The sequence below is a fragment of the Puma concolor genome, chromosome A1 (assembly GCF_028749965.1).
Source record: "Puma concolor isolate L17-30 chromosome A1, mPumCon1.1.hap2, whole genome shotgun sequence".
NCBI classification, from domain to species: domain Eukaryota; kingdom Metazoa; phylum Chordata; class Mammalia; order Carnivora; family Felidae; genus Puma; species Puma concolor.
In genome coordinates, this window is record NC_141667.1 from 104324909 (window position 1) to 104574673 (window position 249765).

At 40.8% G+C, this 249765-nt stretch overlaps 5 protein-coding genes across 11 annotated transcripts; 2 read left to right on the plus strand and 3 right to left on the minus strand.

Moving 5' to 3' along the window:
• The first annotated feature begins 2912 nt into the window (after positions 1 to 2912).
• On the plus strand, positions 2913 to 6970 carry SERF1B (small EDRK-rich factor 1B). Its single transcript, XM_086699394.1, has 3 exons — positions 2913 to 3069; positions 3871 to 3979; positions 6707 to 6970. The coding sequence occupies exons 1-3, from the start codon at positions 3063 to 3065 to the stop codon at positions 6777 to 6779; spliced, it is 189 nt and encodes a 62-aa protein (XP_086555520.1). The 5' UTR covers positions 2913 to 3062; the 3' UTR covers positions 6780 to 6970.
• A 12687-nt stretch (positions 6971 to 19657) lies between these two features.
• Positions 19658 to 62306, plus strand: SMN2 (survival of motor neuron 2, centromeric). Of its 3 annotated transcripts, XM_025924498.2 has the most exons (10): positions 19658 to 19797; positions 35126 to 35197; positions 37132 to 37251; positions 38159 to 38359; positions 38510 to 38665; positions 41119 to 41211; positions 42599 to 42709; positions 54092 to 54142; positions 58392 to 58417; positions 61956 to 62306. In XM_025924498.2, the coding sequence occupies exons 1-8, from the start codon at positions 19726 to 19728 to the stop codon at positions 54137 to 54139; spliced, it is 873 nt and encodes a 290-aa protein (XP_025780283.1). In that variant the 5' UTR covers positions 19658 to 19725; the 3' UTR covers positions 54140 to 54142; positions 58392 to 58417; positions 61956 to 62306. The 3 variants fall into 3 exon arrangements, with proteins under 3 accessions (XP_025780283.1, XP_086555537.1, XP_086555546.1); XM_086699411.1 differs by lacking the exon at positions 58392 to 58417; XM_086699420.1 differs by lacking the exons at positions 58392 to 58417; positions 61956 to 62306 and adding an exon at positions 54316 to 54525.
• Positions 62307 to 67136: 4830 nt separating this feature from the next.
• Positions 67137 to 105064, minus strand: NAIP (NLR family apoptosis inhibitory protein). Of its 2 annotated transcripts, none has more exons than XM_086699428.1 (15): positions 104918 to 105064; positions 102333 to 102903; positions 100512 to 100611; positions 99084 to 99165; positions 98108 to 98159; positions 94430 to 94549; positions 91750 to 91849; positions 83628 to 83709; positions 82397 to 82454; positions 80174 to 82279; positions 76259 to 76426; positions 74419 to 74571; positions 73763 to 73849; positions 71560 to 71724; positions 67137 to 67863 (listed from the first exon to the last, which is right to left on the minus strand). In XM_086699428.1, the coding sequence occupies exons 2-15, from the start codon at positions 102898 to 102900 to the stop codon at positions 67499 to 67501; spliced, it is 4206 nt and encodes a 1401-aa protein (XP_086555554.1). In that variant the 5' UTR covers positions 102901 to 102903; positions 104918 to 105064; the 3' UTR covers positions 67137 to 67498. The 2 variants fall into 2 exon arrangements, 1 of the variants encoding a protein (XP_086555554.1); XR_015248578.1 differs by lacking the exon at positions 67137 to 67863 and adding an exon at positions 72601 to 72793 and having other exon boundaries at positions 71520 to 71724.
• An 11827-nt stretch (positions 105065 to 116891) lies between these two features.
• On the minus strand, positions 116892 to 153329 carry LOC112860353 (general transcription factor IIH subunit 2). Of its 3 annotated transcripts, none has more exons than XM_086699453.1 (16): positions 153216 to 153329; positions 142741 to 142825; positions 141866 to 141943; positions 141502 to 141538; positions 140496 to 140582; positions 138283 to 138333; positions 137903 to 137957; positions 133642 to 133747; positions 132118 to 132208; positions 131874 to 131961; positions 130803 to 130910; positions 127900 to 127963; positions 126010 to 126113; positions 124936 to 125038; positions 120987 to 121026; positions 116892 to 117280 (listed from the first exon to the last, which is right to left on the minus strand). In XM_086699453.1, the coding sequence occupies exons 2-16, from the start codon at positions 142794 to 142796 to the stop codon at positions 117161 to 117163; spliced, it is 1188 nt and encodes a 395-aa protein (XP_086555579.1). In that variant the 5' UTR covers positions 142797 to 142825; positions 153216 to 153329; the 3' UTR covers positions 116892 to 117160. The 3 variants fall into 3 exon arrangements, with proteins under 3 accessions (XP_086555579.1, XP_025779448.2, XP_086555586.1); XM_025923663.2 differs by having other exon boundaries at positions 153181 to 153267; XM_086699460.1 differs by lacking the exon at positions 153216 to 153329 and adding an exon at positions 152849 to 153051.
• Positions 153330 to 158807: 5478 nt separating this feature from the next.
• On the minus strand, positions 158808 to 217043 carry OCLN (occludin). 2 transcript variants are annotated; one of them, XM_086699480.1, is made up of 9 exons: positions 216829 to 217043; positions 207140 to 207256; positions 201071 to 201746; positions 198333 to 198494; positions 175315 to 175460; positions 168379 to 168594; positions 165247 to 165418; positions 164021 to 164062; positions 158808 to 161847 (listed from the first exon to the last, which is right to left on the minus strand). In XM_086699480.1, the coding sequence occupies exons 2-9, from the start codon at positions 207187 to 207189 to the stop codon at positions 161746 to 161748; spliced, it is 1566 nt and encodes a 521-aa protein (XP_086555606.1). In that variant the 5' UTR covers positions 207190 to 207256; positions 216829 to 217043; the 3' UTR covers positions 158808 to 161745. The 2 variants fall into 2 exon arrangements, with proteins under 2 accessions (XP_086555606.1, XP_025780186.1); XM_025924401.2 differs by lacking the exon at positions 216829 to 217043 and adding an exon at positions 216621 to 216721.
• Positions 217044 to 249765: the final 32722 nt, after the last annotated feature.

Genomic DNA, 249765 nt, shown 5'->3' on the forward strand with positions numbered 1-249765 from the left:
TTCGAACCTCATATTGGGGGTAGAGATTATGAAAAATAATTAAAAACTTGAAAAAGAAGAAGAAGAAGAAGGTCTTGTAGAGTAGTGCCTGTTCGCCAGCACATCCCCAGGGCTTAGAAATTCTAAATTGAGTAGAACATAGATTACAAATTCAGGTATGAAGAAACTGGTAAGTTATCTCCTGTAAGGGGAACTAGGTTTACGGGAAACATGTCGTGGCATGAAGATCATTCACCGTATACCTTTGTATACTTTTTAATGTACGTGTTCAAAAAGTTTTATAGTTAAAACTATATAGTTATAGGGGTTCCAGGGTAGCACAGTCGGTTAGCATCCCACTTGGGCTCAGGTCATCATCTCCTGGATGGTGAGTTTGAGTCCTGTGTAGGGATCTGTGCTGACAGCTCAGGGCCTGGGACCTGCTTCGAATATAGGTATCCCTCTTTCTCTGCCCCTCCCCCATTGGCACTCTGTGTCTACTCAAAAATAAACACTCTAAAAATTTAACTATATAGTTATATAGTAAATTAATATATGTATTCATAATCTGCTTCAGGAGGTAGCATTAGAGCAATAAATAAGGTGTTCTGGGTTGGGGAGAAAAAATAAAACAAGTGAACAAGATTAAAAGTGTATTAAATGCATGAAAGAAATTTAAAGAGTATTATGAAAGAGATTATTGGGAGGCTGGCTTACTTTAGGTAATATGGTTAGGGAAGACTTATATGATTAGAAGAAAAATGGCCATAGATGAGATTGGCTGTACACAGTATGGGCGAGCTTTTTAATTCCCTGACTCATTGCAACAGCCAGGCCCAACTTCCTTTTTCAAGAATAAAACTCTACAAGGACATCCTGCTATGTTAATGGCAAAAGAATAAAATCTTTAATTAATTAAAGAGGTTGCTATGTCATCCAGAAGAAGAAAGAGAAGCGTTTTTGAGAGTAAGAGGGATGAAAGCACGTTAGAGAGAAGAGATTCCTCTAAGACTGGAAAGAAAATGGAAGTCTGTGGATTCTGTAGGCTCCCTCCAGTAATCTGGGGAGGGAACAGGACTTCAGATACACCTAAAGAAGGTCAAGAACTTGACAAAGAGCCCCCTACTGAAGATGTGTCACGAATCTTGGAGCCACTACTAGGACCATTTAGCTTTGCCCAGTATATTCTGGTGTAAAGATATTGCCTTTCCCAAAATGTTATGTTCCATCTAAGAATCTAGGCCACTCCCACAATTCTGTAGGTAAGGCAATTAATAACAAGGATTTAATTTGTCATTACTATAAATAAGGGAACAGAATCAGATCTAATTTTATTATTAAATATAAAGTCTTAAGATATGTTACACAACCAAGTTTGTGGAGTAAATTCTTAAAGGCATCAGAGTAATTTTAAAAGTCTTCAGTTTTCTCTAGCAGACACACCCAATATCTCTTGAGTATATCCCTACCATTCACAAAGTATATTTTCAACCGCAAAGAAAAAGGTCAATTAGACTGTAAATTAAGACTACAAACACAAACAATAACACTTCCACTTACTTTCCAATCCCAAATCGCTTCCCTCCCTTCTTCACAAAGACCCAGGACACAAGTCAATCTTTTCCCCCTGCTCAATTTACTCCAGAAGAGGTTGTTTAAGTGGAATCAGATGCTTGGCTCATAAACAGTATTGAAGACAGGTGGGGTTTAGGGTGAGTGACAAGCACACAAGGCTCTCTGAGGTTAAAAGATTGATAATAGCTAACATTGAGTGCTAACATATACTGAACACTTCGTACTTCACATACATTAATTCAATTAATTAAAGAGGTACATTTACCTTCCAATTTAATATGGAAGCTTTACCGCAATGAAATAACACACCCAAGTTCACACATCTACTCATTGGTAGAGCTGGGCTTTCAACCAAGACATCCCATCTCCAGAGCTCCAAGTCTTCACCACTTTGTCCTACCTTCTGTAAAATAGGTGACTTTTAGGAGTTAGAATAAAAATTGTTGAAGCTTGGTCACATATACTTGAGAATGCATTGCAGTATTTTCCATACTGTTGTAGATGTTTGAAATTTTCCAACATAAAAGCCTTTATAAAAAGGTGATTTTAGGGTGTACAGAGTAGCTCTACACGTTTGTTTGTAATAAGTAACGGGAGAGATGAAAAACGTAAGTATCAAACTAACCTCAGGCATCTTTGCACATGTTTCTAGCAATGGCAAATGCTCCACGGCTTTTACCCACGTTCCAAGGTTATTGTGAATAGGAGATAAAACTGCATCCCCTGCTATTCCCTTCCTATCATACAACCCAAGCACAGAGCCATTAACCTAAAATTCCTTCGGTACTGTCCACCGCGACAAAGGCAATGAGACTAAAAGGGAAATTAACAGATTTAAAGTCCATCTTCACTATAAATCTCACTTCTAAGAGTCCCTACCTGTTAGGACAGTCGCTCCTCGTTTCAGAGTCTCAATCTCCTCTTCCGCAGAATAGGAACAATGAAGCCTACTTACAGGTTTGGTGCTGAAATAAAAAAAATATGTAAAGAGCCAAAACTGTGTTTTGCATATTGAGTTAACCCTTAATAGGTTTTGTCCCCTTCCCGCTTCTGCAAGGAGATTAATGAATGCTAACGTTCTCGGTCTAAAAGTTAGATATAGTGGCGTTTGTTTTTGTCGTTACCAAAAAGAGGGGGCTGGCCAACCCCCAGGGCTCGGTACACAGTAGGGAAAATCCACAGACGCAGGACCTGCTTTCTAGACTCGACCAAATTTGCGTGACCGAGGGGACGCGAGCCCTGATTGAACTCCAGAAGCTGCCAGCCCGGGACCCACCGCGAGGACCGCCCCGCCTGCCCAGCGGCGCACGCGCAGTCAGCCTCCCGACTCGCGGGAGGCTGCGGTCGGGCCTCGGTGGGCGGGGCGATGGAAGGAACAGAGGCGTAGCCCGGCTGAGGGCCGGCGCGGGCTCAGCCTTCAAGAGCCGCGGGAGGGGACGACCGCTGAACGCGTTAGGAGGCCGTTGCTTCTCCGAGTGGCTCTCTTTTGGGTTCGGTCGGGTGTCGGCATGGCCCGTGAGTATGCGGACGGGTGAGGGACGCGGCGGGGAGCGTCTGCAGAGGAAGCCGAGGTCCGTAGGCGCGGCTGGAGAGGAGGCGGGAGCCGGCTGATGTATCCCCTTAGGTCCGACGGCGCGGGGACCCCATTCTCTCAGCCCACCGAGGGAGAGGGACAACCGGTTAGCTTCGGGCCCGCCTGAGAAGTGGGGCATGTGCCTGCCGGCCAAGTGCGAGTTTACAGGGTAAAGAACACCTCTCTGGAGGTGAGGTGTGTGAAGACGGCGGCCCCGGGACGGGTCTTGGTCAGAAAGTGGTTTATAGTTGGTCCTTAAGGTCCTAAGGCCTGAGAAGGGCAGGAAGCTCCGGTTGAGTCCCTTCCCTAGTTCTTTTGTTTGGCCCTTCCAGGTCATGTATCCCGAACCGCTGCGTTTACCCGCTTAACAGTGGAATTGTGATGGGCCAACTTGTGGAGCTGTGTTCCCTGTGTATCTGTCCTTCTCTCCATACTCCTCAAAAGCTAGACCTTAATTTGGAACGTACTGACCCATATAGACACAGGAGTGGAATGCTGGTTATAAGTGATCCGTTATTTACGTTAATTGAACACCTGAATTGGTATGATAATGCTCTTAAGACTTGAAGTGTTTGTGTCTGAGCTTCTTCCTCGGCTACTATGAGAACTCTGTTCAGTGCAGTGCTCTGCTGGCCTGTTAAAAAATAAAAAGCTAACTTCAGATGCATGTAAATAAGAGTCTTTTAACGGAATTGGTATTAATTTTTGAGATGGGAAAAGAGCATGACTGTTTAACTTTGCAGGCGGAAATCAGCGAGAACTTGCCCGCCAGAAAAACATGAAGAAATCCCAGGAAATTAGCAAGGGAAAAAGAAAAGAGGATAGCTTGACTACCTCTCAGAGAAAACAGAGGTAAGTGATACTAATCGAATTGTCAAATCTCTGAAGTTTTCCTTTTAAGAATGGAAAGAATTTTTTTTAAATCCTGGGTAGAACTAAGCTTAGCTTGCTTAGTAGGGGTCACAGATGAACAGCTGTGCTGCACATGCTATAACTATTATGACTACAGTCATCCCAATCCCTGGATGAATCTTCTGCTTCCCCACCACAGCCGTAAGAACTTCATTTAGCGAAGTAATGGAATGCCTCCCATATGAAAGACACTGTTACATGCTAGGGATACAACATTTCCGAAGCAGACCTCCGACTCAACCTTGTCAGGATGACAGGTGACTCAATTACAGTGATAAATGTTATGAAAGAGACACAAAAAAGTGTGTAGCTATATTCATTTCTGAAGATCCATGGGGTTAGAGAAAATGCAGGTCCACAGCCTTGATATGTAATTATGTAATAAATAATAGAAAATTAATTGTAATTTTGTAATAATACAGAAATACTCTCAGAGCGCAGCTTAAAATTTCTCACCAAGAAGATGGCTTTAAATGATATGTGTATTTAAACCCTTGCAACTTCATCAATCTGCTGCCTTTTTACAGTAGTAAACAAATACTTCACAATTGCACTGTAGTTACTTTGTTGTACTTTGGGGGTTTTGGGGGGTTTGTTTTGTTTTGTTTTTTAATGAAAGCCAGCATGTGTTTTGGCTTAGCTTTGTAAAAGGTTTTATTCAGTAGGTTTCTTGCCCAGCACTGAGCCCAATGAGTCGTTTGAACTCAAAACCCTGAGATCAAGACCTGAGCTGAGATCAAGTCTGATGCTTAATAACTGAGCTACCCACGCACCCCAGTTTTTGTTGTTTTAATTAAGAATGGCTTTGAGGCCAGGAGATTCCTTAATTCTAGAACTCTCCAAGCAGAATTTGTTGAGAAAGTCAGTGCTTCCACAACTAGAAAGTTGGGTCTCTAAATTATTAGAGGTCTTTAATGTCAGTGTTTTAAATTCCCATTTAAGGGGAGCACGTGTAGGGTTGAGGTAGTATGTAAAGAGGAAGAACAAAGAGAAGCAGCCATCATTGCAAATAGGCATTCTGTTTTTAAGATGGTAACAAATAGTTTATTTCCCCACTGTTAGGCCTTCTGGAACACATAAAAGCATGGTATAATGGGAGACAAAAAAAAAAAAACCCTCTAATTTTGTCTATGTACAACTTGGAGGTCAGGTGAAGAAGTGACTGCACATGCTTTAGCAGGGCTTCTCTGTGGTCCTCAAGCCTGCACATTAGAAACACGTGGGAAGCCTTGAGTGTTACTAAAGCCTGTGCTTTAATTCCAGTCCTTCTTTAATTGGTTTGGGGCTGGGCATAACAGGTGCTCTGGATAAATTTTATTGTGTGTAAGTTAAACCTAACTTTAAAAATTTCCTCAGGTGATTCTGATGTGCACCTAGAGTTAAAGATCAGTGTTTTGGGGTGTCTGGCTGGCTCAGTCTGTGGACCATGCAGCTTTGATCTCATGGTTATGAGTTGAAGCCCCACATTGGGCTGATTATCACTTGATGCTTTCCGTGGTATTAAAGTGATAAGGTTTGTCTTAAATTTCTCTTTAGTCACATTGGAGTAAAAGTGAACATAGTACCAATCAGTGAACCTGGAATTTTTAGTGAAGATGTCTAGATTTCTAGATCTAGTCTAGCTTGGTACAATAATAGTCACTGTTGAATTATTATCCACTTGTTAGCTCTGTTCTAGGTACTATGTACGTTCTACCTCTACTCATCACCCTGAGAAGGAATGTTAGCCTCAATGTATAGAACAGGAAACTGATGCTCTGAACTTCAGTAACATTACTGAGGTGACAGCAAGCACAACAGAGCTTGGTTTCAAACAGAAAAGTAAATATTGCTTTTTTTTTCTTTGTAGGTGTGTTGTTTTTCCTTCATACTCATACATAAGCTTTTTGTATTTGTTTTTTAATGTTTATTTTTGAGAGAGCGCACAAGAGGGGGAGGGTAGAGAGAGAGGGAGATACAGAATCCTAAGCAGGCTCCAGGCTCTGAGCTGTCTGCAACGAGCCTGATGCAGGGCTGGAACTCATGAACAGATAGTAGGTGTTGATTACAAGGTCATTAAATACATTTTTTTTAAATAAGGGTCTTGTGTTGACAACCAAGAGTAATTGCCATTATTCTGTATGTAGCTGCCTAATGGCCAGTATATACATTGGTAGCTATTCTATAGAACAACCCTGGTAAGTAGTGTTGTGATTTTGAAAGATCTTTGAGGTTACTTGCCCAAGACCATAACAACAGGGATGGTTTTCAAAATAAGATCCAGCTTCAAAGCCCTTCCATTCTTTTTCTTCTGTCTCCAAGAAAACAAAGACATGAATTTTTATATCTTCTTTTAAAATTTTTTTTTCAACGTTTTTTATTTATTTTTTTGGGACAGAGAGAGACAGAGCATGAACGGGGGAGGGGCAGAAAGAGAGGGAGACACAGAATCAGAAACAGGCTCCAGGCTCCGAGCCATCAGCCCAGAGCCTGACGCGGGGCTCGAACTCACGGACCGCGAGATCGTGACCTGGCTGAAGTCGGACGCTTAACCGACTGCGCCACCCAGGCGCCCCTATCTTCTTTTAAATTGTATCTTAATATGCTTAATGGGTTGTGTATAGAAAACAAGTGAGAATGTAAAATGAGTTTTTCTGTAACAACTTAAAGCCTTTTCCCCCATTATAGGGACTCTGAGATAATGCAACAAAAGCAGAAGGCAGCTAATGAGAAGAAGTCTATGCAGACGAGAGAAAAATGATGACTATTTGGAAAACCTGGGTGCTACTGCCAACAAGGTGTATCATAAGCTCTGATGAAAGTTTTGTGGAGTAAGCAGTCCTATGTTACAACATGTCCTTACAAAACTATTTAAACTTTACCTCTCAGCCTAACTTAGTGTGATGTTTCAGAACCATTCTTCAAAGAATAAAACAAAAGCTATGCATGAGACATATTGTTGAATGTTATTTTTTTTATCAGCAGTGAGCATTTATCTAACAGATAAAGTGATAAGCTAACATAATCTCTTTTAAATCTAGAATCTTTGTCATAAACTTAATGTAGGTCTTAAAGTCAACTTTATAATAAAAGGGAAGAGGGAGAGGAGAATCTCAAGCAGGGGCTCAATCTCCCAAATCATGAGATCATGACTGGAACCAAAATCCAGAGTTTGATGTTAACCAACTGAACCACCCAGGCACCCCATCCACAAAGATTCCTGATGGGTCTGATTTCTGAAATCCTATCTCCAGATTTTCTACATACTGATAATTCATGAATACAAAGCACTTGTTAGGCTCTGAGCTGTATCCTTGGCTTTTTTTTTTTTTTTTCCCATAATGAGTAGTTTCCATGTCTTTTTGTTTTCACAATTTTAATTTGAAAAAATTTTTAATTTTTTTTTTAATTTACATCCAAGTTAGCGTATAGTGCAACAGTGATTTCAGGGGTAGATTGCTTAATGCCCCTTACCCATTTGGACCATCCCACCTCCCACAATTCTTCCAGTAACCCTCCGATTGTTCTCCATATTAAAGAGTCTCTTCTGTTTTGTCCCCCTCCCTGTTTTTAAATTATTTTTGCTTCCCTTCCTTTGGGTTCGTCTGTTCTGTGCCTTAAAGTCCTGACAGGAGTGAAGTCCTATGGTATTTGTTTTTCTCTAATTTAGCTTAGCATAATACCCTCTACTTCCATCCACCTATTTGCAAATGGCAAGATTTCATTCTTTTTGATTGCCGAGTAATACTCCATTGTATATATACCACATCTTTTTCCATTTATCCGTTGATGGACATTTGGGCTCTTTACATACTTTGGCTATTGTTGATGGTGCTGCTATAAACATTGGGGTGAATGTGCCCCGTTGAAACAGCATACTGTATCCCTTGGGTAAATACCTAGTAGTGCAATTGCTGGGTCATAGGGTAGTTCTATTCTTAATTTTTGGGGAAGCTCCATACTCTTTTCCAGAGTGGCTGTACCAATATGCGTTCCCACCAGCAGTGCAAAAGAGATCCTCTTTCTCCATATCCTCACCAACATCTGTTGTTGCCTGAGTTGTTAATGTTAGCCCTTCTGACAGATGTGAGGTGGTATCTTGAGTGGTTTTGATTTGTATTTCCTGGATGATGAGTGATGTTGAGCATTTTTTCATGTGTCTGTTGGCCATCTGGATGTCTTTGGAGACATGTCTTTTGCCCATTTCTTCTCTGGATTATTTTTTGCGAGTTGGATAAGTTCTTGATAGATTTTGGATACTAACCCTTTATCTGTCATTTGGAAATACCTTCTCCCATTCTCTCGGTTCCTTTTAGTTTTGCTGATTGTTTCTTTCACTCTGCAGAAGCTTTTTATGTTGATAAGGTCCCAATAGTTCATTTTTGCTTTTGTTTCCCTTGCTTCTAGAGACGTGTTGAGTAAGAAGTTGGTGCGGCCAAGATCAAAGAGGTTTTTGCCTGCTTTCTCGTCGTGGATTCTGATGACTTCCTGTCTTACATTTAGGTCTTTCATCCATTTTGAGTTTATTTTTGTGTATGGTGTGGGAAAGTGGTCCAGGTTCATTTTCCTGCATGTTGCTGTCCAGTTTTCCCAGCACCACTTGCTGAAGAGACTGTCTTTATTCCAGTGGATATTGTTTCCTCCTTTGCCAAAGATTAGTTGTCCATACGTTTGTGGGTCCATTTCTGGATTCTCTCTTCTGTTCCATTGATCTGAGTATCTGTTTTTCTGCCATCCATGTCTTTTTTTAATTTTTTTATTTTGGGAGACAGGGACAGAGAATCCCAAGTGAGCTCTCTACTGAGAGATGGAATTAGAGGGGCACCAAGAGGGGCTCTTGGTTTCGGCTCTAGTCATGATCTCAGGTTCCTAGGATCGAGCACAGAGCCTGCTTGGGATTCTGTCTCCTTCTCTCTCTACCAGTGTCTTGGTTGGGCGACCAACTTCAGGTCATTGATCTTAAGGTTTGTGGGTTTGAGCCCTGTGTCAGGCTCTGTGTTGGCAGCATAGAGTCTACTTTGTATTCTCTCTCTATCCCTCCCCTGCTTGCACTCTGTCTCATTAAAAAAGTAAAAATAAAAAATGAGGGTGCCTGGGTGGATGGCTTAGTTAAGTGTCCAACTTCAGCTCAGGTCATGATTTTATAGTTGCTGGGTTCAAGCCCCAGGTTGGGCTCTGTGCTGACACCTCAGAGCCTGGAGCCTGCTTCAGATTCTGTGTCTCCCTCTCTCTCTCTGCCCCCTCCCCACTTGTGCTCTGTCTCTCTCTCTGTCTGTCTCTCAAAAATAAAAAGTATCAAAATGTAAAATTTTCTTAATCAGTTAATCCTTATAAATCTAGGGAAAAGTACAGTTTGTAAAAGAACATGGATATTAGGATAAGGAAGATTTCTATGTTGTAATCGTTAAGATTTCAAAACTGAATCTTAATTATTTGGTATTTACTTGAATGAATTCATTGTTAAGGTAAAGGGTTTCATTTTTTACTTGAACATGACTGTTTCCTCAAAGCCGACAAAAGTTACGTGACAGGAAGAAATGAAGTTTAATTGCTCTAATGTATTGACACTTTAGTTTCTTTGGTTGTAGTATATTTAAGCAGGGTAAGTTAAATAGCTAAACTTTTTTTTTCATGTTTATTTCCGAGATCAAGAGAGACAGAGCACAAGCTGGGGAGGGGCAGAAAGAGAGGGAGACACAGATTCCAAAGCAGGCTACAGCCTAAGAGGGTAACTGGTCAAGGTATTTCCCTTAATACCTGAATAAGAAGAGAGTAAGGAAAAATATAGATGAATAATTGCATCCAGTCAGTGAAGTAAATTTATATATTCACTTTAGATAATTCTTTAGGTATGTTGCTAAAAAGCAAGATAAAATTTAGACAAAGTAGTGCCTACTTTAAAATGTAACTTAAATTCCGAAGACCACGGAACACTCTTCTAGGTGTTAAAGTTACTGTCTTGCATCATCCTTAATAGGAGGTACTGCATTGTTGTTAGCAATCTACCTAAGTCCTGCTGAAATGTAAGAGGTAGCAGCCACTCCTGCCCAAGGTGATAACAGGTCAGTTTCATCAGCTACTTGACTCCTTTTGAATGCCTTTTCTGTTAGTTGTGTGTGTAAGAAATTGTTACCCACTTAACACACTATAGGTTGTTTTTGAAAAGTAAAGCTTGCAGGAAATACTGATTACTGACATTTTTCTCACTTTTTAAAAAGTACATTTTGTTTTTCTGTATGTTTTCATAGATGGGAAGAGTCTACTCACTTGTATAAAGTGAGAATCTTGATGTATTTTCAAGTTGTGCCTTTATGAAAAGAGCTCTTCTTTCTATTCAAGGCATGTGTCCTGCTGTTAGCTTTGAGCCTATAAGCTGTTTGAAAACTATTGACCTTAAAAAAGCATGTCCTCTGACAATGTGTATATGTCAAATCATATTGTATACCTTAAATATACTGTCAATCATACCTCATGAAGCTACGGAAGGGAAAATATCCTTCACATGGAAACCTAATATAAAATTGACTTTGGCGATTTAGATAATGAGATTGGTACGTCTTACCATCTGTGTCGGGTACTAGCAATGATACAACCTAAGCACAGAGCATGTCAACTTGTTGAGGTAAACTCCTATTTGCCTTTGGTGACGAGGACCTATTTAAAAAAAAAAAAATGAGAATTGAATTGAAAAACTGAATTATTTTTATGGACTTGTCAATCATAATTTTCCATTAGAATTTCCCATAAATTAGGGGCGCCTGGGTGGCGCAGTTGGTTAAGCGTCCGACTTCAGCCAGGTCACGATCTCGCGGTCCATGAGTTCGAGCCCCGCGTCAGGCTCTGGGCTGATGGCTCAGAGCCTGGAGCCTGTTTCCGATTCTGGGTCTCCCTCTGTCTCTGCCCCTCCCTCGTTCATGCTCTGTCTCTCTCTGTCCCAAAAATAAATAAACATTGAAAAAAAATTTAAAAAAAAAGAATTTCCCATAAATTATAGCAAGGTTTAAAACTTCATACAGGCTTTTCCTTAGAACTTTGCTTGTTAAAAACCTTTTACCACTAAATTAACTAACATGCATGAAAAAGTTCAGAGTAGGCTACTGTTAGGCTATTTGTCCAGGAAAATTGAAATGTTAAAATTTGATTTTGATTAATAGACCTTTTATAGAAATATTTTCCATACCACATCCTACTCATGCTACTTTATCCGTTTGACATGACTTTGCTTGCTGGTGCATCCATGCAGGAACATATCCTTCAGTATTACTGAAAAAAGGTTTTTTACAGTTTTTTAGCTTCTAAGAAATAGTCTACCAACCTGGCTGTAATCAAGACAAAATCCTATTGAATACTTTGTTTTTATAGACATATATTGCATGATGAAGGATTTTGTCAAGGACTTGGAATTTGGAGTGGGGGGAGGAGGTATTGTTCAAGTTATTACACTAAAGATGACTGTTAGGGTGGCTTACGAATAAACACTTAACATAGAGTTGTGTTTTGGTATGCTTGAAGACCTAGAAGCACATCAGATCTGTGATTTGATGGTATATTGAAATTTTTAGTTGCGAACAGAATCATTAATTACAAATAACCACAACGAATATTTAAGTGGATGACAGACTCCAGAGTCCAAGGAAAAGTTGAAGACGGAAGCCTTGGGAAAAGTCAAGGCTGGGGATAGCTGGGGATACCTGGGGATAGCTCCAGGTACCATGAGAAGCTTTTTTCCCCACAACGCTGCTATCAGATTGAAATTTGGGCAATTATTTTCAGTCATAATGCCATTCAGAGTTCCTCCAAATGAACTTGTTTAGGTTACATGCCTACCCCTCAGCAAGGGGAGGATAGGTGCCTAAGATGATGATACAACCAAGACTTCATCCAGTGAGAAACAGGTGGTCCCCCTAGGAAATGTGGGATTCTGTTGCCAGAAAGGAGAGAAGAGACACTGGGCAGACTTGCAGAGTCCACTAATCTTGTTGCAAGGCTAAGATGAAATAATTAAAAAATACAGATACATGATGTGGTTAATGGTGAAGGTGGGAAGGAAATGTCGGAAGTGTGAGAAATGATGAAGGTCATACACTGTTATCTCCACCAGCTTTCAACCCCCCAAAATTCAACACCTGCTCATGATTAAAAATTTGGGAAAATGTAACAAAAAGACTGAAAGAACTTTAGCCATAAATAAGTAACGTAAGAAACTAAATACACCCTTAGTGTATAATCCAGTAATTGCAATCCTGGGCATTTATCCCAGTGAAATGATATTAAAGAACATCGTAAGTATATTATTTTTATTGGCTTTTACATAGACTGTACCAAGAATAAGGTACATGGACATTTCTAGCAGGCTGCTTTGTGACAATCACTATAGATTCATTTTGCGTGTTTTTGAATTTTACATATGTGGAATCACCCAGTATGTACTCATGGGAGTTGGACTTCATTTGTTCAACATTATGTCTTTGAGAATGCTTTGTCTTTTATGTATCAGTAGTTCCATCTTAAACATGAAACTGTGTAGTATTCTGTTAAATAAATACACCATAACTTAGTTATCCACTCTACTTTTCATGGACATTTGGTTTGCTCTTAGTTTGAAGTTTTTAAGAATGATTCTGTCATAAACATTTTTTATATATATTTTCATAGTCATGACTTACTTCTTATATATTAAGAATGAAAATTTGCTGGGACATAAGATACATAAAACTGTGGTCTAGTTTTCCTCAATGCTCGCTTAAGCATTCGTAAACATAACTATAACGGATATTGAGGATTTACTAGGGTTGCTATAACAAATTACCACAAACTTGGTGGCTTATAACAATAGAAATTTATTCTCTCATAGTTCTACAGGCCAGAAGTCTAAAAACAAGGTATCAGCAGGACCATAAGCCCTCTGAAGATCTGAGGGGAAAATCTTTGCCTCTTCCAGTTTCTAGTAGCTCCGGGCATTGGTTTGCTTGTGGCACCATAACTCCTATGTCTCTCTTCACATAGCCTTCTTTTCTCAGGTTTCTTCTTGTTTATTATAAGGATGCCTGTCACTAGGTTTAGGGCCCACTCTAATTTGGGATGATCTCATCCTGAGTTCCTTAGTTACATTACCAAAACCCTTTTCCAAATAAGGTCAAATCACAATAGCTGTATCTGGTGGACATATCATTTTGGGGGCCACCATTCAACCCACTACAGGGAATTTTTTTTTTTAAACAAAAGTGGAAAACTTACTGTAACTTGATTTTTTTTTTTTTTTTTTTTTTTAAGCTGTGCCTACAGGTCAGTCCCTATAAATCTAACCTTGGTATAGTAATTTATCAAGTAATTTCCTTACTCATGGAAATTGAGGATGTTTGTAAACTTCTGCCACTAAAAACAATTCTGTAATATAGTCATACTTAACTATGTAATAGTTGTTTTATTCCTATAAGAATGGATTCTTAAAGGTAGGATTCCTAGTACAAAGGTATATGCCATGCATTTGCAATTTTAAGAAGATATTTCCCACAAGAGAATAGCTCTCCATTTCCCATGCCCTTGATAACATCAAATAATAATCTCTGATATGGCCATCCTGAGTGGGAAAAGTGGTATCTTGGTTGGTAATTTTTTTTTGTGTGTTGATTTTTGAGAGAGTGTGAGCAGGGAAGGGGCAGAGAGAGAGGGAGACACAGATTCTGAAGCAAGCTCCAGGCTCTGAGCTGTCAGCACAGAGCCCAACACGGGCCTCCAATGCCCGAACTGCGAGATCATGACCCGAGCCGAAGTCAGACACTCAATGGACTGAGCCACCCAGGTGCCCCTGTAATTTTTTTTTTTTAATTTTTTTTTTTTTTTAACGTTTATTTATTTTTGAGACAGAGAGACAGAGCATGAACGGGGGAGGGTCAGAGAGAGGGAGACACGGAATCTGAAACAGGCTCCAGGCTCCGAGCTGTCAGCACAGAGCCCGACGCGGGGCTCGAACTCACGGAGTGTGAGATCGTGACCTGAGCCGAAGTCGGCCGCTTAACCGACTGAGCCACCCAAGCGCCCCGCCCCTGTAATTTCTTGACTGCAGAGGTTGAATGTTTTACCACGTTTATTGGGCATTTGGATTTTCTCTTCTGATGTACTCATATTTTCTCTGCCTTATGCTTTTTATTTTACTTAGCTTTCACATGTGAGTACTATTATATCTATCTTTATAGATAAAGAAATTGAGATTTTAATTAAGGAATCGCCACCAAGGTTACCCAGCTAGTAAGTGGCAGGTTAGGGATGTGAAATCAGGCCAGCTGAGGGCAGAGCTGAGGATTATTTTCATATTTATTGGCCATTTTTTTTTCTTCAAGGAATAGTTCTTGTCTGTTTTTCTGCAGTTTTTTTAATAGGTTACAAATATTTTCCACACTATTGTTTGTAGTTTCATTTTATTTTGCTTGTAATTATGTTACCATAAGTGTAGTTTCTTTATAAGTAAGGGTGCAGACTGACAGCAGACTTATCCTGGCTGACATGTTAAAACTTAAAAAAAAATTTTTTTTTAATGTTTATTTTTGAGAGACAGCACAAGCAAGGGAGGGGCAGAGAGAGAGGAGGGCAAAGGATCTGAAGTGGGTCCCATGCTCACAGCAGACAGCCCAATGAACTCGAACTAATGAACTGAGAGATCATGGCCTGAGTCAAAATCAGACACATAACTAACTGAGCCACCCAGGCACCCCATTTGTCAAAACTTTTTAATGTGAACTTGAATACCTTTGGGCAGGGATTGAGTGGAGCGAGTGGGAGGTGGGGAGGTACAGGCTCCGCTTTACTGATGACAATACCCACAACACCTTTTGCTTATTCCTCCTTAACTCATTTACATTACCCACGTGACTCCCAAAAGGTATTCAAGTTTTCAGTACTTGCATGGTTTCTTGTTTCTATCTTTTTTTTTCAACATTTATTTATTTTTGGAACAGAGAGAGACAGAGCATGAACGGGGGAGGGGCAGAGAGAGAGGGAGCCACAGAATCAGAAACAGGCTCCAGTCTCCGAGCCATCAGCCCAGAGCCTGACGCGGGGCTCGAACTCACGGACCGCGAGATCGTGACCTGGCTGAAGTCGGACGCTTAACCGACTGCACCACCCAGGCGCCCCTCTTGTTTCTATCTTAAGATCTCTCCCATCCCAAGTTTATGAAAATCACCCAGAATGTATTTTGATATATGATATGAGGGTGGGGACTCAAACCTTCACATACTGGATGGCCAATTCTATCTATCCCTTTATGAATTACACTACCATTTGTCCATTACATCATTCAAATATTCTTCCAAAACATCATTTGTAATTTTTAACGTTCTGCTGCTTTAACAGTTCAGTGAGCCATTTTGTACTAAAATCACAGGCCCATCTACGATCTCCTGCCCCTAGACCCTGATAATGTAACGCTAAAGAACTAATTGGCTTTGGCCTTGTCATTTGTTTATGCACTATGCCATTTGAAATTCAAATTGGAAAATCAAATTGGAAGCCTGGTCACTAATTTGAATTCTTTATTTGCTCAAGGGCAATTTCCAAGAGTCCTGGAAGGTACGATTTTGGTATTGAAATTCCATATACACAAAGACTGTTCCAGTTCCTGATGTTAAATTTAATGTTTAAATAAGTGCCTTCAAATCGGGTGAAATGGTTTTCCTTTGGAAGTTCACTACACAGTGCTTTGAGTGCTTTGTCTATCATATGAAATAACTTTGTAAAATATAGTAATTCAATTATGGATGTCACCATCAGGAATAAAAGAACATCATCTTTTCTTTGAGAGCAAAAATGCCATAGGTTCATTTTTGTTGAGGATCCTGGTAAGTAAAAATACTTTTTTCAACAAAGAACCTGCCATTCTAAATGTATTAAAATGCTAATTTTTCCTTGAAAACCTTGGGCTAAGTGAAAAAGTCCAGACACAAAGGACCATAGATTGCATTTGTATAAAATATCCAGAACAAGTAAATCCATAAAGACAGAAAGTAGATTAGTAGTGGTGAGCAGGTGGAAGGAGGGAAGAATGGAGAGTGACTGCTAATGTTTCTTTTTAAGGTGATGAAAATGTTCTGGAATTGGTGGCAGCTATATAACCTTTCAAATATACTAAAAACTACTAAGTGTATGCTTTAAGATGGTGAATTCTATGGTATATAAGTTATATCTCAAAAAATATAAAGACAAAAACTTCTTTGCAAGTTCTGTCTAAATTTCTACATCAAATGTCATTGTGAGGGGGTGCCCAGCTGGCCCAGTCGGAGGAACCATGTGACTATTGCTCTCCAGGTGGTCAGTTTGAGCCCTGCTTTGGCCTGCCTGTTGTCAGCACAGAGCCCACTTTGGACCTTCTATCCCATTCTCTCTGAGCTTCTCTCTCTCTCCCTCTCAAAATTAAATAAACGTTAAAAAAAAAATTTTTTTTTAGCTTTTCTCTCTCAAAATTAAACGTTAAAAAAAAATTTTTTTTTACATTTTTATTTTTGAGAGACAGAGGACAAGTGGGGAAGGTGCAGAAAGAGGAGGAGACACAGAACCCAAAGTAGGCTCCAATCTGACAGCACAGAGCCTGACACGGGGCTCAGACTCACAAACCGTGAGATCATGACCTGAGCCAAAGTCAGAGGCTTAACCGACTGAGCCACCCAGGCACCCTCGGTTGGATTATGTGCTCAGAGCCTGGAACCTGCCTCGGATTCTGTGTCTCCTTTGCTCTCTGCCCCTCCCCCACCTGTGCTCTGTCTCTCTGTGTCTCTCAAAAATAAATAAAAATGTAAAAAAAAATTTTGTTAAATAAAAAAAAATTTTTAATGCCATTATGAGAATTTTTATAATTGAGAAAAATCTAAGTGGCTTTTTAAAAAATAGATCTGTTTCTGGGGCGCCTGCATGGCGCAGTCGGTTAAGCGTCCGACTTCAGCCAGGTCACGATCTCGCGGTCCGTGAGTTCGAGCCCCACGTCAGGCTCTGGGCTGATGGCTCGGAGCCTGGAGCCTGTTTCCGATTCTGTGTCTCCCTCTCTCTCTGCCCCTCCCCCGTTCATGCTCTGTCTCTCTCTGTCCCAAAAATAAATAAAAACGTTGAAAAAAAATTAATAAAAAATAGATCTGTTTCTGATATTGATAGAAGCCAAAGGGGAGCCCTCAAACTTCCTTGGGTAGATATATTTTTTAAGAAAATTATAATACATATATACATGGAATCCATCTGGCAATCTAAATATTAATGAATAATCTGGAAGAGTAAATGGTAAATGCCTACTAAGATTTAAAGACCTGCTTGACCCATGTAAAGACAGGAGAAAAAAAAACGCAGCATATCATTAAACATTAGACAACATTTGATCCCACTTTTCTTCTCTATCCCTTTCACTTTATCTATCCTCATACTCCCCCCACCCCCATCCTGTGGCAATTGCGAGTTCTCTATAAATCTATTATGTTCATTTGTTTTTTAGTTTCCACATATAAATGAAGTCGTATGATAATTTGTCTTTCTTGGACTCATTTCACTTAGCATGATATCCTCTAGATGTGTCCATGTTGTTGTAAAGATTTCATTCTTTTTATGACTATATTCCATTGTGCATATGTGTAAACATATCTTTACCACTCATCTAGTGTCTGCAACAATTTATGTTCCCACCAATAGTCCACAAGAATTCTTTTCTTTGCATCCTTAGTAATACTTGTTCTCTCTTGTCTTTTTGATAATAGCCATTCTGACACCTGTGAGGTAATAGCTCATTGTGGTTTTGATTTGCATTTTCCTGAGGGTTAGTGATACTGAGCATCTTTTCATGTACCTATTGACATCTGCATGTGTTCTTTGGGAAAATGTCTATGCAGGGCCTCTGCATATTTTTTTATTAGATTGCTGTTTTGGTTTTTTTACATTGAGTTTTAGGAGTTCTTTATAGATTTTGGATATTAATCCCTTATCAGGTCATATGTGAGAATGTCTTCACCCATTCAGTGTAGGTTGTCTTTTCCTTGTGTTGGTTTCCTTCATTGTGCAAAGGATGAAAGTTTGATGCAGTCCCCTTTGTTTATTTTGACCTTTTTTTTTTTTAAGTTTGAAAATTTACCAAAGAAGACTTGGGAGAATGGATATTAACTTAAATGTTAAAATTGAGAAGTAGCTAAAGGAATGAACTCTGCTACCTGGAATCCAGGCAGCTGTGTAAATGCTCTGTGCCTGTTTCCTTTTTTTTTTTCTTTTCCTCGTATATCAATACTTAATTTTTTCTTAAAAGATTTTTCTTTTTAATTAATCTCTACAACCCATTGTGGGGCTGAAACTCACAACCCCCAAATCAAGTCTAAGCATTTCGGGAGATCCTCATTCCTATTTTTTAATTGCTGAGTAGTAGTGTAAGGGTTAAATTGTAGTGTAGGGCTAATGCTTAGCTTGAAAAATAACAGCTTTGTGTTGACACTGAAGGTTAAGAGATAACAGCCTTGCTTTGCTCTGGTAAACTACGCCTCATACCCTTGTAAATTAGGCTTCACCAATTAAGGAAACAAAAGTTCAAAGAAAAGAGCGTCAGAGGCAGGGTCAAGGAGATCCACTGGTTGCAACTTAGAGGCAGAAAGTCTAAAGTAAACACCTCATTAGGCAACTGTTTAACTCATCTGGAACCTGTTTCTTTGTTCTTTTCCCAGGTGATGATAAAACGATGTGATCGGTTATAAAAACTCTGTACCCCGGCTGTTCGGGGCCGCACTCTTGTCAAGAGTGTTGGTCCCGATCGGTTGGCCTTGCCTCTCATTGTAATAAACTTTGTTGTGACTGTCACTGGTGCCCGTAGCATTCTGTTTCAGGAGTCGTGTAGATGCAACAGTAGTCTATAGTATACAAGTACCACAGTAAGTTTACTTATCTTTAAAATGGGAATAATAACCCGTCGTTTATTGGGTCGTGAAAATAAAATACAAAGGAGCCTGGGTGACTCAGCAGGTGGAGCGTGGGACTCTTGATTTCAGCTGAGGTTATGACCCCAGGGTGCTGGGGTTGAGCCCCTTGTCTGGCCTTGCGCTGAGCATAGAGATGCCTTAAGATTCTCTCTACCTCTGCCCCTCTCCCCGGCTCACGTGCTCTCTCTAAAAAAATAAAATAAAAAACTCTGTAAAGCACTTTTTAAATGGTGGCGATATCATCATCATTGGTTACATCTGGGCTTATTTTTGTTTGTTTTAGAGAGTACATGCAGTAGTACGGGAGAAGGGCAGAGTGATAGAGAATCTTAAGGAATCTCCAGGCTCAGCGCTGAGCAGAACACAGGGATGGATCCCAAAACCCTGGGATCATAACCTGAAGGGAAATCAAGAGCCATACCCTCAAAGCCCTGAGCCACCAGGCGCCCCTTATTTTTTTGTATTACCCATGTTTTCTATGTTATTTGCAATGAACATTATTTTCTATGTAAATCTATTGTTTAAAAAAATATATTGTTTAAAACAAAAAAAAAACCCTTGGTGGGAATCACCCTACCAACATAGGAAAATGTGAAACCAAGGAATTGAACACAAGAAAGTGCAAGTCGACTCCTAGAGAAAGCACCAGGAGTCTCCCAGGCCTCGTGGCCGATCTCCAGGACACCGTACTCTTCCGCTCCCAGAAGCCTCCAGCGGCGGAAGTTGTCACTTTCAGAGAGACGGAGCCCACGCCGTGTTCCCGGCAGTAGGCTCGCCATGGCGATGGGGGGAGGCAGCGGTGTCCCCGAGCAGGAAGATTCGGTGCTCTTCCGGCGTGGCACAGGCCAGGTGAGATCTTGGACGGCATCGCCTTCAGACAGGCTCACTGGGCTCGCTCCGAGCGTCCCGCTAGGGGCTTCCGCGGCTGGGCTGGCCCGGTCGGGTTCGCTGACTGCGGGGCGGTATTCCACAGGTTTCTACGGCTTTCCTCATTTGGGAGTTTTAGCTACAGGCTCCTTTCTCGTGCGGCTTGGGCACCCTGATGGGTTAGAACTGATTCCCTACCTCAACTTGATTTTGCCTTGGTTTGTCCATTGTTTCTGATTGGGGAGTGTGCGGGGGCAGGCCGGGGTGAAGCAGGTAAACTAAGGAAGAGACTATTGAAATGTGCCAGTTTTACATAGAGGTGTTAGCGATGGAAAGCAAGGTACTTGCTTTCTGGTTATAATTTGAAATCAGAGGCAACGGGTTTTGCATATGGATTCGATAATGGAGGTTTGAGAGGGGAAAATCAAAGATAATTCCAAGATTGACCTGCAGTCATGAAAAGATGAAATTGTTTTTTCCTGAGATGTACTGAAGTCAGAAGACTGCAAGTGGAATAGGTTTATAAGGGAGGGAAATGAGAAGCTCAGCCTTGGGTGAAATCTGATTGGAGTGAGTTTGGAGCGGGGACAGGAGAAAGTCAAGGCAAAACTTGTAAATAAATATTTCAAGTTTTGTAAATAGAAGGTAGAGAAATTGGCCGATAGATGAAGGGGAGGGTAAAATAAACAGGATTCTTAACTGGTTTTTTTGTTAGATGATAGAAATCTGTTTCAACGCTTTTTGGTCGGGTGCGAAAGATTGAATAAGGATGGAAAACTTGATGATACAAGGGGCAAAAGAGAAGTGTCGAAGCAGTGTTCTAGAGTAGATAAGAGAAAATGGATTTGGCCTTTGTTAGAAACACTGACAGTTCATGTGACAGTTACATGGGCACAGATTTGTGTGGATGGACAGATTTGTGGAAGCTGTCTTTTGATTGTGGCTGTTCTCAGTAAAAGAAATAAGGTCATTAACTAGGAGTGAGGGGAGGCAGGTGTTGGAGTTTTGAGCAGAAACAAAGTAGAAAGTGGATGGAAAGTAGGGAGAGTAGAGGAGTATTGGACTAGGGAAATGTAGTGGAAGTGTTGTTAGGCAACATGACAGGTTTACTTGAGATTTTGGTCATGAGTTTGAAAGATACTAGACAGCTTGATTGTGTTTTTCTCCAGCTAAGTTGAATTCAGGTGTGTGAGGGCAGGCACACAGTGAATTAAGTGTTGAAAATAATAGGGCTGTAGTTTTACCAAGTGGATATAAGGGAGGGAGGGAGGGGTACAAGGTAATTATGTTAGTAATTGACAATGGAATTTAAGTTGGCTAAGAAAGGAAGGGAGGACATTAGGATAGTAAAAGTTTAAAAATTTGTGGAAGATCGCTGTTTTGTTCTAGTTAAGTGGAATGATTGTCATCATCCAGATAGAAGAAGTAAGTTGCAGAGGTTAGGTGATAGTTGGAGAGTAGGATTCTTTTTTTTTTTAGTTTTTTTTTTTTTTTTAATTCCAGTGTTCTTGACATACAATGTTAAAGTAGTTTCAGCTGTACAACATAGTGGCTCAACAATTTCTATACATTACTCAGGGCTTACCATGGTAAATTTACTCTTAATCCCCTTCACCTAGTTCACCAGTGCTCCCCCCCCCTCGCATTTGTTAACCATCAGTTTGTTTTTGATAGTTAAGTCTATTTCTTAGTTTGTCTCTCTTTTTTCTTTTTTTTAAAGTATTTTATTTTAATTTATATTATTTTAAGTAGGCTCCAAGCCCAGCATGGGGCTTGAACTCACTACTCTGAGATCAAGAATTGCATCCTGTACTGACTAAGCCAGCCAGGTGTCCTCCCTTATCTTACTTTGTTCCTAAATTCTGTATATAAGTGAGATCATATGGTATTTGTCTTTCTCCGAGTTATTTCATTTAGCGTTATACTCTCTAGCTTCGTCCACATCGTTGCAAGTGAAAAGATTTTGTTCTTTTTGATGGCTGAGTAATATTCCATTGTGTATGTATACCACATCTTTATGCATTCATCTATCAGTGGACACTTGGGCTGCTTCCGTAATTTGGCTATTGTAAATAATGCTGCAGTAAATTTAGAGGTGAATGAAATGCCAGCCAAATTCAAGACAAAGAAATGGAAAGACATTCCCTGCTATGGGTTGTAAGAACAAATATTGTTAAAATGTCTGTACTACCCAAAGCCGTCTACACATTTAATGAAATCCCTGTGAAAATACTAACAGTATTTTTCGCAGAACTAAAACGATCCTAAAATTTGTATGGAACTGCAAGACGTCGAATAGCCAAAGCAGTCTTGAAACACAAGAACGAAACTGAAGGTATCACAACTCCAGATTTCATGTTAGGTTACAAAGAAGTAGCAATTAAAACAGTATGGTACTGACATAAAAATTCATGCATAGATCAGTGGAATAGAACAGAAGACCCAAAAATAAACCCACAATTATATGGTCAGTTAATCTTTGGCAAAGGCGAGATGAGTATGCATTGGGAGAAAGATAATCTCTTAGGGGTGCCTGGGTGGCTCATTTGGTTAAGTGTCCCAACTCGTTTCGACTCAGGTCATAATTTCACAGTTCGTGGGTTCGAGCCCCATGTTGCTCTTTGTGTGCACAGCTCAAGGCATGCTTGAGATTCTCCCTCTCTCTCTGCCCCTACCCTGCTCATACTCTCTCTGTCTCTCAAATAAAAGAACTTAAAAAAAATCTCAACAAATGGTGTTGGGAAAACTGGACAGCCGCATAGAAAAGAACAAAACTGGTCCATACACAAAAATAAACCCAAAATGGATTAAAGACCTAAATATGATCATTGAAACCATAAAAAGCCTTGACGAGGGTACAGGCAGTGAAATCTCTGACATTGGTCATAACCTTTTTCTAAATAAGTCTCCTGAGACAAAGGAAATAAAAGCGAAAATAAACTACTGGGACTCCGTTAAAATGAAAAGTTTCTGCACAGCAAAGGTAATGGTTATCAAAACTAAAACATAGCCTACTGAAAGGGAGAAGATAGTTGCAAATGACATAGCCCATAAAGGGTTAGTATCCAAAATATGTGAAGAACTGAAAGAACTTAGCACCCAAAAAACAAAAAATCCAATTTAAAAATGGGCAGAAGCGGGGCCCCTGGCTGTCTCAGTCAGTAGAGTGCATGACTCTTGATCTCAGAGTCCTCCATTCAGGCCCCAGGTTGGTGGATGTTGAGCTTAAAAAAAAATTTAAGGGGCGCCTGGGTGGCGCAGTCGGTTAAGCGTCCGACTTCAGCCAGGTCACTATCTCGCGGTCCGTGAGTTCGAGCCCCGCGTCGGGCTCTGGGCTGATGGCTCAGAGCCTGGAGCCTGTTTCCGATTCTGTGTCTCCCTCTCTCTCTGCCCCTCCCCTGTTCATGCTCTGTCTCTCTCTGTCCCAAAAATAAATAAACGTTGAAAAAAAAAAAATTTAAAAAAAAAAAAAAAAAAAAAAAAATTTAAAAACCAAAAAAATGAAGGGCAGAAGACTGAACAGACATTTCCCCAAAGACATAGAGGTGGCTAACACACATGAAAAATGTTCAGCATCACTCATCATGAGTTAAATGCAAACCAAAACCATAATGAGGGATGCCTGGCTGTCTCATTTGGTAGAACATGTGACTCGATCTTAGGGTCATGAGTTTAAAACCCACATTGGACACATAGTTTACTTCAAAAAATGAGGTATTACTTGACCTGGCATAATGGCTAAAAGAAAAAATACAAGGAACAAGTGTTAGGATGTGAAGAAAACGGAACCTTCCTGCACTGTTGGTGGGAATGCAGATTGTGGAAAACAGGATGGAGGTTCCTCAGAAAATTAAAAATAAAACTACCTTATGATCTAGCAATGGCACTAGTGAGTATTTACCAAAAGAATACAAAAACACCAATTCAGAAGTATACATGCACCCCTGTGTTTATAGCAGCACTATTTACAATAGGCCAACTGTGGAAGCAGCCCAAGTATCCATTGATAGATGAATGGATAAAGAAGGTGTGTGTGTGTATATATTTATATATATGTATATATATGTATATATATACACACACATACATAGGGGATATAAGGGATGGGAATTAAAGAGTACAGTTATAAGATAAATTGATTTTTAAAATAAACATAGGGGTGTATATATCTCTTCAGGGTGGTCTTTCGTAAATACCCAGCAGTGCAATTTACTGGATCATAGGATGGTTCTATTTTCATAGCAGGTGAGGACGTAGTTCTGTTTTTAATATTTTGAGGAGTCTCCATATTGTTTTCCATAGAGGCTGATCCAGTTTGCATTCCCACCAGCAGTGCGTGAAGATTCCTTTTTTCTACATCTTTGCCAACGCTTGTTTCTTTTGTGTTTTTGCTTTTAGCTAATATGACATGTCACTTGATCGCTCATTGTTTTGATTCGCATTTGCCTGATGATGAGTGATGTTGAGCATCTTTTCATGTGTCTTTGGCCCTCTATCATCTTCCAAGAAATGTCTGTTCATGTGTTCTGTCCAAGGAGAGTAGGATTCTTTAAACTGAGTTTATGGAAAGGTTCGGTTATTGTTAACCATAGAAGCTAGTAACTGCGATTGGGTGGTGTACAAGATCATTAATATGGAGGAGTTTAAGGACCTGGACGGTTAGGGTATTGGCAGAATCAGCTATGTGGGTTTTTTAACAACCAAGAATAGCAGGAGTAGCGCTGGAGACAACGCTGAATCTCAGGGGAGTGAGGAAGCGTGGCTCAGATGGCTGTAGATGATTACATAAAAAGGAACAGCAGACAGTGGAGTCTAGTAACAGGGTTCTTGAAACTGAGGGTTTTTAGGAAGGAAGGAGAGAGGAAAAATCTGGAAGTGGGTGTAAGGAGCAAGTAAGATTGCTTCCCCATCTGTGGTATGATGATTTGAGGGATATGGAGAAGACATTTCATTTGAGATATCTGCAAGGAAAGAGGCATCTTTGGGGAAAGTTAGATTTTAAAGCAAGGAGGTAAAGGGAATATTCAGAGAAGAGGTTAAAGATATTGGGAGCAGGGTTTAATGATGGCTCAAGAGATCTCAGCAGAAGTTTCAGCAGTTGACAATTGTAGAAGATAGGAGAACATGAGGCATACTAGTGGTGACCAAGAAACAGCTATATAAAAGCAGTGCTGATGGTCTGTTCTGGTGTCTCTTGTTATCTAACAAACTCCCCAAAACTCAGTACCTTGAAATAGTAATTATCATTTTATTATCTGTCATGGTTTCTGTGGGCCAAGAATTTGTGAAGGCCTTGCTGGACATTTGTCCTTTAGATCTTTCACGTGGTTGCATTCACATAGACATTGGAGCTACAGTAGCCCAGGACTGAGCAGCTAGAGATTGAAAGCCGTTTTGTTTCTTCCTGTCCTCTCAGGGCTTCACATGATCTCAGTGTGTGGGCTGGTTTGGATTTCTTTATACCCCTTTATAATCCTACTCTCCTTTCTCTCATCTGCTGTTCCCCGATCACTGCTGGATCACACTTTCTGTCGCTGATTAGTATGCATTTTCTAGAAGTTTATAAACATTAAATCTTTTGTTTGCCTTCCTTTACTCAGCATAGTTTTCAGTTTCACACATTTTGTTGTATATATTAGTTGTTCATTCCTTTTTATTGCTGCAGTATCCCATTTTTTTTATTATACTAGAATTTGTTTATGCATTCACTTGTTCATAAATGTTTCGATTGTTTTCCTTTTTATGCTGAAGAGTTTATTTTTTTTTTCAATATATGAAATTTATTGTCAAATTGGTTTCCATACAACATCCAGTGCTCATCCCAACAGGAGCCCTCCTCAATACCTATCATCCACCCTCCCCTCCCTCCCACCCCCCATCAACCCTCAGTTTGTTCTCAGTTTTTTTTTTTTTTAAATTTTTTTTTTCAACATTTATTTATTTTTGGACAGAGAGAGACAGAGCATGAACGGGGGAGGGGCAGAGAGAGAGGGAGACACAGAATCGGAAACAGGCTCCAGGCTCCGAGCCATCAGCCCAGAGCCTGACGCGGGGCTCGAACTCCCGGACCGCGAGATCGTGACCTGGCTGAAGTCGGACGCTTAACCGACTGCGCCACCCAGGCGCCCCTGTTCTCAGTTTTTAACAGTCTCTTATTCTTTGGCTCTCTCCCATTCTAACCTCTTTTTTTTTTTTTTTTCCCTTCCCCTCCCCCATGGTCTTCTGTTAAGTGTCTCAGGATCCACATAAGAGTGAAAATATATGGTATCTGTCTTTCTCTGTATGGCTTATTTCACTTAGCATAACACTCTCCAGTTCTGTCCACGTTGCTACAAAGGGCCATGTTTCATTCTTTCTCATGGCCACGTAGTACTCCATTGTGTATATAAACCACAATTTCTTTATCCATTCATCAGTTGATGGACATTTAGGCTCTTTCCATAGTTTGGCTATTGTTGAGAGTGCTACTATAAACATTGGGGTACAAGTGCCCCTATGCATCAGCACTCCTGTATCCCTTGGGCAAATTCCTACCAGTGCTATTGCTGGGTCATAGGGTAGGTCTATTTTTAATTTTTTGAGGAACCTCCACACTGTTTTCCAGAGCGGCTGCACCAGTTTGCATTCCCACCAACAGTGCAAGAGGGTTCCCGTTTCTCCACATCCTCGCCAGCATCTATAGTCTCCTGATTTGTTTATTTTGGCCACTCTGACTGGCGTGAGGTGATATCTGAGTGTGGTTTTGAATTGTATTTCCCTGATGAGGAGCGACGTTGAGCTTCTTTTCATGTGCCTGTTGGCCATCTGGATGTCTTCTTGAGAGAAGTGTCTATTCATGTTTTCTGCCCATTTCTTCACTGGATTATTTGTTTTTCGGGTGTGGAGTTTGGTGAGCTCTTTATAGATTTTGGATACTAGCCCTTTGTCCGATATGTCATTTGCAAATATCTTTTCCTGTTCCGTTGGTTGCCTTTTAGTTTTGTTGGTTGTTTCCTTTGCTCTGCAGAAGCTTTTTATCTTCATAAGGTCCCAGTAGTTCATTTTTGCTTTTAATTCCCTTGCCTTTGAGGATGTGTCGAGTAAGAAATTGCTACGGCTGAGGTCAGAGAGGTCTTTTCCTGTTTTCTCCTCTAGGGTTTTGATGGTTTCCCGTCTCACATTCAGGTCCTTTAACCATTTTGAGTTTATTTTTGTGAATGGTGTGAGAAAGTGGTCTAGTTTCAATCTTCTGCATGTTGCTGTCCAGTTCTCCCAGCACCATTTGTTAAAGAGACTGTCTTTTTTCCATTGGATGTTCTTTCCTGCTTTGTCAAAGATTAGTTGGCCATACTTTTGTAGGTCTAGTTCTGGGGTTTCTATTCTATTCCATTGGTCTATGTGTCTGTTTTTGTGCCATCGATTGTTTTCATTTGGGGACAGTTAATAATAGAGCTGCTGTGAATATTAGTGGAGAAGACTGTGTGGACATAAGTTTTCATTTCTGTTGGAAGTGTACTCATGGAGTAGGTGTGTTTTAACTTTTTAAGAAGCTGCCTTGGGGGGTGCCTGACTGGCTCCGTTGGTAGAGCATGAGATTCTTGATCTCTGGGTGGTGAGTTTAAACCCCACATTGGGTATGGAGCCTACATTTAAAAAAAAAAAAACTGCCTTGGGAGCACCCTTCTATTTGTTAAATGGGATGCTACCCATTGAATAAATCCAGTCAGACCTTAAAAAAAAAAAGTGCCAAACTCTTCTTCAAAGTGGTTGAACCATTTTATATTTTGACTAGCAGTGTATGACGGTTCCACTTTTTCCACATCCTTGTTAATTTTGAAATGCTCATCTTTTTTTTTTAATTTAATTTTTTATTTTTTAAAATTTACACAAATTAGCATATAGTGAAACAATGATTTCAGGAGTAGATTCCTTAGTGCCCCTTACCCATTTAGCCCATCCCCCCTCCCACAACCCCTCCAGTAACCCTCAGTTTGTTCTCCATATTTATGAGTCTCTTATGTTTTGTCCACCTCCCTGTTTTTATATGTTTGTTTCCCTTCCCTTATGTTCACCTGTTTTATCTGTTAAAGTCCTCATATGAGTGAAGTCATAGGATGTTTGTCTTTCTCTAATTTCACTTAGCATAATACCCTCCAGTTCCATCCATGTAGTTGCAAATGGTAAGATTCCATTCTTTTTGATTGCCGAGTAATACTCCATTGCATATATATACCACATCTTCTTTATCCATTCATCCATCGATGGACATTTGGGCTCTTTCCATACTTTGGCTATTGTTGATAGTGCTGCTATAAACATGGGGGTGCATGTGTCCCTTCGAAACAGCACACCTGTATCCCTTGGATAAATGCCTAGTAGTGCAGTTGCTGGGTCGTAGGGTAATTCTATTTTTAGTTTTTTGAGGAACCTCCATACTGTTTTCCAGAGTGGCTGCACTAACTTGCATTCCCATGGTCATCTTTTTTTTAAGGTTTGTTAATTTATTCTGAGAGAAATGGAGGGTGGGTGAGGGGCAGATAGCGAGGAAGAGAGAAAGAATTGCAAACAGGTTCCACACTGTCGGCATAGAGCCCAACTCAGGGCCTGAATCCAGAAACTGTGAGATCATGACCTGAGCCAAAACCAGACACTTAACTGGCTGAACCACCCAGGTGCCCCTAAATGTTTATTTTTGAGAGAGCACAAGCAGTGGAGGGGTAGAGAGAGGTAGGGACAGAAGATCTGAAGCAGGCTCCATGCTGACAGCAGAGAGCCCAATTCTGGGCTCAAACTCATGAAACATGAAATCCTGACCTGAGCCAAATAGGATGCTTAACTAATTGAACCATCAATTAATCATCATTTCATATGTTTATTTGCTGTCAGTATACTATTTTCTTTGGCAAAATGCTGAGATCTGTTGTTTGTTTACTGTTTTTTAATGTTTATTTTTATTTTTGAGAGAGAGAGTACAAGCAGAAGAGGGGTAGAGAGAGGGAGACACAGAATCTGAAGCAGGCTCCAGGCCCTGAGCTGTCAGCACAGAGCCCGATGCGGGGCTGGAACTCACAAACTGTGAGATCATGACCCGAGCTGAAGTCGGAAGCTCAACCGACTGAGCCATCCAGGCGCCCCAAGATTTCATTCTTTTTAATTGCCAAGTCATACTCCATTGTATATATATACCACATCTTCTTTATCCATTCATCAGTAAGTGGACATTTGGACTCTCTCCATAGGTTGGCTATTGTTGATAGTGCTGCTATAAACATTGGGGTGCATGTACTCCTTCTGTATTTTTAATAGCACACTTAAATAATAATCTATTTTTAATAGCACACTTTTTGATTACAGTAGCTTCACAGTACTTGTTGAAGTAAGATAATGTAAATCTTCCAGCTTTGCTTTGCTTTTTCAGAATTGATTTGTCTTTTCTAGGTCCTTTGTATTTCCACATGAGTTTTACAGCTTGTCAATTTAATATATATTGACCCTTGAACAGCCATGGTTTGAGCTGGACAGGTCCACCTATATGTGAATTTTTTCCTCATAAATATAGTACAGTATTATAAATGTATTTTCTCTTCCTTAGAATTTTAATATTTTCTTTATTTTGTAAGAATACAGTGTATAATACATCAAGCATATATTAATAGGCTGTTTATATTATTTGTAAGGCTTCTGGTCAACAGTAGGCTAATAATGGTTAAGGTTTTGGGGAGTCAAAAATTATACACAGAGGGATACCTGGCTGGCTCATTTGGTAGAGCATGCAACTTTTGATTTTGGTGTCATGAGTTCCAGCTCCATATTGAGTATGGAGCCTGCTTAAAAAAAAAAAAAAAAAAAAAAAAAAAAGCTGGGGCAACTGGGTGGCTCAGTCAGTTGAGCATCTGACTTCAGCTCAGGTCATTTTCTTGCAGTTAGCCAGTTGCAACCCCACCTTGGACCCGCTGCTGACAGCACAGAGCCTGCTTCAGATCCTCTGTCCTCTGTCCCCTGTCCCCCTCTCTCTGCCCCTTCCCCACTTGCACTCTCTCAAAAATGAATACTAAAAATATATATGAAAACTACAGTTCTCAGCACCCCTAGCCTCCCTCCCCCACAGTTGTTCAAGGGTCAACTGTAGTTTACTTTTCTGTTAGAATTGCTAAGGTTGGGTTTTGTTTTGTTTTAACCCAAGTTTTCCCTGATCATACTTGGTTGGTTGAAGCTTATTTTCAGTAGATTTCTCTGGAAAGGTTAGTGAGTATAGTATTCTTCAACATTGTAAACTTAGTTTTCCTGCTCAAGGGTCAGCTAGGCCATATCACAAAATCCTTGACTCCTACTTTTTCCCACAAATTTCTCTGGGAAAATCTTATACTAATTAATTTTCTTTATTTTGTACCTGACTTGGTCTTTTTGTTTAGAGGCATTGAGATTTTTTTTTTTTAGAATTTTATTTTGTTTTTGATTTTTAGCTTTTATTCTTCAGGTATTCCTATATACATTTATACATATATTAAATATTCTTTGCTAGTTATCTGTATTTAACATTTTTTTTCTTTTTCTTTTATTTTTTTTTTTTTAATGTGTTTTCTTTGGTACCCCCTAAATTTTCAGTCAGATATATTCTGCCTTGGATGCTTTGTAGCCAACATTACTTTTTCTCTCATTTCTATCTTGATTTTAACTCCCAATTCAAATCTTGCCCTTTTGCCCTGTTTTCCCATCTTAGGTTATAAATCTTTTGATTCAGGGTGGTTTGCAGATGCTAGTTTATTTAATTTCAATTGGGTGTTTTCTTTTTTTTGTGATTGTTATTTGGGAAGTTTTATTAGCTGAACTATTTTTTGTTCTAATAGCTTTGTATAAAATCTTAGGTGTCTTTTCATTTTGAAATGTCTTGTTTCCTTGATCTGAGCATAATCATTGCCATGTGAGGAGTTTGGTTGCTATGTATTGTACTTTTAAGAATGCCCTTTTGAGGGCACGTGGGTGGCTCAGTCGGTTGGGTGTGTGACTTTGGCTCAGGTCATGATCTCATGGTTGGTTCATGGGTTCGAGCCCCTATGTCAGTGCAGAGCCTGCTTGGGATTCTCTCTCTCCCTCCCTCCTTCCCTCCCTGTCTCTGTCTCTGTCTCTGTCTCTCTCTCTCTCTCTCCCTCTCCCTCTCCCTCTCCCCCTCCCCCCCCCGCCCTCCCTCCCTCCCCCTCTACTGCTTGCACTCTCTTGCCCTCTCTTTCAAAATAAATACATGTAAAAAAAAAAAAAAAAAGAATGCCCTCTTGTATTGAAACAGTGGAATTCATCTTCCTTTATCAGTAGTACTTTTTGCAGGATTTTTTCTTTTAATATTTTATTTTTAAGTAATCTCTGTACACAACCTGGGGTTCAGACTTAGAACTCTGTGATCAAGACTCACATGCTCCTCTAAGCCAGACAGATGGCCCCCATTTGCAGTTGCAGGAGCACTGATGTGTCTTGTAATTTTGTGTTTTTTTTTAAAAAAATATGTCTTCATTATCATTAATTTCTACTGTTTGCTAACTCAGGCTGTACCAAATCTCTAAGGAACATCTCCCTTTCTAAGTGGAAGTGTAACCTTGAACAATCAGTTACCTCTGTGATTACTTTCCTTAGCTACAGAATGATTAAATGATTTTTAATTACTTTTTATCAAAAAATGATATTAGCTGTTTCACTTTATAATGGAGATTAACAGGAGAGCCACCTAAATTAGTTTTGCAACTAAACACGTTTTATTATAGGCTTCTTTGGAACTCATTAATTGACTAACATTATACCAAATCCAAGATCCTAATTGAAGATGTTTTGTAGCTTGTCCTCTTATCATCAACATTATGTATCTAAACTTATCTTCAGCTACTGTGTAGAATGAACCTGATTCTTCTAGTTGGACTTGGAGTCTAAGTGATCAAAATACATTGTTTTATTTTTATTTTTAATTGTGGTTTATTTTTAAGAAATGTTTATTTTGGGTGAGAGAAGGAGAAAGCAAGCAAGCATGGGGGAGGGGCAGAGAGAGAGGGAAAGAGAATCTCAAACAGGCTCCACTCTGGCCACTGTGAGATGAACTGAGCCGAAATCAAGAGTTGGATGCTTCACCACCTGAGCCACCCATGTGTCCCTTAATTGTGGCTTAAAAGCACACACATAACATAAAATTTATCATCTTAGCCATTTTTTTTAAGTCCACTCTGTACCCAACGTGGGGTTCGAACGAGATCAAGAGTCTCACGCTCCACCAACTGAATCAACCAAGTGCCCTACATCTTAGCCATTTTGAACTGTGCAGTTGGCGTTAAATATATTCATGTTATTGTACGGTAGATACCTAGAACTTTTTAATGTTGCAAAACTGAAACTCTACCCATTAAAAAGCATTGCCCCAACCCCAACTTTCTACTGTTTTTGTGATTGACTACTTTTGGTATCTCACACAAGTGAAACCATACAGTCAGTGGGTTTATTTTTGCTTCTAGGCCTTTTTTTTTTTGGCTCCTGATCTTTCTTGAAATGCTTTCTATTTTCTCTTCTACCTGTCCTCATCCTTCTGATTTTTATTTCCTAGGCCTGTTTGCTCCATGATCATCCACCAGCCATTCCTTTTTCTCTTCTTTTTTTATTGAGCTATAATTGAGATGTAACATTGTATTAATTTCAGGTATACAACATAATTATTCAGTATTTGTACACTTTGGAAAGCAAACACCACAATAAGTCGAGTTAACATCTGACACCATACATAGTTTAAAAAATTATTTTATTATTTTTAATTTTTATTTTAGAGAGAGAGAGAGCACACCGGAGGGGGGAAAGGGCGGGGGGGGGGGAGTTAATCTTTTTTTTTTTAAGCTTGTTTATTTTTGAGGTGGGGAGGGGCAGAGAGAGGGGGATGGGGGATCTGAAGCAGGGTCCACTCTTACAGCAGCAAGCCTGATGCAGTGTACGAACCCATGAGCCGTGAGATCATGACTTCAGCCAAAGTCAGCCGCTCAACTGCCTGAGCCACCCAGGCGCCCCTGACTTTTTTTCTTTTTGGCATTTTCTTTATTTTTTATTTCTTGAAGTTCTCACTGTGCTCATTCATTCTCCTGAGCTTGATAAGCATGCTTATGACTATTATTTTGAACTCCTTATCAGGTAAATCACTTCTCTGTTACTTTTAAGAAATGGTTTCTGAGGTTTTACCTTATTCTTTTTTTGGAACATATTCCTCTGTTTCTTCATTTTGCTTGACTTTCTGAGTTGGTTTCTGTGCATTAGATAATAGCCACCTCTGCCAGACTTCAAGGAGTATCTTGTAGAAGATGAACTTTAACGTTCAACCCTGCACTAGCTCTTGGTTGTTTCTCAAACCTTTGTGATTATCCAAGCAGCCTATTTTAATTTTAGTGGTTCCCAGTAGTTGAGAGTGTGCAAAGACCTATCTGTGCCCCAGGAGGAGGATCTCAGTCAACAATTTGATTCAGGATGATTGGGGAGCCAGACCCTTGGGCAGCAGCTTTTAAAGTACGTAAATATATACAGTCTTGTGGGAATGCAAGCAGAAGCCCACTCAGCCTGCAGAGCAGGTGATCTGGACATATCCCCTGGGTAGCACTTGCAATAATCAGGGTACCCAGAGAGTGCATAAGCTTCTTTCTGGGAGATAACAGTAAGCTGGAATAAGGCAGAGAGTGAATAGTCTTATGGAACCCAGGAATGGAAAGCCCCCTAGTTACCATGGACAGATGGTTACAGAGTGTTTCCTGAGCAACAGCTGCAAAAGCCTGGGACACCTGGTGTGGAAACTGGGGCACCAAGTGCATGTAAACAAATGCTACCCTCTAGGAAACACAAGTGCTCTGGAACTCGGAAGAGGGAGAGCACACAGATGGCATTGTCTGTCTGGAGCGAGGCAGGAGCAGAAACATGGTGCCCACTAGCCTGTGTGCATTGAGAATATCCCACCAGGGCCCTGCAAGTGTGTGTTAAATTAGACTGCCCCTCAGGCTAACACTTTAATAAGCAAATGAGTCTCTTTCACATAAAGTTTGTGTGCCTTTTACTCCATTGTTTCTTCACTAAGGGCCTTGGGCAATTAAATCCAGGCATTGGAGCCCTTTAATGGCTTTTTCTCAGTTTGCTATTTTCCTGTAGGTCTTTGCGAATCCCATAGTTTTTAAAGCTAGATGTCTTGAGGGCTTATCTCAGGTACATGTCTTAAAAGTTCAAGTGCCCAGTTTGGGGTTCAAATTCATTTCTCCTCAGGGAGAGTCTCTGAGTTTTGAGTTTCCTCCCTATAATGGGTTGCTGCACTGGGAAGGGGTTTATGGCAAAACTGTGTCTCAGCTTCTCTTCTTTGTAGGAATTTGTTTTTTCATGTTTGCCTAATGTGTAGGAATTGCTCAACTAATTTCTGGGTATTTTTGATATTGTCTTTTTACCCTAGAGGAAGTTGTTCCGTATGTAGCTATAGATCTGGTACATTGGTGGGGAGCAGGTGAATTCAGCATCTTCCAAAGTCGGCCTCTTGAACCAGAGAAAATCTATTTCTTTTAATTCACACATTTATTGTCTGTAATGTCTCACCATAAATGTTTGGATTTTTTTTATTTTGATTTTCTGTGACAATATGTTTTAAATTCCTATTTAGACCATCGCTGAAGAGAGCAGGTAGTGTGATTTCATATACCTCTCAGAAATGAGTGTGTAAGAGATAGTGGATGCTCAAGAATATGTTTTTGAATTGAATTAAATTTAAATAAAAAAAGAATTAAATGCTACTTCAGTCTTTTCCAGATTACTTAATACCACTCCTGTTTAAAATGAAAATTGATTTATTAATCACTACTAGTAATTTGTAACTTAAAACCTTTTGAGAATTCTTGCTTAATCTAGACATAGTGCAAGGTCAAGGGGAAAAGAATATTCTTTGGACCTCAGATTCTTTGGTCGGAATAGTATTACCATAGTCTGTATAACAAAGTCAGGCTAATAGCCAGATGTTTTCCCACATTGCCAAAGTAAACCTTTTATCAGCTCTTAGAAAAGTTTGAAACATAGTTATCTTTGAACAGATCCACTTATGGTTGGTGGATAGAAATTCAATTATAGAGCATTCAGTTTACTCCTTTTAGAATATTTACATATGCCTAGCTTTGGGGGTAATGTCACATACTCTGTAAGGAGGTAGGCTTCCTCTAGTTTTGTTTAGGATTTAAAATACCTGTTTTTAGTGTAACTTCATGTGTGGCGTAGGATGGCTCCTGACAGTATCTAACCTACATTTTTTATGAAACCCATTTAAACATGAATTGTGTTTGTTCTTTACCCTTCCCAGAGTGATGATTCTGACATTTGGGATGATACAGCGTTGATAAAAGCTTATGATAAAGCTGTAGCTTCATTTAAGGTATGAATACTCTTTTCCTTATTTCCTCATGTTATTCATTTGGGACAAAATTAACTGATAACATACTTAAAGTGTTGAATTACATATTATTCCGTTCTAATGTTGAAGGCCAATAGATATCATTGGCTAATTGACTTAGATGATAATCTTCCTTTAGAAGTTGGTAGGTAGGCTCTCTGTATGTCATCCCTTAGCAAAGTCAATTTAAGTAGAATCTTAAACATTAATTACTTTTAATGTGTTTGCATTGTATCAGACTATAGAAATCGTCTAATACAGATTAGTAGAAGGCAGTCTAAATTATAATTTTCATTTAACAAGCCTTCATTGAAATAATAATGATAAATGTCAGTAGTGCTATAATTAGTACTTGTAGAGTGTTTACAGTATTTTAGGCACTATTCTAGGTGCTTTACTTACATTAAATTAATCCTAACCCAAATCCTGAGTTGGTTATCAAGTCAGATGTTCCTGAGGGCAGGAATATTCAATTCTTTAAGGAGATGTAGTCTGTTTTTGTGGCCCCAGCAAGACATTTACACAGTTGCCCAACATCATCACTTTCTCTGCTGTGTGAGGTATTTAGCTTTATTGAGCACCATGCAAGAGCCATCAGTAGTCCAGACAAAGAGCATATCCTCATACAGAGCACCAACTACGAAGTCCACTTCTTTCCCTTAGTCACTCTTACTGCATGAGGTAAAGATCAGACCTGTATGTTATCCTTAAAACTGAATTCAAGTTTCTCAGTAATACTTCTCTTTTTTTTAATTAGGGTTTTTTGTTGTTGTTGTTGTTTTGTTTTGTTTTTTTTTTTTTTTTTTTTTTTGGTTTTGAGACAGAAAGCTCTAGCTGGGGTGGGGTAGAGAGAGAGGGAGACAGGAACCAAAGCGGGCTCCACACTGACAGTGGAGACCCCATTGCAGGGCTCAAACCCACGAGTGATGAGATCATGCCCTAAGCTGAAGTCAGGGGCCCAGCTGACTGACCCACCCAAGCACTCCAGTAATGCTTTTCAATATACCCTAAGGTAGAAGCACACTAATGCAGGTTCTGTAAAATGCAGATTAAAGTGTGGCTCATTGTTGGCTGGGATTGATGATATTGCAGAGGGAAGTAGTGTGAGTAGAGGAAAATAACTAATTTGGGGAAAAGACAGTTTAATTTTAAACTGTGTTTTTTGAAGTAAATGTGAAGATATGAAATTGGTAATTGGAAATGTTGCATTGAATGAAGAAGAAATGTCAGTTGGATAGTAGATTTAGAAGTCTGTCTGCATAAGGGGCACCTGGGTAGCTCAGTCTGTTAAGCGTCCAACTTCTGCTCAGGTCATGATCTCACACCTCGTGAGTTGGAGCCCCACATCAGGCTCTGCGCGGACAGCTCAGAGCCTGGAGCCTGCTTTGGGTTCTTTGTCTCCCTCCCTCTCTCTGCCCCTGTCCCGCCTCTCAAAAAAATATATATATATATATTAAAAAAAATTTTGTTTAATAAAAAAATAAAAAGAGAAGTCTCTCTGCATGGAGGTTATAATTGAAGTAATAGGGATAGATGATCATAAACAGGTAAAGAAGGATGGACAGTTCTTTTTTGGGAATGCCCAAGTTTAAGACTTGATTAGAGAGGTAATAAAGCATTGGAGCTCTACACTGTTAGATCACCCAAAATGTCTTGAATATCAAGACAAATGATCATCAGAATCTAACTTTACAGGAAGGTTGAGAGTGAGGACTTGATTAAAAAGGTCCCTAGAGCTGATAACCAGATATATGATGCCTTCCAGCATAGTTGTTGTAGCATGTGGGATGATAAAAAGAGGAAGTGGAGGCTGAGTTGATGGGGCCTTGAGGCCCTGGTAGTTACTGGGTTATATTGTTACACTTGTTTTCAAGTATGACCCTGTAACATGTCCATTGTTCTTCATATTTTCACAGCATGCTCTAAAGAATGGTGACATTTCTGAAGCTTCAGATAAACCAAAAGGCACACCTAAAAGAAAACCTGCTAAGAAGAATAAAAGCCAAAAAAAGAATACCACAGCAGCCCTGAAGCAGGTTATTTTAAAACATGGAGATTGAACTTCAAAGAATTTCTTGTTACTGTTTTCAATAATAGTGTAAAATATATTTAACTTACATGATTAGTATAGTGTTTTCCACTGACACGTAATCATAAAACTTCTAAAATAGCTGTTAAACTTTCTATTGTTTAGGAACATGCATGTCAGTAAAAGTATAGTGAGTTAGGTGGGAATGTAAATAATATGTTGAAGATTGTGTTTACTTTATGTGGGAGGTGGGGTACAGGAGCCCATGGTCACTTGGGATGAGCACCTCGGGGCCTTAAACTGCATTGGCATTGTAAAACTGGGAAATGGCTGTGCTTTTTTTTTTTTTTTCTTCAAAAACCCTAAAACTAATACCCAGGAACCAAAAATTCTAGGTAAAATCATTTCTGCTATTTAAAACAGCAGACCTGAAAGCTAAATATTTTGGTGCCTTGTCAGTCCCCTTAGTTTTATCATTACCAAGGGGGAAGAGAGCTAACATTTGATAAACACTGGCTATGTGCTGAATCAGAGTGCAGGACCCTGTACACACTCTCCCTCCTTTCTGTTCTTCACAACAAACAGATGAGGTAGATTTTATTGTAATTCCTTAACAGATGAGGAAATTGAGACTTAAAGAGATTAACAAACTTGTCTTAATTGATTGTATAGTTGGCAGAATTCATATTACATGGTAAATATGTGGCATGATTCTATAAACAGCAAAATTATATTGATACTGGAAATTCAGATTTATGTGTCTTTGGCCCCAAGCCAAAGATCATTCTGCCTTCCAGATCAGTTACCTAGAGACTATCCACTCCACAACCTACCTTACCCCACCTAAACAAGATTACAATTTATCCTCTTTAAAAGAAATATGTGTGGGTGTGTATCTTTGGTTTCTTTTATAGTGGAAAGTTGGTGACAAATGTTCTGCCATTTGGTCAGAAGACGGCTGCGTTTACCCAGCTACCATTGCTTCAATTGATTTTAAGAGAGAAACCTGCATTGTGGTTTACACTGGATATGGAAATAGGGAGGAGCAAAATGTGTCTGATCTACTTTCCCCGGCCTCTGCAGTGGATAATAATGTAGAACAGAATGCTCAGGAGGTAAGGATACCAAAAATAAAAAGGAAAGAAAAAAGAATTCTTGGAGGCAGAGAGGAGATGAGAAAATCAAAGTTGTTTGATCCCCTGAAGTATTCACTTTTTTCCATGATACCTTTATAACAAAAGTATGTATATTTTTTCTTTTTAAAGAATGAAAATGAAAGTCAAATTTCAACAGATGAAAGTGAGAACTCCTGCAGGTCTCCTGGAAATAAATCAAATAACGTCAAGTCAAAAGCTACTTCGTGGAACTCTTTTTTGCCTCCACCACCCCCCATGCCAGGAGCAGGACTGGGACCGGGAAAGGTACATTTCTGCCCAGAAAAGTTTTCCCAGGAAACAGTTTAATAATTTTATAACTTTCCACCCCTCCATTGGATGAGTTTTAGCTTTTCCTTGAAAGTTTTGTAGCTTTCTGTAGATACCATAAATTTACACTTGAAAATTCTTTGAAAAGGAAATAAAATAGTAATGCAAAATACTTTACACTGAAAGACTTTCCCAACTGTTCTTACGGAGGATTGGGTATTAGACTAATAATCTCATGAATTTACGTTAGAAAGTATAGTGGTATTTTACTGTCACCAGGGTGTTATGCTCTGGTTCTCCATGTCATTTGGTTAGGATACATAACAGTTGGTGAGAAACACAATATTTACATCTAATACAGAAGCATCTAATACATTAAATCCTGAAGCCCTAGATTGATTTGTAGAGTAAAATGTAAATGCTCTTTTCCTTTATGGGTCTCTTGGCTGTAAGTAGCAAATCAACTTAAACAGAAAAGATTTTGGGGCACCTAGGTGGCTCAGTCGGTTGGACCTTTGGCTTCGGCTCAGGTCATGATATTGCAGTTTGTGGGTTTGAGCCCCACGTCGGGCTCTGTGCTGACAGCTCAGACCCTAGAGCCAGCTTTGGATTCTGTGTCTCCCTCTTTCTCTGCCCCTCCCCTGCTTGCTCTCTTTTTTTTTTTTTTTTTTATTTTAAGTTATATCATGGAACCCAAGTTGGTGTGTCCCTGTCCAGTTGTTTTGTATAAAGGAGTGATTTCTTCACTGGGGGTTAAAAAAAAATTTTTTTTTTAGAGAAGATGAATGATTTCTTTTTTTATAATTTGTTTTAATTAAGTTTATTTTTGAGAGATACAGGGCATGAGCGGGGGAGGGGCAGAGAGAGGGAGACACAGAATCCAAAGCAGGCTCCAGGCTCTGAGCTGTCAGCGCAGAGCCAGATGAGGGGCTCAAACTCATGAAACGTGAGATAATGACCTGAGCAGAATTCAGACGCTTGACTGATTGACCCACACAGGCGCACCAAGGAAGTTAAAATTTTTTAATGTTTGTTTGTTTGTTTATTTTTGAGAGAGAGCAGGCACGCTCATAAGTGGGGAAGGGGCAGAGAGAGGGGGACAGAGGATCCATCCTACAGCAAGGAGCCTGATGTGGAGATCAAACTCACAAACTGAGCCTAAGTTGGGCGCTCCACCAACTTAGCCATCTAGGCACCCCTTCGCTGTGGGTTATAGTATTCAGGCGATAATAATAATAAAATTAAAAATCAGTGTTGACTTATTAAAGCTTTGAAGATTTTCTGTGAGTGCTTTTTTTTTAACCTTTTATTTATTTACTTATTTTGAGAGAGAGAGAGAAAGTGTGTGCAGGGGAGGGGCAGGGAGAGAGACAGGAAGAATCCAAAGCAGGCTTTGTGTGGTCAGTGTGGAACCTGAGGCGGGCTTGAACTCAAAATGGTGGGGTTATGTCCTGAGCTGAAATCAAGAGTCTGTTGCTTAACTAACCGAGCCATCCAGGTGACCCTTTACCATTTTTAAAAATGTTTATTTATTTATTTTGAGAGAGAAAGCATGCGTGAGTCGGTTATGGGCAAAGACTGGGAGAGAATGCCAAGCAGGATCCTCACTGTCAGTACAGAGCCCGATGCAGGACTTGATTTCACGAACTGTGAGATCATGACTTGAGTAGAAACCAAGAGTCAGACACTTCACCGACTAAGCCATGCAAGCACCCCTGTGAATGCTTTCTTAAAGAGGTTTGCATTATATTACAATTTCTAGAATGATCAGACCTCTTAATTTATCTACATATCGTACTTCATTGGTCTGAGGGAGCTGACTTTTCTTGTTAAATGAGAGGTTTACTAATTTTTACAATATATGCTTATGTTAGTATATGTAACTCAGGGGACATCCATAAAAAGATTACACAATTAACGACATTGTGGCAGATACAGTCTTTTTTATGATTGAAATATCTTGCTAAATACACAGTCTCTGATTTCTGAGGTAATTGGCAATCTTTTTACTTTGGTTTTACTTTCTGAATGTTTAGATATGAAAGGAAATGAGGAAAATCTAGATTTATGAGTCTTGTTTAAATTCACCATTTGGTATATGAAATTCTATTTCATCTTTTTTTTGAGAGAGAGAGAGAGAAAGAGAACCGGGGGAAGGGTGGAAAAAGAGGGAGAGAGAAAATCCCAAGCAGGCCCCACACTCAGCACAGAGCCCGACACAGGGCTGAATCTTACGAACCATGAGATCATGACCTGAGCAAAAATCAAGAGTAGGAAGCTTATGCTTATCCCTTATCCGACTGAACCACCCAGGTGCCCCTGTTTCATCTCTTTTGATATGTATAATGTATCATTCTGGGTGGTTATTTAGGTTCTTAAGACATTGAATCCTTTTCCTCTTTTCATATTTAAATTGCTAAATTAATCTTCCTTTGAAATGTTCTTTACAGCCTGGTCTAAAGTTCAATGGCCCACCACCACCTCCACCACCACCACCACACTTCCTATCATGCTGGTTGCCTCCGTTTCCTTCTGGACCACCAGTAAGTGTAAAAGAATTGAGATTAAAATTTGCTTTCATACACAGTTAGGGATTTAGCAGGACATGGAAGTGTCATTTTATACCATCCCTACAGGCAGATTCTAATGTGTAAACCTTTGAACTAAACCTCAGGGTTTTGGGGGCACCTGCGTGACTCAGTCAGGTAAGCATCCGACCTCCGGTTTCTCAAAATAAATAAAAACTCTAATAAATAAATAAATCAACCAACCAACCAACTTGGATTATTTTTTTATTTAAAAAAAATTTTTTTTAACGTTTTTATTATTTATTTTTGAGATAGAGAGAGAGACAGAGCATGAATGGGGGAGGGTCAGAGAGAGGGAGACACAGAATCCGAAACAGGCACCAGGCTGTGAGCTGTCAGCACAGAGCCCGAAGGGGGCTCGAACTCACGGACCGCGAGATCATAACCTGAGCCGAAGTCGGCCGCTTAACCGACTGAGCCACCCAGGCGCCCCATTGGATTATTTTTTTAAATGTCCTTCTGCTATCCAGACCTAGTCCTCTTATTACCCCAATATCTGAGCCCTATGTTGCATGCTTCCTTCCTCTTAGAAGTTATATCTCATTCTATAGGGAGGTAGCTCCTATTTTAAAGGACTTAATCACACTGTATACAAGGATTAATGTGCTTCCAGATGTGCTTGGAATTTGGTGTCACATGGTCTGTCCCAATTTCTAATGGTAGACTGACTTTGAGATATCAACAGTAGGCTAGATACAAGATACTTTGTGGCAAATTCCATGTGTTCAGTGGGAGCCACTCAGTTTTTCTACTCAAGACCTTTACTTGAAATGCTATTTGGATGTTTTGTGTTGTATTTTAATTTTTTTTTTTTTTAACATTTACTTATTTTTGAGAGAGAGACAGAGCACGAGCAGGGAGGGGCAGAGAGAGAGGGAGACATAGAATCCGAAGCAGGCTCCAGACTCTGACCTGTCAGCACAGAGCCTGATGTGGGGCTCGAACCCATGAACCATGAGATCATGACCTGAGCCGAAGTCATATACTAAACTGACTGAGCCACCCAGGTGCCCCTGGATGTTTTTAAGGAAAACCATTAAAGTATATATACTTGGTCTTTTAGCCATAGCTTCATAATGGAACAGAATAATAGTTGGAAAATCAAAACAAAATATCTAAACATTTTATGTGATCTTTTATCTTTTGATTTTTATTTATCTTAATTTTGTTGGCCTGTTGTTACCGGTTGGCTTTCCAAAATGTCTTTAAAAAAATTTTTTTTAAATAGGTAATGGCATGAAATGTAGGGAAAGATAGAGCTAACATCCAGCATTCTCTATGTAAAATGGATGTCCAGACTTCAGTTTTTGTTTATTGACTTTATATCTTTCTCCATTTCCAGATAATTCCCCCACCACCTCCCATATGTCCAGATTCTCTTGATGATGCTGATGCTTTGGGAAGTATGCTAATCTCTTGGTACATGAGTGGCTATCATACTGGTTACTATATGGTAAGTGATCATTCAGCATCTTTCCTGACAATCACTTTGTGGTTATGTGACCTTGTTTTGTTTGTGACTAAAAAGTGGTTTGTTATGTTTGGCAGATCATAAAGGTTGAAACTACCTCATAAAGTTTAAAAACATACAACTATTGGAGTGCTTGGGTGGCTTAGTCCATTGGGCATCCGACTCGATTTTGGTTCGGGTCATGATCTCTGGTTCATGAGTTCATTACTTGCATCGGGCTCCACGCTTAAGGTGCAGAGCCTCCTTGGGATTCTCTGTCTCCCTCTGTCTGCCCCTCCCCTGGTCACGTTCTGTCTCTACTTCAAAATAAATACATTCAAAAATACATATATATATAACTTTTGTTTAAGGCTTACATTCTCTTGAATTGTCCCTGCTAAGTGTAATTATAGTTCATTTAAAATTTTTTCATGTTGAGGCGCCTGGTTGGCTCAGTCAGTTGGATGTCCAACTCTGGATGTCACTTCAGGTCATGATGATCTCAAGGTTGTGGGGTTGAGCCCCATGGTGGGCTCTATGCTGAGCATGGAGCCAACATGGGATTCTTTCTCTCTCCCTGCCCCTCTCCCCTGCTCACTCTCTCTGTCTCTCTCTTGCTCTTAAAAAAATAAAAATAAAATTTTGTTCCTGTTCTTAGGTTATGTTGATTATACATTTTCTAATTTAATGACACTCTTTTAAATTATTTTCCAGTCTCATTTGTCTTTGTGTTTTAATATAAAACAAAATGCATTGCAAGAAATAGAAAATGAGGGGCTCCAGGGTGACTCAGTCGGTTAAGCGGCTGACTTTGGCTCAGGTCATGATCTCACAGTTTGTGAGTTCAAGCCCGGTGTCGGGCTTTGTGTTGACAGCTCGGAGGCTGGAGCCTGCTTCGGATTCTGTGTCTTCCTCTCCTCCTCGTGCTCTGTCTCTCAAAAATAAATAAACGTTGGGGCGCCTGGGTGGCGCAGTTGGTTAAGCGTCCGACTTCAGCCAGGTCACGATCTCGCGGTCCGTGAGTTCGAGCCCCCGCGTCAGGCTCTGGGCTGATGGCTCGGAAACTGGAGCCTGTTTCTGATTCTGTGTCTCCCTCTCTCTCTGCCCCTCCCCCGTTCATGCTCTGTCTCTCTCTGTTCCAAAAATAAATAAACGTTGAAAAAAAAAAATTAAAAAAAAAATAAACGTTAAAAAAAAATTTAAAAAAAAAATAGAAAAAGAAAGAATAATAGTTTGAGAAAAGAAATAAAGACAAAAGGTGTTAGGTTCTTTTGTGCATAGAGGAAGGCCTGAGGTGATACATGCCAAACTGGACCTTACGAACTGAGGCTCCATATGTACCATTTTACACATCAGTCTGTTTCACACTTGTAGTATTGTGACTTTTCAGGAAATTTTTAAATTTTTGAAAGGAAGCTACTATGCCATGCTGACATTATGATGTGATATTATAACTACTTGAAATCTTGGTTAATATATAGAAGATATAAATAAACAACTGACTCGAAGGTATGATTTTTTTAAATGTATCATCTGTACGTGCCCCCATTAATGTTATTTAAAAGCTATTCTTGGGGGACCTGGGTGGCTTAGTCACTTACACATCTGATTCTTGATTTCTCGTCAGGTCACACTATCTCACAGTTCACGGGTTCAAGCCCCATATCTGGCTCCGCGCTAGTAGTGTGGATCCTGCTTGGGATATTGTCTTTGTGGCTGTCTGTCTGTCTGTCTGTGTCTCTCCCCCCCCCCCCACACACACACACACTCCTCCCTCCCTCCGTCCCCCCCTCCACTCTCTCTTAAAATAAACTTTAAAAAAAAATTTTTTTTAGCGTTTATTTATTATTGAGAGAAACAGAGAGAAAGCATGAGCAGGGGAGGGGCAGAGAGAGAAGGAGACATAGAATCCAAAGCAGGCTCCTAGCTCTGAGCTGTCAGCACAGAGCCCGATGCGGGGCTCGAACTCACAACCAGTGAGATCGTGACCTGAGCTGAAGTCGGACACTTAACCGACTGAGCCACCCAGGCGCCCTAAAATAAACAAACTTTTTAAAAAAATAAATAAAAATAATAAAAGGTATTCTTGAGTCATTGTATAAACTTGGTATATTTGTATAGTATGATGAAGTTCCCCTTTTAATGACTAGAAAGATGATGGAAAGTAACAAGTTAACCATTTATAATTTGAGACCAATTACCTAACATACTAAGCTTCTCTTTTCTGCACTTCATGTTTCTCTGCGTGTATTTTTCATTATGAAATATTTGGAAAAATATTACATATAGTGTATAAGTAAACTGTTGATGTGATTTATATTTATTTTTCAGTTTTTTGGAAGGAAAGAGAGTTCTTTTACCCAGATAGGCCATATTTTGACTTATTTTCAAGTTCATATTATACAGAGGTTCATGGTTTTTTTGGTGTTTATAGTGTTTGCATTGAAATGTGTATGCAGAGGTCACCTGTTGGGCTCAGTCAGTTAAACCTCAGACTCTTGATTTCAGCTCAGGTCATGATCTCAGTTTGTGAGGTTGAGCCCTGCGTTGGGCTCTGTGCTGACATTGCAGAGCCTGTTTGGGTTTCTCTCTCTCTTCCTCTCTCTCTGCCCCTCCCCTGCTCTTGCTCATGCTGTCTGTCTCAAATCAGTAAACTTAAAAAAAAAAAAAAAGCGGGGGTGGGGGCGCCTGTTGGTTCAGTCTTTTAAGCATCTGACTTTGGCTCAGGTTGTGATCTCACAGTTCATGATTTCTAGTCCCATCTTTATCAGATGAGCTGGAGCCCTGCTTCAGATGAGCCCCGGTTCGTTCTCTCTCTCTCTCTCTCTCTCTCTCTCTCTCTCTCTCTCTCTCTCTCTCCCCCCCTTCTCCCCTTCTCCCCTTCTCCCCTTCTTGTTCCTTCGTGGGATTCTCTCTCTCTGCCCTTCGCTCACTTGCACCGCCTCTCTCTCTCTCTCTCTCTCTCCCTCCCTCCCTCCCTCCCTCCCTCTCTAATAAAAAAGAAAAAAAACAGATTTATGCAGAAAAGTGCATATATTAGAAGTGAACAGCTTGATTTAAAAAAAATATATAAGCTACTGGGCGCCTGGGTGGTGCAGTCGGTTAAGCGTCCGACTTCAGCCAGGTCGCGATCTCGCGGTCCGTGAGTTCGAGCCCCGCGTCAGGCTCTTGGCTGATGGCTCAGAGCTTGGAGCCTGTTTCCGATGCTGTATCTCCCTCTCTCTCTGCCCCTCCCCCGTTCATGCTCTGTTTCTCTCTGTCCCAAAAATAAAATAAAAAACGTTGAAAAAAAAAATTAAAAAAAAAATATATAAGCTACTGCCTCCTTATGTCTTCTTCTAATCACTCACTACTAATCCCTTTGCCAAGGGTGACCATTTTCCTAACGTTTAGTGTCATAGAGTACTTTTGTCCTTTTTTGAACTTCTATGGTTTGGAATTATACATACACTCCTTTGTGGCTGGCATATTTTGTTCAGCAGTTTATGAGAGTAATATACATTGTTGTGTATAGTCGTATCTCTGTTGTGTTCTTCTGCATGAACATTCTATAATCTGTTTATTTCTTTTAACCATTGATGGATATGTAGCTTGTTTCCAGTTTGGAAAACAGCATTGCCTGTGACTTTTTTTTTTTTTTTAACTAATTAAGTTTTATTGAGATATAGTTTACATGGCATTCAATTCACCTTTTAAAGTATACAAGTCACTGGTTTGGGTTTTTAGTATATTCACAATTACACAGCCATAACTACAGTCATTTATGGAATATCTTCATTATCTAAGAAAACAAACATGTACCCCATTTTCCTCAAAATTTCCAGGCCTAGGCAATGACTAACTTACTCTGTGGATTTGCCTTTTCTGGACACTTCGAATAAATAGAGTTATACTAAATGTCATCCTTTGTGTCTTTCTTTCTTCACTTAGCATAATCTCTCTCGCGCTCTCTCCCTCTCTCTCTCTCTCTCGTCTCTCTCTCCCTTCACTTTATTGCTGAATAATAATCCATTGAGTGTACCTTATTTTTTCCATTTGGGTTATTTCTCCTTTGGGGCTTTAACGAATAATGCTGCGATGAACATGCGTATATAAGTTTCTGTGTCAATGTACATTTTCATTTCTTTTGGGTATACACTTAGAAGTGGAATTGCTAGGTCATGTAGTGTGTGAAAGTTTACCTTTGGCAGATAAGCAAACCAAAATACAAGTGCTTTTTGTTGTTTGTAACTTAAAAAAAAAAAAAATCTCTTTCAGACTTAAAGTTGTGAAAATAGTACAAGAATTTCTATGTATCCTTCACCCAATTGTCCCCAAGTGTCACCTTTGTACCACTTTAAGTTTTTTATTTTTTAATTTTTTTTATGTTTGTTTATTTTTTGAAGGAGAAAGACAGCATGAACTGGGGAGGGGCTGAGGGAGAGGGAGACACAGAATCTGAAACAGGTTCCAGGCTCTGAGCTGTCAGCTCGGTCCAGAGGCTCAAATCCACGGACCATGAGATCATGACCTGAGCTGAAGTCGGACTCTCAACCGACTGAGTCACCCAGGTGCCCCTGTACCACTTTAGGTTTATTATTCTTACTTATTTCATACTTGTCTTTTTTTTCTTTGTTTATGTGTATATGTATTTTTCCCTGAAATAATTGATAATCAGTTGCAAACATTATACCCCTTTACATTTAAATGCAGTATGTTTCCTCAACTAAGAATGTTATACAACCGTAGCATAGTAATCAAATCAGGAATTAAAATTTATATAATTCTGTGATCTCATCTTTTGGCCTTATTTGAATCTTGCCTGTTGTCTCACCAATGTCCCTTACAAGAGAATTAAAAGTAGCTTTCTTTAAAATTTGCTTTTAATTTTTTTAATGTTTATTTATTTTTGAGAGACAGAGAGACAGAGTGTGAGCAGGAAAGGGGCAGGAAGAGAGGGAGACACAGAATCCAAAGCAGGCTCCAGGCTCCGAGCTGTCAGCACAGAGCCCAACATGGGGCTCAAACTCACAAACTGCGAGGCCTGAGCTGAAGTTGAACACTCAATCCACTGAGCCACCCAGGTGCCCCTAGTAAAAAAAAAAAAAATTTACTGTTTATTTATTTTTGAAGGAGAGAGAGACAGAGCGTGAGCAGGGAAGGGGCAGAGAGCGAGGGAGACGCAGAATCTGAAGCAGGCTCCAAGCTCTGCTCTGTCAACACAGAGCCCAGTGCTGGGGCTTGAACTCAAGAGCGGTGAGATCCTGACATGAACCTAAGTCGGCCGCTTAACTGACTGAGCCACCCAGGTGCCCCCAAGATTGCTTTCTTTGATCCAGGATTAAATCCAGAGCCATCTGTTGCATTTTATTGTCCTGTCTCTGGAGTTTTACATGGTTTGTTTTTTATATTGTTCTCATCATGCCATTTACATTGTTTTATATCCTTTAAGAATATATGCATTTCTTGATTACAGATGATTCATGAATACATTACATTTTAAAAATTGAGCAAATTAGGGGCACCTGGGTGGCTCAGTCGGTTAAGCGTCGGACTTCGGCTCAGGTCATGATCTCGCGGTCCGTGAGTTCGAGCCCCGCGTCGGGCTCTGTGCTGACAGCTCAGAGCCTGGAGCCTGCTTCAGATTCTGTGTCTCCCTCTCTCTCTGACCCTCCCCCGTTCATGCTCTGTCTCTCTCTCTCAAAAATAAATAAAACATTAAAAAAATTTTTTTTAATAAAAAAATAAAAATAAGAACTGAGCAAATTAAAGATAAGACAAAAATCCCTTTGATGACCTAAGCCACGCCTATTTCTTAGCTTTTCCGTAAGTCACCACTGACAGTAGTCTATTATATAGACAGTAGTCTATCATATCTATTTGTCTGCCTTCCAGTATGTGTGAGTGCTGCTAAGAAATGTATTATTTTTATGTTCATCTTTCTTGATCTACAGACATACTGTAAGAATTTAGCCAGCAGTTTGCTTGTCTTACTCATCAGTGTATGTTGGTGACCGTTTTAGTTCTGTTTAGCTAAACTTAGTGACCATTTACTTCAACTATGTTCTCTAGAACTTGTCTATCACATCATTTTTCACCTTTCCTTCACAGCCAGACTTATTTTTTTAAATAATGTATTTATTTTTTAATTTACATCCGAATTATTTAAGAGTCTCTTATGTTTTGTCCCCCTCCCTGTTTTTAAATTATTTTTGCTTCCCTTCCCTTGTGTTCATCTGTTGTGTCTCTTAAAGTTCTCATATGAGTGAACTCATATGATATTTGTCTTTCTCTGACTAATTTCACTTAGCATAACACTCTCTAGTTCCATCCACATAGTTGCAAAGTGCAGCCAGACGACTTCAGAGTTGTCTCTAGTTCTCTCCCTTACCTCACGGCACCTCTTCAGTCCTATCAGGTGCGCTTCTGTCTTCCCCACTCTGCTGAGATTTTACTGAAGATTGCTACATCAGTGGTCTTTTCTCTGCTTTGACCTTAGTTCTCCGCAACATTTTTACATATTTGTGTACATTTTACACATTTGTGTATAAATTGTGTTCCAAAGTGTAACTCTGGAAACATTTTTTCTCTTGCCTTCAGTGACACCATATCATCTACTAGTTTTGAGCCTTTCTCCTTGGCTGTCCCTTCTGTACTCCTTTAACAACTTTTCCTCCTCTTCTGAATATCCAAGTAGAATCCTTATGCATGGTCCACAGTCCCTGTTTCTTTTTTTTTTTTTTTTTTAATTTTTTTTTTTCAACGTTTATTTATTTTTGGGACAGAGAGAGACAGAGCATGAACGGGGGAGGGGCAGAGAGAGAGGGAGACACAGAATCGGAAACAGGCTCCAGGCTCTGAGCCATCAGCCCAGAGCCTGACGCGGGGCTCGAACCCACGGACCGCGAGATCGTGACCTGGCTGAAGTCGGACGCTTAACCGACTGCGCCACCCAGGCGCCCCAGCAGTCCCTGTTTCTTAATTATAAATGTTCACTAGGTGACCTCGCCTCTACTCCTTGACTTAAAATGGTATGTTTGTGGTGGTACTTCTCAGGTATAAGCTCTGACTTTCAGACTTACTTACGCAGCTGCCTCTTTTCCCTCACCATGTGGATGTCTGTTAGGTACATCTCAAACTAACTGCAGCCGAAACAGAACTTCACGTGTCATTTCTTACACCTCTGTTCCCACAGCCTTTTATGTTTCTCAGTAAGCAATAACATTGGTGCACCAGCACCAATTTCTCAAGCCACAGGCCTGGCATTAGCCATATTTTCTCACTCTGTTTCACGTTTCCACATCCAATTTGTAGGAAAGTATTGTTGCCTCTTTCCCAACAGATCCTGAATCAGTGCACTTTGCTTTTTTCTCCACTGCTACTACATCTTTCAAGATATTATCATCTTTTTAATTGAGATATAATTTATCGTTTAAAAGTGTACATTTCAGTGGTTTTTAAATTATATTCACAAAGTTCTACAACCACCATCACTATTTCATTCCAGAACATTTGTATCACTCATTAAGAAAACCTGTACCCGTTAGCAATCACTCTCCAGTACCCACCTGGTAGTATACCCACCCAGCCCTGGGCAAGCACTAATCTGCTTTTCATTAGTACAGATTTGCCTATTCTGAACTTTTCATATAAGTGGAATTGTTAAATACGTGGCCTTTTGTGCCTGATTTATTTCATTTACCCTCAGTTTTTCAAGGTTTCTCCAGGCTATAGTGTGTGTGAGTACTTCATTTCTTTTTACTGCTCAATAATTATTCTCTTGTATGGACAATACCATATTTTGTTTATCCATCAGTGGATGGACACTGAGTTGTTTCCTCTTTTTGACTACAATGAGTAATTCCATTTTCTTCTTCTTTTTTTTTTTTTATAGTGAGTAGTTCTTTTACAGACATTTGTGTGTAAAATTTTGTATGGACATAAGTTTCAGTTTTCTTGGATATATATCTAGGAGTAGAATTGCTGGCTGAGAAGTTTGGAGGAAGTGCTCAACTTTTTCTAAGATGACTGTACCTATTTACCTTTTACCAGCAGTGTGTGAGGGTCCCTTTTTCTCTACATTCTTGTCAACACTTACTATTATCTCCATGGGTGTGAAGTGATACCTTATTGTGGGTTGTTGTTGTTTTTAGTTAACATACAATGCAGTATTGGTTTCGGGAATGGACTTATTGTGGTTTTGATTTGCATTTCCCTAATGTCTAAATGATGTTGAGCATCTTTTCATATGTTTGCTGGCCATTTGTTATATCTTCCTTGGAGAAGTAACCACATTTTTTGCCTGTTTTTGTTTTTAGTCGGGCTGTTTATCTCTTTGTTGATGGGTTGTAATAGCTCTTCATGTAATAGCTATTTATTTAATGTCTGAATAATATGGCATTATTTATCTCTTATCTTTTTTTCTGCAGCAGATCCCAACTATTCTTTTGCTTTTAGAATCTTGCATCCCCCGCCTGCCCACCAAATCCGTTTTCCACATAGCAGCTAGAAGTGATACTTTTTTTTTTTTTTTTTAACGTTTATTTATTTTTGAGACAGAGAAAGACAGAGCATGAACTGGGGAGGGGCAGAGAGAGAGGGAGACACAGAATCTGAAACAGGCTCCAGGCTCTGAGCTGTCAGCACAGAGCCCGACGCAGGGCTCGAACTCACGGACCGTGAGATCATGACCTGAGCCAAAGTCGGACGCTTAACCGACCGAGCCACCCAGGTGCCCCTAGAAGTGATACTTTCAAATGTAACATAGATCAGATCTGCCCCTCAAGACCCTTTGATACCTTCCAGTTCCACTTATGTTAAAATCAAAACTTTATCCTGGTTTGCAGAATATTACATGATGTGTATATTGCCCACTTCTGTATGTACATTTTATTCTATGCGTGTCCATTCTTAAAAAGCTGGCCTCTCTTCAAATGTATACCAGGTTTATACCTTCTTCAGGGCCTTTGTACTCCCTGCTCTTTAGGCTGGAAACTCATAACCCAGATTTCACTTGTCTAGCTTCTTGTCTTTCAGAACTCACCTGAAATTTCTCCCAGTTTAATCCAGAACTGATATGCCCACATGCTCTATCATATCACCCCACTTAGATTCTCTGTGTGGCATTTATGAAACCTGATTTTCCTTACCTGTTTGTTTCTCCAGTAGAACATAAGCTCCATAAGAGCAAGGACCTTGTCTATCTTGGTAACTCTTGGCATTCTAGCATCTGGGATAGTGCCTAGTTCCTGTTCAGTGTGGTTCAGAATAAGTTCATAGTTTGCTGAATGTTGAACATTAACACGTTTTTCCTCTGATTCGTAGATAACCATTTTTAGATATAAAGCTTCTTGTAGATTATTTCCTTTTGATATTTGGAAGTACTGTTACTGAGTCAAAAAGTGTAAACATTTTAATAGCTTTTGATACTGCTGACTGGCTTCCCACAATTTTTATTTCCATGTGTATTGCCTCTTGAAAACATCTATTTTGGGGATACCTGAGTGGCTTAGTCAGTTAAGCATCTGATTCCGGCTCAGGTCATGATGTCACGGTTTGTGAATTTGAGCCCCATGTTGGGCTCTGTGCTGACAGCTCAGAGCCTGGAGCCTCTTCGGATTCTGTGTCGCCTCCTCTCTCCACCCCTCCCCCACTCATACTCTGTCTCTCAAAAATAAACATTACAAAAAAAAAAAAAAAAAAGAAAACATCTATTTTACCACAGCCTTAAGTAGATATGGACCTGATTTTCTATTTTGATAGTTCTAGCAACCATTAAAGGATAGGAACGTACTGACATTTTAAATATATTTAATTTGAAGGATGACATGGACGAAAGTTAGACTTGGTTCATTTGTATTTATAAGCACTACTATTACATGTACCTGATTATACTGTGTTACTAAAGCCTAGCAGATTTGCACTGGACTTTTAACTATGGTCCTGACCATTAAGTTGCAGATGTTTCTGTTTCTTTTATGAGTTCAAGTCGCGGTTTTGGGGAAAGCAGTCTTGTCCCCAGAATTATGTGCCTCAAATTCAGGGCCAACTATGACTGACTTGTTCCTGAGAAAGGATCTTAAGATTACAGAGTATTATTTCTATATCTGTATACAATACAATGTAAACATACATTTACGTTCAAAAATGCAAAGAAATTGTAGTTTCCTGGATCTTGCATTTGTCTCTTTGAAATTGTTACCATTAAAAAGAAGCCACTACTCATTGTCAGATTTCCTAAACGCTTAAGTATGTTTGAGCCACCATTAGCTTCAGCTAGTGTTTCTTAACCATTGCTTCACAGAAACACGAGCTGGACAACTTTTCTGTTGGCAACCCGTTCCCATAAGAGCAGCTAGATGGAATTTGGGTCCAGCTCTTAACCTCTAGAAATCCAAGCAAATGCAAATGACGTGAAAGTAGTGTTCTTGGAATAACATAAAATAGGCTATAACTTTGGTTCTTCTTAAGAACAAATAACTTTTAACGCATCTTATGGCCTGTAAGACATAGATTAACAATGAAGTAGAAAGTTAGTATATATAAAAGGGAAGATAGAAGATGTGGAAGCCAGAAGAGATGAATAGGACATTTGGGTTAGGTCTGACCAGGAAAAACAATAAATATTTGAGTATTGATCTTGTTTTGTTTTGTTTTGTTTTTTAACTTCTAAAATGTTCTTTAGTATGTAGTGGTCCTTAATGGTTTTATTTTAATAAATGAGTGTGACACAGTGTTTATTTTACTTGAAAGAATTAAGGTGTAAGTTAGCTCAGGAACATCACTGGGCATAGTGAGAGAAGAAAATTTTTTTTCTTTTTTATATTTTAATTTTTTTAATTTATTCATTTTTGAGAGACAGAGAGACCATGAGTGGGGGGAGGGACAGAAAGAGGGGGAGACACAGAATCTGAAGCAGGCTCCAGGCTTCAAGCTGTCAACGCAGAGCCCGATGCGGGTCTCGAACTCACGGACCGCGAGCTCATGACCTGAACTGAAGTCAGACTCCTAACTGACTGAGCCACCCAGGCACCCCCAAAGAAGAAAATTTCTTAACTACAGCCTAATAATTGTTTATTTTAGGAACACTTAAAGATTTTATTTATTTTTGAGAGCACAAACGGGGGGTAGGCAAAGAGAGAACATGACAGAGGATCTCAAGCGGGCTGTATGCTGACAGCAGTGAGCCAGATGTGGGGCTCGAACCCAAGTCGGACACTCAACCTACTGAGCCACTCAGGTGCTCGTCTTTAGGATCACTTTTAAAGCACATTTGAAGACCATAAACTTATTTTCTGATATTTTGTTAAATAGAATTAGTAAAACATCTTGTATGAAACAAAGTGTTTATTCATATCTGTATAAAATGTGTATGCTATTCTTTAAAATTCCTTTGTTTTCTTACAGGGTTTCAAACAAAACCAAAAAGAAGGAAGGTGCTCACATTTCAATTAAGAAGTAAGTCTACTGTCATTATAAAAGTGATTCTTACTTTTATATGTGTTTCAGTTTGGGGAAAACATATCTTTAAAAATCAAATGTTAAAAAAACAAAAGCTAATGTAAAGCTATTAAATATGTTTTTAATTATTTTTAATTCAAGTACAGTTAACATTGTTATTTTACTTTCAGGTGTACAACACAATGATTCAGCAGTTATACGCACTACTCAGTGCTTACCACAACTGTACTCCTAATCCCCGTTCCCCATTTCACCTATCCCACCACCCACCTCTCCTCTGTCAACCACAAGTTTGCTCTGTATATTTAAGAGTCCGTCTTTTGTTTCTTTTTTTAATTTGATCCTTTGTTTTGTTTCTTAAATTGTACATATGAGTGAAATCATATGGTATTTGTCTTTCTCTGACTTAGTTTAGTTACTTTTGTTATACTGTCTAGATGCATCCATGTTGTCTCAAATGGCAAAGTTTTGTTCCTTATGGCTGAGTAATATTCCAGTGTGTGTGTGTGTGTGTGTGTGTGTGTGTGTGTGTACACATCACATCTTTATCCATTCATCTGTCGATGGACACTTGGGTTGTTTCTATATCCTGACTTTTATAAATAATGCTGCAGTAAGTACAGGGATGCATATATCTTTTTAAATCGGTGTTTTCATTTTCTTTGGGTAAACATCTAGTAGTGGAATTACTGGATCATATGGTAATTCCATTGTGAATTTTTTGAGTAATGTTCATACTGTTGTCCACAGTGGCTGCACAGTTTGTATTACCATCTATAGTGCTTGAGGGTTCCTCTTTCTCCATATCCTCACTAATAGTTACGATTTCTTGTGTTTTTGATTTCAGCCATTCTGACTGGTGTGAGGGGTATCTCATTCTGGTTTAGAGATACATTTACCTGATGATGAGTGATGTTAAGCGTGTTTTCATGTGTCTGTTGACTATCTGTATGTCTTCTTTGGAAAAATATCTATTCATGTCTTTTCATTTTTCAGCTGGATTATTTAATTTTTTGGTGTTGAGTTGTACACATTCTTTATGTATTTTGGATATTAAGCCCTTATCAGGTACATCATTTGCAAATATCTTCTTCCATTTGATAGGTTGCATTTTTGCTGGTTTCTTTTACTGTGCAGAACCTTTTTATTTTGGTGTAATCCCAATAGTTTATTTTTGTTTTTATTTCCTTTATCAGAGGCTGCATATCTGGAAAAACGTCTCTATAGCTGATGTCAAAATGATTACTGCCTATGTTTTCTTCTAGGAATTTTATGGTTGCAGGTCTGACATTTAGGTGTTTAATCGATTTTGAGTTTATTTTTGTTTATAGTGTAGGAAAGTGGTCCAGTTTCATTCATAGCTGTCCCGTCTTCCCAGCCCCATTTGTTGAAGACATTGGGTTTTCCCCATTGTATATTCTTGCCTCTTTTGTTGAAGATTAATTACCATATAAGCATGACTTTATTTCTGAGCTCTCAGTTCTGTTCCACTTATTTATGTGTCTGATTTCATGCTAGTTGCATACTGTTTGGATCAGTACAGCTTTGTCGTGTATCTTGAAATCTGAGATTGTGATACCTCCAGTTTGATTCATCTTTTTCAAGATTGTTTTGACTTCTTTGCCTTCTGTGGTTCTATCCACATTTTAGGATTATTTGTTCTAGTACTATGGAAAATGTTGTGTATTTTTATAGGGATTACATTAAATTTGTAGATTACTTTGGGTAGTATGGACATTTTAATTATATTAACTCTTCCATGAGCATGGAATATCTTTCTATTTGTGTTATATTCAATTTTTTTTTATTAGTGTCTTACAGTTTTCAGGTGCACAGGTCTTTAAACTCCTTAGCTAATTTTATTCCTAGATATTTTATTGGTTTCGGTGCAGTTGTAAACAGGATTGTTTTCTTAATTTCTCTTTCTACTAGCTCATTATTGGTGTATAGAAATGTAACAGATTTTGTATCCTGTGACTTTACTGAATTCATTTATCAGTTCTAGTTGTTTTTTAGTGCAGTCTTTAGGGTTTTCTACATACAGTAATATTAAATGCATTTGATGTCAAAACAGTTTGATAAAAGATTGAGCTACGTGCTCTCTAGAATCATCATGATGTCAAAGTTTCATCTCAGCAAATACTTGGTTAGTGGTGTGGAAAGAAAACCATCTTTACAGTAAAGAGATTCTTAGAATCACTGGTGATACTGCACTACTGTGATGGGACAGACTTGATTTTGATATGATGCAGGGTGAAATACACAAAATAGCCTGTGAAGTGTTTCGGTGAAAAGAGTGTAACTGCAATTTAATCAAGCCTATAAGATCTGCTTCCCATTTACTGGAAATAGTGGGCTAGAGCAGCAAGTTAAATGACCTCACAAAAGAAATGATCAGATAGATCCAGAATGTGAAATGCTGTAGTAGATAACTGGCCTCCTTTCTTCAAAAAGTCAGTAAAAAAAGGGTGCCTGGGTGGCTCAGTCAGTAAAGTGTCCAAGCTTCGGCTCAGGTCATGATTTTACAGCTCGCAAGTTCAAGTTCCCGCAACAGGCTCTGTGCTGACAGCTCAGAGCCTGGCGCCTGCTTTGGATTCTGTGTCTCCCTCTCTGCCCCTCTCCCTCTCTCCCTCTCTCTCTCTCTCTCTCTCTCTCTCTCTCTCTCTCTCTCTCACATACTCTCTCTTTTTCTCTCTCAAAAGATAAACATTAAAAAAAAATTTTTTTTAATTAAAGTGGAAAAAAAAGGCATGGAGTAACTGCTCTAGATTAAAAGTGACTTGGAAGACAACAGCCAAATGCAATGTGGTATCCCTGGTTGGAATCTGGTTGAAAGAGCCATCTATAAAAGTCTTGGGAGTGGGGTGCCTGGGTGGTTCTGTTGGTTGAACATCCGACTCTTAATTCCAGCTCAGGTCATGATCCCAGGGGTGTGGCTTGAGCAAATCAGATTCTGTGCTGACAGTGCCAAGAGCCTGCTTGGGATTCTCTTTCTCTCCCTCTCTCTCTCTCTTTGCCCCTCCCCCCCTCCCCCAAATAAATAAACTTAAAAAACATGATTTAGCAAAATGTGTGTGTGCATGCATTTATGGCTGTTGAGTGTACACGGTGTGCATATTGATGTTTATTGTACTCCTTTTTCTATTTATGTTTGAAAAGTATGTAAGAAAAATGTTCACTATTTTTAAATTAATTAAGCTGTGTGTCTATCACAGTATTCTTTTTTCATGTATTATTTTACACTTTTCCATATTCATCTATATTTGATACAGATACCATCATAGCATTATGTGCACAATACATGTTTCCTCCCTTGACATCACTTTTTTCTTTATTTTTTTAATGTGTATTTATTTTTGATAGAGTGAGAGCAGGGGGAGGCGCAGAGAGAAAGGGAGACACAGAATCCGAAGCAGGCTCCGGCCTCCTCGGGGCTCAAATCCACAAAACCATGAGATCATGTGAGATCATGACCTGAGCCAAAGTCGGACGCTTAACCGACTGAGCCACTCAGGCACCCCTTTGCCTTTTTTCATAACAGGGTAAATCCTCTTCAAACTTTTTTGTTTAGTGAGAACAGTTGTTGCTAGTGTAAGTCTTTGGTAAACAGCAGTGGCCTAAAACTCTGGAGAAGCCTGGGGATCCTTGTATTCTATCATTCTTTTAATTTTATTTTAAAAAATTACATTGTTGCTTGTTATATAGAGCAATCTGATAGGAAAATATTTTTTTTTTTTCAACGTTTATTTATTTTTGGGATAGAGAGAGACAGAGCATGAACGGGGGAGGGGCAGAGAGAGAGGGAGACACAGAATCGGAAACAGGCTCCAGGCTCTGAGCCATCAGCCCAGAGCCTGACGCGGGGCTCGAACTCACGGACCGCGATATCGTGACCTGGCTGAAGTCGGACGCTTAACCGACTGCGCCACCCAGGCGCCCCGGAAAATATTTTTAAATGAAGAAAGTTAGAGGCAGAAATGTGTTATGCTACCTGCCATTTATGTAAACGCATTTACATACATGTCTCTGTGTGAATTGATGGGTCGCCTCAGGGCTGTACTCAAGTAATCTCTGAAGAGGGACTAGAATGTGAGGGAGACTTCACAGAACAAAACCCTTCGTTTTTATTTGGTTGTGTTGTGCTGTGTACATTTATTGGCAGTAAAATTAATATATAGTTGAAATAGATCTGATAAGATGTTTCATGATTACTCCTTCCAACTCTTGAAATTTTTCATTTTTATAGGTGATTCATACAGTGTTCTTTATTAGGTAAGTGCTTTTTCTTCAGAATTTTTTTTGGAGAATCCTCAATGCCAGGATATAAAAATGTTCTGTTTTTTGGGGCGCTTGGGTGGCTCAGTCCGTTAAGCATCCGACTTTGGCTCAGGTCATGATCTCACAGTTTGTGAGTTCGAGCCCTGCGTCGGGGTCTTTGCTGGCAGCTCCTAGCCTGGAGCCTGCTTCGGCTCGCTCGCTCTCTCTCTCTCTCTCTCTCTGCCCCTCCCCCACTTGTCCTCTGTCTCTCTCCGTCTATCAAAAATAAATAAATGTATAAAAAATTTTTTTTAATGTTTTTTTAAAATTGCATGATATTTTTGTATACAGAATTGTACTAATTTAATTGAGCTCTTATGGATGGAATTTTAGGTTGTTCCCAATTGTTTGCTATTTAATGCTATAGTTATATTCTTTTACATAATTCTTTCTATAGATGTATGAACACATCTTTAGAATTCTCTAAATAGAATCTATAATTCTAATCTGGATATAGATTCTAGAATTAGAACTGCTAGATTGAAGAGAACCTCCATCTATAATTTTAATAGATTTTTTCCATGTTGCTTCTCAGTAGAGACTGTATTTATATTCTCACCAACATTGTTTGAGAGCTCCTGTTTCCCACATTCTTATTCAGTAATCTGTGAAACCTTTGGATCATTCATGGTCAAATAGTTCGAAATAGTCCTCTAATTGTATTTATAATTTTTTTATTGATTTTATTATTGTAAAGTTCATCTTTTTGTGTGTTTAAGAGCTCTGTCTTATGTTTACTGGAAACTATGAGTATCACCTTGCCCACTTTTTAACTGGGATCTATGTTTTTCCTTTTTGTTTTGCAAGAATTCTTTGTGATAGGATTTGCAAATACTTGCTTTCTAGTTTATCATTTATTTGACCTTCCTTTTTGGTGGTAGTGGTTCTTGTCATTTGAACAGAAATGTTTGCTCTCCTCTATCTGTTTGATTATTTTCCCTTTATCATTTTAGATATTTGTGTTTACTTTAAATTGTTTTTCATAGTTTATCTACAGTCAGTTCTCATCCACAGACTCTGTGTTTGCAACTTTGCCAGCTTGCCAAAATTTATCTATCATACCCAAGTCAAGAATTACTTGACAAGGGCAGAGTGGCAAAAAATTTGAATCCTCTGACACAGATACTCTCAGCTAGGTTGAACAGTGCTCTGTCTTCATGTGTCATCTCCTGCTCTAAACAAGCATTCTTTGTGCAGTCTTTTTAGTGCCACATTATTCATGTGTCTGCGCCTTTTGATTTCACTCTTTAAAGTGGACACCAGACATTGTGCTTTGTGTTCCCAAGTGCAAGAAGGCTGTGATGTGCCTGACAGGGAAATTATATGTGTTAGGTAAGCCCCATTCAGGCATGACTTAGTGCCACTGACTGTAATTTCAGTGTTAATGAATCATTAGTATGTTAGAAGAGCCTGGCTAGCTCAGTCAGTAGAGCATGCGACTCTTGATCTCCTGGTCGTGAGTGTGAGCCCCAGGTTGAGCTTGGAGATTACTTAAAAAAAAAAAAAAGTCACCTGTAACATCAATATATATTAAGTAACGTGTCTTTCATCAGAAAGACACATTTTAAAAGATTAGGAATTGGTCAGTTGATAAGAATGTGACCAGAGGCTTGCCTGAACCTAGCCTTGTATTTCTTCTAGGAGCATTGGCTTAGTACTCACAAATTTATTGTTTTTAGTGACTTTATTTTATTTTACTTTAAACAACAGTGTTAATTTTATTATTTATTTATTTTTGAGAGAGAGAGAGAGAGATGGGGAGGCACAGAGGAAAAGGGAGAGAGGGAGAATCCCAACCAGATTCCACACTGTCAGCTCAGAGCCTGACATAGGGCTCTAATTCACCAACCCTGAGATCAGGACCTGAGCCAAGAACAAGAGCCAGCCGCTTAACTGACTGAGCCCCCCAGGCACCCCCTGTTGTGACTTTTTAGAACATAACTACCATGAATAATGAGAATTGAATGCATTTCTTTTCAAGTCATTTTACAAGCAGTCTACATAGAACAGAGAGTGAAAATAACTTTGTTAGCAATTTCATTGAGAATTTACATACAGCAAACCCAAGTTTTTACTCCATCTTTTCCCAGTATTTCATTCATGTGCATGTATGTCTGTGTATCTAAAGTGGATAACGTTTTATTTATTGTTTTATTTATCAATCAATCAATGAGAGGGAGAGAGAGAATCCCAAGTAGACTCCGCGTTGTCTGCGCAGAGCCCAATGTGGGGCTCCAATTTCCCAAACCATGAGATCATAACCTGAGCCAAGACCAAGAGTTGGATGCCCAACTGACTGAGGCACTCAGACACCCTAAAGCAGATAACATTCTTTTTTCCTTTTTTAAAACTTTTTTTTTTTTAATGTGTATTTATCTTTGATAGAGACAGAGCTCTAGTGGTGCAGGGGCAGAGAGAGACACACACACACAGAATTTAAAGCAGGATACAGGCTCTGAGCTGTCATCACAGAGCCCAATGTGGGGCTCAAACCCACAAACCATGAAACTATGATCTGAGCTGAAGTTGGACACTTAACCAACTGAGCCGCCCAGGTGCCCAAGTAGATAACATTGTTTATATGCAGCTAACTGTTCATTAGTATGCATGAACCTGAATATGTTTATCTTATAAATACTCATTCTAGATTTCAGATACATTTTTACTATGTTCTAGTTTATCATTTCTTTGATTCCCGTGGATTCCATAAAAGCACAGTACACGAGCTCACTCGCTCTCTCAAAAAAATTTTTTTAAATTTTTTTAAGGTTATTTATTATTGAGAGAGAGAGAGACAGGATATGGGCATGGGAGGGGCAGAGAGAGGGGGAGACACAGAATCGGAAGCAGGCTCCAGGCTCTGTGCACATAGCCTGATGCCGGGCTTGAACTCACAGACCACGAGATCATGACCTGAGCTGAAGTCAGATGCTTAACTGACTGAGCCACCCAGGTGCCCCTCTCTCTCAATAAACTTTAAAAAAGAAATTGTTAGGACCGGGGCGCCTGGGTGGCTCAGTTGCTTAGGCTACTGACTTCGGCTCAGGTCACGATCTCACAGTTTGTTCGAGCCCCATGTTGGGCTCTGCGCTGACAGCTCAGAGCCTGGAGCCTGCTTCAGATTCTGTGTCTCTCCTCTCTCTACCCCTCCCCCTGCTCACCCTGTGTGTCTCTGTCTCTCAATAAGAAATAAACGTTTAAAAAATTAAAAAAAAAAAAAAAAGAAATTCTGTTAGGACAGATGAAATACCAGTGCTCCTTAAATTTTTTTTAATCTTTCACATTTACTCTTCCAAATGAATATCACAATTAGTCTAATTATTTATCCCATAAAGATTGAATTTAGTATTGCATAAAGTCTATATTAGCATACTTTTGTTCTAGTTTTATTTACCATGGTGAGTGTATTGCTTTCCTTTTTTTTTTTTATTTTATAAGAAAATAAGTTTTTAAATTGCATAATTATATCTGGACTTTTTCTCTCCAAATTCAGGTGCAGCTCTCTCCCAAGGAGAATGGTATTTTGATGCGCCATGGTTGATGTGAATAAAATTTCATGTTTTTCTTCATGAACAGTTGGTTGGGTGGCATAGCCATCTGCATGGCCCTATGTTGCATGTGACTCATGCTTCGATAACCAGCCATGTGTTTCAAGGGAATAATCAGTTTGAATAACTCAACAGTGGAAATGTGAGTAACTAAAAGAAACTCAAAGTCACACATAGTGCAGAAAAGTCAATCTGTGAAAATATCGACTGAACATATTTGTATATTGTAACTTTCTTAGTAAGTATGTTAAGCTTTTTATTAATGCCTTTAAAAATAAATGACAAATTTTTTTTAAGCTTGACTGTATGAGTCTTTTTTTTTTTAGAATATATATGGTGAGGGAAATCTAGTAACGGATAAAGAGAACTAGTCAGACTTATTTGGAGAAAAGGTAGTATTGTAAAGACACAACCAGTTGTAAAACAGTGTTGCTGATAATCCAGGCTCAAGAAACACAGCTTCTCTGAAGCTGAGTGTCACAGGAGTAGACCTCGCCAGTCAGGAACCACGGCCTTGTTCCGTTTCTTGGAAGTCATATTGTCATTATCCTCTCCTCTTTCTCTCACCTATCTGCCTTTCATCTAGCTTCCTTCACATTTTCATCATGCCCATTGCCTAACATGGTTGTCCAAGCTATTCTGCCCTCATCACTACCTTGTGGTTCCGTCTACCATCCATTTGACTATGTGTGTGTCACTTCAAATTCTCAGGAGAGGGAGAAAATCCTATTGTTTCAGTTGAGTGTAAGCATTGGTATCCATGCACCAGGGATTCTTTTTTTTTAAAATTTTTTTTTTCAACGTTTATTTATTTTTGGGACAGGGAGAGACAGAGCATGAACGGGGGAGGGTCAGAGAGAGAGGGAGACAGAGAATCGGAAACAGGCTCCAGGCTCTGAGCCATCAGCCCAGAGCCTGACCAGGGATTCTTCCTAGTCCTTTTAGCTGTGGGAGCAGAGGTTAATATAAAAAGTTCTATTTCTTTCAGAGATTTTGCCTGGAAACACTAAATATGCCTAACCTGTTTGTAGCTGCCCAGTACATATTTGTTGAATAAAATGAACATTCAATTCCTGGTAAGTAAGCTTCACAGAATGGGATATTCAGTGGCTTAAGCTTTCTGGTACCGGTGAGTAGATTTTTATTTTTCATGACAGTCAGCCAATATTTTATACATTCTGCATATTTTCATTGCCTAAGTAGGTGTGGCAGGTTAAATTCAGTTATGAAGGTAGCTTACTTGCTTTCAGAGACATTTTTGCATCTTATGTCTTTTGATACCTAATGCTGTTGGAAAGTGGTTGCAGGTTCTGGCAAATCATTCATCTCAGGAATTATTTATTCAGTTTTGTTTATGTGCTAGGTACTCTTCTATGTGCTTGGAGACCACAGTAAGCCAAACAGACGAAAGTTCCTGCTTACATTGGTGGGGAACACTAGTAAACAAAATGTATAAGGTGGCAATAGTAATACATGCCATAGACAGAAATGAAGCAGGAAAGGGGGTTAGGCAGAAGGCAATTGGAATGTGAATGCTTTGTTTTGTTTATTTTCAGAGAGCGAGCGAGCACGCGAGAACAGGTAAGAGGGAGAGAAAGAATCCCAAGCAGGCTCCACGCTCAAAGGACAGGTCTTGATCCCGTGAACCATGAGGTCATGACCTGAGCCAAAATCAACAGTCAGACACTTAACCTGCTGGGCCACCCAGGGGCCCCTGTGGACGATTTTTTAAAAAGAATGGTCAAGGGGGCACCTGGCTGGCGCAGTCAGTAGGGCATGCGACTCTTGATCTCGGGGTTGTTAGTTCACCCCATTTGGGTGTAGAGATTAAAAATAAAATTTTAAAAAGTTAAAAAAAAAAAAAGAATGGTGAGGGAAATTGAGCTGACATTGGAGCAGAGATGTGAAGAAAATGAGAGCCATTCGCATAAATAGAGAACCTCCCAGGCAAAGGAAATGACAAGCACAAAGGCCCTAAGAATAAGTTTGGCCTGTTCAGGGAATGGCAAAAAGAAATCAGTATGGCTGGAATGGAAGTGAGCAAGGAGGAGAGATTAAAAAGATAGAGGTAAGAGAGGTAGGTAGTCAGGGGTCAGGTCACACAGACCACTGTATTTACTTTGATCTGGGATCCATTGGAAGGTGTTGAACTAAAGGCATAGCGTGATCTAATGTATTGAAGAGTCTTATGACTGCAATTTTTGTGTTGAAAATAGACCTTACAGGCAACCTGGGTGGCTTAGTCTGGTTAAGCGTCCGACTCTTGGTTTCAGCTCAGGTCATGATCTCATGGTTTCGTGAGTTCCAGCCCTACATCCGCCTCTGTACTGGCTACGCTTAGCCTGCTTAGGATTCTCTCTGTCCCTCTCTATCTGCCCCTCCACCACTCATGCTACCTCTGCCTCTCTGAAAAATAAGCTTAAAAAAATTTTTTTTAATAGAAAATAGGCCATAAGTTTCAAGGGAGGAAGCAGGCTGACTAGGACCAGTGGTCAGTAGTGATGGGATCTATTGACAAATGCTAAGTAAGCTCAGCATTTGCCAGTAGATTACATGTAGAGTATGAAAGAGAGAAATCAAGGATGACCCCCCCAAGATTTTGGGCCTAAGCAAGTGGAAGAACAAAGCTAGAATTAAAGACATGGAGAAGTCAGCATAAAGAGTGCTTGTGGGAGGGTTGCCAGGGTGGCTCAATCGGCTCAGTGTCCCAGCTCTTGACCTCTGCTCTAGTCGTTAGCCCAGGGTCATGGGTTGAGCCCTGTGTCGGACTCTGAGGTGAGCATGGCGCCTGCTTAGGATTCACTCTCTCTCCCTTTGCCACCTCCCCTGCTTGCATGCACTCTAAAAAAATTAAGTAACCAACAGTACTTGTGGGAAAGGAAAGACAGGAATTGGGTTAAGACAGGTCAAATCTGAGATGCCCATTAACAGGAGTCAGATAGGAGTCAAGAGTTCAGAGGAGAGATCTGGGATAGAGCTGAAAATAGGTAAGTTAGCATAGACTTGGAATTTAAAGCCATGCAACAGGACCAGATCACGAAGCAAGTGCGTTTACATAGAGCTATCAGTGTTTAGAGGTCAGATATGAGAAAAAGCAGTAAAGGAGGCTGAGAGAATTCTAGGTTGGTTAGGAAATCCAGAAGGAATGCCCTGGAAGCCAAATGAAACTTGAGAGGAGGGAGTGACCAGCGGCATCAAGCTACTGCTGGGTCAGGTGCTGTGAATAAGTCAAGGATGCAGACTAGTGTTTATCAAATTGAGCATTGCAGAGATCATTGGTGACCCTCGTTAAGAGCTCTTCCAGTGCTATGGAGAAAGGAAAAGCCTTGCAGGAGAGAATGTAAGAAAGAACAATTGAATAAAACACTGTATAAACAACTCTTTCAAGGAATTTTCTATTTCTGAATATTAGTAAATCATATTAGTAAAATCACATACAGCTTTTAGAGTTTTTTGTGAATCTTAGTTCATTTGTGTACATGTTTATAAATGTGTCGATTGTTGATAGGAAATTTGTTACTGTGAGTCATGGTAAAAATTCGAGAAAGGGGAAGGTAGAACAAGAAGATAAAGGTATTGTTTGGATAAGAAGTTGAGAATGGTAGAGGATGTTTCTCATGTGGGTAGGGTACAGTGGAAGGATTTAGATAGTGGTAGAGTGTTGGAACATGTGATCAGAAAGGGAGAAGTTTAGAAACATGAGGGTGACAGGGCAATGAGGGATGGCCTGGGCATCATGTGGAGACTAACATATACAGGAATAAAAGGGCATGGTAGTCTTACAATCTAAAAACAGTCTGTCACGGAAGTATTCCATTCGTTGTAAAGGGCCAGAATTATTTTAGCCTTGCAGGCCACTGATCATGGTCTCTGTCACATGTATGTTATTTTTTTTTTTTTAATTTTTTTTTTTCAACGTTTTTATTCATTTTTGGGACAGAGAGAGACAGAGCATGAATGGGGGAGGGGCAGAGAGAGAGGGAGACACAGCATCGGAAACAGGCTCCAGGCTCCGAGCCATCAGCCCAGAGCCTGACGCGGGGCTCGAACTCACGGACCGCGAGATCGTGACCTGGCTGAAGTCGGACGCTTAACCGACTGCGCCACCCAGGCGCCCCCATGTATGTAATTTTTTTATTGGAAAAATGTAAAAAATAGTCTTTGCTCAGAGGCTCTACAGGCTCAGGCCATACTTGGAGACCCCTGCTTTAAAGTAGAAGCCCTTATCAGAAGGTTTGGAGAGGTATTTGCATGGAGTTCTCTTAGTTTTTAAAATACCATTTTTAATAGTACACACACACGGTACAGAATTCAAATAGTACAAAAGATCTGCAAAGAAAAAAGAATCAGACCTTCCTCCTATGCCCTTGCTATCCTGGCCCCCTCCCTGAAGTCAATCACTAGCCGGTTCCCTGTGTCTTCTAGATCATGTAAGACGTTTTCTATAAATATTTATGTGCATCCTATCAATCTTAAATCTAACAAGGTTCTTTTTAGTTTAGGTCTAAGCTATTTAATAAGTAATAGTTTTATCAGTTATCAAGTTGTTGCTTCTCTTGTCCAAATCTAGCCTTTATTGCCCTTCTCTGCAGTAATAGATCTTCACTCTGTAACGACCAGTCCCCGCAGCAAGCACAGTATAAAGCTTTGTCAGTAGAGAGTAGTGGTAAGACACTGTAGGAGCAAGAGACTTCTTTCCTTGCTTCCAGTGTGTTCTTCTAGCAGATCAATGCAACGCGTGGTTTTTCTAACGCAGTACCCCCACACGAATGGCTTCCTCTAATACCTCTAAGGCACTTTGTCAGCCAAATGCCCACAGCTCAAACGTTCTTGGGCTGCATTTCAACAAACCTGATGTCGAGGGCGGCGCCCTCTCCATTTTAGTCTGAATCTTAGGAGTGCTATTTTGTACTTTATGCTGATACAGTAAGTGTTGAATCAAAAGCCTCTGTACTAGGAACTTTTTCCCGTAAATCTTACTTCTACCTTGTATGGGCCTCTTATACCAAAATTAATATACCCAACAAATCTTAGAAGTATTAAGGCGTATCTCTTGGCCCACAAAAGATTAAACTGGACTGGTGGTAAAGGCTTGTTTCATTTATGTAGAAAATGGATTCAGTCTTGAAATTCACATTATATGTAACTTGAATACTTCTTCCATATTGTGGCTGTAAGGCCCATTTGTGTACCTCACTCCATTCCCATAGCTGTTTTTATCCTCCTTACCACAGTGAGTCTGAAAACTGGATGCTGATCCTCGATTATGGAGGGTTAGGTGTATAAACTTGATTGAAGAACTGATCTCTATTTAGTTGGGGAGAATCATTCAGGGACTGCAAAGGTTCTGGTAGTGGTTTTGGGGTTTTCTTTAACATGCCTTACTGTAAATATCCTTTTGTGTGCAGGACATAATAAAATGTTTTTGGAGAGGGAAGTTTTTAGAATTGTTGACACAAATTTGTAATTCAGTTTTTAGGTACATCTTCTATTCCTGAACAATTGGAGAGAATGGCAGTACCCATTTCCAGTGGATAAATAAACGTTTAGATTGAGGATGTCTTTCCTTCATGGCGGTAAGCAGTGTGATGTCTTCTGTATCCAGGAGCCAACTCAACATGTTAAGTCTGATGAGGCTTGGCAGTCGTGACATGCACTGACACAAAGACTTGACTGTTGTGGCCTGAGCTTTGATGCATTTAGTAAAATGCCTAGAAATAGTCAACTCTTTCAAGTGTGGCATGTTGTCCAGTGCTTGAAAGAAATTTCTGTATCCTTCCTCTGTAATCTTGTGATTGACTGAAAGATTCAGGTCCTCAAGTTTCTGGAAACCTCCATCGATTGCTACCTTGGCTATAAAAGCAAAGTGTTGGTGAAAATAGAATCATAAGGACTTTCATTTCAGTAAGAGGGGGAGACACAGAATCCAAAGCAGGCTCCAGGCTGAGCTGTCAGCACAGAGCCTGACATGAGGCTCGAACTCACAAACTGTGAGATCATGACCTGAGCCAGTCAGATGCTTAACTAAGCCACCCAGGCGCCCCGAGATTCACCCTTTCTAACACATCCTGTGAAGCTTCCTCCAGTCTGGCATTTACATTCCTCTCCAGTCTATTCTCACAACAAATTCCGGCCTTTTTTTTTTTTAATTTTTTTTTAACGTTTATTTATTTTTGAGACAGAGAGAGACAGAGCATGAACAGGGGAGGGGCAGAGAGAGAGGGAGACACAGAATCTGAAACAGGCTCCAGGCTCTGAGCTGTCAGCACAGAGCCCGACGCGGGGCTCGAACTCACGGACCGTGAGATGATGACCTGAGCCGAAGTCGGACGCTTAACCGACCAAGCCACCTAGGCGCCCCTCCTGCCTCTCAGTCTCTCCCCTCCCAAATGTGTCTGGGCCATTCTTTCTTCAGTTCTCTATAGAACTCTTTTTCCTGATCCTATGACCCCAAATTAGGTTGAGTTCTGCTATCAGACGGAGAGTAAAGAAAATGACAAAGAATTGGGAAGCAGCTATGTGCATGTTGGCCAAAAACTTCTCCAAACTGGCTTAAGACACCAAGCCACAGCTTCAAGGTCTATAAACCCCAAGCAGAATAAATACAAAGAAATCCACACCTAAGCACAATGTAGTACAACTACCATTGTAGGGTATTGTGTTGTCGTTGCTCAAGCAGACTGTCTCCAAAGGTTAGGGTTTCAACACATGGATCGTTGAGGGACACAATTCAGTTCATAGCAAATGACAAAACGTAAAGCAAAGAAAATCTTTTTAAAAAAAATTTTTTTTTCAACGTTTATTTATTTTGGGGACAGAGAGAGAGCATGAATGGGGGAGGGGCAGAGAGAGAGGGAGACACAGAATCGGAAACAGGCTCCAGGCTCTGAGCTATCAGCCCAGAGCCTGACGCGGGGCTCAAACTCACGGACCGCGAGATCGTGACCTGGCTGAAGTCGGACGCTTAACGGACTGCGCCACCCAGGCGCCCCTAGCAAAGAAAATCTTAAAAGCTACTAAAGCAGGGCCAGATAAACCTTACATTCAAATACAAAAAAAGACTGCCTGCTGAGCAAAAGAAATGATGGGAGCTAGAAATGTGAGAGAAAATGAGCACCAAAATCGAATTCCATACTCTCTGAAACAAATGTCAAAAACGAAGGCAAAATGTGGGGGGAGGGGTGCCTGAGTGGTTCTATAGGTTGAGCAGCCGACTTTGGCTCAGGTCCTGATCTCCTGGTTTGTGAATTTGAACCCCACATCAGGCTTTCTGCTATCAGTACAGAGCCCGCTTCAGAGCCTCTGTCTCCCACATTAAAAAAATTAAGAAAAATAACCTAATTATAGATTTTTACAAGAGACACACCTTAAATATAAGGACATGAAAATATTAAAAGGAAGGGAAAAGCCAAGATGCAAATACCAAAAGCATACCGGAGCAACTGTATTAATGTATGATGAAATGACTGATAATAAGGCAAAAAGTTTTACTAGAAATAAAGAGGGTTGATCTGCCAGGAATATTTAACAATTCTAAATCTCTATGTAGCTAGATTTAAATCCTAAATATGTATGGACCTATATATTTTAAATATGTAGAGTAAAAACAGAACTAAAGGGAAAAGAAGATTAATTGGGGTGATTTTAACACCCCTGTCCTAGTTAGAACAAGCAAATAAAAATCCATAAAAATATCAAACATTTGAACAATAATTTCAACTTTTTTTTTTAAATAGGCTCCATGCCCAATGTGAGCATACTTGAACTCATGACCCTAAGATCAAGAGTCACATACTCTTCCCACTGAGCCAGCCAGGCATCCCTCAACATTTCATTTGAACTGCAGAAAACTTTTTTTTTCAAGCAAAATGGAGCATTTACTAAAATTGACCATTTTAGTGTGATTTTATGTTATGTTGACCCATAATACAAGTCTCAACAAATTTCAAAATTAAAATCATATACTGTATATTCTTTCTTAACAGTGAAGTTAAGCAGTACCTTTCTAAATACCTGGTGTGGCCAAAAAATAAATAATAACAAAATATTTTGAACTAAGTAAGACTGAAAATATGACATGTAAAATTTGTGAGATGGAGCTAAAGCCAAAAGCACTGAAATTATCCCATCTCAAGACGTTAGGACAAAAACCTTCTATCTGTAGAAGATAATAGAGGTAAGAAAAGAAATGAAAGCAATAAATTGGTAAACCAATCAGCTAAAAAAAAAAAAAAAGAGAATGCATGAATAGACACTTGCCCAAAGAAGACATCCAGATGGCTAACCGACATGTGAAAAGATGCTCAACATCACTCATCATCAGGGAAATCCAAGTCAAAACCACAATGAGATACCACCTCACACCTGTCAGAATGGCTAACATGAACAACTCAGGCAACAACAGATGTTGGCGAGGACACGGAGAAAGGATCTCTTTTGCATTCCTGGTGGGAATGCAAGCTGGTGCAGCCACTCTGGAATGTAGTATGGAGGTTCCTCATAAAACTAAAAATAGAACTACCCTACGACCCAGCAGTTCCACTACTAGATATTTACCTAAGGGATACAGGTATGCTGTTCCTCTCCCTCTCTGCCCCTGCCCTGTTTTTCATCTCTCTCTCTCTAAAAAAAAGCAAAAAAACCTAAGTTGCTGAAATTTACCCATCATAAAACATAAAAATATACCAATAGAAAAAAATCCACAATGAGATACTACTACAGATCCATCAGAATGGCTCAAGTTCAGAGATCTGACAGTACAAGTACAGGCCAGAATGTGACACAACCGCTGGTAGGAATGTAAATTGGTACAACTGTGGAAAACTGAATCTGTCTATACCGTGTGACACATATTCCGCCCCTAACATACTTCCAAACATACATCAAAGGTCATGCATAATGTTCATAGCATTATTCACACTAGTCAAATATTGAGAATAACTCAAATACCCAGTTGAATGGGTAAGTTGAGGTGTATATATAGTCATACAGTAGAATAATATATAGCAATGAAAATCCGTGAACGCTAGCCACATGTAGCAATATGCAAAGAATATAAAGGTGAGCCAAAAAAGGTAAAGTACATACTGGGAGGGATTCCATTACATAAAGTTTAAAACAGTGAAACTAATCTATGGTGAACAAAAGGGGTCTAATGGTCACCTGTGGAAAGGAGGGGAATGTTGTCAGAGCACACGGAAGTAGGCTTCTGTGATCTTTGCAATACTCTAATCTGGGTGGTTTCCACCAAGTATGGTTAACCACCAAGTATGGTTAATAAAATGTTGATGTATGTTTACTGGATAATTTATTGAGCTGTACACTTAGGATTTGTGTGCTTTTCTGTATGTGTAATCTTCAGTTTTTAAAATGCTATAAGAAGGAGTGCATGGAGGATATGTGGCCTGGTATCAGGAACACAAAGTCAAAACAGACTTGAGGCACTGTGTAGTCTCAAACAGGAGGCTATCAACATTTTTGCAAGAGAAAGCTTGAGTACTAACACTGGCTTTTCTGCAAGCTGAAACCATTTATCTAAGGCTAACTCACCAATTTCCATCACACTGTCATCATCCAAAATCTGGCACAATGAGAGAATTCGAAGAAACTGAAGATGCTGACACTGCTGGATGATCAGTTTGGCCACTTGCTGAATCCCATCCCCAGGAGGGAGTTCCAGTTCTTCCAGGTTGTTAAGAGAACCTAAGGTGTAGGCTATCAGAAGACACAAAAAAGGTATTTTCCATACAATGTGTTACCAAATAATGGTAATGTATAGCCTCAAAATCATGCATAGTCCAGGAGGCCCCATGTGGCATGGAGGCTGTTCCTCTTCCTCTCCAAAGGGCAAGAGAAAGGGATCAGCCTACACCTTGATCCTCACTGCTACCTCCAGTCAACAATTCCTCCACCGTCCCCCTACCAATCTCTCCTGCACTGAGGTCCAGAATGCCTACGATACTTCCTTTTCCTTTTTAGACTCAAGCTTCTACTGGCCTCCAGGATATTCTCCTAGCTTCTTAAATGGCTTGCCACCTTCCTTTCAATCCTATCTCCTGCTATATCATCCTCAGTGACTTCTACTTCTGCCTCCCAGCACTAAAGCTTCACAATCCGCTACTCTTATACCTTTGCACTTCGACCCCACCTTGGCTTGGTACATTATTGATCACTTGAAAGTGATCTCCTTGTAAGACCTTAGACTTGGAAATATTTTTAACATTTTCTAGCATCCAACAGTGTTCCAAGCTTGGGATTTAAATTCTGTGTTCCATCCAGTTCTTCTATCAGCCATTTCTCTAAAGACCGTGGTTCCTTTTAGGGAGGCCAGTCCAGTATTTAGGAGTCAAGATCTGGCATTTGGGGCACTCATTAATACTAGGATCTTTTTTAATATCTCAGTTGACCAAGTTATGTATATGTGTGTATAGAGAGATATGTAGCTCACTATATGTGTATATATACACACACATATATATATGTGTGTGTATATATAAACGTGTATGTGTGTATATATATATATATATATATATATATATAAACATTAAAAACCATGAGTCCACACCAGTATTTCCACATCTAATTTAATACCTTAAAGTTCTTTCTAGCCTCTCCTTTCAATATTTGTCAATTCCTTCTCCAACCATGAGGAAATTTGATTCTCATTATACTTAATGTATTATTAATTTAATCAACTTGTTGTATATGCCAGCCACCTCCTTGGCCCCTCAATTTTGCCTCTGCCCCACTCAGTCTTCCTGCTCCTCCCCCAGCCACATGCTGCCTGCAAAGGAAGGCAAGAGGAGAGAAGGGAAGAGGGAGACATCCAGGTGATCACGCTAATGTTTGAGAAGCACAACTGCTCTATACTCCCTATCTCCACTGCCTCCTCTTATATTTTCCTGTGTTAAAAGAAAAAAGCAAAAAGCCCAAAATGAGTTGCTTTTGCCTAGCCCCACATCACTAAACCAAGACTTAATTTTTAGTTTGAGCTGTCCCAGAAATGGAATCTAAAACCAGCCAATCAGGAATTGCCAGATCAGCACTGGTTAGGTAATCTACCCAATAGAACTCTGCCATCCCCTCTAAAGGAAAGTAACCTTACAGTAAACGCACCTGCTTTTTTGTCTACTATAACTTCCCTGTTCCTGCTCCCTTATGCCTATAAAAAAATCTTTCGTTTGGTTCAGCCTCTCAGAGCTATGTCCTTCATTCAGTGGACACTGTGTGATTCAAATCCATTTTTGTTCAAATGAACTCTCAAAGTTTCTAATATGCCTGCATTTATCTTTTAACATCTATTAGAATTCTTCCATGAGCACACATTCCTTTTGTAATCATAAAAAAATTGAGTAAGTATTTAGGCAACTTCGATAGTTACCATTTTGTTAATTCTGAGTTTTCACAAAGTTCTCTTAACCTTGAAAAGATAGTTTTATCTATATTCCAAAAACCTTTGACATAACAGGGATTTAGCAGGTTTGGAATGGGTCCCTGACAATGAAATTGCATCATGCTGTAATGACCAAACATGTATTCAAAGAAATAAATAAGTCACTCTAAGAATGAGTGACTATTGAATGAGATCAAGTGAGATCAGGCATTTGGAGGCTCAAAGCTGAGCAGCCCTGCCCCTTCCTCCAAATGAGTAAGGGCCGCTAATACCTATAGTGATCTGCCGTGGCTTACACAAAATAGAAGAAGGATTTCAGGGGAAGAATAAAAATTAAAAGGCACAATTTTGCAAACATACCAAATTTTTCAGATGTTTCCTTATCAGGAAATTGTTGGTTTTTAAGACTTAGTATCTTCAGGGAAATAAAATTTGGCAAAGCAGTGACTATAAAAGGGAAAACAAATAGGTATGTCAGCTACATTTTTTATACCAACAAATGTATGTAAAGAGTATTTTTTTTTTTTTCTCCAACGTTTTTATTTATTTTTGGGACAGAGAGAGACAGAGCATGAATGGGGGAGGGGCAGAGAGAGAGGGAGACACAGAATCGGAAACAGGCTCCAGGCTCTGAGCCATCAGCCCAGAGCCTGACACGGGGCTCGAACTCACGGACCGCGAGATCGTGACCTGGCTGAAGTCGGACGCTTAACCGACTGCGCCACCCAGGCGCCCCAAGAGTATTTTTTAAATGACTGAAATCAATACAGTAATTCAGATTTTATTAATTAGTATGACTAAATAATTAAAGCTCAGGAAATAATTCTGATAACTACAAATATTTAAACTTCCAGAAACAAATACACCTTATTTGAAAATTCATTTAAAATCAGATCTAATAGCTTAATTCTTTGACCTCAAGTACATATTTAATAAAATTTACCTTTTAAAAGTGCCTAAAATGACTGTGCATACAGATGCATCTAAAACCAAAATTTTATGATCTTAGGTCTTACCAAATGGGATGGGTGTGAAAAATGATCCAGAAAAATTAATTTCTTTGAGTTTCTTGCAGGAAGAAAGTGCAGTCATGAGAGATTCAAAATCCGAAATGAAATTACATTGCAGATGAAAAACATGAAGGTTTGGAGAATTCTGAATTAATTTCACTATAAAATATCAAAGATTTCAGAAATTAGAGAAAATTGCAAATTTCTTTCAGAATTAGCCATATCATTCTGTTTCAACAATACAGAGTTAGAACAAAGCACCATGAAGTAATGATCCAAGAATTGGGCCACTTATAGGTTCAAGTTCTGCAACTAACCAGTGAGTTATGTTAACTTGGACAGGTAGTTACTGACACTCTCTGGGGATCAGTTTTCTCTTTTATAAAATAAGAGCTAAGAATTTAGACTCAGTAAGGTCACCTTAGGCTTTAACATGCTAATGTCTTAAGTTTGCATGTGACCGGCATTTACACAGTAGGAATATGATACAAAGAAACATAACAGCCATGACAAATCTGATGCAAACCTAAATTTGATGTAAAAATTACTGACAAATACAAGAAAACTACCACTTCCACTTTCAGCTTCCAAGAATTTTATAGCATGCAACTCTTCCTGTTAATACCACAGAGATTTACATTGCCTCAATATGTAGGGCTCAGTCTTCACTAAACTAGGAATTGAGGACACCTAAGTCATTTTGTTACAAGATGCATTTAGGAAAGATGGCTGCACAAATTGTTCAATCTGTAGCATAGGCTGGTGAGAAAAGGGGAAATACTTCCAATTGCTACCCATCAGCAGATTCCCCCAACTCCACTCCAGTCTGGAAGATCGGAAGTTGAAATTTAAGAGCAAATTAAATAAAATCAAAATAATTGTCCCAAATAGTTTGGAGAGACATTTTACCAGTGGTTAAAAGCGCAGACTTAGGAGTAATCAGAACTCCTAGAATCCCAGATTTACCAGATTTACCATTTCCTTAGCTGGTTGACCTCAAGCAAATTACTTATCCTCTTTATACTTCAATTTCCCTAGCTTTAAGGTAACATTAATAGTACCTTACCTCATAGAAGGGTCTGAAGATTAAATGGGTTAATATTTGTAAAATGTTTAGAACAATTCCTAACATGTCGGGACACCTGGTGGCTCAGTTAAACGTATGACTTCAGCTCAGGTCATGATCTCACCTTTGGTGGGTTTGAGCCCCGCATCTCTGTGTCTCTCTCTGCCCCTCCCCCACTCACATACTGTCTCTGTCTCTCAAAAATAAAAACGCTATGGGGCGCCTGGGTGGCGCAGTCGGTTAAGCGTCCGGCTTCAGCCAGGTCACGATCTCGCGGTCTGTGAGTTCGAGCCCCGCGTCAGGCTCTGGGCTGATGGCTCAGAGCCTGGAGCCTGTTTCCGATTCTATGTCTCCCTCTCTCTCTACCCCTCCCCCATTCATGCTCTGTCTCTCTCTGTCCCAAAAATAAATAAACGTTGAAAAAAAAATAAAATAAAAACGCTAAAAGTTTTAAGGAAAAAAACAATTGCTAGGATGTGTATAGTAAGGGCTCAATAATTTCAAATACCTTTCTGCTTTCTTTTTAAAGATTTTTTTAATCTCTACACTGACTATGGGGCTCAAACTCAGGCCAAGATCAAGAGTTGCAGGCTCTACTGACTGTGCCAGCCAAGTGCCCCTACAGTTCTCTGTTTTCTTAATGAGGACGAGTGCTATTCCCACAATTCATTATGGATACAGGCTACAACCTGAGATTTACAAAAGCTGTAACTCTTAGTTATTGGCCAAGTTGCCTTTCCAAACGATGCAAAAACACATCAATCAAAGTGCCATCCTTACCTAGCTTAGAAGGACTATACTCACCTGAAATTTGGATCAATAATTTCTCCATGTGGTGGAGATTGAAGAATTCTTCAGGAATAAGTGCAAAAACATTTTGTTGATGACGCAGATCCACAGAGAGTTCTTTCAGGCATAGGAACTTGTCCAAATTAGTAAGAAGTTTACCTAGAAATCAGCACAAAGTTTGCCATTATTAATCTAAGGAATTCCAAATGGAAAATTTGAAACTGTCATTTTGAGTCAGCAATCTATTTTCTTATTTTCAAATAAAAACCTTCCATATATCATAAAACATTCTTGTTTCTAGAAAGCACATATATGAACATGCTGCTTTTTGTAGTGTCTACTGATTACTCTATGAGAAGCCCTGTGCTACTCTGGATGCACAAAAATAAGTAAGACATCTTCCCAAGCAGTGCTGAAATGACAGAATTTCGACATGCAAAAGAATGGTGTTGGACCCTACTTCCCACCACCATACATAGCTAACTCAAAATGGAACCGCCACCACAAGAAAAGATAGAAGTCAATCTTCATAACCTTGGCTTTGACAATGTATTCTTAGATACGCTATCAAAAACAGTAATTTAGAACTTATGTGCATTTAAAGACATTATTGGCACAATGAAAAGACTATCTCCAAAATAGAAAATATTTTCAAACCATATGTCCATTAAAGATTCAATAACTACAATATTAGTTATTCTATAAAGACTCCTACAACTCAAGACAAAAAGATAACACAATTAAAAAATGGGCAAGGAATGGGGCACCTGGGTGGCTCAGTAGGATAAGCGTCTGACTTTGGCTCAGGTCATGATCTCATGGTTCATGAGTTCAAGCTATCTGTGCTGATAGCTTGGAGCCTGGAGCCTGCTTCAGATTCTGTGTCTCCCTCTCTCTCTGCACCTCCCCTGGTCATGTTCTGTCTGTCGGTCTCTCCCTCTCTCCTCTCAAAAAAATAAATGTTAAAAATTATTTTAAAAATGGGCAAAGATAGGGACGCCTGGGTGGCTCAGTCGGTTGGGCGTCCAACTTCGGCTCAGGTCATGATCTCGCGTTCCGTGAGTTTGAGCCCCGCATCGGGCTCTGGGCTGACAGCTCAGAGCCTGGAGCGTGTTTCGGATTCTGTGTCACCCTCTCTGACCCTCCCCTGCTCATGCTCTGTCTGTCTCTGTCTCAAAAATAAATAAATGTTGGGGCGCCTGGGTGGCGCAGTCGGTTAAGCGTCCGACTTCAGGTCACGATCTCGCACTCCATGAGTTCGAGCCCCGCGTCAGGCTCTGGGCTGATGGCTCAGAGCCTGGAGCCTGTTTCAGATTCTGTGTCTCCCTCTCTCTCTGCCCCTCCCCCGTTCATGCTCTGTCTCTCTCTGTCCCAAAAATAAATAAACGTTGAAAAAAATAAATAAATAAATAAATAAATAATGTTAAAAAATTAAAAAAAAAAAAAAATGGGCAAAGATTTAATAGACCTGTCTCAAAAAAGGACACATAACCAGTAAGTACATGAAAAGATGCTCAACACTGTTAGTCATTAGGGAAATGCAAATCAAAACCAAAACGGGATACCATTTCTCACCTAATAGGATGACTTTCTAATTAAAAAAAATATATGTAGCAGCAAGCGTTGACAAGGTTGTGGAGAAACTGAAACCCTCATACATTGCTGGTGGGAATATAAACTGGTGTAGCCACTGTAGTGAACAGTTTGGAGGTTCCAAAGAAATTAGAATTATTGTTAACATCATCCAGCACCCCACTTTTAGGTATATATCCAAAAGAATTGCAAGTAGGATCTCAAAAAGATATTTGTACACCCATGTTCATAGCAACATTGCTCACAATAGCCAGAAGAAACAAAGCAAGTGTCCATCAACAGATGAATGGATAAACAAAACATGATATATACATGGGAAGATTAGCTATCAAAGGAACCAAGTTCTGATACAGGCTGCAATACAAATGAATCTCGAAAATATGCCAGGTGAAACAAGCCAGACACAAAAAGCCAAAATGTTGTATGATTCCACTTATGGAATACCTAGAATGGACAAATTCATAGAGATGAAAAGTAGGATAGATCTTATCAGTGGCTTGGTGGAGGAAGGAGGTACTGTTTCACTGGTACAGAGTTACCGTTTGGAGCGATGAAAACGTTCTGGAAATGGATAAAAGTGCTGGTTGTGTAACACTGGAAATGTACTTAATGACACTGAAATGTGCACTCAAAAATGGTTAAAATGTTAAGTGTTAGGAATATTTCACCATAAAAAGGCATTTTATTTTTTTTTTCAACGTTTATTTATTTTTTGGGGGACAGAGAGAGACAGAGCATGAACGGGGGAGGGGCAGAGAGAGAGGGAGACACAGAATCGGAAACAGGCTCCAGGCTCTGAGCCATCAGCCCAGAGCCTGACGCGGGGCTTGAACTCACGGACCGCGAGATCGTGACCTGGCTGAAGTCAGACGCTTAACCGACTGCGCCACCCAGGCGCCCCTAAAAAGGCATTTTAAAAAGAGTATGTTGTTTTCTAAACTTGAGGATAAATATCTACCCACAGATCCTAATAACGTTCGGTGACCCTCTAGCAAGGTAACACAGAGTAAAGCACACCTAGGCATATAACAAACTGCTGAAAACCAAAGCCATAGTAGCAGCAGAAAATTAAAAAAAAAAAAACAAAAACCAAAGTAAATACTGTTTACAAAAGTGTCTAAAATACCTAGGAATAAATGTAATGCAGGACACACAAAGGCGACACTGAAACCTCTCAAATATTGCTTAGACAAGTGACAGGGGACACAAATGATAGCGATTATTTCCCAGAGGGTACAAGCCCTTTCTTCTGTTAAGCAGGCAGGGTAAGGGTAATTCTCAAGCATCATGGTACATGGAATGAATGAATGAATGAATTTATTTAGAGGGCACAAGTGAGCATGGGACAGAGAGAAGGAGAAAGAAAGAGAATCCCACAAGAGGTAGAGAGTGAGAGAGAGAGAGAGAAAGAGCAGCAAGACTCCTGTTGTACCCGAAGTGGGCTCAAGCTCAGCGCATGTGGGACTCACACTCAGGAACCATGAGATCATGACCTGAGGCGAAGTCAGATCTTAACCAATTGAGCCACCCAGGCTCCCCTATCCTTTTTTTTTTAAAAAAAAAATTTTTTTTTTCAACGTTTATTTATTTTTGGGACAGAGAGAGACAGAGCATGAACGGGCGAGGGGCAGAGAAAGAGGGAGACACAGAATCGGAAACAGGCTCCAGGCTCTGAGCCATCAGCCCAGAGCCCGACGCGGGGCTCGAACTCACGGACCGTGAGATCGTGACCTGGCTGAAGTCGGACGCTTAACCGACTGCGCCACCCAGGCGCCGCTATCCTTTTACGAGTAAGTAATTTGTGTCTGGTTATTAAGAGCCTTCACTGGGGGGGCACCTGCATGGCTCTGTCGGGTAAGTGGCCGACTCTTGACCTTGGTTCAGGTCATGATCTCACTTTGAGTTTGAGCCCCGAGTTGGGCTCCATCTGACAGTGCATAGCTTGCTTGCGATCTGTCTCTCCATCCCAATGCCCCTTCCCCCATATGCAATCAATCAATCAATCAATAAGCAAACTTTAAGAAAAAAGCTTTCATTGGTTAATATTTTAATTTTATGTCAATTATTCAAAAAGCATTCTATTATTCAGAGGCCTTTCACTAATCCTATTGAAAAAATAGGTTAGTCAATGGTTATCTTTTTTTTTTTTTTTTTGTCATCTAATTCCCTTTTTGTCAAAGGATTGTCTTATATCTATTCTATCAGCCAGCATTTATGGTCTCATGCTTTCAGAAGTTTCCATCAACCTAAAACTAAGAGTGCGAAAATAAAATTACACATCAGAATAGTCATCTAAGATATATTCAGGTGTACCTGGTACCTGCCTTGTCCCCAAGACTTGAAGAGACTCCAGGGCAGGCAGGGTGAGAAGCAATTCCTGTTCTGCTGTGCTCAGCTCCAGGCAGAACACTGAGCACTTGGTGACAGAGTTCTTACTCTGCTCCAGAGCAGGGCTGATGCCGGCCATAAATTCCCCGCTGTTTTGTAAATGGAGTTCGATGCACTGCGAGGCTGAGAAAATGACTGTGAGAACCCTGAGCATCTCCTGGTTCACAGTGGCCCCTCCAGACACATGCACTTCCAGAAGGGGGATCTTGTACTGCTTTGGAGAAAGGAGCCAGTAGCCAGAACTGATGTCTGGTAGTTTCGCGAGTCTCAGGTTCTCAAAGTGCTTTATGTTTTCTTCTTTTTCAGCTATATCCTGCTTCCACGCACTCACAGATTCAAAGGCAGAAACACAGTCCTGATCAACAGTCGGTGCCTGTGATTTGTCTATGCATGTTTCCAAGATTGACAAATCTAGTGTGTGTACCTCATGTCCTCTTATGGAGACCTGGATGCTCCTCAACGATAATAGGCTTTCTGGGTGGTCAAAAAAATACGGTAAATTAAGTACATCCAAATTCAGGGTTTTCCCTTGAAGGAACTGCAAAATAAATGGAGAGCAGGCAGCAACAGTGTGGCTTTGGTAAGCAATTTTTATGGCAAGAGACAGTAACTGGTTTGAAACGATGGAAAAGTAACTTTCTGGAGATACCTGCCACACTGACCTCATACATTCCAACTTCTCTGAAATTTCTGGATGGTGCTTCAAGTAGTTACTGTTTTTCAATATTATCTCCAATGACTCTTTACTATCTGCCAAATGAAGCAAATGAGATACAATCTTTGGCCCTGCCTTTGTTGAAGGGTGGCAGGAGAGGTAATTCAAAAGAGTGCTGTAGAGACCTACAGCCGTCACTGATGAGTTAATTCGTTTCAAATAAGCAAGTCCCAAATCTTGATCTTCTTGCCTGTCAGAATCCAGAAGTTCAATCAGTCTCTTCCCTGCAAGAAATTCTTGGAATGCAGGATTTAGAAACTGGTAGACTGGTCTTAGTCTCTGGGCTGTGAATTTGCTCAAGAGGCACGAGACTAAACCTTCCCTTTCATCAATTCCTGCTTCTGTAAGGTCATCATCACTGAACTCAAAGCAAGATGAAAACAAACCTTTCAAGCCCAGCTCACCACAAGAGGACACGGTTGCTCTGACAAGTTCAGCTTTAGATTTGTGATTTAAGAAAAGGCATTCTATATACGACTTGAAAACAGCCACACCATCAATGGCTTTGTTCAAAGGATACTGCAACCAGTTAGCACACAGTGATGTTACAAAGAGAGGAGTCTTGTGAATTCCCCGCAAATTCTCGCTCATTCTAAAGTAAACCATAAACTTTCGCAGACAACTCATATCGTGTGAAAAGAGTTTCCGTAATAAATACATGGTATTATAGAAGGGAAACACTTTTATCTCCAGAATCGTGTCTAGGTATCGGCGGATGTCCCTGGCCCTGTTTGTATGTACACCAATCAATAAGCAGCTCCTTGAGTGGTTTTTTTGAATTAGTTTTTCTATGACCTGGGGAACTGAGCACATCTCTCTGTAGTCATCCAAAAGGAATAACACTTGATTCTTTAACTGCTCAATGATGTTCCTCAGGCACGTTTCGGTGACAGAGCCTTCCGTTTTTAGGAGTTGGTCACAAATGATGGTGGCCAGCCCCTGGTCCAGTCTGGTAGAACTAAGGGAGAGATAGAAGACCAGCTGGAACCTGTTCAGCAAGGGACAGCATCCTGATGCCCATAGAAGAGCTATTTTCTTCAGCAGGACTGTCTTTCCACTACTTGCTTCGCCCTCCACACACATGACAGAGTTCAAGTTGGCAAAGACCTCCGGCAACACCACAGGCTCTTCCACAGGACTGCTGATGTGTTTTAAAGCCAGGGCTAGATCACAGCCCAGCAAGTGGTCGGTGGCCAGAGAGGGAGAGGCCTCAAGCAAACACATGTGGCGGAAACTGGCACTGGTATAGGATTCTCTCAGCTGCTCGCTCAGATTTTTCGCCTCCTGAAGCCACTGGGCTTCACCCTGGGCCGCTGCTGTGGAGAGAAGAAAAAAGGCAGAGCTACAAAGATGTACTCTCTCTCTTCAAATCTGCTATACACAAATAGAGGTACACATGCGTATCATCCCCTGTGTCGCTTTGAAATCCTTACCTAGTACTACAGAACTAACTGCTGCTGAATCTTCACCATAGCTTTCACTTGTGGTGTCCTTTGAAAATAAAATGCTCTGTTAAATCAAATTCTGTGTAAGACAGTAGGGCATCATGTCACAGCTGGGACCAAACATCTAAACAAAGCCCCCCTCCCCCCCCCCCCCCCCCCCGCCCAGATGTTTATGCCGGTTGAAGGGAAGAGCAGCACAAATATGAAACAATAAATGATCTGCAAATACCCTCAAGTGTCTCCTAGGTGGCCCATGTATGACACATGCTACGGGTGAATCGGGCAGTGGTTCCTCTCCAGACAACCAGAACCACAACGTGTGCAACGAGAGGGGCCCTGCAAACATAACTGAGTGCAGCTTCTGACCATAGTTATTCACATTTTTAATATACATACCTGGGATATGGAACGATCGTATTTCTTACGAAATAAGTTACTGAGATATCCCCAGACTTTCTTCTTCAATTTTATTTTTCCATCAAGTGCAGATCAAGTTACTTTGTTTTCTTTTCGTAGAATGAAAGACATAAAGGATCTAACATACAGCCTCAAAGAAGAGGTGTGTGCATCTGTACTAGGTTAACAGTGACTTTGATCTCAGAGAACAGTGTAGGATTTCTCAGTTTAAAGGGACCAACCTATGATCTGGATTTATCAGTTGGTCATTTGCTTTTGTAAAGAAAAATATTATCTTCTGAGCCCTAGAAAAAGGCCAAGTCAAATTTTATGGTCTTCCAAATAAAGATCACATAGGGAATCCAGGTAGCCTGGATGCTAATCAGATCTAAGTCTAAGAGTCTGGGCCCCAAAGTAGAAGGGACTGACTCTACATTTCGTGAAGCTAAGTTTTAGGTCTTGTTTATTATAGTATCCTCATCTATACTTAGTACACGATAGGTGCTTAATAGGTATTTGTAGAACGTATTTCCTTATTTAGGATGAGCAATTCCTGTTCAAAAACCATTTTCTAGGGGTGCCTGGGTGACTTAGTCAGTTAAGCATCTAACTCAGTTTCGGCTCAGGTCATGATCTCACAATTAGTGAGTCTGAGCCCCACACGGGGTTCTACACTGACAGCACAGAGACCACTTGGGAATCTCTCTCAGTGTCTCTCTGCTCCTCTCCAGCTCTCTCCCTAAACAAACAAACAAACAAACAAACAAATTTTTTCTATCACATGATCACATACTGTTAAAATTCACAAGGTGATGTTCGTTACCGTTAATTCAGAAAGTTCACAGTGGTTGTGATCGTCTGGAATCCCTTCTGCACAGGACTTCAGATTTTGGAGAAACTGACAACTAAGCACAAAGTTAAAAGTTATAAAAACAGTTGTATGCAATTAAATGTTTGCATTAGGTTTTCAAATATACTGTAATAAAATTCTGTGTTTTCTGTTTTTGGGATTCTTTTTTGAGAGTGCACATGCATACGAGCAGGGCAGAGGGCAAAAGAATCTCAAGCAGGCTCCATGCCCAGCACATAGCCAGACCTGGGGCTCGATCCCACAACCCTGGGATCATGACCTGAGCTGAAATCAAGAGTCGTACATTCAACTAACTGAGCCACCCAAGCACCCCACTGTTATCAAGTTTTTTTTTTTTATTTATATATGAAATTTATTGTCAAATTGGTTTCCATACAACACCCAGTGCTCATCCCAAAAGGTGCCCTCCTCAGTACCCATCACCCACCCTCTCCTCCCTCCCACCCCCCATCAACCCTTAGTTTGTTCTCAGTTCTCAACAGTCTCTTATGCTTTGGCTCTCTCCCACTCTAACCTCTTTTTTTTTTTTTTTTTGTTCCCCTCCCCATGGGTTTCTCTTAAGTTTCTCAGGATCCACATAAGAGTGAAACCATATGGTATCTGTCTTTCTCTGTATGGCTTATTTCACTTAGCATCACACTCTCCAGTTCCATCCACGTTGCTACAAAAGGCCATATTTCATTTTTTCTCATTGCCACGTAGTACTCCATTGTGTATATAAACCACAATTTCTTTATCCATTCATCAGTTGATGGACATTTAGGCTCTTTCCATAATTTGGCTATTGTTGAGAGTGCTGCTATGAACATTGGGGTACAAGTGCCCCTATGCATCAGTACTCCTGTGTCCCTTGGATAAATTCCTAGCAGTGCTATTGCTGGGTCATAGGGTAGGTCTATTTTTAATTTTTTGAGGAACCTCCACACTGCTTTCCAGAGCGGCTGCACCAATTTGCATTCCCACCAACAGTGCAAGAGGGTTCCCGTTTCTCCACATCCTCTCCAGCATCTATAGTCTCCTGATTTGTTCATTTTGGCCACTCTGACTGGCGTGAGGTGATATCTGAGTGTGGTTTTGATTTGTATTTCCCTGATGAGGAGCGACGCTGAACATCTTTTCATGTGCCTGTTGGCCATCCGGATGTCTTCTTTAGAGAAGTGTCTATTCATGTTTTCTGCCCATTTCTTCACTGGGTTATTTGCTTTTCGGGTGTGCAGTTTGGTGAGCTCTTTATAGATTTTGGATACTAGCCCTTTGTCCGATATGTCATTTGCAAATATCTTTTCCCATTCCGTTGGTTGCCTTTTAGTTTTGTTGGTTGTTTCCTTTGCTGTGCAGAAGCTTTTTATCTTCATAAGGTCCCAGTAATTCACTTTTGCTTTTAATTCCCTTGCCTTTGGGGATGTGTCGAGGAAGAGATTGCTACGGCTGAGGTCAGAGAGGTCTTTTCCTGCTTTCTCCTCTAAGGTTTTGATGGTTTCCTGTCTCACATTCAGGTCCTTTATCCATTTGGAGTTTATTTTTGTGAATGGTGTGAGAAAGTGGTCTAGTTTCAACCTTCTGCATGTTGCTGTCCAGTTCTCCCAGCACCATTTGTTAAAGAGACTGTCTTTTTTCCATTGGATGTTCTTTCCTGCTTTGTCAAAGATGAGTTGGCCATACGTTTGTGGGTCTAGTTCTGGGGTTTCTATTCTATTCCATTGGTCTATGTGTCTGTTTTTGTGCCATGTTATCAAGTTTTTAACAGCAAAAATTAAACATTTAGAATGGTTCTCAGCAACAGCAATGCAAATGGTTCACAAAATAACAATGCAGACAGCCAGTAAATTTGGAGGAATGAGTGCACATTTAATACGCATCCATGAAACTTACTAAAATGGACCTAAAGATTCAAAAACAGAGAAGAAAACTCCATCTATGAATTACAAAACAAAAAACAGGACCTGAGTAGAAAAACTGCTAAGATGTAAAGAAAGCTGGAATTGATGGTAATGTACCAATGTTGGCTACATACCAATGTGATTTAAATCAAACGTACCACAATGATTTAAGAAACTGGGTGTGGGAATATAAGAACTTGCTGTTTTATCTTTGTACCTGATCTCTAAATCTAAAGTCATTCTCAAATCAAAAGTTTATTTTCTAAAGAGCTCCATCAACATGAATATAGATAAAAACCACAAATATACTTAAAAACCATTTGCACTACTAGGTATTTACCCAAAGGACACAAAAGTACAGATTCAAAGGGGCACATGAACCCCAATGTTTATAGCAGCACAATCAACAGTAGGCAAATATGCAAAGAGCCCAAACGTCCATCAACTGATGAATGGACAAAGAAGATGAAATGTTACTCAGCCATCAAAAAGAATGAAACCTTGTCATTTGCAATGACATAGGTGGAGCTAGAATGTATTATGCTAAGTGAGTAAGTCAGAGAAAGACAAATACCATGTATTTCATGCATATGCAGAATTTAAGAAACAAATCAGATGAACATGGGGAGAAAAAAAAGAGGGAGGCAAACCATAAGAGTCTCTTAATGACAGAGAACAATCTGAGGGTTGCTAGAGGGGAGATGGGTACAGGGATGGGCTAAATGGGTGATGGACATTAATTTAAGGAGGGCACTTGTTATGATGGGCACAGGGCGGTATATGTAAGTGGTGAATCTCTGAATTCTACTCCTGAAACCACTATTACACTGTATGTTAACTAGAATTTAGAATTTAAATTTGTTTCAAATAAAAATTTGAAACAAAAGCTATTTGCCAGACATCATCAAACTGGGTGTAGATATCCTTTAAACTCAGGTATGATGTCTGCCTGAAGAACCAAGGGGGAAATTTCTAAAGAGTTCTACAATGATTACCTTGGACACATGAAAACTATAGAAGTGGCTAGATAAATTGGATAACTAGGAACAACCAACTGTCTCAGGCTCATTTTCATGCTGCAGAATCAAAACAAAGGATAATACATTCTTATTTTCCTACATGGTTGGAAAGGAGTCCAGGAATAAAAGGATAGTTTCAGGTAAACGGAAAGTAGGACTTCTTAAAAAAATATTTATTTATTTTTGAGAGAGAGCGCGCAAGCCAGGAGGGGCAGAGAGATAGGACAACAGAGGATCTGAAGCGGGCTCTGTGCCCACAGTGCAGAAGACTGACGAAGGGCTCAAATCCACTAACTGTGAGATCATGACCAGAGCCAAAGTCAGATGCTCAACCAACTGAGCCACCCAGGGCGCCCCATCAGCAAGTAAGACTTTTAATTTTTCTGTCCAAGGTTACTATATTGACAAAACCATCAAGGAAAGGACTCTGAAGGAAGATAAGATATAGACTTTTTCATACAAAGCCAATACACCTGGTAGCCAGCAGACCAGCACTGTTCTTCCGTAAAAGCAAAATGGTAACAGACGTAAAGGAACGAAGAGTGTTTTGGATGTTTAACTTGGATGGTAAATAAAAAAAAATATTTTTTTCTTCTTTTTAAAATGTATTTAAAAGGTAACAGTTGAAAGCAAAGACCTAACACTCTATTGTGAGATTTGTCATATATGTGGAAAGTAAAAACATAGGACAACACAAGCACAAAGCCTAAGAGCGGAGAAACAGGAGTCTACTGTTATATGGTTCATACATTCTATGTCCAGTCTTATAATAGTATTTGAAGATGTATTAAACATGCATACTGTAAATTCTAGAGCAGGCCGTAAAAGGCCAAAATAAAGATGCACAGCTAATCAGCCAACAGTAGATAGAACAGAATACTTAAAAAAAAAAAAAAAAGACAAATTCGAAACAATTGGGAAAGAAGGAAAGTCAACACAAGATGGGAGAAATAGAAAGTATCAAAATAGTATATTTAAATCTAGCCATATCAATAATTACATTAAATATACATTTTTAAACACCCCCATTAGAAAGCAGATATTAGACTATTAAAAAAAATCAAAGACACAACTATGCCTACCAGAAACTCACTTTAAATGTCAAGTCATGGGGCACCTGGGTGGCTCAGTCGGTTAAGCAGCCGACTTCGGCTCAGGTCATGATCTCACGGTCCATGAGTTCGAGCCCCGTGTCGGGCTCTGTGCCGACAGCTCAGAGCCTGGGGCCTGTTTCAGATTCTGTGTCTCCCTCTCTCTGACCCTCCCCTGTTCATGCTCTGTCTCTCCCTGTCTCAAAAATAAATAAAACGTTAAAAAAAAATTTTTTTAAATAAATAAATAAAAAATAAATGTCAAGTCATAGATATAAAAGTAGAATTATTTCAAAAAAGGGGTGCCTGGGTGGCTCAGTCAGTTGAGTGTCCGACTCTTAATTTTGGCTCAGGTCATAATCCTAAGGTTGTGGGATAGAGTCCCACAACGGGCTCCATGCTCAGTGTGGAGCCTACTTAAGATTTTCTTTCTCAGGGCGCCTGGGTGGCTCAGTCGGTTGAGCGTCTGACTTCGGCTCAGGTCATGATCTCACAGTTTGTGAGTTCGAGCCCCACATTGGGCTCTGTACTGACAGCTCAGAGCCTGGAGCCTGCTTCGGATTCTGTGTCTCCCTCTGTCTCTGCTCCTTCCCCACTCATGCTCTGTCTCTCTATCTCTCAAAAATGAATAAACATTTTAAAAAATTAAAAGAAAAAAAAAGATTTTCTTTCTCTTTCCTCTGCCCCTCTCCTCCACTGGTGTGGTGTCTCTCTCTCAAATTAAAAAAAAAAAATGATTTCAAAAAAGACATGTAACAACTGATTATAGTAAAGCTGGACTGTCTATATTAGATAATGACTTAAAAATAAGGAATATTATGAAAAAAAATAAGGAATATTATGAAGGATAGGGAAGAACATTTCATATATTCTCTATGAAAGAATAGTCAAGACACATTCTCTTGAAGGAAAAGAACATGGCAGCTATAGAGAAAATATGAAATTATGCTAAATATCTTCAGTAATTAGACTGATGAAAATTAAAATTTGGGCAATACCAAGTGAGGAAGCAGACCAGTGGAAACTCATCTATGTTCGTGGGAAAATCAATTGGTACGACTTTGAAAAACGTTTGGCATAACCTAGCAAAGGTGAATAGGTACAAACCTATGACCCTGCAATTTTATGGTTTGTTATATATTTTAGAGTAACAAACGCGAGCCCTGGGAAATACATACAAGAATGTTCCCGGTGGCATTACTTGCAACACTTTAAAAACAAGCCAGGTGTTGAATCAAGAAAAAAATGGATAAATCTTATATATTCATAAAATAACATATGAACACAGCAGTGAAGACAAGTGAACTACAGCTCAACGTGTAATTATGGATCGGTCTCAAAAACCATATGAAACAAAACAATCACACAACAACCACGCAGTATGTTTACATGTATTTGAACTTGAAGAACAGGCGGTTAAATATGTTTAAGGATGTACACTTAGTTGATAAAACCCTAAGGAGAAGCAAAGGAACAATCAACCCCAAATTCAGGATGTTTAATTGTGGATTGGAAGGATGAGGATATAATCAGAATTGGGGAGGGTGGGCACAGAGGGACCTTCTAAAGAATTAGTAATGTTCCATTTCATAACTTTACTGATGGGTTCATTGGCTTATTACGGTCCTTTAAATCATACGTAAATATTTTAGGTACTCTAGTGCAGACATCCTAGTTTGCTGCTTTTTTGTTTTGTTTTGTTTTCAAAAAAGGTAGATAGGAGCATCCGGGTGGCTCAGTTGGTTACGGGTCCCACTTGGGCTCAGGTCATGATCTCACAGGTCATCTCACAGCCCGCATCGGGCTCTGTGCTGACAGCTCAGAGCCTGGAGCCCGCTTCAGATTCTGTGTCTCCCTCCCTCTCTGTCCTTCCCCTGCTTGCACTCTCTCTCAAAAATAAATAAACAATAAAAAAATTAAAAATTAGAAAATAAAAAAGGCAGATGGCAGCAGATGATAGCTACGTTGTGGTTTAGACTGTCACAGCACCACATTGTACACCTGAAACCCCTAACATAGTGCGTCAACTGCACTTCAGTTGAAAAAGAAGCTACACTTGTGATGAGCATAGCCTACATAACATGTTCAATCACTATCTTGTACACCTGAAATTCACGTGTTATGTATCAACTATAATTTTTTTCAAAGAAAGAGGAAGACAAAAAGGGAGTTTGATAGATTCCTGGAAATGTTCTAAATAATATTAGACTATATCCTCACTTATCTGTCCAAGAATTAAGAACGTCCTTACTGGGGCGCCTGGGTGGCTCAGTCAGTTGGGCGTCCGACTTCGGCTCAGGTCATGATCTCACGTCTGTGAGTTCGAGCCCCGCGTCGGGCTCTATGCTGACAGCTCAGAGCCTGGAGCCTGTTTCAGATTCTGTGTCTCCCTCTCTCTCTCTGACCTTCCTCCATTCATGCTGTCTCTCTCTGTGTCTCAAAAATGAATAAGCGTTAAAAAAAAACTTTTTTAATAAAAAAAAAATTGTCCTTACTGTTCCCAACAGTTTACTAGATACTAAATCCAAATAATAAAGGAGAACTAAACAACTACTGTCAAAACCTGTTCGAAGCAGTATCGTCTTTAGAATCTTAGAATTAGATGGAATTATTTGAAGATCTGTATGTATTAATACGTATTTCTGGGAAAACTCTTACTAATTACCAAGTGAAAAGAACCTATTTCTTCTTGCAGGCACCTGGGTGGCTCAGTGGGTTGAGTGTCCAACTTATGGTTTCAGCTCAGGTCATGATCCAAGGATTGTGGGATTGAGCCCTGCATCAGGCCCTGTGCTGAGCATGCAGCCTGCTTGGAATTAATCCTCTCAATCTCTCTCTCTCTCTCTCTCTCTCTCTCTCTCTCTCTCTCTCTCCCCCTCCCTCCCTCCCTCTCACACTCTCTTTCTCTAAAATACATTTTTTTTAAAAAATTTCACAGAAAAGAAATATTAAAGAAATGGGCATTTCCTCATTTCTTCATGAAATTTTAGAACACTGGAAACAAACAGAAAATTCTAAAAGCTTCCAGAGAGGGGTAGAGTAGTTTGCACTCACAGGATTAAGAATTAGAAAGGCATGGAACTTTTCAACAGCAACACTGGAAGCTATTAGGAAATGTAGCAATGCCTCTAAGATTCAGAATGAGAAGGACTTCCAACCTAGAGTACTAAAACTAGCTAAACTACCCAAACACAAGTGTGGGGTTTGGAGTATAAATATATGCATAATCTTCTGCATTAGTAAATGAACCAAGAGGATGGCATTAGATCCAGCAAGCGGGAGCTACAACACAGGAGGGAAGAAATGGGAATACCCAGGATGAATGTGAGGGAAGATCCCAGGATCCCAGGTGCCTACAGGACAAGTAGTTCATACTGGATCAGGTCAGAAGACATCAGGACAGACCCATTCAAGAAAATGAAAATGCTGGGGTATTTTGTAGGTCCAAATGAAGGATTGGAGGTTTAAACGTTTGGGAGAATTTGAAGATGAACTAACTATATATAAAAAACTAAGCAAATGGCTATACCTTCTTTAATAAATATTTTAAAAGGTGGGGGGTGCCTGGGTGGTTCAATTGGTTGAGCATCTGACTTTGGCTCAGTTTATGATCTCACAGTTCACGAGTTCGAGCCCCATGTCAGGCTCTGTGCTGACAGCTCAGAGCCTGAAGCCTGGTTCAGATTCTGTGTCTCCCTCTCTCTGACCCTCCCCCGTTCATGCTCTGTCTCTCTCTGTCTCAAAAATAAATAAACGTTAAAAAAAAAATTAAAAAAAAAAAAAGTTGTACAGGGAGGGAAAGTGTTAATTTACTACAAGGTTTAGCTCTGCACAGCATTTATATAGTCATGATAATAAAAACACGTAATGTAAAAATTATTGCTCTAACCAGAACTACACATGTAGCAAGGAATTCTACATGTGAAGGATGCCACAAGAGCAAGAGGATGAAAGAAATAAACACTCATGCTACATAACATGAATCCAAGAGGTGGGTAAAGACTTAGAAGATAAAACTGGGGGATGGGGAGAATTATTAAACATGCATCCAAATTCACAGACACTAAACATTCATTCCACTCACTTGGGAAAATATTTGGCATGATCTTCTAATGGGTCATCACCTTCCTTCCAGTTCTCCATACATCCTCCGCAGAAGAAACACTGGACGATGTCCTTCGTGCCTAAAAGTAAGGAAATTCCATCCACTTGTATGTGCATTTGTCAACTGTCACAGATAACAATCACGAAGCCTTTATGAGCAAAACGCTCTTCACATTTCCAATCGGATTTTGCAACAGAGTCACAGTTGGGGTCACCAGCAAGGTGATATTCTATGTAGGACTCTTCTCTTGGCCAACAGAGTAATCAACTAACGAACCAAATGCTCCTAAGGTACCAGGCACTTTGATGAACACCCTCTCCCTGTCCCATCCTCCTTTAATGGAGAGAGAGATTTGCAAATCAGAATGTGGAATTATAGCTCCTCGAGGCAAGAGATTTTTGTCCGTTTTGCTCACTCATGAAGCTCACTGACCTAGAAAAATACCTAGCACTTCTTATTAAACACTCAATAAGTATTTGTTTAAGGAATAGGACAGAAAGAATGTATTTGGAGCTCAAGGCGAAAAATCTTTGAGGAAATGTAGCAGCCCGTATATAAGTAAATTCATGAAGAATCAAGTGCCTTACTACATGATTCCCTGGTTTATTTCACTACAAGCAGCATCAAGTGGCCTTATGAGATTATTTCTCTGAAAGGAAATTAGTATTAGAACCCACCAAATGATTGAAATAGAAATGGAACATCCATCATCTTCCTTCTACTCTTGGACCCTTGTAGGCACCGCAAAGCTAGGGCAGAAGAAAACCCCCCCTTTGTATCTGGACAAAACTACAAAGTCTTAGAGATTGCAAAATCCTAAAAGGGTCAGAGGACTCAGATTTGTGGAGAGAGCTGGAGGTTTGAAAAGCAAGAGGGTGAGGACACTGGGCAGAGGATCTTTGAGGACACTGGCAAGAGAAAGAATAGAGTATGGAGAAAGCGGGGCTGGGTGGGGGCGGGGGGGGGGAATGTCTTTTTAAATGCTTAAGAATGTGAGGCATTAAGATTTTTCTGTACTAGGCACCTGGGTGGCTCAGTCGATTGAGCCTCTGTTCCACTCAGGTCATGATCTCACTGTTCACGAGTTCGAGCCCCACGTCAGGCTCAGGGCCGACAGCTCAGACACTGGAGCCTGCTTCAGATTCTGTGTCTCCCACTTTCTCAAAAATAAATAATTTTTTTTTTTAATTTTTTTTTTCAACGTTTATTTATTTTTGGGACAGAGAGAGACAGAGCATGAACGGGGGAGGGGCAGAGAGAGAGGGGGAGACACAGAATCTGAAACATGCTCCAGGCTCTGAGCCATCAGCCCAGAGCCTGATGCGGGGCTCGAACTCACAGACCGCGAGATCGTGACCTGGCTGAAGTCGGACGCTTAACCGACTGCGCCACCCAGGCGCCCCAAATAATTTTTTTTTAATGTGCAATCTTAAAAAAAATTTTTTTGTACCAATGGAATATGTCTGCTAAAGTGACCATAGCATTCCCGTACCCCACAACGCCCTGTGATATTTCTGATACCTACTTGACTGCTCAGCACGAGATCTGCATGGACCTCTGCTATCATCACTCCATGTGTGTGTTTGGTCTAAAGAAGGACAGCAAGGGGCGCCTGGCTGGCTCAGTTGGTAGAGCCTGCACCTCGTGTTGTGAGTTCAAGCCCCACATTGGGCCTAGAGGTCACTTAAAAAAAAAAAAAAAAAAAAAGGCAATGGCCAGCAAGATACCTAGGAAGGGCACACTATCTTTTCTCTGATCACCTTGCTGTACTCATACAGATATTTTGCTGAGGAAAACCAACCCACTCTGGATTACAGAGTGGAGCTGCCTGAGGACCAACAACTAAACAGAGAACATTACCAACTGACAGAAGATGCTACATGGTCGGAAATCATAAAGAAGAACTTCCTGGGAGAGCCTAGGTGGCTCAGTCGGAAGAATATGACTCATGTTTGTGGGGTGGTGAGGTTGAGCCCCATGTTGGGTGTAGAGATGACTAAAAAAATCAACTTTAATTAAAAAAAAAAACTTACCTAAAACACAAGAATTTCCTGATGTTCTCTTCCAAATAGAGTATGGCAAAGGCTGCTATCCACACTCCCAGTATCTCTCTTTCTTCCATGGTAACAGAAACCCCCCTTTTTGCTAGTCATCCAGGAAAAAGGACGAATGTCCTAGCTCCTTTTATAGGTAGGTATGGCCACATGACTACTAAATTCAGTTTACAGAGATAGAAGCAGAAGGGAAGTACAAAGGTCATGTGACAGTTTCCAGGGAAGCCAAGGTTGGTAGGGGGTGAGGGTTGGAGAATAATGTATAGAAAGTAAAAGGCATTGTAGGAGCACCTGGGCGGCTCAGTCACTTAAGCATCCGACTCTTGGTTTCGGCTCAGGTCATGATCTCATGGTTCACGGTTCAAGCCCCATGTTGGGCTCTGCACTAACAGTGTAGAGCCTGCTTGAGATTCTCTCTCTCCCTCTCTCTCTCTACCCCTCTCCTGTGAGCGCTCTCTCTCTCTCAAAATAATAAACATTTAAAAAAGAAAAGCAGAGACTGTTGAGTCTAGATAAACACAAGTCCAGGACCATAAGGTATAAATGGAGTTTAAGTGGACATAAGAAAGAGCAAGACCAGAGCTTGGCAGAAACTAGCGACTCACCTGTATAGAGAAGACCTGCTCTGACCAGAGCTGAAACTCCTGCAGGGAATGCATGGGGCCAGCTCTTAAAAGAATCCAGTCGTAGTCCTTCATTAGCAAAGATGCTGTCATTGCAATACGCTTGAAAAAAAAGGCATACGGGGAGATCAGCAAGCTTTGAGATTCCAACTATCAGTGTTCAAATTACCCCTTTGTATCTAGAGATGGAATATGGATGCATTGTGTTTTGCTTCAGTGTAATTGGAGGAGGGGTTGGAAAAGATGGAATAGTTACGATGAAGCAAGACTGACCACATGTCGAAGCGCTGAAGCACTGGTAGATATGTGGTGGCTAAATACTACCGTCTCATTTCTGCGTAGGTTCAAATTTTTCGATAATAAAACATTTCAAAAGGATCTCTTCGTCATCTACTGATGAAGTTTTGGGGTGATGGCGGGGGGGTCCAGAACCGATGGCCAAAAAAGGATTCTTGAAGGCACCTTTGGTGCAAAAAGGTGATTTCATTAAAATACGGGGACAGGACCCATGGGCAGGAAGAGCTTCATGGGGTCATGAGGGGTAACTCATTATATACCGTCATGTTAGGAGGGGGTCAGGGATAGACTAAATCTCTAAGGTATTTTGAAAGCAAGATTTCCAGGACCTTGAGGGGCTAGCTGTTGCTAGGGAAATGCCAGTTATTAATATTTAATAAAACCTCAGTCATGAGACCCTGCAGATGCGTATCAGGGGGGCCATAAGCTTGGAGGATGATTGCCAGCATACATCTTGGGGCAGTTGAGGTAAAGGAAGTAGACTTACAGGATCCTCGAGATTGAGATAATGTTAGACTAAGATTCCCTTTTGCCCCCAGCAAAGTGTCATCATCAGACAGCTGAGCTCCGAGGAGGTCAGTCTGCCGGTTTCAAGGACTTGTCAGTGGGCTGTAGGCAGTAAGGGAACTCAATTTTTCATTTGCCTTAGTTTCCCACATCACCATGGCAAGCATTTATACCCCTTTCGTCTGTCCTCTAACATAACTAACCTATGTTAATTTGGTTCTGCGTGTTTAAGATGAAAGCTTGCCTTGGTGTTTTTTTTTTCTTTTTTTTTTTTAACATTTATTTATTTTTGGGACAGAGAGAGACAGAGCATGAACGGGGGAGGGGCAGAGAGAGAGGGAGACACAGAATCGGAGGCAGGCTCCAGGCTCTGAGCCATCAGCCCAGAGCCCGACGCGGGGCTCGAACTCACAGACCACGAGATCGTGACCTGAGCTGAAGTCGGACACTTAACCGACTGAGCCATCCAGGCGCCCCCCCTTGGTGTTCTTTAAACACAGGAGTGTCCGAGGAATATCACATATCACCCACCTGGGGGTCGGGGGGTGTAGGTGCCAGCCTGTGTTTTGCCCTCAGCTCGCCCCAGGCTCCCTCATCAACTACCATCAAAATAAAACAAGACAGTGCTAGAGGAGATTCCCCTTTTCCCCAGCTTAGCGTCAAGATTCGAGAATATCAAGTTTTCCTTGTTATCTCCCTTAAGAGCAGGCAGGATACCCTTTGGGGTATCCACTCTGTGAGGTAGTCTCCACTGGACTTCCCACCTTGGGCTGGGCCTGGGGTTGCATTCCTGTCTTCTTTCTGTACCCTGTGAGGACTTGAAAACTAACCTATGGGGGCGCCGGGGTGGTTCAGTGGGTTAAGCGTCTGACTTCGGCTCAGGTCATGATCTCACAGTCCGTGAGTTCCAGCCCCACATCAGGCTCTGTGCTGACAGCTCAGAGCCTGGAGCCTGCTTCAGATTCTGTGTCTCCCTCTTGCTGCCCCTCCTCCACTCATACTCTCTGTATCTCAAAAAGAAATAAAAACATTTTTGAAAAATTAAAAAAAAAAAAAGAAAACTAACCTATGTTAATTTGGTTCTGCGTGTTTAAGATGAAAGCTTGCCTTGGTGTTCTACCTTTGAACACAGGATCCTGCCATTAACTTCGTTTTTAATCTGAATATTACTTAGTATTTTGGAAAAACCCATCTTTTCCTATGTGTCCATTGCTCTCACACAACTATCGCACTCACAACCCTTCTGACACCAGATGTGTGAGGGTCCTACGCCCGCCCCCTGAAGCCATTCTCTGACACCAGCTGGGTGTCCTACAATTTACCCAAATCTAACTCTACCAGAGATATGTCAGATCCCACAGGTTAAGGGCTCAGCCACACAAGACTGCTCCCACACCACTTTATTTGCTAGAGTGGCTCACAGAACTCAGGGAAACACTTACTTACCACTTTCTTTAAGGGGATGATGAAGGATACACATGGACAACCAGATGAAGACATACATAGGCCCAGTGTGTATGTGTGTGTGGGAAGCTTCTGTACAGAAGCTTCTGTCCCGCGGGGAGTTGACTGTGGGTGTATTCTCTCCCCGGGAAGCTCTCTGAACACTATACTACTGGGCTATTTAAGGAGGCTTCCTCATGTAAGCCTGATTGATCATTACCTCCACTTTCAGCCCCCTCCTCTCTCTCTCTCTCTGAAGAATGGGAGGAAGGGCTGAAAATTCCAAGCTTCTAAAGGTGGTTTGGCCTTCCTAATGAGCAGCCCCCATCCAGGATCCCACCCACAGCATCCAAGAGCCACCCACCTCATTAGAACAAAAGATCCTCTAAGTGCTGTGATCACTTAGAAATTCTTTTTTTTTTTTATGTTTATTTATTTTTGAGAGACAGAGACAGAGCATGAGCAGGGGAGGGGTAAGAAGAGAAGGAGACACAGAATCCAGGCTCCAAGCTGTCAGCACAGAGCCCAGATGCGGGACTCAAACTCACAGAGAACCTGACCGGAGCAGAAGTAGGACACTTAACTGAGCCATCCAAGTGCCCCTGTTCACTTAGGAATTCTTAAGGGTTTTAGGCGCTAGGTGCCAGGAACTGGGGGAGTTTATGTATTTTCTATTATCTCACACCTAATTTCTTAACACTGATCCATTTAAGAACATATTCAGAAGTGTTTTATCCAGAAAATTTAGGACATTGTTCTAAAGAAAGTGTCGAAGACCCAACTCTGTCGTATGCTCATTTATGCCAAAAAAAACAAAAAAAAAAACAAAAAAAAACCAAAGTCATTTCAGGGGCACCTGGGTGGCTCAGTAGGTTAAGTGTCTGACTTCAGCTCGGGTCATGATCTCACAGCTCCTGAGTTCAAGCCTCGCATCGGGCTCTGTGCTGACAGCCCAGAGTGGAGCCTGCTTCCGGTTCTGTGTATCCCTCTCTCTGCCCCTCCCCTGCCTGCACTCTGTCTCACTCACTCAAAAATAAACATTAAAAAACAAACAAACAAAAAAACTAAGTCACTCCCGAAGACTAGAAATCTCTTATGAAAATAGTTTTTTGGTTTTTTTTTTTAATTATTATTACACCATGGGGCGCCTGGGTGGCTCAGCTGATTAAGCTTCTGACTTGGGATCAGGTCATGATCTCGTGGTCTGTGGGTATGAGCCCCATGTTGGGCTCTGTGCTGACAGCTCAGAGCCTGGAGCCTGCTTCAGATTCTGTGTCTCCCTCTGTCTCTCAAAAATAAACATTAAAAAAATGATTATGACACCACAATGTGAGGAAGAGAATGAAAAAAAAAAAAGACAAAAAAAAAAAAAAAAAGCAAAGGAAGAAATAAGCAAAGCCTTTGGGATACTACCTGACACCATAGGTAACTCTCTCTTGACCCAGGAATTCACAAAATGTTCTCCCTGAAGAAAATTAAAATTCAAGTTATCCACTATTTGACTTAGACAATACAGTGATCTATGAATCACAAGTGGTAAGAACTCTCCTTCCCCCGCCCCCCCCCCCCCCATAGTTTCATTGGGTTGCGGCAGGTTTGTGGGATCATTCCTAATTTCCATCTCTATTGATGCTGGAATTTTTTAATGCAGTGCAAAAAACAAAAACAAAAAAAACACCTGTGAGTGTTTATAGCCAACAGGGAGCCTTCTCAGGGTCATGTTTTCCAAAGATCCAGTTCAAAATCAGAGTTATATTAACATTGCACAGATGTACTTTGACTAATGAGGCAGTATAAGCTATATGGAGGAAAACGGATTCAGTGAGGTGGTTAGGTGTTAAGCAACCAATCGTGAAACTGCACCTAGATTTCTTTCTGAGCAAACACTCCTCCTCCCTTTCAGGCCATCTTCTTTCCAGGGCTCTCACCTTCTGAGTCCCCTTAGCCAATCCACTCTTTTCTTGTTTAAGCCAATTCGGGAAGTGACCGGCACTAGGGAATCCTTACTAATAAGAGTATAAAGTAACCAGCTGGGAGGCAGCAGCTCTGAGGCCAGCTGGGCTGGGGGTACCAGGTGTGAATATCTTATGCAGGCATTCAGGTGGGGGCAGCCATCGGAAGCGGAAGTGGGGTGGGGGTGGGGGTGAGGGTGACTCCAGTCCAAGAGGGCAAGACTGGCTGTAGTTCAGCAAGACAATGTGGTTTGCTGCAGTCGACCACAAGAGAGGTAGGAGAAATGAAAGAAGGGAAGAAAAAACAAATGGAGCCGATGACAAAAAAAGAATGCCACCTCCCCCCTCCCCCCCCCCCCCCCCCGCCCCGCTTCTAATTCACAAAGTATCAGGTAACCAAAAGCCAACTTGAGAAAATATTTGCTGTTATAAATTACCGTGACACCAACAAATCCCTTGTAGCTTTGGATATACTGTGCAATTTCCTCTGAGGATTTCTTACTTTGAAGAAATTCACATCTGTAATTGGTAAACAAGAGTAAACATCTCTCTCTCAAAAGTAAAAATAAACATTAAAAAAAAAAAAAAGAATCCAGCACTTAACCAACTGAGCCACCCAGGTGCCCCAACTGTTCTACTTTTGTATAAAATTTTCAACATCAGGGGCTCCTGGGTGGCTCAGTTGGTTAAGCATCCAATTCTTGGTTTGGGCTCGGGTCATGATCTCATGGTTCATAGGTTCAAGCCCCACATCGGGTTGTGTGCTGATGGCAGGGAGCCTGCTTGGGATTCTGTCTCTCTGTCTCTCTCTGCCCCTCCCCTGCTCGCTACCTACCTCTCTCTCAAAAATAAATAAAAAAACGTTAAAATTTTTCAACATCAAAGTTAAAAAAAGTTTTAAGCAATAAATCCATATGTGGGAGATGTAAAGTCGTGTAGAAAATACTACTCAACATAGCATTAAAGATAATTGAAACATACTTCATTTTCTAAGCAGAGAATGAAACGTTGTAATCAAAACTTTTCAGTTTTTGAAATAAAACATTTGCATGAGGTATATATTCAGCAGTACATGTAACCATGTGTAGTAAGATTTTAAACATAGTGTTAGTTTCCAACTTCCTTTATACACTATTTTACATCATCCCCATGCAAATTATTCTTTATTAATTAAGGCAGATCTGGAACTACTTTGCCAAACAGATAGGATTCTGATATAATAAAACAACCTTTAAGAAGTGGTTTTATAATGGAGCGCTTGGGGAGGCTCAGTTAGTTAAGTATCCAACTCTTGGTTTCAGCTCAGATCATGATCTGAGGGTTGGTGACTTTGAACGCCATGACAGGCTCTGGGCTGTCAGCACAGAATTTTTGGGATTTCTCTCTTCCTCTCTCTACCCCTCCCCTGCTCACATGCATGACCATGCATGCGCTCTCTCTCAAAGAATAAACATTAAAAAAAGAAGTGATTTTATTTTATTTTTTATTTAATGAGAGAGTACAAGCAGGGGAGAGGGGCAGAGAGAGAGACAGAGACAGAGAGAGAATCTTAAGCAGGCTCCACGCTCAGTGTGGAGCCCAATGCGGGGCTCCAACACACAACCCAAGGATCATGACCTGAGCTGAAACCAAGAGATGGCCGCTCAACCGACTGAGCCATCCAGGTGCCCCAAAATGATTTTAAATGATACAATTCACATTTTCCACAAAGTAATCAAGCCTTTCTTGAATAAATTCTGAAATGTTCCAATATCGGATACTCTACTGAAGACTCTACTCCAGATGACTTGTCTTTTGCCTTACAACAACAACAACAACAACAAAAAACAAAGATAATTACAGGAAAAATATATTTATCTACTTACGTGGGGAACCACTTGGCATGTTCCTTCCAAGGATCGTCTCCCTCTTCCCAGTTTCCTAAACATCCACCACAGGAAAAACACTGCACAGTGTCCCGTTTACCTACATGCGAAGGACACATTTAGATCTCCCAGCAATGGCTCCATGGGGTAGGGCAGAAGACGGGGTAGGGCAGAAGACGAGTTTCCAGGAGCTGGTGCATGAGCAAAAGGCACTGCTGCATGTCTGTCTGTTCACACCCCCTGCAGGCTGAATCTCTACCCACACACAGCCCTGCTCCCCTAAGGGAGCAGTTAGGGTACCCTACCCCTCAGCCACAGCCCTACTTCACATACAGAACGGTCAGCTGCTCATGCACTCGCCCCAATTCCTTCCAAGGGCTGGTGTTTTGCTCTTTGAGCTCTCAGGGAAGGAGTCAGGAAACCAAGAAACACCAGCACTCATAAAGTAAGGTACCATTAGAAGCTGTAACTTGTAGTTCCACCATGAAGTTTCCGTGGAGACTTAAGCACATTTCTTAAACTCTTTGAGCCTAATAAACTCAACTGTGAGACGTGGGGAAGGGGCAAGTTGTTGGATTAGAATTAAGGCTGAATTTGAACTTAGCATCAAGCACATACTTAGTAAATGATTGCTGCTTTCAAAATTGTCATTCACACTTGTCCTAACATTTATGGCATGGCCAGGAGATTTCAAACATAGTGCAGTTTTCTAGAGTGCAATTCTCCCTATACATTAAAGTTAGCCTTAAAATTAAAGCAAACAACTCCCCCCCTCCCAATACTGCAGCCATTAAAAGAATTAAGGAAAGGGGCGCCTGGGTGGCTCAGTCCGTTAAGCATCTGACTTCGGCTCAGGTCATGATCTCACCGTCTGTGGGTTTGAGGCCCGCGTCAGGCTCTGTGCTGACAGCTTGGAGCCTGGAGCCTGCTTCAGATTCTGTGTCTCCCTCTCTTTGACCCTCCCCCGTTCATGCTCTGTCTCTCTCTGTCTCAAAAATAAACAAACATTAAAAAAAAAAAAAAGGAATTAAAGATCATAGAAGAACCAGGGAACGGGTAAGAAAACTGTGGTCAGTTTGACTTCGTGATTTATTACGAGGGCAGTGAGAATGCAACCAGCATTGTCTGAGGTCCAAATTTAAGGAAAAGTAACTCCCTTACTTTATAATACATTTTGCAAATTAACTTGATGCTTTGTACAGTGTGTTCAAGTTACAAGGGTTCAATTTTAATAAAACACACCTTATGCCTCATGTAACTCATTTAACAACTGAGGAGAAGTTCACAGAATGTTCCAATTCCAACATGGGACCCAAACGCAAAACTCCAGAGAAATACTTCAGAAAAGGACTTAAAAAAAATTTTTTTTTAACGTTTATTTATTTTTGAGGCAGAGAGAGACAGAGCATGAATGGGGGAGGGACAGATAGCGAGGGAGACACAGAATCGGAAGCAGGCTCCAGGCTCTGAGCCATCAGCCCAGAGCCTGACACGGGGCTCGAACTCACAGACTGCGAGATCGTGACCTAAGCTGAAGTCGGACGCTTAACCGACTGAGCCACCCAGGCGCCCCCAGAAAATGACTTTAAAAATTACCTGTAGGGGCACCTGGGTGGTTCAGTCGGTGAAGCGGCCGACTTCGGCTCAGGTCATGATCTCGCAGTCTGTGAGTTCAAGTCCTGCATCGGGCTCTGTGCTGACAGCTCAGAGCCTGGAGCCTGTTTCAGATTCTGTGTCTCCCTCTCTCTCTGACCCTCCCCCGTTCATGCTCTGTCTCTCTCTGTCTCAAAAATAAATAAACATTAAAAAAAAAAAAATTACCTGTAAAGACAAAACCAGCAGCTGAGAGGTCCCTCACGGATACCGCTTGCACATAAAATGGCCAGTTCTGGAAGGATTCGAGTCTGGCCCTGTCTTCCTGGTACCTTGCTTTGTCGCCTCTCAGCATGTTCTCTGGATTCTTGACTCTTATATCATACTTGCCAATGTTACCAACATCTTTGCCCAAAAGGAACTCACAACGTGGACGAAACTTCTTGTGAAGTTCTATGGGGAGTCTGTGGATGCTGGCACCAAAGAGGATTAAGCTGCAGCAGAAGCACTGAATCCCAGATTTTACGCCAGTGAAATAAAACCCGGCTGCTGCCATCTCCTGTGGCGTCCATGAGCTGTAGTGCTCATAGGTCACAAAACTCTTCAACCTTTTTGCTTCACTGCGCATGTGTGAGTTAAAGCCTTTCTGCATTTTTTCTCGTTCCTTCTGAAATCCTTCTTCCATTTCTTTGGCGAACTGAACTGCATCTATGCCTAGAAAAGCAGACAGCTCCGGGAGCAAAGCAAAATCAAACTCGGAAATCCTATCCTCCTGGGCCGCCTCCTGGGCCGCCATTTTCTGAAAAGGAAAGAAAAGCAGGTTGATGAACTTCCACCTGAGCAGCTGCAGGTAAGTCACCATTTAGGTCAAAGGCATAAAACAGGGTCTCCCATAGCACCATCATATAACAAGCCACAGCATGCCTGCTTGCATTCTCCACACTCTGGGAGCCTCAGGAGTCTTCTGTTAATCCCTGTTAATTTTCTGTTAAACTTCTGTTAATCCCTGTTAATCTTCTGTTAAACCCAACATGAAGTTGGGTGGTTCCGCTCTGCAAGGTGGGCTTTTGCACTTCCCACCCACTCCCGCCTTTACCCGGTTCAGCTGATCAAGAACTTGCCAATCTACCCACATTTCTGCAAAAGCTGCAGCTGAGGATCTTGATTAAGAGCAAGCATGCCCTTCATTTGGCCGGATCCAGTGCAAGGAAGAGCTCCTTTGTCATTAGTGCAGGAAATTTGTCTCCGAGGAGGTTATCCAGGAAGGTCTATCAGACCAGAAGGTTACCGAGGTTTCGACGGAATCGCCCCTTTGTTTCAATTCTCTGTTGCCCTGTACAGTCCCTTTGGTGGCTAGCAGATGAGAGTCACATTATGACCAAAAGAAGTATCTCCCCAACTCTCCTTTGCCATCACATCCCTTCCCAGAATGAACAGATCAAACCTTGGTGGGCTCGGCTGCCTGAGGCTCTTACTTTCATTTTTGCCAAAGCAGCCCAAACCCGCCAAGAAATGGTTTTCTTGGAGGACTTCCTCTCTGAGTTTGTGTGAATAGCTTAGCTCTTTGCTCTGGTTCAGGATCTACTACCGGTCCCTCCCTGCTCTGCTTTTCCTCCCATCAATAGTTCTCCTACTTGAAATCAAGCCACTGATGCCTCAGCAGCCAGCCTGGCCTCTGTGGCTTGAACTCTTTGCATTCTTTTCTCATTCTCCCACTTTTCATTCTTTTTTTTTTTTTTTTTTCTCCCAAAGTCTTAGCCATCATTTAAATTTAAAAGAGGAACCACGGGTATGCAATCACAGTGCCCTGTCTCCAGCCATCACCCAGGGCTGGCTAACAAAAAACTCACAAGACTCTCTACACAGTATAGTTACATAAGGCTTTAACAACAGTGAAAGATAAGATACAAAAATTAAAATTCATGAGGCGCCTGGGTGGCTCGGTTGGTTAAGCGTCTGACCTCCACTCAGGTCATGATCTTGCGGTTGCTGAGTTCGAGCCCCATGTCGGGTTGGCCGCTGTCAGCCTGTCAGCGCAGTTTGCTTTAGATCCTCTGTCTCCCTCACTCCGTCCCTCCCTCACCTGTGCTCTCCCAAAAAAGAAATGTTGAAAAAAAAAAAAATTAAAAACAGGTCTACACGAGAGAGGGACTCAGACTCCAGGATCAGTACCTAGGGATTTTTCTCTGTTGCATAGGACATTCTTCATTTTAGGTAATGAACCACCTAGGTAGCTCTTAGAGAAACCATAATCTCATCTGAGGAGGAGTCTTAGAGACCCCTCTGGTCCTGTGACCAAAACTAGGCTGCGTGACCGGTCCCAAAACCAGAAACAAGCTGACGCCAGCTGCCCGCCCCCCCCCCCCCCCCCCCCGGTCTGTTTCAGACCCTGGCACACGACTGACTACATTCATCACCACTTTGGACATTTCATTCAGGTTTGGCCAACATGCAGCATCTCGGATCCCTATCTCTCCGGGGGTACGGAAGTACAGGATTGCAAGAGACCAGCTGGTCCGCAGTCGTCCTGTACGTAGACAACAAAGTTCACCGGTCAGTTTTGCTGGTCCCCAGGCTGTTTCTGGGCGGAAGAGACCTCCGAAGCCCTCTCCAGCTTTCCTGTTCTTTTACAGCAAGAGCTAAGAGAGCCAGGGAGGCTCCTGTGTTGTGCAGCTAGGATTCAAACCCATCTGTGTGACCCTAGTGCCTGTCCTCTGGCCTCCCAAGAGACAAACAGGAATGAGAGAAACATGAGAACTGAGAGGTGAGGTGTGGAAGTAAAGCACCATGGTCAGAGAAGGTCATTGACTTACTGAGAGGCTTGTCCGGAGTCCCACTCAGAAGGAAGGAGAGTGTGTGGCTGAGCCTCTGTGCTAGCCCTTTAATGGGAAGCACTGAGAAAACATTTGAGGAACCAAAACTCAAATTGCATAGTTCACTGGGAAGTTACCGGTCAATGTTCCAGGGTTGTGAGTCAACAGGCATTAGGTCCGAACTCGAAAGGAATAATAAAAACCTGCCAAGTCCCACAGCAGAAAGTATTTTATTCTAAATAGTTCATGATTAATGAAAGCTTATGATGCTAGTATAAATCTTCTTTCTGGGAAGATGGCAGTTTCTACCTTTCTGGTATCTTTGAGGATTTTCCCTTTTATCTTTGGGGTTATAAACATTCTTAGGATGTTGTCTAGGTGTGGGTGCTTTTACATTCATTGCCCTGAGCACCCAGCGGGCTTTTTCATTCTGAACAGCTGGAGCTCCCAACAGCCCTGGGCGATTATCTTTAATTTCCTAACTTCCTACTGTTTTTCTCTTTTCACTCTGCCTGGTATCCCCCTTATTCAGTTGGAAATCTAAGTCTTAACTTTCTTTTCCCTCAAACATTCTCTTACCAGCTTGCTCTACTTCCTGGAGATTTCGTCTCCTATATTCTTTCAATTCTCCCACAACAATCCTTAGTGTCAGCCATTCTACTTCTATTTCCCCACAGCTCTTTCTCGTGGTGACGGTTCCTTGTTTTCACATCTAATTTATTAAACCAATGCAATCCTTTTGAGTCTCTTCTCTGATACTATCAAATGACAAAACTAAAACAATCTAGTAACAAGTTTGATGTCCTTTATTCAAGGGAACAGAATCCATGTATGGGGGAGTACAGGACCTTACAAGCAGCTAGCGTGCTCTGCCCGAGGGATTTTGCGCTGGCGCCAGCTTTATAGAGAAGAGTTAACACGGAAACAGTATGACTGGCTAGGAGGTCGACGCTTCCCTTGTAAGGCTGGCAGGCTCTGTTTTCTACAGTGAGCTAAAGTAGCTAAAGCTGAGTTGAAGGATTGTGACTGGTATCGTTAGGCTTCCTTGACAGGTGTTTCCTGTAAGTGCAGGCTGACTTAGGCTTTGTTGTTGTTTGTTTGTTTCATGTTTTTATTTATTTTTGAGAGAGAGCATGAGAGAGGGGAGGAGCGGGGGAACAAAGGATCCGAGCAGGCTCTGTGCCGACAGCACGAAGCCCAATGCGGGGCTAGAACTCACAAACTGTGCACCAAAGACGGATCCTCAACCGACTGAACCACCCAGCTGCCCCTGACTTACGTTTAGATTTGTGACTTGGCCTGGGCCCCTGGGGTCATCTCCATTTTGTGGGTCCCTGTCTACAAATTAACTTTATCAATACTGATGTTTAAGTCCATCTGTCTTCTGCATTATCTGTTTCCTCCAAGGTTCTTACCATTTATCTTGGTGTCTATTTTTCACATCATCAGCTTTCTCAAATGTATCCTGGTCTTCGGTTTCACATTTAAGAATGAAGCAAATTAAATGCTGATTGGTCAGAGTTAGGGTTTAAAAATCCAATTAAGTCACATGAGTGTGATTTGAACCTAAGCCCTTTATGGAGAACAGACTGGAAAACCAAGATTTACCCCAGCCAAGCCAGCCTTAAATGTCAGAGAAATCCCTCAGAAAATGATTTCCAGTTACCTGTAGGGACAGAGCTAGCAGCTGAAAGAAAGCTCGCTTGAGATGTTCCTTGAGCATCAAATGGTCGGTTCTGGAAGGATTCTTTGGGGGTGCCAGTGCTCACACTAACTCCTCAAAGTTCATTGAAACAGTTTTTTCTCTGTTTTTTAAGAGAAGAATCTGATTTTTTGCCTTGGGGCTAACACCTTCCTACAAATAACCGAATGGTGCAGTAGAGGGAGCTGGCCTTTATTGGTCCCTCGACATTCAGCCCTTCCTGTCATTCCTGCCCTTCTCACCTGGCAATTTGGGTCCCCAGTCTTCTTTGCAGGGGACATATTCTCCCACAGGTTATGGGTACATTCAGGCTGTGGTTTTCTTCGGCTTATTCATTGATTACTACAGCGATGTGCTGTTCCCAAGGGAACGCCCAGTGGCCTTCCCACCTTCCAAAAATTTGTTAAAATATTCTGTGCACGGATGGTCCCCTCCTGCTTTCTTAATTTTGGAGGGTTTATACTTTTTAACATCATTTCAGCAAGACTGTGTAACTATTACCAATAATGGGCAATTTACTAGGGTCTAAAATAAACAGGTCTATTAAGTAGGTAATTTAACAGGTAAATTTATTAAGGTCTAGTACTTGCCTGGCACAGCTCTAAGCATGTTAGATGTGTCCATCCAATCCCCTGAACAGTCCAAAGGAAGTAGGTATGATTATGATCTCCATTTTACAGACGGGGTAACTCAGGCACATAGGGGTTCAGATGAATCAGATAGTCTGGATACGGAGTCTGCACTTTTAACCACTATGTTGTGCTGCCATAAGGCTAGATTTTAGGGAAAGGCAAACCTAGGTAATCCAGAAAGCTCATTCCCTACCCTTTTTGGTAGTTGAGCAAATTGCTGAGTTAGGGAGGCTTTTGTTACCCGCATCATTGGAATGTGAACTCACTGGCTAAGCTCTGATCCAACAAGGTCAGTTTCCCAGCTAAGAAGCAATCATTGTTGACTAGATGACCGGGTATTCACCAGCCCCTCCTCGCTTTTCTAATAGCATGTATAATGTTACAGGGACAGTGCTCTTTTGAAGCACTTTCCGTGGTGCATCCCGCTGTTGTTGAACCAACAGTTCCTCTTATAGGTAGTCCAGAGGTCGGTGGAACCTGTCCACACCGCTGACACTTCTGCCTATAAAACTTTCCCCAATCGACTTTACTGTTCATCTATAATGTTGTGTGCGTCTTGCCCACTGCACATTACATTTATTGTAGCACCTTATAGATTTTGTTGCCTCTATGGACTGGATTTTTTTTTAACTTAAAATTCTATCTTCAAAATATTTATTGGTGATGTACAGGACTCTTTCTGGTCTGTTTTAAAGATATGAATGTAATGGGGCGCCTGCGTGGCTCAGTCGGTTAAGTGTCCAACTTCAACTCAGGTCACGATCTCACAGTTTGTGACCCGCATCGGGCTCTGTGCTGACAGCTCAGAGCCTGGAGCCTGTTCGGATTCTGTGTCTCCCTCTCTTTCTGCCCCTTCCCTGCTCACACTCTCTCTCTTTCTCTCTCAAAAATAAATAAACGTTAAAAAAACCTTTTTTTTTTTTAATGTATGAGTGTAAATCCTCTTGTATATTGGAAGTAGATATTTGTATCTTCTCAACATAATGACACTTTGGTCTTTTACAGTCATTTCATTGTCTTGTCACATGGATTATATGCTTCAATATTATATTGCTTTATTTATTTAAAAAAAATTTTTTTTTAACGTTTATTTTTGAGACAGAGAGACGTTTATTTATTTTTGGGACAGAGAGAGACAGAGCATGAACGAGGGAGGGTCAGAGAGAGGGAGACACAGAATCTGAAACAGGCTCCAGGCTCTGAGCTGTCAGCACAGAGCCCGATGCGGGGTTCGAACTCACGGACCGCGAGATCATGACCTGAGCCGAAGTCGGCTGCTCAACCGACTGAGCCACCCAGGCACCCCAATATTATGTTGCTTTAAAACAGTGATAATAGATATCCTATCTTACTTTTTATAAGATTCTTTTTAAGTTTATTTATTTGAGAGAGAGAGTGTGAGCAGGGGAAGGACAGAGAGAAAGGGAGAGAGAATCCCAAAGACTGCTCCACATCGTCAGCCCAGATGCAGGGCTCGAATCCATCAACCGTGAGATCGTGACCTGAGCCGAAATCAAGAGTCCCTCAACTGACTGAACCACCCAGGCACCCCACCCTTATTCTTGACTTCACTAGGAATTCTTCTAAACTTTCACCCTTAAGAATATTTGATGTGGGGGGTGCCTGGGTGGCTCAGTTGGTTGAGTGTCTGACTTCGCCTCAGATCATGATCTCATGGTTTGTGGGTTTGAGCCCCGCATCAGGGTCTGTGCTGACAGCTTAGAGTCTGGAGCCTGCTTTGGATTCTGTGTCTCTCTCCCTCTCTGCCCCTCCCCCGCTCACACTCTGTCTCTCTCTCTCAAAAATGAATGTGTTAAAAAAAAAAAAAAAAAGAGGGGCGCCTGGGTGGCGCAGTCGGTTAAGCGTCCGACTTCAGCCAGGTCACGATCTCGCGGTCCGTGAGTTCGAGCCCCGCATCAGGCTCTGGGCTGATGGCTCAGAGCCTGGAGCCTGTTTCCGATTCTGTGTCTCCCTCTCTCTCTGCCCCTCCCCCGTTCATGCTGTCTCTCTCTGTCCCAGAAATAAATAAACTTTGAAAAAAAAAAAAAATTTAAAAAAAAAAAAAAAAAAAGAATATTTGATGTGGATTTTTAGTGGATATCCCTTATCAGTTGAAAGAAGTCCCCATTTACTCCCAGCGGCACTGAACTCTACATAGCCTTAAAAGTTAATAGAATTCTATTATTAGGACCTACCTGTTTTTAAGCTCTGTGCACGTTTACAATATGGTGAGAGGCAGTGCTTTTCCTACTTTAGCATTTATCACAGCCACCCGGAGGATTTGCTGAGACACAGATGTCTAGGCCCATTCCCAACACTGGTGACAGGCCTGAGAATATGCCTGTCTATAGTTCCCAGATGATGCTCATGCTACTGGTCCAGGAACCACCCTTAGAATCATTGATTATAGAGGTCCTTGAAACATCCGTCTTCCTCCAAAGAGTCGATTCTTAATACCTAAAATTGGAACTGAATTATCCCAAGAGAGGCACATCTCAGGAAAGTCAGATACCTGAAAATTAAAAGATTATCTGCCCTTACGGTAAGATAGAGACAGGCCAGTAGATAAGTGTTATTTAGCCTGTGTGGCTTTTGAAAAATTATTTTAATTCTAGTACAGTTAACATAGCGTTTTATTAGTTTCAGGTGTACAAGTAGCGATTCAACAATTCTATACATCGTATAGCCTGTGCGCTTTTTAAAAATTAGATGTCGGGGCGCCTGGGTGGCGCAGTCGGTTAAGCGTCCGACTTCAGCCAGGTCACGATCTCGCGGTCCGTGAGTTCAAGCCCCGCGTCGGGCTCTGGGCTGATGGCTCGGAGCCTGGAGCCTGTTTCCGATTCTGGGTCTCCCTCTCTCTCTGCCCCTCCCCCGTTCATGCTCTGTCTCTCTCTGTCCCAAAAATAAATAAACGTTGAAAAAAAAATTAAAAAAAAAATTAGATGTCAACACTTAAAACTTAGGAGAACTCATTATTAGCACTTTCACACTGACTTCTTCATAGCTCTGCCTCTTAGGCTGGGAGGTCCATCAATCCACAGGGTTAGAGTTTGTGTCCTTTTTTTGGTGTCTACGTCCTAATGCCTACGATCCCATCAGGTAGGCAACAGGTGTACAAGGTTTATTTAGAGAACTTATAAATCAAGAAGCTGTGTATTATTTCCAGGGCCCTGACCCGAGGTGTGACTCAAATAGCAATTTAGTCAAGTGAAATAAAGAATTTAAGTCCCATGAAAACCCCAGGAGAGTCCCCAGTCAACCTCATAACTGGAGGCCCCAGAGATTAGAGAACATGGAAAGAATATAATGAACCCTCTATTCTTATAAAACCAGATCCAAAGAGGGTATTAGGACACTCCTAAGACTATTTCCCAAAAGTGTGCCAATGTCTTCTGACCCCTTCTTCCTTGCTAGGTTCCCGGAACTCAAACTTCTCACCCTTTCTCATGAACTCTTGCACCCACTAAAGGCCTTAAGATTCTACCACCCCACTTTCTGTCATCTGGACATACCCTATGTCACCACCATGAAACCATTCCTCTTGTTATGTATTAGCCAATGATTACAGAGATACAGACAGGTGAACACAGATATGGCCGCAAACATGAGGAAGTTACAAAGGATTGAGAAATGTTGCAAAATGTTTATGGTTCTTCTTCTGACTGCCATTCGGAGCATCAGTGGCCCTGTTGTCCCCTCACAGTTTCCACACTGTGAGCACAGCATGTATTCATATATACAGTGGGTCACATACAGTCCTTAAACACAGGTCCTACAGGCTTTTAATCTACTCATCATTTCTTTATCTTGCATAGATATAGTTATCCTCAATGGTATATTGCCATATGGAAAATGTATTGCTTGAACCAATGACCCAAATAAAATTTTATCCCAGTTCCCTTCCAACCTCCAGCTCCGTACTTCCTACCTCATTTGATGAACATGACTGCTTTTGCATTATTATTCAGGCCCTCAACTAACAGGTAACCTTTAACTACATTACTTTATTTTCATTTGCTTCATTACAGTTTCCCAGGATTCCATAAATTTTATTTTTGAATACTTTGTTTACAGGGCTCAAAAATTTAAACTGTGTAAAAATAGTGAAAAACAATTCTCACTCTCTTCCCTGTGTTTGTCTACTCAGTTCTAGACCCTCACCCCAGACAAGTATTCTTCCAGTGTTTTATTTATTTTAAGTGTTTATTTTGGAGAGAGAGAGAGTGACCAGGGGAGGTACAGAGAGGGAGACAGAGGATCTGAAGCAGGCTCCTTGCTGACAGTGGAGAGCCTGATGTGGGGCTCAAATTCATGAACCACGAGATCATGACCCAAGCGGAAGTCAGATACTCGACCAACCGAGCCACCCAGGCACCCCTATTTTTTTTTTTTAAGTGTATTTAATTTGAGAGAGAACGCGTGAGTTGGGGAGGGGCAGAGAGAGAGAGGGAAAGTGAATCTGTCAGTGCAGAACCTGATGCAGGGCTTGATCTGACGAACATGAGATCATGACCTGAGCTGAAGTCCGATGCGTAACCAACTGAGCCACCCAGGTGCCCCTGTGTGTTATTTTTTAAAGGCCCCTTACTGAGATATACTTCACATACAACACGACCTACCCATTCAAAGTGTACAATTCATCAGTTTTCAGTAGGTTCACAGAGTTGAACAATCATTACCACCGCACAATTCTAGATTATTTTTATCACTCCAGAAAGTAGCTCTATGCCCATTAACATTCACTCATTGCCCTAGCTGTTCACAGCACTCGTTTACAATCTTTACTTTCCTAAGGTGCAGAGAGATATCTCTTCCTTCATTCTTTTTTTTTTTTTTTTCCGGCCCAACATGGGGCTTGAATTCACAACCCAGAGATCAAATCTCATGCTCTACCTAATGACCCAGCCAGGCATCTTAACGTATATTGTTTTTTGTTTGTTTTTTTAAGTAATCTCTATGCCCACTGTGGGGCTCCTCATTCTTGATCTCAGTAATAGGAGTCTTCTTTTTTTTTTTTTTTGGTTAATCTAGCTAAAGATCTGTCAATTTTGTTGAACCAACTTTAGGTTTGTTGATTTTCTCTATTGTTTTCTAGTATTTCTTTGCACTAACACAAATCATCTGAATTTTCCTTCTTCCTGACATAAATAGGAGGTAGTACACTGTGTACTTTGAGCACCAGTATATTCTGAAGGATGTAACTGAGGGAAAATGGTCCTAAATAAATCTGAGATGTAAGAAGAAATGAAGAGCCATGAAACTGGTAAATATGTAATTAGATCTTAATAAACGATGACTGATTAAAACAAATATCGTTTTATGAAACGAAGGAAATAATTATATATACAATGACAATAACATAGAAATGAGGAAGAAGGTAAATGAGGTTTACTGTATTATCTGTGAGGAGCGTAAAGGCCCATATCAACTTTAGATTCTCATGTTACGAATGAGTATTGTACACAAACTTTTTATTTATTTTTGAAAGCGGGGAGACAGCATGAGGGGGGGAGAGGCAGAGAGAGGGAGAGGGAGAGGGGAGAGAGAATCCCAAGCACTCTGCACTGTCAGCAGAGCCTGACACGGGGCTTGATCTCATGAGCCGCGAGATCATGACCTGAGCTGAAATCAAGAGTTGAACACTTAACCGAATGAGCCATCCAGGCGCCCCTGAACACAAACTTCTAACTCCCCTTTACATTCCCGTGGCTGCTTCCTTCTTTCTGGACTCTTGCCTGCCTCCAAACTGAAGTACACCAAGCCTATCTGACCCGAGGTTCCCCCACCTTCCACAGTTACCTGCAATGCCATGCCACTGAGCAGGAGGTTTGGCTTTCTAAGCAGTTGCCGATGGACCAAGTGACAACTCTGTGTGGCAAGCCTTGGCCAACGGGAAATGTGAGATGGAAGAAGTTAGGAAATCACACTGCCCTCCTTCCTCCCTTTGAAGAACTGCTCGGAGGGGCAGTTTCTTCTTATAAACCTCCCGGAGAAGTCACGCACTCTGAGTAAACACTGCATGCTGGGTGACTCTTCACAGCTCATGACCAAGCCTGGCCACTGTGGGAACACATCACATCAGGACTTTCCATTTTCTTCCCTACCCTCACTTCCCTGAATCTATACCTCCTAATACTTTCATTTTCTGCCTCAAGTTCTACTTTCTAGAGGACGCAAGTTGAACAGTGGTGTGTATTGCAAATTCTAGGATAAATGCTAAAAGAATAAAAACAAGTATACGCTTTCCAAATTAGACAAGGAAAAACATAAAATGGTCAACTGTCAATCCAAAAAAGGACAAGAAAAGAAAAATAAAGATGGAATAGTTTAAACAAATAGCACAAAGTTAGATGGTAAATTTAAATCCAAATATATCAGCAGGCACATTAAGTGTAAATGGACTAAATGTTTCAATTAAAAAACAAAGATTGTCAGGCCAAATAAAAGAGAATATGAAGTAAGGGGTGCCTGGGTGGCTCAGCTGGTTAAATGTGCCACTTGGGCTCAGGTCATGATCTCATGGTTCATGGTTTAGAGCTCCGCATCGGGCTCTGTGCAAACAGCCCGGAGCCTGGAGCCTGCATCGGATTCTGTGTCTCCCTCGCTCCTTGCCCCTCCCCCACTCACACTCTATCTCTCAAAAATAAATAAACATTTAAAACATTTAAAAAATATATGAAGTAAATCGTAGGCATTTAAAAGTATTTAAAATGAATCTAATTTTCATAACGAATGCTATGTATTAAAAAGTTTTCTCATTAATTCAATAAAAGAACTGAGAAATCCATACCATTCAGAAAGATCTCTAATGTTAAATAGTTTCCTTCAATATCATAGTATACTGTGAAGTTCCAACACGGAAAGTAAAGACCGGAAGTAAGTCTTAGATCACCATTTCTATTTCTGTAATCTTTTTAAAATTTTTATTATTATTATTATTATTATTATTTGAGAGAGAGAGAGCGTGCATGAACAGGGGAAAAGGCAAAGAGGGAGTGAGAGAGAATTTTAAGAGAATTATAAGCCCCCAACTCGGGGCTCGATCCCATAACCCCAGGATCATGACCTGAGCCGAAATTAAGAGTCAGATGCTTAACCAACTGAGCCACCCAGTTGGCGCCCCTATTTCTGTCATCTCCAACAAGCCAATATCTTCTCTATAATTGTGACAGAAATTCCTCCTTAAGCCTAACTAAAATATTCACCTTACCCTTACCAAGTATGCACAGGAAATGCAACCATGTAGAGAGATAAAGCAGATAAAAAAAAAAGATGGCAATGAATATTCCTTTTATATAAGGTAGCGAGGGTGTATCTCTAACATATGTCTAGTAACTTTTCAAGAGGTGACCACTCATGGCCTTTCTTCTAAATCAGGTGAGGGGGATACAATACTGTGATCATGTTAAGGAATCTCCTAGAAGCTACTGATAACCTCTGTTAACAGAACAGAAGGAAGACAGCAGTTTACCTATAGCTGAAATCTATTTCTGCATAAAGAACAATTTGGGGATAGGCTCAGAGAGTAATAAGACTCATGGGAGAAAGATCTATTACTTTCATTTGGTCACATTATGTCTTCGTGTTTGTGCACACTATTCAAAATGCATATTTCTGGGCTCAGTTCAAGATTTTTTTTAGCTTTTGAAGTTTTATTTATTTGGTGGGGGGGGGGGGTGTGCAGAGAGAGAGGGAGAGAATCCCAAGCAGGCTCTGTACTGTCAGCGCAGTCCAACACAGGGCTCAGTCCCCTGAATCATGAGATCATGACCTGAGCCAAAACAAGAGTTGAATGCCTAACCAACTGAGCCATGTGGGTGCCCCAAGATTTATTGAATAGACTCTCTAAGGTAGGATTATATCATTTTTACTGATAATGTTTTTCACTAAGAATTGCTTTTATAAAATCATAAATATCATAGTGACACTCAATCTAGAGTAAAGTTTGTAGATTTAAAATAAACATACCTTTGCTATGGAAACCTTAATAATTCTCAACAGGGTATACCATGAAGAGTTCTCCCTATAATGGTACCTCTATACTGAACCTGAAATACAGACCTCTTCATACATTCTCACCTAAGTTTTTCCAGTGAAAACACTGGGAAAGTTAAAGGGGATTTTGTTGAATAATCCCTGGGTATGAACCTGAATGAGGCTAACAGGAATAGACACAACTCTGGCTTCATTAGCCTGAACAAAAAGGTAAACGAGTTTCATATCCAACAGAATGGTGGTATTAGATATACTCCATTAGGTAAAATCCTTTACCAACTATTACAAAGGATGCAGTAGGCTTACCTTATGAAAGTGAAGGAAGACCTTTTCTTTCCCTCCATGTGAATGTCCCCTTTAGTTAAGCTTTCTGGCTGTGTTATCACAGTAACTGATGAAGGTAGGAATGTCAACTGTTTCTAAGCAACTTTCTGTTGACATAAAGGACTCCTGGCTACTAAACTGTATCTGGACTGAATGCACTATAAATCATCGGATGGGAACCTCAAGCTTTGGGCTCCTCTGAGTGTGGTATCTCTTAAGACTGATATGTCCCTTGTGGGGACCCTGGAAGTTTTACTTAGAGATAGTGGCTCCTTGAGGCCTGTGAAGGATCTCATCACCTTGCACCTAAACTGTTTTGGGTGAACTGCTACAGGACCTCTCGTGCTAAGAAGGACTGCTGGACACTGTCCTACTGGCAGCCCGCTGTTCCCATTTATTATCTCTTTTGAGTATACTGGTGCTACATGTGGTCATGGTAATCATTTAAGTTTGAATGCTTAAACTTAAAAAGACCCCTTTTGGGGCATCTGGGTGACTCAGTCGGTTGAGCGTCCGACTTTGGCTCAGGTCATGATCTCGCGGCCTATGAGTTTGAGCCCCATGTCGGGCTCTGTGCGGACAGCTCAGAGCCTGGAGCCTGTTTCAGATTCTGTGTCTCCCTCTCTCTCTGCCCGTTCCCCACTCATGTTCTGTCTCTCTGTCAAAAATAAATAAACATTAAAAAAAAAAAAAAAGGCCCCTTTTGGTCATAGCTATAAATAATTTTAGATGCATAAATTCTGCAATTATATTCTAATTGTTTAGTTAAGCCTAAAGAAACCCCTCAGGTGGGTGTAGCAGTAATAATTTTCTAACTACTGCTTAATTTTCTTTTTTAATTTTTTTAACATTTATTGATTTGAGAGACAGAATGTGAGAGGGGGAGGGGCAGAGAGAGGAGACACAGAATCCAAAGCAGGCTCCAGGCTCCAAGCTGTCAGCACAGAGCCCGACGCAAGGCCTGAACCCATGAACCGCGAGATCATGATCTAAGTCGAAGCTGGACACTTAATCAACTGAGCCACCTAGGCGCCCCTAACTACTGCTTCATGTGAGACGAATCTCAGTGAATTCACACTTATACTTTTCTTTTTACACTAAAATTGAATAAAAATAAACTATAGATTCATTTACTTTAATTATAAGGCAGTAAAACTGTCATATCAATTTAATAATTGTAAATAACTTAAATACAATAATGTATAATGACTGAAAACATTGTTAATTCAAAATAATAGAAAACAAAATTGAGTAAAGTACTATTGAAATCTGGGCATTTCTATGACAAGACATAAATTTTAAAATGTAATAAAATCCTACATTTTCTTTTTTACTTTTTTAAGTTTATTTTATCTTTTAGTAATCCAACATGGGGCTCGGACTCAGAACCTTGAGATCAAGAGTCTCATTCTCTTCCAACGGAACTAGCCAGGTGCTCCAATCCCTTATTTTCTCAGCAAAAAGCTTCTTAAATCATATTTTCCTTTCAAACTGGCCTTCATATTTTAACTGGAACTTCTTTTAAAGGATCATTTCATTTACAGTTGCAGATGTCCTTTTAACACATACAATGTGCACTATATGCTGGAATCAAATCCCTGAAGAAGTTGGACTCTTATGAATACAGCCAGGACAGCAGTGGAGAGAATCGTGAACAAAAACATCACAGTCCACACAGAAAACATTTTGGCACACAGCACAAACATAGACCTGCAGTGAAAAGAAGAAAAGAGATTTTAAAAAATAGTTTCCCAGAGTTAAGTGCAGCATAGCTAGAAGACATTCACACTGCTTTGCTCTTCCATGTCTTATCAATTTGCCCCACCCACCTACCCATTATTTCCACTGTACTATTTATTCTCAAATCTCAGGTGATTATTTTTCCAAAAAAACCCTATTCCTTATCATCAGAAAATTACTTTGTTTTGACTCATTACAGTCTGTTGTATTGTAAGACACTGTCAATTGCTTCATTTTATGTAAATGTCTGGGGAAGACACATGAACTTGAAAGCAGGGCTGGTTTCAAATGCTTAGAGTGGTCATTTCTCTGATGCGAATAAAAAGAAAAGCATGGGAGCACCTGGGTGGCTCAGTCGGTTAAGTGTCCGACTCTTGATTTCAGCTCAGGTCATGATCTCACGGATTAAACACCCAGGGCTCTGGGCTGTCATGGCAGAGAATGCTTGGGATTGTCTCTCTCCCTGTCTCTGTTTCTCCCTCAAGATAACTTAATTGATATGAGACAGCTGTCAGTGCAAAGCCTGCTTGGGATTCTCTCTCTCCCTCTCTCCCTCAAAATAAATAAACTTAAAAAAAAAAAAAATCTTAAAAAAAAATAAAAAGAAAAGCACAAAACTGTAACACAGATTTAGTTATTGCTAGGGAATGATCTCACAACTGCACAAATTATATTCCCCTTTTATTTAACTACTGAACTACTTAATATGGGAAAAGACACACATAAGATAAAATTTAAAAATCTATAATTCTATCAGTATTACATATAGGGATACTTGTGCCATGGAGTAAAATTACCAAGGCAGCACCATACACAGTTAAAAAAATTACTAAATCTCAAAAAGTATACAAGTAAAGATGTGTTCTTAAAAACAGTCAAATGATGGCACAAAAATAGATGCTAAGATCAATGGAACAGAAGAGAGAACCTGGAAATGGCCCCACAAACGTATGGCCAACTAACCTTTGACAAAGCAGGAAAGAATATCCAATGAATAAAAACAGTCTCTTCAGCAAGTGATGTTGGGAAAACTGGACAGCGACATGCAGAAAAATGAACCTGGACCACTTTCTTACACCACAGACAAAAATAAACTCAAAATGGATGAAAGACCTAAATGGAAGACAGGGAGCCATCAAAATCCTTGAGGAGAAAGCAGGCAAAAACCTCTTTGATCTTGGCCACAGCAACTTCTTACTCAACACGTCTCTGGAGGCAAGGGAAATCAAAGGAAAAATGAACTATTGGGACCTCATGAAAATAAAAAGCTTCTGCACAGTGAAGGAAACAATCAGCAAAACTAAAAAGCAACCAACAGAATGGGAGAGGATATATGCAAACAACATAGCAAATAAAGGCTTAGTATCCAAAATCTATAAAGAACTTATCAAACTCAACACCCAAAAAACAAATAATCTGGTGAAGAAATGGGCAAAAGACATGAACAGACACTTCTCCAAAGAAGACATCCAGATGGCCAGCTAACATGAAAAAATGTTCCCTCCACATCACTCATCATCAGGGAAATACAAATCAAAACCACAATGAGATACCACCTCACACCTGTCAGAATGGCTAACATTAACAACTCAGGCAACAACAGATGTTGTCAAGGATGTGAAGAAAGAGGATCTCTTCTGTATTGTTGGTGGGAATGCAAGCTGGTGCAGCCACTCTGGAAAACAGTATGGAGGTTCCTCAAAAAACTAAAAATAGAACTACCCTATGACCCAGCAATTGTACTACTAGGTATTTATCCAAGGGATACAGGTGTGCTGTTTTGAAGGGACACATGCACCCCAATGTTTATAGCAGCACTATCAATAATAGCCAAAGTATGGAAAGAGCCCAAATGTCCATCGACAGATGAATGGATAAAGAAGATGTGGTATATGTGTGTGTGTGTATATGTATGTATGTATGTATATATATATATATATATATATATATATATATATATATATATATATATGATTACTCGGCAATCAAAAAGAAGGAAATCTTGCCAATTGCAACTATGTGGATGGAACTAGAGGGTAATAGGCTAAGTGAAATTAGTTAGAGAAAGACAAATATCAATATGACTACACTCATATGAGGATGTTATGATACAACACAGATGAACATAAGGGAAGGGAAACAAAAATAATATAAAAACAGGGAGGAGGACAAAACAGAAGAGACTCTTAAATATGGAGAACAAACTGAGGGTTGCTGGAGGGGTTGTGGGAGGGGGGATGGGCTAAATGGGTAAGGGGCATTAAGGAATCTACTCCTGAAATTAGTGTTGCACTATATGCTAACTTAGATATAAATTAAAAAAAAAAAAAAAATTAAAAAAAAAAAGCACATTTAACAGTATAGTCTAAGTTCAGACCTTCAGAAGGACAGTCTGGTAGCATATATTAAAATGTCAAATACGAATGCTGAATATGAATACCCTTTGACCTAACAATTTCTGTTCTGAGTCCCCAGAGAAACCACTGTGTATATGCAGAAAGAAATATGTACCAGATGTTCCCTGCATCATACCTTGTAGCAAAAAAACTGTAAGAATCAAACCCACTCCCCATCCAAAAAAAAGTCAAAAGATTCAATGGTGGTTATAGTGAGGATGAAGCTACCAATGTCAGAGGCACGTAAAAATTAATAAAATTGTTTTATCAAATATGAGAGTAAAACAAGCAAGCAATCCTTCCAACTAATATTTTATATAGTGTATAAAGTACAGTTTTAAATATGGACACATTACCAATAAAAATAAAACTACACACTGATCTTATCTGCATCTTTACATAAGTGTATACATTCAAATTGCACCCTTCAAAATTTTTGAAAATATTTTCTAGGGGCGCCTGGGTGGCGCAGTCAGTTAAGCGTCCGACTTCAGCCAGGTCACGATCTCGCGGCCCGTGAGTTCGAGCCCCGCGTCAGGCTCTGGGCTGATGGCTCGGAGCCTGGAGCCTGTTTCCGATTCTGTGTCTCCCTCTTTCTCTCTGCCCCTCCCCTGTTCATGCTCTGTCTCTCTCTGTCCCAAAAATAAATAAAAAACGTTGAAAAAAAAAATTTTTAAAAAAGAAAATATTTTCTAATTGGCACAATCGGGGAACAACCTCTGGTCTGAAACCACCTTAAATGGTAACTTCAAAGTACACTGTGACAGAGCCTAAAGTAAGTTATGGAGAAAAAACTTTTAATACTTTCCATCTAAATGCATTTTAGCTTGTAAACTAAAGACAGTTGAAAGTACTAAAATATTATTACAGGAAAATTAGAATGGAGAATTATAAAAAAAAAACAACTAATTTTTAAAAATTTTATTTATTTTTGGGAGAGAGAGAAAGAGAGCATGACTGGGGGGGTCGGGGTCAGAAAGAGAGGGGGACAGAGGATCTGAAGAGGGCTCAGTGCTGACAGCAGCGAGTCTGATGTGGAGCTCGCACTCACGAACTGGTGAAATCATGATCTGAGCTGAAATCAGATGCTCAACCAACTGAGCCACCTAGGTGCCCCTATTTAAACTAATTTATTTCCATTTACCCTCTACCTACTGTTATCCCTTCTGAGGGATAACCTGGTAAGAGCCTGGTTTTTAATAATATACTGTAAACTTCTAATGCTAGTTCCTCAGTATTTCTTAGACAATACTTAGCATTTAGAAAGCACATGAACTTACGTGCTGGTCTTTTAATTCCCCCTGACATCCATAACAAAATCTGAAAAAGAAAGTTTAAGAATTATTTGTTAGGGACTCACTTGTTAATACAGTTCGGCAAAATCTCAGTAACAAGAATCCTGTAATTAATAAGTAATTATCTTTACATATGACTTTTATGAGAAAGACAGAATCAAGAATACCAATAATTTAAGAAAATTCTAGGGGCGCCTGGGTGGCGCAGTCGGTTGAGCGTCCGACTTCAACCAGGTCACGATCTCGCGGTCCGTGAGTTCGAGCCCCGCGTCGGGCTCTGGGCTGATGGCTCAGAGCCTGGAGCCTGTTTCCGATTCTGTGTCTCCCTCTCTCTGCCCCTCCCCCGTTCATGCTCTGTCTCTCTCTGTCCCAAAAATAAATAAACGTTGAAAAAAAAAAAAAATTAAAAAAAAAAAAAAAAGAAAATTCTATAGTCCCAAGGTCATCTCACAAAGGAAAATTCTACCTTAAAAAATTTTTAACTTTTCAGATAAAGACAGGTATCATGTTTTCACTCATAGGAGGAAGTTGAGAAACTTAACAGAAGACCATGGGAGAAGGGAAAGAAAAAAATATGTATCTATACAGTTACAGAGAGGGAGGCAAACCATAAGAGACTTTTAAAGAGAACAAATGGAGGGTGGAAGGGAGTGGGGGATGGGGAATGGGTGATGGGTACTGAGGAGGGCACTTGTTGGGAGGAAGCACTGGCTGTGGCATGGAAGTGATGAACCACAGGAATCTACAACCGAAGCCAAGAGCACACCATATACACTCTATGTTAGGTAACTTGAAAAAATATATATGTACTTCATTATATTTTATACAATTATATACATAATTATATATAAACTGGAAAAAAAATTGAATCACTATGATGTGCACCTGAAAATAACAGGATCTATGTCAATTATACTTCAATAAAAAATTGTTTTGGCTAAAAAATAAAAAATAAAGTCGTAAGAAATATTTAATTTTATTTTCATCAAGGTTAAATATGAACACACCTTTCCTACTGGGATTCTGCCAGGGAATTAAGCCCTACAGAAAATAATCTGAATGACTATTTTGCAACTCTCCTGAAGACAGCAGACAGCTGGTACAATTCTAGGTGGACAGAAATTAATTTATGTGTGGATGCCTAAGTGCTTAATTTTCAAGGAATGGTTTAAAGAGTTACAAGATCCCAAAACGGGGCACCTGGGTGGCTCTGGCATCTGACTCTTGATTTAGACTCACGACCTCAGGGTTTGTGAGTTCCAGCCCTGTGCTGGGCGCCATGCTCATAGCATGGCACCTGCTTGGGCTTCTCTTTACCTCTCTCCCTCTGTCTCTCTGTCTCTCTGTCTCTCTCTCTCAAAATAAATAAATAGACTTAAAAAAAAAAAAGAAAAGAAAAAGTTCGGGGCACCTGGGTGACTCAGTCAGTTAAGCAACTGACTTTGGCTCAGGTTATGATCTCGTGGTTCCCGAATTTCAAGCCCAGTGTTGGGCTCTATGCTGACAGTGCAGAACCTGCTTGCTATTCTCTCTCTCTGTGCCTCTCTCTCTCTACCCCTCCCCGACTCTCTCTCTCTCTCAAAATAAATAAATGAACTTAAAAAAAAAAAAAGAAAAAAAAACCTTACTACAAAAAAATAGAGGCCCTCTCCCCATCCACCCCACTACATTTCCAGTTCCCCACTTGCAAAACTTTTAAGTGTTTGACAGTTACCTACGCTTACAGTGAGATCTCGTTTTTTTCTGGCATTGGCTATAGACCTCCTACTATGGGAGATGAGAATTTAATTCTCTTTCAACCTTCTTGAACCAACAGCATGTATACACACAACTAATTCTCAATTCTTTCTACGTAAGGAAATCATTTTGAATAGAACAATATTAAATGTTTGGTTTTATTATGACTACATAATATTCAGCTGAGTCATGTAATAAAACTCTTCTTCAAAATATTTCTTGGGGCACTTCGATGGCTCAGTTGGTTAAGCCTCTGACTTTGGCTCAGATCATGATCTGGTGGTTCATGGGTTTGAGCCCCATGCTGGGCTCTGTGCTCACAGCTCAGAGCCTGGAGCCTGCTTTGGAGTCTGTGTCTCCCTCTCTCTCTGCTCCCCTCTGCCCTTGCTCGTGTTCTGTCTCTCAGAAATAAACATTTAGAAAATAATAATAAAGCACATTAAAAAAATATTTTCTTGCTGGAGGCATCAGGGTGGCTCAGTTGGTTAAGCATCTGACTCCTCTTGATTTCAGCTCAGGTCATGACCTCACGGTTTGTGAGATAGAACCCTGCATGGGACTCTGAGAGCAGATTCTCTCCCTCTCTCTCAAAATAACTAAACTTAAAAAAATATTTTTTTTCCTGGAGTTAATAACTATATTGTGGTCCACAACCTTAGTTTTCTATGTAATTATCACCAACTCAGCCCCAACCTTTCCCTGAGAAGTCTCAAAGCCTTCTCTGTGTTCGCCTCCATCAGGAATTCGTCCTCCAGGTGACATCTCTCCTGGCTGGAGCATTCAGACCTTCTCCAAATTGGATTATTTATTCTCCATATCTGATACATAAGTGTCATTCTGTAATCTCCCCTTAGCATCATCCGAAGGCTTTCTTTAGATAAATATTCCTATTCTCTTCTGGTTACTCTCTTTCTCAGTTCCTTGGAAACATCTCTTCCACAGCTTCCCCAGAAAGTCTTGTTTTGCGGCCTTACAAGTCTGAAAATGTCTTTATCCTACCTACATTTACTTGATAGGTTTGCCAGGTATGTAATTTAGGTTGGTAACAATTGTCACTCCAAACTTTGATGGAAATTGCTCCCTGGCAGCATCCAGTATTGCTGAAAAGCAAAATAATTTTAATTCCAGATTATGTAACCTAACTTTCCCTCTCCAGAAATGCTTACAGATAGTATTTTGCTGCATATTCTAAAATTTCACAACAATAAACTTTAGTGTGGGTCTATATTTCCTAACTATGTTAGGCACTTGGCAATCCGTTTCAATCCACCAAGTTCTGTCCTTCAAAAGTAGAAAATATCCTTTAGGAAAGAAATAGCTAAAGAACATTAGACCACAGTATTAGACCTTCTGGATAAATCCTTTGGTTTTACACCACAGAAACTGGCTAAGGCTACAAATCAGGGCTTTTTTGTTGTTTTGGAGAGCTGATATATCAGCATATGACTACACTTACTATATATAGATGGGTTTAGGAAAATTAATTTCTGGAAATCCAGATCTCTCTAATAATGAGTCAATTCAGTCATAACGAAGGCATTCTACCATCTTATTCTCTGTATCAGAAGTAATCTTGCCCCTTGTACCCCAATGTTCATAGCAGCACTCTCAACAATAGCCAAATTATGGAAAGAGCCTAAATGTCCATCAACTGATGAATGGATAAAGAAATTGTGGTTTATATACACTATGGAATACTACGTGGCAATGAGAAAAAATGAAATATGGCCTTTTGTAGCAACGTGGATGGAACTGGAGAGTGTGATGCTAAGTGAAATAAGTCACACAGAGAAAGACAGATACCATATGGTTTCACTCTTATGTGGATCCTGAGAAACTTAACAGGAACCCATGGGGGAGGGGAAGGAAAAAAAAAAAAAAGAAGAGGTTAGAGTGGGAGAGAGCCAAAGCATAAGAGACTGTTGAGAACTGAGAGCAAACTGAGGGTTGATGGGGGGTGGGAGGGAGGAGAGGGTGGGTGATGGGTATTGAGGAGGGCACCTTTTGGGATGAGCACTGGGTGTTGTATGGAAACCAATTTGACAATAAATTTCATATATAAATAAAAAAAAAATTAAAAAAAAAAAAAAAAAAGAAGTAATCTTGCCCAAATTAATGACTATCTTTTTCTATGTAGTAACAATGCATTCAAACATTACCACATATAATAGATATAAATTAAACAAAACTCATATACCTTTCTCCATTATGTTCTTCTAGAGGAATCTCTTGAAAAGCATCCAAAGGAAATAAATGATGATAAGACCGTGCCAAATGGGGAGCAGACACCAAAGTAAGACCTAACAAATAAAACACAGAGTCATATTTAATAGCCTAAACCTCATTAAGACAATGGCTGAGGGGCACCTGGGTGGCTTAGTGGGTTAAGCATCCAACTTCAGTTCGGGTCATGATCTCCCGGTCCGTGAGTTTGGGCCCCGTGTCAGGCTCTGTGCTGACATCTCAGAGCTAGAAGCCTGTTTCGGAATCTGTGTCTCCCTCTCTCTCTGCTCCTCCCCCATTCACGCTCTGTCTCTCTCTCAAAAATATATAAATGTTAAAAAAAAAAAAAAACAGACAACGGCTAAAATGTGAAATGATAGGCTAAATATTTTCAAGGTATTTTTTTTTCAGGACTGCTGGTATTCATTTCTTTATTTACATGTCTCTTAAAAAGGAGATTCCAGGATGGAGTCTTACTTCTGTCACTAATTGTGTGACCTCTCTTGGCCATTAGCCAACTTATAAATGAAACAATGAAAGTAAGAGCTGTGGGGTGCCTGGGTGGCTCAGTCGGTTGAGCATCGGACTTCAGCTCAGGTCATGATCTCGCGGTCCGTGAGTTTGAGCCCCACATCGGGCTCTGTGCTGACAGCCTGGAGCCTGCTTCAGATTCTGTATCTCCCTCTCTCTCTGCCCCTTCCCCACTCATGCTATGTCTCTCTCTCTCTCTCTGTCAAAAATAAATAAACATTAAAAAAAAAATTTTTTTTTTAAAAAGAAAGTAAGAGCTGCAAAAACGTTTACCAGATCTACTGCAATGCCTTTAAAGAACATACTCATTTCAGAAAGAGAATCAGAAAACTGTTCTAGAATGCCATGGTTATTCTTAGAAATGAAGTACTGAGCATTCAATTAAAAAATATACTCTTCTCACACATTAAATCCAGAAACATAGGCAGAGCTTAATACTAACATTTACTTTAATAGCAATATATGTAAGAAGCTTTTAAAGATTAATTTACTGGATAAAGGATAGTTCGTTTCTTACCACAGATTTTACATTCAACTGGAAGTTCACAGTACTTTGCTCGACATTGTGGGCAGAAATACCCTCCTAATGTAAGTCCTGGCTCAGTGTTGCTATCCAAGTGCCTGTGGGAGGAAACATTACTTTTAAAATGATATATGACAATGTGAATGGTTACAGCAAAAGAAAGTATCCTACCCTGTAAAATCTTGAAGTTGTTTCATAGTTTACTTACACAAGGTTCATTCTTTACCTTTTTTTCTCTCTGCATTTGTTTTGAATAGTGTGCATTAATGTCTTTGTTTTCTGGGTTTTTAAAAAAGTAATCTCTACACCCAATATGGGGCTCAAACTCACAACTCCGACATAAAGAGTCGTATGTTCTACTGACTAAGTCAGCCAGGCACCCCAATTTGCAGTAAGGTATTTGAATTCACTCATGTTTTCTTCTTCAGGGACTCATCTGCTGTTAATCCCATCCAGGGTATTTCTCATCTCAGACATTTGTGTCTAGAACTTTGATTTGGGTCTTTTTTGTAATAGCTGTTTTAACACCTTAACCACTAATTCCATCAACTGTGTTGTTTCTGGATATGTTTCTGTTCAATGATTTTCTCCTTGTTATGGGTGATATTTTCATACTTCTTTGCAGGCCTGGTCATTTTTGATTGGCTGCCAGGCATTATGAATTTTATTTTGTTTTAGGTGCTGGATTTTTCTGGTATTCCCTTAAATATACTGGGGCTTTTTCTAGAATGTACTTGGAAATGAAGTATAGAATATTCTAGAATATACTTGGAAATAGTTTGATCTGTTCAAAACTTGCTTTTTAGTTCATTAGGCTGTCCATAATAGCTGTTAGTCTGGAATTAATTTGGTTCCATTGCTGTGAACACTGTTCAATGCCCATTGTTAAAAGGTTTCTCCACAATGACTGTGAGAACATGAAATATTCCCTGCCCCGTGTGAGCTCCAGTGACTATGCTGCCTGTTCCTCTTCAGTGGTTCATTCCTGGGCCTCTAGTAGCAGTCATAGGAGTGGGATAACCATAACTCAGCTGATGACTCCAGGGAAGTCCCTGCAATCCCAAGAGTTCTCTGTCCAGCCCTTTACTTTCTAGTACTGTGCCTAGAAAATTATAGCCATTTCAGCCTCCCCAAACTCTGAACTTTGTTTCTTCAACTGATCAAGACCTCCAGGCTCTGTGTGGGTTTCCCCTCCTACAATGCAGCCTAGATATTTCTTCTAGGCAGTAAGCTGCACTCACAGGGCTCACCTCATTTGTTTCCCTTCTTTCAGGGATCATTTACCTGCACTGTCTGTTGTCCATGTCTGAAAATCATTGTGTTATATGTTTTGTCTGGCAGGAGGGAGAAAAGTAAATTCAGTCCCTATGGTACCTTTATAGCTGGAGACACAAGTCTTACTTGTGATTTTTAAGAATTATTTTAACTTTGCTTTATAATTATGTAAAATATAAAGTTCTACAGTTAAAACAAGGTATGTTCAGAAAAGTCTAGGGGCCATCCCTTTGCCTTTCGCTACACACTGCTCAGGTAAACATTTTTTTAGTGTTTACTTTTTATTTCAATTAGTCTTTTTATCATTAATATAAACATACTGTATATCTAGTCAAATCTCCGCCTTCATCTTAGAGGACTGGCAGTATACTATACACTTTTCTCTACTTTGCTGTTTTACCTAATAATATATCCTGAAGATTACTCCACAGGAGTAAAGGAGATAGTCCTCACTCCTTGTTATAGCTATATAGAAGGCAACCTTTTACAAAAGCAAATACACTGCAAGCCCATATAACTTTAGCGTTTTTTTTTTTTTAACTTATAACTTATAGAAGGAATTTAAAACGTAAAAACATCATCGCTAACAGTTTCAAAGTTTTTACTTACGCCATGCTGAAAGAGGGTTTTGCATCTTGATCAGACAGAGAAGCAATGGTATGCTGAGGAAATCCTTCATAGAAGAAAATGTATTACTTTCTTTTTCCAAGCACATAGCAAAATTCTAGGACTAGGAAGCTAAAAATGTTCCTACCAGAAAGCCCACAAAGTTGTACAAAAGTTCTCTCTCCTGACTTTTAGAATGGCTTATTATAGTATGTATAGTAATACCAGGTTATAAAAAAATTAAAAGTTGAGAATATGGGGGAAAGATCGGTCCATACATATGGCCGTAGATTCTAAAGTTTGTAATTTTCTAATTCAGTAACAACACGTGCTGCTTTTTAAAAAGAAAATGTTTGTAATTTTTAAATACTTCTGACATCGTTGAGAAGTCTATTACATAGCTGTCCACTTTCATTTTATATAAGAATATACTTCTATGTTTAAAATTTTGGTATGCCCAAACCCATGTAATTTGCTTTCCATACATATTTTTTTAAGGAAGTTCTTTTTTTGATGATTATTTCTTTACTTTGAGAGAGAAAGAAAAAGCAAGCGAGCACAAGCAGGAGAGGAGTAGAGATAGAGGGAGAGAGAAAATCCCAAGCAGACTCCATGCTGTCAGTGCAGAACCCGATGTGGGGCTAAATGTCACGAAACTATGAGATCATGACCTGAGCTAAAATCAAGAGTTGGCGGCTAACATGAGGCACCCAGGCCCCCCTCCATACATATTTTTAAATTCTGAAAACAAGTCCAAGAGAAGCAGAAACCATAAAAAAACATATTTCATTACATAAAAAATTTAAGTCTATCTACAGATCAAAACAAGGAAAGGTAAAGGTAAATGGCCAAATGAAAAAATATTTGCGGCATGTGACAAAAATGGGTTGATATTCCTAAATGGCTCTAACAAATCAATTTGAAGAATACATTATTATAAGTTTAAATAACTTTAAAACGGGCGAAAGAAATGTTATCGGTAAATAAAAAAAAATTAGCCAACCATAACATTTAAAATATATTAACTGTTTATGTCAAGTATTATTCTGTATGCTTTAAGTGTATTACGTTAATTGTTGCAACACACGAGATAGACACATCATTTTACAGATAAGGAAACAGGAGAGGTTGACCAGTACTAGAAATGGACTAAAAAAAGACAGAAAAGCATTCCATCTCACTAACAGTTAAAAAATGTATATTAGCAAAGAAAACGAGAGGTGCTTGGGTGCTTCAGTCAGTTGGGCAGCTGATTTCAGCTCAGGTCATGATCTCACAGTCAGTGAGTTCGAGCCCTGCATCAGGCTCTGCACTGAGCGCTCAGAGCCTGGAGCCTGCTTTGGATTCTGTGTGTGTCTCTCTCTCTCTGCTCCTCCCCCACTCACGCTGTCTTTCTCAAGAATAAATAAACATTAAAAAAAAATTTTTTTTTAAAACACAACAAAATAAAAAAAATCAAAGGGCACCTAGGTGACTCAGTCACTTAAGCCTCTGACTCTTGATTTCTCCGTTCATGATCTCATGGTTCCTGGGATTGAGCCCCATGGGCTCTGCGCTACAACACTGAGCCTGCTTGTGTTTCTCTCTCTCTGACCCTTCCCCAGCGGCATTTGCAAGCGCTTGCTTATGCTCTCTCTTTCAAAATAAATAATAAACATTTTTATTTTTAACTTTATTTTTTAATGTTTGAGAGAGAGAGAGAGCGAGCGAGCACATATGCGTGGGAGGGGCAGGGAGACAGAGGATGGGTGGCTCAGTCAGGCATCCAATTCTTTATTTCAGCTCAGGTCATGATCTCACCAGTTCATGAGTTCAAGCCCCACGTTGGGCTCCATGCTGATAGTGCAGAGTCTGCTTGGGATTCTGTCTCTCCCTCTCTCTTCTGCTCCTCCCCATCTCGTTCTCTCTCTCAAAATAAATAAATAAACTTTAAATAAATGTATAAAGAAATCCTTTCTCATACTTAAAAAGTTTATGCCTTTTTCCATTGTAAACATGATAAGTGTTCATTATAAAAGTTTTGGAAAATATAAGAAAACGAAAAATTGTTTCAGACGATGCAAAACCCATCATTCTTCTTTTCTTGAAAAAAAATCCCTTTAAAAAAAATATTTTACTTTATTTATTTTAAAAGATTTTAAGTAATCTCTACACTTACAGTGGGGCTCAAACTTATAACCCTGAGATCAAGATTCACAGGTTCTACCAACTAAGGCAGCCAGGTGCAACCCCCCAAAATCCCTTTTAAACAATGTGATGTACCTCCCTGCAACCTTCTGTGTTTGCAGTTTGTATTACACAGCTTTGATCAAACAGTACAAAGAATTTTGTAGCTTATCTTTTAAATTTCTTAACACAATAAGAATTTTTCTATAAATGCAGTGTATTCGTACCTTTCTACCTTTAAAAATAAAACAAGGTCAGTAATGGCTGTTGTGACAGGACAACAAATGGTTTTGTTTTTTCTTTTAATGTTTTATTATTTATTTTTGAGGTACAGAGAGAGAGAGAGAGAGAGAGAGAGAGAGAAAGACAGAGAGTGAGTGGGGGAGGGGCAGAGAGAGAGGGAGACACAGAATCCGAAGCAGGCTCCAGGCTCTGAGCTGTCAGCACAGAGCCCCACACAGGGCCCAAACCCATGAACTGTGAGATCATGACCTGACCCGAAGTTGGACACTTAACCGACTGAGCCACCCAGGCACCCCGGTTTTAGTTTTCTTTTAACTTCTTTGTACTTTCCAAGATTGCTTCAACAGGATAATTTTCTCTAATTATAAAACATTTAAGTTAAAAGAAATAAATTCTTAAGCATTAAAATAAACTTGTACAAATGAAAACAGCAAGTCTAATTTGACCCCAGTCATTTTTAAATATCCATTTTACAACAACATAAAATAAACACTTACCCATACGAATAAGTGAGCATTCAGAACCTGAGCTAGCAGGTGGAGGACTGACATGATGTGTCAGCAATTCTTTGTAATGGCTTTCATCTAAAATAACATGGTATGTGCCTAGGAAGACGAAAAGTAAAAGAAAAAAAAATCAGCTTTCCAGACATGAGTATCAATTGTAATTTCTACATAATTCTGTAAGTTATACCATCTGAAAATGTACATTTTCAAAATTAAGTATTTAAGTTAAATCATCATTTTTCAAAAACCTCATTTAACTGACATCTCTAAATTGACTTCTCTAGGAATAACTATAATTACAATTTAGTTAGAGCCAAGTTATAAGATCTTTATTATTATTTTTTTAAATGTTTTATTTATTTATTTAGAGAGAGACAGATTGAGGTTGAGCAAGGAAGGCGCAGAGAGAAAAGAAGGGAGAAAAAATCCCAAGCAGGCAAAGCCTGATGCAGGGCTCGATCCCATAAACAGTGAGACCATGACCTGAGCCAAGATCAAGAGTCGGACACTTAACCAACTAAGCCACCCAGGCGCCCCTAAGATCTTTACAAAGTATTACACATTAGTGAAATTTCTAGCATTTCAAGAGTTATAACACTTCCTCTAAATACTGCCATAACTACTAAAAAGTTCTTGCATTTTGAGCTGATATCTTACAGAATCAATAATACATTTGAGATGACTATACATATTACAGACTTCAGGACATGAAGTGATTCAAATTTAGTGGCATGAAAATATCCTAATTTATAATTTTTCCCATGTTTATTTATTTAATTCGAGAGTCAGAGAAAGAGCAGGGGAAGGCCAGAGAGAGAGAGAGACAGAGAGAGAGAGACAGAGAGAGAGAGAGAGAGAATCCCAAGCAATCTCCATGCTACCAGTGCAGAGCCCCACGCAGGGCTCTACCTCAAGAACTGTGAGATCATGATCTGAGATGAGATCAAGAATTGGACATCCAACTGACTGAGCCACCCAGGCGCCCTGAAAACATCCTAATTAATCAATTGTTATTTCTTACATACTAATTATGAATAAATACTGAAGATTCTAGATATATACCACCAGTTTCACGAGCAAGTACAGTGCAAACCCGAACCTCTGCAGACAATCCGATAACAGACACTCTAATTTTAGTTGCCTTTAGGGTCTTCATAAAATCCACGTAAATGGAGCATTTGGGGGGGAAGAAAAAAAAAACATGCAAGAATTAATGTGCTTGAAAAACAAGTTTCTGAAAACTAGTAATAAATTCACTACAGAATTCTCCTCTGGCTTTTATTATAAAGAAATGTACTGATTCTACCTTGATTAGATCATAGATATTAGATGGATCACAAGTTGTGAGGCTGCTAAAGATGATTAGCACTTCTCTACTTGTATGTCCAGGCATGTGTCTACAGAAAGATAAAACATGTTCCAATTAGGAGTAGATTAATTAATTTACCTAGAAAAAATAGTATATGTGGTTTATTTATTTAGACTATTGTTTTAACACCGCAAAGGAATGAATTGCGAGTATACTCTACGTCAATGTAAATTTTTCTAAAGTTAGCTACACAAAAAATTCATTCATTCATTCCATAAATACTGACTGAATACTGTTTTTAGGTTCTGGGGATAGAGTAATAAGCAAGACTGAACAACATTCCTGACATCATGAAGCTCACAAACTAGTAGATTCATTTCATACAAAGTCTAAAGTGTACATTGGAAAGTATGAAAATACCATATAGATCGACTTTAAGGTGTATCTTGACAAGAGTAACATACTTCTTTTTTACACTTATTGATTGACTTATTGATCAATTTATCTATCTATTTATTTATTGAGAGAGTGCACAGCAAGCAGAGGAGGAGCTGAGGGAGACAGAGCATGAGAGAGAGGGACGAAGACTCTTAAGCAGGCTCCACACCCAGCACAGAACCCAGCGCAGAACCCAGCATGGGGCTTGATCTTACAATCTGAGCCAAAATCAAGAGTCAGATGCTTAACCAACTGAGCCACCAAGGCACCCCAACATACTTCTTTTTTAAGGCTATAATTTAACCTCATATTTGATTCAGACTCACAGTACTCACAAACAGTAATTTTTGTGTATCAATTACACAATAATTCATGGGACTTTAAGATGTGATGAGCTGTCTTCCACTCTACTAAACAGATTTTTATGCTTTTGGGGGGCAAATTTGTCAGTTATTTCTAGCTTTCTTCCTTTTATCTTCATTGTTGGGCTGATTTCATTTGTGGATGTTGCTATTGTGCCTACCTTTAATATGGCTATTACCTCCTCACCTATTTCAAAACTAGAAAAATATCTATTATATAAAAGTACAAAAACCAGGACGGACAATCCAGGAATAAAATATATGAGCTAATACTAACTGAATATTTCTATTAGGGTCTTAGCTACATTCCACATACTTGAACTTGCTGGAAAAGTGTGCTGGAAAAAGTATATTTGCAGATATACTACAAAACAAGAAAGGTCAATAAATGTACAACAAACTCACAATTAATTTCACATTAAATTCCATATATAATCAATTGTCAAAAAAACATTTTCCATCAACATTTTCTTTGTACTAATACTGCTACAGTTTTAGTTATATTTTTCTAAAATCTTTAAGAATCTATCTTACCAGCTAAAATGTAAAATAAAAATTACAAATCAATACCACACTAAACATCATAAATGACATTAGATATTTCTCTTAGTAAGAGTTTCGTTACAGCTCAGTTTATGGACACACATATCAAAACATTATCATCTCAATTCACTCAAAAAGCTTGAAATGAATTATAAATAAAAAAATGTAAAATACCAACTTTAGAGTTTGCATAGCCATGCTTAATGAGTTATAGAGAGATGGTTCTCCATGGCAGGTCATATCTACAGCTTTCTTCAAAGATGTAATGTGTTTCCTTGGGTTTCCTAAAATAGAAATGTAATAATCTACTTATAATAAAATTTTATTATACATTATAGAAATTTGTGTTTTCCCTAAATTTACTTATCCATGTTGTTAAAGAACAGAATCTCAGTTTACATTTTTATAGCAAGTGAATCTTTTATGAGGAATGTTTGTTACATAAACTTTTACTTCATATTGAAAAATAGAATAAAAATAATCTGCTTCTATCTATTAGCACACATTTTTTTTTTTTCGAATTTAAGTAGGCTCCAAATCCAACAAGGAGCCCATGACCGGCTTGAACTCACAAAACTCAGATCAAAACCTCAGCTGAGATCAAGAGTCAGATGCTTAACCAACTGAGCCACCCAGGTGCCCCAACACACATTTCTTTTTAACATGGGGCTTGAACTCATGACCCTGAGACCAAGAGTTGCATGCTCTACCAACTGAGCCAGCTTGGCGCCCTATTAGCACATACTTTAAATATTATTAAAGGGCACAACTTTTTACTTTTTTCCTTATTTCATCATTTTAGAAACTCATACATTTTAGCATTTTAACATCTCTGAAATCACACTGTGTCTTACAACCAGTGGCAGCCAGGCAGCATCACTGCCTGGTTACATGTGAACCTATGAATGGCTACTGATATGTTGTGCCAACTGCATTACATACACTGTCCTATTCATGTTCAGTTTAACTGCCATTTAAAGTGTTTCTAGGGCCCTGGGAGGCTCAGTCTGTTGAGCATCCGACTCTTGATTTTGGCTCAGGTCATGATCCCAGGGTTGTGGGACTGAGCCCCACATCAGGCTCCGCGCGGAGCACGGAGCCTCTTAAGATTCTTTCTCTCTCTCCCTCTGCCCCTCTCCCCTGCCTGTGCGCTCTCTCTCTAAGATAATGTAATGTAACATAACCTAAAGTGTTTCTAAAAAAGGTTATAATGCAAAAGGTGATATTTTTATGTAGAAAGGCAAAGAACAGAGCAGTGAAGTATAAATTTATTATTAGTGAAGCAAAAATGCATTGAGAGAAGAATGACTGTAATTTCCTATTTTTATTCAGGGGATAAAAAAGGAATTTTATATGACCTAAGAAAGGAAGATTTCCACAAATAAACACAGCTGTGTTATCTTCTGTTACTGAAGAAACATGTGAAAAGATGGTCTATTTCATACCAAGCAGTACATATAAAGTGAGGAGAAATTGCCAAGTTCTTGAGAATAGCTATCAGACATGTCAAATTATCAAGGAGCTAGTGTAAAATATAATTTTTTTCTTTTTTTGGTATGAACAATTTACATTATCATCAGATACTATGTCAAAGTTTAACTGCTAGAGTGTTTCCTTCTTGATGGCTCATAAAATAAAGGCATCTTATAAATGATGTAACCTGAGATTCAATGAAATACAGTTAGACATTTTCTATTTCAACACGGTCTTCACTTTAATGAAAACCAAAACATTATTAAGTTGATTTTATCATATAATTCATCCAACTACCTCCATACTGTTGAACAATTCTTCCCAGTTTGTCACTAGTATATTTGTAAAATGAGGCTTTTTCTTTCATAATGTTTCCTAAGTATATATTACAAGGAACAACCATTTTTATGGCTTTTCCCAAAAATGTTAAAAAATTAATCAGCCCATAAGCACTATAAGTACCAGTCAGTTTCTCCGTGGTTCAACAAGCAGTATACTGCTTCTCAAACTTCATTCTCCTCATTGAAAAAACATAAAACAATTAAATGTTGTTGAGTGGTTTTGCTTTGTTTTTTGATCATTTGTTTGCCTAAATATTTTTTTTTTAAAAGTTTATTTCTTTTGAGAGAGAGAGACAGAGTGCATGTGGGGGCAGGAGGCAAAGAGAGAAAAGGAGTCAATCCCAACAATCCCAAGCAGGCTCCATGCTGCCAGTGCACAGCCTGACACGGCGCTCAATCTTATAAACCGTGAGATCATGACAGAGCTATTTAGTTTTTCTTTTTATTCTGGTATGAATTATCTGTCTTCTTTGTCCATTCATCTCCTTGGAGCTTCTTGGTGTTCTTATTTATCTAAATAGGTTTTAAAATACTAAGCATTTGCCATTATTTAATATATTTTTCAAGTATTTATTCTTGTAATCATAAAATTTAAAAAATGAAAATTACCAGGGCATTGGGATGGCTTAGTCAGTTAAGCACCCGAGTCTTGATTTTGGCTCAGGTCATGATCTCTCGGTTCCTGAGTTCCTGAGTTCAAGCCCTGAGGCAGGCTTTGTACTGTCAGCACAGAGCCTGCTTGGGATTCTCTGTCTCCCTTTATCTCTGCCCCTCCCCTGCCTGCACACATACACACACACACACTCTCTCTCTCAAAAATAAATAATAAAGATTAAAAAAAAAAAAAGAAATAGTGGTACCTGAGTGGCTCAGTCAGTTAAGCGTCCAACTCTTGATTTCGGTTCAGGTCACGATCTCAAGGTCAAGGGATTGAGCCCCGTGTTGGGCTCCATGCTGAACATGGAGCCTGCTTGGGATTCTCTCTCCCTCTCTCTCTACCCCTCTCCCTGATTAGCATTCTCTCTCCCCCTCTCAAAATAAATAGACGTGAAAGAAAGAAAGAAAGAAAGAAAGAAAGAAAGAAAGAAAGAAAGAGAAAGGGAAAAAGAAAGAAAAGAAAGAAAGAAATGCAAAGTACCTTACTAGGTCCAAATTCCTCCTTTCGTAAGTGAGAAACAAACCTAACAAGTTAAATAATTGGCCACAAGACAAACACCTACCCAGTGGCATGACCAGAACTTAAACCTACATTTCCTGGCTCTCCATCCACTTCTCATTCTACCATACCATACAAAATATTTTGTTCATCTCCTACTATATTGTGAGTACAGGAAAAAAGCCTACTACATTACTGTCAGTGTGGTTTATAACAGTGATTCTAATCAGAGAGACAAAGTGTGGTTTATAACAGTGATTCTAATCAAGAGACAAAGGGTGCCCTCAAGAGGCCTATCAGAATATTGAGAGGATTTTTTTAATTAAAAAAAAATTTTAACGTTTATTCATTTTTTAGAGAGAGAGAGACAGAGTGTGAGCAGGGGAGGGGCAGAGAGAGTGGGAGACACAGAATCCGAAGCAGGCTCCAGGCTGTCAGCTGTCAGCAGTCAGCATAGAGCCCAACTCGGGGCTCAAACCCACAAACTGTGAGATCATGACCTGAGCCGAAGTCGGACGCCTAACCGACAGAGCCACCTAGGCTCCCCTCCTGAACTAACTTTTAAGATGATAAAATTCAGTTAGGCATGCCATATAAGCAGAAAAACTGAGTTATTAACAATATCTACAATTCAATTTTTAAACTCTTTATTCTTTAGAGGTTTAAATTAAAAAAAAATATTTTTAATGTTTATTTATTTTTGAGAGACAGAGAGACACAGTGAGAGCAGGGGAGGGGCAGAGAGAGAGAGGGAGACACAGAATTTGAAGCAGACTCCAGACTCTGGGCTGTCAGCACAGAGCCCGACATGGGGCTCAAACCCACGAACTGTGAGATCATGACCTGAGTTGAAGTAGGTCGGCCAACCGACAGAGCCACCTAGGCGCCCCTAGAGGTTTAACTTTTAAAAAATCAATTTTGGGGCGCCTGGGTGGCGCAGTCGGTTAAGCGTCCGACTTCAACCAGGTCACGATCTCACGGTCCGTGAGATCGAGCCCCGCGTCGGGCTCTGGGCTGATGGCTCAGAGCCTGGAGCCTGTTTCCGATTCTGTGTCTCCCTCTCTCTCTGCCCCTTGCCCGTTCATGCTTTGTCTCTCTCTGTCCCAAAAATAAATAAACGTTGAAAAAAAAAAAAAAATTTAAAAAATCAATTTTAAGACTAAGTGGATTTTTAGAATGGTTACAATAATTTTATCTTAATTCTTTCGAGATAAGACTGTATGAATCTTAAACATTTACATTCACTGCAGTAGTATTCATTACTGTACAGAACTCAATTTAAAACAGTTCATCTTAAATACCAAGAGTTTAATGGAGGATTTAATGGAGGGTTTATTAAGTGTTTCACAATGAGAGTATAAAAGAAGTCTTCATTTTACTTATTAGGCAACCTTATAAACAGGGTTACAAACAAGGTTGAGTAAATAGAGCCAAGTCCTTGAGTCCTGTGAAGGTAATTTTATGCATACCTGAGAGTTCGGTCAGTTTTTCAGCTCTTTTACTCTTTGTTACAATTATTCCAATCTCAAAATAAAAACAAAAATGATCATTAATTTAACAATTTATTTTTTCTTGATAAGAATGTAAATAACCTGAATTAGTAATTACAAAAGAAACAAGAGAAATTTTTTCTCATGATGGCTTTTGACATAAATTTAGCTATGATTTCACTGTACATTATTTAATTTCTAGAGTTACTTTACTTTTCACTGACAAATGTACCAGAAACTGGTACACAATCTGGATCACTTAATAATCTACAGAATGTATGCCCAATGTTCTAAAAATAAATTATAATTGGCAGTAATATCAGGAATCTAATTGTGAATTCTATCACTTATCTACATACCTGACTAATAGGATTTTGATCAAAATACTCTTCTACGAAGTATTCCAACAACTGTATAAAGAAAACAAAAACACTAGATAAGGGCAAAATAATAACCATACAGAACATGTTTGGTGAAACCTATTTATCAAGCATCACTTTATGATTTTTAAAAAATGCTTAGTAAAAATATTAAATGAGAGTAAGTTTAAAAATATTAAAAATAAAAATCACAACACTAAATAAGCCTGAATTTAAAATGGTAGATGGTGAGACAGAAACAATCTAAACATGGAAAGATCCAATGAAGCCAAACACAGGAGAATGAGCAGAAGTGGGGATGGGTTTTGACAAGTTAGGAATAATCTGAATATGTTTATAAGCTGAGGGGACTGATTTGAATTAAGTCCAGAGACAGTGAAAATTCGGTAAGGAAAAGGGATAACTGACTGACAAAGCAAGATGCTGACTGGAGTAGGAGGATAGAAATTAAGAGCATAAATAATTAGCTATTTTGGCGTATCATTTTTCAAAATGATGTGGTAGCACTTCTACTTATAGTTTATAACTCAAAAAAAATTACATTCTTTAAAAAAATTTCTTCATGGGAATGTACGATATTTACTCAGGGGAAGAGGATAGAAAGAAAAAGAGTGACCAAGTTCCAGGGCACTCCAGCATTTGAAAATTGGAGAGGAGCCTGAGAAGCAAATCAAGAGACGATCTATAACCAAAGTCAAAAGAAGAATGGGTGGGGTGCCTAGCTAGCTCAGTCCTTAGAGAGTGCAACTCTTGATCTCGGGGTCAAGACTTCGAGCCCCAAATCAGGGGTAGAGTTTACTTACAGCGTGCGCGTGCACGCGCACACACACACACTAACCAAAAAACAAAAGAGGGACACCTTTCAGGGAGAAGTGGTCAACTGTTTCAGTTTCTGATAAAGATAAAAAGGCACTGAATTTCACATCATGGAGGTTATGGTGGACCTTTAAAATGTAGTCGTGAAGACAACATTCCAATTGGAGTATGTTAAAGAGAGAATGCTGTGGATATTAAACTGTAGAGAGCTGACTAATACTGGAATAAGCGCACACAAATTCACTAAAAGAGAAGGTAAAGGACAAATCTAATCTAGTAAATTTTAAGAACTTGTGTACAAAAAATGGAGCAGAGGATTCTGAAGAAGAATGGCTTCTCCCTCACCCTACTCTTCTGAAGCCCCATTCATGACTCATACAAGTCCCGCGAAATTTCACCAATACACTTGCTTTTGGGAAAAAGTAAAGAGAAGAAGTATTCTTATTTTTTCCCTCTTCTGCCAGAAATTATGAATGCATAGGGAAAGAAATCAAAAACAGACTTTCCTTGTCGGAAGATAACAATTCAAACTTCAGGCTTAATTGGGGGGAAGAGTTCAAAGTATGGGAATATCTCCTCATGGAAATGCATTACATCCTCCCTTCCTTGCCCATTAGTTAGCGTAAACAAGAAACAGGACAACATAATCTCAGAAGAGAAAAACGGATACCCAGAAACCCAACACAGCCTGCACGCCACCCAAGCTGAGCTCCCTCCTTGCGTGCACACCACTCCATCCCAACTGCTATTCTCTTAGATCACGGAAAAGTGCATGAAATACAAAACACCCAGGCTAAAATTAAGCATTAGAAAAGAAAAGATGATCCACATAAAAATCTGTTCATGAAGGTTCACAGCAGTATTATTCATAAAGGCCCCCAAAAGTGGAAATAACCCAGTGTTGTATATAATGGAATATTGTTTGGCAAAAATAAAGACATGAAGTACTGAAAAATGCTACAACACAGATGAATCTTGAAAACATTATACTAAGTGAAAGAGTCAGTCACAAAAGATGACATGTTGTATGTTTCCATTTATATCAAATGTTCCAAATAAGAACATCTATAGAGACAGAAAGCACATTAGTGGTTGCCTCGGCCTGAGATGGATTGGGGGAAAACAGAGGGTGACTGTTAAATGGTACGGGGTTTTTTTTTTCTTAGTAATAATAAAAATGCTCTAAAATTGACTGTGGTAATAATGTTGAACAACTGTAAATTTACAAAAAACTTTAACAGTATATTTTAAATAAGTTAATTTTATGGTATGTGAATTCCATCTTAATAAAGCTATTATAGTAAAAAAAATTTTTTTATTTGAGAATTCAGTGTCCTTTCCCACATTTAGTATAAATAAGAATGATTTTACTATACCTTTAAAGTACAAGTCAATCTATTTGGCTTTAAATCTTGGTCTTCCATTGTTCTTGATCCATCTACAACCACATAAAGATGACGCATCTACCAAAAAAAAAGGTAGACAATTCAAAAATGAAGACAATTTTCAAAAACATTTTTGACCAAGAAATAAAAATGTCATTTACTATTTACATATTATACACACACACACACACACACACACACACACACACACACACCACCTTTTTTTTTTAAGAGTCGGGGTATGTGTGGGCGAGCGGGGGAGAGGGGCAAAGGGAAAGGGAGAATGTTAACCAAGCTCCATGCCCAAGGTGGCGCCCAAGGAGGGGCTCAAACTCACAAACCCATGAAATTATGACTTGAGCTGTAATCAAGAGTCAGACACTCAACCAATTGAGGCACCCAGGGAGCCCTCTTAACTTATATTTTTTTTTTTTTTTTTTTTTTTAAATTTTTTTTCAACGTTTTTTTATTTATTTTTGGGACAGAGAGAGACAGAGCATGAACGGGGGAGGGGCAGAGAGAGAGGGAGACACAGAATCGGAAACAGGCTCCAGGCTCTGAGCCATCAGCCCAGAGCCTGACGCGGGGCTCGAACTCATGGACCGCGAGATCGTGACCTGGCTGAAGTCGGGCGCTTAACCGACTGCGCCACCCAGGCGCCCCAACTTATATTTTTAATATATTCTTTTAAAAGGTCTGTTGACTTAGTATTGTTTATTCTGTCAAGACAAAATGTTTCTGTAACCCAGCTAGTTCTGTCCTGGTAAAGAAAAAAAAAAAAATAGGGGCATCTGGGTGGCTCAGTTGGTTGAGCATCTGACTTTGGCTCAGGTCATGATCTCACGGTTCATGAGTTCGAGCCCTATAACGGGCTCTCTGTGTCAGTGAAGAACCCGCTTCGGATACTCTGTCTCCCTCTCTCTCTGCCCCTCCTCCACTCGCTCTCTCTCTAAAATGAATAAACAATAAAACAAATTATATAAAAAAATTAACATACCATTCCAAGTCGAACCTGTCCATGGTGCTCAAACACTCTGTTAAAATTATGCAAACATTTTAATAGAATGTCCTTTATTACCCCGAAAATCAATATAACTTTTCAAGTAACCTGAATTTTTTTAGTGAAATAAATTATTAACTTAGGGGATCCACATAATTACAGGCATTTGGATAGTCCCTGAAGACCCAATTCCCTGCTGAGATGCTAGGTTGCTGGTTCCTTCCCCCTATTCAAGAGTTTAAAGGTCAGTTTCCCTGGAACACAGCTGTAATGAAATACTAAAGAGTGGGCATAGGTGGAGAGAAAGACTTAAAGGAGTCAGTTTTACCTTTTATAACACACTTACAAACAGTTTACATACCTTTTTCTCTTTGCTTTGAAGAGAATATCTTCTATTGTAGCTTTAAGTGATCCTGATTCATCTTCTTTAAGAATCTCCCTATAAGGAATAATGACTCATTAGAAAAGCTAAAAATTTATTAATCCAAAAGAAATGAAAATGTGTATCTGTACAGAGATTTACACATGAACATTCACAGTGGCATTATTCGTAAAACCAAATGTTGTAATCAATCTAAATGTCCATCAACTGGTGAATAGAGGAATAAAAACATGGTATACAATATAATGCTATTCAGCAATAAAAAGGAAAGAATTATTGATCTCTGCTACAACATGGATGAACCTTGAAAATATTGTTATGTGAAAGAAGCCAGACATAAATGACTACATATTATATGATTACACTTGTATGAAATATCTAAAAGGGCGAATCCATAGAGACAGAAAGTAGATTAGTAGTTGCCTAGGGCTAGAGGTACGAATGGAATTAATCACAAATGGGCATGAAGGATCTTACTGGGGTGGTGAAAACATGTGTTAAATATATTTTAATAAATGTGTTAGAAAAACCAATCACTGAGGAGTGCCTGGCTCAGTTGGTTAAGTGTCTGCCTCTTGATTTCGGCTCAGGTCATAATCTCACAGGTTAGTAAGTTCAAGTCCTGCGTCGGGCTCAGCACTGACAGCCTGCCCGGGATTCTATGTCTCCCTCTCTCTCTGCCCCTCCCCTACTCACTCATGCTCGAGCTCTCCCTCTCTCAAAATAAATTAACTTAAAACAAATAAATATTAAAAAAAAAAAAAAAAAACAGTCACTGGAAGAGAGATAAAGCCGTAAAACAACACTGAGAAACAATGTTTAAAAGAGAAAGAGAATAAGAACGCCCTACTCACCATGTCCTTTCATAGCCTCCTTCCCATCGCTTAGTTCTTTCAGGTTCGTCATCCATTTCTTCTCTTAAATGTATTATTCAATATCCTGTAAAAATCACTAGATCGTGAATTTTCTAAAAATATTTGCCACCAAATTCATACATTTCAATTTGAAAAGTAAAGACAGGGAAGCAAACATATAAAGTAAAAAATAAATAAAAACAGAGAATGCAAGATCATTGAATTCTTAGCAATTTATTCACTAATTGTTGTTAAAAATACTTCACAAAATTCTCATGAAACTTTTTCCCATCCTTACGAAAAAATACAAACATTTATGCACAAATCTGGCACCAACGGAGATAAGCATCTTTTTATAATTTTTAAAAACAAAAATGCATTATAGATGTGTCATAGGATAAGGCCACAGAATTAGAGGAAGTGAGTGAAGGAGTAGATGAAACAAGATTAGCTGCAAATGATCGTTATTATAGCTGAGTGATGGATTCACGGTGATTCACTGTATTACCTGTCCACTTTTGTGTGTGTGAATTTTCTCATTATCAAAAATTTATTTTAAGTAAGCTCTGCACCCAGTGTGGGGCTGGAACTCACAACCTCAAGATCAAGAGTTACATGCTCTATTGACTGAGCCAGGCAGGCACCCCATTATAATCAGAAGTTTTAAAATGAAATTTATTGACAGATCCAACATGGCAGAGAAGGAGGGGGACCCGAAGATCCCTTGTCCGTCAATACAGCAGTGTTTTGGCCAAAGGACTTTGAATTCCAAAAGTCTGGGCTGCAGAGTGACAGAGCCATCTCCAGGGGCCCACGGGGACAACCTGGCGGGCCACAGGTGGGGCCTCGGGGAATCAATAGCAGGCCCACAGTGGAGGCGGGACCCACCCACACCAAACCCTGCTCCTCCACGCCTAGTAACTGCTTATCTACTGGAGCAGAACTGACGTGCTGATGAACCACACAGCCCCTCTTCCAGAACAGTGCTGCCACCGAGATTCCAAGGCACTCAGTGTTTTTGCATTTTCTGATTTAATTCTTGGACAACTCTTATTATACATATATATTTTTTTCTTCCTTTTCTCCTTCTTATTTCTTCCCTCCTCTAGTCTGGTTATTCTGGTTGTTGTTTTGTTTAAGCAGACTTTTTTTTTTTTTTTTTTATCTTCTTACTTTTAAAGTTTTATTTTATATTTTTTATTTTTTAAAATGTACATCCAAATTAGTAAGCATATAGTGAAACAATGATTTCAGTAGATTCCTTAATGCCCCTTACCCATTTAGCCCATCCCCCCGCCCACAACCCTTCAAGTAACCCTCTGTTTGTTCTCTATATTTAAGAGTCTCTTCTGTTTTGTCTCCCTCCCTGTTTTTATATTATTTTTGTTTCCCTTCCCTTATTTTCATCTGTTTTGTGTCTTAAAGTCCTCATATGAGTGAAGTCATATGATATTTGTCTTTCTCTAATTTCACTTAGCGTAATACCCTCCAGTTCCATCACGTAGTTGCAAATGGCAGGATTTCATTCTTTTTGATTAAGCAGACATATTTGATCTATTCTCTTTATACTTGTTCTATATCTCTCTTTTTCTGTTTTCCTCCCTCTCTCTCTGGATTAACCCATATAGTTTCTCTGACTGGTCAATTTTATTTTCTCTTCTTTTTCTCCGCCCCTGTTGTTTCTCTCTTTGTATGGGATAAGGCCTCTTCCACCAACACCGCCCCCCCCCCACCCTTTGGTATTTGTTGTTGTTGGTGTTTTGTGGTTTTTCTGTTTTTGTTTTGTTTTGTTTTTTTCTCCAGGGATACTTCAACGAACAAATCAAAGCACACCTGGTGGAGGGCCCAAAACATCACTATGAGTAGGAACATAAAAAAACCACAGTCACAACAACAGAGAGTAAGTAACACACTCCAAAAAACACCTCCTGAACGGCCAGGCCCTGGACAGTGCAGCACCACTCTTTAATGCAGTAGTGCTCACAGGTGCAGGACATATAACAAGCTTTTAAAACACATAAGAGACAAAAAACTAGCCGAAATGATGAAAGGGAAGACTTATGCTCAAAAGAAATTCCAGGAAAAAATGACAGGTAAAGAACTGACCAAAACAGATATAAACAATATATCTGACCAAGAATTTAAAATAATAGTCATAAGATTAATCACTGGGCTTGGAAAAAACCATAGAAGACAGCAGAGAATCTATTGCTGCAAAGATCAAGGAACTATTTCTTAGATGAATTAAGAAATGCCGTAAATGAGGTGTAAAATAAACTAGATGTGGTGACAGCAAGGACTGAAGATGCAGAGAGGAGAGTAAGTGAAATAGAAGATAAAATTATGGAAAAAGTTGAAGCTGAGAAAAAGAGAGATAAAAATTCTAGACCACGAGGGGAGAATTAAAGAACTAAGTGATTCAATGAAAATGTAAATGTAATAATATCCATATCATAGGAGTTCCAGAAGAAGAGAGAGAAAAAGGGGCAGAAGGTGTACTTCAACAAATCATAGCTGAGAAATTCCCCAATCTGGGGAAGGAAACAGACATTGAGATCCAGGAGGCACAGAGAACTCCCTTCAGACATAACAGGAATCGATCTTCTACACAACATATCATAGTGAAACAGGCAAAGTATAAAGATAAAGAGAGAATTCTGAAAGCAGCTAGGGACAAATGGGCCTTAACCTACAAGGGTAAGCACATAAGGGAAGTAGCAGACTTATCTACTGAAACTTGGTAGGCCAGAAGGGAGTGACAGGAAATATTCAATGTCCTGAATAGGAAAAATATGCAGCCAAGAATCCTTTATCCAGCAAGGCTGTCATTCAGAATAGAAGGAGAGATAAAGGTTTCTCCAGACAAAAACTGAAGGAGTTCATCATCACTAAAACAGCCCTACAAGACATCCTAAGGGGAACTCTGTAAGTGGAATGTTGCAAAGACTACAAAGGACGAGAGACATCACCACAAGCATGAAACCTACAGATAACACAATGACCCTAAATCCCTATCTTTCAATAATAATGCTGAATGTAAATGGACTAAATACTCCAATCAAAAGACCTAGGATATCAGAATGGATAAAAAAATAAGACTCATCTATTTTTGCTATTTTTACTATCTCTCTTGCTGTCTACAAGAGACCTATTGTAGACCTGAGGACACCTTCAGATTGAAAGTGAGGGTATGGGGAACAATCTATCATGCTACTTGAAGTCAAAAGAAAGATAGAGCAGCCATACTTATGTCAGACAAACTAGATTTTAAACTAAAGGTTGTAACAAGAGATGAAGAAGGGCATTATATCACTATTACAGGGTTTATCCATCAAGAAGAGCTAACAATGATAGATGTTTATGCACCCAATATGAAAGCACCCAAATATATAAAACAATTAATCACAAACATAAGCAATCCTATTGATAAGAATGTGTTAATTGCAGGGGACTTTAATACTCCACTTACAACAATGGACAAATCATCTAAACAGAAAATCAGTAAAGAAACAATGGCCCTGAATGATACACTGGACCACATGGACTTAACAGATATATTCAAAACTTTTCATCCAAAAGCAGCAGAATACACGTTGTTCTTGAGTGCACATGGAACATTCTCCAAGATAGATCACATACTGGGTCACAAAACAGCCCTCAATAAATATAAAAGAATTGAGATCATACCATGCACACTTTCAAATCACAATGCTATGAAACTTGACATCAACCACAGGAAAAAGTTTGGAAAACCTCCAAATGCATGGAGGTTAAAGAATATTCTACTAAAGAATGAATGGGTCAACCAGGCAATTAAAGAAAAAATTAAAAAATATATGGAAACAAATGAAAATGAAAACACGACAGTCCAAATGCTTTGGGATGCAGCAAAGGCAGTCCTAAGAGGAAAATACATTGCAATCCAGGTCTATATCAACAAACAAGAAAAATCCCAAATACAAAATCTAACAGCACACCTAAAGGAACTAGAAGCAGAACAGCAAAGAAACCCCAAGCCCAGCAGAAGAAAAGACATAATAAAGATTAGAGCAGAAATAAACAATATAGAATCCAAAAAAAAAAAAAAAAAGTAGAACAAATCAATGAAACTAAGAGATGGTTTTATGAAAAAATAAAACTGATAAACCCCTAACCAGACTTCACAAAAAGAAAAGAGAGAGGCGCCTGGGTGGCTCAGTTGGTTGGGCATCCAACTTTGGCTCAGGTCATGATCTCATGGTTCATGAGTTCAAGCCCCACATCGGGCTCTGTGATGACAGCTCAGAGCCTGGAGCCTGCTCTGAATTCTGCCCCTCCCCTGCTCATGCTCTGTCTCTCTCTCCCTCAACAATAAATAAACATTAAAAAAAACCCAAAAATTAAAAAAAAAAAAAAAAAAAAAAGAAACTTCAAAAAGAAAAGGAAAGAAAAGAAAAGAGAGAGGACCCAAATAGATAAAATCATGAATGAAACTGGACTTACCACAACCAACCCCTCAGAAACACAAGCAATTATCAGAGAATACTATGAAAAATTATATGCCAATAAACTGGACAACTTGCAAGAAGTGGACAAATTCCTAGACATCCACACAGTACCAAAACTCAAAAGGGAAGAAACAGAACATTTGAACAGACCCATAACTAGCGAAGAAATTGAAACAGTTATCAAATATCTCCCAACAAATAAGAGTCCTGGGCCAGACGGCTTCCCAGGGAAATTTTACCAAACATTTAAAGCAGAGTTAATACCTATCCTTCTCAAGCTGTTCCAATAAATAGAAACAGAAGGAAAGCTTCCGTACTCATTCTATGAAGCCAGCGTTACCTGATTCCCAAACCAGACAGAGACTCCCACAAAAAAGAATTACAGACCAATATCCCTGATGAACATGGATGCAAAAATTCTAAACAAGATACTAGCAAATCGAATTCAACAGCATACAAAAGAATTATTCACCATGATCAAGTGGGATTCATTCCTGGGCTGCAGGGCTGGTTCAATATATGAAAATCAATCAATGTGATACATCACATTAAAAAGAAAGGATAAGAACCATATGATCCTGTCAATAGATGTGGAAAAATAATTTGACAAAATTACAGCATCCTTTCTTAATTAAAAACCCTCAAGAAAGTCAGGATAGAAGGAACATACCTAATATATGCTTATATTACCTTATATATTATAAAAGCTATATATGAAAAGCCCACAGCTAACATCATCCTCAATGGGGAAAAACTGAAAGCTTTCCCCCTAAGATCAGGAACACAACAGGGATGTCCATTCTCATCACTGTTGTTTAACATAGCGTCGGAAGTCCTAACCTCAGCAATCAGACAACAAAATGAAATAAAAGACAACCAAACTAGCAAAGAAGTCAAACTTTCACTTTTTTGCAGACATGATACTCTACATGGAAAACCCAAAAGACTCCACCAAAAAGCTGCTAGAACTGATACACGAATTTGGCAAAGTCACAGGATACAAAATCAATGTACAGAAATCAGTTGCATTTCTATACACCAATAAGCAAACAACAGAAAGAGAAATCAAGAAATCAATCCCATTTACAATTACACCAAAAACCGTAAAATACCTAGGAATTAACCTAACCGAAGATGAAAAGGTCTGTATGCTGAAAACTATAGAAAACTTATGAAGGAAATTGAAGAAGACACAAAGAAATGGAAAAACATTCCATGCTCATGGATTGGAAGAATACATATTATTTAACATCAATATTACCCAAAGCAGTCTACACATTCAATGCAATCCCAATCAAAATTGCACCAGCATTCTTATCAAAGCTAAAACAAACAATCCTAAAATTTGTATGGAACCAAAAAAGACCCCGAATAGCCAAAGCAATGTTGAAAAAGAAAACCAAAGCAGAGGCATCACAATCCCAGACTTTAATCTCTACTACAAAGCTGTAGTTATCAAGACAGTATGGTATTGGCACAATAACAGACACATAGGCCAATGGAAGAGAATAGGGAACCCAGAATAGGACCCACAAATGTATGACCAACTAATCTTGGACAAAGCAGGAAAAGAGTATCCAACGGAAAAAAGATTGTCTCTTTAGGAAATGGTGCTGGGAGGACTGGACAGCAACATGCAGAAGAATGAAACAAGATCCCATTCTTACACCATGCACAAAAATAAACTCAAAATGGATGACCGACCTAAATGCAAGACAGGAAACCATCAAAACCCTACAGGAGAAAACAGGCAACAACCTCTTTGACCTCAGCTACAGCAATTTCTTGCTCAACACGTCTCCAAAGGCAAGGGAATTAAAAGCAAAAATGAACTATTGGGACCTCATCAAGATAAAAAGCTTCTGCACTGCAAAGGAAACAATCAACAAAACTAAAAGGCAACCTATGGAATAGGAAAAGATATTTGCAAATGACACACCAGATAAAGGGTAAGTATCCAAAATCTATAAAGAACTTACCAAACTCAACATGCGAAAAACAAATAATCCAGTGAAGAAACGGGCAGAAGACACGAATAGACACTTTTCCAAAGAAGATATCCAGATGGCCAATGGACAGATGAAAAGATCCTCAACATCACTCATTATCAAGGACATACAAATCAAAACCACAATGAGATACCACCTCACGCCGGTCAGAGTGGCTAAAATGAACAACTCAAGAAACGACAGATGCTGGTGAGGATGTGAAGAAACGGGAAACCTCTTGTACTGTTGCTGGGAATGTAACTTGGTGTAGCCGCTCTGGAAAACAGTGTGAAGTTTCCTCAAAAAATGAAAAATAAAACTACCCTATGACCCAGCAATAGCACTACTAGGAATTTATCCAAAGGATAAAGGAGTGCTGATTCATAGGGGCACATGTACCACCATTTTTATAGCAGCGCTTTCAACAATAGCCAAATTACGGAAAGAGCATAAATGTCCATCCATTGATGAATGGCTAAAGAAGATGTGGTTTATATATACAATGGAATACTACTTGGCAATGAGAAAGAATGAAATCCTGCCATTTGCAGCAATGTGGGTGGAATTGGGAGGGTATTATGCTAAGTGAAATAAGTGAGTCAGAGAAAGACAGATATCATATGTTTTCACTCATATGTGGAACTTGAGAAACTTAACAGAAGGCCATGGGGGAAGGGAAGGGAAGGGGGAAAAATAGTTACAAACAGAGGGGGACCAAGGGAAACCATAAGAGACTCTTAAATACAGAGGACAAACTGAGGGTTGATGTGGGGGGGGGGGGGCGGGTAAGGGAGAGGTAAAAATGGGTGATGGGCATTGAGGAGGGTACTTGCTGAGATGAGCACTGGGTGTTGTATGTAAGCGATGAACCATGGGAATTTACTCCAAAAACCAAGAGCACACTTTACACATTGTATGTTAGCCAATTTGACAATAAATCGTATTGAAAATAAATAAATATGGGAATGCAAGCTGGTGCAGCCACTATGGAAAACAGTATGGAGGTTTCTCAAAAAACTAAAAATAGAATTACCCTACGACCCAGCAATTGCACTACTAGGCATTTATCCAAGGGATACAGGTGTGCTGTTTTGAAGGGACACATGCACCCCCATGTTTATAGCAGCACTATCAACAATTGCCAAAGTATAGAAAGAGTCCAAATGTCCATCGATGGATGAATGGACAAAGAAAATGTGGTATATATACACAATGGAGTATTACTTGGCAGTCAGAAAGAATGAAATCTTGCCATTTGCAACTACGTGGATGGAATTGGAGGGTATTATGCTAAGCGAAATTAGTCAGAGAAAGACAAATATCATATGACTTCACTCATATGAGGACTTTAAGAGACAAAACAGATGAACATAAGGGAAGGGAAACAAAAATAATATAAAAACAGGGAGGGGGACAAAACAGAAGAGACTCATAAATATGGAGAACAAACTGAGGGTTACTGGCGAGGTTGTGGGAGGGGGGATGGGCTAAATGGGTAAGGGGCACTAAGAAATCTACTCCTGAAATCACTGTTGCACTATATGCTAATTTGGGTGTAAATTTTAAAAAATAAAAAATAAAATTAAAAAAATAAAAATAAATAAGCAAAAAATAAAATGAAATTTGTTATTTATAATTTTTTTAATGTTCATTTTATTTTTGAGAGAGAGAGAGCACGAGCAGGGGAGGGGCAGAGAGAGACAGAAACACAGGATCCAAAGCAGGCTCCAGGCTCTAAGCCGTCAGCACAGAACCCGATGGGGGGCTTGAATCCACAAACCATGAGATCACGGCCTGAGCCAAAGTCGGTGCTTAACCAGTTGAGCCACCCAGGCACTCCTGAAATTTATCATTTATAAATGGTAAAGGCTTATGGCTCAAAATTCAAAAAAGGACACAATATTAAAACTATTATCTCAACTATTGAAAAAAATAAAGAGTGAGAGCACATGCACGCAAGTGGGGGCAGGGGCATGGAGGGGGCTAAAAGCACAGAGCCCGACACGGGACTCAATCTCACAAACTGAGCTCATGACCTCAGCCAAAATCAAGAGTTGGATGTTTAACGGACTGAGCCACCCAGGCATCCCCATATTTTTGTATTTTTCATATAAGCATGTATTTCTTTAATAATCAGGGATAAAACGGGTAATAGGGGGGTAATCTATTAACCATAACCAAGTAATAAAACATCCTAGTCACTTCTACACTCCCTTCCTCCCCAGTGGAATCTCCATGCCTACCCTACACTTTCACTATCAGCTTCCTTCTTTCATAAATGAAAGATCAAAGGAATCCTAAGGGCTAAGAAGACATTAAGGACAAAACAAATCCCACCACTGGCAGAGGAAAAATTAATTTCTGTAATATGGATCATATGCAAGACCTTACACCCCACTCACACTATATATATTATATATATATAATATATATTTAAAATTTTTAATGTTTGTTTATTTTTGAGAGAGAAAGAGTGTGAGAGGGAGAGGGGCAGACAGAGAGGGAGACACAGAATCCCAAGCAAGCTCCTGGTTCTGAGCTGTCAGCACAGAGCCCCAGGTGGGAATGGAACTCATGAACTGAGAGATCATGACCTTAGTGGAATTTGGATACTTAACCCACGAAGTCACCCAGGCACCCCTCCACTTACACTATAGAAAAATACATTTTAAGATCTAAAGAACTGATCTATAAATGGGTTTCTGGAATTAAAATCTATTGACAAGTTGCAAACTGCTTTTGTGGCATGAGTGCTTTCTGAGGCATCTGCTATTATCAGATATTATTTGCTAAAATTCTGTATGTCTCTCATTTAAGTCACAAACCACTCCCTGGCATTGGAAGAGATCTACTTGTTTCATGGAATCTGGTGATCTACTATAGTATGAACTTAGGTAGACTGCATGAAATAATGACAAGTGACTTAATTCTAACATTTGTGTTATTTTAACACACTGTGCTGGTGCTTGTAAACTTAATGGTCCATGCAGAAACAGCATATGGCGACTAAACTGAACATTTTGATCCTCCATCAAAGTTTCTGAATTACTGTGAATTACAAAAATCAAAGTTTACATAGTGTTCTTGATGTTTTCAAACTCAAATTCTTAGAACTGTCACTATTGCCAACCATCCTATCAATATTTAAACTGTTATCTTATTCTTAGTTTCCACTTTTAATTCTCTGAAAGCTGAGAAACAGAACTGACAAGCAGAAGACTGCAAACAGGAACACTTCTGGCTCATTGGATACAAGGACTTAGAGTTGTGTGCAATGGGAAATTACAGAGGTATTAAGCTCCCTGTAATTGCTGATATTCCAAGGGAAGCGGGATGTTTATAATGCATGTTATTCATAGAGAAAGAAGTTACGCATCCTGGCAAAAGATGTACTTAGTGACCTCTTCGGTCAGCATCTCCAAAAGTTGATTCGTTTCATGGGAATCCAAACCCAGAAAAGCTATTTCTCCTAGGGTAAGCCTGTTGGTGTGATTCCAGGCACATGAGCTCAGAATGCTTCCAAAAACAAATGAGATCTGCACCAAACGTCCCAATTTATGAAGCTTTTACTCACACCTAACCCTGCCAAGCGCTTCGAGCCAGGCACGGGTGATCACTGCCCTGTGTTCAGACTTGGAACTCGAAGAGTCAAAAGGCTGGTAAACTCTGTCGAGGTCACATAGCTGGAGGTAGGTCAAACTCGGACCCACGACCACAGTTCCCAAAACTCGCGTTCTGCCTTAAGGAAGGAAAGCTATTCCCTGGACTACAGACCCACACGCTTCTTTGCAGCTCCCACACGGAAGTTGCCCTCCTCCCCCTCCATACGCTCCCTCCCACTCACGAATCCCTACGAGGCTGCTCGGAACCATTCAGCCTCCGCGCCCGCACGGAACCATTCAGCCTCCGCGCCCGCACGCGAAAACCTTCCAAGCTGCCGCGCTCCCCAAACAGCCGGTGCCTACCTTGGCTCCTCTAGGAGCTCTAGCCGCGGACTCACCGGTCTCGTAGAATGCCGCTCTACCCGGAAGCCCCGCCCAGTCCGCTCCAAGGACAATGCGGAAATCCTTCCCCTGTGCGCGGCGGCGACGGACGAAACGTTCCGGTTGCTTTCAGCCGGTGCTGGTGTTGGACCCTCGTGGGCGGACACGTAGCTGGAGCTGACTTAGGGTGCGAGGAAGGGCCTCTTACCCCACTTCCAGCGGTTATTCACAAAGAGGCGGGAAAAGTGATCGCCGTCTACCCGGGATCTGACGAGCTTGATTTTTGTTATATTATTTCTAAAAGGTTGGCGTGAATGACTCTAATAGTAGCAGCAGCAGCAGCAGCAGCAGCAGCAGCAGCAGCTGGGCCAGAACCTTACTGGACAACGGTTTTCTGGGAAGACCCCGCTGCTCCTGCTGTTCATGGAACAAGTATTATTGAGCACCTGCTGTGGGCCTGCGACAGTTCTAGGCACTGAGTAAATAGCAGTGAAAAACTAACAAATCCTTGCCCTCCTGGAATTTTGCTTCTACCATGAAGGTATTTATCAAGAAAAGCATAGTGTATCAAATGGTGATAGTGCCAATAGAAATTAAGCATGGAAGGGGGAAAGGGTGGCAGCTTAAAATAGTCTAGTCAGAGGAACCCTCGCTGAGAAGATGGCTGAGCCATGACCAGAATGAGAAAGGGAGTTAACCATGCTGATACCTAGAGAAAGACCTCCCCAGACATAGAGAACTGCAAGTGCTAAGGTCCTGAGGTGGAAACACAATGATGTGTTTGAGGGACTGGGTGAGGAAATGGTTGAGTGATCGCTGCTGAAATCTGGTGGGAGTGCTGAACATTTTAATAACTTTTGGAGGAATGTTAGTGGTTTGGACTAGTATAGTATGGCAGTACAGCTAGTGAGAAGATTGGATTCTAGAATCTGTTAGATTCTGCTCCAACAGAGCAGATGGGTGTTAGGATCCAATGACCCAGTTTTCAGTTGAGGTGTTGTAAGGTTAGAGTTGCAGTTACTGAGAGGGTGAAGGGGTGGTAAGGACAGTTCAGTTTTGGACAAGTTTGAGATGTTTGAGATGCCTGCTAATACATATGGAATTACCAGTGTGCACGAAAACTGCAGTACCTTAAAAAAGGCAACTGATGGGGCACTTGGGTGGCCCAGTCAATTAGGTATCCGACTTCCCCTGAAGTCATGATCTCAGGGTGCGTGAGGTAGAGCTCCGCATCAGGCTCTGTGCTGACAGCTCAGAGCCTGGAGCCTGCTTCAGATTCTGTGTTTCCCTCTCTCACTGCCCCTCTCCCCTTTTCAAAAATAAAGAAACATTAAAATTATTTTTTAAAAAAGACAACTGATGTCAACCTTCTCGAGGAGAAACCAAAACAAGAACAGGAAAACCAGTTAAGCAGAGACATACAGTCAATATTTTTGAACAAATAGGCTAGAAACACAATGTATTAAGATGACCTAAGGGTTTTTCACGCGTCTATATGGAAATCCATAAACCTTAATTTTTACAACCAAAACGATTATACCTTGTGACACGTAATTATACATCAGAGAACTGCTCGCAAGCGTGTAAACTCCTTACCCTTTTTATGTATAATCTCCGGTAAAGCTAAAAGTTTCAGAGCAGTTCTGAGCCATCTGAAACACTTTCCTGGGCTAGGGTCCTCAGCAAAACAACATATAATACATTTAGTAACCTATTTGAGGTTGGCTTTTTTTTTTTTTTTTCCAGTTGATTCTAGCATTTCCCACACTTGAGAAATGGAGAGGCAAGGCACATCTAGAGCATCGGAAAACAGTTACCGCAGGAGAGGAATAATAGAAAGGAACTGTACGTGCTGGGGCTTCTTTACTTCCCCGTCAGTATATGCTTCCCCGCTGGTGCTTTGTTGGTACCAAAATCTTTCCTTGTGTTTTGGCCCCTCAAAAACATAAACACAAGGCATCCTGCATAGTAGTGGAAAGAACAGACTTGGATTTAAAATCAGCCTCCGCCACACTAGCAGGGTGACCACAAGCAAGTCACAACCTAAGTTTGACCTATAAAATGGGGATACCTTTACCTACCCTACAGGGCTTACACATCACACAGGGGAAACTCCATTACCAGCATTTTTACTTACCCCCAGAAAACAAGGCCTTACCGTTTATTTTCGGTACTGGCTTTAAAAAGGGGAGGGGCGCCCGGGTGGCTCAGTCTACGGAGCACCAGGCTCTTGGTTTAGCTCAGGCCAGGATCTCAGGGTTCTTGAGTTCAAGCCCAGCATTGGGCTCTGTGCTGACAGTGCAGAGCCTGCTTGGGACTCTCTCTCTCCCTCTCTCTCTGCCCCTCACTTGCTCACCCTCTCTTTCTCTCTCTGAAAATTAATATATAAAAACTTTTTCAACGTTTATTTATTTTTGGGACAGAGAGAGACAGAGCATGAACGGGGGAGGGGCAGAGAGAGAGGGAGACACAGAATCAGAAACAGGCTCCAGGCTCTGAGCCATCAGCCCAGAGCCCGACGTGGGGCTCGAACCCACGGACCGTGAGATCGTGACCTGGCTGAAGTCGGACGCTTAACCGACTGCGCCACCCAGGCGCCCCTAAAAACTTTTTAAAAATTATAAAAAGGAGAGGAAGAGGGGTGACTGGTTGGCACAGTTGGTAGAGCATGTGACTCTTGATCTCAGGGTTGTGAGTTTGAGCCCCGCACTGGGTGTAGAGATTACTTAAAAATAAAATCTTTAGGGGAGTGCCTGGGTGGCTCAGGTGGTAAAGTGTCCGACTCTTGATCTCACCTCAGGTCATCATCTCCCAGTTCATGGGTTCGAGCCCTGCTCTCGGGCTCTGTGCTGACAGCACAAAGCCTGCTTGGGATTCTCTCTCTCTGAAAGTACTTTTTAATGTTTACTTATTTTTTGTTTAAAAACATTTAATGTCTTATTTTATTTTTGAGAGAGAGATGGAATGCAAGTGGGGGAGGGGCCGAGAGAGAGGGAGACACAGAATCTGAAGCTGGCTCCAGGCTCTGAGCTGTCAGCACTCAAACTCAAGAACTGTGAGATCATGACCTGAGCTAAAGTCAGATGCTCAACCGACTGAGCCACCCAGGTGCTCCAAAAGTAAACATTCTAAAACAATAAAATAATTTTTTTTCAAAAAAATTAAAAGGAGAGGAGAAATTAGCACTGCTGATCCTAGTGCCATTTTTGCATCCCCCACATCGTTGACTCTCTTCAGGACTTTTTCTTTGCCCTTCTTACTTTTCCCCTATGCTCCCTTCCATTAACTCCACTTTTTCCTTTTTCTTTCCCTCCATTCCCTTTGGCCATCGTATTCCAAGACAGGATGCATTCCTATGGGACAAGTGGCCACACCCCCAAGTCCCAAGTATATATCTTGTGTATGTTCACTATCCATCAGTCTGGGAACAACTTTTTTTAATTAAAAAAGCATTTTTAAAAAATTTTAAGTAGGCTCCACACCCCCTGTGGGGTTTGGACTCAGGACCCTGAGATCAACAGTCATATGCTTTACTGACTGAGCCAGTCAGGAGCCCCTAAGGAAGGCCTTTGTTTTTAATGAAAAACTAGGAAAAGAACAGGAGTTCCCAATAAATTTAAAGCTTATTTGTGGAGAGGAGGCTGAATCATTTAAACAACTGTATAGATTTTATTCGTAGAACTTGACTCAAGTAGGAGTGGTACTAAGGCAAAACAAAAAATGCATAAATCCATGGATTATAATCTTGCCATAATTATGACTGACATAATATTCTAATTGTGTGCAAATGGGTAGAATAAAGAAATGGATCTAACCTAGCCTAATGTTTCAACTAGTAAAACTCGGGGACAACTGTGAAGAATGAAACAGTTCTTTGCCCATGGGTAGCTGGACACAGTCCACTGAGTTAAATTTATGAAGAGCTCAGCCCATGTTAAGCTGAAATTCAGGGTGTACAACTTTGGAGAATGGGAGAGGTGAGCCTGCCTATTCCAACGCCTTTTTTTTTTAATTTTTATTTTTTAATGTTTATTTTTGAGAGAGAGAGAGCACGAGCAGGGGAGGGGCAGACAGACAGAGAGAGAGAGAGAGACTGAGACACAGAATCTGAAGCAGGCTCCAGGCTCTGGGTGTCAGCACAGAGCCCAGGACAGAGTTTGAACTCAGGAGCTATTAGATCATGACCTGAGCTGAAGTCAGACACTTAACTGATTGAACCACCCAGGCACCCCTCCAATACCTTTAGATAGAACCTAAATCATTCCAGAGAAAGACTCAGTGAAAACCTGCACAATTGCTTTTAACAGTACCTAATAGTCCTTATTTTGATATGTAAATCTATCTTTTAAAGCACCTGTTCCTTATCTATGAAGTTGTGGCTAAGCCTAATGCAGCTGTCTAGAATTCAAAAGAATTTATAGCCTAATTTATAACAGCCTAATTTATAGCCTAAGTTTATAAATTCATAGCCTAATTTATAGCACCCAGCACTGACCAAGCATATAGGGATTGGGACGATACATACATTCTTAAAACACTTTTTGCTTTTTATTTTTTTTTTTAATTTTTTTTTCAACTTTTATTTATTTTTGGGACAGAGAGAGACAGAGCATGAACGGGGGAGGGGCAGAGAGAGAGGGAGACACAGAATCGGAAACAGGCTCCAGGCTCTGAGCCATCAGCTCAGAGCCCGACGCGGGGCTCGAACTCCCGGACGCGAGATCGCGACCTGGCTGAAGTCGGACGCTTAACCGACTGCGCCACCCAGGCGCCCCAACACTTTTTGCTTTTTAAAAGCTTGTTTAAAGCATCACCTTCCAGCTTTGGGAGATAAGAGCCCTTATTTATTACTGTCCGACAAGGACTGTAGCTAAGTCCCACATGAACCTTAATAACAACTATGAGATCAGGTACAAATAGCTCTCACACAAATAAGCAAACTGAAGGAGAGGAAGGGTAAATAATGTGTCCAAGGTCAAGTAACTGCTGGAGGGCAAAGCAAGAACACAACGACCCAAGCAGATAAGAGCGAGCTGGTCCTGTGGCAGCAATTAGAAATCTTGGGGAGACGCCTACATTTTGTTGCAGTCACACACACACAAAATCAGTTATGTTTCCATGCTTTTCTCTAACCACAAAGTGGCATTATTTTAAGTGTTTTCTAAAAACTACCCAAGTTACTTGGGCATTTTTATGAAAACTATTCTCATTAAAAGAAATGTTAATATGAGACAGAAGGGATAATACACCCCTGTATCTAATTCATTTATCTTTTTTTTTAATGTTTATTTACTTTTGAGAGAGAGAGAGAGAGAGCGCGCGCGCGCGCGCGCGAGTGGGGGAGGGGCAGAGACAGACGGAGACACAAAATCCGAAGCAGGTTCCAGGTTCCAAGCTGTCAGCAAAGAGCCTGACTCAGGGCTCAAACTCATGAACTGTGAGATCATGACCTGAGCCAAAATCAAGAGTTGGACACCTAACCGACTGAGCCACCCAGGTGCCACTGTTCTTACCCTTCTTTACACACACACACCCACTCAGATCTTTACAGATACTTCAGATATTTCATATGAAGCATTTTACATTAATTCAAAGTACTTAAAATGCACTTACAATTAAAATACAAAATTTTATTAACACCATACAGACCAATCTCTTCTTACCCAAAACATTAATTTAGTGACAGTCAACCTAGAACAGGAGTACAGAGCCTATTATTCTCAACAGATCAAGCTTCCAATCCTAGTTTAATCACTTGCTAGTATGTGACAGTGGACTAATCTACCACATTATTTTTCTTTCCTGTAAAATGAGAATGAGAAATGATAACGTCAATAGAATGATATAAGGAATAAGTGATAATTTCACGTGTGTATACAATGTAACTTTTAGTATAAGTACCAATAGACTTAAATTTATTTCACAAAATAAAAGGCATATATGACAAAATTAACACCTGTCATTTCTTGGTGGTGGATATATGTGTTTAAGTTTATTCATTTTTGAGAGAGAGAGCGAGCAGGGAAGGGGCAGAGAGAGGGAGGGAGAGAGAGAATCCCAAGCAGGCTCCATACTATCAGCGTGGAGCCTGACGTGAGGCTCAAACCCACAAATCGTGAGATCACGACCTGAGCAGAAACCAAGAGTTGGATGCTTAACCAACTGAGCCACCCAGGCACCCTGGATATTTGTATTTTTCATTTTCTATACTACTTTAAATTTTTCAAGATAAAGAGAAATTAAAATATTGATTTTGCCTTTTATCACAGAATCACCTACTAAGGGAATCACTGTATGCAATTAACCTTTACTAATGACCACATCCTTTCACAACAGAATGTATGGAATGTTCTTTATAGAAGACAGAAGCACACATAAGAATCTCAGGTCAGAGGGGCACCTGGATAGCTCAGTTCAGTGTTGCCTCTTGATTTCAGCTTAGGTCATGATCTCATGCCTTGAGGGTTCAAGCCCTATATCGGGTTCTGAACTGACAGAGTGGAGCCTGCTTGGGATTCTCTCTCTCTCTCTCTCTGTCTCTCTCTCCCCTCCTCACCCATTCTCCCTCCCCCGACTCACACATGCTCTTTTTCATAAAAAAAAAAAAAAAAAAACCAGAAAACCAAAAAAACTTAAAAAGAATCTCAGGTCAGACATGGAAGAGACTTCTGACATCTAACCTAAATCTCCTTTTTCCAAACTAGAAATATGCCTGGGTGCTTCTTTAAAGTTACATCCAGCTGGTTAATACCAAACAGTCTTTAAGTACATTTGAAAAATGACTTTCTTGTTTTTTTATTTCAGAGTTCAACTTTATGACACAAGTTTACAATGGAAACTCATGCTATTTGGTTTTCTGCATTCAGGTGAACAGTACTATTTTGTCAGAACACTGGCAATTTTGCCATCTTCATAATCTAAGTACACGAACTTCCAAGAACAAAGAGATTTATATTTTAGCATGCATAAAAATGAGTTAAGTTCCTCAAAAGAGTCCTTACCATTTGGTGTGAATCCAAAAGGCACGAAAACTATAAACTACTACCTTTTGTAATAAGTATGTACAGCACATGGAAAATTAAGAATTTCTTCAATTTGAAGAAATGAACAATGTTATAAAAGAAACATTTTAAGGTTTATCTTTGGAAAATGATTCAGACTTGTACATAATGTCTGAATTGCATACTAATGATTAAAGGTTATTCTTCCAAAATTTTCACAAAAACCACTCTAAACTGGGGCGGGGGGGGGGGGGGATAAAAACAATCAACTTGGCTAGCTATACGCCCACTACTATCAGCTAATTTTACTTTACTAATAAAAATTTTAATTAAAAAAAAAAAAGTGGTGAGACCAAGGGCACCATCTGAAATAATTTGATGTTTTGTTGTATTGTGCTGTATTCTCAGACAAATCAGCCTTATTATAACCGAAAGACTGGGAAATTCAGCAACCAGCACAGCAACCAATATAGTTGAATGCAATAAACTATATACTCAGATAAAACTGAGTGTAATTTTCCACATCTTCATATCAACAGCACGAATGATGTCAAACAAGTATATGAAAGAAAACACCAGGTTTAATACCTTATAAAATATGTACAGAACTTGAATATTCTCTTAAGACACGATCCAAGTCACAACCGAATTAGCAATGTAATCAGATATTCTGATATAATGAAAAAGCCTAGTTGGTTTAAAAAAAGGAAACAAACACACATGTAAACCATAAAAGATTTAAAAGAATTTTAGAATACACAACCAAATTCTAACCAGGTTTAAACTGTGATTTTTAAAAAGTGAATACCTGTATGTATTTACAATCTTTAAGTTTCACAATGTGTTATTTTTACATGATCTTTATTATCTGGAGAGCACACAACAATGAAAAGCTCTTTTAACCACTTATACACAGAAAACAAAAAAATGAATAGGGAGGTTGAGAGAATGCACTAGCCACAGGAGCTAAGGGAAAGGCCGAGGGACTTTAATTAATGGAGTCAAGTCGTAAAACAGACTTAACCAAAACTATAAGCCAGGAAACAGGCAGATTCACTTCAGAGCCTTCACTCCAGAGACGGGGTAGGGGACCCAGTCTCCCTACCTGAAAAGAAATGATTATAAATAACAGTTCTGAAAACAGATTTCTGGGAGGAATGGATGAGATCACCAATGTGAACCAGTGCATGCACTTAGGTGTTAAGAAAACACTGCCTGAGTGTGCAAATTCATAGCACAGTTCACCATGGGACCTGCCTTCAAGGTTTAAAAACCTCAACCTATAGTCAGTCCTTAATATAAGAGCCGAAGTTTAAAGTACAGAATCCTTAATTGGAGTGTTCAGCCCAGTTGATTATCAAAAGCTATTTATAAAATGCTTCAATACTGATGATATTAAACTGATGATAGTAAAGCCACCAAAGGTATGTAATGTGACAAAGGTTTGTCTTCCTGGGTTAGAATCCACTCATTTTGCCTTCTGACAACATTGCAGAGATGTCAAATAACTTCTTAATCTCTCAAACAATGTGGTATCATCTGCCTTCTATGTCTTCTGTCTGTCATAATCTCCAACCATCTTCTTGATGTGCGACAATTTACTCTTCAACTGCTTGCAATAATTCCTCTTACTTTTGTAATCTGCAGACTTGGAGAAAAAAAAAAGCCAAGTAAACTTAACAAAATAAAAACAAGTTGTGTTAGCTGCTAGGAAGGCAGAGGTGAGCCAAAAAACCACAGAATGTTAGTCAACTGAAATTGTTGGGGTGTTGAATAGAGTAATATGTAGAGTGATCTGGCAGTTTCTCTGACCATTCTGACCAAACAGGCAATGGATTCTTTATGCTTAGTCATATCTTCTGAGTTTTACAAAACATATACTAATTTCTAGTGATTTATAAAGTGACCCCAAAAACTGACTCACCTTTCTGCTAACACATCATCTAAAAAAGAATCAGTACCTGTTTCAGATTCTGTGTCTCCCTCTCTCTGACCCTCCCCCGTTCATGCTCTGTCTCTCTCTGTCTCAAAAATAAATAAACGTTAAAAAAAAATTTTTTTTTTTTTAAAAATCAGTAAAACAGGGGTGCCTGGCTGGCTCAGTGGATGGAACATGTGACTCTTGGTCTCTGGGTTGTAGGTTCAAGCCCCATGTTGGGTGTAGAAATTACTTAAAAATAAATAAAATCCTTAAAAAAAAATCAGTACAACAAAAACTGGCGATATCAGTTGACTTGGAAAAGGAGGAATGGTTAAAGATACAGGAACTTTTACTATATATTCTTTCATTTTCTTTTTTTATTTTTTATGTAATCTCTATACCCAACATGGGGCTTAAACTCACAACCCCGAGGGGCGCCTGGGTGGCTCAGTCGGTTAAGTGGCCGACTTCGGCTCAGGTCATGATCTCGCGGTCCGTGAGTTCGAGCCCCGCGTCTGGCTCTGTGCTGACAGCTCAGAGCCTGGAGCCTGTTTCAGATTCTGTGTCTCCCTCTCTCTGAGCCTCCCCCATTCATGCTCTGTCTCTCTCTGTCTCAAAAATAAATAAACGTTAAAAAAATTAAAAAAACAAAAAACAAAAAACCTCACAACCCCGAGATCAAGAGTCATGTTCTACTGACTAAATTAGCCAGGTGCCCCACTATATAAAACTCTTGCATTTAAAATTACAGTGTTTTGTGACCTCAAAAAATTTTAATATATAATCCTTTAAAAACAAAGCTTTAAATCAAGAAAGATTAATAACGCCAAGTGTTTACAAGGATATGGAGCAAAAGGAATATGCACACTTCAGTGGGAATATAAACTGGCAATCCAGGAAAGCTGTTTGACACTATTTAAGCCAAGGTTAGACAGACAGACCCAATGACCCTGCAATTCCACTCCCAAATATATCCTTAACATATGTGTGCAGATGTGCACACATTCAAAAATGTTTGAAGTTGCATTAATTATAAAAGCCATAATCTAGGAATAACCCAAAGGCTCACTAACGAAAGAATGGATGAATTAATTGTCTTTTATTTACCAAGTAAAAATAAATGAACCATAGCCACACACAAAAATATGAATGGGTATTCAAAAAGAGCAAAAGAAATTACACATGAAAAATACATACTATAGATGCCATTTACATCAAGTTCAAAATAGGCAAAACTCATTTATGATGTTAGAAATTAGGATGGTAGTTATCTGTGGGGAGAGTAAAAATTGGAGGGGAGTTCCAGAGGGGGTTGCCTAGGAAACTAGGAAATATATTTCTTCATCTGGGTGCCAGGTACAAAGGTATATGGTGGTTGGTGAAAATTTACCAAGTTGTGCACTCAGAATTTGTGCAAGTTTCTGTATGTATACTTCAACTTTTAAAAAAAAAAGCTTGGGGCACCTGGGTGGCTCAGTCGGTTGAGCGTCTGACTTTGGCTCATGTTATGATCTCGTGGTTTGTGGGTTCAAGCCCCACATCGGGCTCTGTGCAGACAGCTCAGAGCCTGGAGCCTGCTTCGGATTCTGTGTCTCCCTCTCTCTCTGCCCTTCCCCTGCTCGTGCTCTGTCTCTCTCTCTCTCTCTTTCTCTTTGTCTCAAAAATAAATAAACATTAAAAAAATAAAATAATCTTAAAAAATCAGTATTGGCTATAGTTGCAAACAACTGAAATTAAGGTCCTAACTTCTCAGATACAGTTTTCACCTTGTAATGATAAAGGCCTTTTGTCATAATCAGTGCTTGTGTGACTAGGTATTCACAGTCATTCCAAAGGTTAAATAAAAAACACATACTAGAAACATCCTCTCTGAAAGAATCTTACAATCTGGAATACTTACTCCCTTCACTTGCTTCAGTCTATTGTACTCATCAGCAGCAGCCTATCAAGGAGAAACACAATAGAATATGTTTAGGGGGGAATCTTCTCTTTCAAAAATGACATTCCTGATGTTATATTCTGGAGCTAAAACTGCCAACAATACCCCAAATTAAAGGGGAATTAAAGGAAATTAAAATAATGAAGTCTTTAGGTCCTTAAAGCTATTATTCATATAGTCAGCAAGAGAGCCTGGAGGAAGCCAGGACAGAGGAATTTAAGACCTATTCCTCACATTCCATTCCCATAGACAGGTAATGGTTCTGTTGCTTCTCATCACTCCCCATGCGGGTCCATGGGCCGTGCTGACCCCACAGAGATCTTCTGTCAAGTGTAGCTCTCATCTGGTTATACCCCGTTATGAAACTGGTCTGAGCTCCCAGTAACTACCCCGCGTATGCATATTACATATATCGTTAAGTGAACGTGTTATATTATACATAAATAATTTGAGCAACAAAATAAAGTAGTATTGGATTATAACCCAATGTATAAAATAGATATATTTATGAGTCAATACTGGTATAAGTGAATGATTAAGTAAATGGAAGGAAGTAACCAATTTCTCATGCACAAGAATTCCAAATAATTTGTATAGGTACACGGTCTTTAAAGAGCTGGAACATAATTCTCCATTCCTTAGGTGTGATCTATGCATAGTGACTTCCTTCACTATGAAAGTATGGAAAGGGGGATTAAAAAGGAAAGAGTAACTTTCATGGACAAACGTAACCTCAGCCGGGGGAGGAGGGGGGGGAGATAACTTTTTATCAAAGACGGTATGTGTCTAGGTGCACTTTTGCATGAAGGGGATATTTAAACAAATATTTTGGTGACAGTCAGGAGGCAGAATTTAAGGTAGTTTATCTTTCTGTACCCAATTCTGTAATGTTTAATAGTTTACAGAAAGAATGAACAGTGTTTTAAAATAGAAAAAATAATCCAGCTATTTTAAACAGGAAGGGATATATGTACATAGCCTTTTGTTTTCTATTTCTTACTTAACTACATTAGTACACTCTTCAATTTGGAAAGACTTTCATCTGAGACTGGACTTCAATTATTTCTCAATCAATCAATTTAAAAATTACTAGCAAAATCTGAATCAACATTAATAGAAAGGATACTGTATCTTCATAAATTAGAATGACATCATATATAATATACAATTATCAGGTTTGAATTTACCATGTAGTCTTCACTGTCTTCTCTATAGTCATCCAACTCTTTATCCAGACGAGAAAGTTCTTTATTGATTTCATCAAGTTCTGCCTGTAAGCTCTTGTATTCTTGCAGGCCAGTGTCAAAACTTCTCTTGTAGAGTTGTCTTTGTTGATCTGAAGTGATAGGTGGATATTCCCTAAAAATTCAGTGAGAAAATGACTACTTTTGACTCCAGGAGACATAAAATCCAGTATTTCTTCAGCCAAGACAATAAAGCTGGTGGGACGTGAGAGTGACATTCTCCTGTTTTCTTTTTCTTGCTTATGAGAGGAAGGTGAGAAGCAAGTGAGTTCTCTTAAGAATGATTTTACTTAGAGGCGCTTTAATGGCTCAGTTGGGTAAGGGTCTGACCTCGGCTCAGGTCATGATCTCACGGTTCCTGAGTTCCAGCCCCCGCACTGAGCCCTCTGCTGTCAGCGAGGAGCCTGCTTCAGATCCTCTGTCTCCCTCTCTCTCTGCCCCTCCCTTGCTCGCACTCGCCCCCTCTCTCTCAAAAATAAACATTAAAAAATGTTAAGCGTCCGACTCTTGGTTTGGGCTCAGGTGATAATCTCATGGGTTGGGAGTTCGAGCTCAGCATCTGGCTCTGAGCTGACAGCATGGAACCGGCTCAGGATTTCTCTCCTCTCTCTCTCTCTCTGCCTCTCCTCTACGTGCACTCTCTCTCTCCCTCAATCAATAACCAAATAAACTTAAAAAAAAAAAAAAAAAGAATGAATGATTATACTTCTACATCACTGGTTATGGTTTTAAAAATACTGTGCTTAGGGGCACCTGGGTGACTCAGTTGGATGAGTGACGGACTCTTGATTTTGGCTCAGGTCATGATCTCACAGTTCCTGAGTTTGAGTCCCGCATTAGACTCTGTGCTGACAGTGCAGAGCCTGCCTGGCAATCTCTCTCTCTCTCCCTCTCTCTCCAGTCCTCCCCTACTTGTGTTTTCTCTCTCTCTCAAAATACATAAACAAACTTAAAAAAAATTTAAAAAGGGGCACCTGGGTGGCTCAGTTGGTTAAGCATCTGACTCTCGCTCACACACTCTGTCTCAAAAATAAATAAAAACATTAAAAAATTAAAAAAGAAAATACTATGCTTAGGGGTGTCCCTGGGTGCCTCAGTCAGTTGAGCACCTGACTTGCTCTCAGCTCGGTCTTGATCTCAGGATTGTGCCTCATGTTGGGCTCTGCATTGGGCGTGAAGCCTACTTAGAAAAGAAATACTATGCTAATATAATTTTTAGAAATAAAATTGAAAATCATTTATGAAATTTGAGGTTCAAGTCATAGGAACTTATTTATTCTGAAAATACAACACCATGTGACAATAGAATATGTCTAAAATCTTACTTTTTTTAAATGTTTATTTATTTTTTTGAGACAAAGAGCATGAGCAGGGGAGGGGCAGAGAGAGACAGAAACAAGAATCCGAAGCAGCCTAAAAGCTCCAAGTTGTCAGCACAGAGCCCGACGCGGGGCTCAAACTCATGAACGGTGAGATCATGACCTGAGCCGAAGTTGGACGCTCATCCGACTGAGCCACCTGGGCACCCCTGAATTTAAAGTGTGAAAACTGGACTACTGGAACACAAAGTGCATTCCCATCACTACGGCAGCAGAAGAACTGGCTGGTAGCTGGTTGTTTTCTGCCACCAACTACAATCTTCAGATTCTTTTTTCTTTTTCCAACTTAACTTGTTTTCCTCCACAGAAATGGCTTATTTTAAATCCTTTGATGGTAAGATCAGACATTAAAATGTACATGTACAAAAATGCATGCTCTTTGTACAAATAATCTGGTGATGCATGCAATTCTGTATCCCTTGTATCTCTCAAGAGACTAGCCATTCTTTACATTTCCAGGTGATGCTCTTCACTAATAATCCACTGAGGAAACACTCTGACTTGTTTCACATGATGTAGGAACTTCACGGCAATATGGAATTTCAATTTTTACACCGAAATTGGCCTCCTATCTTCATTTTACAGAGGGGAGAAATTAAATGCTCAAAAGAGAAACAAGAAAACAGTTTCTTAAAACTTTTCATTTAGATGTTCCATGAAACAAGTTAGGAAAGTATTTTATAGCTAGATGACTGAACGTGGCCAAGAACTCTGTTTTTTTGTTCTGTTTTGTTTTTTAAGTCCATCCATTTATTTTGAGAGAGAGAGAGAGCGAGCGAGCATGTGAGCAGGGGGAGGGGCAGACAGAGAGAGAGAGAGGAGAGAGAGAATCCCAAGCAAGGCTTGATCCCACAAACTATGAGATCGTGATCTGAGCCAAAATCAAGAGCCGGACACTCAACCTACTGAGCCCCCCAGGTGCCTCTTGGCCAAGAACTCTTGTGGGAAGAAGGGAAGGTGTGGTATGAGAACCACCAGGGAGGCGATGTCAGGCTATGCTACACCACCCACCTCTCACAGCTTGAGAAGCAACGCTGTGACTGACCACCGTCCAGACCACAAATGTTTCTGATTCGTGTCCCGTTTCTCAGGACACTTGGGCATAAAAGGGCTATACACCATACATGAGGATAGTTAGTGATGATGAAGTATAACTAAACCACCAACACACAAAGGAACTTAACCACAACCTTGGCCAGAACACTAAATTGTTAACTTAATTGTTTACAAAACCATTTGCCAAAGTCCTCTGGATTAAACTTTTAAAAGAATCTCTGGTCTCCCCATGAAACCTTAACTTAAAAGTAAATGCCAAAACAAAGCCATAGCTCTGGTCTGGGAATTATATAATCAGTAACAAAAGTTCCTCCATACCTGTGTTTTATTTATTTGAAAGACCTTTCTTGGGTGACTACTGGTACAAGTAAAGAGTGAAGTTCATCAGTCATTTTGTGAAAGACACTGAGAGTGTTTTTTAAGACGCAATGGAGCCAAACATATTCCCTCTACATCAATCTTCATTACAAAAGAGCACTAAAGAAAAGAACCTACTGAAATACCATCTCCAGTCCCGGCTGTGCAGGAACGAAATCCTACCACCCAACTCCAATTTGGCAGGCAAAACCCCAAAGCTGACTGGCCCAGGCAACCCATCAGACAGATATGTGAGTGGTTCCAACACGAGGTGACCCCGTACCTGATCCAGTCCTCCTCCAGCTCGTCGCAGGACTCGCCCCCGGTCGTGTAGTCTGTTTCATAGTGGTCCTGCTCCGGCCTCTTGGACCTTCCCGCCCTTCCTTTCGTAGGTGCCCTTTTTGAAGGCGTCTCAAAGTTACCACTGCCGCTGTAGCGAGGCTGCCTGAAGTCGTCCACCGGTGAAGTCACTGGAAGCTCCTGCACCACCTCAGGCACCCTAACAAAACAGCCATCGTTTTTCAGGGGTCATAGGTACACCACAGCTCTTTGCCAGCAAGTGCGCTGTAATCACAAAGAGCAGCCACAGTAAGCAGTAAGAGACATCTAAACATAAATGCATTCATTCATGTAAGCAGCTCATGTTCCCAACACGAAGCAGATCCCCAGTTTCCCGTGTTCAGTTTCGCACCGGCTCAGATCCTCTGAGACACACCAGTAGCTTTAAGTTTCCAATGTAAGGGGAGCCCATGTGTAAACATTCCTAAGCAGGATGGATCTAAGACTGCACTTGAGGAAGCCCAGGCTGATCTGGAAGAGGTGTTCACCCGACCTGTGCCAGGGACTGACTCCACGAAAGGCAGGCAGGAAAATAATGCTCAGGATTCTTTTCTACAGGTTCTTCCAGTTTCACCGAATGCTAAGCGGTCAAGAGAAATGCACGTACATATCTACTTTCAGAAACTGATTCTCAGAGGTAAGCATATTGTAATACTAATTTTAGACTCCTGTGTATCAACTTCCTTTTCAAAATACAATCTTGAAAAAACTAAAGAGACTAAAAATTTAAACAACTGCTATGATAATCCTGCAGCCGCGTAGACTGAATGGCCTGGAAGTGTTATCATTAGACTTATTTTCCCAATTGCATCAGTTCTGTTTTGTTTTTTTGTTTTTAATTTTTTTTTTTTAACATTTATTTATTTTTGAGACAGAGAGAGAGCATGAACAGGGGAGGGTCAGAGAAAGAGGGAGACACAGAATCTGAAACAGGCTCCAGGCTCTGAGCTGTCAGCACAGAGCCCGACACGGGGCTCGAACCCACGGACCATGAGATCATGACCTGAGCCGAAGTCAGACACTCAAACGACTGAGCCACCCAGGCGCCCCTTGGTTTTTTTTTTTTAATGCTTATTTATTTTGAGAGAGAGTGCAAACATGCAAGAGTGGAGGAAGAGCAGAAAGAGAATCCCAAGCAGGATCCAAGCTGTCAGCACAGAGCCCAACGCAGGGCTCGATCCCACGAACCGTGAGATCGTCACCTGAGCCGAAATCACGAGTCTGAAACTTAACCAACTGAGCCACCCAGGCGCCGCCCACATTGGAATTTTACGTGCAAATGTTTGTGCCGCAAGCATAAACATGAAGTCAAACGTGGAATAAAACACCAAGAGCTGTGGCAACAGTAAAGCACTTCTGAGTAACAGCAATGCGAAACTTAACTTTCCCTGATAACAAAGCTAAAGAAGGTCAAGAAAAACAATGAAAGAACACAAAGGTTATGCCTGAGACTTTCCACCATTGGCCTGCTATTCAAATCAACTAGCAAAAATGTCTGAAGACTTTTGTTTTCTTGTTGCTTTTCCACTTACAGAAACTATAATCTTTTTTTTTTTTTTAACATGTATTTTTGAGACAGAGAGGGAGAGGGAGAGAGAGAGAGATGGAGAGAGACAGAGAGTGAATGTGTGTGTGTGGGGGGGGGTGTGTGGGGGGTGGGTAAGGGGCAGAGAGAGAGGGAGACACAGAATCCGAAGCAGGCTCCAGGCTCTGAGCTGTCAGCACAGACCCCAACACAGGGCTCAAACCCACAAACCATGAGATCATGACCTGAGCCGAAGTTGGACACTTAACTGACTGAGCCACCCAGGCACCTTGACAGAAACTATAATCTTGAGCTTTATCTATGAGGTGTGCTCTATTTTCTAGGTGATCCAGAACTGCTTGATTCTAACTGTTGTCCAAATCTTCAGATTTTTTTTAAATGTTTATTTTGAGAGAGTCCCAGTGTGTGTGCATGTGAATGCATGCACAAGTGGGAGAGGGGCAGAGAGAGAAGGAGAGAGAATCCCAAGCAGGCTCCAAGCTGTCAGCACAGAACCTGACACGGGGCTCAATCTTACAAACCGTGAGATCATGACCTCAACTGAAACCAAGAGTCAGACACTTAACCGATTGAGCCGCCCAGGTGCCCCAAAGTCTTCAGATTTCTAATCACGCTTAGTAATTTCTTGTAGAATCCTAAAGCTTTGGGATGTGTGTGCATAGTTGGGGGTGGTGGTGTGATTTATTCCTTCTGCTGGAATGTATTCAGGTTCCTGAGGCTTAGGGTGCTATTAACGCTACATCTAAAGGAGGGAAAATGTGACTTTCTCCATGAGTCAATGAGTAACAAGTTCCTAGACACTCTGCCAAAACTGCCTGGTATTATGCTCCTCGTTGTGGGAATGCAGAAGGCTTATTTGAGGGAGTGGGGACTAGAGGAGGAGAAAACTAAAAAGCAAAACAAATTAGAAAAGAACAAAACCTAAAACATTAAAATGGGCATCCTCTCATAATTGTGTTAGATACTTATATTATAAATCCCGACTTTGGGAGCTTTCCACCTCCCATTCTCCTACATACTTTGAAACTCTAGAGGATAACTTACTTGATATGGCATAAAACCTAAAAACAAAATGCTTAGCAAATATATATAAATTCAAGAGTTAGGGAATTTTTGTACTGCCAATAATCTTTGAGCCTACTTTTATTTCTTTTTTATTTCTTTTATTTTTTAAGTTTATTTCGAGAGGGAGAGAGAGCACAAGCAGGGGAGAAGCAGAGAGAGAGAGGAAGAGAGGGTCTGCACTGTCAGCACAGAGCCTGATGTGGGGCTAGAACTCAGAAACTGTGAGATCATAACCTGAGCTGAAATCAAGAGTCGGACGCTTAGGGGTGCCTAGGTGGCTCAGTCAGTTGAGCGTCCGACTTCAGCTGAGGACATGATCTCACAGTTTGAGTTCAGTCGGGCTGCTGACAGCTCAGAGCCTGGAGCCTGCTTCGGATTCTGTGTCTCCCTCTCTCTTTGCCCCTCCCTGACTCACACTCTGTCTCTCCCTCTCTCTCTCTCAAAAATAAATAAACATTAAAAAAAGAAAGTCAGACACTTAACCAACTGAGCCACTCAGGTGCCCTTGAACCCACTTTTAGATACAAATCCTGTTAGGTCATAATCTGCATACCCCAGAAGAGGCAACCAACTGTATACTTTCCCTGGTATCCAACTCAGTATCCAAGTCCAGAAGTTCACCCTTTTGTATTGTCTTTTTTATTCATTTGTTTTATTCACACACACACACACACACACACCCTCACATGCATTTGGTGTTCCTATCTTGTCCTCTCAGTGTAGCTACTGTGCACTGTCTTCTGTCCCTGATAGATCGCAACCTCCATGACAACAAGGATTTGCTATTCCAGGGGCAGCTACCCTACTATGTACCTGGCAGGTGTTCAGGATCATTAATGAATTGAAAACACCTTCACAAGAATTCTGATGACACCAGTATCAGCGAGGGAAGAGAAACAATGCATGATCAACATCAGTGTCCTATGAGCATAATGTCCATGATGTCCATGGTACTTCAGAACTGTCACCATTATCGGGTGGGAATATCTAAGCCTTGTCCATCAGAGAACTCCATCTCCCTGGCCTCAGGAAAGACAGTGATCCAAAAAGGGCTAATCAAGAATCTTTCAACAGGCTGTATATGTAAGCTTTGGAAGAGGGCATTCCATTTTCCAAATCCTATGCTGAAAGTTCAGTTAGCGTAGCCTGGAAAATGTGGATGACCATTCTGCTCTACCGACAATAAAGCCCACAGAACAACAGGAGCCTTGCTAGCCTCTGAGTTTCTAGATCATGCCATTCTCTTTTTCTTTTTTCTTTTTTGATGTTTATTTATGTTTTGAGAGAGGGAGAGGGACAGGGTGCAAGCGGGGGAGGGGCAGAGAGAGAAGGAGACACAGAATCTGAAGAAGGCTCCAGGCTCTGAGCTGTCAGCACAGAGCCTGATGCGGGGCTTGAACTCATGGAACACGAGATCATAACCTGAGCCGAAGTTGAACACTCAACCGACTGAGCCACCCAGGAGCCCCTATGCTTGTATTTTTTTAAAGGAAAATATAAGTAATGTACATTTTGGCCAGCATATTTACTTTAAAATAGCCTCTGGAAGGTTATATAAAAGAAACTGGTAACACCAGCTGCTCCTAGGAAGAGGAACTAGGTAGCTGGGGACAAAAGCTATCCTTCTGTCCATTTAAGATTTTACATTACAAAGGTACTGGCTTATTCAAGAATTAAGCTAAGATTTTTCAATGGTTCCAAATGAACTTGTGAAAATATCTTGGTTTTCATGAAAAGACAGCATGTGGAATGCTATGTAACCATTCAGGCTTTACAATTAGAGACACAGCTGGCCACAAGATGCATTATAAATATTTCTCATGTATGCACAGAAGTCACGCAACTCCTAGCCTGAAACTTTTAAAAGGACTGTGTCTCTACCAGGTATACCCTTGCCCCTCACAGCCTCAAGTGCTTTGGATTTGTGTCAAAATCCACACAGAATGAGAAGAGAGAAAATGCTTCTCCTCCAAATCATTCACAACTGATAGCAACAGGAAGGTCAATTGTGAAGACCAAAACAAAATATGTATCGAGGGTAAGGCAAACTGACAGTGTGTTTCCCACATTCCACTCCAGGGTAATAATAAAACCTACTGTCTCAAACTGAGTCCATAATTAACTCAGCTGCTGGTGTCACCTTAAGGTGTTCTAGGCGCCCAAACTACTGCACACTCAGGGCTGATCTCTATATTAACTGCCCCATTAAAAGGAGGTGGGGCAGGGGCGCCTGGGTGGCGCAGTCGGTTAAGCCTCCGACTTCAGCCAGGTCACGATCTCGCGGTCCGTGAGTTCGAGCCCCGCGTCAGGCTCTGGGCTGATGGCTCAGAGCTTGGAGCCTGTTTCTGATTCTGTGTCTTCCTCTCTCTCTGCCCCTCCCCCGTTCATGCTCTGTCTCTCTCTGTCCCAAAAATAAATAAACGTTGAAAAAAAAATTTAAAAAAAAAAAATAAAAAAAAAATAAATAAATAAAAGGAGGTGGGGCAGGGAGCTGTGGATAAAACTTTGAAAGTTTTCCAGCAGATACACCTTTAACGTAAAACAATCAAAGCAATTAAAGGAAAGGTGTTTTTTTTGTTTGTTTTTTTTCAGTCTACAAAGGAATTTGGAGTTCTAGAATTACATATATAAGAAGATGGGGCGCCTGGCTGGCTCGGTCAGTGGAGCATGCAACTCAGTCTTGGGGTTATGAGTTTGAGTCTCACGCTGGGTGTAGAGAATACTTAAAAATAAAATCTTTAGGGGCGCCTGGGTGGCTCAGTCGGTTAAGCGGCCGACTTCGGCTCAGGTCATGATCTCGCGGTCCGTGAGTTCGAGCCCCGCGTCGGGCTCTGTGCTGACAGCTCAGAGCCTGTGTCTCCCCCTCTCTGATCCTCCCCTGTTCATGCTCTGTCTCTCCCTGTCTCAAAAATAAATAAAACGTTAAAAAATAAATAAATAATGGGGCGCCTGGGTGGCGCAGTCGGTTAAGCGTCCGACTTCAGCCAGGTCACGATCTCGCGGTCCGGGAGTTCGAGCCCCGCGTCAGGCTCTGGGCTGATGGCTCGGAGCCTGGAGCCTGTTTCCGATTCTGTGTCTCCCTCTCTCTCTGCCCCTCCCCCGTTCATGCTCTGTCTCTCTCTGTCCCAAAAATAAATAAATGTTAAAAAAAAAAAAAAATTTTTGAAAAAAAAAAAAAATAAATAAATAAATAAATAAATAAGTAAGTAAGTAAGTAAGTAAGTAAGTAAAATCTTTAGGGGTGCCTGGGTGGCTCAGTTGGTTAAGTGTCCGACTTTGGCTCAAGTCATCATCTTGCGGTTCCTGAGTTCGAGCCCCACATGGGGTGCTGTGCTGACAGCTCAGAGTCTGGAGCCTGCTTGGGATTCTTTGTCTCCCTCGGTCTGCCCTCCCACATTCTCATTCTGTCTCTCAAAAAATGAATAAACATTAAAAAAAATCTTAAAAAAAAAAAAAAGAAGAGCAATTTATCATCCCCTGGCAAAAATCACATCCAGTCAGTAACAGTCTCTCCAAACCCCCTCCTTCACTAGTCATTAGGATGAATTAGCATCAGGCTTTAGGGTAAACTAAAACCACCATGGAGATACCACTTCAGTAACCATAATGGCAGCTACTCTGGGCCAGAAACTCCCTGTGAGGTTTTTTATGCTACTTGTAACTCTAAACGTGGAGGCCTCATCAGTTTCACATCCCCCAGGACATGAAGGATCTAGCACAGCAAGTGAGATCTCAGAATTCCTGAACTCAAACAAGGTCTGCTCCTTTAATAAAAATGTCTGCGGCTAAGGGTAGATCAACCGGCAATCTTCCCTTTCCATTAAATGAGCTCTAACAGTGACAGGCAACCACACACAGAGACACAGAGACACAGAGACACAACCACACACAGTTCCACTATCAGTAACGTCCTTGACCCTCACCTCAACCTCAAAACCAGAATCAGAAAGAGAACCATGTTTTTAGAGTGGAAAAAAACCCAACTTACCCTTTCTCTATTAAACCAACAAGAGAAAAAAGAAGCACTTTCAGCTTAGATGGGGAAAAAGACCCCACCAACTCACAGCCCCTCTCCCCTCATCTTCCAAGTAGCTGCAAGCCTCCACCAACAAGGCCAACATCAGTCTCCAGTCTTTGGGAAAGTGTTTTTCTGTTTTGTGTTGTTTGTTTTTTAAGGCAAATGGCACAACAAGAACTGATTTATCAACACCAGCAAATATTCATTTTTGTTTAGACTCATTCTACCTGAAGAAGGAAGCTGCTACTTACGGTGTTGATTTATAGGAAGACTCTGGATATGACCTTCTGTCATTCACTTTACCGTTGGAGGAGTAAGCCATGGGGCTGTCCACTCTTTCCACATAGTCAGAAGGGGGAGGAGGCATGTCTTGTGTGCCAGCAGAAATATTTTTAACCTACAGAAACAAACCCAAGAGATACAATTATCATTGAGCCTGTAATTTAAAGGGGAAAGAAATGGAAGAAAAATATCAGATATAAAATTACCTAATACTTATTGGGCTCATTAAATACTATTAACCTGTAATGACTATCTTGTTAGTGTAAACAATCAAATCAGTATTGTTACCAACACACAAATGATGCCAATTCGTTAGCTTAACAAGTCCAGAATGAATTACAAAAAAGGAAAAAAAAAAAAAAATCACAATGACCTGACTCTTATCCTGATGTGATTAGGCAGAATCATTATCCATGGTAATTGTTCCACCCCACATTTGAAAGATTAATCTCATCGTTTTAAGTTTATTTATTTATTTTTGTGAGACAGAGAGCATGCTCATGCACAAAGCAGGGAAGGGGCAGAAAGAATCCCAAGCAGGTTCCACACTGCTCAGAACCCTTGAACTAGGAGATAGGACCTGACTGAAACACCCAGATGCCCCTAATCTCATTTTTTCTAGGCTAGGTCTGGGTTAGGCAAGAATTTTCATTTGTAGCAAGTTCTAAGGTAATGTTTATGCTGTAGTCTGGGCACCACACTTGGAAAACCACGAATATAGGACAAAAGACACTGGATCTTCTTCTTTTTTTTTTTTTTTTATTAACGTTTATTTATTTTTGAGACAGAGAGAGACAGAGCATGAACGGGGGAGGGGCAGAGAGAGAGGGAGACAGAATCTGAAACGGGCTCCAGGCTCTGAGCTGTCAGCACAGAGCCCCACACGGGGCGCGAACTCAGAGGCTGCAAGGTCGTGACCTGAGCCGAAGTCGGATGCTTAACCGACTGAGCCAGCCAGGCGCCCCAAAAGACACTGGATCTCTTAACCCATCCACACTAAATATGTAATGTTAAAACCACAGAAGAAATTAAGAAGCTTAAACTGATGATTTCTGCTATAGTTCTTTGTTTTGTTTTTTTAATCTTTATTTTTGAGAGAGAGAGAGAGAGAGAGAGAGACAGACAGACACACACACACACGTACACACATACACACACAGAATCCAAAGCAGGCTCCAGGCTTTGAGCTGTCAGAACAGAGCCCGACGCAGGGCTCGAACTCACGAACTAAGAGATCATGACCACAGCCAAAGTCGATGCTTAATGAACTGAGCCACCCAGGTGCACCAGGTGCTACAGTTCTTTAATAAGAGATTTATTTTCCTTTAACATACATTCTCAATGCCTCTATTCTTTTTTTTTTTTTTAATTTTTTTTTCAACGTTTATTTATTTTGGGGACAGAGAGAGACAGAGCATGAACGGGGGAGGGGCAGAGAGAGAGGGAGACACAGAATCGGAAACAGGCTCCAGGCTCCGAGCCATCAGCCCAGAGCCCGACGCGACGCGGGGCTTGAACTCACGGACCGCGAGATCGTGACCTGAATGCCTCTATTCTTAATAGCCTACACAGTAGAGTCCACGATCACTGCCTTCCTTCTCTACTTTACTACCTATTCCATTCTGACATGTAAGTGAATTTGTCCTAGAAGGTAACACACGTTGAGATTATGCACTGTTAACGTGAAAGATTTCCCAAAGGATCTGTCGGAGAAAAATTTAAATTATCAGTAAGCATTGCCAATTAGATTCACAACATTTTTTACAAAGTTTACTTATTTATTATTTTTTTAGTAATCTCTATATCCAGCATGGGGCTTGAACTCGTAACCCTGAGATCAAGAGTCACATGCTCGTCTGACTGAGCCAGCTAGATGCCCCTAGATTCCCAATATTGACTGTTGGAGTTCAGGTGGTAGATCCAACACTTTCTATTTCATTTCCAATCTTTAAGTTGTTATATATTACTCTGCAAATAATAACTGAGAAACCCAGGTAAGTCACTTAGTTTTACAAAGTAATAGAAATAAGGTGTGGGAAAAACTAAAAGTAACTCCACAAAAATTAGTAATGTGAAAAAGAGCAACTTTTCAAAAATAAGGAGGAAATTACTGGTTTAGCTTGGTAATGAAAACAATGACATGAGATTAACTTGAGCTCACTGTAGATCTGCCAACGACAAGTTCTAGAAAGTCTGTCTCTTTTCTTCAAGAAATAGGGAAACTACCACTTTTATTCAACATAGTACTGGAAGTCGTAGCGGCAGCAGACAAGAAAAAGAAGTAAAAGGCATTCACATTGGTAAGAAGTAAACTTTCACTATTCGAAGGTGACATGATTGTACATATAGAAAACCCTAAAGACTCCACCAAAATACTACTAGAATAAATGAATCCAGTAAAGTTGCAAGATACAAAATCATTATAGAGAAATCTGTGGCATTTCTTTTTCTTTTTTTAAACACTCCTTTTTTAAAAAAAAAAAAAAGTTTATTTTGAGAGACAGAGCAAGCAAGTGAGAAGGAGGGGTGGAGACAGAGGGAGAGAGAGAAAATCCCAAGCAGGCTCCACACTGTCAATGCAGAACTTGATGTGGGGCTTGAACTCACAAACCATGAGATCATGACCTGAGCTGAAACCAAGAGTCAGACGCTTAACAAACTGAGCTACCCAGCCACCCATGTTGCATTTCTATGCACTAATAATAAAGTAGCTGCAAGAGAAATTAAGAAAACATTCCCATTTACAATTGCACCAACGGGTATAAAAAATACCTAAGGAATAAATTTAACCCAAGAGGTGAAAGACCTGTACTCCAAAAACCATTAAAAAAATTGATGAAAGAACTTGAAGATGACACAAACAAATGGAAAGATGTTACATGCTCATGGATCAGAAGAACCAATATTGTTAAAATGTCCATACTACTGGGGCGCCTGGGTGGCGCAGTCGGTTAAGCGTCCGACTTCAGCCAGGTCACGATCTCGCGGTCCGGGAGTTCGAGCCCCGCGTCAGGCTCTGGGCTGATGGCTCAGAGCCTGGAGCCTGTTTCCGATTCTGTGTCTCCCTCTCTCTCTGCCCCTCCCCTGTTCATGCTCTGTCTCTCTCTGTCCCAAAAATAAATAAATGTTGAAAAAAAAAAAAATTAAAAAAAAAAAAATGTCCATACTACTCAAAGCAATCTATAGATGTAATGCAATCCCTATCAAAATATCAACAGCGTTGTTCACAGAACTAGAATAATACCAAAATTTGTATGGAAACACAAAGACTCCCAATAGTCAAAACAGTTTTGAGAAAGAAGAAAGCTGGAGGTGTCACAATTCCAGATTACAAAATATACCAAAAAGCTGAAATAATCAAAATAGTACGGTACTGGCACCAAAACAGACACATAGATCAATCGAACAGAACAGAGAGTCCAGAAACAAACCCAAACTTATATGGTCAATTAATCTACGACAAAGGAGGCCAAAATATGCAATGGGAAAACACAGTCTCTTCAACAAATGCCACTGGGAAAACTGGACAGCTACATGCCAAAGAATGAAACTGGGCCACTTTCTTACAACATACACTAAAATAAACTCAAATGGCCTAAAGACCCAATTGTGAGACCATAAAACTCCCAGAAGAAAACATAGGCAGTCATCTCTTAGGCATCAGCCACGAAAACATTTTTCTAGATATATTTCCTGAGGTAAGACAAACAAAAGCAAAAATAAACTACTGGGACGACACCAAAATAGAAAGCTTTTGGACAACAAAGGAAACAATTAACAAAACAAAAAGGCAACCTACTGAACTGGAGATTTTTGCAAATGATATATCCAATAAGGGATTCATATCCAAAATATATAAAGAATTTACACAACTCAACATCAAGTAAAACCAAATAATCTGATTAAAAAATGGGTCGAGGACCTGTTAAGCATTTTTCCCAAAAAGACAAACAGATGGCCAACAGACACATGAAAAGAGGTTCAACATCACAAATCATCAGGGAGATGCAAATCAAAACCAAAATGAGGTATCTCCTCACACCTGTCAGAATGGCTAAAATAAAAAAGAAGTAATAAGACAAAACACCAAAAAATAATAACAAAAGGATAAGAAATTGGCGAGGATGTGGAGAAATAGGAACCCCTGTGCACTACAGGAGAGAATACAAACCGATGTATCCTCTTTGAAAAACAGTATGGAGGTTCCTCAAAGAATTAAAAACGGAAAGGCCATATGATCCAGGAAGTCCACTAGTGGCTATTTGCTCAACAAAAATAAAAACACTAATTTGAAAAGATACATGCACCTCTACGTTTACTGCAGCATTATTTACAATAGCCAAGACACGGAAGCAACCAAAATCTCCACTGACAGATGAACAGGTAAAGAAGATGTGACATATACGCACAATGGAATAATATTACTCTGCCATAAAAAAGAAGGAGACCTGGCCATTTGCAACGACATGAATGGACTTGATATTACACTACGTGAAATAAGTCAGATCAAGAGAAATACCTTATCATTTCACTCATATATGGAATTTAAGAAACAAAACAGAGAAAAAAGACAGAAAAACAGGCTCTTAAATACAGAGAACAAACTTCCGGTTGCTAGACGGGAGGTGGTTGGGGGGATAAGTACATTCAAGAGGAATAAGGGGTACAAAGTTCCAGTTACAAAATAAGTCACAAAGATGAAAAACACAGCATAGAGGGTATAGTTAATAAGACTGGAAAAATCTTGCTTGGTGACAAATGGTGATTTCACATCATGAGGAGCATGGAGTCAAGTGCAAAATTGTTGAATCATTATGTTGTACAATGTAACACTGTATGTTAATTATACTTTAAGAAAAAAAAAAGAAACTCGGGGTGGGGGGAGAAACTACCTACTTCATAACATTCTTTTGACAATCAAATCGGATGACAAGGTCTCATATTTAGCACAGTACCTTGATGAGGATTGTAAAACCTCACAAGATGCTGGATTCTGAAATTAAAGCTACTGGATCTAAACAAAGAATTTTTGTAAGTATTTGAAGGTGACTTTTAATGGGATTATTTTGCTATTATAAATCCTTGCAATTAGGTTCAGCATCAATGCAGTGTATTTCCCTGAAACACACACACTTTATGCTTTGTTTTCCATTATGCATAGCATCAAAACATGACCTCCTCCTTTCCTACCAAGGAAAGGTATGTGTTATTGCAGCACCACTTTATATGAGGTATTCTTTTTTTAAAGTTTATTCATTTTTGAGAGAGACAGACAGTGTGAGTGGAGAGGGATAGAGAGAGAGGGGGAGAGAGAATCCTAAGCAAGGTCTATGCTGTCAGCGCAGAGCCTGATGCAGAGCTCGAACTCACGAAACGATGACATCATGAACCTGAGCAGAAACCAAGACGCGGATGCTTAACCGAATGAGCCACCCAGGCGCCCAGAACACAAGGTATTCTTGATTGTTTAAAGAAAAGAATGGAATTATTTTCTTCTGAAAGTGCAGTTTGTCTGCAACTGGGAAACCAGTGGGTAGGTTGCAAGGGAGTGTGCTTAGATGTCACCACAGCAGGGACAGGGACAGGTGGGAACCACTCTTGGCTCCCACTGAATTCCCTAGGACTTGACACCATCAGCCAAGCTTCACAGGCACATGCGTTGCCAAGTCAAAGGTCTATTCTTATTCTGGACACTTCATCAGAATTTAAAACGACCTCCTTTTTGGGGCGCCTGGGTGGCGCAGTCGGTTAAGCGTCCGACTTCAGCCAGGTCACGATCTCGCGGTCCGTGAGTTCGAGCCCCGCGTCAGGCTCTGGGCTATGGCTCGGAGCCTGGAGCCTGTTTCCGATTCTGTGTCTCCCTCTCTCTCTGCCCCTCCCCCGTTCATGCTCGGTCTCTCTCTGTCCCAAAAATAAATAAAAAACGTTGAAAAAAAAATTTTTTTTAAATAAAAAAAAATAAAACGACCTCCTTTTCTTAAAAACTCATTTAACCCTTTTCCAGGTTTTCCCCCTTTACAACCTGAACGGAGACTGCAAAGCTCTACTGACTCTGGCAAAGCCGAAACCAAAACTTTATTAAAAAAAAAAAAAAGATGCCTGGGTGTCCTTGTAAACTTCTTACAGCCTGGAATGGAATGTCCTTCCCCTTTCTTTGCCAGCTAATCCTTAATTGGGCTTCAAGTCTTGGCTCACTACTCCCTGGAGGCTTTGCACACATGTCCCTGCTGGGAGAGGCACCCACCTGTCCTCCTAGCTCCCTGAACACCTGTGCACACAAGCCTCCCACCAGAGCACTCGTGCACTGCGGAACAACTGCCCCCACACAGTATGATGGCTTGCTCCCATGGTCTCTAACTCCAGGGGGCAGTGCGCTTTCTTAAAGCCACCACTGCCTGCCTGCTTACAATGCGCCAAACAATGAACTGACAGATAGTTTAGTAGGCTCGGCCTTACAGGTAAGTACTATTTTTCCCTTTTTAGAAATGAGGAAACTATGACAACTTTCCCAAGGACCTACACCTAGTAAATGGTCATGTGGGACTTAAATACACCACTCACGTGAAAGCCTCTGTGACAATCCACCATTGCAACCTGGGCAGCCTCCTACATTCCCCTTCGGGTTTCCAGAGCCCAGCACGGTACCTGGCACAAATCAGGAGCCCAGAGTTGTTGCCTAAAGGTTACCTTATTTATTACTGCTGTACTTCTACACTGTGTATATTCGAACGTCTTATCAAATGCAGCTGCTCTGAGCTGACCTTTATCTCTTAGAGTCAGCAGAACTGGACTAGCCTGACCAACTTCACCCTCCAGCACAGGGCTCCCATTTCTTAAACCTTTTTTTACACACATGCACAAAAAATTCCAAGGCAGCGCGCTTGTTTTGCCAGAACACATATTCAAGTTAGAACAATGGAGGGAAGATTAATTATTAATATGGCCGCTGCAAGAAGGGCATGCAAATTTATGATGCATTGCAGATTAAAAAAAAAAAAAAATCCCCAGCCAGGCCCAAAGATGAATAAGCAGCAGTCTTTGTCTTTAAAAAGGAGCCTAATGGGGCGCCTGGGTGGCGCAGTCGGTTAAGCGTCCGGCTTCAGCCAGGTCACGATCTCGCGGTCTGGGAGTTCGAGCCCCGCGTCAGGCTCTGGGCTGATGGCTCAGAGCCTGGAGCCTGTTTCCGATTCTGTGTCTCCCTCTCTCTCTGCCCCTCCCCCGTTCATGCTCTGTCTCTCTCTGTCCCAAAAATAAATAAAAACGTTGAAAAAAAAATTTAAAAAGGAGCCTAAGAATCTAGAGGCCGAGGTGAAATGTATTTGTAAAAACAAGGAGTAAGGTATTTGTTTCCTGTTTACACTTCATTTTTCCCAAAGAAGCTAAAATACTGCGTTCCTCATATTACCAATGACAAGTGAGTATAAACCTGCTGCTTTCAAAGGACAGAAGGGGGGAAGCCCCAGTAGGGCCTGACCAGGTGACAGTGATTTACACAAGGAGTCTTCAGCCTGTGTTCCTGGGGTGAGCAAATGGATTTCTGAGCTTCACTGTATTACGGACAGGGTGCCCAGCCCACCCACAAAACCTGATGATGTGACTTGCTTTTTTTTTTTTTTTAATGTTTTATTTATTTTTAAGGGGGTGGGGGGAGAAGGGCAGAGAGAGGGACAGAAGATCTGAAGCAGGCTCTGCACTGACAGCAGCGAGCCCGATGTGGGGCTTGAACTCACAAATGGTGAGATCATGACCTGGGCCAAAGATGCTCAATGGACTGAGCCACCCAGGCGCCCCTAGCTAAAGTTCTTTAAAACAAGCAAACAAACAAAACCAATCATTCTAATGACTGTAGTAAATTTTTAAAGCTTTAGAACCAGAGAAAAATGAGGCTTAACGCTATAGAGCAAACGGTGAACAATTTTCCTCCAATAACTTAAGAAAAGCTCTGTCTCCCTCTCTCTCTGCTCTTCCTCCACTCATGCTGTCTCTGTCTCTCAAAAATAAAATAAAACATTTTTAAAAAATTAAAAAAAAAAAAAAGAAAAGGGGCGCCTGGGTGGCTCAGTCGGTTGGGTGTCCGACTTCAGCTCAGGTCATTATCTCACAGCTCCTGAGTTCGAGTGCCGCGTCGGGCTCTGTGCCGACAGCTCGGAGCCTGGAGCCTGCTTCGGATTCTGTGTCTCCCTCTCTCTCTGCTCTTCCCCCACTCATGCTGTCTCTCTGTCTCTCAAAAATAAAACATTTTTTAAAAATTAAAAAAAAAAAAAAAGGAAAAGCTCTAAGATATTAGGGTCAAAAGAAAGCGGAGTGAAACGTTAAGTAAGTAAAATTTGTCTTTTAATTACTGACGGGAAAGAAAAGTTTGAGAGTCCATCAAGCCTGGAGATGTGGCTCGGAAGCCCAGTGGACTCTTGGGCCAGGCAGGAGGGCTGATCCAGCACACTCCCACCCCAGGGCCCTCCGGTGGGGAGGAGACCTAAGTGAAGGGGGAGGGACACTGCAGGCAGCAGAAACCCACCCAGCGGGGCCCAGCTGGCTTCCCTTAACTGGGTTCTACTTGACGAGGTGCTGGCAGTGGCACCCCATCCCACCCCACCCCAGACTTTCAAAAAGAGAAAAACAACTGGAGTGGCTCAGTCGGTGAAGCGTCTGACTTCGGCTTGGGTCACAATCTCACGGTTCCTGAGTTCGAGCCCTGCACTGGGCTCTCTGCCATCAGCCCAGACCCCCCTTCTGATCCTCTGTCCCCTTCTCTCGGTGCCCCTCCCCCACTCATTCTCTCTCTCAAAAATAAACGTTAAAAAAAAGGGAAAAACAAGACACCAGAAAGAAACACAGACACGCTAAGAGGCTGCGGAGAAAAAGCACACCTAACCAACCAAAAGAATGACTCAGACTCACTATTGAGACTAACTTCAAAAAAGCACAAGTACTCAGAGAGACCATGTCTACAGAATACAGTGAATTAATTTAGCGTGATACACAGGGCAGATTCACTGAGATTCATATTCCAATCAAGAAAGAACTAAAGTGCTTGTGAAATGTCAAAATGAAACACACTGAAATCAAATAATTTCAAAAGATCTTCACAAGAGGTCATTATAATGAGGACAAATTTTTATTCCAAATTTAATTATCAGAAGAGTTCTGATCACACACTTGTGAAAAAAAAAAATCTTGGTAACAAATGACATCTAACACTCCTTGGAGAGTTCATGAAAACATCCTAAATCCCCATGGGGTGTCAAGAGGCACACAAAGAGCTAGGCTCCAGAACAGCTGAGCTCCAAACACCTGTCCTCCTCACTGTGACTTCCTCACCTCACAAAGCCATCTCCACCCTCATTTGTGCCTATACGGACTCCTGAGCAGCCTCCTGACCCCGAATCCTTGAAGTCAAAGATGGCATAAAAAGGTCAAAAAACTTTTAGGTCTCTCTGAAAGAAAACTTTCTAGGGGCAGCTGGGTGGCTCAGTCGTTCGAGCACCCGACTTCAGCTCAGGTCATGATCTCGATGTTCACGGTTTCGAGGCCCAGGTCGGGCTCTGTGCTGACAGCTCAGAGCCTGGAGCCTGCTTCAGATATTATTTATCTCCCTCCCTCTCTGCACCTCCCCTATTCACACACTGTCTCTCTCAAAAATAAATAAAACATTAAAAACAATTTTATTTATTTTAATGTTTATTTATATTTGGGCAGGGGCGGGGGGGGACAGACAGCACACAAGCTGGGTAGGGGCAGAGAGAGATGGAGATAGAATCTGAAGCAGGCTCCAGGCTCTGGGCTGTCAGCACAGAGCCCGACATGGGGCTCGAACCCACGAGCTGTGAGATCATGACCTGAGCCGAAGTTAGACTCTTAACTGACTGAGCCACCCAGGTGCCCCCAAAATAATATTTTTTTAAAGAAAGAAAACCTTCTTCTCTCAAAACTAAGTTTAGGGAAACACTTCTCTCCATGCAAATTAATGTCATTTGGAATTAGTACAACCAAAAAGGCGCAATGACAGCCATCCCCCACTTTTCTCTTCGTCCTGTCTTCATTCCTTGATCACATAACACAAGAAAATATCAGGCTAGGCCTGCATCCAGCTGGTGGTAGCAATGTGACAAAAGTCACCTATCTCTAAGAACAAAAGGGAAAGGTCTGCATTTAAGTATCGATCATGTGCCTACATGTGCCTACGAAACCTGACACTGTTTATTACTCACCACCGCCTGGTGAGATAGGGTTATCTCCATTTTCAGATGAGGAAATTGAGCCTCTAAGGTTAAATTAATTTGCTCACGGTCACATGGTAGAGACAGGATTGGAACCCTCGGCCACCTGACTCCAAAACCAGCTCTTTCTGGCATAACATACTCATGTTCTCGAGGTACTGACTATTCCCTGTAACAAAAGGAACCATTTTTCTCAATGCCTTAACTCCTCACCACACCCTAATGGGATATGATGTGAATCCATTTGAAGTTTTACTTACCAATTAGACTAACACTGTTAGAGCAGCTTTCGACACAAAATTACTGTGGATTAAACTGACTTGAAAATTAAAAAGAATACATGCTGGGGCACCTGGGTGGCTCAGTCGGTTAAGCATCCAACTCCTGGTTTCAGCTCAGGTCATGATCTCACAGTTCATGCGTTCGAGCCCCACATGGGGCCCTGTGCTGACAGTGTGGAGGCTACTTGGGATTGTTTCTCTCTCTCCCTCTCTCTCTGTCCCCCCTCCCCCTGCTTGCTCTGTCTCTCTCAAAACAAAACAAAACAAAACAAAACAAAAACACAAGAAACACAAAATACAACCTAAAATGAATACGTGCTTTATCACCAGGTGCCTTTGTTTAGAACAGAGCGTAGGAACACCACCCTCAAAAAGGGAAACAGAAAGGCTTTTCCTGCTTGGTAATTAAAAGTGGAGAAACACATCAGACATCAGAGAGAAGAGCACTGTAATCTCAAAGTACCATCGCCAGTCTTTACAACCTGAGGTCCCCCTTCCCTTGCACTACAAGTTCTCAGAACAGTAAGTGGTCCAACTCGTTTTTCCTGTTTGCTGTTATTTTATACTCACAGATGCTCCCTCCACAGGAACCTCAAAATTGCCTCGGGAAAGTACCCTCAAAGGTTTTTCCACTCTTGGTTGCCTGAAGGCAATGCTCCCAGATGTACAAATCCCACAAACGAAGAGATCACGGATGGACGAGGCTTGAGCACAGTCTGATTAACCACACGGCACTGAGGATTTAGCAAGCACAAGGGCCCCTACCCAAATGCACGCTGCCCACAGGGAAATATTAATATATACCAGCCAAGATGAATTCTGCAGCTCCCTCAGAGTCAAGGAGTTGTTCGAGCTTCGGCAGGGGGTGCAGTGGAGAAACTTTACACTCAGTCTGTGATCTCCTTCTAGGCCCTCTTGTTCTAGTAACAGAAATCCTGGCGCAGACTGTATTTTAATAGGCACGTAGCTTGTGCCGGCACACGGCAACAGGTGTGCCACAAGGCACAGAACACCTTGGTCCTCAGAGCCTGTGGTCAGTCCACGTCTGGGGATCCAAATCCCCTTTCAGTTTACTCTATTGCTCTGTACGACAATACCATTTTCTGAGTATGCCATGGGTTGGAAAAGGCCTCACCTTAACTCAACAGCTCTCTGGGCTTGCAGTGTTCCAGCTGCAGCTTTGGTTCTCAAAGTGTCCCCAGACCAGTAACATCAACTTGGCCCGAGAACTTGTTAGAATCACCAATTCTCATGCCCCAGTCCTGAAAATGAGAAACCACGGTGGGTGGGGTCCAACAGGATGTTTTCACCAGCCCTGCAGGTGATGCTGATGCTTGCTAAGAACAGCTGAGGGAGGACACAACTTTCCTCCAGCCATGGACAATACCTACTGCTAACTTAGCATTAACAGCGGGGCTGGAAACCTAGGAATCTCTGCTTTCAGACAGCCACAGACACACCCACTGGCGAGAGCACACACTCTACCACCTACCTCGCCATTCATTACAACTCTCTAAACCGGCTCTCCAGGATGCCTTGGCCCATCCGCCACCCCGTTTCCATTGACGGTGGTGCTGGGACAGACGGGGCTTTCTGTACTCCACGCTGTTGAGTGCTAGGTCAGTAGATGGATAGGCCACTTCCACTTTTGTTCCATTTTGTCCCCTGTAAGGCCACAGGTAACAGCACCATCCTTCCCGCAGTGAGAACCTAATGTCCTGATAGTCGGCAGCCCATAGGACTACTGGTACATTAAAGAATGCTGGCACTGGTTGAAAATTAAAAAGGCGTTCAAGTTTCTTTAGATGTCTGATGCTGATTACCACCACCGGCTAGTCCCAGCCACCTGCCCCACACCCACCTGCCTCCCCACTCGGTGTGCAGGGACATAACAAGCAGAGCCCGCCTGCGACCTTTAGGAAAGCCGTTGTTATTTTATTTGTGGCAAGCTTATAAATAAGGAAAGGATTAAGTTAAAGTGAACCAACATTAAAAGTATTTATATTTTGGGTATTCTTTTTTTTTTTTTAATTTTTTTTTTCAACGTTTATTTATTTTTGGGACAGAGAGAGACAGAGCATGAACGGGGGAGGGGCAGAGAGAGAGGGAGACACAGAATCGGAAACAGGCTCCAGGCTCTGAGCCATCAGCCCAGAGCCTGACGCGGGGCTCGAACTCACGGACCGCGAGATCGTGACCTGGCTGAAGTCGGACGCTTAACCGACTGTGCCACCCAGGCGCCCCTATTATTTTGGGTATTCTTACCCGAGCTTCCTTATTCCAGCTCTCCGTGCAAACACTGACAATTTCACTCCAGCTAAAATTTACTGTGTGTTAATAAACTATGTGCTGGTCCTGACCTAAGCCCTTTAATCATGACCACATCAGCTTGTCTGCAGATGAAACCTTTATTTTCATTTACATATGAAGAACCTATTAAATGAACAGATAAAACCACCTCAGGGCAAAGTGATTTCCTTCATCAGAGTCCAAGGAAACCAAAAGCCAACCAATGCTGACCATAAAGGACAGGGGCCAAGATGTACATCAGGATCCTGCCCCCTTTCTCTACAACCAGCCAGATCATCCTCTCTATCCTGACAGGTCAAAAGCTGAAAACAATACTACATCGATGTTGCATCACCATGTCAAAAACCTTAAAAATTTCTAGAAATAAAACTACCCAGATAACAAAATTATTAGCCTTCAGACTTAAGTATTTCCAACTTAAAAACAGGATCTTGTTTAACAGACTTCATTTACTACTTGATAACAATGGAGAAATGAGTCAATGGCCTGTTCTTTCCAAACTTACTCTATTCTTGCTTCTGAAACAGATCAAGTGATGTGACAAGAAAAAGGGTGCAAATTAGGAGCCGTGCAGGAAATACTAGCTGAGAATGGCTAAGCTGGTTTGTAGCAGATAAGCACCTTACACATATACACCTCATTTTAATCTGTCAGTTTGACTACGTAAGTGCTATCTTCCCCAATTCTGCTGGCAAAGAAAACTAAAGCTCAGAGGTTTTCAGAGGAAAAAACAACAGACCCCAAAACACAAGTTATAAGGCAAATACAATCCTTGTCCTGCTGATTATGATGTCAGGTTTGAGTCAAACTGCTGGAGCCCTCTGCAAACCTCAGTCTCTCCTTCTGCAAGAAGAGCGCCCACACCGTCAGGATTGCAGTTAGGATAATAATCATGTATAAAGTGGCTAGCCTTATAATGGTTACTTAGGAAATGCTGGTTCCTTTCTTTCTTTTGCTGTGATTTTTTTTTTTTTTTTTTTTATAGCTTTGTTGCCAAAATTAAAATGTGAAGCTCAAACCCGAGTCAGTTGATGTACTACACCGGTGAGAGCCCTGAGAAAGTCGTCTAAACAACAGCGGCCTATTCCTGACCCACTAAGTCACCACCCTGGCTGCCATCTAATTAGCGTGTCCGCCTGGCAGACCCACAGCTGCCTGCAGGTAAGGTCACTGAGGCAGACTGGAGGACCTCATCCTAAGGTCCCAGACCTCCCTCAAATTGTTTCACTTTACCAAAGCCAAATCAAAAGTCATTCCCAGGAGCGCCTGAAACTGAGGTTCTTAACTTTGTTTCTATTGCACCGGAACGCTGTAGGTATCAATGAAAACTAACCTCAAGTGCACACCTCTTACAATCTACGCTTTAATAATTACCACTGGCGTATGCTTTCCCAAGGCCAGGCCCCGTTTATGAGTATTTACTTAAAGAAAAATGAGTCTGTATGTCTTGGTATTTATATTTATGACCTTCGGAAAGTGTGTATGTGTGGGGGGGGAGAGATCTGAGCACAAAGATCAACAGGAAATACTCATTTTCACAGGCTAATGAATATTAGTCCTTCCCGTGGCTCTGGCACCATGGCTGAACAGTGCGCCCCCATGACACTGTCCCCTGCCCTGTGGTAAGAATCCCAGCTCAAGCAGGGGCCCAAAGGGATCTGAGCAGCACGACACCCTCCTGGGAGGAGCCGACAGAGCACAGAGGGGCACTGGAGTGAAGCAGGCACATTCAAAGCTGCTCAGGAAGTCATCCTAAGCTCTTCCAAAGGCACTCTGAATGTGAACCTGGCTACATGTCCAGATGTTATCAAAAATAAGAGGGCAGTTACAATTAATTCATGTACTACGTATTGTTTCCAGAGCCCTGTTTCTCTAGAAACCATCTCCCTATGCCACACAGTAACTGTGGGAAATGCCATCTGCCATATTATGTGATGAGGGCCCTCCCTGGAGCACAGCAGGCTGGTGTACAGATGGTGACCCGACCCAGGCCTTATCAGGGCCCTTCCCCGGCCCGGTCTTAGATGAAGCATTAATATGAAAAACTCCAGAGGAAACATGCTGGATCACAGAATTTTTAAAGTTAAAATACAACTCAATCTTCACTTAGGATATTGGTAAACGTTAGACTGGTAATGTCCAGGGCAGGGCAAAGATGCTGAGAAATTAGCACTCTCACATCACATACTGTCAGAACTAAACAGCTTTTCACAATGAGGCAATTTCGCAACACCTAACAAAATACAAAACTTGTACACTCGACGAACACTTCGAGAAATCTATCTTATACGAGCAAGGGCACATGAAGACACGTTTAAGAATGTTCACTGCACCGTTATCTCCAAGAGCAAACAACCGGAATCAATCAAAATGTCCATCAACAGGGGGGATGAATCATGGTATCCTCATACCGTGTAATACCCTACAGCTGCTAAAAGCAATGAGGTACATGGGTTCTGTACCGACAGACTTAGTTATTTTAAGGATTTTACAAAGTTAATTCACTGTAACAAACCCATGAGGTGGATGCAATTACCATCCCCATTTTAGAGATGGGAAAGCTCAAGCACAGACACGGAAGACCCTGCCAGGCCTCACAAAATCAACGGGCAGGGCTGGACTGGGACCCAGGCAATTTGGCTCCACACTTCACACCCACTCTACTATATTGTACTGGTTTTGTGTCTGCAACCGTACACATGGAGGGAGTCTAAGATGAGGACTTGGGGGAGGAGAAGCATCCACACTACAATAGTAAGAAGTCCCTAATCTCAAAAAAATTACATTGGAGGGAACAAAGGAGTGTCTTAGAATGTATAACATCAGTAACAATAAAAACAGGATATATATCTGTCTGTTAAACGTCACTGCCCCAATGCGAAACAGAGGGAGAGGGGTGGGAACTCCCCCCGCCCTTTTTTTTTTTAAATTAAGTAGGCTTGGGCCACCTGGGTGACTCAGTTAGTTAAGCATCTGACTTTGGCTCAGGTCATGATCTCACAGTTCATGAGATGGAGCCCCGTGTCAGGCTCTGTACTGACAGCCAGGAGCCTGGATCCTGCTTCGGATTCTGTGTGTGTCTCTCTCTCCCAATCTCAAAAACAAAAAAAAATTTAAAAATTTTTAAATTAGTTAATTAATTAATTAGGCTCTATGCCCCAGTTGGGGCTTGAACTCACTACCCTGAGATCAAGAGCCGTATGCTCTACCAATTGAGCCAACCAGGTGCCCTTTCTTCCTTTTTCCTGTATTGCTTGTGTTTTGTTACAATAAGTATGTACTCTTTTCACATTAAGAACTTCTTGCAAACCACCACAAACAAAAGTCATTATTTTAAAATGTCAAAAATTGAAAAAAATAACAGCAGGGATTGGCCAAATAACCTGTACCATGGAATGTTACTAGAAAAGGTGTGTGGACAGAATTTCATACATCACTGATGTTGTATAAAGTGGTACAACCACTCTAAAAGGCAACTTCAGTGTTCAATTTCTCAATATTTATCAAAATTATAGACACATATATCCTCTGACTCAGTAATATTACTGAGTATTAGTAGGATACTCTGGGAAATCTATCCTAGAGAAGATTGTGTACACATGTACACAAGGTAAACAAAGATTTTAAATCATATCATTGTTTGTAAAACTAAATAGCAAATGTAACCATCAATGACTTTGGTGACATAAAATCATGGTACATCCATACCAGGATGAGGCTCCTTAAAAACTGGGAAGAAAGTTCATCAGGATACACTGTAAAGCAAAAAGGGCAAGGTATGAGCAGAATGGTGTGATCACTACACTAACTTTTGCGTAAATAAGCAGGGAGTCTATTTTTCTTCGGTTTTATTTTTGCAAAATAAAACCATGAAGCGCATGATAAAAAACTAAGAGGAGTACCTAGAAGAGTGGGAAGGGGGGGGGAGAGGAAAATACCTAAAAAAAGAGAAGATGGGCACACAAGGATGGCAAGGAGACATTTCCTCAAAAACCTGTTTTTAAATTTTTATTATTTTTTAAGTTATTATTTTAATTCTAGTTAGTTAATATATAGTATTCTATTAGTTTCAGGTGTACAATATAGTGATCCAACACTTTCACACACACCCGGTGCTCATCACAAGTGCCCTCCTTAATCCCCATCACTTACTTAACACATCCCCCTAACACCCTCCCCTCTGGTAACCTTCAGTTTGTTCTCTATAGTTAAGAGTCTGTTTCTTGCCTTGCCTCTCTCTTTATTTTCCCTTTGCTCATGTCTTATTTCTTAAATTCCACATGAAATCATATGGCACTTGTCTTTCTCTGGCTGAATAACTTCACTTAGCATTATACTGTCTACTCTAGCTCCATCCATGTCATTGCAAATGGCAAGATTTCATCCTTTTTTTATAGTTGAACAACATTCCATTGTATATATATATATATACCACATTGTCCTTATTCATTCATCAATAGACACTTGGGCTGCTTCCGTATTTTGGCTATTGGAAATAACGCTGCTATTAACATAGGGGTGCATGTATCCCTTTAGAATTAGTGTTTTCTTATCCTTTAGGTAGGCAAACACCCAGGAGTGCAATTGCTAGATCCTAGGGTAGTTCTGTTTTTAAGTTTTTGAGGAACTTTCATACTGTTTTCTTCAGTGGCTGCACCAGTTTGCATTCCCACCAGCAGTGCACAAGGGTTCCTTTTTCTCCACATCCTCACCATCATCCGTTGTTTGTGTTGTTGATTTTAGCCATTCTGACGGGTGTGAGGTGATGGCTCATGGTAGTTTTGATTTCTTCTTCCCTGATGATGAGTGATGCTAAGCATCCTTTCAGGGGTCTGTTAGCCATCTGTATGTCTTCTTTGGAGAAATGTCTCTTGATGTCTTCTGCCCATTTTTAAATTGGATTATTTGTTTTTTGGATGTTGAGTCTTAGAAATTCTTTATATATTTTGGATACTAACCCTTTATTGGATATGTCATTTGCATATATCTTACCCCATTTCATAGGTTGCCTTTTAGTTTTGTTAATTGTTTCTTTTCCTGTGCAGAAGCATTTTATTTTGATGTAGTCCCAATAACTTATTTTTGCTTTTGTCTCCCTTGCCTCAGGAGATGTATCTAGAAAAATGTTCCTATGGCCGATGTCAGAGACATTGATTCCTGTGCTCTCTTCCAGGATTTTTATGGTTTCAGGTCTCACATTTAGGTCTTTAATCCATTTCAAGTTTATTTGTGTGGATGATGTAAGAAAGTGGACCAGTTTCATTCTTTTGCACGTAGCTGTCCAGTTTTCCCAACACCATTTGTTGAAGAGACTTTTTCATATTGCATATTCTTTCCTCCTTTGTTGAAGATAAATTGACCATATAATCACGGTTTATTTCTGGGCTGTCTATCCTGTTCTGTTGATCTTTGTGTCTATTTTTGTGCCAGTACCATGCTGTTTTGATTACTACAGTTTTGTAATACAATGTGAAGTCTGGAATTGTGATTTGTATACAGTCTTTTCTTTTTCAAGATTGCTTTGGCTATTTGGGGTCTTCTGCGATTCCATACACATTTTAGGATTGTTTGTTGTAATTCTGTGAAAAATGCTGGTGTTATTTTGATAGGGATTGCATTAAATGTGTAGACTGCATTGGGCAGTATAGACATTTTAACAATATTAATTCTTCCAATCCATGAGCATGGAATGTCTTTCCCTTTCTTTGTGTCATCTTCAATTTTTATCATCAGTGATGTCTTTCACCTCTTTGGGAAAACCTTTTTTTTCACTGTAATTCTGACCAAGGGATCTTTTTAAAGGGGATACTTAGGAAAGTTTCTATTTTGCCAAAAAATACAAAAATTAAAACAATATCATACTGATAGATGCAACAATATAAATGCATCTCGGGCGCCTGGGCGGCTCAGTCAGTTAAGTGTCCGACTTCAGCTCAAGTCATGATCTCATGGTCCGTGAATTTGAGCCCCACATCAGGCTCTGTGCTGACAGCTCAGAGCCTGGAGCCTGCTTTGGATTCTGTGTCTCCCTCTCTCTCTGCCCCTCTCCCCACTCACACTCTGTCTCTCTCTCTCTCAAAAATAAACATTAAAAAAATTTTTTAAATGACTCTCACAGACAATATGTTCAGTGAGCACAAAAGTACACAGTACATAATTTCATTTATATGAAATTTAAGAACGGCAAAACCAATTGATGTGACAGAAATGACAGAGGTCACCACCCTCTAGAGGATACTGAGAAGAGGCATGAGGAAACCACGGACACCAGAATGAACTATGTCTTTATCTCTTTGATCACGACCATGATCTCATGATCATAAGCCACGCAATTAGTGTACCTGCTGTACTTTACTCTGTGTATGATACGTTGTACTTCAATAAAATTAAGAGTATCAAAAATGTTTTTGAGGAATATTTAATGATGTCATAAAAAGCCTACAATATAATGTTAAATCAAAAAATAGGATTTTAGGGTGCTTGGGTGGCTCAGTCAGTTAAGCATCTGACTGGCTCAGGTCATGATCTCGAGGTTCATGAGCTCAAGCTCCGCATCAGGCTCTGCTGTCAGCGCAGAGCATACTTTGGATCCTCTGTCCTCTTCTCTCCCGCTCCTCTGCTTCTGCTCTCTCTCAAAAATAAATTAATGCTTTAGGGGCGCCTGGGTGCCTCAGTCAGTTAAATGTCCGACTGTGGCTCAGGGCATGAACTCGCGGATAAGCCCCATGTCAGGCCCTGTGCTGACAGCTCAGCTGAGCAGCCTACAGCCTGCTTCGGATTCTGTGCCCCTTCCGTGCTTGTGCTCTCTCTCTCTCTCTCAAATAAATAAATATTTTAAAAAATAAATAAAATAAAAAATAAACATTAAAAAAATATAAGATTTTACATAGTGTACCTGGATGGCTCAGTCAATTAAGCATCCGACCCCTGAGTTAGGCTCAGGTCATGACCTTACAGTTTGTGGGTTTGAGCCCTGTGTTGGGCTCTGCTCTGATAGTGAGGAACCTGCTTGGGATTCTCTCTCCCTCTCCTGCTCGTGCTTAGGCTCTATCTCAAAATAACTAAACTTTTAAAAAAATTCTATTAAAAAAATAGGATTTTACACTGATGGGGAACATAGTCCTACTTCTTCGGATTCAGATTAAGAAGGTGCAGGAGAGGCTGGGGTATGACAGAAAATACATGAGAACTGTAACTAAGGGTGGAAGAATTTTCTTGATAGCTCACTGTATTTCAAAATCTCTAGTTACCAATCAGATAAAATAAATTTTAAAAATACACACACACACACACACACACACACACACACACACACACACTTTAATTCAGAAAAAGTACCAACTACATCTGGAATTTGAGGACATAACAGAAAAAAATAAACACGTGCAAACTTAATTAAAAGAACCTTCAAATATTTAATCTACAACGTTGGTACAAACTGAAGTGACTGACTGACTACAAAGGACCAGGTTAACACCCAAAACAATGTGCAAACATGGCCTGCTTATTTTACAAAGTACAAGATATCCAGAAGGGGAAGGGAAAAAAAACAACTCGAAAATTCCCTAGGAAGGCAGAGAAACCATTGTACTGGAGATTCAGAGACAGGAAATTAGCGAGTTGCACATTTTCCCCACACATAATACTTAAGAGCTGAAACCTGCTTACAACTCTTAAGGCTCAACTTTTGAGGCATCTTTGCTCAAAGTTTCCGATACTACAGATTTTAAAATCCAGGAAAGGCAGTAAGATCTAATAAAATAATGAACATCTAAACCTACCCTAACATATAGGGAAGGAGTAAACTAATATTCAGTAGCTAATTAATTGTTCCTCTGGTAAGTTTTTCTTCCCCTCTCCCCCACCAAAAAGAAACAAAACAAAACAAAAAACATTAGTAGCTATATGGGGAGTATCTGGTCTTAGTTCTCTACAACGAGAATTCAAATTATAATCCTTAGTACAAATAATCAATGCTAGAGTTTTTTACCATTATTTTAAGCACAGATTATTTTTATATTAAAAATACGTAGACCCTTGGGGCACCTGGGTGGCTCAGTTGGGTGAGCGTCCGAATTCGGCTCAGGTCATGATCTCACAGTTTATAAATTCGAGCCCACACCGGGCTCTGTGCTGACAGCTCGGAGCCTGGAGTCCGCTTCAGATTCTGTCTCTCCCTCTCTCTCTGCCCCTCTCCCACTCATGCTCTGTCTCTCTCAAAAATAAATAAACATTAAAAAAAATTTTTTTAAATAAAAAATAAATACATATACCCCAAATAATGGTTTTTTAAAAGTAAAGTGCTGGGGCACCTGGCTGGCACAGTCAGTGGACCATTCGACTTTTGATCTCCAGATGGTGGTTCGAGCCCCACAATGGGTGTAGAGATTACTTAAAAATATAATCTTGGGGCACCTGAGTGGCTCAGTCAGTTAAGCACCCAAGTCTTGATTTGGGCTCAGGTCATGACCTCATGGATGGTGAGTTCAAGGCCCAAATCGGGCTCCAGGTGGCCTCCACATGGAGCCTGCCTGGGATTCTCTCTCTCCCTCTCTTTCTGCCCCTCTCCCACTTGCCCACAGGTGCTCTCTCTCTCTCTCTCAAAATAAAATAAACTTCTTAAAACATTTCTTAAAATATTTCTTTATTTAAAAAAATAAAAAAAATAAAATCTTTATAAAAATTAAAAACTAAAAATTAGATTAAAAATTTTTAATAAAAATCTAAAAAATAAAGTGCTTTCTGCTTCACCATCATTATCACCTCCATAAACTGTTAAGGCTATCTTTTGCCCAATTATCTAAAGCACCCAGAACTGATTAAAACCTCTTGACAGTAAGATCAGATGAGAAGCCAAAGTTCACTGGAACTCTACTATTACCAGCACTGGTCTCTCTTAAGTCAGTTTTTTTTTTTTTTTTTTTTTTTTTTTTTGTTAGGCTCTCGAAACCTTAAATAAACAAATCCAACAGCCAGTGAAAACTGACACGCCCAGAAACTCCCAGAAACTCCCAGCGAAACATTTACTTCACAGTTCACAATAGACAGTCCTATTCCATCTACAGGTGGCCTTGCCTGGAGCTAAAGGTCAAAAGAAAACAGTCCTTAACACCTTCACACTTTTTCAGGGTGGGAGGGAAGGAGGAGGAAAAAGAGAACAAGCAGGCTTCAAGGAGAGTTCAGGAACACAGGAACCCTACCACACCTGCTGATTTTCAAAAGAGTTTCGTTGTGGCTCCTTAACCAGAAGAAAATCTCATCTACGTTTCTTCAAATCAGACAACACAGAACACCAGAGCTAAAGAGGCCTTCGAGATGAGCCATGTCTTTATCCCTCCCCTGACCAGCAGAACCCAACCTGAGCCCTCTTTACTCCACTCCCCCGGTCCAGAACACATCTACCCTGGAACCCGTGTCCAGGATTCACACCTCCCCTTCACGGCAAAACTTCAATCTGCTCCAGGAAACCTATGATGGGGGTTTCTGAGGATGCTCCCAACAGCATTCTAACAGGACTTCTGAGAAATAAAGTCTCACTGCAGACATCTCTAAAGACAGGTCAGGTATCAGGAACACCTATTTCCGAGATATTAACACATACTCGTACGAATAACAGTACAGTATACACAAAAAGGGAATCGCTCCAGTCTCTCTCTGCTTCACGGAAGTATCTCTTAGGTAAGTATCCATGCAGAATCAGTCACTGTAATTTGCTAGGCTGTTATCCATGGAAGAAGTTTAAACATATGCCACTTGCTATGACTCCAAAACACCACTGCCAATCCTGAGCCAAGAGACAGCAAGCATCCCGCCCAAGTGTTTCCCTCCAAAATGACAAGAAGGAAAATAGAAGGGGAGGGGAGAGGTGTTTTGTTTTGCAAAAGCCAAGTCCTTTCTGCACAATTCTTTAGAAGCCATTTGGTTTCAGGGCCTAGGTACACTTCTTTAAAACAGAAATCTGATTTTCACCTCGTAGTGAAACAATTTCCAGTTATCATACCACCTTCTCAGAGGTCTGAGCAAAACATGAGAGCACAACTTTTGCAACATATACAGACAATAATTCTAAGAACAGAGTTTCACAAAGCACTCAAAGTCAAATTTAGAGACAGAAACCTGGGGGGTTAATAAAATACCAGACATATGCTCTTTTTTTTTTTTTTTTTTAACAACACTTACCCATTCTTCGACATTGGGGGGTTGCTCATCATAAATATGTTCCTTGTCCCACAAAATATTCGACTTGTCATACCGGTCCATCTTACTTCGAGTTTTCACAGCAAAGAAAATTATTAAAGCGAAAGCCACAATAACCATGAATCCCAGGACAATGGCAATTGCCTAAAAAGAGATTAAAGATATTGACACAGTTAGATTTCAATTGTTTACTTTATCCTAATGCACTATCCAAAAATACCTAAGGCCCTGCACTTATACATCTGTGGTGTGATATAAAACTGATACAAATAGTTACATTTTAGAAATATAAAACGTAGCCCATGTCAGTTGGGCGGAGGCTAGCAATACATATGTGACTTGATTCAATACTCAGAACAGGCTTTTTTGTTGGCCTTTTTACCAACAGATGAAAATGGCCAGTAAATTAACTCAATCACTGGTATACTTCTAAAGGGCTTTAAATTTTTTTTTTTAATGTTTATTTATTTTGAGAAAGAGACAGAGTGTGAGCAGGAGAGGGGCAAAGAGAGAGGGAGACACAGAATCCGAAGCAGACTCCAGGCTCTGAGCTGTCGGCACAGAGCCCGACACGGGCCTCGAACTCAGGAGCTGTGAGATCATGACCTGAGCCGAAGTCGGCAGCTTAACCGACGGAGTCACCCAGGCGCCCCTCTCAGAAGTAGCTTTAAATACCCAATCATGTTTATAATCTTGTTCATAACACATGCTCGGCAAATCTTTTTATACTGAATGTAACTTCCAGTCTATAGAGGATCTACCTTACCATAAATTATGCAGACATGATCTAACCAAGCTATAAATTAGAGAAAATGATTCATTTAGTCTGGCAGGTGGTTTCTGTTGGGAGTCTTCTGTGCATTTATAAGAAAGGGCCCTGTGACAAGGAATCCCTCCCCGTGACAGTTCTCCCAGCGTCTGATAAGCATGTTGAATGGTCCACTGGCCTGCAGACGCTTGAAATTAGGCAGGAACCTGGACCCTGGCCTGGATTCTGCTAATGGGTAACAAGTGGGTCTCTTTGCAGACATCCAACAGTGATATCCTTTTTCAGTGAATACAAGTTTGGGGCATTCAGAGGACTAAGAGAGACGGGGGGGTGTGGTAAGATAGGAATATCAGCCCTCAGCTCTATTTACCAGACATACATTTGCAAGTCAACAAACATTCTGAAAACCTACATTTGGGGTGAAAACATTTCAGTCTTCAAAATAATGATAGCTACTGGAGATGATCTAACCCCAAAAGAGTGACTCATTCAGGTAAAAGAATGAGAATTACTGAGTCAGTGTAAGGAGGGGGAAAACAAAACAAAAAGTAAGGGAAAAAAAGGTAAGAAATCCATCAGGAAAAAAAGATTAGCAACTTCACACCCATCAGCATGGACAGAATCAAGCAGACAAAACACAATGTTGGTGACGATGCGCAGAAATTGCAATCATCATACGTTTCTAGTAAATGTAAAACAGTGCAACCTGTTGGGAAAACAGTTCCTCAAGAGATTAAACACAGAGACACTGTCCATGAGTGGCTCAGTCAGTTAAGTGTCTGACTCTTGATTTCAACTCAGATCATGTTCGTTGAGATATAGCCCCGTGTTGGGCTTTGAGATGACAGTGTGGAGCCTGCATGGGATTCTCTCTCTCTTTCTAAATAAATAAACATTAAAAAAAAAAAAAAAAAAGAAAAAAAGGCCCAGAGACAACATAAGACCTAGCAATTCTATCCCTAGGTACATACTCAAGAGAAACTAAAACATGAGTTCACCTAAGAACTTGTACACAAATGTTCAGAGCATTATTCCAAACAATCAATGTGAAAACATCCCAAATATCCATCAACTGATGCATGGATAAACAATGATACAGGCATACAATCGACTGTTACTCGGCAACAAAAAGGAATTGACACAACATGCTATATAACATGGATGAACCTTGAGAATTTTACATTGATGTGAACTGGAAGGAGCCAATCACGGGTACACCCGGCTGGCTCGTTCAGGGGAGTATATGACTCTTGATCCCAGGGTCTTGAGTTCAAGCCCTACATTGGGTGTAGAGATTAAATAAAACTTTAAAAAAAGAAAGAAGGTTGGGTGCCTGAGTGGTTCATTTGGTTAAGCCTCCAACTTTGGCTCAGGTAATGATCACGGGGTCTGTGAGTTCAAGCCCCACATCAGGGTCTCTGCTATCAGGGGAGAGCTCGCCTCAGATCCTTCTGTTCTCCCTCTTTCTGCCCCTCCCCCACTAACATTTTTTTTTTCTCTCTCTAACATCAACTTTAAATAAATAAGGTCTTAAAAAAAGCCAATCACAAAAGACCTCATATTGTGTGACTCTATATATGAACTATCCAGAATAGGCAAAACTATAGAATAGGATTAGCGGTTGCCTTGGTCTGGGAAGGGTTAGAGAAATGAGAAATTACCGCTAATTGTGTTATGGGGTTTCTTTCAGGGATAGCGAAAATGTTCTAAAACTGATTATGGGGATGGACACACAACTCTGAATATACTAAAAATTACTGAACCAAACTTTAAATGGATGAACTATCTGGTATTAAAAATATCATAATAATGACACCAGACCCTCTCCAGATTCTGACTTCAAAGGAAGTGAAGCCTTGTCATAAATACCTTTTAAAAGGTCCCAAAGTGATTCTACTAAGCCTCCCAAAAGCCTCTACCCAAAGCAGGGCAGGGAGGAAACCACCCATACCTCTTGGGCATCTACCACACAGTAGTGATACAAATACTGATCCACGTAGAGTCCACTAGCTGCAGGTGTGTAAAACTGGTTGCAGATGGCATATATCTGTGAACTGTATAGTGACCCAGAAGCCTGGGCAGTTGGATTGACTCCCATTATGTAGACAATTGTGGCAATAAACATCATGATGCCCAGGATAGCACTCAGTATTATCACGGTCAAGTAGTATCTTCTCGTTCTAGAGATTTCAGATCTGATAACGCTGGTAACAAATATCACCAACGCAGCAATGAAACAGAAGGCCACCATGGCCAGGAGGAAGCCCTTTGCGGCTCTTGGATCTGTGTAGCCTCCGTAGCCATAGCCGTAGCCATAACCATAGCCGTAGCCGGTTCCGTAGGTACCAAAGCCACTTCCGTAAGGGTAGCCTATACCACCTCCTATTAAGCCAGTTCCATAGCCTCTATCCCAGGCAAGGGTGGAGGCGACACAGGCAAATATGGCAATGCACATCACGATAACAAGCATAGACAGAATCCGAATCACTCCTGGAGGAGAGGTCCATTTGTAGAAGTGAAGAATTTCATCTTCCGGGTAAAAAGAATAGGCCGGCTGGGACAGCATTGGTCGAACGTGCATGTCTCCACCATACATATCATTGCTTGGTGCATAATGATTGGGTTTGCTGAAATACGCATGAAAACAGTTTCAAGTTAGTATCGTTTGGAGGTAAGTAGAAAGAACATATCGTGTACTTGGAATAATTTAAACTATCCATTGGCAAATAAAACTATTATTAGTACCACCCCACTACAAGCAACAACACTTTATGCCTCCCCCCACCCCCTGCCGCAAATTCAAATGCCAACACCTTAAACTCCAATGTGATGCTATTAGGAGGTGGCCTAATTAGGTAAAGAGATGGAGCCCTCATGAATGGAAACAGTGCCTTTACAAAAGAGACTCCTTCTACCTTGCGAGGGGATACAACCACAAGCTGGCAGTCTGCAACCCAGAAGACGGACTTCACTAGAACCTGACCACAATGGCACCTGATCTTGGACTTTCAGCCTCCAGAACTGTGAGAGATAAATTATGTTGTTTATAAGTCACCCAGTCTGCACTGTTGTTTATAAGTCACGAAGTCGGTTAAGCGGCCGACTTCAGCTCAGGTCATGATCTCGAGGTGAGTGTGAGCCCCGCATCGGGTTCTGTGCTGACAGCTCAGAGCCTGGAGCCTGCTTCGGATTCTGTGGCTCCCTCTCTCTCCGCCCCTCCCTCACTCATGCTCGCGCGCTCGCTCTCTCTCTCTCTCTCAAAAATAAACATTAAAAAAAAATTTTAATAGAAAAAATAAGTCACCCAGTCTGTACTACTTTGTTATAGCAGTCTGAAGCTACTGAGACACCCAGTGAACAGTAAAAGTTTCTGTGCATCAGAATCCCCTGGAGGGCTTGTTAAAACAAAGACTGTTGGTCCCCAACCCCAAGGTGCTGATTCTGCAGGAAGGACAAGCTGCTGCTCGTGCAGCCAGTCTGAGAAACATGCACTGAGAATGACCACTCTAAGGAGTGGATTTCTATGGAGTAGAGGTTCTCAAATTTTTGACATATTAGAATCACCTGGGGAGTGGGTACAATCCCTAGACAGAGCATTCCACACCAGTTAAACTGTAATTCCTGGGGAGGGAAGCCCAAGCAGTTTAGAATAAGGATGTCAACCCTACTGCTTGTGGAATTTGAGACCAGTGCATTCAAACAGGACACCGAAGGTGGCCTACCCAGGGTCATGTCCAATTCCTGGCAGCTTCACTCTCCTACCTGAGAAGGCACATTCATTCATTTATTCACATGATAGCTATTAACTGGAGCCACCAGGGTGATGTGCGCTGGGCACTACGCTAGATACTGAGGATACAACAACGAACAGCAATGTCTCAATCCAGACCCCTCAAAGGTTAGTTATGGTTAAGAGCTACGAAGTAAATCAAATATGCAAAGAGGACTCATCAAGGTGATGTCTAATTAGATCTTTATAAAGACACTTTGCAGGGGTGCCTGGGTGGCTCAGTCAGTTGAGTGTCCGACTCTTGATTTTGGCTCACGTCATGATCCCAGGTCGTGGGATTGAGTCCCATATCGGGCTCTGTGCTGATCATGGAGCCTGTTTAGGATTCTCTCTCTCTCTCTCTCTCTCTCTCTCTGTCTCTGTCTCTCTCTCCCTCTACCCATCTCCCCTGCTCTCGCCCTCTCTCTCAAAACAAAAAACAAAAAACAAAACAACTACTTTGCAAACTTCAGTAATACAATCATAAACATCACGGGAGACAGGCACACTGATCTGTGGACACGCTGAATGTAAGAAATGTGGGTCCTGCAGGAACAAAATTCAATTGCTCAACTGACCTCACCCCCTTTTGTTTTTGCCATTATTTCCTTGGTCCACTTCTCTCATTGCAAAGCAAGATATCTTACTACTGGGTGCTGCTAACCACTTGAATGCAAGGAAATGCAAACTAGAAAGAACACTGATAAGATGGTCTTTGAAAACGTCACATATGAAAACTCCATAACTCATTCTACTTGGATATTTGGGATGTCTCCATCTGGGGCTGTTGTGAACAATGTAGCTCTGAACACGATTGAGCATGTGCCCTCATACACAAAAGCACTTATTCTTTTCTTTTTTAAAATAATTTTTAACATTTTTATTTGTCTTTGAGAGACAAAGGATGAGCGGGGGAGGAAAAGAGAGAGAGGGAGACACAGAATTCAAAGCAGGCTCTAGGCTCTAAGTTGTGAGCACAGACTCTGACTCAGGGCCCGAACCCATGAATCGTGAGATCATGACCTGAGCCAAAGTCCGACGCTTAACAGACTAAGCCACCCAGGCACCCCTGAAAAGCACTTATTTTTCTAAGGTATATACCCAGGAGAATTTTTTTTTTTTAATTTTTTTTTTCAACGTTTTTTATTTATTTTTGGGACAGAGAGAGACAGAGCATGAACGGGGGAGGGGCAGAGAGAGAGGGAGACACAGAATCGGAAACAGGCTCCAGGCTCTGAGCCATCAGCCCAGAGCCCGACGTGGGGCTCGAACCCACGGACCGCGAGATCGTGACCTGGCTGAAGTCGGACGCTTAACCGACTGCGCCACCCAGGCGCCCCTCCAGGAGAATTTTTGAGTCAAATTTTTCTTTTTTTAACTTCAGCTCTATAAGACAATGTCGAAGTGTTTTCCAAAATGATTATATCATTAAAAAATTATTTAAATATTTATTATTTATTTTTGAGAGAGAGAGAGAGCAAGCAGTGGAGGGGCAGAGAGAGAAGTAGACACAGAATCTGAAGCAGGTTCCAGGCTCTGACCTGTCATGGGGCTTGAACCCACAAACTGTGAGAACATGACCTGAACCAAAGTCGGACACTTAACTGACTGAGAAACCCAGGCACCCCCCCAAAATGATTATATCACTTAAAAAAAAGATGATTATACCACTTAAAATTCCATTAACGTTGTAACATTCACAGAAGCATTGCTGAGAATAACCCAAAACTGGAAACAGTGTAAATTTCTACCTAGAGTGGAACAGGTAACCGTAACATATCCACAGGATGGAACGCTACAGGGCTGTGTCTAATATGGCAGCCACTAGCCACACAATCCACTGAACACTGGAAATGTGGCCAGTCCAAACCGATCATAGTGTAAAAAAAGAAACGTAGCACCATCAAGAGAAAACCCAATATTAACTACGTACTTTGGGTGACAATGATTTGTCAATGAAGGTTCATCAATTATAACATGTGCGCCACCCTGAAGGGGGATACTGAGACAGGCAATGTATGTATAAGGGCAGGGGGAATATGGGAAATCTCTGTACCTTCCTCTCCATTTTGCTGTGAATGTAAAGCTGCTCTAAAAAATAACATCTAGTAATAACAAGGAATATAAACTGCCTCATGAGTCAGTGTTTACATCACATGTTGAAATAACAATTTAAATATACTGGGTTAAGCGAAATATTAATACGGTTAGAAAAAAAACAAAAAATTACATATATCATTCACATTTTATTTCTGCAGCATTGCTCTGAAGAAAAAAAAAAGGTTAAAAACAAGTAAAGCTAAAATGTACTGTTTAGATGTTTAAAAAAAAAAAAAAAGAAAGAGAGAATATCAAGTGATAATCATGTCAGAACGGTGGTTTCCAGGGGAAGGAGAGGAGACAAGGATGCTCTTGGAGGTGACCTACGTGATGATTTTGCTTTATCTTTATCTTACTCATCATCATCACATGTTCTGTGCCCTTTTCTGTGTGTGTGTTATATCTCACCCATGTTTATAGGGGCAATGTAATAGGAACACAACTCCTACTACAGTTATCAAAGACTTGAAGCTACAAACTACTTACAGGAAGAAATCCCTATCAAAGTCTGATAACAAATTTAAATTTTTTCACAGTTAAACCCCCAAATGAATAGGGATGCAAGAACCCTCAACTTTGCTTCTTGATTTTATTACTGGCAAGAATCACTCTAATGATGTGGATGGGGTGCCTGGGGAGCTCAGTCAGTTAAGTATCCAACTCTTGATCTTGGCTTAGGTCATGATCTCACAGTTTGTGAGTTCAAGCTCCACATCGGGCTCTGCGTTGATGGTGCGGAGCCTGCTTGGGATTCTGTCTCTCCTCTCTGCCCCTCCCCAACTTGTGCTCGCTCTCTCTCTCTCTCTCTCTCTCTCCCCCAAAAAATAAACTTAAAAAAAATTTTTTTAAAGAAAAAAAACTAACAATGTGGAAAACATTATGCCAAGTGAAAGAATCAGCCACTGAGGATCACATATTGTGTGATTACATTTGTATGAGATGTCCGACATGGAACAATCTAGAAAGAGAAAGTGGACTGCTGATGGCCTAGTACTAGAGGGAAATGAGGAATGACTGCTGATCGGGGTGATGAAAATGTTTTAAAATTGATGTGGTGACAGTTGCACAACTCTGTGAATATATTAAAAGTACTAAACTGTCCATTCTAAACGGGTGGATTATTTGGGGTGTGAACCGTATGTCAATAAAAGTTATTACTACAAAATTGACAAGGAGTCAAGTTTAGGGTTAGTCACCCAAACAGGGCATTAATAAAGAAGCTTCGCATCATTTGTGAAAAAACAAAAAGGAATAAATATACCCACAAATATAAGCTTAAACTATCTAGAAGCAAACGTTAGAAAGAGATAAGGGTGTCTGGGTGGCTCAGTCAGTTAAGTGTCTGACTCTTCATTTCAGCTCAGGTCATGATCCCAGGGTTGTGGGATCAAGCCTCAAGCTGGACTCTGCACTGAGTGTGGAACCTGCTTGGGATTCTCTCTCTCCCTCTCACTCGTTCTCTTTTTCTCCCTTGCCCACTCACGTGTGCACGTGCTCTCTCTTGCAAAGAAAGAAAGGAAATAAGGAAAAAAAGGAAGGGAAGGGAAGGGAAGGGAAGGGAAGGGAAGGGAAGGGAAGGGAAGGGAAGGGAAGGGAAGGGAAGGGAAGGGAAGGGAAAGGAGGGAGGGAGGGAGGGAGGGAGGGAGGGAGGGAGGGAGGGAGGAAGGAAGGAAGGAAGGAAGGAAGGAAGGAAGGAAGGAAGGAAAGAAGGGAAGGAAGGGAAGAAAGAAGGAACAGGTGACAATAGTTGCCTCTGCAGAGAAAAACTATCATCCTGGAAGTTAAGCGGCAGAGGGAAACTTTCACTTAATAACCTTTGTTTCAACTTAAATTTATAAACACATACATATTTTTTAATGTTTATTTACTTTTGAGACAGAGAGAGAGACAGCGTTGAGTAGCAAGACACAGAATCTGAAGCAGGCTCCAGGCTCTGAGCTGTCAGCACAGAACCTGACTCAGGACTCGAACCCACAAACTGTGAGATCATGACCTGAGCTGAAGTTGGACGCTTAACCGACTGAGCCACCCAGGGGCCCCTAAACAGACATTTTTAACAGCAAACACTTAACAGATGAAAATTTCAACTATACATATTTTTTACATGTGACAGTTTAAAAAAAAAAAAAAAACAACTGAAGAATTACTTACAATTCATCAGGTCTATAAGGAGGTGGACTTTCAAAAGGCCTCGATGACATGGCTGATACCAAGGATCACCTGATCTTCAGGATGAGCACTGCCCCGTAGCTTCCAAGATAAGGCAATCTAAGCAACGTAAGTAGGGTAAGGGTGTTACTACTGAGCTCAGAGTTTCCTTGCATTGCTAAAAAAACTAATGAGACCAATCTCAAGTAACTTGTCACACCATGATTATTTCTCTTGTCCTTCTCACTGCCATCTTTATACAATGGATCATTAATTCCTTGAGTACAGGAAATCACTAAGCATAGCAATCATTCAGCCTGGTCGTCCTCACAGCACCAAGCACCAAGCACTGCATATCACTGGCTTACAAATATTAACTTTCATTGCTAAGTTGTAGTAATAAAAATTTCACAAAGCTTTTATAGCACAGGTAAAAATTGGTAATTTTCTACTGGCACAAAAACAGACACTCAGATCAATGGAACAGAATAGAGAACTGAGAAATGGACCCACAAACATGTGGCCAACTAATCTTTGACAAAGCAGGAAACAATATCCAGTGGAATAAAGGCAGTCTCTTCAGCAAGTGGTGCTGGGAAATGCACCTGGACCACTTTCTTACACCATACACAAAAATAAATTCAAAATGGATGAAAGACCTAAATGGAAGACAGGAAGCCAACAAAATCCTTGAGGAGAAAGCAGGCAACAACCTCTTGACCTCGGCCGCAGCAACTTCTTACTCAACACGTCTCCGGAGGCAAGGGAAACAAAAGCAAAAATGAACTATTGGGACCTCATCGAAATAAAAAGCTTCTGCACAGCGAAGGAAACAATCAGCAAAACTAAAAGGCAATGGACGGAATGGGAGAAGATGCTTGCAAATGACCTATCAGATAAAGGGTTAGTATCCAAAATCTATAGAGAACTTACCAAACCCCACACCCAAAAAACAAATAATACAGTGAGGAAATGGGCAAAAGACATGAATAGACACTTCTCCAAAGAAGACATCCAGATGGCCAACTGACACATTAAAAAATGCTCAATGTCACTCATTATCAGGGAAATACAAATCAAAACCACAATGAGACACCACCTCACACCTTTCAGAATGGCTAACATGAACAACTCAGGCAACAACAGATGTTGGCGAGGATGTGGAGAAAGAGGATCTCTTTTGCACTGTTGGTGGGAATGCAAGATGATGCAGCCACTCTGGAAAACAGAATGGAGGTTCCTCAAAAAATCAAAAACAGAACTACCCTACGACCCAGCAATTGCACTACTAGGTATTTATCCATGGGATACAGGTATGCTGTTTCAAAGGGGCACATGCACCCCAATGTTTATAGCAGCACTGTCAACAATAGCCACAGTGTGGAAAGAGCCCAAATGTCCATCAACGGATAAATGGATAAAGAAGATGTGGTGTGTGTGTGTATATATGTGTGTGTGTGTGTGTATATATATATATATATATACACACACACACACACATATATATATACACACACACAGAATGTAGTATTACTTGGCAATTAAAAAGAATGAAGTCTTGCCATTTGCAACTACGTGGATGGAATTGGAGGGTATTATGCTAAGCGAAATTAGAGAAAGACAAGTATCATATGACTTCACTCATATGAGGACTTTAAGATACAAAACAGATGAACCTAAGGGATGAAAAGCAAAAATAATACAAAAACAGGGAGGGGGACAAAACAGAAGAGACTCTTAAATATGGAGAACAGAGGGTTACTGGAGGGGTTGTGGGAGGGGGGATGGGCTAAATGGGTAAGGGGCATTCAGGAATCGACTCCTGAAATCATTGTTGCACTATATGCTAACTAACTTGGATGTAAATTATAAAATAAATTATAGAAAGAAAAAAAAATTGGTAATTTTCAAAACAGTCCCTTCCAAGAACAAGAAACATAAAAAAAAGAAAACTTCTTAAAACTTATTGTTTCATATTACTTTTGAAAGGCCATATCAGAAGAGAATGCATAGGAAAGTGGATACAGAGCTGCGTCTAGCACATACTAGTCCCTCAATGTTGAAACGTAATCTGGTTTAAAAGTATGCCTTTATCACTACCAATTATTACACAATACATCTATGGATGGTAGGATTGTGGACACTTTTTCCTTTTCATTTTCCAAGTCTTCAAAATTGCACATAATGTTTACAAAAAGGGAGGAAACATTAATTATGTGTTATATTAAAGAGTCTTCTGCCCTACGAGAAAAGCAGTATGATTTTGTTCTAAAATTCCTCAGAGCACAATCCCGACATACCTGAGAGGCAATTTCATTCAATCGACAAGTACTTATTAAGTGTCTACACTACACCATGGGAGTCTGTGGAAGTACTACAGAAGGTCACACACAATGAAAAAAGCAACCACAACAGGCAGTTATCGAGTTACTAGGGTTGACTACATGATCGAGCCCAAGACGGGGCCAAGCAGAGAAGAAAGACTAAGACCCGAAGAAGGAGGGCAGGAAGTGGGAGTGGGAGGGGTCACTTGAGCAAGATCTACAATCTGAGTATATTCAAGGGTCTAGTATTGTTTTTCCTTTCCAAAAAAGCAAGTGCAAATAAGGTATTATGTTAGTCAAGTAAATAAATTCAAACTCTCTAAATTTTGTTCTTTAATATCAATGGCAACTATCTTCCACATCCTTAAGGACAGTCAATTCCACATTTCTCAGAAGAAAATAATGCCCAAACGTACATCAGCTAAAAAACCTTAAAGACAGAAATAGAGTGAATGTTAGGAACACCAACACCATTAGCATGATTTTCCAAACACAGTGAGGGAAGACTTCACTAATGTTTTTCCTTTAAAAAACTTTTTACTGAAGTATTCACATACAAAAAGGTACACAAATCCTAAGCATAGAGAGACCTATAACTAGCACCCAAATGTACATAAAAATGGGCAATTGAGGCCACTAGCACGTTACAGTGTTATGGGAGAGTGAAAGTCCAGATTGGCTTAACGGATGTTCAGAAAAATAATATTAAGAAAAACGGAATTTAAACACTATTTAATGTAGGACTCTAGTTGTGAAACTGAATGTCAAATACTGACAAACTGACCTTCGAGGATTCTTACCCCTTTAATAGCCAGGGTTTACTCCTTCAAGACGAGGCCAAAAATTCCAGGCTCCACGGCAGGGTAGATTTTTGTTTTGCTTTGGCTTTTTTAAGTATCCTCTATGCCCAATGAAGGGCGTGAAGCCAGGACCCTGGAGATCAAGAGTCACATTTTCTACCGACTGAGCCAGCGAGGCGCCCCCTCCATGGTAGTTTTTGAAACTTCTAAATTAATCCAGTCTCAGGCGGAAGTTTACATTTTGTCAGAAACGGTGACAACAAAAATCCCTTTCCAAACTGCCATTTTCTGGATTCAGAGTTCTGTTATCAAATATCCTCTGATACCAGAGATTTTACATTGTGAAGCAAATAATTTTAGGAAGTTTATCAAGGACAAATCATGGCATATCAACTTCATTTACTTTTTTGAGAAGGTCGCCAGATTGGTAGATGAAGCCTGAGGATCTTGAGCACATCCCTAAGCACAGACAGCACGCTCAGGCAGATGCCTCTGGGACTGAGAAACAGAATCTAAATAGGATGAAAGAATGGAGCGTTTAGTTCCCCTAGAGGTTTTAACAGCTCACAATCAGAAAGGACAAATTCTACTTCTCTTCCTTGAACTTTACTACCCCCCTAGGCCAAAGGGCTGGGGACAAACTTGACCTCTAGGGTGTTATAATTAAGATAATATATTAAGGAAGATGATCAAAACCATTCACAGCAAGATGGGTACCTTGAAGGTGAGAAAATTCAGTGTTTGGGCATTTTAGGTACTTTGTCTCCATTTTCAAATATTAGTGGCATGAATAAATCACTTTACAAATGTAGACTCAATTTTTATTTTATTAAAAAAAATTTTTTTAGGTTTATTTATTTTAAGAGAAAGAGCACCTGTGCACATACAAGTGGGGTAGGTGCAGAGAGAGAGGGAGAGAGAATTCCAAGCAGGGCTCCACACTATCAGTGCAGAGCCCGATGCGGGGTTTGAACACATTAACCGTGAGATCATGACCTGAGCTGAGATCAAGAGTCGGGCCACTCAAGCACCCCTAGACTCAATTTCTGGAAGTGTGTTTCCTTGGGGAGAATTTCATCAAAGTTAACAAGCCATCCCGAACTTTGGCAGTAGGCACAGACAGTGCTTAGATCTAGGAATGATACAGTTATGAAAAAGAAACAAACCTCTGCACAACCTTGAAATGTGTACATCATGTTCCAAGCAGATGCCTCTCCAGGAGGTGACTAAGAGTGTTAAAGAACTAGGGGCGCCTGGGTGGCGCAGTCGGTTAAGCGTCCGACTTCAGCCAGGTCACGATCTCGCAGTCCGGGAGTTCGAGCCCCGCGTCAGGCTCTGGGCTGATGGCTCAGAGCCTGGAGCCTGTTTCCGATTCTGTGTCTCCCTCTCTCTCTGCCCCTCCCCCGTTCATGCTCTGTCTCTCTCTGTCCCAAAAATAAATAAACGTTGAAAAAAAAAATTAAAAAAAAAAAAAGTGTTAAAGAACTAGAAAAACCATGTCTTAAGACAAATGATTGATAAAACAGGAAATGTTTGGCCTGGACCAATCAACATTAGAAGGACCACTCCAGCAGCCTTCAAATACCTGCACAGCTGTCTTTGTAGTCCTACAAACCATTCTTTGAAGAAAAGATACCACAGGGTCAGATTTCATGTCAATGTTAGGAAGCCTCTCCCTTACCCTGACTTCACACACCCTTCAAAAATAACAAATAACAATGTGATCTCAAGCCATGTATGCAAAGCTTAAGTTGTTTGATATTGTAGGGGGACTGGACTGGAGGAATTCTAATGTCTCCTTCAAGGCAGTCGGGACTGTGCTTTAAGGCCACAGCTAAAGAAAAAAAGGACCAAGAAGAGACTGTTTACCCAACGCCCAGCACAACAATATTCACGTTATCTGCTCAGTAAAAGTATGTTGAGTGAGGGGCTCCTGGGTGGCGCAGTCGGTTAAGCGTCCGACTTCAGCCAGGTCACGATCTCGCGGTCCGGGAGTTCGAGCCCCGCGTCAGGCTCTGGGCTGATGGCTCGGAGCCTGGAGCCTGTTTCCGATTCTGTGTCTCCCTCTCTCTCTGCCCCTCCCCCGTTCATGCTTTGTCTCTCTCTGTCCCAAAAATAAACAAACATTGAAAAAAAAAAAAATTTAAAAAAAAAAAAAAAAAGTATGTTGAGTGAAGGACAAAATGAATGAAAAGGACACAGGATCTGGCCTAAGGGGCTCATCGGTCACCATCACAGAACCCGTACCATGTGAATGATAGGGACATAAATCAAACAGCTGAGTAAAAGTCGAAAGCATAAGGCAAACAGCAGAGTCTTACAAAATATGTTAAAGCTGATTAATGTTAAAATATTTAAATAGTTCTCCCCTTGAAAATGGTTAGTGGCCAAAGCTGTCTTCATAGAAACCTAAGCATAAGAGGAAGAAGAGAAAGCCTGAAAATGCTATCCCCCTGAAAAATTCTTTGAAGTAACTGTCAGTAAGTGAAAGATAAACTTTATCATATTTAAGGAGAGCCTATTCCTTTTCAATCATATGCAGCAAGAGTTAATTTGCCTTTAAGAAGTTTTTAAAAATTGTGCCTGGTATTAAATTATTATATTTTGGCCTACAATTAGTAAACTGTCTAAAATTTTAAAATTAGGCATATTTTGAAACAGACTAGCTCTGTATCAGAAGTGGTATTTTTAGTAAGATCTACAGATGATTTTTTTAAGTTTATTTATTTTGCAAGAGAGAGAGAAAGAGAGGGAGAGAGAAAGAGAGAAAACACAGCGAAACGAGGCGGGGGTGGGGGGTGGGAAAGAATCCCAAGCTGTCTCCGCACTAATGCAGAGCTCCATCCCATGAACTGTGAGATCATGACCTGAGCCGAAATCAAGAGTCGCCCACTCAACCAATTGAGCTACTCAGGCACCCCGCTCCAGATGATTTAAAAACAAAAACAAAAACTTTTTTTAACGTCCATTTATTTTTGAGAGAGAGAGTGAGAATGTGGAGGGGCAGAGAGAGAGGGAGACACAGAATCGGAAGTAGGCTGCAGTCTCCAAGCTGTCAGCACAGAGCCCAATGAGAGGCTCGAATCCATGAAATCTAGAGATCATGACCTGGGCTGAAGTCAGACACATAACCAACTGAACCACCCAGGTGCCCCTACAGGTGATTTAAAAAAAATTTTTTTGGGGGGGCGCCTGGGTGGCTCAGTCGGTTAAGCATCCGACTTCGGCTCAGGTCATGATTTCGCGGTCCGTGGGTTCGAGCACCGCGTCGGGCTCTGTGCTGACAGCTCAGAGCCCGGAGCCTGTTTCAGATTCTGTGAATCCCTCTCTCTGACCCTCCCCCATTCATGCTCTGTCTCTCTCTTCTCAAAAATAAATAAAGATTAAAAAAAATTTTTTTTTAAATTTTTTTAACGTTTATTTATTATTGAGAGACAGAGACACAGCGTGAGCAGGGAGGGGCAGAGAGAGAGGGAGACACAGAATCCGAAGCAGGCTCCAGGCTCTGAGCTGTCAGCACAGAGCCCAACGTGGGGCTCGAACTCACAAACCGCGAGATCATGACCTGAGCTGAAGTCGGACGCTCAACCGACTGAGCCACCCAGGCACTCCCCCTTCCAGGTGATTTTTAAGCACACCATGTATTTTGAGCATCACTGCCTCAATTAAAGGCATCAACCCAAGGAGGGCCTTGATCTTGTCAGTTTCCTGTCTATAATGTCTAGATCTGTACATGGTGGGAACTAGCTGTCCAGCTTTCAACTCAAATGTCACCTCTTCAGAAGCTCCTTCCCTGCTATTCACTCCACCCACCAAGCCCGTTTTATTCTCAGAGCGAATTTCCCCCCTAATTATTATTTTTTCTTCTTTGTTATTTTTTAAATAATCTCCACCATCTCCACCTCAACTGGAACACCAGCCTTACAAGCACCCAGATGTCTGTCATGACCATCACTCTTCTTCCAGATCCCTACAGTCCCTGGTACAAAGGGATGGTCAATCAACATTTGATTTATAAAACCAACAACCCATATCAGAGTTGGGATTTCAATACAGCTGTGAATGCCTTCAAGTTCACAATGCTAACAGCCACTAAATATAATCCTTCACATTCAACCAAATTAGTTAAGTGTTTACAGTCTGAAGGAAAGGGAGAGTAAAGGGTCAAACATTTAACCATGGACATCATTTGTAGCTTGCTGAAAAACAGAATTCCAGGCCCCACATCTGACCTATGAATCAGAATCTATGTTAATAAGATCCCCAGGCAATTCGTACCATATTCGAGATTAGGAAGCACTAAATCACACAGCAGCTCTAAGCCTAGAAGCTAAAACAAAAAGGGTAACAAAAATCCTCATTGTCTTTTTACCCCAGTACATCCATAAATAATAACTTGGAAGAAAAAAGCCCACTAGGGAATCTAATCCAGTAAGCCTTAAAATGCAAGTGAAGAAAACTTCCCTTCTGGCAGGCTCCTAGGCAGGTGAAAGGTTTTCTATCAGTTAATTTGTGTGGTTAAAAGTAGTCTCCTAATTTTTAAAGGGCAGTAATTCCAACACTACCTTTAAAAGAAAACAAGAAGTTTATCTTCACATCAAACAAGATGTGGAAATATTCTATGAGACCATAGGGACCAGTCAAAGGTAGAGAGTTCCAGAAAAACCCCAGAGCGTTCTGGTGCTGGAATATCCAGGACTGCTGCTTGTCCAGTATACCTTCCCCGATTTGCTGAAGCAGGTTTCAAGCCACAAACTTTGCAACACGTTTCCCCTACCGGTGTTTCACCTTTAAAATGGAGTTCTAGTAAGACTTACCTTCCAGAGTTGATAGTATCATTAAAGGATACAAAGCACAGAACTCTTTTTAGCCCATCATTTCCCTGAACAGCCTGGAAGCTGCACAAATCTCGCCATCCTCCTCTCCATCATTTAACCAAAGAGGCACCTGGTAACTACAGAAATGCAGAACTACACAAAAAGGCGGTTTGGAGGAGACAACCATTACTGTGGCTCCACCATTTACGATGTCTATTTTTAAATACCAGAAAGAGAAAATATTCATTTGTACCGTGCCAGAGAAGCACTGTTATACTGGGAATTGACAGCTTGAGAAATCTACCTCCGCCTGGAAAGAACTAGCTTCCAATCACAGCGGGAATCACTCGAAGTGCCTTAAAAGGAAGGTTTCACCTTTTCCAGGGATCCCAATAATACACCTGTTGTGCGTGAGGGCCACACACTAACCTGGAAGGCTGCCTCTTCCCCCGCCCCGGGTCATTTCCCAAATGGGCAGTGTGCCCAGCCAGCCCGAGGATGCCGTGGCTTCTCGGGGTTAGTCGCTTCACCTGGGGCACAGGGGCTCGGAGGTGCTCCTCCAGCCCCAAGGAGCAGAGGCCATTTTGACCCCTCAACCCTGCTCTCCCCGCACACTTCCTCCGACGCAGGGAACATGTCGGCAGGCAGCACGCGCGCCGGCCCTTCCTCGGAGGTCTCTAAGCCCGCGGCAGTCCGTGTCCGTGCGCCCCGGCCGGTGCGCGCAGCGCGCGGTCAGCAGGGACCGCCCGGAGGCAGGTCCGCCCACCTGGCGGCGGCCTGCGGGTCACGGGTGAGGATCCCAAGCGCGAACAGCTTCCCTCGAAGTACAGCCTCGCTCGAAATTAAATCCCCGCCCCCAGGCTTAAATCGACGCGGGCTCGCACAGCTCGCACTAGCTGGATTCCAAAGAGCGGATCGGCCCACCCCAGGGCTCTAGGAATACTTCACGGATTAAACCCGTCACCCCTCTCCCCGCTCGGTACCCAAAGAGTGAACGGGGAGGAATCGATGAGGTCCCTCCCCGCCGCCGGGATCCAAGACCCCCGGTCTCCAGCCTTCACACTCAGGACCCCGAGGAGCCGGGCGCACGCCCCACTCCCTGAGGACCTCCCAGCTCTCCGTCCGGAGAGCCGCGCTCTGCGCTCCCTCAGTTCGGGAACCGCCCGCCCGCCCCCCTTTAAAGCGAGAAGGTGCCCGCGCCGCCTGGACTCGAGGAGCTGTAAGCGTTTCCGCCGAAAGAGCTGATCGGCGGCTCCAAGTGGCCCTTCGCTGGGGGAGGTAGCCGCCAAAGTAGCCCAGGGCTGCTCTCTCCGCGGACCCGCGCCCCTCCGGCTCCCGCCGGTCCCAGCCCAAAGGCGAAACCGCCACCGAAACTGGCGCCGGGCGTCCTCCCCCGCCGCGCCTCCCCTACCAGACCGGAGCCACGATCCCCTGGGGGACTCTGGGGCCACCGTGAGCCCCCGGCGCCGCGCCCAACTCCCATCTACTCACTGCAGCCCCGCACGACCCACCAAGGACCGCGGGAGCCAAGGAACGCGCTTACCTGGCGAGCGCACCTGACGAGGTGCGGGCCGCCCGCCAGCAGCCTGGGACTAGACTAAGAACTCTTTCGATCCTCCACCTCCACTCCTCCTCCACTCCTTCTTCTCCTCCTCCCCCCACTCCCCCACCCCTGCGGTCCTGCCCCCGGGCATGCGCACCACCGCCTGGCCGGTGCTGGAGGTCTGGGGCCGCGCACTGGCCAGTCTCACCTGTTACACCAAGCGCGGGCTCTTCGGCGCTCTGGCTAGCTTTCCCCGGAGTCCCGCGGCCTCCAGCCGGGGAAGGACAGGTCAGGGGTGTGGGTGGACGCCAGCGAGGAATTGTGTGTCGTGGCCGTCTCCTCCCTCGGTGACCCATTCACCTGAAACTCGGATGGGAGGGGGAAGGGAGCGGTGGAGAAGGAGGCGGGAGGAATCAGCCCTTCCCCGCACACCCTCCCAGCGATCCCAATTAAAGGCACAGCGCAGCTTTGGTGACCGAGGGCAGAGGAGGGGCCCCGGCTCCCAGAAGGTGGGGGTGGTCCTGGACCGCCCTGCGGCGCGCTCCGAGCTCCTCTGCTTGGGGTAGAACAGCCGACGAGAGGCGGAGGGAGGTCTGGAGGGGGACTGTTTTACTCTGAAGGAGGTCCCAGGGTGCTCACAAGCTGACACGAAAGGCATGTCCTTACCCAACAATTTTCTGTTCCTAAAATTTGGTTAAAATTTTGTTGGAAAGCAGCCAGAAATGGGAGATTTGCAAAAGTCACTTGTAAATTAAGGAACCGGTTCTGAATCTCTGGAGCCAGATAAAAGACCATTAACCAAAGTGTGGTAGGATCTCGTTGGTAAACTTGCTGTAAAAATAAAGTGCATGCGGTAGTGTACATGATTACCAGCTCAAGGTCCTTTGCACCCCCCCCCAAGGGATTTAAACTATTTTAATGTTTTTTTAGCTTTAAAAAAGGGGGGGTACGCCTGAATAGCTGAGTCCTTAAGCTTCTGACTTTGGCCTCGGTCATGATCTCACAGTTAGTAGGTTCGAGCCTGGAATAGGGCTCTGCACTGGCAGTGGGTAGCCGGCTTCGGATTTTCTCTCTGCCCTTCCCCCACTTGCACTGTCTCTGTCTCTCTCAAAAATGAATAAATTTTAAAAAGAATAAAAAATTAAAGGCCCTAGTTCTGTGTACTATGTTCTATTTCGTGATCTGGAGGCTGGTTCCAAAGGAGAGTTCACTTAGGAAAATTCATAGTCTACACAAAACTGTGTATCCTTTTATGTATGTATATAGCATATCTGTATCTATATATATTTTTAATTTAAGTTTATTTATTTTGAGAGACAGAGCCTGCAAGTGGGGAAGTGGCAGAGAGAATCCCAAGCAGACTCTGCCTTACCACTGCAGAGGCCACTGCAGGGCTTTACTCCATGAACCTGTGAGATTGTGACCTGAACCAAAGTCAGACCCTTAACTGAGTCACCCAGGCGCCCATCAATATATATATTTTTCAGTTATACTCCAGATTATTGCAATTTTAGTTCTTGCAATTTAACCTACATTGAAGGCTAGAATTCAGGTTTCCTAAATTCCTGCTTCACTTTGTGTTCCAATCTGGAATGTCAGCATTACTAATTAATTTTTGTCCAATCTCACCCACTTCTCTGCCTTTAATTAAGTGATTAGAGATGTGACTCTCCCATACATTAGATCTTAAGGCACAATTCAATACTTAAGGAAGTAAAAGCATTATATAAATATAAGGTATTTGAAATGATGACAACCTTAATGGATAATTACTCTAATTGGGGTGTGTGTGTGTTTGTGTGTGTGTGGAAGTTATTGCTACAATTATTTTAGCATGAGCATGTAGTTTTTGAATGATGCAGCTTAAATTGGTGGTGTTAACACTGGGGAAGTCAGGTTAATCCTCTTAATGTTCGCTGTCAGATTACTGAAATCGCCAAACATTCCATTCAGTTTATAATTAAACAAGGGAACATTTCCTAATACTCTCAGATTTATAAACACACATCTATTATTTTATAGTGTACTTTGATATGTTCAGAAAAGAACCTAGAGGGTTTTTTTTTCCCCACTTTTTAAAACTTGAAATATATTTCATATACCATACAATTCACCCTGAATTTTAAAGTGTGCGTACAAGTCAGTGGTTTTTAGTATGTTCTGAAGGTTACACAATTACCACCACTTTCTAACTCCAGAAACCTTGTGTGTCCCTTAGCAGTCACTCCCCGTTCCCTCTTGCCTCCAGGACCCTGGCGACCACTACCCTACTTTCTGTCTCTATTGATGACCCATTCTGGACATTTTATATGAATGGGTAATACGATCTGTGGCCTTCTGTGTCTGGCTTCTTAGCATAATGTTTTCAAGGTTTATTCATGTTGTGGTACCTACCAGTACTCCATTCCTTTTTGTGGCTGAATACTATTCCATTGCATGGATATACCACTTTTTGTTTAAATTTTCATCAGTTGATGGACATTTGGCTTATTTCTACTTTTTAGCTATTATCATAATGCTGCTATGAACATGCATGTACAAGTGTTTGTGTGGGCATGTTTTCAATTCTCTTGAGTGAATTAGGTGTTTAAGCATTTTATCATTTGAAGAGACTTATGCATCGAATGCTATTTTTCTTACTCCCACACTAAACAGAACGCAAAGGCATGTGTGAGGATGGAAGGTTAGTTGCCGTATTTCATTTGCTTCCCAGATTCATTCATTCACAACCATTTCCTGAGGGCCTACCATGTGAACAGTAGTAACAAAACCTGAAAATCACTGTCTTAGCGGAGCTTACATTCTAGGTACTGCTGTACTCACACAGATGAAATAATCAGATTTATTAAATTGAATTACACGAGGGGCGCCTGGGTGGCGCAGTCGGTTAAGCGTCCGACTTCAGCCAGGTCACGATCTCGCGGTCCGGGAGTTCGAGCCCCGCGTCGGGCTCTGGGCTGATGGCTCAGAGCCTGGAGCCTGTTTCTGATTCTGTGTCTCCCTCTCTCTCTGCCCCTCCCCCATTCATGCTCTGTTTCTCTCTGTCCCAAAAATAAATAAATGTTGAAAAAAAATTTAAAAAAAAAATTGAACTACACGAAATTGGTAAGTTTTATCTACATTTTTAACTGCAAAATGGCAATTTCATAGGGTCCAATTTAATACTAAGCTAAATTTCTATTGGGAATGTTGTATGGCATTTTTATTGCATTCAGGTTAATTTCCCAAACAATGCTTACAACACTGAAAAATCTAAAAACTTTGTTCTTTTAACTGTTTCCTAATGGTGTGCATAGTAGGTAGTAGGTGAAAAGGTTCAGAAAGAAAAGCCAGCCTGAAAAGCTGAATGCATCATTCTTCAATAGAAAAATTGATTGTTGAATGTTTCATGATGCCGTGCTCAATGTAATCATGTTATATGATCCTAAATTGTATTAAAGCTTTAATTAAAAATAAAATTTAAATTAAATTAAAATTAAATTAAATTTAATTAATTAAAAATTGTAATGAAAAATAATTAAATAATATTTTTAATCAAATATTCATTCCCAGCAACTCAGTCTTTTTGACTATGGTTACACTGTTGAACATATTTGATGAAAATTCTCATGACTCAGAAACAAATATTATTTTCGGAAGACCTACGATTATAAGTTTGTTGATCTTATATGCAGTCAAGTGAATGATAAGATTTTTAAATTTTATTTTTCTTCCTTTTTATATGTAAAGAAGAAAGTTCAGAGCTCAGAATATGGTGTCAGAAATTTGGGTTCAAATCTCAATGTTGCCACATAGCAGCCAGATAAGATTGATCCATGAGGGAAATTAAACTACATCAGTCTCATTTTTCTCCACTGTAAAGACGGGATGATGGTAAATAGTTATCTGTTCCTAAGATTGTTGAGCAGTACATGGTCTGTTCACCAAGACGGTCCATATGCTGGGCCACATGTTGAGTCTCGATAAATTCAACAAGTCCCTGGGGAGCCTGGGTGGCTCAGTCAGTTAGGCATTTGACTCTTGATTTGGGCTCAGGTCATGATCTCACAGTTTGCAAACTCATAGGCACAAAGCCCCCTTGGGATTCTGTCTCCTGCTCTCTGCCCCTTCTCTGCTTGCCCTCTATTTCTCTCTCAAAATAAATGAAAATAAACTTTGAAAAAAAGTTTTCACAAGTCATTGCTGTATCCTGTCTGCCCGAAACAGTCCCGGTCACATGGTTGTTCCAAAAATATGTGTTGGATGAGCAAATGAATACAACCCTGATTCCTCATTCCAACATGCCTGTGGAGCCGTGCCCATCTCTCAGATAGCTTGTTAGTGTAAAAACAGCATATTGCTTCACAGCATTTTAAGGCTTAGATCCCTGGTACTAGGTTTCAAAGGAGAAGAGAGTGGAGGTTAGAAAATTTCTTCTCTGCCTCGCCTGCTTAGTGAATGAATTCAGTGATTGGTATTTGATCAAGGGCAACTAAGGAGTTGCTGAGGGCCTGGCCTGAAGGGCCTCTAGGCTCCCCACCCAATCAGGAATGGGGAGGATCCTAGTCCATGGAGGGTGGATTCCTTGGACAGATTTATGGAGAAATTCATGGGAAAGTCACCAGGAAGGCAATTTCTGAGAGGATGATGACACTTGGTGAGTAAAACTCTATCTCCTCAATTCCTATGTATTAAGCAAGACCCTTCTGGAGAGATCAAAGATTAAACAGAGGGAGCACCAGAAAGGGAGCTTCTAGTAGAACGAGAGTAACTGCAAACCCCATCATTCCTGTGCCAGGCTCTGTGCTGCGTTACGGACTTTTTTATCCTTAAAACAATCTTAGGATGTACTATTGTTTCCCTCATTCTGGGAAAAGTAAAGCTCAGAAAGATTTCTTCATTTACTTAAAATATCTGCTAAGAAGTTGTCGAGTCAGGATTCAACCCAGGCAATCCAAGCCCAGAACTAATATCTTAACAGTTTCACTATACTCTAGGACTGCCTTTTTTCTCCAAAAAATAACCAAACTCCTTTAAACTCCCCGCCCATAGAAAGATTTCATGGTGCTGTTATAAAAAGCAAGCAAACAAACAAACCCTTAAAAAATGGAGTGTTTATTGGGGCGCCTGGGTGGCTCAGTCAGTAAAGCATACAAGTTCAGCTCAGGTCATGATCTCACGGTTTGTGAGTTCAAACCCCATGTCGGGCTCTGTGCTGACAGCTCAGAGCCTGGAGCCTGCTTTGGATTCTGTGTCTCCCTCTCTCTCTGCTCCTCCCCTGTTCATGCTCTGTTTCTTTCTTTCTCAAAAAAAAAAAAAAAAAATTAAAAAAAAAAAGAGTGTTATGGATGAGAATGAACCAATTAGAGATTCTTCCAATAACATGGTGAATCTTTCAAACATATTGAACAAAACAAACAAGCCCACCCCCACTAAAAACATACAGTATGATTCCATTGATATAAAGTTCAAAACCAGGCAAAACTAAGCTATATCACTTGGGGATTCTATGCATAAGTGGCAAAACTACAAGGAAAAGCAAAGAAATCATCATCTTTCTTAAGAAAATAAGAGTGGAAAAGGGCTCCTGAGTGGCTCAGTCGGTTAAGCCTCCGACTTCGGTTCAGGTCATGATCCCACAGTTCGTGAGTTCGAGCCCCGTGTAAGGCTCTGGGCTGACAGCTCAGAGCCTGCAGCCCGCTTCAGATTCTGTGTCTCCCTCTGTCTGCTCCTCCACAGTTTGCACTCTGTCTCTCGCATTGTCTCAAAAATAAACATTAAAAAAAATTAAAAAGAAAATAAGAGTGGAAGAGAAGAGCAAGATGTACCCGGGGTGCTGGCAATATTCTGTTCTCTTCACTTGGATGCAGGTTACATGGCTATTAGCTTTACAACAGTTTACTAAACTGTACATGTACGTTTGATGCACTTTCTATGGGAATTTTATGTTACAATAAAAATTTTATTTAAAAGAACAGAGATTTGGGGCGCCTGGATGGCTCAGTCGGCTGAGCGTCCGACTTCAGCTCAGGTCATGATCTCGCGGTCCGTGAGTTCGAGCCCCGCGTCCGTTGGGCTCTGTGCTGACAGCTCAGAGCCTGGAGCCTGCTTCAGATTCTGTGTCTCCCTCTCTCTCTGCCCCTCCCCCGCTCATGCTCTGTCTCTCTCTCTCTGTCAAAAATAAACATAAAAAATTTAATAAATAAATAAATAAATAAATAAAAGAACAGAGATTAGAGCCATTTTTAAAAGTTGGTTGGAGACCTATGTTTCATTAGTTTTGTTTTGTGAATAACATTCCTCAAACACAAGCAGAAAAGAACTTCCTAGGATCAAAGTTGAAACCATCATCTAAGAGGGAGGGTTTCAGTCTGGGACAGAATGCTGCCACAATTATGTAGGTGATGCAGACAGAGATTTGGGGTAGGATCAGAGGAAGTCGAGACTACCATCTGGAAAAGGAGAGGGAGGGTTTCAATCTGGGACGGAATGCTGCCACAATTATGCGGATGATGCAGAGAAAGAGATTTGGGGATGATTTTTTTTAACTGTAGCAGTCATCCATTGCAGTGGAAAATTGGCCTTGCAGGGTTTTTCAGAAACTGATCTTCCTGAATCTTTTAAGCTAAAAAAATTTTTAAAAAAAGGAAGAGGAAAAAGTAAACATTAACCAAATACTGCAAATACTGTGTTTTTATATGTCATTTTAACTTCATAGGGCTCTTTACCTTCTATGTCCCCAAACTTTGAAAAGTACTAATAATAATCCTGTTACTTATCACAAGGAATCCTAACCCTAGAAAAATCATTTGAACAGGGTTGGTTTGAAACTGACATACTCTTACCAGACCACAAGCTTCTCTTAACATTTTGTTCGTTATGAGTTACAATTCTTTTATCCGTGACAGGGGCTTCTGCCTGACAGCTTTTCTGACTTCAATTTAGAGATGATTTAGGAGAACCTTCAGGAGCTACAAAGGGAAACTTAGTGCAGCTCCTGAAATGTTTACACTAACCCACACAGGGTGTGGTCTGAGTGGCACATTTGCGAACTGTACCCGAAAGGGAATATTGATTCACTCAAAAAATATTTACTCGGTACCAGGCTATACACCAGACCCTGTTCCGAGCCCTGGAGATAAGATGGACTCAAGAGAAGAAAGGGTCCCTCACGGAGGCTGATACTTTAGTTGGGAGAAGACTTGCAACAAAGACGATTGAGCTGAAAATGAACAAGATACTTTCGAATAGTGATGAGTGACTTGAAGTAAAAGCACCTGGGGTGCCTGGCTGGCTGAGTCGGTGGAGCGTGTGGCTCTTGATCTTAGGATCGTGAATTCGAGACCCACGTTGGGTGTAGAGCTTACTTAAATAACTTCATTAATTAAAAAAAAAAAAAAAAAAAAAGGAAGTGAAACACGCTAAGGAGACAGAGAGGGCTGGGAGAGGCAGCCGGCATTTCGTAGCAACGAATTTATGTTTTAGAATTGTGTGGAGTTTTAAGTGTCCTCCTAAGCATTCTCCTGTTGTTGTTGTTGTTGTTTAATAATTTTGGTAACACTTGACTTATTTATCTTTGAAGTGTTAGCTTCTGAATAGACAGGATTAAACCTGAGAAAGAGCCAGGGTGATCTGAAACCAGTTGATAGTATCTTGAGAAATGTAAACAACTCCTGTTCATCTTCCTACGTGCATCTTAATTAGAAAGTCTGGCCCCTGTGCCTGAGCGGTTCAAGATGCTTCCCTAGAAGGGAAGACGGTAAGGGAACTTCTGCAATAACCACATGATTACTTTCTTTTTCATGCTTTTTCCAGGTTTTCTAAAATTTCTCAATGATCAAGCATGTAGTCTTTCTGATGATTGGGGAAAAGATAGGTTTTCATTTTTTCCTAACTTGCTGTGTTGGAAAATTCAAACCTACAGAAAAGCCAAGAAAATAGCACAGTGAACTCTATCCTTCACCTAAATTCACCACTTGCTAAAATTGTTCACATTTGCGCTCTCGCGTGCTCTCTCTCTCTCTCCATGGCACATGCGAACGTGAGCACACACTAAATTTACACATGGCATTTTTTAACTCAATCATTTATACTCGTGATACTTTTTTTTTGGTTCAGCCATTTAAAAGTTACTTCCAGATGGGGCGCCTGGGTGGTGCAGTCGGTTAAGCGACCGACTTCAGCCAGGTCACGATCTCGCGGTCCGTGAGTTCGAGCCCCGCGTCGGGCTCTGGGCTGATGGCTCAGAGCCTGGAGCCTGTTTCCGATTCTGTGTCTCCCTCTCTCTCTGCCCCTCCCCCGTTCATGCTCTGTCTCTCTCTGTCCCAAAAAAAATAAATAAACGTTGAAAAAGAAAATTTTTAAAGTTACTTCCAGATACAGTGACACTTCACCGCACATACTTTGTAGCATGTGCTCCTAAGAACTAAGACATTCTCCTACACAACCAAGGTCAGTTTGTGCTGCTATAGCAGAATATCACCCACTGGGTGGTTTATAAACAACAGAAATTTATTTCTCAGTTTGGAGCATGCAAGTCAGATCAGGGTGCCAGCATGGTCAAGTTCTGGTGAGAACCCTTTTCTGGGCTGCAGACAGCAGTTTCCTCTTTGTGTTGTGAAGAGGGTGAGATCCCTCTCTAGGGTCTCTCTTAGAAGGGTGCGATTCCCAGCACTCTCAACAATAGCCAAATTATGGAAAGGGCCTAAATGTCCATCAACTGATGAATGGATAAAGAAATTGTGGTTTATGTACACAATGGAGTACTACGTGGCAATGAGAAAGAAAGAAATATGGCCCTTTGTAGCAACATGGATGGAACTGGAGAGGGTTATGCTAAGGGAAATAAGTCACACAGAGAAAGACAGATACCAGAGAAAGACAGATACTTATGTGGATCCTGAGAAACGTAACAGGAACCCATGGGGAAGGGGAAGGAAAAAAAAAAAAAAGAGATTAGAGTGGGAGAGAGCCGAAGCATAAGAGACTCTTAAAAACTGAGAACAAACTGAGGGTTGATGGGGGGTGGGAGGGAGGGGCGGGTGGGTGATGGGTACTGAGGAGGGCACCTGTTGGGATGAGCACTGGGTGTTGTATGGAAACCAATTTAACAATAAATTTCATGTACTTTTTAAAAAAAAAGACTCATTTCACACACACACACAAAAAGAAGGGTACTATTCCCATTCACAGAGGGACTGCCCTCATGACCTAATCACCTCCCCAAAGGCCCCCACCTTCTAATACCATCAGGTTGGCTAGGATTTTAACGTAAGAATTGGGGGGGGGGACACAAACATTCAGACCATAACAACCACCATACCATTAACAGACCCCCCCTACCCCATGAACATTAATACATAATCCTACCTAATATGTAGGACATACCCACATAGCTCCAGTTCCAAAAATGTCATTTATGGTTTGTTGTTGTTGTTTTAAATCTAGGAATCAGTCAAGGATCATTCCTGGCCTTTCATTGTCATGTCTCTTACGTCTCCTTAACTTTTCAACAGTCCCATTACCATTTTTGTCTTTCATGACATTGTCATTTTTAAAAAAATTTTTTATAATGTTTATTTATTTTTGAGAGAGACAGAGACAGAATGTGAGTGGGTTGGGGCAGAGAGAGAGGGAGGCACAGAATCTGAAGCAGGCTGCAGGCTCCAAGCTGTCAGCACAGAGCCCGATGCGGGGCTCAAACTCCCGAGCTGCGAGATCATGACCTGAGCCAAAGTCGGATGCTCGACTGACTGAGCCACACAGGCGCCCTGACATTGTCATTTTGTAAAAATTTTTTATAATGTTTATTTATTTTTGAGAGAGACAGAGACAGAATGCGAGTGGGTTAGGGGCAGAGAAAGAGAGACACAGAATCTGAAGCAGGCTCCAGGCTCTGAGCTGTCAGCACAGAGCCTGACGCAGGGCTCGAACTCACGAACCGTGAGATCATGACCTGAGCTGAAGTCAGACGCTCAACCGAGCCACCCAGGTGCCCCAACACTGTCATTTTTTAAAAGAATCTGGTTGTCCTGTTGAATGTCTCACTATCTGGATTTGTATCCCTCCTCCCCACTGCCAACTATTAGATTTAGAGGAAACACCACTGGCACGAATACTATATGGGTGATGTTGTGGACTGCATTCTCTATCACATCAGGAGGCTGACGCCATGAAGTTGTCCCAGAATGAGTGGTGCTAACTTTGAATCAGGTGGTACCTTCCCTTTGTAATCAGTAAGTATTCCATGCGGTGATGCTTTGGCCGTCTTATTGTCCAACAACCTTTCATCCAAGGAAGGCTTTCAGGGTCCACTGCTGATTCTTGCCTGACTCCAGTATTGCACCAGTCGGTGCCTAATGTTATCTTCTAGTATCATCAAGTATTCGTATCAACATTATCTGGTGCCATCAAGAAAAAAAAAAAAAAAAAGAACTTTCAAGTGTGAAGAAAAGAAGGTGGAAAACATTCTACGTCATTGGCATACTGACCTCACATGAAGAAAAGTTTATTTTTTATGATACAGTTTTTTTCTGTGTTTTCTTTAAAAAGTCAACCAACGCCCTTACCTGAATAATATATGAGCTGATTGTTTATTTACTAGGGAGGGCGGGGGATGTGGGGAGAAAGGAAAGCATACTTCCGTATAGCCTTCTTCCCTCACATAGCCCAGGAGATGAGGTGTACCTCATAAAAATAAATAATAATAATAAAAAAAGGACAGATAAGTGCTGTGTGAGTGGTAAAGATAAGAACGCTCTCTTTTCTGACTCACTGCAACTCCTCACCTGCCTGCCCATGTGCTTCCCACTTGTGTGTCTGTGACTTGCCCTTTGCTCACACTAATTCCTCTACCTGGAATGTTCTCCTTTCACCTTTGCATTCAGGTTCATATATTAAAATATTGCCACTGCTTCAAGACTGAGCAACCCCCTCTCCTATTAAAAACAACAACAACAACAACAACAACAACAACAACAACAACAACTTCTTTAATTTTTCCTCTTTTTTTAAAAAAAAATTGGCCTCAGGGCACCTGGGTGGCTCAGTGGGTTAAGTGTCTGACTCTTGATTTCAGCTCAGGTCATGATCTCATGGTTTGTGAGTTCCAGCCCCAAGTCTGGCTCTGTGCTGACAGGATCCTGCTTGGGATTCTCTCTCTCCCTCTCTCTCTGCCCCTCCACCTCTCTCAAAATACATAAATAAACTTAAAAAATTTTTTCTTTTAAATTTTTTAATGTTTATTTATTTTTGAGGAAGAGAGAGACAGAGCACAGCAGGGGAGGGGCAGAGAGAGAGAAGGAGACACAGAATCCAAAGCAGGCTCCAGGCTCTGAGTTGTCAGCACAGAGCCCAACATGGGGCTCAGACTCGTAAACCACAGGTCATGACCTGAACCAAAGTCAGATGCTTAACCGACTGATCGCCCAGGCACCCCCCCCCAAATTTTTTTTTAATTAAAAAATAAAAAGGTTGGCCTCTCCCAATTTTGCACATATTCCAAAATCAATTTATCAAATCTTTTGGCTGCTCCGTGTTAAATTACTTCCTAACTTGGATTATAGGAGGGTGTGGATCCTCTAGACTGCACACTGACTGAGGGTGAGCTTGCCTTCTGACTCGCCTGGACTCCCAGTGGGCCCCTCTTTCTGGTACTTTGCACTTTTGTTACTTTGAGTAAATGAACAACAGTCAATGCATCAATAAACTGTCCTTAAGTTTATTGAGGTTGAATTATGCTGGTAATAATCTTGATGAGAAACTCTACTCTTGCCCTCCGGGCTTATTTTTTTTCCAAACATGTTCCTTACAGTAGTAAGTTAACAAGGAAGTTTCTTTTACTCCCTTCCTCTAGACAGAGGGAAAAAAATAACAGGAAACCAACCCACAGCAAACAATGAAGATGGATATCAAATATTTGTTCCTTTCCATACAAGAGGAGTTATGCACAATATTAGGTCATCACAGCACCACTTGAAACAACCAAAGTTGCTTTGAGCTTTAAGAATTTTCAGTCTAGCAATTTGGCTGTTTTTATTGAAATCAGGTCAAGTTCAAATACAGCCTTACAGGGGAAACTGGGTGGCTCTGTGGGTTGAGCGTCTAACTCTGAATTTGGGCTCAGGTCATGATCCCAGAGTCGTGAGATCGAGCCCCATGTCAGGCTCTGCTCTGAGCATGAAGCCTTCTTGAGATTCTTTCTCTTGCTCCCTCTGTCCCTCTCCACTGCTCATGCTTGCTCCCTCTCTCTTAAATTAAAAAAAAAAAAAAAGCAGAAATAAGTAGATATTATTCCAAGTATCCACAATTGTCCCCTGGAAGCTGTGCTTGGTGTCAAACTGTGACTCAGGAACTCGGAACGCGGCTGCAGGTAGATAACTTCCTTTCTTTCTGTGCTCCTGTACGTTTTGTAGATTGTAAGAAAAGAAATAGAAGGAACTATCAAGTAACACAATATCACACGTTAAATATTAACTCCATTTTATAGATAAGAAAACTCAGTTTCATAAATGATAAAAATTTACTTCAGATTACACAGCTAGAAAAGGATAACGCGGGGATATAAAATATATGTCTTTCTGACCCAATCCATATCGTGACAGGGCTGTGTCTTTTAGATGCCTGCCCTGATAGCAAAGTGTGAGGTCCTTGTGTCCACAATAGTTAGTGCAATGCTTGATGCATGAATACTGAATATAACCAAATATCTCCCAGTTTCCTCTGTCTCACCGAATGTCAATTTTAGTCTTATATTCATCCTCCCCATACAGCCAAAGGCTTCCGGAGAAGCTGACTCCACCCCAGCTCCTGAGGAGTGGCTTAATGGCTAAAGATAATCCTAGTCCCTTTGCCAGTGATTGACTCAGGAACTCACATCTCAGCCCATCAACAGGAAGCTGGACACACTGCCCCCACTGATGTTGGCGGCCATCTTTACAACCACAAGAGGAATCAACCTAAAGATCAAAGTTACACCCAGATAAGGCAGATCCAGGACCACCAAGGAAACCTAGAGCCTAGAGCCCACTCTGGATTTCCAGTCATGTGCAACAAAACAGTGCCTTTTATTTAAACCACTTCACAATTGCTTGTTGTTGTTGCATTGAGCTGAAATTCTTCTGATATAGACGATATGGGCACTTAGTAAATGTCCACTGATGAATATTTCTTTTGTGCCAGGAATAAAGCTAGCCACTTTATGTGCAACCCTTCAAAGGTGAGTATTATCACCCTCATTTTCTAGATAAGGAAATAAAGCCCCAGCAGGTTAAGTGATTTGATTAAGGTCACAGAACTGGTGAAAAGTGAATTTGGAAATCAGACTGGGATCTTTTGATTCTGTGGCTTCCTTGCCTACCATACAAATGATGGGATGAGGGGCCTCACTCTGTGACACCCTTTTCCTTAAGGAAGAACTCACAAAAGTGATAAAACCGTTACTTGGCAAGATTAATTTCTTTTGCCTCCTTTACTGAACAGACATGTCCACAAACTTTCCTTGACACTGACCAAAAGATCCATGTCCAAAATGGTTCTGTGCACTTGGTCTCAGGGGGAATATAAGAATAGTTAAGGCATGGCGAATGTCATGGACATCTATTGTTTTTGCAAGTCCAGCCTCTGTTAAGAACTCGCAGCTTTTCCTTTGAAGACTTATCCCTTCCGCCACTTTCGTGAGGTCTGATAGGGCTCTCTGTCACAGTGCTGTAGCCCACAGGGGGGAGTAGGACAGCGAGGCCAGCCAGCTAATTAGAGGTGGTCATTGGTTCAAAGATGGACATATGGCCCAATCAAGGTCTATCAGAGGCTTCCCAGAGATGTGGTAGAGGATGGCTGGAAGACAGTCTCCTCCTGTGATCCCTCAACATAACTGTACTGCATACAGCAGGGGAGCCATCTTGTCATTGCACACAAGTGTGCAAATAGAAGATGAGACTAATATGCTGTGAGAAACAGGGGGGACAGAGGGATGGGCTGAGAAGGAGCCCTGAAGCCAAGTCAATTCCTGGACTGTTCCGTTCTCTCAATCAGTAGATTCAGTCAGTCTTACTATCTCAGAGGTGAGACTTAACACATCCTGTTTTGTAAACCCAACTCAGGGCTCAATTCCAACCTTACCTCTTTCTCCGAAGATTCTCTGGCCGTTTCAGCCTAGTGCAGCCTCTCTGGAACTCCCTTCTCCTCCCCAGAATTCTTGACTCTGTTGGGGTCTGTCGGTCCTGAGATAAGCTACGTGAAAGTGCTTAAGAAAGGATAAGGACTGCATGCATGGGAAAGTATCTGTTGTGAAGGTAAAAATGGTACCTGTTGAAGTGTTAAACATATTCCCTCATCCCCAGCTCAGGAGAACTAAACATGCTTTTCAAACTGCTATGAATCCCAAAGAGCGTTCCACTTGCTAATACCAGCACATGCATCATTCTCAAACCCTGCCTAGCCTCGCATCCTTCCAAACTTGCCTCAAAAGAGCTCTGTTTTTACTGAGAAAATGTAGGTCACTTCACCTTTCTCAAAGGGTCTCTAGAGTCAACCCTCTTCTCCTGTCCTCCCCCTCCCACCCCCTCTCCCCACATTATACACCCTTTCAGGGTGCGCTCTCATTCTCCAAGTGCACCTCCTATGGGGCTGTCCCCTAATCCCAAATTGGAAGCCCTTTCCTTGGTTCCTTTGTTCAAAAATGCAGGAGTTCCTTTTATCTTTTTAAGGAGTAAATTTTTGTATAACGCCAAGCACTACCAATAACCTTCTACAGAAGTTATTAAAGGTAACGCATCTTTGCTATTCATAAAGTACTGGCCCTTGACTCAGGTTTTACACAGTAATCGATTCAGCATTATACTGAGAAGTTGAGTTGCCGGCAACTTTGCTGAACTCCCACTATGCAATTACCCAGATAGTTGGAATTCCTTCGTTTTCCAGCTGGAAGGCTTTGTTAAGGTTGTATTATCAATATTGATTCAGGTTGATCTTTAGGTACTAGGTTGGTTTAGTCTTTCCCATAAATGTCAATTTTGATTAGTCTCGCTTTATTATTGTGAAAGGGCCGGCCTACGCCAGCCGACTCCATCTTGTTCTGTGTCCTTCACCTTGACCACACCTCCTCCCCTTGAGTAACCCCCCCTCACCCGCCTAACAGGACTCGACCCTTCCCCAGGACCCTTCCCCAGCCAATCGGCTGAGGCCATAGCCATTACCCCACCAACTGCCCCCAGGCCCCAATAAAACCTTTGTCCTTTTGAAACTCGCCCTCTTTCCCTGGTATCTCACCACTGCGTCGGTGCAGGTAGGGGATTGAGCTGGAGCTAGCTCGAATAAAGGCTCTTTGCTTTTGCATCGGACTCGGCTCCCTAGTGGTCTTTGGGGATCACGAATTCTGGGCATAACAATTGTCAATTTGCTATGTTGCTTTGCTAACCATATTGTTTTTTAATGCTTTTTTGTGTCAATAGGATTTTGAAGCCGCACTTTTCAAGAACTAGATTTTAAGATCTGTATGGTTTGATATTCTAATAGAACTCTTTTATACCCCTGCGGCTGAATCAGATGTTTTTTTGTTTTTTTAAATTTTTTTTTAACATTTATTTATTTTTGAGACAGAGAGAGACAGAGCATGAACAGGGGAGGGGCAGAGAGAGAGGGAGACACAGAATCTGAAACAGGCTCCAGGCTCTGAGCTGTCAGCACAGAGCCCGACGCGGGGCTCGAACTCACAGACCGTGAGATCATGACCTGAGCCAAAGTCGGACGCTTAACCGACCAAGCCACCCAGGCACCCCAGAATCAGATGTTTTTTGTAATTTCCTAGAAATGTGCCCAAACTATGACCCTTCAGTGTTTATGTGTTTTTCATGAGTTTGTGCTATTTGTATAATTTATGACCTGGAATCCAAATTAAGTGTAATGAAACCGCTGGGTTATTTTTAAACTTATATTATTTGACAGTATAAAATCATGTGAGCAAGCCCAGATTCTTCTGTTATCAAGTAAATACTGAGTGATTTTATGTTATGTACCCAGCAAATATCTACCTCAGTTTCTGTATGAGGAAAAGCATATTGATGATACCACTAGTATATTATATGGTATGATGTTGTGATATAATATTGACATTTATTGTTTTGTTTAAAATATATTGCCATTTTATTATTTTTAATGTTTATTTATTTATTTTGAGAGAGAGAGAGAGAGAGCGAGCACATGCAAGCAGAGGAGGGGCAGAGAAAAAGGGAGAGAGAGATTCCCAAGCATGCTCCACACTCAGCAAGGAGCCTCCCACAGGGCTTGATCCCACAACCATGAGACCATGACCTCAGCCAAAATCAAGAGCCAGTCACCCAACCAACTGAGTCACCAGGTGGCCCAGGAATGTGCTGGCATCTTTTTCCTAGAAATGAAAGTACGCACTCAAAGAATAAGTTCATTTTTAATTTCCATAGGTATTGCCAAATTGCCACCTATACTGGATGCAACGATTTACACTCCTTTTGCTAAAAATGTAAATGACGGTTTCCCAAACTCTGGTCAAAGTGGGTTATGAAATCTTTGGCACTCTGATACATGACAAAATAGCATTTTGACATAATTTTAACTTGCATTATCTAATATCAGTGAGCTCAGCATCCTTCCATATGTTTAAGTATTCTTTTCCAGTGAACTATCCCAATCCTTTGCAAATTTTCTATTGTATCATTCATCTTTGGTGATTTATAGGGACTCTATATATTAATGACACTGGCTTTCAAAATATACTTTGCATTGCGAGTCACAGGTTGTTTTCCTGGTTTGACATCTGTCATTTTTCTTTTGCTTTTTTTGTGTCTGTTGGGGGGGGCATAGGGGACATGGGGCATTGCTGTGAAGACAGACATATGTCGAGATACTGTACTCTCAAATTTCAGACGGATCAAAGAATTACTCATAAAAAATGACAACAAAAACATGAAGCCATGGAAGCATTTTCCCTTAGTCTCAAAGTAGGGAGTGCCTTTCTGAGAAAGAATTAAAACACTCAAAAGACCAATAAATCTGACTCTGAAAATAAAATATGTCTTCATGATAACAGATGATGTGCTAACCCCAGTGCCTTGGAATGTAACCCTATCTGGGAATAGAGACCTTGCAGATATAGTTCAGTTAAAATGAGGTCACAGTAGAGTGAGGTGGGCCCTGGACACAGCATGACTGGTGTCCTTATAAGAAGAGCAGAGACACCGAGATAGAGACGCAGAGACATAGATCGAAGTGCTGCAGCAGCAGAGCCAAGAAATCCCGAGGACTGTCACAAGCCATGAGAAATGAGAAAAGATACAAAGAAAGATTCTCCTGTGCAGGTTTCAGAAGGAACATGGCCTGGCTGACATGTTGATTTCAGATTTCCAAACTCCGGAACCAGCAACAATAAATTTCTGTTGTTTTAAGCCCCTGGACTTGTGGGACTTTGTTGCAGTAGCTGAGCGAAGCCAATATACCAGCTTCCTTTCTTGCTTAATCAGAAAACTGGTCTGATCCTACGAAAGGTTTTGCTCTTAAGCACTCTGGGAAAACGAACAGAGGTAGAAAACACAAGGTAAATTTACAGAGGTTACGGAGACTTAAAAAGTGGCCTTCCCTAAAAGTACACTTACTGTGATGCACACAGAGTAGTGTATAGAATCGTTGGGTCACTATATGTACACCTGAAACTAATATAACACTGCATGTTAATTACACTGTAACTAAAAAAAGTAAATAAGTAAAAATTTTTAAGTGGGCTTGCCTCACCCCCATTTCTTTTTTTTTTTTTTTTTTTTTCAACGTTTATTTATTTTTGGGACAGAGAGAGACAGAGCGTGAACGGGGGAGGGGCAGAGAGAGAGGGAGACACAGAATCGGAAACAGGCTCCAGGCTCCGAGCCATCAGCCCAGAGCCTGACGCGGGGCTCGAACTCACGGACCGCGAGATCGTGACCTGGCTGAAGTCGGACGCTTAACCGACTGCGCCACCCAGGCGCCCCACCTCACCCCCATTTCTAAGTACCCATGCAGCTACTCCCTTGGACAATCCTTCTCTGATACTATTGTTATTTATTACTTGCTTCACCTAGAATACAAACTGCATACGGCAGAAAACTTTTTCTTTTCTCACCACTATACCCAGAGGATACGCCTAACAGAGGCAGATTGATGGTACACCATCCATACTTTGTGGATGGAGAATGGATAAAAATCGTAAAGAATTCTAGCCCTTCATGACTCTGTGACCTAAGGCACGTTAGGTAGCTGTTCCAGCCCTCCGTGTCTTCATCTGTAAAATGGGACACGTGCGTGCGCTGCAAGTTAGGAGGGGAAATGGTCGGTGCTATGGGAAGTGGTGCGGTTGTTTGGTTTGTCTTCAGTGGGGAGGAATCAACCAGAGTGTAAGCTCTCCTGGGTTCTCCACCAGAGTCTGACTTACCGCTGTAACCCCAGGGGTAGCCTGACACACAGTAGATGGTCAATAAATCAATCTGGAGGCAAGGGTTTTGAGAAATATTTAGAAGGGAATACCTGGTCCTGAACTGGATGTGGGGGGAGAATAAAAGTAGTGACGTCACATCCTCTCTTTATCCTTGGGAACTGGTTGAGCTGCCCGTAGATTTTGAAACTTGGGAAGAAAAGGAAATAACACCCCTCCGGGTCTTTGAACTGGTAGGCCATAGCCTCCAATTTCTACCACCCCAGCCCCTCAGAAAAGAAAAGGCAGACTTTCAAAGCTGGCAAAATAACAAACTTTGGTGTTTTAAGTGGAAACAAAAACAAACATTTACAACCCTTTTTCCACTTGTCAGCCTCCTCTGGGCAAAGATTTAATAAGTAAATATTTGCTTTCTGTTCCCTCTTGTTTTTCAATAAGAAAAATCCACACCACTTTTCTCTGAATGTAAATTGTCTATTTTTTACAATTTAATGTATTAAATTAAATGTATTTATGATATTCAAATATATTATATGATTTCAGTCCCTTCTTAATAGTTATTTTATAGGTTAATAAAACCCAGAAATTTAAAAAGCTATTCATTCATTCACATTATCTAAAAGCTTTATTAAGTTTATTTTGGTAGAATTTTTAAATTGCTTTCCTTCTTGTTTGGAATATATGTTGAATAATTATTATGAAATAGCTAGATAAAAATTGCTTTCTATAAAATTAGATGTAACCAATTTTTGTGTTGCTATTTTGAAAAGGTCCATTTTTGTCAGCATGGTGCTTTAGCTATTTGTAATATTCATGCAACTATCTAGAAACGTAAGCACTTGTCTCGTCTTGACTTAAACTAGACTACAAACAAGGCAAAGGTTATAGCACAAAAGTAAATATTTACATTGCCTCTTAAAATAACTCTGTCGGCTGCAATATTCCCATAAAATAGCATTTCCAAAACCAGTTCCAAGGGGTAAAAGCATAATTGGGTGTTTTTAAATTTAAAAAAAAAATTTTTTTTTTTTTGAGACAGAGAGAGACAGAGTGTGAGAGGGGGAGGGGCAGAGAGTGGAGAGGGAGACACAGAATCTGAAGCAGACTCCAGGCTCTTAGCTGTCAGCACAGAACCCGATGTGGGGCTTGAACTCAGGAACTGTGAGATCATGACCTGAGCAGAAGTCAGACACTCAATGAACTGAGCCACCCAGGCGCGCCAAAGATAATTTTTTAAGTTAAACGTTTCTTATTACAAAAATAAATGGATATTCAAGGTAGAAAATTGGAAATTATAGAAAGACATAAATAGAAAATGAAAATAATACAGTGTCACCAACTCAGAAGAACCAATTACCTACATGCTTCCTTTTTTTACCCAATATTATTTCATGAGCATGCTACCAATTGACTTAATTTTCCTCAAAAAACTTTATTTAAATCACTGTGTAACATTCCATGATACAGATATGCCGTAAGTTATTTAAATATTCTATTGTCAGACCCTTTGGGTTGTTACCAGTTATGGAAATAAATGAAGACCACCCAAACGAGAACAAAGGCTATTGATTCAGAACTTGTTGCAGCGAGGAAGTCATCCACCATCATCTGTGTTTGGCAGAGGTTCAAAGGCAAGCAAAGGAATTGAAGGCTTTATAGTGGAAAGAAATGTCTCAGGCATGCCCTGATCAGAGGTCGTTGGCATGGGAAACTGGAGGTGGACTAATTAGAAGCGGGCACCATGTGATTGGTTAGGGGGAATGGATTTGGCTTTTTGTGATCGGTCCTAAATTGGAACGTGGGGGAGGGATGGCAAAATTATGGAAGCTGGCAGTCATTGGTTCCGTCCTTGCTGTTTGGGGCTGATGGCTGTGGAGGTTGTAGCTTGTCTTCCTGAAACCTTGCTCCCAAGTTGTGGGGCAGAGTTCCACTACTCTGCCTGCTCTGAGCATTGACTGATTATCAGTCTCCCACAATGTATATGCACCTGGATATGTACCATTATAAATTTTTTTTTAACATTTATTTATTTTTGAGAGACAGAGAGAGGCAGGGGAGGGGCAGAGAGAGAGGGAGACACAGAATTCAAAGCAGGCTGCAGGTTCTGAGCTGTCAGCACAGAGCCCAATGTGGGGCCCAAACTCACAAACCGCGAGATCCTGACCTGAGCGAAGTCGGACGCTCAACCGACTGAGCCACCCAGGCGCCCCGGATGTGTACTATTATAAATAACATCGAGATAAACATACTTGTCCGTAAGTCTTCGCACATATCTGTCTATTTCTTCTTCATATGAACTTCCAGAAGTGAGATTGCCAAGTTAGAAGTTAATGCTTTTTTTAAAGAATTGTATTAAATTTTGACATTTTGGCTACGGGCATTTTGACAGTTTATCAACTTCTACTCTAAACAGCTATGAATGAAAATATTTGTTTCTCTCTACCTCTAGGCCAGAAGATTCCAATGCTAAAATAGCTTATCTGTTATGCAACTAATAATCATTAACCAACCAAACCAATCAAAATGAACTTGTTGTTGGGACACCTGGGTGGCTCAGTGGGTTAAGGGTCCAGCTCTTGATTTCGCTCAGGTCACGATCTTAACAGTTGCATGAGTTTGAGCCCCGTGCCGGGCTCTGTGCTGATGGTGTGGAGCTGCTTGGGATTCTCCCCCTCTCTCTGCCCCTCCCGCACTTGCACTACACTCTCTCAAAATAAATAAATGAACTTTAAAAAACCAAACCGAAACAAAACAAAACGAATTTGTTGAGTATGGGCCATGTGTTCTGCTCTGCTAAGGGGTGTGGGATACAGATCATGTAAGACTTTGTTTCTGCCCTCCTACAGCTTACAGTCTAGCTAGGGAATGGAAAATGAATACAAGACATAGAACTTGGGCTGCTGATTACTCTAGAGAATGAGAGAATTGGGTGGTGCTTCCTTGAATGACCCCAACATTATATATATTTATGGAACAAGCTGTGACTATAAATGGGGAAGGAGAAGAAGGGTGAAGATGTGAAGATCAAGGAGCTAAAATGAGCTGGGCATTCAATGGGAGCATTCAGACCCTATGAGATTTGGTGCAAATTCTGTAATGGAATACTACCCTGTAGGTAGAAGTGAACATTGCTAGTGAGAAAAACTTGAGGATCTGCCTCTGTGCCCCAGGTTCCTCAGTTGTAAAATGGGACAATAACAGAGTTGATGTTGCTTCACGTTCAGTGAGTTAGCACAGGTGCTGGATGCCTTCCCCAAAACCCACTCTCCATCCTTCTGCACCAGGGCCCAAGGGGCTGACCTGGGAAGATGACATCATCAGGCTCCTTGTCTGGCCTTCGGGTTGGGCTCGGCTGTTGGGAGGCACCAGCAAGACACGAGAGCAGGGAGGAGTTTGGAGTATCTGGTCCCTGGGTTTCTCCCCTGGGTATCCTCACAGACTAGACATAACACGTACAAATTTGTGGTCCCTACTCCAGACTAGTTGGAAAATCCCAGAAAGGAAACTAGAAAATGAAACTAATAACAGCATCCCTGGTAATTCTGATAATTAGACCAACCACTATAGAGGCCCAAGCAGAGGCACAAAAATGATGGAGTCAGGGTCCCTATTCTCTGAGAGTTTAGAATTAAAGGCATTGTTGGGGCGCCTGGGTGGCGCAGTCGGTTAAGCGTCCGACTTCAGCCAGGTCACGATCTCCCGGTCCGTGAGTTCGAGCCCCACGTCAGGCTCTGGGCTGATGGCTCAGAGCCTGGAGCCTGTTTCCGATTCTGTGTCTCCCTCTCTCTCTGCCCCTCCCCCGTTCATGGTCTGTCTCTCTCTGTCCCAAAAATAAATAAACGTTGAAAAAAAAAAAAAAAAGAATTAAAGGCATTGGGCTTTAGGGAAAAAGAAAAAAAAATAATTCTATTCTGACTTATATCACCATTGCTTTGTTTTGCCTCTTCTGGACTCTATATGAATGGGATTGTGTAGTATGTATTCTTGTCTGGTTTTTGTTCAATGCTATATCATATTTTGCAGGTAGCAGTGGTTCATTCTATTTCATTGCTCTGTAGCATTCTGTTTTATGGTTATCACAAAATAGGGAAGGACTGGTGTCTTTCTCACATTTCTTTTTTTTTCTTTTACGATTTTTTTTTTTTTAACGTTTATTTATTTTTGAGACAGAGAGAGACAGAGCATGAACGGAGGAGGGTCAGAGAGAGAGGGAGACACAGAATCTGAAACAGGCTCCAGGCTCTGAGCGGTCAGCACAGAGCCCGACGCGGGGCTCGAACTCACGGATTGTGAGATCGTGACCTGAGCTGAAGTCGGCCGCTTAACCGACTGAGCCACCCAGGCGCCCCAATTTACGATTTTTTTTAAAGTAATCTCTGCACCCAACATGGGGCTCGAAATTACAACCTCGAGATCAAAAGTTGCACGCTCCACTGACTGATCCAGCCAGACACCCCTCTCACATTTCTAATAAACCGCATTTTACCCACCTGCTATACATCCTTCAGTCTCCTGCCCTATCACGAGCAAAGAGAATTCGTTACCATAAATACTTTAGAAAAAAAGCATGTTTTATGAAAAATTGCTAATAATTTGCAAATGTTTTGTCGGCTACTGTGTGCTAAGACACTGTCCTAAGTGTGTTTTACATGTTTTAGTTCAATTAATCTTCACAAAAGCCTCAGGGGGTCAGCGGTGTTATTCCCATTACACAATAAGGAATCTGAGGCACCGAGAGGTGAAGTCACTTGTCTAACGTTAAATAGCAAGTAAGTGGCATCACCAGGATTTGGACCCAGGCAGTCTGGTTCCACAGCTAGTACTCTCAGCCATCAGTCACTCTACTCTGTTGCTTCCAACAAAGTTCATGAGCAGATGGCACACGAATGACTTCTGTGAAAGAAAAATCCATGGTTTTCACAAGCTGTGTAAGCAAAGCATCCACTTTGTGTATGGGAGGTGCTCAAGTCATATTCAACTAACATTGCAAAATGGAGGTGGAAAGACAAGGGAGGCAGCTGTTCCAGCCCACATGTGAGCTGATACAGACTTGAGGGTCACAAAGACGAAGAGGAGTTTCCACAGTCCAATCGTTCAGTACCAATTTCTCATTGTGAGCATAGGGGAAAATCAAAGAGCAACCTATAGAGGAGGAGTGATACTGTGCAAGTGACTCATGAGAAATACTCACTGACATTGGCATGTTGACATCAGACACCTACAATAACATTTGTGCAGTATGTAATCTCTCCATATTCTCTGATTTCAAACTCTTAATCCCAAGGATTTCTAAGAAAATCCTGGATATCACCACTCATTGTATAAACAGCAACAGACTGTTTCCGTCACACTGTTGCATCGGGGTGGCTCGATCACATGGCAGGCACCGTCCACATACTTTTGAAGGTAGTTGTGCATACATTTGTCCCACTGTTTAACTTGGGCTTGCCCTTCAGCAAGAACAATCTGCAGAGTACCCTTGAATATTAACCACATTGGCAGGCTTCCTGATCACAAACAAGATTTAAACAGGGAAGGGCTGCTGTTTTTCACACATTACTAAGAGACAGTATTTTCCCCACCAGTCATAAATCCTTCAGCCTCTGGCTCTATGCACAAAGATAATTCGCAGGCATGAACACGTTAGAGTGCAAGCTTTTCAACAGGTAAAAATAATTTTCAGGTTCATCCGTTTGTAACTTTCTGTGTTTGAGCTGCTCATAAAGGAAAAGGTAAAGAAAATGGTCATAATCCGCCATCTCAGATGTGGGATTTAGTTCAAAGTCACAAACACAATCTTGGATTTCAAGCAGGACTCATTAAACCAACAGTCCTAAGACTGTTGTGTTGCCATAGCTATAAATACTCTCCAGAGACCACTAGAACACTAAGCAGTTTTCAATGTATGAAAGGACTGTGTTCCTAAATTTATATTGATGCTTTAAAGTGGGAACAAGGACACCTGGGTGGCTCAGTTGGTTAAGTGTCTGACTCTTGATTTTGGCTCAGGTCATGATCTCATCATTCATGAGTTCGAACCCCACATCGGACTCTGCACTGACAGCATGGAGACTCCTTGGGATTCTCTCTCTCCCTCTTTCTCTGCCCCTCCCCTGCTCACGAATGCGCGCTCTCTCTCTCTCAAAAACAAAGAAATAAACCTTAAAAGAAATAAACTGGAAACATACTTTTCTTCAAACATATTATTAAAAATTAAGGAGTTATAGGGGCACCTAGGTGGCTCAGTTGGTTAAGTGTCTGGTTCTTGATTTGAGCTCAGGTCATGATCTCATGGTTCATGAGATCGAGCTCTGCATTGGGCTCTGCACTGACAGTATGGAGCCTGCTTGAAAATTTCTCTCCCTCTATCTCTGTCCCTTCTCTGCTCACATACTTTCTTTCTCTCAAATGAAAAAACTTAAAAAATTTGAGGCATTACATATGTACAGTTAAAAAGAACTAACTTTTGGGGCGCCTGGGTGGCTCAGTCGGTTCAGTGTCTGACTTCGGCTCAGGTCATGATCTCGCAGTTTGTCAGTTTGAGCCCCGCATTGGGCTTTGTGCTGACGGCTCGGAGCCTGGAGCCTGCTTCGGATTCTGTGTCTCCCTCTCTCTCTGCCCCTAACCCACTCGCATTCTGTCTCTGTCTCTCTCAAAAATAAATAAACATTAAAAAAAAAAAAAGAACTAACTTTTAAGTGTGCAGCTAGATGAATTTTTATGTAGATACCCAGGTAATCAACCAGATCAACATATAACCCCTAGGGGGCTCCTTCATGCCCCTTCCCAGACATAACCATCTCTTAGAGGTAACCTCTATTCTGAATTCCACCAGCAGAGATTAAATTTTTAAAATGACTTTTTATTGATATAGAACAAATATTAAGTACAAAAAAGTGAAGGAATCTCAAGGGTAGAGCGAAATAAATATTTAAATACGTATACACCCATGTACCTACCATCAAGAACAGTATATAGAACATTCTCATACCCCAGAATGCTTCCTTATTCCCCTTCCCAGTTACTAACTGGCTCTTCTGATGTGATCCATTTTTGTAGGTCAACCTTGCTTAATTTTGCACGTTTGGAGGCTTTATATAAATCAGCTTGTGCAGTATGCATTCAGGTCTGGCTTTTGTTCAACACTGTGTCATGTTTTACATGTAATACCAAGTTGTTTTTTTTAACTGCTCTGTAGTATTCTATGACTATATCATAATTTATTCTCATTTCTACTACACTAATGTTGACGGACATCTGGGTTACTGCCAGTTTGGGGCTATTATGTGTAAAGCTGCTAAGAACATTCTTGTACGTGTCTCTTGGTAAACATTTATACTCATTTCAATAAGAGGCACGGGTGTTTAAGAGCGTATAATAGGAAAACCTGACTTATTTTGGTAAGGCCAGGAAATTACTGCGCTGCAGTGTTTTTGGGGTGATAATGCTTTCTGAATCTCAAGCCCGGAGTCAAGGAACACACCTCCTATGTCTAGGAAATTAGTGGGGACCCTCCCTGCCTTTTCTCTCAGAAGTGCTAAGGCTAAAGATGTTTTGGCATTGGCTGTACCTGGACTATTCATAAGTGAGTAATTTAAATCCCTAACTACACTCACGGTTAGGACAACTACTATTGGGTAGGTGATATTTGTTTTCCTTTAGCTGTCAGCATCCAAATCCCTTCATACTTTTGGGGAATTCCCCGAGTGATGAATCTCGGTTGGAAGGCCCAGCTCTCGTACTGAAGCTCAACGGCCCTTGCCATCCCAGTCTCCTTTGTAACCGGAGTGGGGCAAGTGACCTAGTTGCCTCAATCCACTTCTCACTCTGAATCATCTGAATCTGAGTCATGAGTGCTTCCAGCAGAGTTGGTGGTACATGTGGCATGGAGAGCTATTCTCAGCAGATGGGGTTTTAGGTGTCATTGTGGACAATGCATAGGCTGTCGCATAGCGTCCAATGCGACGCCAGCCACCCCAGCAATGCTGTAAGCTAGACAGCAGGTGCTAATAAACCCCTCTTCTCCTTAAATCAACCAGCTTTGCTTTCTGTGGCTTCTAACTAAGAACTCTGACTGCTGAATCCTCCTATTCAAATCTTCCCATAAATGATGATTACAAATATGTGTTGTTTTTACACAACCAGAACAAAAAAACCATAAAAGCTGTATGGAGTCACAAAAGGCTTTGAATAGCCAACACAATCTTGAGAAAGAAGAACCAAGCTGGAGGTATCACAATACCATATTTCAAGCCATATTACAAAGTTATAATAATCAAAACAGTATACAGGCACCTGGGTGGCTCCGTAGGCTGAGCATTTAACTCTTGGTTTTGGCTCAGGTCATGATCCCAGGGTCATGGGATTGAGCCCCAAGTTGGGCTCCATGTTGAGCATGGAGCCTGCTAAAGATTCTTTCTCTTTCTCTCTTTGCCCTTCTCCCCAACTCGCACTTTCTCTGTCTCTCTAACACACACACACACACACACACACACACACACACACACACACACACACACAGTATGGTACTGGAACAAAAATTAGACATATAGATCAACAGGAAAGGATACAGAGCCCAGAGAGAAACTCATGCTTGTAAGGTCAATTAATCTACAACAAAGGAGTCAAGAATATGCAACTGGAGTAAAGACAGTCTCTTCAACAAATGGTGCTGGGAAAACTGGACAGCTACCTACAAAGAATGAAACTGGACTGCTTTCCTACACCAAACACAAAAATAGACTCAAAATGGATTAAAGACCTAAATGCGAGACCTGAAACCATAAAACTCCTAGAAGAAAACATAGGCAGCAAACTCACGAACATTGACCTTGGCCATATTTTTCCGGATATGTCTCAGGAAATATATTTTCCAGGCAAGGGAAACAAAAGCAAAAAAGAAATCATTGGGGCTACATTAAACTAAAAAACTTATGCACAGCAAAGAAAACCATAAGCAAAACGAAAAGGCAACCTACTGACTGGGAGAAAGATATTTACTAATGATATATCCAATAAGGGGTGAATATCCTAAGTATGTAAAGAAATCATACAACTCAACACCAAAAACAACCCTAAATCATCCTATTAAAAATGGACAGAGGGGCGCCTGGGTGGCTCAGTCGGTTGAGCGTCCGACTTCAGCTCAGGTCACGATCTCGTGGTCCGTGGGATCGAGCCCCGCGTCAGGCTCTGGGCTGATGGCTTGGAGCCTGGAGCCTGCTTCCGATTCTGTGTCTCCCTCTCTCTCTGCCCCTCCCCCGTTCATGCTCTGTCTCTCTCTGTCCCAAAAATAAATAAACGTTAAAAAAAAAATTTTTTTTAAATGGACAGAAAGCCTGAATAGACATTTTTCCAAAGAAGACATACAGATGGCCAATAGACACATGAAAAGATGCTTAATATCACTACTCATCAGGGAAACGCAAAGCACAATCACAATGAGCTATGACCTTACACCAGTCAGACTGGCTAGTATCAAAAGGACAAGAAATAACAAGCTTTGATGAGGATGTGGAAAAAAGAGAACCCTTGTGCCTTGTTGGTGAGAATGTAGATTAGTGCAGCCACTGTGGAAACAGCATGGAGGTTCCTCAAAAAACTTGAAATAGAAGTACCATATGATCTAGTAATTCTATTTCTGGGTATTTATCCAAAGAAAGTGAAAACACTAATTTGAAAAGATATATGCACCCCTATGTGTGTTGCAACATTATTTACAATAGCCAAGATATGAAAGCAACCTGGATCCACAGATTGATGAATGGATGAAGATATGTTTATAGATATACAATGAAGTTATTACTCAGCCATAGAAAAGAATGAAATGTTGCCATTTGCATCAGCCTGGATGGACCCAGAGGGTATTATACTAAACGTACCAAGGGAGAAAAAGACAAATACCACATGATTTCTAAGAACAAAACAAGCAAACAACAAAAACGAATAAAGAAAATAAATTGGTGGTTGCCAGAGGAGAGGGGGGTGAAGGGATAGGCAAGATAAGTGAAGGGGATTAAGAAGTACAAACTTGGTTATAAAACAAATAAGTCACTGGGAAGAAGAGTACAGCATAGAGAATGTAGTCAATAATATTGTAATAACTTTGTATGGTGATAGATGGTGACTACACTTATCATGGAGAGCACTCCACAATGTTTATAACTGTTGAATCATTATGTTGTGCACCTGAAACTAATATGACATTTTATGTTATACTTCCTTTAGACATTTAAAAAAATATACACATATTTCTCATTTTAATTGGTAGTACAAAAGGGTGTTTGTTGTAAAAAGAGAAACCTTGTGTGCCACTTATAATTCAAACTGTCCTGTTAAATGCCTACTATGGGACTAACATGTTGCAATAATTGTAGTTTCTCCAAAGCAACTAAATGGCAGGCTTAGCCATTAAACAAATTACAGGGCAAACAGAATTACGTCTTTAAATACATACCTGGAGGTGGGGTCTGTGATAAGCTTCTCCTATCTGGTAGCCTTTTTTCCCTTCTTTATACAGAAAGGGGGTTCCTGGGTGGCTCAGTCAGTTAAGCATCCAACTTCAGTGCAGGTCATGATCTAGCAGCTTGTGAGTTGGAGCCCCATGTCCGGCTCTGTGCTGACAGCTGGGAGCCTGGAACCTGCTTCAGATTCTGTGTCTCCCTCTCTCTCTCTGCCCCTCCCCCTCATGCTCTGTCTCTCTCAAAAAGAAATAAACATTAAAAAAAAAAAAAAAAGTAAGGTGTCAAGTCTGTATCTTGTTAGTTGGAAAATGTATTCCCTGGTCTCCAGCCTTTCTTTCCTCCTTTCGCATTGGCATCTGAATACATCAAAAGCCATTGTGGAGATAGTAGTCTGTACTAGAATATACAGACTTCCAAAGAAGCCCTGGTTATATAAATGTACTCATTAATAGCTCAAGTTATTAATAATGAACTGTACTTCGCCTAATGAAAAGTTCTTATCGGTTATATTATCAGAGCCAGAAAAGTCAAATTAAATGTAAGCATTTTCATAGAGAATTTTCGTTTATACTAAAATTTGAGGTTATTTTTTAAATCCCATCTGCTCTCATTGCTCAGAGGAGTTTAGTGACTTGCCTGAGGCCACACAGCTTGAACCTAGATTTAACTCCCATCCCATGCTTTTTATAATATGAACATCAATAACTTTAAAACAATTATGTAACTGAATTGTATTAAAATGAAATAGAAAGCATAAAAACCCTAAATTTAGAAAAATAAATGATCTAGTTTATTATGCTAAAACACAACATAGTAGACAATAAAAAATTTTTTGTAAATACTAAAGCTCTCCTTTATATACGTATATAAGTACATGCCTCAGTAAGATGGGGGGCTATGCTCCAAAATGTTAACAGGGACTATCTCTTGGGGGTAAGCAGGGGTAGAAATATGGGCAATTTTATTTGTGTGTGTTCCAGACGAAGAGTATAAGCTTACCTTCATTTTGTACATTTTCTACAATACATGTAGCACTTACATCCTTCCTGAAAAAGCCTTTTATTATTGTTATTATTAAAGTTACTTTGATATTGTACCTTTAAAATAGTCAACTCATCATCTAACACAACGAAAAGTGTGTTTTGAATATCCAGCCATTTACTGAGCAAGCATGTTCCTAATTTTTCACATATATTATTCCATTAAATTTTCACATTCGCTTCATTAAGCAGTAACTATATCCCCATGTCACAGGTAAGGAGGAGGATGCTTAGAGAGGTTCAGTGGTTAAGATCACACAGTCAGTAATGGAGTCTCGGTTGTGGCAAGCTCAAAAGTCTACCTTCTGCATCTACTGGGCTGCACCCTCCTTACCTTGAGACCACTCCCAGCTTCTCTAGTATAGGAGAGTCGCTCTATCCTTTGCTGGTGCAGCCTTTCAGATACGCCTCTTATTTACTGATTGATTGATTTTTTAATTCTTTTTTAATGCTTATTCTTGAGAGAGAGAGAGAGACAGAGCATAAGCAGGGGAGGGGCAGAGAAACAGGGAGACACAGAATTGGAAGGCTCCTGGCTCTGAGTTATCAGCACAGAGCCCGACGCGGGGCTCGAACCCACAAACCGTGAGATCATGACCTGAACTCAAGTTGGACGCTCAACTGACTGAGCCACCCAGGTGCGCCTTTCTTTTCTTTTTTTTAATGTTTATTTTTGAGAAAGTGATAGCTGAGAAGGGGAAGAGAGAGAGAGGGGGACAGAGGATCCAAAGTGGGCTCTATGCTGAAAGCAGTTTGAGCAGCGGCTCAAACTCCCGAACCGTGAGGTCATGACCTGAGCCAAAGTTGGACGCTCAACCAACTGAGTCATTTAGGTGCCCCTCAGATACTCCTCTTTAAAAACGCATTTAAAGTATTAATGTAGACAATGTAAAAATGATTACATATATCATAAAAAGACCGGAGGGGCACCTAGTTTGCTCAGTCGGTTAAGTGCTCAACTCTTGGTTTCAGCTCAGGTCATGATCTCACGTTTCATGGGTTTGAGCCTGTGTCTGGCTCTGTGCTGATGGCAGGGAGTCTGCCTGCTATTCTCTCTCTCCTTTTCTCTATGACTCTCTCAAAAAGTAATAAACATTGGGGGGCCTGGGTGGCTCAGTTGGTTAGCATCCGACTTCGGCTCAAGTCATGATCTCACAGTTTGTGGGTTCGAGCCCCGCATTAGGCTCTGTGCTGACTGCTTGCTCAGAGCCTGGAGCCTGCTTCAGATTCTGTCTCCTTCTCTCTCTGCCCCTCCCCTGCTCACACTTTGTCTCACTGTTTCTCAACAATAAATGTAAAATTAAAATAAATAAATAAATAAAAATAATAAACATTAAAAAAAGAGAGAGACTGGGAGGATATGTTCCAAACAGTATATATTGACAGGTAGTAGAATTGACAGCGGTGGGACTTTTATTTAAAAAATTAAAAAAAAAATTTTTTTTATTATTTTTGAGAGAGAGAGAGAGAGAGAGAGAGAGAGAGAAACCAAGCAGGGAAGGGGCAGAGAGAGGGAGGCACAGAATCAGAAGTAAGCTCCAGGCTCTGAGCTGTCAGCACAGAGCCCAATGTGGGGCTTGAACTCACAGAACACGAGATCATGACCTGAGCCGTAGTGGGCTGCCCAACCGACTGAGCCACCCAGGCACCCCAACTTTTATTTATTTTTTAAAGTAATCTCTATACCCAACAAGGGGCTCAAAGTCATGACCCTAAGATCAAGAGTCATCTGTTCTACTGACTGAGCCAGCCAGGCACCCCAATAGTGGTGGGACTTTTATTTTCTAAGCTTTTGCACTATTTTTTTTCTTTAAAAAATTATTCTATAATAGTTTTTATTTTATTTAAAAATTTTTTTAATTTAGTTGAGAGAGAGAGAGAGAGAGAAAGTTGGGGAGGGGCAGAAAAAGAGGCGAACAGAGAATTCAAAGTAAGCTCTGTGCTGACAGCAGTGAGCCCAGTGTAGGGCTTGATCTCATGAACTGTGAGATCCTGACCTGAGCCCAAGTCAGACGTTCAACTAAGCCACCCAGGTGCCCCTACAATTGTTGTTTGTTTTTTTTTTTAAAGATAAGAATCAGAAATAATTATATATTTTTCCTATATTGTCTATCTTTTGAACATTGGTGCATCTCAGTATCAAGTTCACTACACAAACCATTTCTAGAAATGCACATAACAAAAACGTGTATTTCATTATCAAGCCCTGGTTGTCTCATTTGTATCTCCCATTAGACAAAAGTCTTGGGTTTTCTGTATCACCCACTACTGTACCCTCAATGCTAGAGTAGCATCTGGCCAATGAAAGCATTTGGCACATAACTGGCAAATGAATGAGTGAAGAATACATACCTTCTTCTTTTTAAGTTTTAAATATATTGACATATTCTCAGGGCATGTGGATGGCTCAGTTGGTTAAGCATCTGACTCTTGATCTTGGCTCAGGTCATGATCCCAGGATTGTGGGATTCAGCACTGTGTCAGATTCTGTGCTCAGTGTGGAGCCTGCTTGAGATTCTCTCTCTCTCTCTCTCTCTCTCTCTCTCTCTGTCCTTTTCCCTTGCTTGTGTGCATACACTCTCTAAAATAAAATGTTTATAGATATATTGACATATTCTTATATTAAGTTTCAAATTAGAATACATGTTAAAGTTATCTGGAAGAAATAAAATGTACTGGAAAATATCTTTGCTTCTGAATCTCACAACTTGCCAAAAATGACTGCTATGGGTTAAATTGTATCCTTACCCCCCAAAAAGTTCTAACCTCTGGTATGTCCAGAATGTGACGTTATTTGGAAATAGGGTCTTTGCAGGTGCAATTAGTTAACATGAGGGCATAGTAGAGAGGATGAGTCCCTAATCCAATATGACTAGTGTCCTAAGAAGACAGCCACATGAAGACAGAGACACCAGAAGGCAATGTGAAGGCGGAGGACTGGGATGATTAATACATAAGCCAAGGAACACCAAAGACGGCCAGCCAACTACCAGGAGCTAGGAAGGATTTCCCTACAGGTTTCAGAGAGAGCTTGGCTCTGCTGACACCTGGATTTCAAGCCCCTGCCTGCAGAACCGTGAGACAATAGATTTCTGTTATTTTAAGCCACTCAGCCTGTGGTGCACGGTGGCCTTGGCTTTGAATTTTTGCAAATAATGGGGGAGGAGGAAACTGTCACCTGAACATCACGACCTACAGGTTTTCAATGACTTTCCAGTTTATTTTCTGAT

Coding starts and splice junctions, on each gene's coding strand:
- NAIP (XM_086699428.1), bottom strand. CDS start 102,900: ATGGCGGCCCAGGAGGCGGCCCAGGAGGATAGGATTTCCGAGTTTGAT. Junction 99,166..100,511: donor CATGCCAAGTGGTTCCCCAC/GTAAGTAGATAA, acceptor TACCAATTACAG/ATGTGAATTTCTTCAAAGTA. Junction 98,160..99,083: donor AGGGATTTGTTGGTGTCACG/GTAATTTATAAC, acceptor AATTTTCTTCAG/GGAGAACATTTTGTGAATTC.
- SERF1B (XM_086699394.1), top strand. Junction 3,980..6,706: donor ACCTCTCAGAGAAAACAGAG/GTAAGTGATACT, acceptor CCCCCATTATAG/GGACTCTGAGATAATGCAAC.
- SMN2 (XM_025924498.2), top strand. CDS start 19,726: ATGGCGATGGGGGGAGGCAGCGGTGTCCCCGAGCAGGAAGATTCGGTG. Junction 19,798..35,125: donor TCCGGCGTGGCACAGGCCAG/GTGAGATCTTGG, acceptor TACCCTTCCCAG/AGTGATGATTCTGACATTTG. Junction 38,360..38,509: donor TAGAACAGAATGCTCAGGAG/GTAAGGATACCA, acceptor TTCTTTTTAAAG/AATGAAAATGAAAGTCAAAT.
- LOC112860353 (XM_086699453.1), bottom strand. CDS start 142,796: ATGGATGACGAACCTGAAAGAACTAAGCGATGGGAAGGAGGCTATGAA. Junction 141,944..142,740: donor GGAGGCTATGAAAGGACATG/GTGAGTAGGGCG, acceptor TATTCCTTATAG/GGAGATTCTTAAAGAAGATG. Junction 140,583..141,501: donor GACAGGTTCGACTTGGAATG/GTATGTTAATTT, acceptor TTTTTTTGGTAG/ATGCGTCATCTTTATGTGGT.
- OCLN (XM_086699480.1), bottom strand. CDS start 207,189: ATGTCATCGAGGCCTTTTGAAAGTCCACCTCCTTATAGACCTGATGAA. Junction 168,595..175,314: donor TCTTCCTATAAATCAACACC/GTAAGTAGCAGC, acceptor CTGTTTTGTTAG/GGTGCCTGAGGTGGTGCAGG. Junction 164,063..165,246: donor AAGACAGTGAAGACTACATG/GTAAATTCAAAC, acceptor TCTCCTTGATAG/GCTGCTGCTGATGAGTACAA.